Genomic DNA, 288,358 nt, shown 5'->3' with positions numbered 1-288,358 from the left:
GGGGGGATCCTTAAAACAAAATGATAAGAAAATAAGAAAGATGCACTAGTCCCATGTATTACATAGGATACCATTTATAAAAAAAATACACATGTGGTTATTCTTACAAACCTACTTAATCACAAACTCGTATAATTGTTTAGAAACTAGCTTAATTGAGGAACATGAATAGTCACAATAGGTGAACCTAGGCCAGACCTAGGACATTCCACAGCAGAAGCAAGGGCTAACTCATTTTGAGGGAAATATCCTCTACCTCAGAGCCCAAAAAAGTCTAAAAAAGTGTTAGCTAGAAGGTCATTTAAATCAACTAGTATATCTACCACTACCTTCTCCCCGGATTGACAATACTGCTGTCCAAAATTGTCTCTGTTGCTTCTCGATTCAGAGAGACACTCTAAAGCTGGCATTACAGCTGTAGCAATTCATTAGAAAACTGTAATTTTCAGAATGTTCTTTTGATTATCTAAGAATTAAAGAAGATGATTCAACAATCAGTTTTGACATGAGTGAGCAAAAAAAATAAAATGAAGAGCAAGGCTGGAAAATTGTTGTCCAATCTAATGGGAATGAACACATTTCTAATTCCTGAGTTCACTCATGGCAGAGAAAAATCAGAACTAGTCTTATGTGTATGTACTTCAAAATGAACGGAAGCAGAATGTTTGTTCTATGAAAATCAAAATACTGACATACTTGAATGGAAAGTCTTTCAAAAGTAGTTGAGTTAATGAAGGCACCATTACATGGTCAAACAAGAGATTTTTATTCTTTTTCATCTGAATATATAAGATAAATTCTAAAAATGTAAGGCCAGCATAAGACACAGCCATGTCACTGGCTGGATCACCAGGTCAAAATAAGGGGGAAAAGCCTAATAAAAAGGAAAATTAGTGCAGCTACCGCATTTAAGGATTGGTAAGCTGCAATATATATTGTTTTTGCTCTTGGGTTTAATACCACTTTAAGGCTAAGTATTAACCAACTTTTCTTCTACAGAGGTAAGCATGATAGAAATCATACTAATGCACTGAAAACTGACATCAAATAACTCATGGTTCCCCAAGCTCAGGGGGCCCCAATCACTGAACATTGTGTAAAGTGGAATAAGATCATTGTATACAGCAATCTGCCAGTGTGCCAGAGTGAAATTCAGCACCAATACTAAAAGTGCTCAGTTCCTAAACTTTGGCAGAAATTGAAATGCACGTTCCAATATTAATGTGAATGAGCCCAATAAGTAAATATTCTCATTTTAGTTGCAAAGTTCCAATTACATATGGTTTCTAGTTGGTTTACTATTGGCTGGAAGCATTAACTGCTTATTTTCCTACATTGATGAGGTAAGCCCTTAGGCACATGGACTACTGAAGTAAGACAAATAGCCCAGGACATTTTCCTCACTTCACTAACACTAAGCAAGTCCAGCTGTAAAAGGGACATATGACATTTCCTATTCATCATTGTAGTGAACATCCTGTCATACTCTTGTAAATTAAAAGAGCTTCACACACCAAAAGCTTTCTTCAGTGGACTAAGGGAGAGAGACGTTTTTAAGGTTAGCTCAGCTTGGAGGCCATATTTCTCATCTGCTGGGTATGCAACCTGCCAAACTTCCCATCAAAATCTGGATGAAAACCAATAAAGAATTTATGAATAAGAACGTGCTATTTGCAGGTCTGCGGTACACCACACATCCTCTTTGAAATGAGGAGAACAGAAGCTTTATAAGGCCAGGTATCCCGAAGGTACAATAAATTATGAATTGCTTTCATCTGGCATTTTATAATGCATAGATATTTATTATATTCCAGGCAGGCTATATGCACCCATGTTTAAATAGCATTTAAATTATGAAGGAGTTTATGAGTTTCCAGAAGACACACAATAAAGTTATAGAAAGTGAGGTAACAGATATGGTGAACGCAAAATAATTCATCTGAATACATAAGCAACAATAAAAGACAAAACCAGAAAACTGTGTAGGAGACACAGTTAATCCTAGACGGACTGGGCTGATGATCTTGTTGAAAGTATACATTTAAAAATCTGAGATACCCTTTTTTTAAACTTTAGCATAATTCATCTATTTTACTTATTTTATTTGTTCTCAACACTTTCCATAGAACAGTGTTCAATAAGTTCCTTTCTCAGTGAAGCTGAGAATCGAATTGACGGGTTTATAAACATTTAATCACTATTCATAAGGCTACATAGGGCAGAAACCAATATGTTTTTGATTGTAGAAGGAAACCAGAGTTATTGCAATATATAATATACAACCATACAAGAGCTTATATTGGAGCTCCAGATACACTCTTCCAGACCCTGCATTTGGAGGTTGCCCCTTACAAGATGGAATTATGTGCTAAATGTCCTTTTTAATATGTTTCTCTCAATAAATACTAAGGACCATAACCCTAAGGCCAATCTCCAGCTTCAAGTTCAGGATCTCAACATTTCAATGCTTATCAGAGTGCCACATAGTACCATGGTAAATCTCGATTTCTCTTTCAGCTTCCATTTGCAAAAGGGTTCCCATCAGTAACATCCCAATTGCTCCAATTATTCAGTAATTCAATAGAACCCTTGATTAGACATGTGCATTAGTTTTCGTCTGAATGAATTTTAAGAAACGATAACGAACGTGCAGAATCTGAAAAATGAAAGATCCGACATAAACAAATGCTTTATTTTCGTTTTCATTGTGAGAACAGTTCGATATAGATAGGAGATTCAACATGATGCTGACAATAGCAATCTGTGACCATCGAACCTGTAATCGAATGTGCCTAACCTTAGCTCTATTAGTCCAAGATTATTCTACATAGAGAGAAAAGATTTGAAATAGAGAGAAAAGATTCGATATAGAGAGAAAAGATTTGACATTATAGAGACAATAGCAACAAAGGTTGAATGTGCCTAACCTAACTCTATTAGTCCAAGATTATTCGACATAGAGATAAAAGATTTGACATGAAGATTCGATGAAGCAGTCGCTGCGAGTGGACATTTATGGTTAAATGCTCTGCCTATAAGCTATAGAAGAATTCTAATGTTGGTTGACTAGTAATAATAATTAATAAATATAATTATTACTAGTGTCATACAACATTAGAATTCTACTATAGCTTGTGGGCGGAACATTTGACCGGAAATGTACGATTGCAGCGTCGCTGCTCCGTCAAATAGTTTTAGAACATTCGACAGACACCATAAGCCTTCAATGACAGATTCGACCTTAATTATTTTGGATTTTTGGACGAATGCATTTTTTAACTAAACAAAATAAATAAAAACGAATTTTTTAGTAACTAAATAAATAAATTTTTCGGACGAAAACGAAATTCCAAAAGGAAATATTTCAGTGTGCACATGTCTACCCTTGATCAGGTTCTTTTTTTTCTCTAGATTTTTCCAATGTGTTACCATTCGATGGTCCTAAATCAAATCTGCATTATTTACTGGTGATTTTCTGCGGTTTCTCTCAATCCTTGAGTTCCATGTATCTAACCTATTTCAATACAAAAATACAATTGGAAATTTCTAATTTCTCAACATTAATTATAACATATACAGTATCTCACAAAAGTGAGTACACCCCTCACATTTTTTATAAATATTTTATTATATCTTTTCATGTGACAACACTGAAGAAATTACACTTTGCTACAATGTAAAGTAGTGAGCTTGTATAATGCTGCATACACATGACTGGATTTTCTGGAAGACTAGGTCTGACGGGATCAGTTTGTCAGACAATCCGATCGTGTGTGGGCTAGTCCGATCGTTTTTCGTAAAAAAAAAAAAAAATCAGACGGACCTAGAAATAGAACATGTTCAAATCTATCCGACTTGAAATAATACCCATCACATCGCCACAGGACCCCACCCACATCACGCTGCATGCTGATAGGAAGGCGGAGCCAATGTTCGAGCGAAAATTAACACTCGAAACTGAACACCAAAATCCTCCCTTAAATCGCATACAGATGGATACACAATATCAGCCTGTGGCATCAAATTACATCAAAGGCACGGCCTGTGGGCATGGTGTCGACGTGCAGTGAGTGCCCACCCATTCCTCCACATCTGAAAAACAGGAGAGGAGGGGAAAGCCCCAGTGCGCATCGCAGTTTCTGGGAATGACTCAAACAAAATGCACCCTCAGCACAATCACAACCCTAGGTAGATGCATCTTTCTGTAGTTAATATAAATAAATGAAATTGGCAGATTTATGTCACAGATTAACCATTCAAAATAAAAAGCTGTGTGCTTCCATCCCTTAGTTAACCGCTTCCCCACTGACTAACGCAGAAGGGCACGTACAGGCAGATTAACGTACCTGTACGTTGCCCTTTAAGAGGCGGCTCAGGTGCGCGGGTCCCACGGACCCGATATTCATGGGGATACCGGCGATCATCTCACATTGAGGAGAAGCAGGGAGATGCTAATATGAACTGGTCAGCTCTCCCTGTAATTGGGAGCCCTGATTAGTGACGTGTCACATACAGCCCCTCCCCTCCACAGTTAGAATCACTCCCTAGGACACACTTAACCCCTACAGGGCCACCTAGTGGTTAACCCATTCACTACCAGTGACATTTTTACAGTAATTTTTTACCAATGGTCCCAAAAATGTGTCAAAATTGTCCGATGTTCCCGCCATAATGTCGCAGTCATGATAAAAATCGCTGATCTGCACCATTACTAGTAAAAAAAAAAAGTTATCAATAAAAATGCCATAAAACTATCCCCTATTTTGTAGACGCTATAACTTTTGCGCAAACCAATCAATAAACGCTTATTTAAATTTTTTACCAAAAATATGTAGAAGAATACGTATTGGCCTAAACTGAGCGAAAAAATGTTTTTTTAAATATTTTTTGGGGGTATTTATTATAGCAAAAAGTAAAAAATAATGCATTTTTTTCAAAATTGTTGCTAATTTTTTGTTTATAGCGCAAAAAAACGGAAAATTGTATACTCACCTTTCCGTAATTTTCCTTTCCTGACGCATTTTCATGGCACCACACACTGGGTTGTGACTCCGCCCCCACAACCTGACAGGATTGGTTAACTATAAATTTGAAGGGGAGACCTCCCGCTGCATTCTCTGTAAATATCATCATAAATTAAACAAATGGGAGGGATTTGTGTGGTGCCATGAAGATGCGTCAGGAAAGGAAAATTACGGAAAGGTGAGTATACAATTTTCCGTTTTCCTGACGCCTTCATGGCAGCACACACTGGGAAATAACTCGCCAGACGGGTGGGTAAATGCAAAATATATTTAATTCCTATAATGCCGAAGAGTTGGCTCTAATAACAGATCTACCAAACTCTGCCAAGGACAAAAGGGCAGAGTTCACTCTATAGTGAGAAATGAAAGTATGTTCAGAAGACCATGTAGCTGCCCTACAAATCGTCTCTGGAGAAACTCTGCAATATGCCGCCCAGGAAGTAGCCACTGCCCTAGTAGAATGAGCCCTGATGTCTTCTGGAATCGCCAAATGTTGCGTGGAATATGCCTTTTTAATGGCCCTCACCAACCAGGCCGCAATAGTGCGTGAGGAAGCTGGCAGTCCGCGTCTAGTTCCATGAGGAATAATAAAGAGAGAGTCCGTTTTCCTAACAGAGGTCGTAGCTGACAGGTAGTTGGTGATGGTGGATTTAATGTCCAGCGGATGAGGATCTCCCTGATCATCAGTGAAGGATGGAAGGACAATATCTTGGTTATAGTGAAAGGAAGAAGCCACTTTGGGTATAAAACGATCTGAGGGTCTAAGAACTACCCTGTCTGGAAAGAAAACCAGATAAGGCTCCGAAATAACCAAGGCTTGAATTTCCGACACTCTTTTGGCTGATGTTATGGCAATTAGAAAGGCAAGCTTCAAGGTCAAGTCCCATAGTGAAATAGATTCCAGAGGAATAAACGGTGGACTAGAAAAAGCGTGGAGAACTACCGATAGATCCCATGCCGGAAACATAGGCTTCCTAGGAGGCTTTATCTTCAGACTAGCCTTAAGAAATTGGATGACCAGGGGATGAAAAGCCCATTTTGTGCCTGTTTTAGCTGAGAGAGCCGAAACCTGCACCTTGAGGGTGCTTGAACTGAGGCCTTTGTTAATTCCTGACTGAAGGAACTCCAGGATTTGAGGCGGTCCCGGAGCAAGAGGGTTCCAACCTCTTTCTCGGGCCATAAGGCAGAACTTTTCCCAAATTCTAGTATAGATGGAATTCGTGGAAACTTTCCTAGCCTGCATTAAAGTAGAAATGACCTCCTGGGAGCAGCCTTGCGCCTTCAACCTAGACCTTTCAACTTCCAGGCCATCAAATGTAACCTCTCGGGAGCAGGATGAAGAAACTGCCCCTGTGAGAGGAGGTTTGGCTCTAGTGGCAGAGCAATTGGTGGCTGGACACTGAGTTGTAGAAGAGTCGTAAACCACGGCCTCCTCGGCCAGAACGGAATTATTGCGATCACTGTTACTGAGGACCTCCGAAGTCTGGACAGGAACCTCGCAATTAGAGGAGTAGGCGGGAATATATACCCCAACCTGAAACTCCATTGATGTGTCAGGCAGTCTATTCCCTCGGCTGACGGAAACGGATTCCTTGACAGGAACCTGCGACATTTGGTGTTCAAGGGAGTAGCTGCTAGATCTATCTCCGGTGTCCCCCAGGTTTCCGTCAGGAAAGAAAAAATTTGAGGACTCAAAGACCACTCGTTGTTGGACAGCGGCTTCCGACTCAGATAGTCGGCCAATGCATTCTGTGTTGCTGGGACATATACTGCTCTCAAGTCTGCTAGGTGAACTTGGGCCCATTCCAAAATGGGACGAACTTCCTCCATCAAGGTGACACTTCTTGTACCTCCCTGTCTCTGCACATAAGATACTGCCACCTTGTTGTCCATCCTGATAAGCACGCTCTTCCCCGAGAGCAGAGATGTGAATGCCGTTAGGGCATGGAAGGCTGCCCTGAGCTCCAGAATATTGGAAACTACTCCTAGGGCTTGGAACTGCCACTGGCCTTGGACTGCTAGATCCTGGTAGTGTCCTCCCCAGCCGCTCTGGCAAGCGTCCGAAGTCACCACTTCTGGGTCTGGAGGGACTATTGGCTTGAATTTCTCTAAATTGTTCTGGTGTGTCCACCACCATACTGACCGTTTCACCGACTTGGAAATGACAATGGTCTGATGCATGGACACTCCATTCCACTGCCTGAGAAAGGAGATTTGTAGGATCCTCATGTGCCATTGGGACCATTGCACCATGGGTATGGTGGCTGACATGGATCCCAGCACGCTTAGACAGGCCCTGGCTGAAAGATGACTTGCTGACAGCAGTCTCCGCATCTTTTGGATTAGGAGCTGAATCTTTGCCTGTGGTAGCTGAACTCTGTTCTGTTTGGTGTCCAGATGTGCCCCTAGAAACACCATCTTCTGTGTAGGTTGTAAACTGCTTTTTTTGAAATTGACGATCCACCCGAAGTTGTGGAGAGTTGAAAGAAGAATTTCCCGATGCTGAAGTAATAACTCTCGACTTTTTGCTAACAGTAGGATGTCGTCTAAATAATGGTGAATTCGAAGACCTTTCCCCCTCAGGAACGCTACTAATGGTAGGAGGGTTTTGGTAAAAGTCCTGGGAGCCGACGAAATGCCGAATGGAAGGCATCGAAACTGGAAATGGGAATGATTGATGGTGAACCGAAGAAATTTCTGAAAGGCCGGATGTATTGGGATGTGAAGATAGGCGTCCGACAAATCTACGGACAGCATCCAATCGCCCAGATTTATTGCCAAGAGTATGGACTGGAGACTCTCCATTTTGAAGGCTTCTATTTTGATGTTCCTGTTGAGCTTCTTGAGATCCAGTACTGGACGAAAATCTCCTGTTCTCTTCCTTACCAAAAATAACGGGGAGTAGAAACCTCTCCCTCTTTGAGTTGATGGAACCTCCACAATAGCCCCCTTCTGTTTTAAATCTGCTACATATTCTATCAGGAGGTTTTTCCTGAATAGTGTGGAAGGCAGCCTGGTAGGCTGAAAGTGGTTTCCTGGAAGCCCGTTCATGAATTCCCACTTGTGCCCATACCTGATTGTGGACAGTGCCCAATTGTCCTGTATATGTCTTGTCCAGATCCGAATAAACCCTCTTAGCCTGGCGCCCACCTGGGCTGGGTGAGCGGGCAAACTTTCAAAAGGATTTAAGATGCTCCCCTGCGGGTGTAGCCTTGGTCTTCTGCATTCTCAGAAAAGAAGGCTTGGTATTCTTCCAATCCCTCCTGAATTCTCTGCCGGGACGATAGGATCTGGACTCTCTATACTTGTCCGGAAGATTTCGCCTGAAAGAAGGCCCCTTGTGAGCTTTGGGTCTTCTGTCGGAGGGAATCAGACCAGATTTCCCTCCTGTGACTTTGGAAATAGCCGAATCCAGTTTGGCCCCAAAGAGATTAGAACCATCGTAAGGGATCTTGCACCAATTAATTTTGGAGGCTGTATCGGCCATCCATGGCTTCAGCCATAGGGCCCTCCTAGCTGTTACCGATGCCAACATTGTTCTGGCCGAGGATCTTATGATGTCCACTGAGGCCTCTGCTACAAAGTCGCCTGCCAATCTAATCTCTTGCAGGGAAGAGACAAATTTCTCCATTTCCGCACCTTCTAGCAGATCCTTCTCCAATTTAGTAGCCCATCCAGAAATAGCTCTTGCCACTGCTGCCGTAGTAATAGCCGGTCTGCAGGAGCCCCCTGCCATGGAATACGCTTTCTTTAGCTCCAAGTCCATTTTACGGTCCAGTACGTCTTTAAAAGAGACCGCATCTTCAATGGGCAAAGTGACATGACGGGCCAGGCGCATCAGGGAGGAATCCACTATGGGAGCAATCATCAAAGGTTTAACTTTTGATTCGTCCAGAGGATACATTTTCGCTAATCTGTTAGCTATGCTGGGTCGTTTGTCTGATTCCCACTCATCTTTAATAAGATCTCCGAGTTCCTCAATAAATGGGAAGGACTCTGGTCGTCTTTTTAAATTGGGAAAGTACTTGCGGGTCTTCTGAGGCTCAGGAATAATATCCTCCCAGCCGATAGCCTCTTTGACCGATTTTGCAAATGGTTCCACCAAAGAAAAATCAAATCCTGCAGACATTTCCTGGCCGTCATTATCTGAGGATGATTCTGAAGCTTGGGAATGATATGTGTGAGCAGTGGATGTGCTAGGGCCTGCCACCTCCATAGCGGGTGCTGTTGCCAAAATAGATTCACGCACTGATTCCCTTATGAGGTCAGTCGCAATTCTGGCGTCTGCTTCCTTCTCTTTAGTTGCTTCATTGAAGCAAGAGCGACAGGCAAGCTTCTCCGGAAGGGCCGGTGCGCCACATATCCAGCAGGCGTTAGCTGCGGGTCTGGTGCGATGGCTGTGATGAGAGGAAGGAGACCTGTGGTCCGAGCGGCTGTGCCGAGTGCGACCGTGGTGGGAGCGACCATGTCTCTGACGAGATGAGGACCTGGAGCGACTTCTGCGATCTCCTACTGGAAGTGCGACTTGAGCCTCTTCCATGCCTGGAACTTGCTCCCCTTGATCTGGTAGGGCTGCAAGAAAAGCAGCATCTTTAGCAGTCGGCACTCTTTTTCCTCCCCTTCAATACTCACCTACGACTTTTGTAGAGCCTCTTACCTTTCCAGCTGTCGATGGTCTGCGTGGGCAGTGGACTCCATGAAAAAGGTAGACAGAGTAGGCTGAAGGGAATGAAGAAAATAATTTTCCTTGCGATACCGATAATAGACAAATAATTAAAAAAACATACATTTTTTTTTTTTTTTTTTTTTTTAAAAGGATTTTTTTTTTTTTTTTTTTTTGGAAACCTGCCCCTTTAAGAATTTAGCATCTGCAAAACAGCTGGTAGGATACATACAAAAAGAACTATGCAGATACAGTAGAAAAAGTAAAGGAATATTCTTACCTTATCCAGCTGATACCGAGATACAGGGCAGTAGTTTGTAAACAGCAGCATGCAGAAGCATACAGCTGTGATTTTAAAAACGGCGCCATAGCGGCGCCGAATGACGCTCCGCGCATGCGCAGAACGGCTCGAGGATACCGGCGCCATCTTGGAAGAGGGAAAAACCCTCTCTTCGGGAAGAAAAACCAAAACCAGGTGCCAACAGACATGCGCAGAGCGGCGAGGACACTAGCGGCGGCCATGACAGCTGTCTGGAGGACAGCAAGACCCAGCCACTCCTGTAAGAAAAAGGTATTTTCCTAAGCAGAAAAAAGAATAGGATACATAAAGGGGGAGCCCACTGCATAATAAAAGCTTATTTAAAGCTTATATAAAAAAAATTCCGTGAGAAGTCCCCTGAGACCACCAGAACGGGGATTCCCTCCATAAAGCTCATTTAGAGACTGTACAGGAGGGACTTCCAAACAGGAGAGGCTTGAACCTGCTGGGGTGAGGCGGTAAGAGGCTTATTCATCTGTAGGTATCTTGAAACTTTAACGCTCCAACCTGTCAGGTGAGGATAAAAAAGAGAATGCAGCGGGAGGTCTCCCCTTCAAATTTATAGTTAACCAATCCTGTCAGGTTGTGGGGGCGGAGTCACAACCCAGTGTGTGCTGCCATGAAGGTGTCAGGAAATAAAACTGCAGAGGTGATCAAATACCTTGTAAATTTTACCTTGTAAAAAATACCTTGTAAATTTTCCCTACATGTCTACTTTATTTATTGTCCTATATATGTTTACATCATATCATTTTATGAAGTATTTGAAATATCTTTTACATTTTGCTCAAATTGAATACAATTTATGCACTTAAAAGCTACTGTACATGTAGATGAAATAGTAAGATCAAATATTTTACAGATTTTGTGTATCAGCTTTTTGTGTCATCATCTGCCTAGTACATAGCAATGATGTACATTTTACCAGCTTGTGAGCATTCTTCTCCAGAGATCTAAGGTACTGTGAAGGTTTTCAGAAAAGCCACAAACTCCGTTAAAACTATATTAGCATCCCTAATTAAGTCCTCTGTCTTCCAATCTTTCAATCAATCCACTAATAAAAAGATAGTGTTTGGATAACACTAAGGATTACTAAGAGCAAGTAGGCTGTTCACTTTGAAATAGAATTTACACTTTGCATGGGAGTTTTCCCCAGCACTTAGTGAATGTGGTGAAATTTCACTTTGCAAAGAATACCTAATCATGTGCAAGAAAAAAATGAACATAATTGGATGATGGAAAGCAGCAAAGCTTCACCTCATTCACTAAGCTCTGGGGACAATTCTCATTCAAAGTGCAACTTCCCTTGCAAAGTGAACAGTGACATTGCCTTTAGTAAATCAACCCTTATGTGTAATAGATAATGTGAAGTTGGTTTTGTTATATGTCTTTACCACTGCACGTCATACAGACAGAGGCGGGTCCACCATTTCTTTTTCTGGATAAGTATTTTGGGGTATTCATATTAAAATCCAAAAACCCATCACCATTCTAATTCAAAAGGAGCTTAAACATGGAAAATTGTACATAAAAGACCTATAAAACCTTCTTTATTATCAGTGTAATTCATTTTGACAGGTCTATGAATGTACTCACTCCTCTTTAGAGGGTGCCCTATTAACATGAAGGATAGCGCAAACCTGTTTATAAAGTGACCATTATTGTAAGATACAAGGGGGAAAGACAGAGTGTAATAATTTAAGTCTACACAACAATATAAAGATATTGAGATGAGTTTCCTGCACCCTCTTTGATAATAAATATATTTTATTGGGTTTTCTTTCTCCTTGTTGAAAGACTGCTTCAATTCAAATTAATGTTTTGAGGCCCAATAAATCAGCATTGCTCATTTTGTCCTGCAACAGACAAATTAACAATGTCACATTACAAACCACACAATTCTAAGGATTTCTTATGATTAGACAGGTCAGCATCAATTTATTAAACAACCGTTCTAAAAGAAAAAAGTCCTGAGTTGGCCTAAAATCAATGTGTGGGCAATTCAAGTTGTACGAACATTTTGAAAACATTATTTTCCTTCATTAAATAAAAACAGGCAGTTGAATATATATGCAAATCTGAATTTTAACAAGAAAAATGTACTTTTCCCCATCCCAATCTCCTAAATCTTTATTTTGGTAATTTTACATGATGAGCAACCTCATGGTCCCAGGGAACAGAAGTAAGATGGCGCAAGGTTAAACATTTAGGCATACTATCAACTTTTTATCACAAGGTATGTGGGCAAAATATACCACCTTGTCATGTCTCCAGTTGGGTTGAAGGAGGGAAAATCACTTAGTTCACATTCAGTCAGTGTTGATGGCGGAATCCCTCCCACCCTGCCATCAGAATACAATGATCATTTCTGCCAGCTATAGCCAATGGAAATGATCAAACAGGAAAAAAAAACAGGCTGGTTGTACAGAAGTTGATTGATACCAAACGAGCTGTCTATGCTGGCCTATAAATTCTATTTTTCTCCACTATTTTTTTCTATATACTGAATTAAATTTAAAAAATCAATGCACGATTGCAATGATTTAGAGGTTGGATTAAATGTTTGGTGTAGTGTAAGACCTTTGATAGTTAAATTGTGCATTTTTGAGAAGTGTATAAATCCGGCAAAAAAGATGGACACTTGAGAAGAAAAGAGGGACATAGAAATTGGGTTTACATATAACTTCGACTACCTATATTTCTGTGAATGGATTATTTAGTGTGACCCATCTAGCCCTAAAACAAAACTTTGCCAATCTGTGTACCAAATATAACAAGTAATTATGTTAAAAGTCCACACTAATAGCACCTCCACTCATTATTCTGGCAAAATGTACAGAAAAAACTAATTTACAATATACATGAAGAAGAAATACATATTCATTCTATGGCTTATTCACACAGGTGAATGCCATGTACAGGGGGGTACAAGCATATAGTTTTGTATACATCTGAATGCAAATCTATAGAGCCCATATACACAGTTGCACCTGGCATCGTAATGTTAACCTGCTTTTAGCGGCATAAAAAAAAGTACCAAAATCCACTTGTCACACACTAATATAGAAATCAATTGATCCACAAGTTCTTCTTCAAAACAGGTTACAATATCTTTCAGTCAAAGCTGTCTTTATTTTTCATTCTATTTTTGCACATGCATTATAAAAATATTACAATTTTCCTCCTTTATTTTGCAGTTCCATGTATTATGTTGATGTTTTATAAATGTATAATTATAGCAAAAAATAAATAAAATAAATAATAATAACAAAAATGTAGTCATGTTTGTTCATTGACAGACAAAAGTTATTTAACATTTTTGTATTTTTTCATTGCCACAAGGATCACAAGACATGTGCTAACACGGGAGCTGCCATTTTTGACCTTCTAAAAAGGCTAAGTGCCTACTAACTCCAATACATATCAATCTGAAATTAGTATGTAGAAATTAGAATCATAGTACAGTTAAAAGCACTGGCCTAGGAAACATTTAACAGCTTAAAGGGAGGCAGTAATGATTTTAAGTCAATTGTATTTTATTTGTGTTTTTTAAAATTACATTTAGAAGTTTTCAAATTTATATTTTTATTTTAGCCTTTTAATATATGTACACAACCTGTATTTTACAAACAAATATTTAATACATGACATAGGATTCCCAGAGCACTTTGGGTTATCTGAAGAAATAGACAGCGCGTCCTGCCTCACAGTCAGATTTTTCTAACTGAAACTGAGATACTACAAAGCCATACCAAACAGTCATTTAGTCCTGCATGCATATTTCAACTTGAAAAGGAGACCAAAGCTTCACCTAAGGTAAAAAATAGTAACATTTAATATGCATTATTTCCTTCTTACCTGGCTAAGAAAAATTAAAATTTTTATTATTTTCCTGACACAATAAATAAAGAAAATACATGCAAAATTTCTCTTTAAAGGTTAAGTTCACCTTTTGGAGCACGTTGCAAGTTACACCTATGTTTAGCATGTAACGTATAACATGTTCCAGGTCTGCTCCCCACTTTCCCCTCCAAATCTCCCCCTTTCCCTGTGACAGCGCACCCACAACCATTATCTTTGTAACTGTCTTCCCCAATGGAGGTACAGGCAGGAAAGCTGGAGGCAATGTCTAGGAGACTTACATTGCACTTGCAATCTATTGATCATGGGTAAAATGCGCTGCAGGCTCATCAGAAAAAAATAAAAAAGCAAAGTTTCTTCCTGCAAAAATATGTTCATTTATTATTTTTGTCTTGAAGGCGAACTCTTAGCCTTTACATGCCTACAATTAAAACACAAGCTGCTTAAAGCCGAACTCCAGGCTAAATTCTGCCTAAATAGCAAAGCCATATTTATTCTTATTTGAATACTGGTGTTTATTCCCTCTTAGATTGTAAGCTCGCAGGAGCAAGGCCCTTCTAACCAGAGGCAGCCACCCCATCCATGCGTCCGGCCCCCTAATCTACATGCAGGACGCCGGATGCATGGATTTCAATAGGGGGTGTTTTTTTCTTTAAGCATGTGATTAGAGCCAGATGGTCTAATAGGCTTAAAAAAAAGGTAGGCTCTGGAAGCAGAACACTGCGGTTCGAGCCCACCCAGCTGTGTGACAATAGCGAATGATTATTTACTATTGTCTAACTGATCCTCCTCCTGGCCAATCAGAGAACCGTCACCCAATTGGCTGAAAGGACAGGCAATCCTTTTAGATGCCTAGAAGGAGGAGGGAGAAGGAGACACCGCCCGTAGGAGCACTGCCCGCTTACAACCTAGATAGGGTAAGTGTGGGGCTGGATGACCGACCAACTTACTGCAGGACCCGGGGGGGAGGTGAGGGAGATCCGACCGACAGTGGGAGGATGCACACCTGAAAATTTCTGCACGATCAGTGCTGCTGGCAGTGCTGGTCAGTCAATGCTAACAGCAGGGAAGTCTTTCTGCCATCAGAGCACAATAGCTCAGCCGGAGTGATTCCCCCATCCACCTCAAATGAGTGTATGGGGGAACCGGGTATGTTTTTTTTTTGTTCAACCCCTTTTTTGAATGGAAACTTTTTTTTAATGTGTGGGCTGCTTTAGAGTTAGCAATAAATACGTGAATAGAATATAAATTATTTTTTAACCAGAACTTTGTGTCACTTTAAATCACTAAATACAAAGAACATTGGATAGGAGATACAGAAATTAATAGGTGCGTTTAGTACAAATCCATATGGCACAATCAGCAAAAAAAAATTATTTATTAAATCACATCGAAAAAATACAAAAACATTTCATAGATGTATGTGTACATGTGGACGATCAAGAATTAGTCGGTTGAGTGTGCTGGACCACTTGAACAGACTCCTCCTCCACGTTTGTTTGCAATGGATTTGGCTTCATTTCCTCATCCATTTGAGGTAGGAACCAATTCTCTGGGGAACCCTTACTAGGATTGGGGGGATGCATTGGTATATTTTTCTATATAGTTAAATATGTACTTAGTGTTTATACACATGCATTTATGTAAAGTCTTTGATATATGTTTATTCATTCAGTATATATGACACCACGCCTTTTCCTGAAGAAGCCTTATGGGAAACAGTGGCGGAAATAAGGTGTTGCATACAGAACTGTATTTAACGTATCATACAGTCCGACCAACCGCGATCACTCCCCACAGTGATGGAATAGCGTTCTGCTGATGCAACACAGGAACACGGCTCACTCTGTTCATCTAGGGATCCCATCCCCCACACAGTTAGCAAGCACCCCCTACGGATACAGTTAACCCTTTGATCACCCCTGATGTTAACCCCTTCCCAGCCAGTGTCATTAGTACAGTGTAAGTGCATATTTGTTAGCACTGATCACTGTATTAGTGTCCCTGGTCCGCCAAAAAATGTCAAAATTGTCAGTTAGGTGTCTGATCTGTCCACCGCAATGTTGAAGTCCTACTAAAAATCACTGATCGCCACCATTACTAGTAAAAAATAAATAAATAAAAATGCTGTAACTATATGCCCTATTTTGTAGGAGCTATAACTTTTGTGCAAACCACAAACAAAATATGTAGCAGAATACATATTGGCCTAAACTGATGAAGACTTTTTTTATAGCAAAAAGTAAAAAATATTGCTTTTTTTTCAAAATTGTCGCTCTTTTTTTGTTTATATCTCAAAAAATGAAAAGCACAGAGGTGATCAAATACCACCAAAAGAAAGCTCTATTTGTGGGAAAAAAAGAACATCAATTTTACAACGTCGCACGGCCACACATTTGTCAGTCAGTTAAAGTAACACAGAGCAGTATTGCAAAAAATGGCCCGGTCATGAAGGGGGGGTAAAACTTTCCACAGCTGAAGGAGTTAACATTGAACAAGACTAAAAGGGCAGCTGCAGCTTTTTTTTTTTTTCATAAATAATGGCACACATGTATTTTGTACTTTTACACATTGATAAAAAAAATTTATGACTTTTAATAAAATATTTTGGTTCTCTGGTGGGGGAGGGACTCCCATGCAGGAGCAATGGAGATGAGCAGGGTCCTGCACTGTCTGCAGGCAGGGCAGCATCAGATGACAGTGTTCACTGCTTTTAACTCCTGTGTACACGCCGTGCTGCAACCTGCAGTGTGAAGAAGATGAAGGGAGAAGGTGGGTGGAGCCAACACTCTCAGCTCAGGGTGGAGAAGAAAGAAGGCTCCGCTCTGAATTCTTGGGATCTCTTCCTCCTCAGCTGCTCTAATGTGACTGACATCACTTGTTGCTAGACGCCAGGCGGCCCAGGCGCTAGCAACCAGAGTGTAGGGAAAACTATAGGTCAAGCCAGCGGTGAGGCTCCATCCACCTCCTCCATCCTGGTCCAGCAGGGCGTTATGACAATGACATTACACAGAGTCTCTCTCTCTCAGCGCTGCTGATTGGCTGATGATACTGGTGTGAGAGAGAGACTTACAGTCAGTCAGTGGTATTTTCGGGGAGGCGTGGCAATTGCACCCCCCCCCAGATCCACCCCTGAAGGCAAAACATGTTGAATTAAGAGTGTGGGAAACATCAATATAACACTGTGTCCTATATGTTCAATGGATGCTAATGTACTGTATGAAATGTTTTTCTATTTTGTTCTATGTGATTTAATAAATACTCTTTTTTAACTGATTGTGCCACATGGATTTGCACTAAATGCACCTATCAAGTCCCGTATCTCCTATCCAGTGTTCTTTGTATCTGTTTTTAGGGGACCGTGGTGCCATAATTTGTTTATTGGTTAATCCTGGATTTGGCTACATACTTCACCATATCCTTTAAATCACTAAAGTTTAGTGGGATTACAAGACAGGAATTCTGCTGAATGTGGGAATATCTTCCTCCACTATACGGCTTATTATTTTAAATATTGTTGGATTTGGTGAGCTACTTACATTTTATACCATTTAATAGTTTATGTTTATAAATTCACATTAGTGAACACATTTACTTTTGAACTGAGCATGTGAATAAGCTTATAAAAATACAAAACTAGCCAAAATTCAAATAATACAAACAAGAAGTCATTAACCACTTCAGTCCCGGAAGAATTTACCCACTTCCTGACCAGAGCACTTTTGCGATTCGACACTGCTTCGCTTTAACTGACAATTGCACGTCATGCGACGTGGCTCCCAAACAAAATTGAGGTCCTTTTTTTCCAACAAATAGAGCTTTCTTTTGGTGGTATTTGATCACCTCTGCAGTTTTTATTATTTGCGCTATAAACAAAAAAAGTGTCAATTTTGAAAAAAAAGCATTATTTTTTACTTTTTGCTATAATAGGGTCCGCCAAAAATATATAAAAAAACATATTTTTTCTCAGTTTAGGCCGATACGTATTCTTTTACATATTTTTGGTAAAAAAATCGCAATAAGCGATTATTGATTGGTTTGCGCAAACGTTATAGCGTTTACAAAATAGGGGATCGTTTTATGGCATTTTTATTAATATTTTTTAAAAAATGTAAATGCCGGTGATCAGGGATTTTTATCATGATTGCGACATTATGGCGGACACATCAGACATTTTTGACACATTTTTGGGACCATTGTCATTTATACAGCAATCAGTGCTATACAAATGCACTGATTCCTGTGTAAATTACACTGGCAGTGAAGGGGTTAACCACTAGGTGTCAGTATAGGGATTAAGTGTGTCCTAGGGGCGTGTTGCTAACTATAGGGGGCGTAGCTGTGTTTTACACATCACTGATCTCTCCTACAATCACAGGGAGCAGAGATCAGTGTCACTGTTGCTAGGCAGAACAGGGAGATGCTTGTTTACTTTAGTTTCCCCTGGTTCTTCCTCTCCGTGAGGCGATCGTGGGTATCCCCACGGCCGCCGAGTCCACGGGACCCGTGACTGGACTCGTGGAGCTTCCCGCGGGCACGCGCTCCCCCGCCGCCTCTTAAAGGGCAACATACAGGTACATGATTCTACCTGTATGTGCCCTTCTGCCAACGTATATCGGAGTGAGGTGGTCGGGAAGCAGTTAATGTGCCTCAAGAAATTTAATAAATGACAATTTGATGATGAATGACCATCATCCCAAAAATGTATTATAAAAGAACACGGAAGCACAGAAGCTCCAAATATTATGAACTATCTCTGAACCCAAGGAGCAACCAGATTAGTTAAATTATAGACCATTTATTGTTATACAAGATAAAAGTATTCAACATAAAGAAAAAATATTAAAACGATCGACAGTTTAACACATTGTAGTTCATATCAGGTCATACATAATTCTCCAGTTAGGTCATTGACCACACTGGTCAATTAAGTCGATGATAAAATATTGAAATACTATATGCGGTCATGTCTCTACATGTTTCGCAGCCAACACCGCTTCCTCAGCAGGAGAAATGAGGGAAGAAACTGTCTATAATAAAACACAACAGCATTCTTATTACATAACACAGGAAACAAAATAATAAGGTGAGGGTATCAAACATATTGAATTGGTCCAAATTCCACTTACTGGCAGGGACATGCGTCCAGAGAAGGATCAAAAATGAAGATGCCACAACTTCCTGTGGGGGCACAAAAGACACCCAAACACGCCCCAGAATGCAGACTAAAAGATCAAAGAAAGTGCCAAAAAAGCAAGGAGAAAGCAAAAAGAAAAGGGGAACAGGGAGGGGGAGAGAAAAAGTGGAGGAAAAGGGCAAATAAAGTAAGGAAAGGAGGAAATTGGGAGGGGAATGGGGAAAAAAGGGAAGGGACAAGGGGGAGGGAAAAGGAAGAAGGAAAGGGAAAGGGGAGCAAAAAGGGAAAGGGAAGGGGGGAAAGAAGGGAAAAGGTGGGGGGAGGGGGAGAGAAGTGATGAAAGAAAGAGGAGAATAAGGGAAAAGAAGGTCTGAAATGGAAGGCCACGAATTGGGTGAAGGGGGGGGGGGGGGGAGGGGAGAAGGGATACGAGCTGCAATTGTGTAAAACTGTCGACCATTTTAATATTTTTTCTTAATGTTTAATAATTTTAACTTGTGTAACAATAAATGGTCTATATTTTAACTATACTGATTTGTTGCTCCTTGGGTACTGAGATAGTCCATAATATTTGGAGCTTCTGTGTTCCCGTGTTCTTTTAAAAACAAGAAGAAAACAGCAAATAAGTGTTAACAATAATTCATATAATCAGCTGTGGGCATCCGTGCTAAAATTAGCCGCAATCTAGGTCATAAAAACAAAAGTTTTACTGTACATTACAAATTACCTCGATAACGAGCTGTAATTTAAGAGCAAGACTGACACGCTGGTCATATGAATTGTCACTGAATATTGGAACCTGCAGAGGGCCTTTTAAGGTTATGATGAATTACTCAAACTGTAGCGGCTCAGTGTGTGTTCAACAAGATCATTAGCTCAAGGTGTTGTTGACCAGCCCATCCATCCCAAAAAGAGTCACATCTTGACCTTTAGCACTATTATGGCTTATTCTGTGCTCCTGACTCTGCCTCTGTGAAGAGGGTGTACAATAGATGGGAAGCGCTCAAGCGATCCCTCATTCAATATCCATTTTCTCTTTGCTGATTACATGTCTGATCGCTGATGCGCTACAACACCACTATTTCACAACAGGTACTGACAGTCAATAAAACTTGTTTAAAGGAATGGAGTTGGTAACTTTACTCCACTTAAAGTGGAATTATTTTTAAATGGGTTCCTCTTACTTTAACAGGTGCAAATACTTAGCTGCACTGTACTAAAGCTTCTTCAGCAGTTTCATTGATAGCACGGTGCTAATGAATGAAAGAAAGACACTGGAAAATATAGAATCCTGCACAAGGCTGCAACTGTGTGCTGCCGTGATTTCTGTAGGTTTTCTTTATGATATATCTCGTAATGGCAATGGGCATAATTTCTCAAATTTGGAGGATAGTAAAAAGCTGTTGCCCATAATAACAATATAATATTACACTACAACTGTTGTTTACCTAGTGGAAGTCAAGTAACAAAAATAGGACAAAAATCTATCCTACACCTTTAAATGCCTTAACGTGGAACTAAACAAATCATTTTAACTGTTTCTCAAAAAGTTACATTCAAGGCATGCCCTGAATGATATACTGTCACGGTTGCTTGTGCTCTCAACCGAACTATCAAGCCATCAAATGGCTGTTGTCATAACTGATCACATCAAACAGAGGCTAAGATGGCAGGTCCTTGACTGTAAAGAATAGGAGGATTTGTTTTTTTTTCTTTAAGGGGATGGCCGAAACTAGCATACACACGATCGCACAAAGTTTTTGGAAAATCCGATCGTTCGGAACGAGGTGACATACAAAACGTACGACGGGACTACGTAGAGGCCAGTAGCCAATAGCTTTCGTCTCCAATTTTTTTCTGAGCATGTGTGGCACTTTTTGTGTCGGAATTCTCTACACACGATCGGAAAAAGTCCGATTGGATTTTGTTGTCGGAAAATTTAAAATCCAGTTCTCAAACTTTTTCCATTGGAAATTCCAACAGAAAAAGTCCGATGGAGCTCATACACGATCGGATTTTCCAAAAACATAATCCGATCAGATTTTTTCCGTCTGAATTTCCGTGTATATATATATATTAAGATTTTCTTGGGATTTTTTTTGCTCTCCTCCACTATGTGTCTTTCGTGTTCTATTTTAGCAACCCTAATTGCACCCTTACATATCTTGTTTGCATTCTTTGTGAAGTCTGAATGCTGATGATGATCCCTCAGCCTTGTATTTTTTGAAGGCCATCTCCTCTGCTTTTATATGCATTTTTACATCAGAGTTAAGCCATCCAGGACTTTTGTTTGCTCTTTTAAATTTATTTCCCAATGGGATGCACTGGCTAATGCACTTATTTAATATGCACTTAAACAAAGCCCTTTCTCCTCTGTCTTCTTTGTTTCTAAGATTTTATCCCAATTTATATAATCTTTTTTTTTTACCACTTCAGAGAACTCTATCAAGAGACTATTCAGCTTAACGTTCATTCACTGTCTCCAACAAGGTTTTACATCATCATGGTATAAATTTCCCCCCTTTTTCTTCTTTTCTATTCCTCTAAACTTTATTTAATTCCATATACAAAATAGGCAAAAACTAAAAGATACACTTAACATCTGCATCTTATTTACAAAATACAATACTTTCCCTACCTATTTCTCCTCCCTCCCATTCCCCCCCTCCCTACTCCCTATCTGGTTTGCCATCGCCCGTCCCTCCTATTTCAAGCCCTGCTGCCCTCCTCCATCACCCTTTCCACATATTTCCTCCGAAGTCTTAAAATCTGTTCATCTTCCCCAGATACTGTTATATCTTTCTACCTGTCTCTACTGCCTAAATATTCAATTTTACTGATGTAATTTACTGTTTCAAACCACTCCTTTATATCTGGTTTTCCAACAGATAACCATTTCTTTGGTATTAGCCCTTTTGCAGCTTTTAACAGAAATGGGGTCAAAGTTTATGGATTGTTTAATATCTTTTCACCAGTTATCTCTTCTATATAATCTTGAATTTCCTGCCAGTAATCTTTTATTTTTGGACAATCCCACAAGATGTGTGTCTCTGTACTGATTTGTTAACATTCCCCCAAAAATTGTGGGGATCTACCCTGTTGGTATTTATGAATTTTCTCTGGCGTTATATAGCATCTTACCAAAAATGTTTCTATTGTGTTTATGTCCCTTGCCTAGTTATATACTGCTCCTATCATTCTATCTACTTGTTGTTCATCCAGTTTTATGCCAATTTATTTTTCCCATTTTCCTATATAAGGTAGTGGCCCATGTCCTTCTAGATCTGTCAGGATTCAGTATACATGTGATATCCCTTGTTTTAGTGGTGTTTCTGTACAACAAAGTTTTTCTAGTGGATTCAGGTTCTTTACATTGCTAATTGGTTGGGGTAGTGTATTTACCAAATGTTTTAATTGCAAATATTCCCATTCGCTAATCTTCCACCCATTTATGTACTTTAAATCCTGTAATGTTTCAATCTTCCCTTGTTCAGTGATATCCTCAATTTTATTAAATTTTTTTACCTATATGCTGTTTACATATATGCCATACGTTATTTCTGATACAAGATTGTATTTTCCTTTGATGGGTAACATGATGTATTTTGGAGAGTAATAAATGTTTAATGTGTCTAGTTCTTTGTAGAAGTAAAGGTCTAGACACATGAAGGAATTGATCGGAGGAGGAGACATAAAAGTGTAAAGGACTTTCAGGAGAAGGCGTAGGCCCATAAAGATCATCAGTGGAAAACAAAGGGCAAAGATAGTTTTTTTTTATTTCTTAAAACTCACCACCCCACTACCGCACCACCGCACCACCTTATTGGAACGCTGTATTGTTACACCTCCGCATTTCTTTTTCCCTTTTTTTTCCCTTATAATGTGGAGGTAGCAAAGAATAAAGAGGAAAACATGAGGGGGAAATTGGGAAGGGGGGGTGGTGGTAAAATCACCCTGTCTAAGCCTTTATACACACGGTCGGAGATTCCGATGGAATGTGTCCTATCGGACCGTTTTGTCGGATAATCCGACTGTGTGTGGTATGCATCGGACTGTTTCCGTCGGAATATCCGCCGGACCCAATTTTCCAACTTGTTGGAAATATTTTCCGACAAACTGGTCCGATCGGACCTTGTCCGATCATGTGTAGAGAATTCCGATCGGACAAAGTGCCACGCATGCTCAGATCAAATTCCTACACCAAAGCTATTGGCTACTAGCGAGAACGTAGTCCCGTCATAACGAAATAACATCATCACGTTCTGAACGATCGGATTTTCCGACAACTTGGTCCGACCGTGTGTATGCAACAGTTTTGGACACAATCCGTCGGACAAAATTCGTCGAACAAAACCCAACGGATTTGGTTGGCAGAATGTCCGACCGTGTGTACAAGGGCTAAGTCTGAGCCCTGGCCCTATGAGTAAATATGTGATCCAAAGAGGGAGCGGAGATAAGCAAACAAAAGAAAAACAACAAAGTATGAAAGGGTGCCAAACTGAAGCAAAGGAAAAAAAAAAGGCCAGAATAAAACATTATTAGAAATAAGCACACTCTCTGAACCTAGAATGGAACAAGACTATTACCAACAAAATCATATATGGCAACCATGTCTGCGGCCCTGGAAACAGATGGCGGTAACTGGACTCCCACATAAATAGAATAAAAGACCTAAAAGGAGAAATAAAATCTTTAAAGTGGTTGTAAACCCTTACAAACCACTTTGACCTACAAGTAAGCCTAGATTAAGGCTTACCTGTAGGTCCAAGAAATATCTCCTAAACGGTTTAGGAGATATTTGCCGAAAGACAGGCACTGCTGTCTACGGCGCATGTGCCGTATACAGCAGCGCACAGGCGCACTGAGCGTGCCGCAGTTAACGGTGGTATGTCACGAGTGGCAGCTCCCATGCGCATGCACGGGAGTGACGTCATCGTCGCTTCGACGAATGACAGAGCCGGAGCAGCGAAACCCACCAATAAGATGGAGGCTCCGTACACAAGGGGACAGCGGTGACTTCGCTGGCTCCTGTATCAGGTGTCAGGACATGCTTTATTTTGCAGGGAATCAAAGAGGAAGTAAACCCATCAGGGTTTACTTCCTCTTTAAAGATAGAACAACAAGAACAAGCAGATAGATTAGAAGATCAAGAAAACAGAAACAGAAGAAAAAACCTGAGAATAAGGGGCCTCCCCGAAACTACACAGACTGAGAACCTAAAAGAAATAGTAAGGAAAATAATCAACCCAATACTCAGTAAAGAAGAAACAAACCCAATAAAAATCGAAAGAGCCCATAGGTTAAGAAGACCAAAGGCAAACCCGATGGAGAGTCCAAGGAACATAATTGTAAGGTTCGAAAACTGGGAAGAAAAAAACAAATATGGGGAAATATGTGGGGTAAGTCCCCAATTAAGTACGAGGAAAAGACACTGAAAATTTTTCCATATGTCGAGAGACAGTGTTCAAATATAATGAGATCTGCCAGCAGAGTACAGATAGAGTTAATTTATGTTAAAGATTAAAGAGGAAGGTCACCCTGTGCATGTTAACTAAGTAAATAACAGCAAAGGAATCCGAATACTTTTCCAATCGCATCCTTGCAGGTTTGAATGCTGTCTGTATTTCTGTACTTGGGGTATTTGAAGCTGCCATTTGTTTCCAGCGACACCAAGATCCCCATGTGTCACCCTTTCCTCCTATTCTCTGTCTTTGATCTGTGCTGTGGGAAGAAAGAGCAAAGCACAATAGCAGATGTGTGGATTATCTTCCATGTGGGGATGTGGTGTTTTCCACTTCTGGTGGATCATGGTAGTGATAGCCAAGGTCCCCAGGAACAACTGGGGTAAATCTGACTGTAGAATAGGAAGTAAAAGCAAACATTCAGCTCTCCATTTTGTTATGCCTAGTTATGCCTGGTATCTGCAGTATTATGAATTCTATGCATCAATTTCAATGAAAAGAGAACTGATCTGTTACTGCAATGATAGGGACAGCACTTGTCTTTACTCCAATTGCACCATGATTGGCCTAAGAACAAGAGCAGATGGTAAGAAAAGAAAGAGACAGCCTAGTGTGCTGATGGGAGCAGTGAATGGTGCCCAAGAAGTGAGGTGATATATGTGGTGTTCTTTTCTTGGGACCACTTAAGGCAATAGCTAGTTGGTATCGCAGGATGCTGGAGAGGCACTGTGCTGGAGCCTTTGAGCTAATGCATACCACGGTAAGTGGGTAAAGGGAGGCCCTGTGGACACCAATGTCTTTCCTTGTGTCTCTTCTGATGCAAGGTGTAAAAGATCTAAAGGGAGTGCTTCTGTAATCCAACACATTTGTTTTAAGGCTACTTTCACACTGATGTGTCTTTCAGATGCTGGGAGAGGCATGGAGTTTGTTGATGACCTTGATTCATCTACGAACAGTTCCTTGTCAACATTGTCTTGGAATTGTTCTTCCTCCTCCTCCACAGCAGCTTCCTCTAACTCATGTTCCGGTGGAAAACCCTGTGCGTTGTCTTCCCAGCTTGCTTGGGTTCTGAAATACAAATAACATATTTTTAAAGTAAGCATTACAATTTTATATGCCAAATTCAGGAACTATGCCTGCTGATAACTTACTCTCACATTTCCAAGACCGGTTTTAAAAATTCAAGATCCCCAGCATGGGCATATGGGGCTAATCTATTTGAGCCGGGAACCACTCCTTCTTTTTCATTTTCATAGGTACCAGTTGTAACAGTCTTTGAGACTTCTCCATCGAGTTTGTAACGAGTGCACTGCAAAATACAAAGACAATACCAAGTTCAAAAAATCCTTCTTTATTAACTGCCCATAGATCATTAATTTGCTAGGCTGCATAATGGATGTTGATGGTGGGAAAACAACTGCAAGATATATTATCCATGATACCTGCAGAATTTGTGATGTGCTGAAGGATGTCGACAGGGTCAAATAATATTTGGGGCCCAACACACACACAGATTTACTTTCCTGCAGCCTCAGGTTGCAGGAAAGAAACTAGCTAAAATCCACCATCAACACAGATTGTGTTGACAGGGGATTCCCCCTGCCAAACCATTGTGATCTCCCGGCAGGAGAAAACACAGTGCACATTATTACCACACACCCATTGGTTGGTAGAGATTACTGCACATTATTAACACACACCCATTGGTTGCTGCATATTTAAATAGGTACAAGCCGCAAAGTGATAAGTAGCATAATATCAACCACTTACTTTTTGCAGACCGTTCTGTAGCTAATAAAGAGTCCCAGGTATCATAATATATGTGAGCCACTTCCAACCATGCTCTCTCCTTCTTTACATGATCTTTGTAACATGGATCTCTGAGGTAATGACTTCACATGTGTCAAGTCGCACAACAACTCACAGTAGTGGAAAGAGAGCCTAAAGGATCTTTGTTTGTTCTTTTCCTTTGCCTGGTCTGAAGTCTTTTAAAGAGGCGCATGCACAGTGTCAAAAGAACAGGGCTTGCGACACAATAATCTAGGGGAAGATTCAGTACATAAACCAATGTGTCATTGCTAAGTATTACTGTGTCTGTGTCACATGCAAAGCAGATAATCAGATGGGTGACATTGCAGAGGTGAAAGTTACTCTGGTAATAGAGGGGGTTAAGTGCTTGGGCCCTCCATTAGCATCCGGTTCCCCCACCCTTCAGGACTGGAGCTGCAGCCCGGAGTGCTTAGGGACCCAACCTGGAACCTCGTTAGAGGGATGTATGAGGTACCTTTGGTGTTAAAGAGCAAATACAATGGTTGGAGAAGGAGAGAGAGCGTGTCCTGTATCCCATAGCAACCATGGGATTAGTCATTGGGAGAGAGGTGACATGTATTGCTGGATTGGTGGAGACCGGTGCACACCTGAGAAGTGGTGTCTCTTCTAACAAAAGAAATGTCCAAGTGTCATCAGTGTAATGAAGTCAGCCACGGATCACAAGGAGTTAACTGTGTAAGTTGCAGCCTGCTTCTAAGTCTGGAATTGTGTCTTAATGTTGATTTCACATGACCACACACTTTTGCCTTCCCTGTAGACATTAAAGAGTGCAGCATCTCAGGTTACCTACTAGGATGCCTCAAGCCCCACTGCCTGTCACTGTCTCTCTGCTCACTAAAGACAGAGAACTGAGCAATCAGAGGTCTTTAATCGCTCAGTTCTCAGTGTAGAGTCAGCGGGGGACAGCTGAAGCATTGCATCTGCAGCCATCTAGGTGTGTATGATTGTTTTTCTTTTTTGTAAGTCCATACTTCTCTTTTAGCCACTTGCTGACCTCCCACAGCATACTTACTGTGGCTGGCTGACACGTACAGGCAGGATCATGTGCATAATCCAGCCTGTTCAGCATTAGGGGCATGCTGCATCACCCCATGGGGCGCGCAGCACACTGCTCCCGCAAATGATATGTCCCCTGGATCTCAATATCAACAAAGCTGTTATGGATTCATTTGGTTAACAGCTGTGTTTCCTGCAGAGTGAGTTGGCCCACAGCTATTACATGGTACCTGGGCCAGTCATGGCACCCTGTACCATGTGGTTAGCTGTAGCCAATCAAAGATCACTAGTAATCACTAGGGATGGCCCAGATGTTCGAGTCGAACGCAAGTTGGACTCGAATATCGGGTGTTCACCCGTCCGGTGAATACCGAGCATTACGGGGTGTTCGTGACAAATTTGAGAAGGCCATCAGTACATCAGGATTGGTAAATTTTCAGATATATACTGTATACTGTATCATAGTTTGTAGATGCTATAACTTTAATGCAAACCAATTAATATACACCTGTTGGGATTTTTTTTCACCCAAAGACATGTATCAGAATACATTTTGGTCTGAATTTATGAAGAAATTAGATTTATTGGATATGTTTATAACAAAAAGTAGAAAATATTGGATTTTTTCCACATTTTCAGTCTTTTTTAGTTTGTATAACAAAAAATAAAAAAACCAGTGGTGATCAAATACCACCAAAAGAAAACTCTATTTGTGTAAAAAAAAAATTACATAAATTGTATTTGTGTGCAGTATTGCTTGACAACGAAATTGCCAGTTAAAGTAGCACAGTACTGAATAGCAAAACAACAGCTTGGTCATAAAGGGGGTAAAACCCTCTGGAGCTGAGGTGGTTAACCACTTAAGGACCACCGCATGGCAATGTACGTCAGCAGAATGGCATGTACAGGCCCAAGCACGTACATGTACGTGCTTGCCTTCCAGCGGGTGGGGGGTCCGATCGGACCCCCTCCTGCTGGATGCGGCGGTCCGTTTCACCACAGGAGCGATCCGGGATGAGGGGATGGCCGTTGGTTTCTGGCCATCCCCTCTCGATCACTCCTGGCGAATGAGAAGCTTCCTCCCGCTGTGTATAGTAAACACAGGCAGGGAGGAAGTGATGTCATTCTCCTCGGGGCGGTCTTTTTGACCGGACTACGAGGAGAACACTGAAAGTAAGTGCACCAAACCCTACACTAACATGTAGGCACACATAGGCACACAAATCCCCCCCCGATCACCCCTCCCGATTACCCCCCTCCCCCTCCCAGTCACAGTGTCACTGATTGCAGTGATCATTTATTTACTGATCACTGCATTCAGTGTCAGTTGTGACAGTAAAAAGTGTCAGGGCAGTTAGTGTTAGGTCCAGGGTAGCCCCCTACCCCCCCAATAAAGGTTTAACCCCCTGATTGCCCCTAGAGTTAACCCTTTCACCCCCTTTTGCCAGTGTCACTAAGCAATCGTTTTTCTGATTGCTGCATTAGTGTCACTGGTGCCGCTGAGTAGCTAGTTATTTTTTTAGGTTCACCGCCAGGTTTTTATAGCGCTAGGTACCCCCATATACTACCCAATAATGGTTTTAACCCCCTGATTGCCCCTAGTTAACCTTTTCACCCCCTTTTTGCCAGTGTCACTAAGCGATCGTTTTTCTGATCGCTGCATTAGTGTCACTGGTGCCGTTAGGTAGCTAGTTATTTTTTTAGGTTCACCGCCAGGTTTTTATAGCGCTAGGTACCCCAATATACTACCCAATAACGGTTTTAACCCCCTGATTGCTCTTAGTTAACCCTTTCACCCCCTTTTGCCAGTATCACTAAGCGATCGTTTTTGTGATCGCTGCATTAGTGTCACTGGTGCCGCTAGGTAGCTAGGTTTTTTTTAGGTTCACCGCCAGGTTTTTATAGCGCTAGGTACCCCGATATACTACCCAATAATGGTTTTAACCCCCTGATTGCCCCTAGTTAACCCTTTCACCCCCTTTTGCCAGTGTCACTAAGCGATCGTTTTTCTGATCGCTGCATTAGTGTCACTGGTGCCGCTAAGTAGCTAGTTATTTTTTTAGGTTCACCGCCAGGTTTTTATAGCGCTAGGTACCCCAATATACTACCCAATAACGGTTTTAACCCCCTGATTGCTCTTAGTTAACCCTTTCACCCCCTTTTGCCAGTATCACTAAGCGATCGTTTTTGTGATCGCTGCATTAGTGTCACTGGTGCCGTTAGGTAGTTAGTTATTTTTTTAGGTTCACCGCCAGGTTTTTATAGCGCTAGGTACCCCGATATACTACCCAATAATGGTTTTAACCCCCTGATTGCCCCTAGTTAACCCTTTCACCCCCTTTTGCCAGTGTCACTAAGCGATAATTTTTCTGATCGCTGCATTAGTGTCACTAGTGTCGCTAGGTAGCTAGTTATTTTTTTAGGTTCACTGCCAGGTTTTTATAGCACTAGATACCCCCATATACTACCCAATAATGGTTTTAACCCCCTGATTGCCCCTAGTTAACCCTTTCACCAGCGATCACCGTATAAGTGTCACTGGTGATGCTGGTTAGCCAGTTAGTTATTTAGGTTCCCCGTCAGGTTTTTATATAGCGCCAGGGACCCCCATATACTACCTAATAAAAATTTGAACCCCCTGATTGCCCCTAGTTAACCCTTTCACCAGTGATCACCGTATAAGTGTTACGGGTGACTCTGGTTAGTTAATTTGCTTTTTATAGCATCAGGGCACCCACCATTTATTACCCAATAAAGGTTTAACCCCCTGAACACCCGGCGGGTGATATTAATTAGGTTTTAGGGTCAGGGTCTGCGTCGCCCCAGGCAGCGCTAGGTTAGTGCCAGTACTGCTAACACCCACGGGCAAAGCATAAACCTCCCGTAGTGGTATAGAATCTGAACAGATCAATATCTGATCTGATCAGATCTATACTAGCATCCCCAGCAGTTTAGGGTTCCAAAAAAACGCATTGTTAGCAGGATCAGCCCAGATACCTGCTAGCACCTGCGTTTTGCCCCTCCGCCCAGCCCACCCAAGTGCAGTATCGATCGATCACTGTCACTTACAAAACACTAAACACATAACTGCAGCGTTTGCAGAGTCAGGCCTGATCCCTGCGATCGCTAACAGTTTTTTTTGGTAGCGTTTTATATTTAAATCCGGAAGGCAGTGCTTGGTTTTCGGGGTCCCGTACGTGGCTAGGCTCCCAAAAAGTCCCCCACATGTGGTATCCCCGTACTCGGGAGAAGCAGCAGAATTTATTTTGGGGTGTAATTTCACGTATGCCCATAGCATGTGTGAGCAATATATCATTTAGTGACAACTTTGTGCAAAAAAAAAAAAAAAATTGTAATATTCCTGCAACTTGTGGCAAAATATAAAATATTTCATGGACTCAACATGCCTCTCAGAAAATAGCTTGGGGTGTCTATTTTCCAAAATGGGGTCATTTCGGGGGGTTTTGTGTTATTTTGGCATTTTATGTTTATGTTTATTTTAAACTGTGATAGGTAGTGAGGAGTGAAATCAAAAATTTGCACCCTTAGAAATCCTGAAGGCAGTGATTGGATTTCGGGGTGCCGTACGTGGCTAGACCCCCAAAAAGTCCCACATATGTGGTATCCCCATACTCAGGAGAAGCAGCAGAATATATTTTGGAGTGCAATTCCACATATAACTATGGCATGTGTGAGCAATATATAATTTAGTGACAACTTTTTGTAAACTTTTTCTTTTTTTTTGTCATTATTCAATCACTTGGGACAAAAAAAAATATTCAATGGGCTCAACATGCCCCTCAGCAATTTCCTTGGGGTGTCTACTTTCCAAAATGGGGTCATTTGGGGGAGTTTTGTGTTATTTTGGCATTTTATGGCTTTCGAAACTGTGATAGGTAGTGAGGAGTGAAATCAAAAATTTGCACCCTTAGAAATCCTGAAGGCAGTGATTGGGTTTCGGGGTCCCGTACGCGGCTAGACTCCCAAAAAGTCCCACATATGTGGTATCCCCGTACTCAGGAGAAGCAGCAGAATATATTTTGGGGTGCAATTCCACATATAACTATGGCATGTGTGAGCAATATATCATTTAGTGACAACTTATTGTAAACTTTTTTTTTTGTGTCATTATTCAATCACTTGGGACAAAAAAAAAATATTCAATGGGCTTAACATGCCCCTCAGCAATTTCCTTGGGGTGTCTACTTTCTAAAATGGGGTCATTTGGGGGGGGGTTTGTACTGCCCTGCCATTTTAGCACCTCAAGAAATGAGATAGGCAGTCATAAATTAAAAGCTGTGTAAATTCCAGAAAATGTACTCTAGTTTGTAGACGCTATAACTTTTGCAAAAACCAATAAACATACGCTTATTGACATTTTTTTTACTAAAGACATGTGGCTGAATAAATTTTGCCCTAAATGTTTGACTAAAATTGAGTTTATTTGATTTTTCTTATAACAAAAATTTGAAAATATATTTTTTTCTCAAAATTTTCGGTCTTTTCCCATTTATATCGCAAAAAATAAAAATCGCAGAGGCAATCAAATACCATCAAAAGAAAGCTCTATTTGTGGGAAGAAAAGGACGCAAATTTCGTTTGGGTACAACATTGCATGACCGTGCAATTACCAGTTAAAGCAGTGCAGTGCGAAATTGTAAAAAAGACCTCTGGTCCTTAGGTTGACAATTGGTCCGGGGCTGAAGTGGTTAAAGTGATTCTAAACACTTAAAAAAAAAAATAACAAACAGGCTAATGCCCCATACACATCTATGGATTTTCCGGTGGAAAAAGTCAGATCGGATTATGTTGTCGGAAAATCAGTTCATGTGTGGGCTCTATTGGACTTTTTCTGTCGGAATTTCTGATGGAAAAATTTTGAGAGCTGGATCTAAAATTTTCCGACAACAAAATCCGATCTGACTTTTTCCGTTCGCGTGTAGAGAATTCCGATGTACAATGTGCCATGCATGCTCAGAAAAAATTGGAGATGAAAGCTATTGGCTACTGGCCTCTACGTAGTCCCGTCATACATGTTGTATGCCACCTCGTCCCAAACGATCCGATTTTCCATCAACTTTGTGTGACCATGTGTATGCAAGACAAGTTTTGGCAAAAATCCTTCGGAAAAAATCAGATGGATTTTGTGGTCAGACTGTCCGACTGTCCGACTGTGTGTATGGGGCATTATGCTTACCTGTTCTGTGCAGTGGAATTGCATAGGGCAGCTCTAATTCTCTTCTCGGATCCCTCACTGTAACTCCTGGCTCCTCCTGTTCTTAGTTTGCCCCCATAGCAAGTGACTTACTATGGGGGCACACCTGTAGGCTCGCTCCTGAGCCACACTGCCTGTGTCCATGGACACAGACACCGTGGCTTGGCCCCACTCCCTCATCACAGGATTTGACTGGCAGCAGCGGGAGCCAATGAGAAAAGCCCGTGGGAGCAAGGAGAGCCACTACAGATGGGCACAACGCTTGATGGAGTGGGGACTCAGGTAGGTATAAGAGGGGTTGAGGCATCATACTGCTACTCAAACATTTTTTTACCTTAATGCAGGGAATGCTATAAGGTAAAAAAATGTTTAGGCTTCAGAACCACTTTAAGGCTGGATTCACACATATGTGACGCGGGAACCATTCCGCATTGCATGTCTTTCGCAGGCAGTTCACGCTGTGGGTGTCAATAGAAATTGAATGACACCCTCAGATGGGTTCACAGAAATGATGTCAAATGGTACAGGAATCGGATGCCATGGATGTGAACACCCATGTTATCTGATTCCAGCGTGGACTAAAAAAAGGGTTCTGCACCATTTTGGCCTAATACATACTTGAATAGAATAAAAAAAAAAAATTTTAGTGTCACTTTCACCCTGTTCAAGAATATACCTTTATCATCCATCCATATTTCCAGGTTTTTGTATTTAGTTATTCTATCCAGAAAGATCTTTTTTTTTTTTCTATTTTATAACTTGCAGAAAAACAATTTTTGGTGGGATAATCACACTGAACATTCCTCGGTACAATCTCTGTTATTCAGCCGTGGACTAGATTGAGGTTAATGATACTCGCAGCATGACCATTCATTAAAAACAGAGGGCTTTGGGAACAAAGCTGAGAGCCATCACAACAGGTTAAATAAGCTGCTTTTGTTCACACTTGATTGCTGCTACTTCAGAGGAAGAAACTCCAGTTTGAAATAAATTATGTTATAATAATTGGATTGCAAATCAAAAGGTAAGTCGGTCATTTTAAATTTTATTTTGATGTATTTAGTTGGCATGAGTGCAGCATGTTTATTTGACATTCAGTATGTCCCCCAACAAAGCATCATTCATGGAGAGAAGAGCTCTGCGCGCAAAGCATAAAAAGATGTGTATTAGGCTTAATCAGCGGTGAAAGAGTTACAGAATCTAGCCAATGGTGGCCCACATTCTTTCTGTTTAATGGAAACCCCATGGAGAGTAGCAGATGCCCTGGCCTTAAGCTGGCCCCACATTGCTATATAAACCTTGTAAGGCTCTTTGATCTGCTCCATAAATGTTACATATGTTCCCAATGAATGAACATTTTATCACTCTTGTAGTTAGAAGATCTTGGACTCAAAACTGTCCACGTTGTTTTCGTTAATCTACATTCTGGCTGATAACCTTCATCACCTCTTCAAAATTCCTAATTCTTACTATATTGTCAATACTGATAAATTGTTGGAAATGTTCTTTGAATCATCATGGTTACTTTTCTTTAACCTCAGGATAAGTTAAATATATTTCCATTTATGTAGTTCTTAATGCATTATGTACTCTATTAATTAGTTACATACCGATAACATGGCATAAACTATTCTTCTTCTGACTATTGCTGTTTATGTTTGTGTTGGTTCAATGTAAACTCTAACAGTGCCGGGCGAATGTGAAAAGCTAAGACTGAACTCCAATCAAGATGAAATGTGGCAGCAAACTTCCATAAAATCAAGTTGTACATGTAGAAGATTGAGTATGGCTCTCATCTGGTGCTTAGATATTTACAATTTGCAGTAAACGTAAAAGGTAGAAGATCTCAAAGGCTTTTTGTGTCCACAAAACTATAAAAAAAACTTTGGTGCTGTTACGGATTTAACATGTTTTTAAAACAGGTTATATTTAATATAGAAAAAAAATTAATAATAATATTATCTGGAAATGTATTTTTAAAATATTGCTAGAAAAAGAATTACATTTCTTTCTTGCTTCACAGCCGTTAGTGGTAAATATAACTATAATAATTATAATTCAATATGTTAAAAGCATTATACATTATTGTTTGACGTTCAATGTGCTCATTCATATATTGTATTTTCTAGAACTCTTTACTTTTTCCCCCAGAAGAAGACCTCTACTACATATGGTCGAAACACGTCAGTGCTGTTCTAGTATGATTATATTTGTATATCATGCTATGTTTTATATGTTTACTTCACGGCTGTATCATAATGTATGTTTGTAAGCCTCATCCACAGAGCTCATGTTTTAACAGATATATATATGCCTCTGTATTTTTAACTTTTGCAATAGATATATTTTTACAATTTACTTTGAATTTGTTGCTGCAATACAAAACCCCATAGGGAAACCTTTTCCATTTTTGAGTTACATTTCTAGAACAGATGAGGGTGGAGTGTTAAAGATTTGAGAGCAAGCAGTATGTGCAGTAGAGCAGGGCCGTCTTTAACGCAGGGCAAAAGGGGCAGCTGCCCCGGGCCCTGTCATGGCTGGGGGGCCCGCCAAAGTAGCTGCCCCTTGAGCCCGAGCTGCGTGCAAATGAGGGTCTCCAGTCCCTTGATAACCCCGTCGGCGCCGAGCACAGAAAAACTTTGCTGTATTGCCTGGCCAGCAGGGCGGGAGCGGGTGCGGGGCCGGGAGCTCCACTGAAGCTCTGACCCCGCCCCATGCAACCTCTATGCTCAGGGCTGAGATCGGAGTATGAGCGCTGAGAGCCCCGCCTCCGAACTTCTGCGAGTCCCGCCCCCAGACCTTTGCGAGCCCTGCCTCCGGACTCCTGAGGGCCCCGCACCTTGATGTCTGAGGGCCCCGAACCTGGACCCTCAAGGCCCTGAACGTCTGAGGTCCCCACACCTGGACCCCTGAAGGCCCTGAACCTGGACCTCTGAGAGCACCATCCGCCAATCAATGAGAGCGGGTGGTGAGTCTGGCTGGCTAGGTAGGTCCTTCTCCCCATAGACTGCTTGTTGAATGTTATCCTAGCCCTGACCTGTTAATGAACAATATAGTTGTACACTGCTGATAGGTAAAATTGTAAAATGGTTAATTAGTTGATCACCTCCTTTACTTTTGGTTATCTCCTGTATTAGATCCGCAGTCTCTGGTCATCTCCTGTACTAGATCCGCAGTCTCTGGTCATCTCCTGTATTAGATCCGCAGTCTCTGGTCATCTCCTGTATTAGATCCGCAGTCTCTGGTCATCTCCTGTAATAGATCCGCAGTCTCTGGTCATCTCCTGTATTAGATTTGCAGTCCCTGGTCATCTCCTGTAATAGATCCGCAGTCTCTGGTCATCTCCTGTATTAGATCCGCAGTCTCTGGTCATCTCCTGTATTAGACCTGCAGTCTCTGGTCATCTCCTGTAATAGATCCGCAGTCTCTGGTCATCTCCTGTATTAGATTTGCAGTCTCTGGTCATCTCCTCTATTAGATCTGCAGTCTCTGGTCATCTCCTGTATTAGATCCACAGTCTCTGGTCATCTCCTGTAATAGATCCGCAGTCTCTGGTTATCTCCTGTATTAGATTTGCAGTCTCTGGTCATCTCCTGTATTAGATTTGCAGTCTCTGGTCATCTCCTGTATTAGATCCACAGTCTCTGGTTATCTCCTGTATTAGATCCGCAGTCTCTGGTTATCTCCTGTATTAGATCTGCAGTCTCTGGTCATCTCCTTTATTAGATCCACAGTCTCTGGTCATCTCCTGTATTAGATTTGCAGTCTCTGGTCATCTCCTGTATTAAATCAGCAGTCTCTGGCCATCTCCTATATTAGATTTGCAGTCTCTAGTCATCTCCTGTATTAGATTTACAGTCTCTGGTCATCTCCTGTATTAAATCCGCAGTCTCTGGTCATCTCCTGTACTAGATTTGCAGTCTCTGGTCATCTCCTGTATTAGATTTGCAGTCTCTGGTCATCTCCTGTATTAGATTTACAGTCTCTGGTCATCTCCTGTATTAAATCCGCAGTCTCTGGTCATCTCCTGTACTAGATTTGCAGTCTCTGGTCATCTCCTGTATTAGATTTGCAGTCTCTGGTCATCTCCTGTATTAGATTTACAGTCTCTGGTCATCTCCTGTATTAAATCCGCAGTCTCTGGTCATCTCCTGTACTAGATTTGCAGTCTCTGGTCATCTCCTCTATTAGATTTGCAGTCTCTGGCCATCTCCTGTATTAGATTTGCAGTCTCTGGTCATCTCCTGTATTAGATTTGCAGTCTCTGGTCATCTCCTGTATTAGACTTGCAGTCTCTAGTCATCTCCTGTAGTATGTCTCTCAGTGAGCAGTAATGATGTGCAGTAACCTCTAGCAATGAATGAGGAAGCAGAAATGATGTGTTGTAACCTCTAACAACCAGTCAGTGATCAGTAATAATGTGGTGTATCCTCTGGCAACCAATTGCAATTGCTGCCTGATCTGCTGCAGTAAACAGATTTTGTGTTTTACAGCTATTTGTTATATGTCTAAGAGCGGTTGGGGGGGGCACTAAGGAAATGTTTGCCCAGGGCCCAATCAACATTAAAGATGGCCCTGCAGTAGAGGAATATGGAGGGCGTGGCAATAAGCAAGGCCATCTTAATTGCAATATGGGCCCCTGGGCGAGATAATGCACTGGGGCCCCTACCAGCCTGCCCCAATTTACGCACCTATTCTCAAGAATTAAAGTACTGTATAAATAGTTGATAGAATTAAACATACAATTATTGGTACTTTCAATAAAATAGATTTTAAACAATAAGAAAACATGCCATAAATCAACGACTACTCAACACAAAGGGCACAGTACTGGGAGAGGCAGAAGAGCATGGTACAGGGGGGTCAGAAGGGCACAATAATGGGATACAGAGGGCACAGTACAGGTTCTTGGATGCTTCCCTGGGACACGGCCATCCCAGGACAATTTAATAAAAAGCGTAACTGTCCAAGCAGATCAGGGACAGTTGCAAAGTATGATGTAATACAAGATTATCATTGGGCCCCACGCAGAAGAGGAGTGCAGACAGTATGAGAGCAAGCAGGATGTGCAGGAGAGGATTGCAGAGTGTATAACAGCAGGCAGTATTTGCAGGAAAGGATCGTGCAGGGTATGACAGCAGCTACTATGGGCAGGAAAGGAGAGCGGAGAGTATGACAGCAGTTAGTATGTTCAGGAGAGGAGTGCTGAGAGTGTGAAAGCAGGCAGTATATGCAGAAGAGGAGTGCAGACAGTATGAGAGCAAGCAGGATGTGCAGGAGAGAAGTGCAGAGTGTGCAGGTGAGGAATGAGCAGGGCTGGGCAGCAGCTACTATGTGCAGGAGAGGAGTGTGGGGGGTATGATAGCGGGCAGTATGTGCAGGAGAGTAGTGTGTAGGGTATGACAGCGGGCAGTATGTGCAGGAGTGGAGTGTGTAGGGTATGACAGCGGGCAGTATGTGCAGGAGTGGAGTGTGTAGGGTATGACAGTAGGCAGTATGTGCAGGAGTGGAGTGTTTAGAATATGAGAGCAGGTGGTATGCACAGGAAAGGTATGCAGAGTCTATGACAACAGGCTCTATGTGCAGTAGAGGGGTGTGAAGGGTAAGATGTTGAGCAATATGTGCTGAACCGATGTGTGGAAGGTATGATGGCTGGCAGTAGGTGCAGAAGAAAATATTTATATAAGTTTTGCATAGCAGGTAAGTAAATAGTGTCATTTAAAAAAACAAAATGTCCTCCATAATCGTTTTATATCTTTTAATCCTTTATAATGATGTCTTTAATAAACAGAACCCCAGTAGTGCTGGCACCAATATGTTTTTTATTATAGGCTTCTCTAAAACCCATACACTCAAAAACTCTATGATAGATACATGCTTGTATTAACCAAACAAAGGGCCTGGATTTGTTTTTGTCAGTTTTGTAAATGTATACTGTATTTAGCACTTACACAAATTTAGTGAGATCAGTGGACACTTTATGATGTATTGTTCTTGCATGTAAAACAAATGTAAATGGACTAACTTAGTTTGGAGTGTAAGCAACTCTGACAATTAAATTATCGTATTTGCTCCACTTTGGCCTAATAAATATACAGTACAAGTGAAAGTTTTATGTTATAGTTGTTTGATAAGTGCAAAAAAATCCAGGTTGATCTTGCCCTGATCTTGGTCTAACATCCTGTAGTGAGATGACACCATGGCACCAAAATTTCAGCCCTGTTTATGTATTATTTTTTTACATAGGAGCCTGCAAAGCATTGCACCCACAAACAATGGATGGCGGTCACAATGCCAGGCTCCTGCAGGCTCTTTCTCAAGCTCACTGTCTGTACCGAGGTACGGGCTTTCAATTAAAGTGCTGGAGGAAGCGCTAATGGAGTATGAGTGTGCTGATCACTTCACTTGATCTGTCTGTCACAGTGGTAGACATGGCTTGGATTTCATTCACTTACAGATCTCTGTGAATTAATGATGCAACTGTTCAGGAGAAGCCACACACAGCCCCACAAAATTCAAAAGTGACAACGTATTCGGGGTTGGAAAATCCCCACATGCTGTCATGAGGTGGACGGTTTAGGAGGTGAGAGGGTGCACTTGGTACTATGTTACATGTTACACCCTAAATACAGGTATGATGTAACATGGTGAAAAAGATGGAGTTAGCCTTTAATACAACACATATGTAAATAAATCAAGAAAACTGCATTCTCTGGATGGTCAATGTTTACTGGAAATGGGAACTGCAACATATATATTTAAAAAGAGTGTATGCTTTACCAGATTGTTTAATGATATTCAATATTGGGTGCATGAACATCTCCAGACTCGTGAGAACTTGCATCAGTGGCGATGTGTCCATAGAGGGCACAGGAGAGCTGCCCCCTCTCTCCTGTACCCATCAATCTTCAATAGATAGATTCATGCATTGCATGAATCTATCTATTTTCGCCGCTGCCGCCCCCTATTCAGGTGTCCGGCCCCTTGTCGGGCGCCTAGCATCTGAATTACAGCGACGGGGGTGTTTTTGGAAGTGCCTGATTAGAGCTGTTGGCTCTAATTGGCATCCTGATTAGAGCTGTGGGCTCTAATAGGCTTCCAACTTGGTAAACAGAGGGCCCACTGCTGTGCGATCGCTGCTTATGTAGTGCTGTGTTAGGGATGTGATTAAATCACTTCCCTAACACTGACCCGCCTCTCAGCCAATCAGATGCATTGGATCTGGTTACCTGTTACCTGATTGGTTGAAGCATCAGGTGCTGTGATTGGATGCCTATTGGGCATCCAATTATAGCAGAAGAGGACGGGAGAAGACATCAAGGACTTGGAGGGAGCGTGGAGGAATGCGCTGACCTGAGACAGGTAAGTGCCGGGTGGTGGGACACTGGTGGCAATTGATTGGGCAAATTGGTGGCAATTGATGGGGCAAACTGGCAGCAATTGATGGGGCAAACTGATGACAATTGATGGGGCACACTGGCGGCAATTGATGGTTACAGTGGCTGCGCTTGATGGCACAGTGGCTGCGTTTAATGGCACAGTGGCTGTGTTTGATGGGCACAGTGGCTGCGTTTAATGGGCACAGTGGTGGCAATTTATGGGTAAAGTGGCTGCGCTTGAGGGCACAGTGGTGGAAATTTATGGGCACAGTGGCTGCATTTGATGGCACAGTGGCTTGCATTTTATGGGCAAAGTGGTGGCAATTTATGGGTACAGTGGCTGCGTTTGATGGCACAGTGGCTGCGTTTGATGGGCACAGTGAGGCTGCAATTTATGGGTTTTTTTCAGTTTGTGCCCCCCCCAAAAAAATAGAGCACCAGCCACCACTGGTTTGCATCACAAGCATGACTATAGTCTTTATGGCCATTTATCACTGCTCTTGTGCATCTCCTTTTAGTAAATCAAGCTCATTGAGTAAAGTCTGTGTTTATATGTTTAGTGGATAGACAAGCACATTGGTAAATATCTCTGGCCTGCAGGACTCAGGCATACACTAGCACAATAACAAGGAGAAAGGTCATTCCTGGAACAGCAGTTTAATGGAATTGGATTGTTTGATCCCATAAATCTGCCATTGTGATTAAAATGAGGAGTTTGCAGGTTCACAATGCCTGCAAATCAATATCAATGAATTGTTACTGACATTCAAATCTGTATATGGACATGTTCAAAGGTTTATGTTGGTTGCCTAATTACAGTAAAAGCCATACACGTCATGAAATTGTCATATGTAGATGTGGAGGTCTGATTCTCTTTCTTTACTTTGCTAATATAACAAACTTAGCGGATAGAGATACATGGAGCCAACTGTCTATCATATTCATCTGGGCCACAAAAAAACAAATGATGTTGTGATATTACAAACATAGCAGTGTATCTATAGGCAGGACAGACCATATAAGAGCTCTGGGCTACGGGAGAACATCCACATGAGATCGGATGTGTCTGGATGTGCACCAGTATGCCCAAGTCCTTCACATTTTCGTAATAATCCAAATAATAAAGATACAATTGTATTGACATTTGTAATGCATGAAAATGAATTCTACATAGTGTTACCTATATCAAGCTCTGGTACTAGAACAAGCTCTGGTACTAAGGCTAAATTTCTGATGTAGTTTGGAGGAGCCTATCAACAGGGCTACACCGTCTTGCAGTGGTACAAGGAAATTCCCCTATGGGCTCTAAATATTTGCCGGAAAATTAAGCAAACAGTACCTATTGGGGGGGGAGTCTTGTCCCATAACATTTCCTATCAACTAGGAGGCAAAGCTCTATGATGTGTATTGTATGTGTACAACCCTTACACATACAACCATTATACACTAGGGGATAGCAATGGTGTGCAATCAAGTTGCTGGGGGCCCTGGTGCATAGATAGCAGGAGGGAAGGGAAAGCAGTGTGTGTGGGAAGTGGATAGTTTAGCTGTAATTGACAGCTCCCTAGTATGTCAATTCCATTGCCTGGCCTACCCACCTCCCTGACATCAGTGAAAATCAATGCCATGCTGTGCTCTAAAAACAAAAACAAAAAAATCTGAATAACACAAAAAACAACTGGAGTGCAACATAAAGTGATTGAGGATTACTGAGGGATAACTTTATACATTGCAGGAGTCCAGTTGGAAACCCTGTTTTGGTTGTATAAAGCCACTCTTACACTGGGGTTCCATCTGTCAGCTCAAGACAGACACAGTTTCTATTTTATCCAGTCGTATTTAGTGCAACTTATAACATTCAAGTGAACGATATAACACATCATGTCAGAAAAACAAAAAAAAAATCAAAAAAAAAATCACTGAGTTGGAAAATGGATCACTCAGCTTATGTCAGTATTTTGTTGGACCACATTTTGCTTTAATTACAGCCTTTAGTCTGTTGGGATATGTCTCTACTGCACATCTAGACTTTGCAATATTTGCCCACTCTTTTTTTGCAGAACTGCTCAAGTTCAGTTAAATTTGATGGTGACCGTTTGTGGACTGCAATCTACAAGTCATTCCTCAGATATTCAATGTTTTTTTTTAATATAGTCTTTATTTATGTAGAAAAACATTTCTGTTACAGAAAGTAAAATAAAGTAAAACACTTATTGTCTCGTATCAATGGACAGCAAGAAAAAAATGTAACATAAAAAAAAATAATAATAAAGGAAAACATCAGTTGTCACAAAAGATGTAAAATATAGACTTCCACATAAAGCAGGGACCCGGATTCCTGAAGCGTCGGGGTCCCAGTCATTAACCAGGGGGCCATTGTACACACAAGCACGACACCCTGAGAGTAAGGGGTGGCCCCCCGTGGGGGAAAGGCACACAGAAAAACTAATGGCTGCATCCCCCCGCGAGGGATGCCCCAATATCAGCGACAACCCGGGAGATCCCCAGATGGAACAGAAGACCAAAACACAAGGCTCTCGGATCTGCCGAAATGCTGTAAGTTGAAACTGTAAAACAGAAACCAGATAGATGATATATAATAAAGCAGCAGTCATCCGCATCAGTTGGTAGGCTTAAAGAAAAATGTAAGGAAAAATTTAAATAAAAACAAGAAGCACAGCCTGCACAGCAAGCAATGATTGGAAAGGAAAAATAGCTTAAACGTTGGTAATGGCTGCATAATAGGTACATAATAAGTATAACATAGGTACTTTCAACAAGGGTTCTGCTAACTCCAACAAGGCAACATCTAAGCTAGATGAAACTTGCCCTGGATCAAAAGGGTGGTCCCGCCACGCTGCCCACCTACTTAAAAAATTGCTCATGTCTGTCCATACACATTGCCACCCACTCCTCCGCTTCCATAATCCCATTCACCTTCCCAATCCACTACTCTGTACTGGACACACGTGTTTGCTTCCAGTAGATAGGGATTAATCTCTGTGCCCCATTTAGGAGGTGTGGGAGAGCACTTTTCTTATAATGACTAAGAGGGATGGTAGGAACATGGAGTAGAAAAAGAGCCAGGGACAGAGGGATGTCTACCCCAAGTACATTTTTTATCTCATCTTTAACTTGGGACCGGAAGGGTCAAATCATGGGACACTCCCACCGCAAGTGCAGGAGTGTGCCTCTCTGTCCGCAACCTCTCCAACAAAGATTGGGGACTGAAGGGTATATACGTGATAAGGTCGCAGGCACACAGTACCACCTCGTCAGTAACTTATAATTTGTCTCGTGAGTCCTGGATTCAATAGAGCCGGAATGGGTTAATTGGTATACATGTGCAAGTTGGGCAGCCGGGAACTCCATCTTTAGGTCACGTTCCCACTCCCGAATAAACACGGATTTAGTTACAGTGGGAGCGGAACCCAGTAGTTTATACAATACTGAGACTAAGTGGGGTAGGGGCTCTTCTTCAATGAACAGCTGCTCAATTGGGATTAATTTAAGACAACTCCCTAATAGAACGTCCATGGGCAGCAAAAAAATTGTGAAATTGCTTGTAACGCCAAAAGTCCATCAGAAAACTTCCAAATCACTCTCCAAGGGTGTCCAGGGAAAGCAGCCTACCATTTTTCAGAAATTTACCACAGCTGGGATTATCATCATCTTTCCATGACCTAAAAAAGGCCAGGCATTTCCCAGGGGGAAACAATAGGAACCCGCCTACAGGTGCCAATGGGGACACAGAGGGGGGCTAATGAGAATAGTTGACTAATGTGATCCCAGACACGTAGGGCGTGTGTTGTCAATGGAGATGTCATCACCCCCTGTGTTCCCTAGGCAGCCAAGGGACATATGATAGGTTATGGCCTGCCAAGCATTTCTCCAGGGAGACCCACAGTTTAGTGTGAGCATGGAAGTGCCAATTTAGGGTGCGTTGAAGAGCTATAGCCTGGTAATAATGTTGCATGTTAGGGAGTCCCAGGCCTCCTGTCTCTTTAGAGTATTGAAGTATTGCCATCACTATACATGGCTTCTTTCTATTCCATATGAAACCAACAAGCATGCTTTGAAGTTGGGTAAAAAAGTTTTTAGGTATGGGGACAGGTAACATCTGCATGTCGAAGAGCACCCTAGGGAGAATGTTCATTTTGAGAATATTGATACGACCTAGCCATGTAAAGGCTGTCTCTACACACCACAAGTTAGCCAAATATAGTGTTAAATCAGTCAGTCAGTTGAATCCCCAAGTATTTAATGGAAGATTTAGCAAACATAAAGGGGAAGGCTTCCCATAAAGGAGAAGCTAAGGACTCCGGCAAAGTACTTGGTAAGACTTCGGACTTGGAGTAATTAATCTTAAAATTAGATAACCAACCAAAAGTCTGAAGCTCCCCCATCAAGTTTGGCAACAAGATAAGGGAATCCGTGAGATGAAAAATTACATCATCAGCCTAAACTGATAGTTTATGCTTGGTTGTCCCCACTGTTATCCCCTTAATGTCTGGATTACCCCCGGATATTCTGGAGGAGTGGCTCTAAAATTAGGGAGAAGAGAAGGAGAGAAAGGGGACATCCCCGTCTCGTGCCATTCTGGATGGGAAACCGAGAAGAAAAAAGGTTGTTGACATTGACCTGTGCACTAGGAGTTGTATATAGTGCAATAATCCACTGTAGCATATGGGGCCCCAAGCCTAAGGTCTCCAAAACCGTCCTAAGAAATGACTAGTCGACCCGGTCGAGCACCTTTTGGGCATCCGTAGATACAATGAGTTAGGGTGTAGGGTCCTGGCGGGAGCAAGCCCAGTGGATCAGCTGTGTGGCCCAGATGGAGTTATCTCTAGCTTCCCGACCAGACATGAAGCCTGTCTGATCTGGGTGTATAAAGGAAGGTAGGAGGTACTTCAAAGATTCGCAAAAATCTTAATGTCTAAATTAAGTAGTGCTATTGGGCGATAGCTCTGTGGTAAAGCAGGGTCCTTAGGCAGCACTGTTATATGAGCCAGCAACGCCTCAGAGGGGACCAAACCTCCAGAAGTGAAAGAGTTGAAGTACGTACATAAGGGTTTTAGCAACAAGGGGAGAAATTTGGCATAATACGTCTTAGAATATCCATCCAGGCCAGGGCTTTTCCCGCTGGATAGTGACTTTATCATGGCAGTGATCTCAAATGGGGAGATTGGGGACTCTAATTCTGTCTATTGCTCTTATTTCAAGGAGGCAAGGTGTGCGGAAGCCAAGTAGTCGCTAATAGCCTATTTCTTAGAGGCCCTGGCAGTTGCGGGAGGTCACCATCTAAGTTCTAAAGTTCTACATAATAGTCCCAAAACAGCGAGGCTATCTTAGAGGAGTGTAAGGTTGCTTCACCAGTGGGGGTCGAAAGTTTATATATATGAGTGTTAGCATGTTGCTTCCTAAGTGCCCTAGCCAGCATTCGACCACATTTATTTCCAATGTTCGTAATATTTGTGTGACAAATATCGTAGTTGTCTACAGACACAGCGATTTAGGCGGGAAAACAACTCTCTGAGATCATTCAGATGCTAAAGCGTGTTGATGTCTTAGAAAGGCACTTCTGCGCAAAGTGCGTTCCTTGCAAGAAAAGCATTTGCACGTCTAGCCTCATCAATTCCAACTATAATTTGTTGCATTTGTGTGGAGAGCAGAGACCCTGTAAAGAAAAGATAAAAAATTGAATAAAATCCCAAAAAACAAAACCAAATGAGAGAAAATTGTTCAAACCAATAACAAGCCAGACAAGACCGAAACAGCTACAGGGCAGGCGCAGGGCAGAATTCCACAATGGGTGAGCACTGGCCTGGTGCCCCTCTAGGGGCTTTCACCTAAATAGGTAAGGCCTAGGAAGGGAATGTGGGTAAACACAAAGGAGACATGAGAGCCCAAATCAACTATTGAAGATGATGAGTAGGGGATCCCCCGTAAATTTAAATTGGAGGACATATGTGGTAACACTGGTGCAGTAGCCCCTACTGCACATCAGGGGGATGTGGCGGGGGGGAGTTCCCTAAGTATAAGGTGATAGAATAGCATTTACTGTCCCCAACAACCCTTCAGTTCACCTGCAGTAGGCATGCAGCTTCTAGGTCAGTCAATGAGCAAAAAAAAAAAAACAGTCCTGCAAACAAAAAAAGGGGGGGGGAGAAAAACAGGGGAAAGAACAAGGAATCCAGCCAAGAAGGCCTCCAGGCAATCTCGTTCTCTTAAGGCACAGAGGTGCCAACAGAGGAGCTAGATAATAGTCACTTTCGGCCATGGGATCTTCTCTTTTCTCTCACTGGGAGCCTTATAAAGTGGCCGGTGAGTGCATAAAACCTACGTAATTATGTGCAAAAGTGAACCGTGCTGTCTCCTTAAATGGTGTGTTAGCAGCTGACACAGCAAAGGATCAGTTTGCAAAAGTGAAAAAATTATATATAAAGAAAGTGTAGCGCTAATATGATGTCAAAATGTGATAAACAATAACTAATATAACTGCATATACAGTACAGTGACTTCATATGTGAAAGAAACCAGTGATGTCAAAGTGTTGCACTGCAAGATAATGTGATTATATTTTCAGTGCAGTGACATCAGGTGCTGATAGCAAAAAATAGGTCTATGTTTTATAGTAGAAAGATCATAAAACCCCATACAATCACATAGATCAAAGTGAACTAAAACTTGGTGCAGACAATTTGCCAGTAGATAATCCAGCACCGATATATATAAAGCTTACCTTACAAACGGTATCCAGAGAAAAACTCGTATGGTCCTTCACAGCACTATTCCAGAGGGATGCCCACCGGAGGGGTAATGGCCAGAGGATGGATCTGGGAATTTTCTCCCAGGTGTATGCTTATAAGAAGAAGAAGGAATAGGCCACATAGTGTCATTCCATTTTGATAAAAACCATTTAATGTATATAAAAAAGGGAACACTCACATTTCATGAAAATAAAAAGCGCTTTGCAATAAAAGATATGGAAAAGTGACGCAGTGGCATCAGCAGAACCCGTACCGATGTGTTTCATCTAATAAGACATCATCTGGGGTGCGAGTCCACTGCGTATCTATGATATTTGTGTACCCCCTAATGAGCACCAGCTCTACGGGCAATCAATTGCAAAATTACTCACTTCCGGTCATAAAAAAAATGGCGCTGAGGCGTGTGGTGCATGCCTCACTCTGAGTTATGTTAGCATCAATGTTATGGAGTCCAAGCCTCATTTTGGAGCAAACACAAAGCACGCAGTCTGTGTGTCATCTCACATGGTATTACCTCTAAGAGTGCTGTGGTAATGTGGTATCAATGCGTTGTGGCATAAGGCAGGAGCAGTTACTGATCATACACTGCCTTGTAACGCGACTATCAAAAATCTCAGAATGGACAAAAAATTAACTTCCTGGAACCGCCAAAATGGGGATGGAAATGGAGACTTGGGCCTCTAGTTCCGGTCGCCACAAAAATGGCACTGGACTATGTAAACAATAGGTATGTTACAACCCTCACTGTCAAAACCGTAAATTGAGGCGATGAGCAAAATAATGCTGCCTGAATTAAACACTAGACTGGCTCATCGCTATCAGAAACAAAGGAAGAGTTTTTATCATAATTAAACAACATTTTTAATGTAGTCATACAAACCTATAAATGATAAATTATAGGGAGGATGGATATTAAATCCTCCAACTACAAAAATGGGCCGTGAAATTACCGCCCAATATTCAGGTAGATAAAGGAGTGGATTGTGTACCTTGGGTTATAAAAATATATATAACACTTGATGAATACATGTTTTACTCTATTTTAATGTACCAAAAAAGAGAGCCGGTGCCCCAGGCGAGAACCACATCACACAGATATTATAACTAAAAACACAAATATACGAACAATAAATGAAATCCTATCCTAAGTCATGGACTCAAACACTCATTAAGGCTTAAGATACATGTGACCTCAAATGTTATCTTTAAGAAGAGAATAACTTAATCATCAATAACCCTATATAAAAGGATACACCAAATAAAAAATACTTGAAAAATAAATAAAAATAAAAATAAATGAAAATAAAATGTATAAAAAATGTATGCATCCAGAATTGTATTCTACAGTCTATGCCTTATTCAAGAATGAGTTATTGTCCCACTCTACATTCATACCTAGTGAATAATGAGTTTGTAACTCATATATCCAATATGTTTCAAGAGACACCCCTTGTCATAGCCCCACTTCTCCACGGGGGAATATACTTGTCGTTGACAAGAAATTCTGTACCTTTGGGGTCATAATTGGGATATTTCCTATAATGTCTAAGTACATTGTGCTTAATGTCCCCATTCCTTATTTTAGCAATGTGTTTGCCTACTCTAGTTGTAAAGGTACAGATGGCGCGTTCTATGTACTGTTTGCCACAAGGACATGTTATCAAGTAGACAATGTGTCTAGTGGCATATGCGTCAAATCCCTTGATCGGGTATACACGATTGGTAGTCTTAGATTGGAACTCCAAAGATTTGGATCTACCACGTGTGTTATGTAGGCAAACAACACATTTTTTGCAGAAGTAATACCCCACAAAGTTTGTAAAAAAGGAGGGACGAACAGGTGGATCAATGATATTAGGAGCGATTTTGCTTTGAACGGAAGGGACCCCCTTACTGGTGACCTTGGCTTGATGGGGCAACATAGGGCTCAGGACCTTATCCGTCCTGAGAATGTCCCAATGTTTTATTTAGAATGGCTTTGATATCTCTATGTTGAATTGAATAGGAGGTTAGTACTGACCACTTTTGAATCGTTGGACACTCGTTGTGGTCTATCTATCAACAAAGAACTCCTCTCTATTCCTAAGCTATCTCTAAGTTGTGAATCAACTTTTGTTGAATCATACCCCTTATCTAGAAATTTTTTGGCAAGAATCATGGCCTGTTGCTTAAAGCTCTCGATGTCAGTGCAGTTCCTACGCAGTCGCAAAAATTGGCTGTGTTGAACTGAGCGGAGCCCAGATTGATGGTAACAACTCCATAGGAATGAAGCAATTACAGTCTGTAGGTTTGAAATAAGTCTGGAATTTGAACTGACGTGAACTAATCTAAATTTCAAGAAAATTTATTTTAGTTTGACTAAATGCATATAATAAGGTTAATTCCATGGTCGTTGGTATTTAAAAATTAAAAAAAGGTCTCCAGTGACTCTGGACTGCCATCCCATAGGAGGAGGATGTCGTCTATATACCTGGCCCACAAGACCAAGACTGGTCTGTGTTCAGAATGGTTGACATCCTCCTCCCACTTGGCCATAAATAAATTGGCAAGGCTAGGGGTGAATTTTGTGCCCATAGCCACGCCTCTCTGTTGGATAATGAACTTCTGGTTAAACCAAAAATAGTTTTTTTTTTTGGCAAACTCCAATAGCTCCATGACATAATTGGCTTATTTAAAAAAAAAAATTAACAGCCTCAACACCTAAATCATGGGTATACAAGTGTACAGAGAGGCCACATCTGCTGTGGCCAATATGTAATCACCATGTATCTCTATACCTTCTAAAAATGTAAAGTTGTCTCTAGTGTTTTTAAGGTACGAAGGAGTCCGTCTGACAAGTGGCTGGAGATAAAAGTCAATATAGCGGCCAATTCATGAAGTCACTGAATCAATGCCGCTTATTATGATAGGGCATCCTGGAGGATGGAAAAATGCATGGTTGGAATTCTGGGTGCAATGGGTATCAAAAATGCTCTCTCCTTCTTGTTCAAAATGTTTAATTCATAACCTTTAGTAATTTGTTTCTTCAATTTACTCTGAGAAAGGGCAGTTGGGTTATTGAGTAATTCTTTATAGGTATCTTCATCGCTTAAATTCCTGTGCATTTCTATTTCGTAATCTATTTTATCCACCGCTACAATTCCACTGCCTTTTATCGGCAGGGAGTATAACCAGATCTTTCTTGTCACATAGTGACCTAAGACATGCCTTGAATGAAGGGTGACTATAAATCTTTTTAAGTGGTAATTGTGCTAGATCTCCTAGGACTGAATCTTTGAAGATACAGCTGGAGCCACAGGAACAGGTGGATTAAATAAAAGGGGGTTAGACAACCCTGAATGTACTGTGCCTGAAGCCACAGCTTGCGAGGACCTCTCAGAAGGGTTAGATGCAAGATAGCGTTGAATGTTAATTTTTCTAACAAATTTATGAACATTACTAAATGTGTTAATATATAAACCAATGAAACAAAAATAATCTCCCTCACACCTGCGTATCACCACTGCGCTCATGTAATAAAAACAATAAGCGAATGGATAACTCCAGCTGCCACTATAAATAAACAAGATGTGCAATCAATATTCCTTTTAAATAAAATGGAAATAGTGGTGCTAAAAAATCAAAAAATATTTATAAACACCCAAACATCCTATACCTCACTCAGATGATCGCCATAGAGGCGTGGCTATTTGGCGATCATCTGAGTGAGGCATAGGACGCTGTACACGATACGCGATACAGTATACCGAACAGTGCATATCGGGGACAAGGAGTGGTGAGCATGAGTGGCTACACATGCTAGCACACCCTGGATCCGTCTTATACCCAGTCACAGATGCATGGAGTGTTGTGGTTTTATAACTTTTGGCGTGTTCCTGAGTTTTCACATGTGAGTGTAATGCTGTGAGATTTTTTAATTAAAGGTGCATTACTTTATTACACTATCGGAAACTTTTTTTTCATTTACATGTGGAGTTTATTACGAGGATGGTCAAAGAGATACGCATCTGTTTATGACCGGTATTTTGAGATCCCTATTCTAAACCCCCATGAAAAGAGGGTCAAAGCGCTTTTAGCCAAAAACGAAAGTGTAAGGCATATGCAGCTGGTGAGTGCAAGAGCATAAGGGGAGTGGAGTCAAAAACACTGTGGTGTGGGTGAAGAGTTTTTTTTGGAAGAACATTATTATCATCACTTTTGATTTATTTTTCATCATCCATTTCATTGAATTGTTCACTGATATGAACTGTTTGTGTTTACCCATCAATTAAGAGACTGATACATTGTCACTTGATTCATTGGATATGAACTGTTTTCATTCACTCATTAATTAAGAGACTGACACATTGTCACTTGATTCACTGGGTGTTTATATATATTTATTTTGTTCTGATTTGATTGTTTTATTGTATATATTACTAATTACATTTCAAAGCACTTTGCACTTTTTAGTCAGTGGTGCACACATACAATGATTTTTTTTTAGCAACACTTTTTCCATTTTATTTAAAAGGAATATTGATTGCACAATAAATGTGTTAAAATTGTCCAATTTACTACATTAACATTTTTGTCTAATCATGATAAAAACTCTTCCTTTGTGTGCACCACACGCCTCAGCATCATCTTGTTTACATACAGCTGGTGCTCATTAGAGGTACACAAATATTATATCTACGCAGTGGACTGGCACCCCCGATGATGTCTTATTATGAAACGCGTTGGTACGGGCTCTCCTGATGCTACTGCGTCACTTTTCCATATACTTTATTGCAAACCACTTTTTATCTTCATGAAATGTGAGTGTTCCCTTTTTATATACTTCAAATGTTTTTTATCAAAATAGAATTACACTATGTGGCCTATTCCTTCTTATTATTATAAACATATACCTGGGAGAAAATTCCCCGATCCATCCTCTGGCCATCACCCCCCCCGGTGGGCATCCATCTGGAATAGTGCTGTGAATTACCATACAAGTTTTTCTCTTCCATTGGATACCGTTTGTGCTGTTGAAAGATTCCTCTGGGTATATCACACTACAAGCTTTACTGACTCATTTGGCATATGCCTATTTGGGTTCAACGTTTCTGTTAAGCCTTATATATATCGTGGTGGATTATCTACTGACAAATGGTCTGCACCAAGTTTTTTTCAAGACACCATGTCATCACAATTGGACTTTGATGTTTTTTCGTGAATGCACATACCTTTTTTGTTTCACCATATTTCTATTAATTTTAATTATTTGATAGTTCACTATGAGCTATGTGATTGTATGGGGTTTTATGATCTTTCTACTATAAAACATAGACCTATTTTTTGCTATCAGCACCTGATGTCACTGCACTGAAGATATAATCCCATTATCTTGCAGTGCAACACTTTGACATCACTGGTTTCTTTCACATAAGTCACTGTACTGTATATGCAGTTATATTAGTTGTTATTTATCACATTTTGACATCATATTAGCACTACACTTTATTTATATATAGTGCATAAAACCTGGACTGTAGCTGATAACTGCTGTGGAATCTCTTCCTTTGTTGCTGCTGTATCCTGTATCATCCTATTGCAGTGCGGACATGGTTAAATTGAATATTCATTAATGCAGAAGTGCAACAGCCATCTTTAGGGGGCCAGTTTCTAATGCTCACTCAGTGGAGAGTCTCCAGTGCAGGGAGCAGCCATCTTGGCTGGGTTTGTATCAAGCTTGAAGGATGATAATTGGCTCATAAGGAATTACAGGCTGTGGAGGAAAGAGGAGGGGGCTTTATGGCAGCAAGCAGGTGTGTGGGGAAAAGAAAGAGCTGCTGCTGCTGGCTGAACAGAACCCTGGGTAATTGGGAGAGAGACCCCAAAGAAGACTCTAATCATGGAGGACCTTGCCGGAGAGACCAGGAATTTTCTCCCTGGGAGGTTTTGGATTTTACCCACTTCAATACCAGCATATAGTCATATGATGTCCTCAGGAGGGCTCTCCCATCCTGGGCGGGCGTCATATGATGTCCTCTTGCCGCTATTGTGGGCCCCTCCCTGATCAGTGTAAAGAGCCAATTAAATTGTCTCTTTACCACGTGACTGGCTGTGTCCAATCACAGCTGGTCACTATGCAGATCGGATAAAGCCCCTCCCGATCAGGGTAAAGAGCCAATGAAATTGGCGCTTTACCACGTGACCAGCTGTGTCCAATCACAGCCAGTCACAAATGTAAACACACCGTGGGTAACGGCTGTTGCTGGGTTCTTCCCCTCACACACCGATCCAGTGTGAGGAGGAGATTGCGGTTAACAGTGAGTACACATTACTGTGAATATACTGTGCCCAGATTGCCCCCCCTGAATAAAAAGGACCTGTCATCATTCTATCTGAGTACCTGTCATTAGACATGTGTGCCGTCAATAAATTTGTTTTGTTTCATTCCATTCTGTTCCGTATTAGAATTAATTCATATTTTGTAATTTGTGTCTGAAATTTTGAATTTTTGTTAGGTTCACTAACTTTCCATAACAATTACCATTGTTCGTTATGATGAATTTATCATTATGAGGGGCTCCCACCATCCCTGTGCTGTGCTGACTTCCTGGGTTTTTAACTTTTAGGTTTGTTAACTTTTCGCAACAATTATGAACGTTTGTTATGATGAATTTATCATTATGAGGGGCTCCCACCATCCCTGTGCTGTGCTGAAAAATCTGACGGACTTTAGAAATAGAAAATGTTTCAAATCTTTCCGTGGACCCAGTTCCTATGGAGAAATCTGCTCGTCTGTATGCTAGTCCGATGGACAAAAAACAACGCTAGGGCAGCTATTGGCTACTGGCTATGAACTTCCTTATTTTAGTCTGGTCATATGTCATCATGTTCGAATCCGTCGGACTTTGGTATGATTGTGTGTGGCCAAGTCTGTTCATTTGGAAAGTCCGTCAGAACTCCGCCAAAAGTCAGTCGGAAAGTCCAGTCGTGTGTATGCGGCATAAGAGGGCAAGGTACAGATTGAAGCTCAACAAGCTCTTTGATAGCTCCACTGGATATGTGCATGTGTACGAAGGCAAAGACTCCCATCTCCAGCCCCCCGAGTGTCCATTGTACATGGGAATAAGCAGGAAAATTATCTGGGAGTTGGAATTTCCACTCTTGTAAAGGGGTATCACATTTATACGGACAATAATTATACTAGTTTGCCCCTTTTCCACCATCTATACCTTTGAATACTTTGGCATGCGGTACAGCAAGAAAAAACAGAAAGGGCTTCCCACAGCATCTAGTCACCACAAGGCTACAAAGGGCGAATCGGAAAGCTTGAGGAATGAGGAAGTGTTGGCTGTGAAGTGGAGGGATAGGAAAGATGTAGACATCATGTCCCCCATCCATGATGACACCTCGGCGGAATTTTGCAGAAGACGTGGTCCCATTTGAAAGCCTTCCTGTATCCATGAGTACAATAAATTCACGAGGGGGAGAGTGGATTTAAATGATCAAATGTTGCAGCTCTATCTATCAATATAAAAGTCAATCTTCTGGTATAAAAAAGTTGCAATTTACTTTATTCATTTGGCCATGTATAATGTTTTCATTACCTATCAAAAATTGACAGAAACACCCAACACCTTCCTAAAATGTGTTGAAGACATTGTCACTGCCCTGATCTATCAACAAGGATCCCCCTAGAAAGCATTCACTCCGATTGTGTCAGCAAACTGCATGAGCGCCATTTTCCTGACGATACTCCACCCTCAGCAACCGGAAGAAGATGTAAAAAAAAAATGTCTGGTGTGCAGCAAAAGAGGAGTTAGGAAAGACAGCAGTTTCCATTGTCCCCAATGTCCCTTCCAACCTGGCCTTTGCATCGGAGAATGCTTCAGGCGCTATCACACTCTCGTAAACTATTAGCCAATATTTCTAATAAACTACCATTTCCCGTTTTCAATTTCTGTCCTGAATACTTCCCTGGTGCCTCAACCAACCATATGAGTATCCATGTGAACTGACCCTGGCCTGTTTATCAACTATGCCTCTGCCTGCTGTCTGCATTTTTTATCCTCCATGTTTCTGCCTTTCACGTGAACTGACCCTGGACTATCGACTATGCCTCTGCCTACCGTCTATTCATGCCTTTTACCTGCACTGACCTCGGCCAGTTGACCATGTTTTTGCCTGCCCCTTGAACTGATCTTCAAAGTGATTTGGATGGAAGAATATTCTACCCCTGTCCCTATTCTTTCCTGACTGAGGCCCTAAGCTTGATGGTCCTGCCTGCTCAAATGCTTTGGCTGTGCTGACAATATCTCCACCTGCACTGACCCAGGACTTTATAGACGATGTGCCTGTTGCCTGAACCAATACTTTGGCTGTACTGACCATATCTCTGCCTGCTGCCTGTACTAACTGTGGACAGTATTCCTGCCTGCTGCATGGATGATCCATTTGCTGCTGCTGACCACATCCCTGCCTAGTACCTGGACCAATGCTTTGGCTGTGCTGACAACATCTCTACCTGTACTATGGATAGTATTCCTGCTTGCTGCCTGTTTTTCTGTTGCTGTCCATTTTCCTGCCTGCTGCCTGGACCGATGCTCTTCTCTGTGGACCCCTGCACTACTAAAACCGCAGGTAAAATTTTCTTTACCCTTTGCTTAGCAGAATGTATTTTGGTTTGTAATTAGTATGTACAGTAAATGCTATGTGTTAGAAATATGAAGGGCCTTCAGCAATGTGATAGGTTGACAGGAATTTATTTGTGTAATTTATGCTCCTAGAACACCTAGTGGTGCTACTTGGTTGTTGGGCCTCTGTATGTGGCCAGGCTGGGAAAAAGTCTCACACATGTGGTGTCGCCTTACTCAGGAGGTGTTGCAGAAAATATTTTGGGATGTCATTTTTTCTATGTACATGCTATGTGTGGACACTATCTTATAAGAGGACAACTTTGTGTAAAAAAAATGTGTTTTAATTTTTTTTCCACATTTTCCAAAAACTTCTGGAAAAAAATGAACCATTCAAAAGACTCATTATGCCTCATAGATTATACATTGGAGTGTTAGCTTTCCAAAATGCGGTCATTTTGTGGGCGTTTCCATTGTCCTGGTTGAGAAATGAGATGTACAATTTATGCTCCTAGAATGCCTGGAGGTGCTACTTGGATGTTGGGCCTCTGTATGTGGCCAGGCTGTGTAAAAGTCTCACACATGTGGTATCACCATACCCAGGAGGAGTAGCAGAATATATTTTGGGGTGCAATTTTTGCTATGTATATGCTATGTGTTGGAAATATCTTATAAATTGACAACTTTGTGTAAAAAAAATGCAGTTTAATTTTTTTCCACATGTTCCAAAAACTTCTGGAAAAAAGAAGACTCATTATGCCTCATAGATTCTCACACATGTGGTATTACTATAGTCAGTAGAAGTAGCAGAATGTATTTCGGGGTGTCAATGCAAGTATGCATGTGCTGTGTGCGAGAAATAACTTGTTATTATGACAATTTTGTGTAAAAAACGAAAAAAAAGAATTGTGGGAAAAAATTACAACTTCAAAAAACTCACCATGCCTCTTACTAAATATATTGGAATGTGTACTTTCCAAAAATGGGTCATTTGTGGGGTATTTGTACTTTTTTGTCTTGTTAGGGTCTCCAGAAATTAGATAGGCCTTCAGTACATCAGGTGTGATCAATTTTCAATGATTTGTACCACAGCTTGTAGACTCTTTAACTTTCACAGAGACTAAATAATATACACTAATTTGGGTTATTTTTACTAAAGATATGTAGCAGTATAAATTTCGGCCCAAATGTATGAAGAAAAATTACTTCTTTGCAAAATGTAATTTTTTTTTTTATTTTTGTTCTTTTTTCGCTTTCATTGCAAAAAATAAAAACCCAGCGGTGATTAAATACCACCAAATAAAAGCTCTATTTGTGAGAGAAAATTATAAAAAAAAATTGTTTTTAGTATAGAGTAGCAGGATTGAGTAATTGTCATTCAAAGTGTGAGAGCGCTGAAAGCTGAAAATTGGTCTGGGCAAGAAGGGTGTATAAATGCCCTATATTGAAGTGGTTAAAGCACTAATCCGATTGGATGCTAGCACCCCATGTGATTTTTGTGGCTATCTTTGGTCAGGCAGAGTCTATTTAAGACTCTGGGTTCTGAACTTGGCATGCTTTATGTGAGTGGCTAGCGCAGGGACAGGTTCCTCGTCTGTCAGGGACAATGCTTAGAAATAGAGAAAGGTTCCGGAGGAGTAGGGACAGTGCGTCTACCTCTTCTAGGAAGCTTCCCCTTTGGGTGTGGATCTCGCAGGATAGATCCTGACATCACTCTCTGCTGTTCAGAAGTCATGAATATAGATAAGTATTTTTAACTTATTTTTATTTTTTTCGCTTTTAATGGTGTAATTTAATATGAGGGCCTGATGCTTTTAAAAAAAAGGCTTTGAAAAAAACAGCAGAATGCATACAATTTTGTGTAGTAACTCACAGCAATCTCTTTGTAATCTCATTTCAAATCTAATATATCCCATTTTCTTCTTCTCTTAGCACATTTTACTGCACAATTTTATGGCTCATAAACACAGGATAAAAATGGAGATACTATTTGTGCCTTACTAACCCGCACCACTAAAGTGACAGCTGGAGTCTGCTTACTGTGGACAATATTTGCCCTTTCCTTTGCCTTCATCTACTTCACTGAGGCTTATTGTGCTCCTCTACTTGCTAAAAATAGTGACAAGACTTTAGGGTTTTGATTATTGATAAAGATAATAAAGATGATTAAAGGGCTTTGGAATTCTTGCAGCATGCCAAAGCTGCAGCAGTCAAGGATGATCATTTTCTCCAAAGCATTCTCCAGTGCCTAGAGGTGCATTGACAATAATGTTGTGAATGTTAAGCATCAGAGTTGACACTAATAGCATAATGATGTCAATTTGCCAGTCAGCATTGCTCTGTTTTCTCCTTCACATTGCTCCACACAAGGCCAAGAAGCTTACCCTGAATAAATATTCCCATGAAACCAACTTAATGCCATTTGGAAAGAAAACAGTGTCAACTATAATGACATCAAGCAGATGCGCTTTGCAAGTCATGAGTTGATCGATCATCCTGAATTTTTCCCTGCCAAATATTTATGCAAATCAGGAACATGAATATTGAATCAGCGTCTAGGTAATAGCATTTGAATAAACAAATTTTGCCTAGGATGGTCAGGGAGGTCTATTTAAAAATAGATGGCGTTATAATTTTATGATGGATCTAATGGGACCCATTCAGCTGTTTAGATAACTTAATTTCTAAAGGCTTTATCTACAGACGTACTGTACTGCAGATAAAGCCTTGAGCTGAGACACTTGCAAACTGAACTGATTACTATTATTAGTGATCATTTTTTTTATTTAACTAAAGCTAAACTCAAATAAAAAAAAAAATCAATGAATAAAGTTATTGTTTTTTTGTTTGTTTTTTTCAAATAATTCGATAATTAGATGTATTTCTGAAAGTAATCAGGGTAAATAGTACCCAAATCTCTATAACAGACTCCAGTGATCCCCATTACAGCAGGACTTGAAGAAGGTGGGGAAGTTCCCTGAGCCAATCAGGCTCTGCTGCTGGCAAGGAATATTCTAACAGATGGAGTAAAAAGAGAGACAATCTCATCATTCTGCTCAGTAACTGTACAATAACTGTCTGGAGATGGTGAGTTGATCTAACTGAACTGCTTAGCTGCAAGAAAAACAAAAACAAATTAAGCCACCAACCTTGATGGGCTCTCAGGACTGGATTAATAGTACTACAGGTGAAACAACTCCTACATATTTATTTTAACAATGCATTTACCTGTATAAAGTGACCCTGTAATGATAGAAAGGGTCTGCCATTGCTGTCTCCATTATGATCAGTGAATGGATTGTACATATCTACCCAACAAAGGGCATCTTGGTTTTTGCCCTGGTAGATTGTCAGTGAGCTTAATTTGCAGAGGTTTTCTAGTCTTTACCAATATTAATGGGTCCATGTTTTGTAATCCATGGTGTGTGTGCATTCCAAAGGTTTGTTGCTATTTTCTCAAAACAGTGATATGAAGATCGTATTTTACATACAGTGCCTTGCAAAGTATTCACCCCCTTGGCTTTTTACCCATTTTGTTATATTACAGCCTTTAGATCAATGTTTTTTTTTTAATCTGAATTATATGTGATGGATCAGAACACTATAGTCTAAGTTGATGAAGAAAAATTAGAAGAATATATACATAAAACTATTTTTCAGAAATAAAAAACTGATAATTGGCATGTGCGTATGTATTCACCCCCTTTGTTATGAAACCCATAAAAAGCTCTGGTGCAACCAATTACCTTCAGAAGTCACATAATTAGTGAAATTATGTCCACCTGTGTGCAATCTAAGTGTCATATGATCTTTCATTACATATACACACCTTTTTGAAAGGCCCCAGAGGCTGCAACACCTAAGCAAGACGCACCACTAACCAAACACTGCCATGAAGACCAAGGAACTCTCCAAACAAGTAAGGGACAATGTTGTTGAGAAGTAGAAGTCAGGGTTAGGTTATAAAAAAAATCCATATCTGTGATGATCCCTAGTAGCACCATTAAATGTATCATAACCAAATGGAAAGAACATGGCACAACAGCAAACCTGCCAAGAGACGGCAGCACACCAAAACTCACGGACCGGGCAAGGAGGGCATTAATCAGAGAGGCAGCACAGAGACCTAAGGTAACCCTGGAGGAGCTGCAGAGTTCCACAGCAGAGACTGGAGTATCTGTACATAGGACGACAATAAGCCGTACGCTCCATAGAGTTGGGCTTTATGGCAGAGTGGCCAGAAGAAAGCCATTACTTTCAGCAAAAAAAAACGAAATGGCACGTTTTGAGTTTGAGAAAAGGCTTGTGGGAGACTCACAAAATGTATGCAAGAAGGTGCTCTGGTCTGATGAGACTAAAATGTAACTTTTTGGCCATCAAAGAGAACGCTATGTCTGGGGCAAACCCAACACATCACATCACCCAAAGAACACCAGTGAAACATGGTGGTGGCAACATCATGCTGTGGGGATGTTTTTCAGCAGTCGGGACTGGAAAACTGGTCACAGTTGAGGAAAGATAGATGGTGCTAAATACCCTGCTCGAGAAAACCTACAGCACCACGCCGGATAGAGGCTGCTGTGTTTTCTTTTTTGTTGGAAAGTTCGATCATGTGTACGGGGCAATAGAAATGTATTTGTTCCAGAAAAAAATGCATTTCCATCCTGAATTTTGTCATTACTATGTTTGAAAATGAACGGCATTTTAACCTATCAATCAATAAAAAATCAAACAAACTTTCTGAAATAAAATTCTACCCATGTATGGTCGGTTTTACACACTTCTTGCACACTGCTAAGATAGGTAACAGAATCATTTTTGGTTCAGCAATCAAGTTCCCTGCTTCACTTTTGTGGCTTCTGTTGTTATCTGTTTCCAACTAGACTGTAATAAAATGAATCAGCCTGAGTGCCAATGAGCAGGGAACGAGGAAGCAGTAAAGCAGGCCCAGAAAACAGTAATGGTAATTTGGACAGTTGCTATCTTGGATAGCAGAGGTATGGCTATCACAAGGATGGCTGGGTAAAATTAAAAAGGGTTTGTATTGTTTTATCTGTGTATAGAAACATTAACCACTTGACCACTGGGCACTTAAACACCCTGAATAACCAGACCAATTTTCAGCTTTCGGTGCTCTCACATTTTGAATGACAATTACTCAGTCATGCAACACTGGACCTATATGAAATTGTTGTCCTTTTTTTCACACAAATGGAGCTTTCTTTTGGTGGTATTTAATCACCGATCGTTTTTTTATTTATTGTGCTATAAAAGAAAAAATACAGAAAATTCTGTAAAAAAATGAATTTTTCTTTGTTTCTGTTATAAAATTTTGCAGATTAGTAATTTTTTCTTCATAAATTTTGGCCAAAATTTATACTACTACATATCTTTGGTAAAAATAAGTACAAATTGGTGGATATTATTTGGTCTTTGTGAAAGTTATAGAGTCCACAATCTATGGTGCCAATATCTGAAAATTGATCACACCTGAAGTACTGATGGCCTATTTCAAATCTTGAGACCCTAACATGCCAGAAAAGTACAAATACCCCCCAAATGACCCCTTTTTGGAAAGAAGACTATCCAATGTATTTAGTAAGAGGCATAATGAGTTTTTTGAAGTTGTCATTTTTTCCCACAATTCTTTGCAAAATCAAGATTTTTTTTTACTTTTTTTTTTTTTCACAAAATTGTCATATTATCAGTTTATTTCTCACACACAGCATATGCATACCACAAATTACACCCCAAAACACATTCTGCTATTACTCCCGAGTACGGCGATACCACATGTGTGAGACTTTTACACAGTGTGGCCACATACAGAGGCCCAACATGCAGGGAGCGCCGTCAGGTGTTCTGGAGCACCCAGGACAATTCTGACATTTCTCTCCTACATGTAAAAATCATAATTTATTTGCTAGAAAATTACATAGAACCCCAAAACATTATATATGTTTTTTTAGCAAACACCCTGGAGAATACAATGGTGGCCGTTGCAACTTTTTATCTCGCACGGTATTTGCGCAGCAATTTTTCGAATGCTTTTTTTTGGAAAAAAAACTGTTTTGTGCTAAAAAAAAAAAAAAACACAGTAAAGTTAGCCCAATTTTTGCATAATGTGAAAGATGAAGTTGCGCTGAGTAAATAGATACCTAACATGTCACTCTTCAAAATTGCACAGGCTCGTGGAATGGCGCCAAACGTCGCTACTTAAAAATCCCCAAAGGCGACGATTTAATTTTTTATTACTGGTTATATGTTTTGAGTTAGAGGAGGTCTAGGGCTAGAATTATTGCTCTCGCTCTGACATTCGCAGCGATACCTCACATGTGTGATTTGAACACCGTTTTCATATGTGGGCGGGACTTACGTATGCGTTCGCTTCTGCATGCGAGCACATGGGGACAGGGAAGCTTTAAACAATTTTTTTTTTTTTTTATTGTTCATTTTACTTTATTTATTTTAGTTTGACATTTTTTTACCCAAAAATAAATTTTTTGATCACTTTTATTCCTATTACAAGGAATGTAAACATCCCTTGTAATAGGAATATGGCATGACAGGTCCTCTTTACAGTGAGATATGGGGTCAATAAGACCCCACATCTCACCTCTAAGCTGGAGAAGCCTGAAAGAAAAAAAAAAAAAAGATTCTGGCTTTAATCGTATTGGCGAGTCGGTAGAAACACCGGAGGGCGGCGGGAGGGGGTGGGTGTCTATGGCTGGGTATTGCAGGGTATCACCGACTATGGCTGGGTATCTCAGAGTATGGCTGGGTATCTCAGAGTATGGCGTTGCAGAGTATTGCGTTGCAGAGCATTGCAGGGTATTGGCGGGTGTTGCAGAGCATTGCAGAGCGTTGCAGGGTATTGGCGGGTGTTGCAGAGCATTGCAGAGCGTTGCAGGGTATTGGCGGGTGTTGCAGAGCATTGCAGAGTGTTGCAGGGTATTGGCGGGTGTTGCAGAGCATTGCAGAGCGTTGCAGGGTATTGGCGGGTGTTGCAGAGCATTGCAGAGCGTTGCAGGGTATTGGCGGGTGTTGCAGAGCATTGCAGAGTGTTGCAGGGCATTGCAGAGTGTTGCAGGGCATTGCAAGGTGTTGCAGGCTATTGCAGAGTGTTGCAGGCTATTGCAGAGTGTTGCAGGGCATTGCAGAGTGTTGCATGGGTATTGCAGAGTGTTGCATGGGTATTGCAGAGTGTTGCAGAGTGTTGCAGAGTATTGGCAGGGTATTGCAGAGTAATGGCAGGGTATTGCAGAGTATTGCAGAGTATTGCAGGGTATTGCAGAGTATTGGCAGGGAATTCAGGGGTTAATTTTCGGTGAGCAGCGATGTGGGCACTGCAGATGCAGCCCACATCGCTGCTGACACCGATCTCTTCCCCCTCCGCTGTACCGATCAGGACAGAGAGGGGGAGGGAGGAACCGGCGTCATAACATGACGCCGGTTTGTTTACAAGTGATCACTCCGTCATTTGACGGAGCGATCACGTGGTAAACGGCCGCGATGAGCGGCTGTTTACCGTGATCCGTGATGCGGACCCGGCGGTCACGGATGCTCTCGAGTGCGCGCCCCAGGGGGGGGCGCGAGAGCGGAATTCTGGGAGGACGTCATATGACGTCCTCCCAGAGTTAAACAACCGCCCTGAAGCCGTCATTCGGCAATGGGCCGGTTGTAAAGCGGTTAAGGAGGAGCTCCAATCTCCCCCCAAAAAACATTGTAGCTGCTGAATTTTAATATAAGGACACTTACCTGCCAAGGGATCCAGTGCTGCTCTTACCCAAGCCAATGCTTCAACTGATTTTGGATCCAGGTGCCAGCATCTTGACTAAGGGAAACCGGCAGTGAAGCCTTGCAGCTTCACAGGTGGCTTGCCACAGTGCATGCAGGAGCCAGTCTGCACTTTGTAAATGGTCCCACAGTCTTCTGGAACCTGTGATGTGGCCCAGGTGGCTGCGGGGAAAGGAGGGATCCCGGCGGAAATGGAGGCAGGTAGTTGTCAAAACCAGGTACCCATCTTCCCCCCCAAAAGTGCCAATTGTTAGAGAGGGCAGGAGGATGCAAACAAGCAGAACTTCCCCTTTTGGGTCACATTCGCTTTATTGCCATGTACAGTATACTTTGCTGAACTGCAATTCACAAATAAATAAAATATACTAAAAATCTCTTGGTAGGTAAACAGTAAAGCTGGCATAACACTAGTAGATTTTTGAGTGAACATTCATACTTATATTCATATTAAAATTTTCATCAGTACATTCAATGGCTTGATGAATGTTATTTGAAAATACTTAAAAAAATAGTTTGAAAGCACTTTCCTAAACAAAAACCACATTCTCTGTTAGAAATTCTTTGCATCGAGAACATTTTTCTTTACTGCAATTAAAAAAGATTGTTGATTTAACCTCACTAATGATCAAAAAACTTTCATTTTAAAATAGATTCTACTAGTGTGTCCAGCTTTACCATAAATGTATTTAAATTGTGCATTTAGCTGGTTGCTCAGTTTAACTTCCATTTGCTGATTTCTTACTCAAGACTTAAAAAAGAAAATGATTAGATAATTGTAAAAAATCACTTCTGTTAATTTATTGAAATTGGGACCCCGAAATTGCAAGACAACAGTTGTAACCTCTAAGCCATTATTTTTCATTTGCTCCATAATGTACAGAAAGCTTTTGCATACATCCCATCCCCCTGGCCACACACGAACCATCTTTGCTATTTAGTTGCATACATAGAAAGCTAGGACTGGTTTTTATTTTCTACTTTCTTAATTAAAGGGACAATACATCCTATTCATAATGGATATTGATTTTTCTATAAATGTTCTCAGAGAGAATATGGTCACCTCTGTGTGCTGAACACTTCAATAATGACCTTTAATCAGTACACGAGTAATGGTGATATTTGGCCCCATGTATTTCAACGGCATATGGTAATGTTGAATTTTGGCACAAAAAAACTGTAAATAGGCATGTGTATATGTCCCCAGGTACTTTGTGCTTTTCTACTGTATATCATTTCTCCCTGCAAGACCCGAGAGATGGTATTTATTGTCATTTCTTCCTCTTCAGAATAAAGCCTGATGGATTTCTAGATTAAATTTTCTGCAGTCCCATGGTCAGAGAACGACTGCAGTTACACGTTTCTTTGACCACAGATAAAACACTTTATTACTAGTTTTTTAGATGCTGCTGATTTATGGCCCTGAATGTCTTCTGTTTGAAGTCATTTTTGTGCAATATTATAGAGGTTATCATGGAACATATTGGGGTTGATTTACTAAAACTGGAGAGTGCAAAACCTGGTGCAGCTGTGCATAGAAACCAATCAGCTTCCAGTTTTTTTTTTTTTGGTCAAAGCTTAATTGAACAAGCTGAGGTTAGAAGCTGATTGGCTACCATGCACAGTTGCATCAGATTTTGCACCCTCTGATTTTGAATGAATGAATGGATGAATGATTAACTTGTATAGAGCTACATATGCAAACTAAATCGCCTTAGGGCACTTTTGCCGCCAATGTCCATCTGGATTTTCAGAAGATATGGGTCTTGAGCGTCTTCCTGAAGGCCAGATAATTTTCCTCAGAGCGGATGTCCGTGGGTAGAGCATTCCATAGCTGTGGTCCTTGTACTGCAAACCTTCATTCGCCTTTTAATTTGTAATGGGTCTTGGGGATGTGGAGAAGGTTCTGGTTATTTGACTGTAGAGTGCAACCTGGGGTGTAGTGCTTTATTTTGTTGCAGAGGTATTTGTTCCTATTTGTGCATTCATCGTTGGGTTTGAGATAAAGATGACTCTGAGGCTTTTGGTTTTAGTGCTGGGAGTGATGGGTTGTCCGAGGATGGTGAGTGGTGTGGACATCGTGCCAGGGTTTTTGGTTCGGTTTGAATGAAGGAAGAGGAGTTCTGTTTTGGATCCGTTGAGTTTAAGGGAGCTCTCTGTTATCCAATCATCGATCAATGAGAGACAGTTTTCCAGTGCCTGGTATTGGTCTTTTTTGTTGGTGATGCGTAGGTAGAGTTGGATGTCATCCACTTAGGAGTGATGAAGTAGATCCTGGTTGCTGTTGATTTTGAGGAGTGGGCGGAGATAGATTTTAAAGAGCACAGGCGACAGGGGTGATCCTTGAGAGACTCTGCATGTAATTTTTCGTGCTTCGGAAGTGAAAGTTCCTAGTTTCACTTTCTGAGATTGGTTCTCTAGGAAGGATGCGAACCAGGGTAAGTCTGAGTATGCAACTCCAGCTACTTCTGTGAGACCAGTGAGCAGTGTTTTGTGGTCTACTGTGTCGAACGCTGCACTTACATCCAGCAGCACCAGGAGACACGATTCTCCTTCATTTTAGTAAAGCAACCCTACTGGATCCCCTTTTATTTTCTTGTTTTGTTAAAGAGACCCTATCACATTATGAAATGTTTCAACACAAGCACATACCTGTAAAAAAGAGTGCATATTTAAATGTGTTGCTGCCTGTCCCACTCAACTTCGATCCATTGTGGAAAACTGGTCTTTTTGGGCCCCCACAACTCACACCATCATGTGGTGTGCTGGTTAAAAATAAATTGTTCAGGGATGTTTTTTCGTTCATCAAGATGTGTTGCCAGTAGGGCTGCCACCTCATCCCTTTAAACCTGAACACATGTGAATTTCACAGGTTCTGAGGCTGATTTAATGCAGATAAAGCACCAAGTGAGTTTAATTACCACGTTAATTAGCCACAGTAACCTATATAATTTATATGTTTGGGTTTAAAGGGATGAGGTGGCAACTCTAGTTGCCAGGCCCAGCACACCAAAGTAGAACTATTGTTAAATTTTAAAAAATACATATATGATGCAGTGTGTCGCTAGCATAAAGATGAATTCCAGGTTACGGTAATTTATGCATAGTTACAATGGTCAAACTTGGACCAATGTAAGCATGTATGTGCCATACCTGTGGGATCCCTTTGGAAGCCAGAAATCACTGTGGTAGGCATTGCTACAACAGTCATCTCCACTAGCTTCAGGAGCCTGTGCCAAGCTGCATTGTGAATACAAGAAGTCGCTTGTTGAGAAAGTGTAAAGTGTTTTCTTACTGAAACCTGTGTCCAGTAAGTGACCTCCTGTATTCAGGTAGCTGCAGATCGGATAAGGGTTTGGTATAGATTCTAGGGGACCACACACTTTTTTTTTTGTTTATTTTATGGATTTCCCTCTTAAAATCATAACAGATTCAAAGGGTCTAGTATGGAATTTGGGGGAAACCCATGACACTTTTGAGTAATTTTTGTGGGGTCTCCCTTAAATCAATACCAGACCTAAAGAGCCAAGTATGAATTTTTTGGTGGTGGTGGTGGGGGGGGGGGGGGGCACACCATTCTATACAGCCGAAAGTACTTGACTGAGATGATTCACTGGTTGATAGGACACCAGTGTGTGTAGGCTCCCTTCATAGGTGTGCACAGCCTATAGAGAGGGGGGTGAGAAACAGAAGGGGGAGAGGGGGTAAGAGAGAGAGAGAGAGAGGAGGAGGAGGAGAGAGAGAGGAGGGGGAGAGAGAGAGAGAGAGAGGAGAGGAGGGGGATAGAGAGCAATGGAGGGGGTGAGGAGGGGGGGAGGGAGAGAAGAGAGGAGAGGAGGAGGGGAGGGGGAGGAGGGGGAGGAGAGGAAGAGGGGGAGAGGGGAGGAGAGGCGGAAGGGGGGAGAGGAGATAAGGAGGGGGAGAGAGAGAAGAGGAGGAGGGGGAGAGAGAAGAGGAGGAGGGGGAGAGAGAGAGAAGAGGAGGGGGAGGGAGAGGAGCAGAGGGGGGAGAGGAGAGAAGGGAGGGGGAGGAGAGGAGGGGAAGAGAGAGGAGGGGAAGAGAGAGGAGAGCGAGAGAGGAGAGGAGAGGAAAGGAGAGGAGGGAGGGAGGGAGGAGGGGGGTAGAGCAAGGAGGGGGAGAGAGAGAAGAGGAGGAGGGGGGAGAGAGAAGAGGAGGAGGGGGAGAGAGAGAGAAGAGGAGGGGGAGGGAGAGGAGCAGAGGGGGGAGAGGAGAGAAGGGAGGGGGAGGAGAGGAGGGGAAGAGAGAGGAGGGGAAGAGAGAGGAGAGCGAGAGAGGAGAGGAGAGGAAAGGAGAGGAGGGAGGGAGGGAGGAGGGGGGTAGAGCAAGGAGGGGGAGAGAGAGGAAGGGGGAGGGAGAGAGGGGGAGGGAGAGAGGGGGATAAAGAGGGGGAGAGAGGGGGGAAATTGTGTTTTTTCAATATGCCTGCTACTCACAATCATGACCCCAGGCTGGTCTCCCCTAGGTTCAGGCAGCCGTGATCTACAGCTGATGTGTGCTGTATATTTAAATCTGCCATCTTCATTACAAACCCCTTCACAGCAGCGTGTACAAGTCAGGGCAGACTCAGCGGGGATAGAATGGAAGGTGGAGTAGACTGACCCTACTCCATCCTGTTTGAACACAGTGTTCTGTGCACTGCCGAATGGATCAGCACTGCCCAGTGCACCCACCCCTAGCTCACAGGCACCCCATTCCTGGCTGGCAAGGGAGATGATGCAGCGCATCACTTTAGATCTGTGAGTGACCTTCCTTCAGGGCCCATGTGCCCCACACACTTCTGTACACTTAATGGCATTGTCACCTGGGGTGATTAGGGTGTGCCCAAGCACATCCGGCACCCCTACTGCGCATGCCTAGAATGCACAAGAATCTCCATGAATAGTACTGAGGTCTCCCTCATATTTCTCCTGCTAGTCGAATGTTCATAGCCTATCGTTTTAGGCTATTTTCTCTATTGGTCATGTTCTTTAACTGATATGGTCCAATGTTCTTATAGCTATATTTCAATTAGGTTCAAATAGTAGGGAATGTTATATACACGTGCTGAAAGACAACAAATAGATGCTGACATTATACACATTTTTCAAACATTATGGATGTTATTCATTATGTTTACCAAATGATGAAAAGTTAACAAATGATGAAAAACTTTTTTTTTTAAACAGGTCCCATAGTGTGAATGGGCCCTTAAAGTAGCCCAGTAATGACTTGTATGTTTAGTTAGTAAACTGTAAAGTGTGTTATGCTATAAAAACCTTGAATTAAAAATTGTCCGGTGTAGTGCGGCAGCTGATAATCAAGCATAAACAGTGTAATTAAAAATGACAGTTGTGTATGTATCCAGTGGTGATGTCTCAATGCAGCCTAGAAGAATGTTTATCTAAAAGGTAAACTGATTGTTGTTGACATCTGATATAGAACACTGAACATCTTGAAGATTTTCTGCTCCAGGTTGACATCTGAAAATTGTGCATTATTCAGGGGCCTTTTGGCTTCTTAGTATAATTACTCCCAGGCTTGTCTATAATCCTAAAACTAGGAGACAAAAGTAACAAGCAGCAGCACCTACCCTTTGTAAAATACCTCTTTAGGAATGCAACTCAACTTGGTTGTCGAATTCATTTAAAGCTTCTAAGGAAGAATTGGTTGTTTTGTTTTAACATTCTTTATGAGTGTTATTTATTTACTTTTGGAATTAGAGACAGAAAGTTACATAGGTAAATGGTTGTTGATGCATTTTTAGACCTTTGTCTCTACATCCTTACTTGTTCTTACAGCAATAATAAACTCAAAAACACAAATGTAAAATGTTGCAGTTTACCAATTCTTTGATATGGTGGCTGCATTCGTTTTCATTTTTAGGATTTTTTCCCCTTTATTTTTACTAGCCGATCTATACATTAAAGCTGGCCATACACCAGCAGATTTTCAAATTAACATTTGTACCAAGATTTTCAGTACATTCAATGACTTAAATAGAGTAGCTGAGCGTACACTCTAATGCCCCGTACACACGATCGGAATTTTGGTCGGAAAAAGCTCTTATGGTTTTCCCGACGGAATTCCGATGGGATTTTGCTGAAGCTGTCTTGCATACACACAGTCACACCAAATTCCAACCGTCAAGAACGTGGTGACGTACAACACGTAGGACGGGACTAGAAAAAGGAAGTCCAATAGCCAGTAGCCAATAGCTTCCGTCTCGCAGTTGAATCTGATGCTGCGTACACACGATCGGACTTTCTGGCAGACTTGGTCCAGCAGACTGGAATCCATCGGACAATTCGATCGTGTGTGCGCTCCAGCTGACTTTTTTTCCCCAAAAGTCAGATGGACCTAGAAATAAAACATGTTTCAAATCTATCCGACGGACTCAAGTCCATTCATCTGTGTGCGTCTCTGTGCTAGTCTGAAGGACCAGATACGACACAAGGGCAGCTATTGGCTACTGGCTATTGAACTTCCTTGTTTAGTCCCGTTTACATCATCACGTTCAAAACTAATGGACTTTCAAATGGACTTAGTCCGGTCATGTGTGGCCAAGTCCGTTCGTTCAGAAAGTCCATCGGACCGCCGCTGAAAGACCGTCGGGAAGACCCTCTGACCTAGTCCATCGAAAAGTCCGGTCGTGTGTACGTGGCATGAGCATGCATGAGTTTTTGCGCGTCGGAATTGCATACACACGATTGGAATTTCCAATAGAAACGTTTTCCGTCTGAAAAATTGAGAACCTGTTCTCAATCTTTTGCTGGCGGAAATTCGGCCAGCAAAATTCTGATGGAGCATACACACGGTCACATTTTCCGACGAAAGGCTCTCATGGGTCTTTTGCTGGCCGAAATTCCGACCGCGTGTTTGCGGTATAAGGCCCGATTCACACCTATGCAGGTTGACGTTTGCATATTCCAGGTGCATTTTACGTTTTTCAATGCACGTCTTTGATCCATTGAAGTCTATGGAACCAAAAACCAGAAGAAAGTCCCTGGTCCTTTCCATAAAATGCACATATGTGAACTACATCCATAAGAAACCATGTTAAATGGACTGTAGTGTGTTTCTGCAAAATTGAAAATGCACTAAAAAATGTATAGGTGTGAACCAGGCCTTAGGTAGCATTACACTAAGTTTTGCAAGCACTAATCACCTATTGCTAAATGTATAACAATAAATAACACCACTGTGTAAAATAAGATTACAATAAAAGTTCATAAATAAAGTCAATGTATTAGTCTCAAACTATTTTATTAGTCTCAACACACTAAACCAGATGTGACTTGGACCGAAAATGACACGGAAAGAAAGTGCGGCCAGATACACTGATCACTGACTATAGTACACCCCCGTTTGTGTTGAGCATTAAAAATGGGGCTATTATAAGGATTTTAATGAGAGCCTTTGTTATTTTTAAAGTCGATAAGTGTTGTGGTGGATATAGTCTGATGAGCTCATTTGGCTTTGCTGCAGTAGAACACACAAAGATTGTTTGAGATTAATGCCGCATACACACAATCGGACTTTCCATCGGACTTGATCCGGCAGACCAGAGTCTGTCGGACAATTCGATCGTGTGTGGGCTCCAGCAGACTTTTTCTTCCCAAAAGTCCGGCGGACCTAGAAATAAGCCTGGCTTCAAATTTGTCTGCTGGACTCGGCATTTAGTGGACAATCCAGTCATCTGTGTGCTAGTCCGACAGACTAAAACCGACACTAGGGCAGCTATTGGCTACTGGCTATGAACTTCCTTATTCTACGTCATCACGTTCAAATCCGCCTGACTTTTGGAGGGATCGTGTGTGGCCAAGTCCATTTGTTTGAAAGTCTGGCGGACCTCAACTGCGAAGTCCGTCAGATTGTCCGCCGGACTAAGTTCGTCGAAAAGTCTGGTCGTGTGTACTTATTTCACACATTTAGCATGGGGTGATAAGTGCCTGTGAAATTAAGTGTAGCGTACCCAAGAGTGTATGCTCGTCTACTCTATGGTTAGGATTTCATTTTTATATTAAGGTACACGGTACACTTTGTATATTTATTTGATTTAAGTTCCTGCTACTCTAAATGTCCGATCGTGTGTACGCTGCATTATAGTATATACTTCTCTGTTTGTGCTGCAATCACTGATATCAGCACTGAGATTGCACTTTCGGTGAAGCCCTGAGTCTTCTAACAGTCCGGACTCATAGGAAACAAATCCCAAACACATGGTCGCTGTGATTGACTATTACAGTGATCATTCATTCTGTAGCCCATCTCTGTGTTTTCTTTTCTCTGGGAAGAAATAGAAACAGATTTCTCTTCTAGGGAGGAGAAAAAGATGGATTGTATCTATGCTGGAGAAGATGTCTGTACAGTCACAAAGAGTCTGAAAAAAAAAAAGATTAGTTCAGTGCTTGATTTATTGTAATTTAGTAGGTCAGTGAGTGACTTTTCCTGCAATTTGGGACTGCAAAGTTGCATGACAAGTCGTACCCTATGATTTCCAATGAGTACCATTCATATCTGTGTGACTTCAACTTGCACCGACTTCAAAGTAGTCCCTGTACTACTTTGGTCCAACTTTGATGCGAGTTGAGGTCCATAGGCCTCAAGTTTACACAGGCATTCCCTGAAACCGCGTGAAAAAATTGCAGCAGTGTAAAAGGGGCCTAAGTGGCAGTGTAAGTGTCAGTTATCCCGCGTACACACGATCGAATTGTCCGGCGGACTCGGTCCGCTGAACCACAGTACGCCGGACAATTCGATCGTGTGTGGGCTCCAGCAGACATTTTGAACGTAAAGTCCGGCGGACTTAGAAAGTAGTTTTGACTCAAAATTTGTCCGCCGGACTTGGCTTTCAGCGGAAAATGCATTCGTCAGTGTGCTAGTCCGGCGGACTAAGGCCGCGTACACACGGGCGGATTGTCTGCCCAACTTAGTCCGCTGAACCATGTTTCAGCGGACAATCCGCTCGTGTGTGGGCTTCAGCGGACTTTTTCAGCGGACAATCTGACGGACTTAGTCTTTCAGAATTTCCGTAATTTTGTCCGTCCAAACTTGGTTTTGTCCGTCCAAACTTGGTTTCAGCGGACAGTCCGCTCGTGTGTAGGCAAGTTGGACGGACTAAGTATGGCGCATGCTCAGAAAGGATTTACACGGCCGAAGGTTGCATTGCAGTGTATTGGACGTCGTTTTTCTAGTCCCATCGTACGTGCTGTACACGTCATCGCGCAAGTTTTCAGCGGACTGTCTTTTCATTGTGTGTGGTCAAGTCCGTTCATTCAAAATTTGGACAGACTGTCTGTCGGAATTGTCTGACGAACTTAGTTGGGCAGACAATCCGCCTATGTGTACGCGGCCTAAGAATGACGCATGCTCTGAAGCAAGTATGAGAAGGAAACTATTGGCTACTGGCTATTGAACTTCCTTTTTCTAGTCCCGTTGTACGTGCTGTACGTCATCACGTTAGAAATCGGCGGACTTTCGGACCATCTGTGGGTTCGTTATAAAGTCCAGCGGATTGTTTGCCGGACCAATTTCGTCAGACAATTCGATCGTGTGTAATTGGCATTAGTTTCAGAGTGTCATTTAGTGGCTGTGTAAATATCAATTTGTTTCCTATATCGTGTTGATCATGTACAAATTGTCTGTATGTATTTGACCGCTTTTTATTTACTTTGTTTGTCACAAATCATGTTAATTAATTAATTATTATTATATATTGACTCTTTATGATTACATTTCCTATCATAAATGTTTCATTGCTATTGGTTTTATTACAACAATTATTAACCTCTATTATGATGTACCCTAAGGGGAGTGTGACATTCAATTTATTTAGGGTCATTCTTTATATCATTATGCACACCAACATGCCTCAAAGTCCCAACCCCACTTTTTTTGTTCGTGTCACTTAGTTTCAGAGTGTCCGTTACTGTAAGTGTCAGTTAGTGGTTGTGTAAATATCAGTTATAGTGGCAGTGTAAGTATAAATTTGTGGCAGTGTAAATATTAAATAGTGGCAGTGTAAGTGTCAGTTAATGCAGTATTAGGGTCAGTGTGTTTTAGGTAAGAAGAAACAAACAAAATACATACTATGGATATGAAAAACAAAACATGCACACAAATATGGTATTGCCGCAGTTGTAAGAAGTAAGAAAATGTATCTTGCAGGATTTTTTTTTTTTTTTTTTTTGCGGTGGATCACGGTAATGCCATAAAAGGCAAAGAAAAACAAAAAAACAAATGCAGCCACCACATGTAAGGATTCCTAACCTGCAATACGTCATACGTTTGTATTTTCATCTAATACCACTTTAAAAGATGATTTTCATGGTATATTTTTACATAGCTACCTTGGTCCAGCTTCGGCTAACGTAACTCTGTATATACCATATCTAGCTGATTCCCCTGGAAGATGGAAATCACTGAAGTAAACAGTAGTACTCCAGTGACCTCCAAGTGGCTGGCCTGATGTATTGTGAACACAGGAGGTCGACTGCTCAGCAAGGACACCATTCAGAGAATGCTTTGTATTTTATGAATGAATGAAAAGCCTCTCTGTTTTTTAAGAGGTGGAGAGGCAGGCAGTGATGTCGCACTCTTCACCTGGTCCAATCAAAGAGCACTGCATTCATTCAGAAAATGTAAAGCATTCTCTGAATGGTGCCCATGATGAATCCTCAGTGGAGCTGCATGGTGAGAGGGTGAGTGATAGGGATGAATCATTATGCCCACTTATTCTCCTGTGTGTGTACATTTCAGCTTGAGCTTGAGGGTAAAGTGGAAAATGTGAGCATAAACCTCAGACTGTTGTCTGGATATCAGGATACAAAATATTCAAATGCAGTATACTGTAGGTGCCTGACAAAAAAAAAATGTTTATGGTACTTTTTTTTAGTTGTGCCCATAAAAGGTAAAGAAAGTATGAACAAATCACCATACAGGTGGTTAAATGATGCTCAATTAATTACAAAGATTACTTTATTTAATGCTAATCTCTATTTTTAACATTAATAAATAGTCCCTAAATGTTTCAACTCGACTGGCTGAGTGACATCACCCGACAGCGGAATTTAGCCCACTGTCGGCTGAAAAACTGGGTCACAGGACTGCAGAACGAACTGTGGCCTACAGAAGTATAGCCAAAATAGCTTTGGCTTTACTTCTCCTTCAATTACCCCTCTTATGATCTTTAAAACATATCTAAATCCCAAAACAAAAATGTAACATATTGCAGATTTTCCAAATATATATATATATATATATATATATATATATATATATATATATAATACCAATATAGTGGCTGCATTAGTGTTTTTTCGTTTTTTTGGTTTTGTCTCCTCATTTTCACCTGGGGACTTCAGTTGCACTACAGTATATGGAGGAGTACCATTGCCACCATAGAACAGAACAACTGAACACCTCCAGCTCCCACTATCTTATTTCCAATACATGAAAGGCAGGGGGATTAGTACAGAAGAGAACTAGGAAAGCAGAATATGTTGTTTAATGTCTGTCCGCCTTTGGCCGATCCCTGAAAACTCATCTCTTCAGGGAAGCCTATCCTCTACCTAACGACTCAACTTTTTACTTACCACATCAACTCATCCCTCACAGTTGTTACATTTTGTATCACTTTCCCTTCCCTTTTAGATTGTAACCTCTCAAGAGCATGGTCTTCCTAATTGCCTAGTATTGAGTTGAATTATAACTGTATCATTCCCTTTTAAGCTCTGCACATACCATTGACACAATATAAATCCTGAATAATATAAATATTTAGGCTTAGCCTGAAAAAATATACTGTAATGTAGTCCCTACAAGGAATGGTAAGTTGCAATATATTTAATTTTTGTTTGTGAGTTCAGATACACTTTAAATGTGAACATACAATAAAGAGCCCATTAAATACAAGTAGGTTTGATTTTTAAGTGTGTGAAATGTAGGAATTTGCAGAAAAGTTGTAGTAAAGGATGTAAAAATGTTCTAAATATCTCACCAAAATTTAAATTCCTAATGCAGAGGATGACAAAAACATGATTTGTATCTTAGGCCCCTTTCTCACATGGCAAGTCCGTTTTGATGGATGCTGCTTGCTCAGCAGGGATTGGACCATTGATCGCCACTGAGCAGGCGAGTGACAGGTCCATCTCCGCTCACTGTGCAGGGATAGACCTATCAGACTCCCTGCTCTCCTCTATGGGAGATCGGATGGAAACTACCCACCTGTCTGTTTTCATCCGATCCCATCCACCAGACAGATGGAAAATAGGACCACCATCCCTCTGGATTTGGTGGACCAGGTTGGATCGGATAGCAGCGGATGTCAGCGGACATGTCACCACTGACATCTGTCGCTCCATAGAGGTGAATGGAGTGTCCGTTCAGGTCTTCCTGAAAAACGAACAGGCAGACCTGATCAGACAGCATGTGTGAAAGGTGCCCTAGTGTAAATCTTTGGGAAAATCAGTGAGCCAATATCAAAAGCGGGAAAATACATTTCTGAGGGGGGCGCTCCCAGGCTGCCATATTGCATTGAATTTCATAGAAAATTACAGCAGCTACAGATTGAAAAGCAAAAGTGATTTTTAATAATTTTAAATCAGTATTAAACCCAAAAGCAAACATTTATTATATTGCAACTTACAAATTCTTAGATGTGATGGATGCATTTGTTTTCTTTTTTAGGCTTTCTTTCTTCTATTTTCATCCTGTCATCCAGCCAGCAAGTCTGTTGTTTTCCACAGCACAAACTCTCCAGCATAATGTATCAGTTACATGGATAAGACAAACTACTTAACACTGGCAGGAGTGATTAAAATGACCAACGCTGCTGTCTGTCTCCTCCTCTGCTCATTCCTCCAATATGTATGTACAACCCCTATAAGCAACCCCTTAGTAACCTATCCACAGAATGTATTTTCATTAAATCAGAGAATCAGCTAAAGTAATTCTCCCCAGACCTCACGTAATGACACATTTAACATATAACATAATCATATATTGATGATGTTGGCTGTGGAGTAGGCTTGTGCAATTCGTTTCGTAACGAATCGAAATTTGTCCGAATTTTGCATCTTTCGGACATTCGGATGCATCCAAATGTCCGAATAAAAAAATAACAAATTACAACGAATACGAAAGAAATATAACGAATGAATTCAAATTAATTCGACATGATTCGAAATTATTTCAACCGCATTCGAAATTATTTCAACATGATTCGACATTATTTCAACTGCATTCGAAATTATTTCAACATGATTCGACATTATTTCAACCGCATTCGAAAATATTTTGTGACCCGACTTTAGGGCCATGTATCTCGGGGTCACTTGGTGCTAGACACTTCAATTTGGATATGTTGTAGTGCTAGTATTATTGTGTTTGCATACCAAATTTGGGGTTTCTAGCTATAAGTGACCCCGAGATATGTGGCCCCAAAATCGGGTCGCAAAATGTTATTAGTTATTAGAGCAGAGAATGACATTTTGCGACCCGATTTTGGGGCCACATATCTCGGGGTCACTTATAGCTAGAAACCCCAAATTTGGTATGCAAACACAATAATACTAGCTCTACAACATATCCAAATTTGAAGTGTCTAGCACCAAGTGACCCCGAGATACATGGCCCTAAATTCGGGTCACAAAATATTTTCGAATGCGGTTGAAATAATGTTGAATCATGTTGAAATCATTTCGAATCTGATAGAAACATTTTAGAATTTCGTTGAAATATTTTCGAATGTGGCCGATTTTTCGAATTCGGTAGAAAACTAAACAAAATCCGAAAACGAATTTAAGGAAGTTAACGAATATAACTAAACGAAATTAATGAATTAACGAATTAAAACGAAACTAAACTAAACGAATTATTTCCTTTTGCACATGTCTACTGTGGAGGAGTTTTGCTTGGTGCTTCCTCAGGAGAGGGGCATTCACGTAAAGTGCATTCATATAAAACAGGATGTGGGGATCATATAAGAGTAGAGAAGAACACCCAGGGCACTCAGTAGGGGCAATGGAGGAATTTGGACCCAGCTCCAAAACAAGTTTGGGGTAGATGGAGAAACCCAATGAATAGTCTAGCCCACACAATATGTCTGAATCTGTAATGGAGCAGGTGCATTTCCACATGGCCTGTCCTGAATATCCTCGTGCTTTAATCTACAGTTAGTGACAGTTTTGTTAGCCTTCCATGTACACTCAGTTGGTCATTAGGCTACAGACCTAATAGACAGTCCAGAAGTCAACTGAAATAGCACATAGTAGGCTGCCTGGCAGCGAAGAATATCATAAGTCACTTCTGCATTAAAATCCTGTTCACAAATACATTTTATTAAGTAAGTCAGTGCTCGGCTGGCCACGAGCAGAAAGAGCATCTGAAAATGTGCAATTTACAAGTTTTTTTAAATTTTTTACATTTTTGCACCCAACAACTGGTCTTTTCCTCCTAGTAATGCCAGGCCTGTGAGGATTTAGGAGTGTCCATACTGGATGTGGAGATTTTCTTGCACCTAATGAGGGTTTCCAAGAACCTCTACAAACACAGTGTTGTTTATTACAAGAACCGCAGCAAGTGGCCTGCTAAGAAATTTACATAGCAGACATGGCTCAAAAACTCTGATAGCATAAGACATCACTACACAAAAAAACAGGAAGCCGATACAAGTATAATGATACCATATGATGCAACAGACAATACTGCTTTAAATTGGCCTAAACAAAAACACCTGACACTTGGAAACACATGAAAAACATATGAAAAGCATTTTAAAAATGTGCACAAAAAACCCTTGAAAACAAAAATCTGAAAATTCTCTTGCTCACGTGAGAATGGGAACTAATGGTAATGATTCTAACCAATAACACACAATGTAAAATAAGAAAATACCTAGATTTCTTAAATTTGTTGTGTTGCAGCATTACAGATACACTTCATTATAGCTATACAAAAAGCATAAACCATGTAATATATGAAAACTGGGTATTTGTTTTTTTTTTGTTTTTTTTATGACTGAAGCATACAACATATTAATGGAGTGGCCAATGTACTAACTTTCCACAGTGTAGCAAAACAGCAGTGACATTTGGTGCAGAAGTCGTTAGCTCAAAATATTTAAAAATACGAAGAAATAACTGCAACATAAAAAAAAATTCTTACCTACCAGTCACGTAGAAATCTGTATAGATTATTACTTTTTTTAAATGAGCGATCTTTACAAAAATACACAAATCATTGTTTGGCATTGATCCAGAAACAATATATTAAACACATACTGTCAATGAATTCCTTTGCTGCAACATGATTTAAAATCAATTCCTTTTTCCTGCGCATTCATCATTTGGTGACAATTGTCAGCAACTGGTCATTGATCAAAAAGGACGCTGCTTGAAGTGTTAGAGAACATTGAAGACTGCTGTGTAATCTGAGGATCAGAGGCTGGATAGAAGAGGGCTCTGCATAGAGCAATGATCAAGTACAAATGCAGTATTCCATAGCAGCCCATCAGAATAAAACAGTCAGGTAGGGACTAGCTGCTATGGGTACCTACAGTTTTTTTGTATTGTTTATGTTTTGTAAAAAAAAAAATGTTTTGCTAGCATCTACTTCTCAGAAATCCCCATTTGCTGGGCTGTCATGCTAACTCTCTTGGAGGGATTTTCTCTCACTTCCTGTTTTGTCTATGGGACAGAAAGTGATGGTATATATCCCCAATGGGACCCAGATGAGACAGGGAACTTGGGCTTTAACCCTTCCTTACTCTATCCAAAGTGAGCAAAGCGTTGACTTTAGTTCTACTTTAACCACTTGCCGACCAGCCACAGTAAATATACTGTGGCAGGTTGGCTCTATTGCGAAAAAGGACATACCTGTACATCGCTTCATGTGATAGATACTGATGTCTGCCGTAGGAGTGCGTGCATGGGTCCGGCAGACTCGATGTCCACCTGCCACCTGCAATCATGATACAGAGAGGCAGAACGGGGATCTTCCTATGTAAACAAGGCGGATCCCCGTTCTGACAGGGGACAACATGGAGATCTGCTGCTGTTCCTAGTGATCAGGAACAGCGATTTCTCTGTTGTCCCAGTGAGCCCATCGCCCACACACAACACACCCAGGGAACACATTTAACCCCTTGATCGCCCCCTAATGTTAACCCCTTCCCTGCCAGTGTCATTTATACATTGATCAGTGCATTTCTTTAGCACTGATCACTGTAATAATGTCACTGGTACCCAAAAAGTCCCCAAGATTTGTCTGCCGCAATGTCCCAGTCCCGCTAAAAATCACAGATCGCTGCCATTACCAGTAAAAACATTCAAAATAAATAAGTCCATAAATCTATCTCCTATTTTGTAGATGCTATAACTTTTGCGCAAATCAATCAATGTACACTTACTGCGATTTTTTTTAAATCAAAAATATGTAGAACAATACATATTGGCCTAAACTGATGAATCCATTTTTTTACATTTTTTTTTGGATGTGTATTATAGCAGAAAGTAAAAAATATTGCAAAAAAATAGCCTGGTCCTTAACCACTTTACGCAAATTGCCATACCTGTATGTCGGTACATTGATGTTAAATAACGAGGTTATGACAGCAGCTAGCTGCCATAACCTTGGTATTTTCAGGAACAGCGTGCGGTTCTGTTTGGGATAAAAGTGGTCTTTACGTCAGATTTGCCACGACATCACTTTTATTGCGCTACGGTTGTCTCCGGTGCTTACTGGACCCGCTGCTAGTGTCGGAGATGAAAGTGTCCGCTCCTCTAACTGCCTGGATGTTAAGTGAGGGAAAGATGGCCCCCTGCTTGGCTCCATAGCATTGGAGGGCAGAAGCAATGTCAAATGTTACTTCTGCCCATAGCTCTTAAAGGGGAATGTTTTTTTATTGCATTTTAGTATAAATATGAGATCCGAGGTCTTTTTGACCTCAGATATCACATTTAAGAGTCCCTGACATGCTTTTTTTCTATTACAAGCTAACGCAAACGTAAGTCATGCCTGCATTTGAAAACTGTGTTCAAACCACACATGTGAGGTATCACTACGATCGTCAGAGTGAGCGCAATACTTCTAGCACTATATCTTCTCTGTAACTCAAAACTGGTAACCTGTAGATATTTTTAAACATCACCAGTGGAGAATTTTAAGTGCCAAAGTTTGTCCCCATTCCACGAGCTGGCGTAATTTTGAAGCATGACATGTTGGGTATCAATTTACTTGGTGTAACATCATCTTTCACAATATAGAAAAAGAGTGGGCAAACTTTACTGTTGTATATATATATATATATATATATATATATATATATATATATATACACAGTATCTCACAAGAGTGAGTACACCCCTCACATTTTTATAAATATTCTATTATATCTTTTATGTGACAACACTGAAGAAAATAGGATTTTTATAACAGCTTACCTGTAAAATCCTTTTCTTGGAGTACATTATGGGACACAGCGCCACAGTAATTACTGTATGGGTTATATAGTCACCTTTAGGTGATGGACTCTGGCACACCCTAGACAGGAATTTTAGCTCCCTATATAACCCCTCTCACTACTGGGAGTACCTCAGTTTTGTAGCAAAGCAATACACGTGTAATCAGAAAGAGGGGAGGGACACCTGTGTCCCGTGATGTACTGCAAGAAAAGGATTTTACAGGTAAGCTGTTATAAAAATCCTATTTTCTTTATCGTACATCACAGGACACAGAGCCACAGTAATGACTAAATTACTAGTAAAGTACTGTATGGTATGTCCCAGAGCAAGGCTATCTGAGGGGAGGGAGACACAAACAAAAGTAGCATGCAATCAGACCTGAGGACCTATACTGCTGCCTGCAGTACACTGCACCCAAAGGGGATATCCTCATGTCTTCTTACATCCACCTGAATCTGGTGAATGTATGAACTGAAGACCAAGTTGCAGCCTTGCAGATTTGAGCCATGGAGGCTTGGTGATGCACTGCCCACGAAGCACTAACAGCCCTAGTGGAATGCGATTTGATTTGAAAAGGTGGAACTTTCCTCTTCAAACCATACGCTTGAATAATTACTTGCCAAATCCACATAGCAATAGTAGATTTCAACGCTGCCTGTCCTTTTCTAGGACCTTCAGGCAACACAAACGTTTTGCGAATATGAGCAGTCGCCTCCAAATAGATTTTCACTGCTTTCACTACATCCAGAGAATGTAGTGACTTTTCTTCCCTAGAACAGGTGTCTGTAAAAAATGAAGGTAGAACAATATCCTGGTTTAGATGAAAACCTGAAACCACCTTTGGCATAAATCTAGGATAAGGGCACAATACTATTCTGTCCTTATGAATAACTAAATATGGTTCGATACAAGAAAGAGCAGCCAATTACGATATCCTTCTTGCAGAAGATATGGCTACCAGAAAAACTAGCTTCCTTGTCAAAAGGACCAAGGGAATATGTTGTATCAGCTCAAAATATAATGTCGACAGAACTAAATTCAAATCCCAAGGGTTCAGGGGTGACCTAACTGGTGGATTAAGACTTGTTACCCCCTGTATGAAGCTACGGACCAAAGAATGCAAAGCAAGTGGTCATTGAAACAATACCGAAGGCTAAGACCTGGCCTTTGATAGTACTCACAGCCAGCTTCATCTTTAACCCCATTTGTAGAAAGGCAAGGATTCTACCTATGACATACTTTGTGGGATGCCAACCCCTGGATTCACACCAGGAAACATATGCCTTCCAGACTCTATAAATGACTCTGGAAGCTGGCTTCCTTGCATTAATCAAGGTAGATATCACTGAGCCTGAAAGCCCACAATTCTTCAGAATGTGGGTTTCAATAGCAAAACCGTTAAATTTAGCGTTTGTAAGGTAGGATGGAACACTGGTTCCTGTGATAGCAGGTCTGGACGTGGTGGTAGGGTCCATGGGACCCCTACCACCATCTTTACGATCTCTGCATAGAACCACTGACTTCCTTTCCTGAGTCCCCAACACATATGTTCTGTATGCGAGTGGATCCCTTGTTCTTGACACAAAGTTGTCAACCTTGTTGTTGAACATGGACGCAAAGAGATCTATGTCCGGGATCCCCCATCTTTGGCATATAGCCAGGAAGATGTTGGGGTGAAGAGACCATTCCCCTGGAAACAACTACTGGCGACTTAAGAAGTCCGCCTGCCAATTCTCTACCCCCGGAATGAACATTGCAGATATGCACGGCACATGCTTTTCTGCCCAGGTTAGGATATGGTTTACCTCTCCCTGGGCTGTACGACTTCTGGCTCCCCCTTGGTGATTGCTGTGGCATTGTCAGATTGGATCTTGACAGGACAACTCTGCAACCTGAATGTCCAGGACTTAAGGGCTAGGTACGCTGCCTGAATCTCTAGAATGTTGATGGGCAAGGTCCTTTCAGTTCTGAACCATTTCCCTTGGACAGTCGTCTCTTTCAGGACTGCTCCCCAAACTGAAAGGCTGGCATCTGTTGTTACCACCTTCCAGGTAACTGGTAAGAAGGATTTCCCCTTCCGCAGATTCTTGGGTATCAGCCATCAACTGACGCTCTAGCGCACTATTGGCAACAAACGCATCGGAAAATCTAGCTCCTGGACCTTCTTGTTCCAGGCAGACAGGATACTGTTTTGCATCAGTCTCGAATGAAACTAAGCATAGGGAACCACTTCAAATGAAGCCACCATCTTTCCCAACAACCTCATGCAAAGGCGAATAGAAGGACCCTTCTTCGCCCCGACCACCTGAACCAGCTCCTTTATGGCGCTGATCTTTGCCTGGATAAAAACACCCTCTTCTGGCTTGTATCTATAACCAGATCCAAGTACTCTAATCTTCTTACTGGCTTTAAAGAAGATTTCTCTAAGTTGAGGACCCAACCTAGGTATTCCAGGTAGTTGATTGTGGTGACCAATGTAAAGAGAAAAGTGTAGCGCTTCTCTTTACATTTACACTGACGCTCTTTGTCTACAGCAGTGTTGGCTGCTAGGTTATAAAACAATTTTTTCACAGCGCAGTATATATTTTTTTCTTTTTTTTTGATTGTGGTGACCAAGCTTTGGTCTAAATGGGCTACCGGCCTGTCTATCAAGAGCAGGTCGTCTAGGTAAGCCCTTAATCTGGCCAGATGTGGGGCTAGGACCTTTGTAAACACTTGAGGTGCAGTAGCTAAATGGAAAAGCAGAACTACAAACTGAAAATTAAGTTTTTCCACTTCGAAACGCAGATATTACTGATAAGCGGGGAAAATAGGTACATGTAGGTATGCATCCTTGATGTCAATTGATGCCAGACGTTCTCCTCCTTGTAGGATGGAGACTACTGATCGGATTGATTCCATGCAAAAAGATCTAATTTTCAGGAACCGGTTTAGATCCTTGAGATCTAAAATGGGTCTGACATCTCCATTTGGTTTGAAAAGATTTGAATAAAACCTCAACCCCTGTTCTTCCATGGGGATCATCATGATCACTTTCTGTGACAAAAGCCGATCTAACGCTTGAAGGAAAGACTTCTTTTTCTCTGGATCTTTGGGAACATTTGACCTGAGGAAACAAGGAGACAGGAATTCTTGGAACTCTAATTTGTAACCTAGAGCTATTGTAGAGACCATCGGTCTTGAAAATCCTCCTGCCAGACCCTTGAGAACTGTAGCAGTCTTCCCCCCACTCAAGCGAGCGGGGCTGCCCCTTCATAAAGAGGCTTTAGCGTTCTGTCTTGTAGGTTTCCTCTCCTAGGACTTCTTTTGTCCCTGGGGTTGGCTCTGAGGTTTACCTCTTGAACCTGACACTGGAGGCCATCGTGACTGCCTGGAGGCTGATGCCCCTGGCACTGGAGAAAGAGCCAGTTTAAATGAGGGACGTTTACTCCTTTTCTTAATGGATATAATTGTCCAAATCATCCCCAAACAGCCTTTTACCGCAGAAAGGAAATCCAGCCAGGAGATTTTTACATGGCGCTTCGGCTGACCAATTTTTCAACCATAAGATTCTATGCATATGCACCAGCCCAAGCATAAGGCGAGAGGTCTGAAGAATAAAATCTCTGATTGCGTCAATTGCAAAACACAAAGCCCCTGACAGCTCGGCTAAATCCTGGGCTTGCTGTTCAGGAAAAACCTTGATCACCTGTTTCAAGTGGTCTCTCAAGGATTGACACACTCCAATTGACACCACTGCAGGTTGAGCTACTAAACCTGCCAAAGAAAAAATGTTTTATAACAGGAATTCCAACTTTTTATTGGTTGGATCCCTGAGCAGTTGAGCATTGTCAACAGGACTAGTCAAACTTTTATTTAAAGAGGATATAGCAATGTCAACTGCTGGTATACCTCACATCTTTGTACATTTTTTCCTCCATAGGATAAAGTGTTGGAAACTTTTTGGGAGGGAAAAAATGCTTATCTGGGTGATCCCACTCAGAATATATAAGCTGTTCCAGCAATGAATGTACAGGAAAAGCATGCAAAGCTTAAGGATGCTTCAGTGAACCCAAACAAGAAGTGGGCTTTTCAACCGACTCAGTTACGGGTAACTTAATTGTGGAGCGGACCATTTCAGTAAGAGATTGCACCAGCAATTTCTCAGCCTCTGAAGATGAAGATGATTCTTCCCCACTTGATTCCTCGGAAGAGGAGCTATCAGTCTCTTCACGGTCTCATGAGGGAGTATCATCTTCCCTCTCCCACTGTTCCTCTGTTTGAGGGTCCTGGGTGGTAGAAGGGGAACTACTGCATTTTCTTGCACTCTGTGAAGATGCGATTAAAGCTGTTAATCTTTCCTCCAATCCAAACATGGCTGAGGAAAAAAACTCCTGAGTAATATATACAGGGGCTGAAATGCCAGAAGCAGTTGCAGCCCCTGACAACCCCAATGGCTCACTCTGACCAGCCTCCCTAGGCCTTTCAGGGGTGGTGGCTTTGCAGAGGGAGGGTCCCCAGAGCCTGAAGGATATCCCTTTGAGCCCCTGTTTTTTGGGGAATTTGTACCTCTCCTTCTGCCCATAATGCCAAGCACAAATGCAAAGGTACTACCAGAAAATACACCCACTGCTGAGCAAAATAGTTCAGCACCTGCCGCTGCTATCAAGGCTCAGTCTGATGCTAAGTAAACATGCCCTGGAAATGCCTGTGTCACCCACACTCACATGCCACCTGTCTGCTCTGTGTCGCTCCTTCAGCTGTATGCACCTCATAGCTTTACACTGCCCGCGTTGTGGATGCTAAATCACGCTGACACCGCGCTAAGTTTCTGCCCCCTTCCTCTGACCTCCCACCGCGCCCCCCTCATTTTATCAAAAGAGAGCAGGGCTCCAATTCGACTGGATTGCACGTGGGGGGGGGGGGCTGGGGTGGAGGAGGAGAGCCGGATAGAGCACCGCCATCATGGCGGTGGCAGCGGGAGTGGCGGGGCATACCGCCGACTGACCCATGGTCCCTCTGCCTGCTGGAAAGAACCTGTCCAGGTGGGGGACATTCAAAAGAGAAAAGAAACACATCCTACCTGGGGCTTGAGCACGTACAGCTTGTGACACTGACAAGCATGGAATCAGGTACGTGCTCTTGACAGCCCCCGGTGGTGACTTTAGGCATGACAACATTTACTTAAAAGGCGAAACCGACAAAAATTTGAAAAATTCCTTAGGAATCTCCCTTACCTTATCCAGCTGCAGGGTTCTGTGGTAAACCAGACAGACCCAATCTTTACCACTCACGGTGGGCTTCCGTCCAGAGACTGGGCCCCTTTTTATTAGGGGTTCCACACCTTTGGACCTGTAAAGCACCCCACCATTAAAATATGGCTGAAAAAACCAAACACTGGATCCTGGGCTCCAGCTCTCTAAAAAGAGCAGCGTTACAGGCAGAACCTTGTTTCTTCCAAAAACGAGGCCCAGGTACCATTCAATTCGGCCTGAAAAAACACTTTAAATGGATCCGGTTGCATGGCTTGCTCCAGAAAGATTTTTTGCTGTGGAGCTCAGCACAGCATATCTCAACAAACTTCCCATCTAGGGTGTGCCAGTGTCCATCACCTAAAGGTACCTATATAACCCATACAGTAATTACTGTAGTTCTGTGTCCCGTGATGTACGATAAAGAAATGACACTATGCTACAATGTAAAGTAGTGAGTGTACAGCTTGTATAACAGTGTAAATTTGCTGTCCCCTCAAAATATCTCAACACAGAGGCATTAATGTCTAAACCGCTGGCAACAAAAGTGAGTACACCCTTAAGTAAAAATGTCCAAATTAGGCCCAAAGTGTCAATATTTTGTGTGGCCACCATTATTTTCCAGCACTGCCTTAACCCTCTTGGGCATGGAGTTCACCAGAGCTTCACAGGTTGCCACTGGAGTCCTCTCTCACTCCTCCATGATGACATCATAGAGCTGGTGGATGTTAGAGACCTTGCACTCCTCCACCTTCCATTTGAGGATGCCCCACATATGCTCAATAGGGTTTAGGTCTGGAGACATGCTTGGCCAGTCCATCACCTTTACCCTCAGCTTCTTTAGAAAGGCAGTGGTCATCTTGGAGGTGTGTTTGGAATACCGCCCTATGGCCCAGTCTCTGAAGGGAGGGGATAATGCTCTGATTCAGTATGTCACAGTACATGTTGGCATTCTTGGTTCCCTCAATGAACTGTAGCTTCCCAGTGTCTGCTGCCCCAGACCATGACACTCCCACCACAATGCTTGACAGAAGGCAAGACACACTTGTCTTTGTACTCCTCCCCTGGTTGCCACCACACACGCTTGACACCATCTGAATAGGGATGAGTCGAACACCTCCTTGGTTCGGATTGCAGCAGAACATGCAAACAGGTAAAAAATGTGTTCAAACACGCAAACACCAGTAAAGTATATGGGACAAGAACATGAAAAATAAAAAGTGCTAGTTTTAAAGGCTTATATGCAAGTTATTGTCATAAAAAGTGTTTGGGGACCTGGGTCCTGCCCCAGGGGACATGTATCAATGCAAAAAAAAGTTTTAAAAACGGCATGCTGTGTTACCGGGTAATCACGGGTGCCCAGAGGACATCGAGGTCACCGGGCACTCGCATCGAGTCCCCAGTGACACAGCGCACACCCCCCGGTAGGCCGAAAAGGCTAGGGCGTCATATGACACCCTCCCACAATTAGAGCTACGCTACCTTGCCGTCAATTGACAGTCGGGGGTTGGCAAGCAGTTAAAGGGTGTTATGCGGCTTTCGAATTTGCCACAAACACCCAAAATTGTTCGCTATTCAACGAACAGGTGAACACTCGATGACTCATCCCTACATCTGAACCAAATAAGTTTATTTTGGTCTCATCAGACCACAAGACATGGTTCCAGTAATCCATGTCCTTAGTATGCTTGTCTTCATCAAACTGTTTATGGGCTTTCTTCTGCATCATCTTTAGAAGAGGCTTCCTTTTGGGACGACAGCCATGTAGACCAATTTTATGCAGTGTGCGGTATATGGTCTGAGCACTGACAGGCTGACTGACCCCCCACTTCTTCAAACTCTGCAGCAATGCTGGCAACACTCATACGTCTATTTCTCAAAGACAACCTCTGGGTATGACGCTGAGCACATGCACTTAACTTCTTTGATCAACCATGGCGAAGGCCTATTCCGAGTGGAACCTGTCTTGTTTAACTACTGTATGGTCTTGGCCACTGTGCTGCAGCTCAGTTTCAGAGTCTTAGCAATCTTCTTATAGCCTAGGCCAGGGGTGGCCAACCAGTGGCCCGGTGGCCACATGTGGCCCGCTGAGTCATTTTATGTGGCCCGCGACCTCCTGCTCTGGAATGGCAGGTTAGTAAGCCCAGATCGCAGGTTGCTGACCCGTCATACCACATCATCGGTGTTGTGAATGAAGCTCATAGTAGAGGAAGAAAACGGCTGCAGAGCAGAGCCCATAAGCCGATGCTTCTTGTACAGTGCCGGATTTTGCCACAGGCAGAGGCTATGGCAAAGTTCAGTTAACCCACAGGATAGACACAGGTGCACTACGCTGCACCTGCGGTGTGGGTAATCATCAGTCTGAAGCAGTTTAGGCCCTTTTCACCCGATCGGCCCTACCCAATCGGACCCTCAATTCACCTCTACAGAGCGGCAGATGTAAATAGACTTTTGTCCGTTTACTCCCGCCTGCCTCCAATCCGGTACTAAAAATCCAATAAAAAAATAGAAGGGAGTTCGCCCCCTTCCACCTAGGTGGATCAGATTGGAGGGCCTATAGAGTAGCCGTGACCTGTCATCTGCCCATTGTGGCCCGCGACTAGTTACCAAGTTGCTTAAGTGGCCCTCGCTCTTAAAAAGGTTGGGCACCCCTGGCCTAGGCCATCTTTATGTAGAGCAACAATTCTTTTTTTAAGATCCTCAGAGAGTTCTTTGCCATGAGGTGCCATGTTGAACTTCCAGTTATCAGTATGAGAGAGTGAGAGTGATAACACCAAATTTAACACTCCTGCTCCCCATCCACACCTGAGACTTTGTAACATGAATGAGTCACATGACACTGGGGAGATAAAATGGCTATTTGGGCTCAATTTGGAAATTTTCACTTAGGGGTGTACTGACTTTTGTTGCCAGCGGTTTAGACATTAATGGCTGTGTGTTGAGTTATTTTGAGGGGACAGCAAATTTACACTGTTATAAAAGCCATACACTCACTACTTTACATTGTAGCAAAGTGTAATTTCTTCAGTGTTGTCACATGAAAAGACATTAAAATTTTTTACAAAAATGTGAGGGATGTACTCACTTTTGTGAGATACTGTATGCTGTTTATATTTAATTATATAGATCAGCAGTGCACTCTGTCTATCTATCCATATATCTATAAATCAATGCTGCATGGGCTTTATGCACCTTATATAATCTTTTATAGGACTCAATGGTTCTTCGCCATATTTGATGTGGACCCATATGTAACTTTGATGAAGCATATATATGTGTGTGTGTATTTACACACACATCTGTGGAGAACTTCTTATAGATGCCTACTTGACAGAATATTGCTTGTGCAAGGTAAAGATATAGGAGTAGCCCCCCCCCCATTAATTCATGAATTACTATAATTATCCTTCCTTTTTTTAAGACCAATTTTACAATAAACTCTGCTTTGACAGTTTATGCTCTATAGTAATATCTATTTCTCTATTAGATTGCAAGGTATATCACCTTTTTTCTCCCCTCTTTGTTTGTGGAGGATCCCACACCCGCCAGGGCGGAACTGGCTCTCTGGACTGCTATGCATGATTTTGCTCTGGGTAAGGCGGCTTGTGGCGGGTGACAACACACGTTATATTATTGTTATTTTTTGTAAAATAACTCTATGTATTTTATTTTGTTATGATTAATTTGCGTTTTTTCTTTTTATTCTTAGTATGATATGTCAAAATTTGCTCTGTCAACATTGTATATATGCAAAGAAGCGGTGTATTGTTCTGCAAAACATGTCGAGCACGCTAAACACAGTCCTCTTTGGGTGAACTGGTATATGCATTTTATAAATAAATGATGTATGTATTTTAAAATATTGTTGTAAATTGAAAAAAAATGCTATTTTTATTCATCATATGTTTTCCAATCGTCTGTATGGTACCATTAAAGTCTATGGTGGCCTCAATACAACATATTTTCTATAAATCAATGCTGTCAGAACAATATGTAAAATCTCTATAGAAGAAGAAAAAAAATGACCAAAAAAATCCAAAGTTATAATAAATTATTTGAATACAAGATGTTCCATCTATTATATGTTTACAGTGTCTGGTATACATTAGACTGTGTACAGGAATGATCCCCTTGGGCAATGTATCATGTATAAACTCAAAGGTGTCAAAAGGTGTACTGGTATAAACAGGCTAATATCCAGCCTTCAGGACTTCAAAAGCGGTAAAGTGAGGTCACCTAGGGTCATCCAATGACTTAAAAATGTTCTCCAAAATGCGTACTTGTGACTTTTAGCTTATATCACTTATCAGGATGAATCATATTATTTTGTATTGACAATTGCAGCTTGTTGAACTTTCCTCTCTTTCCCTAAAATGCATGCGTCTCTGCAGAATGTGAATACTGCTTTCTTAAAAAAAAAAATACTTTTTTCACTTGGCTTACCTTTTTTTGGGCTTCTACTTTCTGGTTTCCATGAAAGCAGTTGTGAAGTGGTCCGTTCTTACAGATGCCCTTCTGGGAAGACAACATCACTATTGCCTTTAGAGAAATTTTGTACTTAAACCGCAAGATCTCACACTGTCAAGATCACATAATGTCAGACTGTGTATGTGCTATGCCGCGTACACACGAGCGGACTGTATGGTATACTTAGTTCGTCATACAATCCGATGGACAGTCCGTCGTACTTTCCACTGAACGGACTTGACCACACACGGATGCACAAACAGTCCGTCGAAAGCTTGCGCGATGACGTGTACAGCACGTACGACGGGACTAGAAATAGGAAGTCCAAGACACAGCAAAGCACCCTTCCGCCGTGTAAATCCTTTCTGGGCATGCGCCATTCTTAGTCCGTCGAACTAGCATACTGACGACCGTACTGTCCGCTGAAACCAAAGTACGACGGACAGAATTTCGAAAAAACCGAAATACTTAGTACGCCAGACTGCACGCTGAAAAAGTCCGCTGAAGCCCACACACGAGCGGATTGTCCGCTGAAATGTGTTTCGACGGACTAAGTACGCCATACAGTCCGCTCGTGTGTACGCGGCACTAGACAAAGGGCAGGACATTGTGCGCCTCATCTTGCACATGCGCTGTTCAAAGTTATGCAAGCCGGTCATAGATGGATTGCATCTCAGCCAGTTCAGCAAGGAAAGAAAATTGCATAATCTATGAGCTGCTTTACACCAATTTGCTGGTAAAAAAACTTCCCCTGTGATATTGTGAGATCTTGGGGGAACATGACGTTATGCGCTTCATCTCCTGCATATGCAGTATGAATGAATAGTGATGTAAACGTTCAAAATGGCAGCACAGAAATGGAAAGCCAAGAAGCACAGAAGCAGAGCCAAAACTCTTAAAAAGGAAGAAAAAGTCACTGGGACATAGGTAAGTATCTTTGTTTATTTCACCCTTTACATATTATTAGGAGTTTTATGTTCTACAGACATCCATGATCTAACACTAACCTAGTTAGCCATGTAAAGAAGAAATTGCTCTATGTACCTTTTCTGAAGCTGGCCTGATCCAGTCTCCAGCGGAGGAAGCTCTGCAGAGGACACAGCCGAAAACAGCTGTGAAATAAATGGGACGTGACGTCACCCATAGAGTTACTATGGGGCTTCAATTGTTGGCTGCCTCCTCTGCAACTGCTTCCACAGTGAAGCTGCTGCTTACAGCTCAGCCTGGGACCAGACTGAAGTGACTTCAAAAATGGTATGTATAGCGATTTCTTCTTTACAAAGATAGATAGGTTAGTCTTAGACAGTGGTTGCCTGTAGATTTAGAGATTTTAGTATTAGGGTTGACTTCTACTTTAATTTGGAGTTTTGTGTGTGTTTTGTACCGATTAGCACTCTATTGCCGCGTACACACAATCGGAATTTTGGTCGGAAAAAGCTCTGAGGGTTTTCCCGACGGATCTCCGGCTGGATTTCGCTCAAGCTGTCTTGCATACACATGGTCACACCAAATTCCAACCATCAAGAACACAATGACGTACAACGCTTATGACGGGACTAGAAAAAGGAAGTTCAATAGCCAGTAGACAATAGCTTCTGTCTCGTAGTTCAATCTGAGCATGCGGGAGTTTTTACATGATTGGAATTTCCGATAGAAACTTTTTCCGTCTGAAAAATTGAGAACCTGCTCTCAATCTTTTGCTGACGGAAATTCGGCCAGCAAAATTCCAATGGAGCATACACATGGTCGCATTTTCAGACGAAAAGTTCTCATCTGTCTTTAAATGTCACATATATGATAAGTGTTACATATATGATAAGCATGCAATACATAGAAATAATTAGATTAATTATAGTTGTATTGGTTCATTATATTTTCATTTAAATGGGTGTAATGTTATATTTATGATTTTTTTTATTTATTGCTGTTTTTTAGTTTGTTACAGTGCCTTGAAAAAAGTATTCATACCCCCTGAAATTTTCCACATTTTGTCACGTTACAACCAAAAACATAAATGAGTTTTATTGGGATTTTATGTGAAAGACAAACACAAATTGGCACATAATTGTGAAGTGGGAGGAAAATGATAAATGGTTTTCACAATTTTTTACAAATAAATATCTGAAAAGTGTGGTGTGCATTTGTATTCAGCCCCCTGAGTCAATACTTTGCAGAACCACCTTTCGCTGCAATTACAGCTGCAAGTCTTTTTGGGGATGTCTCTATCAGCTTTGCACGTCTAGAGAGTGACATTTTTGCCCATTCTTCTTTGCAAAATAGTTCAAGCTCCATCAGATTGGATGGAGAGCATCTGAGACTAGCAATTTTCAAGTCATGCTACAGATTCTCATCGATTGGATTTAGGTCTGGACTTCTAACACATGAATGCTTTGAATTAAACCATTCCATTGTAGCTCTGGCTGTATGTTTAGGACGTTATCCTGCTGGAAAGTGAACCTCCATCCCAGTCTCATGTCTTTATGCCGTGTACACATGATCGGACTATCCGGTGGTCAAATTCGACCACGTGTGGGCTCCGGCAGACGTTTTCTTCCCAAAAGTCCTTTGAAAGAAGACTTGACTCAAAATTGTCCGCCGGATTCGGCTTTCAGGCGGAGAATTCGCTCTTCTGTGTGCTAGTCCGCCGGACTTTCCAAGTGAACGGACTAGCCCGCACATGGACTAAAGTCCATTAATTTTGAACGTGACTTCAGGTACAAAGGGACTGGTGAAGGAAGTCAATCTTGCCGCCTCCATCAGCGAGATTGACACCTAGCAAGCCCCGTCGCCTGGTATGGGTTTTAAGAGTAACCCCTACGCCAAAAAAACTGCGTGGGGGTTCCCCCAAAGTCCATACCAGACCCTTATCTGAGCACGCAGCCTGGCCGGTCAGGAAAGGGGGTGGGGACGAGCAAGCGCCCCCCCCCCCGGAACTTTACCAAGCCACATGCCCTCAACATGGGGGGGTGGGTGCTTTGGGGAAGGGGGGCACCCTGCTTGTCCCCATGTTGATGAGGACAAGGGCCTCTTCCCAACAAATCTAGTCGTTGGTTGTCGGGGGTCTGCAGGCGGGGGGCTTATCGGAATCCAGGAGGCCCTTTTAATAAGTGGGCCCCCAGATCCCGACCCCACACCCTATGTGAATGAATATGGGGTACATCGTACCCCTACCCATTTACCTGGGGTAAAAGTGGCAATAAAAAAACACACTACACAGGTTTTTAAAGTAGTTTATTAGGCAGCTCTGGGGGTCTTGTCCGGGGGTCCTCAGGGAGGCTGGGAATGACATCATAAGGGGCGGGGTCACCTGGTGATGTCACATGGTGACCCCACACCTTATGCCTTTATAAGTCACCACGCAATGTGTCCCCGGCATTAAAGCGGGAGAGACCGTTGTGTCAACATCGGAAGAAGAGAAGAAGGAAGAAAAAGAAGAAGAAGACAGCGGCAGCGACAATGATGAACGAGAAGACCGGGCCAACGCTAGTAAAAGAGCTGGAAGAAGGTAGCGGAGGAGCCCGGCAGAAGAACCTGAGAGCGGGAGAAGAGGCCGGAAAGCACAGAGAAGTCAGAAGAAGACCCCCGAAGTTGGAAGAAGACCCCCGGATGGCGACGAAGGAGAAAGCCGGGCTCCTCCACTAGCAAAAGGGCAGAAGACCTGCAGAGCTGCCTAATAAACTACTTTAAAAACCTGTGTAGTGTGTTTTTTTTATTGCCACTTTTCCCCCCAGCTGAATGGGTATGGGTACCATGTATCCCATACTCATTCACATAGGGTGGGGGGCCGGGATCTGGGGGCCCCCTTAGTAAAGGGGGCTCCCAGATTCCGATAAGCCCCCCGACCGCAGACACCGACAACCAATGGCCAGGATTGTCGGGAAGAGGCCCTTGTCCTCATCAACATGAGGACAATGTGCTTTGGGGTGGGGGCCCCCCCATACTGAGGGCATGCGGGCTGGTACAGTTCAGGAAGGGGGGTGCTCGCTCGTCTCCGCCCCCTTTCCTGACTGGCCAGGCTGTGTGCTCGGATAAGGGTCTGGTATGGACTTTGGGGGGACCCCCACGCCATTTTTTCAGCATAGGGTTTACCTTTAAAACCCATACCAGGTGACGGGGCTTGCGAGGTGTCAATCTCGCCGATGGAGGAAGCGAGATTGACTTCCTTTGCCAGTCCCGTCGTAACTGAAGTCACATTCAAAATGAATGGACTTTAGTCCATGTGTGGGCTAGTCCGTTCATTTGAAAAGTCAGTTCGTGTGTGGGCAAGTCCGCTCGTTCGGAAAGTCCGGCGGACATTTGCTGGAAAGTCCGGCGGATTGTCTGCCGGATTGTCCGATCGGGTGTATGGGGCATAACAGGTTTTCTTCTATGATTGCCCTGTATTTGGCTCCATCCATCTTCCCATCAACTCTGACCAGCTTCCCTGTACCTACTGAAGAAAAGCATCCCCACAACATGATGCTGCCACCACCATGTTTAATGGTGGGTATGGTGTGCTCAGAGTGATGTGCAGTGTTAGTCTACTGCTTCATAGTGCTTGGCTTTTAGGTCAAAAAGTTTCATTTTGGTCTCATCTGACCAGAGCACCTTCTTCCGCATGTTTACAGTGTCCCCCACATGGCTTCTTGCAAACTGAAAACAGGACTTCTTATGGCTTTATTTCAACACTGGCTTTCTTTTTGCCACTCTTCCATTAGGGCCAAATCTGTGGAGTGCACGACTAATAGTTGTTCTGTGGACAGATTGTCCCACCTGAGCTGTGGATCTCTGCAGCTCCTCCAGAGTTACCATGGGCCTCTTGGCTGCTTCTCTGATTAATGCTCTCTTTGCCTGGCCTGTCAGTTTAAGTGGACGTCCATGGCTTGGTAGGTTTACAGTTGTGCCATACTCTTTCCATTTTCGGATGATGGATTGAACAGTGCTCAGTGAGATGTTAAAACCTATTTTTTTTTTTTTTATAACCTAACCCTGCTTTAAACTTCTTCACAACTATATCCCTAACCTGTCTGAAGTGGTGCATTTAGGTTATGTGCTGCCTAGGCCTGACTAAACTCATGCACCCCTAATTTAAATACAATCCTACCCTTCCCCGCCCCTAAACATGCCCTTGTAAATGATCTCATGAAATTACACTGTTAAATGTTTTATGCAGAAATAAGTTCCAAAAATAAATATTAACAACTTTTGAACAATATCAACATAAAGCCATCAGTGCAGCCTCATCAGTGCGGCCTCATCCGTGGCCACCAGTGCCCATCTGTACAACGTATCAGTGTAGCTTAAGAGTACTGCCTCATCAGTGCCTAACAGTATAGTCCAATTAGTGCAGCCTTATCAGCGCACCAATCTGCCAAGGACAGAGAGGGACACACAGTGCATTGAGGACAGAGAGGGACGCTGGTGCTAGACAAAGAGGGATCCAGTGCGATTAGGACAGAGGGGCACCGGGGACAGAGAAGGAGATGCAGTGCAATGATGACAGAGAAGGACACCAGGGACAGAGAGGGACACTGGGGACAGACAGAAAGGGATGCCAGGGACACAGAGGGATGCTGGGGACAGACAGAGAGGGACACTGAGGACAGACAGAAGGACACCAGGGACAGAGAGGGACACTAGGGACAGGCAGAGAGGGACGCAGTGTGATGAGGACAGAGAGGAACGCTGGGGACCAACAGAGAGGGATCCAGTGTGATGAGGATAGAGAGGGACACCAGGTGGGGAGGGCACAAGGGGACACTAGGGTGGTGGGGTGGGACAAGGAGAGTATTATGGGGCCTCCTGCATCTGTACTGGCTGCGCCCCCTGATGGTGGCAGCCCTGGTGTCTCTAGACTCCTGTAAATAGACAGACTCACCCGTCCCTGTAATAATAACTCCACTCACGGCGAGCTGCTCCCCGACAGTACTTAATTGTACCTGCTGTCTTGGCCGCTAACTGGGGGTTCCCATCATCTTCTTCTCTCCCTCTCCTCCTCGTATTGTCTCAGACCCCGCTCTGGGCCAGAGAGGAGATGCAGTGTTGATGCCGCACGGAGGAGGGTAGGCCAAGAAACATCACTGCCTGTCTGATGTGTTCCTTGGCCTTCATGATACTGTTTGTTCACTAAGGTTCTCTAACAAACCTCTGAGAGCTTCAGAGAACAGCTGTATTTATACTGAGATTAAATTACACACAGGTAAACTCTATTTACTAATTAGGTGACTTCTGAAGGCATTTTGGTTCCACTAGATCGGGGTAGCCAACCTGGGGCCCTCCAGCTGTTGCAGAACTACAAGTCCCATCATGCCTCTGGGAGTAATTGTAACTGTCAGCCTTGTAATGCCTCATGGGAAATGTAGTTTCACAACAGCTGGAGGGCCCCAGGTCACCTACCACTAGATTTTAGTTATGGGTATCAGAGCAAAGGGGGCTGAATACAAATCCACACTTTTCAGACATTTATTTGTAAAAACATTTGAAAACTATTTTTCATTTTGCTTCCACTTCACAATTATGTGCCAACTTGTGTTGGTCTTTCACATAAACTCCCAATGAAACACATTTATGTTTTTGGTCATAACATGACAAAATATGGAACATTTCAAGGGGTATGAATACTTTTTCAAGGCACTGTTATTTTGTACAGCTGCATTAGAGATGGATTTCATAGATGAAAGGCCCCTTTCACATGGGCGTCTCCGTGAAGAGGAATCTGCTTGCGCAGTGGGAGATCTCTCTGCCGATCCCGCTGAGCAGGCAGATGACATGTTCGGGTCCGCTCTGCTATGCAAAGCGGACATGAACACAGTCCTGTTCTCTTTTATAGGGCAATCGGATGGAAATGGACCGCCTGTCTATTTCCGATCTGTCAGACGGATTGGGAATAGGACCACCATCTGTCAGTTTCTGGCAGACGGGATCGGATCGTCTGCTGAAATTTACTTCTCCATAGAAGAAACTGGAAGGTCTGATTAGGTCCATCTGAATAACTCACAGGCAGACCTGATCGGATTGCCCGTGTGAAAGGGGCTTTAATACTTCCAGTCTTTAAATTGCAGAATGTGGAGTTCAGTAACTAAAGCTGGTTATACACTGCTGAAATTTAACCAAAATACAAAGTTTGTGTGTGTACCCTGTCAACACTACCCAGTTCAACAAACTTCCATGGATTTGGACTAGATTTTTTTTTCTACGGCTAGCTTAAAGCAACCAATCTTTTAGTGAAAGTTTATACTACATTTAATGTAGATTTCAAATCACTTAATCTCATATAAGCTTACATGCCAATGTAATTTCAAAGATTATTTTTAATGGCTACAAATAGGCTGCAAAGGATCTGCAGAGCTGAGATGGAACAATGTGTTTAAAAACATGGCAGGTTTTGATACACAGTTCTCTAATGTACTATATGTCATTCAGTTAAGGTTAACATCTTCTAGAGTTGGTTGCTATGAATTATATCACTTTGCACATGGTTGTACACTTTGCACTAGCTTACTATGTAAGGTTGAATACATGCTGTTTAGACACATTTTTTTTATAAGCACACGCTGTGCAAAGATGTAAAGTATGTGGCACTCGGGTAGTAATCAGTGTAAGGAAGTATTCTGTGATCCTAGGGGAAACTCCAGCATTAATGAAGCCTCCTAGCACAGTAGCATATCTGTTTTTGTCAACGCTTAATATGGCAATTGACTATGCAGTGAGAATGTGTTCATGGTGGAAAGATGCCAAGCCGACTCTACTAACCTATGACCAGCTACAAGAGGACACCAACGTTTAGTTATCAATGACTCATTAGTTGAGATGTCAAAGGCACTTATGTCTCCTGCCAAGAAATTCCATTACCATCATCAATAGCATGCAAATGCTGTGGTTGTCAATGACCCTGGATGAGGAAAGACCACTAGCGATTGTTCTTCAAAAGTTAAGACATGTGTTTGTCATTACAGCTATTGATATCTATTCAATCAGTGCAAGTATTTACTTTAAATCTAGCTGTGCCGCATCTGAAATGATAAAATCAATATGCAAAATAACAATCGCCCAGTGCCAAGACCTTCTTCCTCGTTTCCTTAGTACAATCAAAGCATAAAAATATTGCAACATAAGTTCTAGGCTGTTGCTTAAAGCAGTTGTCGGGGGGAAAAAAAAACTTATTTTGTACATCTCTGGAATGCATCCCTCCACATTTTATCCCTTTAAACACTATTAGTATACACTTTCTTTCCTCTTTGACATGACAATGCAGCTCTGAATTCCTGAGGACACGGTGTCAGACCTGCCTACCTCATTTTAACTTGGTGGTCATTTTGAATGCAACAGAGAATTATGGGACATTAAAAATTTACAGTCATGGAAACATAGAAGAATGATGTCAGAATAAGACCAAGTGGTCCATCAAGTCTGCCTCAGTCATCACAAAACAAAAGGTGAGGGTACATTTACCAATGTGGATACCTGTTCTGGTGACAACTATCTAAGGGGTTATTCCCCTCACTTTGCAGCAACTTCCTTTCTCTTCCTTACTTATTACTTACGGTATTTTGTGGACCAGAACAGGAAGTGATATAAAACACCCTCAATGGGGCAGGGACAGCAAAAAAAAACAGCCAAGTTTAAATCTTTCCCTACTCGATCTGAAGCTAAATAAATGCTGGATATACAGTATATATACTTTAATGACACCTGTGTTGAAAGAAAACAGGGACTGCCATTGCTGACCCCCTTCTGAAATTGCTGGCTATAATACTAAACCTCTGATTTTAATACTTGGAGTCACTGACTCAGAGCAAACATGCAGCAAAAGAATTCAGTTAAAAGTAGGAACTCCTTATCTACATATTTTTCTTGATCATTAATCAAAAAGAATTGACGCCACTGAATTAGGCTGACAAGCTGACAATTAGTATTTTTACATGGAGAGCTCAACACGGGCAGCCTCCAAAGCAATGGCAACCTACCTGATGACCTCCTCATCATTAGAGAAATGGAAATTGAAGTGCCACACCAACAGATACAACTTTATTTCAATAAAAATAAAGGGGACAATCCAAAGAGTATCCAACCCGTTTTGTTGGTCCAAAATCATCTCCTTCTTCAGGACTAGAAAAAACACCAATAGTTAAAACCAAATACTCAACAGCCTATAGCAGGGATATGCAATTAGCGGACCTCCAGCTGTTGCAGAACTACAAGTCCCATGAGGCATAGCAAGACTCTGACAGCCACAACCATGACACCCAGAGGCAGAGGCATGATGGGACTTGTAGTTTTGCAACAGCTGGAGGTCTGCTAATTGCATATCCCTGGCCTATAGTATTGGGTGTATAAAAATTGGTTTGGTAACATTGAATGACACATAATATAAAAGAACCTCAGACAAATGTGAGAATTTGAATATTGAGAACATAGCATTCTAGTTCTTCAAATGGGTTTAACAACAGCAATAATACAAATAAAACTCTTCCCTCCTCTCCCCTCCTTTCTACTTTCTGGTGGATTGAAGTGCGGTTGCCATTTTAAAGATTTTAAAGATTTTAGGAGATTAGTGTTACTTCACTGTTGCTGTTCAAAGTAAGTTATATGGAATTAACTCCTAATGTTTTATTAAAGAGAACCTGTCACCAAAAAATACATCACATTTTGTCCCCTAAGTGATTAAAAAAAAGTTTAGTAAAAAATAAATTAAAAAAAAGCAGAAAAGTGTAAGGAAATAAAAATGCATCCAAGCCCTTAAACCCCCCCCCCCCCAATTTTTTGGGCCCCGCCCACCCCCACATTCACGCACGTACGAATGTAAATGTATACGTCGTGGGCACGAAAACGTTGATTGTGCTAAGCATGTTACATATCGTTGCACATGCCAGAGTGAGAGCAATAATTCTAGGGGTTTTAATGGCTAACTGAGAACCTGAAAGGGCTTCTAAAGTACTGCCTATGGAAAATATAGGCTATGGAAAATTGTGGCCGTTTCATTGGTGACCATAGTTTTAAGGTTTGACATGTTGAGTATCTATTTCCTTGGCAGAGCCTCAACTTTTATATTTTTCCCAAAAATGTTGGTGTATTTTTTACTGACATTTTTGGAACTACCACCATTTTATTCTCTAGGGTGTCTTTAGAAAATATATATAATTATAATAATATAATGTTTTGAGAATTTGCAATCTTCAGGTATAAAATTATGTTTTAAACATGCAAACAAAAACCACAAAAACGTCTCTAGCATTGAGCCCTGGTTCACACTGACTGCGGGAATGAAATTGTGCGAGTTTAGCATGACTCGCTCAATTTCATTTCCGCATGTCAGTCCTGATTTCAGGGGGCGAATTATGAGACATTTATGCGGGTTTCTGCACAGATGTCAATGGAAATCACACCTCGAAATCGCCAAAAGTAGTACAGAAACTACGGCGACGATTGGTGCAATGCCAGTGTCGGCAATTGCTGCAGATTTGACATGGGCTTTGACATGTCAAATCGCATCAATGTGAACCAGGGCTGAAAGGGTTCATGTACATACTGTTATGTGTACTGTGTATGTGCTAACATTTTAAATAACTGGTTTCTTGCCTAGTTTAATATTGTTTGTAATACTTATTTTTTCTATGCAAATAACAAATTATCTCGGACAGTACTCAGCTGTGTTGTTGCAAATGTACTAATATGGCTAAAATCACATGGTGCACCTGATTGTATGATGTGTGTTTATATATATATATATATATATATATATATATATATACATACATATATACACACACACACACACACACACAATTTACTGCACAGAAATGTTTCCAGGCTGTTCGCTGCTGATCCTGCTGTTCTTCTTCGTAGAAAGGGTAAAAGTGAAAACAAAACACTTTGCAGTCTCTAATTACAGTGCCTTGAAAAAGTATTAATACCCTTTGACATTTTCCATATTTTGTCATGTTACAACCAAAATTGTAAATGTATTGTATTGGAATTTTATGTGATAGACCAACAGAAAGTGGCACATAATTGTGAAGTGGAAAGAAAATTATAAATGGTAACTTTTGTGTATTCACTATTTGTTAAAACCAAATAAAAACTATTGAAACAGAAATGATAAATGGTTTTCATTTTTTTTTACAAATAAATATCTGAAAAGTGTGGCATGCATTTGTAGTCAGCCCCCTTTACTCTGATACCCCTAACTAAAATCAAGTGGAACCAATTGGCTTCAGAAGTCACCTAATTAGTAAATAGAGTCCACCTGTCTGTAATTTAATCTCAGTATAAATACAGCTGTTCTATGAAGCCCTCAGAGGTTTGTTAGAGAACTTTAGTGAACAAACATGAAGGCCACATAACACACCAGACAGGTCAGGGATAAAGTTGTGAAGAGGTTTAAAGCAGGGTTAGGATATAAAAAATATTGCAAGTTTTGAACATCTCACGGAGCACTGTTCAATCCATCATCCAAAAATGGAAAGAGTATGGCACAACTGCAAACCTACCAAGACATGGCCGTCTACTTAAACTGACAGGGCAGGCAAGGAGAGTATAATCAGGGAAGTAGCCAAGAGGCCACTGGTAACTCTGTTGAAGCTACAGAGATCCACAGCTCAAGTGGGAGAATCTGTCCACAGGACAGCTATTAGCTGTGCACTCCACAAATCTGGCCTTTATGGAAGAGTGTCAAGAAAGACATTGTTGAAAGAAAGCCATAAGAATTACCTTTTGAAGTTTGCGAGAAGCCTTGTGGAGGATACAGCAAACAGGTGGAAGAAGGTGCACTGGTCAGATGAGACCAAAATTGAACTTTTTGGCCTAAAAGTAAAACGCTATGTGTGGCTGAAAATGAATGCCTCGTACACACGAGCGGATTTTCCGACGGAAAAAACTTGGATGGTTTTTCCGACAGAATTCCACTCAAGCTTGGCTTGCATACACTTTCAAACGTCAAGAATGCGGTGACGTACAACACTATGACGAGCCAAGAAAATTAATTTCAATGCTTTCAAGCATGCGTCAAATTGTTTCTGAGCATGCATAGGAATTTTGTGCATTGGAATTTGTACAGACGATCAGAATTTCCGATTGAAACTTTTTCCGACCGAAAAATAGAGAACCTGCTCTCAGATTTTTGCTGGCGGGAATTCTGCCAGCAAAAGTCTGACGGACCATGTGCGGAACATAACACTGCACATCACCCTGAACACATCCACCGTGAAACATGGGGGTGGCAGCATCATGTTGTGGAGATGCTTTTCTTCAGCAGGGACAGGGAAACTGGTCAGAGTTGATGGGGAGATGGATGGAGCCAAATACAGGGCAATCTTAGAAAAAAACCTGTCTGCAAAAAGACTTGAGACTAGGCAGAGGTTTACCTTCCAGCAGGACAATGACCCTAAACATACATCCAGACCTACAATGGAATGGCCCAGTCAAAGTCCAGACCTAAATACAATTAAGAATCTGTGGCAAGACTTGAAAATTTCTGTTCATCTAATCTAACAGAGCTTGAGCTATTTTGCAAAGAAGAATGGGCAAATATTTTACTCTCTTGATGTGCAAAGCTGGTCTAGACATGGTAGAGACATACTCAAAACGACTTGGAGCTATAATTGCAATGAAAGGTGGTTCTACAAAGTATTGACTCAGGGAGGCTGAATACAAATGCACGCCACTCTTTTCAGATATTTGAAGATATATTTCAGATTTGTAAAACATTTTGAAAATCATTTATCATTTTCCCTCCACTTCACAATTATGTGCTACTTTGTGTAGGCCTATCACATAAAATCCCAATGAAATACATTTACATTTTGGGTTGTAATATGACAAAATGTGGAAAATTTCAAGGGGTATGAATACTTTATTAAAGGCATTCTAAGTGAATAAACCACAATTTTCATGTTAGTCAGTGACCACAATATTTTTTTTTAATGTTGAAAAGTGCTCTACTAATTCATGTGAACTCTGGTAGCTGGTCTGCTTTAACAATTTGAAATCATAAGGATTAGTAACCAGACTAAGGATAACAATATTACCATATTAATTTATTACAGTGCTGTACAGGCTATTCAGGGAGCACTTACAAGTAATGTATGCTAATGTTGACCCAATACATCTTCTATGGATGTTGCCTGAACTTAACTAATGTTAAGTAAATGTAAGACTGATGATTGTATTTAAAAACATTTGATATGTAATTAATTCCAACATGGAAAGATTGGCTGAGAATAATCCCCAGTGTGTAATTCTTTACAGCATATAATGTTTTACTTAGGAGGGCATTTCATCTCTTCCTTCCTGTGTGTTGGAGATGCAGTTTCAGAATATAAATTAGTTTAACTGCATTAGCTTAGAAAGAATTAGTTCTCATCTGTTGTTTTTTTATTTTTAATAGAATGTTGATCTAAAATCTTTCATTTAGTTAAGTCGTTGCATGGTTATATATCAGGTGGATGAAGCTGAAAGCATGAAAAGTTGGGGTCATTACAGCCCAGTTGAAAGTTATTATCAAGACTATGGTTTTGATTAGCTAGCATCTCTACTGACATAACACAAGATAGCCACAAAGAAGAATATGAAATCCCCGGATAAAGACAGCCATGATAAATGCATACAATAAACTTCAAATATATTGCAAGCCATCTTTATAATATGCCCTTGCTTTTCCCATAAATAGAAACATTGCCAGGCAGCAACATGTAGCCCACTCTTACAGTTCACATATAAATAATCATATAAAAAGCAATATGGCATAGCCCTGTCATTTTTCCATTTGCTTTACATGTAATAACATTAGCAAGAATGTATTTAAGGCCCATCTCCAGGCAAAAACAAATCTTCCCAATACCTCTCACTGGATTCACCACTGAAGGCCAGGCCTGACATCTGCTCTTGTTGCTACTCCTTGTGTTGTGATGTCATCACACACTTCCAGACCAGCCTTTTCTGGCACTTTTTCTTTACATGTAACAATCAGTGGTTTTCGTTAGAAAGTTACTTAGAACCACCAAACATTAGATATTTTTTGAAGCAGAGGCCCTAGAGAATACATTGGTGGGTTTTGCAATTTTTTATGTCACAAGGTATTTAGGCAGTGTTTTTTGCGAATGCAATTTTTAGGGAAAAAAAATACACTTTTTTTGAACAGTAATGCAAAAAAACACAATACATAACTTAATTTTATTGTAAAATATAAACAATGATTTTACACTGAGTAAATAGATACCAAACATGTCACGTCCATGCAATGGTGACAAACTAAGTAAATTTAATATCCAAAGCCGACACTTTAAAAGCCTTTACAGGTTACCACTTTATATTTACAGAGGAGTTTTTTGCCAGAATTACTTCCTATGATCTGACGTTGGCGGTGATACCTCACATGTGTGGGAGGATCGGTGTTTGCGTGAGTGACTGCCACGTGTATTCGCCTTTGCGAGCGAGCATGGGGGCACCTAATTTTTTTTTATTATTATTCATGTATTTTATATTTACATTGTTGCTTTATATATTTTAGCACTTTTATTTCTGTCCCACGGAATCTAAAAATCAGCAATAGGCATGTCACAGGTACTCTTTATGGAGAAATCTGGGATCTATAAGACCCAAAATGCCTTCTTTGCCCTTAAAATCATTCAAAATAACAAGATCAGTGTTTTTGAATGCTTTAAATTTTTTAAAAATGGCGCCATTGACATTTGGGTAAAGCAAAAGTGATGTCAGGTCATCACATCTAGGTTACCACAGCGGAGAGCTGATCAAAGCTGATCCCAGCTTTCTTCAGCTTTCCAACCAGACAGACATGCAAGCTGGTTGCTCCGGTCTCCCGATGGTATAGGAGAGCTCAAGTAAGCTATGGAAGGTGGTAGGAGGCAGGAAGTCCCCTCCGATGCTTGTAAAAGAAGTCCAGCGGTTATTTAAAATGTATACAGAAAATGGAAATAAATCCTCCTATCCTCTATAATGCAGGAAGTTGCCATTGTGGCCTCTATTTAATCTGCAGGTGCCATGGTGCAGCACATGTGATCAGCTGTGACACCAACTATTTGATAAATTGACAGCTCAGTTAAGAAAAATAAGCAACTGTGAGAGTTATCATTCAAGAAGTTCAAGATTCATTACAGAAAAAAAAAATAATCATACTCACCTAGGTGGATGCAGCATCGGTCCAAAATTACATCTGTCTCCCACCGCCACCAAGACCAAAAACTGAGAATTCAAACACCTCTGATCACTCAGCTCTAAGTCTTCAGGCTGCAGAGAGACAGATCTCTGCTCTGCCCCACCAGTGCTCATTGGAGTTCCGGGCTGTCGAGGGAGTGGGAGCAGCTGTTGGTGCAGACATCTGCGTGGAACCTGACCATATAGACTAGCTTTGTGGCATCAACTGACAGCAGGCTTTAGGCCACTGTTGGCTGAAAATGGGATACAGCAGTGCAGTGCAGGAATTACAGTCCCCGTCCTTCCGTAACATTTTATGAATTGAGCTTTTTAGAATCTTTGGGAATTATTTACAGCTATTGACATTAGTAAGGATTTGTTTTATATCCCTGGATACAGATGCACGGAAATGATATGGAGCCTGTGTGCAACCCTGTAATGTTAACCTTGATCAGCCAATGGGAAGCATTAAAAAAAAGGACCCTCCCATACTACAGACCAGTAGAAAGAGTAATCAGGACCACCATCTTTTCATGTTGGGGTTGGCCAAGATCAGCTAGAAAGTGTGACTTAACAGACTTTCCAGGGGTTAGGCAGCACCATCTTAAGTATTGTTTTCTGAGTCCACAGTGGAGCGTAATTGCGCCCTTACATTGAGCACTTCCTGTACTGTTAACCAAGCCTCCTTCTCAATCCAACGTTTCTATGGCAACCCTGCTTCCCTGTTCATATCTGACTTGTTTTATTTAATAGTATTTACTTGTGCTGATTACCTAGTGTTTGCCTGTATGAGTCCTATCAGCTTCAGATGATAAGATTGCAGTACTGCTGTCCCATTCCCTGGTTTACACTGTATGTGAGGTCACATGGTCACATTGTGTGTGGGAGGAAGCTCTGAGTGATTAGCAGCCTGTTGGGAGTTCAGTGTTGTGCCATAGGAAGTCCTGATAACAGATAGATAAGGCATAGAGAGTGTGCCGTAAATCAGGGGAGATCTGCTCATGCTCAGTGACATCATTCTAAAGAACAAAAAGGATTACAACAATACTAAGCAAGTAAGGAGATAACTACAAGCAGTGTTCATTAGGGTTATTTATGCTGGGACAAAGTTGTGGGGGAGGGTTTACAACTACTTTAATAAGTTGTGTATATATATATATATATATATATGTATGTATATATATCTAAATGCTGCGCTATCTTTTTATTGTGAACAATACATATGCAATCATGAATGAAGTGACAATAGTGAGATGAAATTCTATAGCGCATGGAGATAATATACTATTAATGAAACTCGTGAATCAAAACAGCATAATTACATCATAAAGTCTATTACAAACATAATATGATAATTCAAACGTATAAATAAAGTGACAAAGTGAAAAGTGCAATAGTGCACAAGTATATACTGCACTGATAACGAATCTCATGAATCAATGCAACATGATTAAATCAGGCCGGACATGCTGCCTGGTGGAAAGGCTGACAGTGAATGGGAACACTATCGGGGTTATTTACGAAAGGCAAATCCACTTTGCAAAATGCACTTGAAATTGCACTGAAAGTACACTTAGAAGTGCAGTCGCTGTAAATCTGAGGGGTAGATCTGAAATGAGGGGAAGCTCTGCTGATTTTATCATCCAATCATGTGCGAGCTAAAATGCTGTTTTTTATTTTCCTTGCATGTCCCCCTTGGATCTACAGCGACTGCACTTCCAAGTGCACTTTGAGTGCAATTTCGAGTGCACTTTGCACTTGTAGTTTGCACTTGTAGTGCAAAGTGGATTTGCCTTTCGTAAATAACCCCCAGTGTGTTATTACACGTTTACTACAGTATATTGCAGTGCGTTTTTGCATGTTTACTGCAGTGTATTGCAGTGCAGTATATTTCAGTGTGTTAGTGCACGTTTAACGCAGTATATTTCAGTGCATTATTGAGCGTTTACCGCAGTGTATTGCAGTGCGTAAGTGCACATTTAATGCAGTAAATTTCAGTGCGTTATTGCACGTATACTGCAGTATATTGCAGTGCATTAGTGCACGTTTAATGCAGTATATTTCAGTGTGTTACTGCACATTTAATGCATTACTGCACATTTAACAAAATATATTTCAGTGCATTATTACACATTTACCGCAGTATATTGTAGTATATTAGTGTACATTTAACGCAGTATATTTTAGTGTGTGGGTGCACGTTTACTGCAGTATATTGCAGTGCATTAGTGCATGTTTAACGCAGTACATTTTAGTGCGTTATTGCAAGTTTGCCCCAGTAGATTGCAATGCAATAGTAGCAACACTAGGGGGTGATCAAGAGGTTAAATGTGTTCCCTGGGAGGTGTTTATAACTGTGGGGGGGGGGGGAGTGTTACACTGCAGGAAAGAGAGATTGTGATTCAACTTAGCTGAAACACAATCTCTCACTTTTCCTCCTTGACAGATTAGCGGTACACCGATGATCTGTCTCACCTGTGAACGATCTGCGGGTGGCGGCACCCATCACGGCCACCTAACCCGCTAATTGGCTCCCACTGTGTCCAGTCACAGCGGGAGTGGTGCGCAGGTGGCGTAGTGCACCCCTAAACTGCGTGCACAAAATCACGTACAGGTACGTGATTTTGCGCACACCAGGGCACCATGCCAGAGTAAATGTATGCGGGGTGGTCCGGAAGCAGTTAAGCATGAGTAAATTACTGCTCATTTTTGTACATCGATACATGTCCCTCAGGGCAGTATCCAGACCCACCATTGTATGCCCAATTACTTGCATATATGCATTGATTTTTCCAGTTCGGGTCCCATAAACTTCGGTAAGGTTCGTTATTTGTTTTTTTTGTGATGTTCGAAATTTCTGCCGTGAACCAAACCGGGGGGGGTTCGACCCATGTCTAATATTCACACTTATTTAGTGTTTTACGCAAAAAAAAAAAATGAAATTGTTACGAGTGCTGTCTGTGCATACTCATCCACCTCTCCTCTCCTGCCTGCAGATCTGCTTCTCCTTCCTCACTGCAGTATTTCTGCCACTGTAATGGTATACACTTTAGAATAATTTTTAACTTAGATCATTGACGCAAGTGCTTGATTATTTTGGTGCATGCTATGGGACAATAATAGAAACTGCATATTCATTTTAAAGTGACGTGGTGCAGCTGTCACAGCTACACATTGAAATTTTGTAATTGCATTGTTCATTTTGCACACGGAAAATGCGTCAGAATTTTGTCCTTTGCCTTTGTTAATCCCTAATAGTCTTTAGGCCTAAATTAAACTAGTATGTCAGCATACAGGTCTCTCTGCTCTCAGTCAGATACATATTAAAGCTTTCATTGGTGTCCCAGGCTGACTCACACATCAATAGTGTGGACAGGCCTTGTGTGAGAAAGCACAGCTGTGCGCATGCGTGCAGGGGCTGATATGGCTGCCCCCTCCTCCAAGAGGATCCAGTTACTAGCATGGCACAAGTCCAGCAAAGAGCTCCCTAAAATAATTGGCCTGCGTTCAACATTCTGTCAGCAGTGATAACTCCTGATGACTAAATAAAGAAGCCTCCAGGCCAGTGATGAAACTGATGTGAACACTGTAAACCTAGTGACGTCTGTGTGTATGAAAAGGTCCCTCACAACAGACATTTCCCTGCTCGTGTTACGTTAGTTGGAGTCACAAAGTGCATCAATGCATTCAGCGTGTTTCTGTTGGATGCATTATGTCCTACATGGAGCACTGCTGTGAAATGTATTTAGGCTGGGAGAAGTCTTTTACTGGGCTCCTACAGTGTGAAGTGGGGGAGGGGTACCCACAATGCATACTAATAGATCTGGACGCTGGACCCCAGCTAGGTGCAATCATATTACTGTATCGCTGAAATAGTATCAGACCATTAGTGTATCACTTTCACTTTACAAGGGCAGTCAGTACAATTACAATACAACTTAATACAGTAGGAATCAGAAAGCTCTGCTCCTTAGAGCTTACAATCTAAGAGATGGGATAAAGTAGATGTTAGGTAGTTCAGTGGCAATGTACAAAGCTTATGGCCAAGTCTCCAGCTTGGTAAAGGCAACTGAAGTGTTATAATAACCACTTGACCTTGGGAAGATTAACCCCCCCCCCCCCCCCAATTCATGGCCAGGCCATTTTTTTGCTTCTTGACACTGCATTTTTTATTTTTTTTTTAGTTTGCATATGTTGGCCTTGGTACATGTCCTGCGGGGCATTGCCTAGCTTCTGGCCATGGCATTTGTTTGACAACAGGGTTGCTTTCTAGCACTTCAAATAGGCAGAATTGAATAACAAGACTCACCCCATAGACTGCAATGGGGTTTGCCATACAGTTTGCAAACTTTGAACATCAAGCAAAACTATGAACCTTTTCATGAACTGAACCCTGGCAGAGTCGCCCTAATCTCAACCAGCTATCCTGCTTAGGAACTTGGTCCTGTATTATTCTTTTGCTCACTGTTTGCCAGCAAGGCCCCCTATCAAAATAAAAGGCCAATAGATATTCATATTTTATTTAACAACTGCTTCCCTGGAGGTTTTCTTTAACTCTGGCACATCTGATGTGTAGTGGCTAAGTGGTTAGCTCTTCCGCCTGTCGGTTCAAATCCCAACCATGATACTGCCTGCATGGAGTTTGCATGTTCTCCCTGTGCCTGCGTGGGTTTCCTCCTGGTACTCTGGCTTCCCCCAACACTTTGTTCAGGAATGTGGCTCAACTATGGGTGGAGGGGGGTTGTTGTAAAGGAACTGAGCAGTGTCATTGACATGGAAGAAATGCCTTATCAAATTTCATGTGTTGGAGTTTGGATGAGTCTGTTGTATGTCTAGGTTTTAGTATCCATTTAAACATAAGGCACATTGTCAATTGTTTTTAACCACTTCAGCCCCAGAAGAATTTACCCCCTTCTTGACCAGAGCACTTTTTGCGATTCGGCACTGCGTCGCTTTAACTGACAATTGCGTGATCATGCGATGTGGCTCCCAAACAAAATTGACGTCCTTTTTTTTCCCCACAAATAGAGCTTTCTTTTGGTGGTATTTGATCACCTCTGCGGTTTTTATTTTTTGCGCTATAAACAAAAATAGCGACAATTGTGAAAAAAGTGCATTATTTTAACTTTTTGCTATAATAAATATCCCCCCCAAAAAAAAAAAAAAATTATTTCGTCAGTTAAGACCGATACATATTCTACATATTTTTGATAAAAAAATTGCAATAATCGATTATTGATTGGTTTGCGCAAAAGTTATAGCGTTAACAAAATATTGGATAGTTTTATGGCATTTTTATAAAAAAAATTTTTTAAATGGTCGGTGATCATCGTTTTTTATCATGACTACGACATTATGGCCGACACATCGGACATTTTTGACACATTTTTGGGACCATTGTCATTTATACAGCAATCAGTGCTATACAAAAGCACTGATTCCTGTGTAAATGACACTGGCAATGAAGGGGTTAACCACTAGGTGGCAATGTAGGGGTCAAGTGTGTTCTAGGGGCGTGTTGCTAACTGTGGGGGGGGGGGGTGGCTGTGTTGTAAAGATCACTGATCTCTGCTCCAATCACAGGGAGCAGAGATCAGTGTCACTGCTGCTAGGCAGAACAGGGAGATGCTTGTTTATTTTAGCATCTCCCCACTCTTCCTCTCCGTGAGGTGCTTGCGGGTATCCCCGCAGCGATGGAGTCTATGGGACCCGCAACCGGACTCACGGAGCTTCCTGCGGGCACATGAGAGCGCCGGCGCGCGTGCACCAGCACAGCCTCTTAAAGGGCAATGTACAGGTATGTGATTTTGCCTGTACGTGCCCTTCTGCCAACATATATTGGCGTGAGGTGGTCGGGAAGCGGTTACACTGAGTGCTGTAAATGCTATCATATTTTAGGGGGATTGAGAAAGACCTGTTATGCTGTGCACTATGGGGTTCATTAACTAAAAGCAAGACGGTTAACTTTGCAACAGAATTTTGTCTATAGTGTAGTGAATGGGGTGAAGCTTTGCTGACTTCCATCATTCAATCATGTCCAAGCAAAAATACTTTCCTTGCACAGGATTAGGTATTCTTTGCAAAGTGAAGTTTTATCACATTCACTAAGCTCTGGGGATAATTTCCTTGCAAACTGCAACTCCTCAAAGGGAACAGCCTTTTTGCCTTTCATAAATGAACCTACCGTATTTATCGGCGTATAAGACGCGCTGGCGTATAACACGCACCCCAAATTTAGGAGGGAATTTTAAAGAAAACAACTTTTAGGAGGGAAGTTTAAGGAAAAAAAACTTACATTTAAATACCCATCAATGCAGCCTTGTCAGTGTCATTTGCAGCCTTGCATTGCAGCCTTGTCAGTCATTTGCAGTCTTGCATTGCAGCCTTGTCAGTCATTTGCAGCCTTGTCAGTTTCTTTTGCAGGCTTTCCGTTTAAAAATGGCGCCGCCGAGATACAGAGCGGATGTCCTGTGTATCTCGGCTGCGCTCGGTAGCTCTTGGCCGGTCTCGGCTATATTCGGCCACACTCGGCCGTTCTCGGTGGCTTCGGAAAGCCCCTGAGAATGGCCGAAAAAAGCCAAGAAAGGCCGAAAATAGCCAAAAGCTGCGGAGAGTGGCAGAAAAGGCAGAGGAGCTAGCAATCGTTGGGGATCGGCATATTACACGCACCCACGATTTTCCCCTGATTTTAAGGGGAAAAAAGTGCGTGTTATACGCCGATAAGTACGGTATATACTACTGTATGGAATTGCTACTATGGTATTAATATTGCAATGGAATTGCATGGAGAAAACACAGAGCTGAGAGCAGAGTTATTAACTTAAATGGCACAGATGGCATCATGCATTTTGTGAATGCTGTTAAAGAGTCTGTATTTTGTCAAGCTTTCAACCACAATTGTGTTCCTCATTTCGACTGACCAAGTGGATGAAATTTGTATGATTTATTAAGACTACCTTAATGCGGAACTAAACCCTCCTATCCTGTATGTCCAAGGAAGCTTTCATTTTAGCCTGTCTGATCTGAAATTGACATGGTGCTGTACATGTGATCAGTTTTGACACCAGCCATTTGATGTGTTGACAATTCAGGTTGAGAGCACAAGCAACTGTGACAGTTATCATTCATGGCATGACTTGAATGTAACAGTTTTGAAAAACTGTTAAAACACTTGGGTTTAGTTCTGCTTTAATACCACTCAAATAGGCAATTTTTTATTGATTTCTACCCCATTTGACATATATAGGTCATCTGAAACCAGAAGATCTCTGGTGCTGAAAACTGATTGAAAGCAATTATTGCTTTCAATGCATGGGTGCTCAATTAAATGATGTGACCATGCAGACATAGAGAGAACATATGAGCTTGCAATATATGCAGCAGTGGTAACCACTAGACCAGCATGCTACATTCCTATTCTTAAGCCCCATACACACTATCAGTTTTTCTGCTGAGTTTTTCCTTCAGATTTACCAAAACAATATAATATGAGGTCAAACCTTAGGAGTTTCAATTTGTATGCAAACAGGCAGGCCCTTCCACTACATGGTTTTGGTAAACCTGAAGGAAAAACTCAGCAGAAAATCTGATTAGATGCACCATGTGCAGCTATCACATGAAATAGAGCAAGAAGGGTGCCTGTGCTACTAAAACATGTGTGCTTATTTGACCTAAGAGTGCAGTTATACCTTTCAGAAACATACTAATAGAACAAGACAAAGGTTTGAGAATGAAATACATCAGGGAAATCCTTTGAACACATAGTAACTTCATCTCTATAATATCAAGAGGTTTATATTGCATTTCAAAATGTTTGATGTGGTTATGTCCTATTAGATCAGTTGGTCTTCTGCATTGCTTTTCATGTACACTTCACACCTTTAAAATTCATTTATATCTCTTTGTGGTGAGCTGTTTTTGTGGTTCCTTTTTACAAGGTGACCGATGCTGTTTTCAAATTGCACTTTGATGTTTTTTATATTTTATTGTACCTGTAAAGTGGCAGAGTATTCCTCAACAGCGTGAAGATAGCGTAAATAAAGCCAAATTTCCAGGAATAATGATATATACTTTTGTGATTTGTCCTAGTGGTAAATGAGACAGAATAAAAGAGTAGAAAATAAGTCTAGGTATGCAAATTCTGACAGGTTTGAACCTTTTTTTGTTCTGGGACTTCAGTTGTCTGGAAGTTTTACCAAAACTCATTTTGTACAGGAAATGTATATGCCCGTCAGAGCTGCTCACTGTGTATAGAGTACAAATGTTCAACAAAGCTGACAATTTAGCTAGAGGCCTAGCTTAGACTATGTATTCTGCTGCCTTTGATACGGTTAACCACCCCTCCTCCTCAAAAAAACTCCACTCCTTTGGTCTCCGTGACTGTACTCTTCACTAGTTCTCTTCCTACTTATCCAACCGCACCTTTAGCGTTACTTAAAATTTTACTTCCTCCTCTTTCTTTTTCTGTTGGGGTCCCCCAAGGTTCTGTTCTTGGACCTCTCCTATTCTCATTCAACACCTTTTCCCTGGGTCAGCTGATAGCCTCCTATGGCTTTCGATACCATCTCTTCGCCGACAACACCCAAATTTATCTCTATATTCCTCAGCTCACTCCCTCAGTCTCCTCACGTATCACTAATTTACTAACAGACATATCATTCTGGATGTCACACTATTTCCTCAAACTCAATCTATCCAAAACCAAACTCATTATTTTTTCTCCCCTACATGCCCCTTTCCCTGATCTTCCCCTGATTTCTTTGCAAAATTGATGGCACAACTATCAGCCCATCTCTGCATGCCAGGGTTGTAGGTGTAATCCTGGACTCTGATCTATCCTTTAGGCCCCACGTTCAATCACTGTCCAAAGCTTGCCACCTCAACCTCCGTAAACATCTTCAAAATACACTCCTTTCTAACCAATGACACCACAAAGCTCCTAGTTCATTCTCTGGTCATCTCTCCACTCAACTACTGCAACTCCCTCCTTACTATCCTACCTTTACATAGACCAAGTGAGAAAAGTCACCAGGACTAAAACAACGAACCAAAGGGTGACGACGTTTCACACATACATTGTGCTTCTTCAAAACCCAAAGGAAGACTGACCTACCAAACCTCAAAGTAGAGGACACTCCCACCAAACAGGCATAGGGTGATGTGATCAGCTTTCTCCTTATTTTGATATGCAAAACTAAAAACATTCTGAGCGATAATACAAATACATGTATGTAAAGCAAAAGGTAACCACATTTAAAAAAACTGACACCATAGAAAAAGTACCGTATATACTCGAGTATAGGTCGATCCGAATATAAGCCGAGGCCCCTAATTTACCACAAAAAAAATGGGAAAACGTATTGACTCGTGTATAAGCCGAGGGTGAGACATCCCTGTGTCCATCCCTGTGTCCCGTCCATCCCTGTGTCCATCCCTGTGTCCATCCCTGTGTCCCGTCCATCCCTGTGTCCATCCCTGTGTCCCGTCCATCCCTGTGTCCCGTCCATCCCTGTGTCCCGTCCATCCCTGTGCCCATCCCTGTGTCCCGTCCATCCCTGTGTCCCGTCCATCGCTGTGTCCCGTCCATCGCTGTGTCCCGTCCATCACTGTGTCCCGCCCATCCCTGTGTCCATCACTGTGTCCCGTCCATCCCTGTGTCCATCCCTGCCTACCTGTGCCAATCTGCAGCCTCTGTGTGCCATGCCGCACCTCTCCTCCTCGTCTGACAGACGTTCCACTGTTCAAAAGCAGCGCCTCTCTGTCTGTGATAGGCGGAACACTCAATTTCCCAGCAGTCAGTGTTCCACCTATCACGGACATCCTCTCATCCTCGTCCGTAGTATGAGAATGAGCGGATGTCCGTGATAGGCGGAACACTGACTGCTGGGAAATTGAGTGTTCCGCCTATCACAGACAGGGAGGCGCGGCTTTTGAATAGTGGAATGGCCGCCGTCTGTCTACCTGATCTCCGTGACTCGAGTATAAGCCGAGGGGGGCACTTTCAGCCTAAAAAAAGGGGCTGAAAATCTCGGCTTATACTCAAGTATATACGGTACATACAAAAGTGAATAAAAATATTTGTAGGGAGGACACCAAAATACATGCGTCTCCTAAAGAACAACAAATGTGGTTTGGTCTGCATAAGGGAGCACTCAACAACTGCTGTGAATTCCCAGAGCTGTAACATCACTCACTGCCTCCCATAGCCTAGCTGTTTTTGGTGCTCCCACTTCTTCCCTGCTGTAGCCATCACTGACACAGGGGAGCTGGAGCTGCCAGATAACATGACCGGACTGGAGTGGATTAAAGGTAGGTAAGTACACAGATATGCTTTACACAGGGAAGTCAGAAAAGGTTAAAGGGAACATTTTAAGTATAGCTATAGTTAAGCTTTTCTTCCAGTTTATGGATGGATGGACCTGCAGGTATGATCCGGCTAGCCTACAGGACAATAGAACTGCTAGCTCCACACAATTAAGGATGGTAGCAGCAAAAGAAAGAATAGCAACCAACTGGTTCAAAACATGTTCTATAGACCTGGGATTGTAATGTTATCCAAATGACTGTCATCCTTATTTATTAGTAGCTTAGTGGCAACAGTTTGCGCAGCACTTTACAATGTAAAGGAAGACAATACAGCAGCAATACAACTCAATACAAAAGGGTTGGGAGGGCTCCTGAGAGCTTACAGTCCAATGCCCTGTACACACGGTCGAACTTCCCGGTCTGAACGATTGGATTTTCCGACAACTTTGTGCGACTGTGTGTATGCAAGACAAGTTTGGGCCAAAATCCATCAGAAAAAATCAGACGGATTTTTTCGTCGGAATGTCCGACCGTGTGTACAGGACATAATAGTCTATAGCCAAATAAGTTTGAGGTAAAAACACTGTGACTTTTTTTTTTTTACATTGGAGAGATTTTCTTTCCCTCCCTGTCCCAAAGAGATATGCACAACGAAAAAAAAATTTAGTTTCGGATTCGTTCATTAAGTTAATAATTTTGTTTTGTCATAATCGTTATGTTAGAATGATTCAATTTCAGAATTTTTTTCATATATTTAGATTTGTTTAGTAAATTTGTTATATTCTAATCAAATTGGAAAATAAATTTGAATTCAAATTCAAAAATGAATTTGAAATGGAAACATATTGCAACAAATACAGTTAGGTAAAAAAGTGAAATAAGATGAGGATTCCTACTTAGGCTGCTTTAACCTCCTTCCCACTGACCGTACGCAAATATGTGGCCTCGGCTTTAGGGGTTATACCGGGATGATGCCTGCAGCTGCAGGCATCACCCCGCTAATGTTCTTTAGAGTGGGTAGTCAACTCTTCAGGAATAACAACCGATGCTGCTAAAAGCAGCTTGGCTGTTATCCTGGAGGAGCAGGAGGGGACTCCCCCCTGCCGCCACCTTCCGGAACTCTTCCTGGGCCTTCTGTCCCACCGGGAAACCCGATGCGCTATTGGGTACTTCCGCCAGCTAGAGTGAGACTGGAAGGAAGCTGGAAATGGCTTCATTCTAGTTTTCTTCGTGTACATATGGAAGCGACGTCACAACGTCACTTCTGGGTTTACTCGGCTGCCAATGGCGCCATTTAAAAAAAAAATGACAGTATTCAGAATTGCTGTTTTTGGCAATCTGAATACTTTGAAGTGCAAAAGAGTCCCTCCAAAAAGAGTACCTGTTACCACCTATTAGTGTCACAAGGGATTTTTACATTCCGTGTGACAGCAATAAAAGTGATAATTTTTTTTTTTATCAAAAGTGACAATGTAAAAAATAAATAAAAATAAATACGGCAAACATTTTTTTTTTAAATCGCTCCTGTCCCCGCGAGCTCACGCAGCAAAGAAAACGCACATGTAAGTCCCGTCTGCATAAGTAAATGGTGATCAAATCACACATGTGAGGTATCGCTTCGTCAGAGTGAGAGCAATAATTGTAGCATTAAACCTCCTCTGTAACTCTTACCTGGCAACCGTTATTTTATTTTTTTAAGCTCCGCCTATGGAGATTTTTAGGTACCGTAGTTTGTCGCCATTCCACAAGTGTGCGCAATTTCGGAACATGACATGTTAGGTATCTATTTACTTGGCGTAACATCATCTTTCACGTTACAGAAAAAAATGAGGCTAACGTTACTGTTTAATTTTTTTTTAAATTCATGAATGTGTCTTTTTTCCCCAAAAATTGCGTTTGGAAGTCCACTGCAAAAATACACTGTGACATAAAATATTGCAATGATTGCCATTTTATTCTCTAGATTATCTGCTAATATATATATAATGTTTGGGGCTCTAAGTAATTTTATAGCAAAAAATATCGATTTTAACTTGTAAGCAACAAATGTCATAAATAGGCTTAGACATGAAAGGTATATATTATATAAAAGAATATAATATAATAAAAAAGAATAGAATGTAAAATAAAGGAATAAAATAGAATACCAGCCCTGCCCTGGGCTGTCCAGTGTTAAATGACCAAAATATAAATGTATTATATGTACATGTGGATGTACAGATATACATAAAAGTGTCTCTAAGTTGCTCAGTCTGCATAAAATGACAAGTCAAAAATCAGTCCAAAACAACTGTGGTCTCCAATGGAAGTTAGACAGTCTGCACAGGGGTCTGGGAACCCACACTAAAACAATGGTGTAGCACAGTTTAATGAGTATAACACAAGTAAAATCATTAAAAGGTTCAACTCACAGGATGACAAAGGTGACAGTCTATGCCCTGAAATAGTGAAGAAATAGGGATCGTGGAGTAGTCCTAGCTGCAGCCGGTGGCTCTGTGAACCAGGATAGAGGACGCTGCAAACACAAGCAGTCATAGGCTGTTTGGCACTTGTCAAACCACGAGGAGAACAGACCAATGGGAACGTGTTTCAGAGGCTAATCATGCCTCCTTCCTCAGCTGATCTAAAATAGAATAGAATAGAAAATATAATTTTATATTCTATTCTATTCATTTATTTTCTATTCTATTCTGTTTTATTCTATTCATCTATTTTCTATTCTATTCTTTTGTGTGTTATTCTATTCTTTTTTGTTTTATTCTATTCTATAAAGCATCTTAAGTAGAAATCATCATCTTATTTCAGTTTTATACCTTAATGTATGTATTGCAATATGTTACTATTTCAAATTAAAATGCAGATCATTTTTTTCATTATAATTTATTTTGGATTGAAATTCATTACTATTGTGATTCAGAGATTTTGATACATCTGAATCTCTGAATGACAAAATTTTTATATGAATTTAGATTTGTAGCATAATGAATCGTGCATGTCTAGTCCAGTGTTTCTCATCCCCGGTCCTGCAGGTTCCCCAACAGGTCATGTTTTCAGGATTTCCCTCAGATGAAACAGCTGTGGTTATTACAAAGGCAGTGAAACTGATCTAATCACCTGTGGAAAATAATGGAAAACCTGAAAATGTGACCTGTTGGGGCGCCTTGAGGACTGGAGTTGAGAAAAACGCTCCCAGAAACCCAAATTGAAGTGGGTTTTACCCCCTCTAAAAGGAGAACTAATACCCACATGTAAGGTGTCCCCATAGGAAGACTTCCCCTTTCTGCTCTGGTGACAGCTGTAAAAGGTTCCAATCCTCAACCCTTTCTCACAATAGTCACCAAGACAAACAGAGAGGGTGAATCTCTGAAGCGAGAATAGAGACAGCAATAAAATATAGAATACTGGCTATAGATAGACTTTGAGAAGAGAAAATGGGAGATGGCCAGTCATGCAGTGAATGATGAATGTAAGGTACATGTTTCATAATAATGGAATCTGCCAATGGTAAGGGCAAGTGGATATGAATGGTTATGATCCCTGTTTATATGGCAAATATTTACAGTCAAAGTGGATTTCAGGAATATGTGAAATTCCCATGTACTGCTCCTGCTATAACATAAATGGTTTACTTCACCATCTCCACTTCCTCAATTGTTAGGGGCTGTTCCAGGAGGAGTCTTTGAGAGCCACTAACAGGGAAACCAATGGAGGAGAAAAAAACAGCAAACGCGGTCTCTGGAAGGATCACCTGGCCATCATTGGGTTCACTGTTGTAGGATGCAAACTCCTGCTTGATAACCAGTGGATGGGGTGTACAGACTCGTCAGCGAGTTGAATGGCAGGGATTGAGCTATCTTGAAATTTAGTATAGGCAAGTAAGGCTAACAGCCTTCCATTTTTTTGCAAATGCGAGCAGAAAGATGCAGTTGCTGTTTTTTTGTTATATCAACCATGTGTAGTTGCAATGTGTTATGTGTCTCCGCCAACACTCCATGAGATTCAGAGGATGAGTGTGCTACATGTTTGGATCTAGCAGCTTTGAGGGACTGTTCTAAAGCGGATTGCATGGCCCTCCTAGTAGATAGGTAGTGTTTGATACGTGATATGTAGAATCCCCACACTACTGCCTTAAAGGCATCTCACAATGGTCCTGTAGCTGCAGTGTCAGAGTTAAGGCCCATACACACGATCAGACTTTTTGACAACAAACATGTAAATTAGCTGTTTTGGAGCAACGTCCGACCGTGTGTACGCTCCATCGGACAAACTTTTTTGGTTTTCATCGGACTTTTGTTGGCTGTGCGAACGGACAAACTTTCTGGCAACAAAAGTCCGATGGAGCAAAGTCTGATCGTGTGTACAGAAAACCATAGGACTTTTGTACAAAGTACAAACAGGCATGCTCAGAACCAATTCAAAAGATCAGACAACATTACAGAAGTTGACCAAAGGTAAAGAGCAGAAAAACCACGTGATTTTGTGAAAGTTGGCTGAAAAAGTCCTGCTGTGTGTATGTAATACAAGTTCAGGGCCGACGCCCTTTGTACAAAAATCCAAGGGAAAGTTTGTACAAAGTCCTATCGTGTGTATGAGGCTTTAGAGGTCCAGTAGTGTAGCATATCAGTTGGGATGGATGCGTGAATTCCGGGTGTGGAGATCCAGAGGTGACTGAGCCTCCAGGCCCAAAATGTGGGCTTGCGACCCAAGGTTAAAAAGTTACCTATACTAGACACCATTTGGGTTACGTAGGCTACAGAGCGAACTGATGGAAGGAGGTCCCTGGTGGTCAGTGCATTGAGCACAGGTGTTTAATAGGCATTCAATGTTATCTTAGTATTTGTTTTATTTTGCCTTGAAAAAGGGACCCTACAAAGTATTCATATTGACTTTGTGACATTATGCTTTCATGATAAAAGGGTTTAAAAGAATGCTTTGGAATGCTGGCAACTTTCTACATTTGACTTATCAACATCACCATCCATTGGCAACCACCACCTCAGTTGGGCCCATACTGAATGGACTGCGGTTCACAGAACGACTGTATAACAGAGAAGGCGATGAGTCACTCCTATAATTCAGTTTGTAAATTATTGCCAATTTGAACTACTAAACAGTGTAAACGACATGTTGTTTTCAACAGAGCAGTTAAAATTAGTCTGGTAAACATGTGGAAAGGAGTCTTGTGTTTCACATGCTAACTAGTAAAATATCTATGAAACCTGATAAAAATGAAAAAAAAAAATCGAGCTGCATTTTTAAAAATAAAGAACACAAATAATCAAGAAGATATATTGAAAAAGAAGACAATCCCTGTTAAACTGTAATTTAACATGAAAGTTGTTCTTAAAAAGCATGCCTGTTTTGGATGGGCTTGATGAGAGACATAGTGATAATACTGTAATAGAAATCTCAACAAGTGTATGTTTTATGCTTCTGTTTTCTCACAGGAGGTTGTGCTTATTGTACTTTTAAAGTTCCTGAAAGACATCAGAGCGTATCACATATCTGGAGTCGCATCTGTTATGTTGTTTGCCACAAAACTGCTATGCAATTAAAACTGCTCTGACGTCTTCTCATTTTTTTTTTGTTTAAGCTTCTGAGAGCCAAGTGTGGGATTATGTAATGGTGACAATTGATTGTGTGTCACATACCCCATCACTCATCAGATGAATTTGCTGTGGAACCTAAATGAACTTAGAAACGTGCATCTTGCCCCAAGGGACAGAGAAGAAAGACAAGGCGATACTGAGTATGTTTTGTTAAGGAAAAGGAAGATCAGCCATCAGATGTTACACTTCTGCTCCAGGGTTCTCAGTAAAGCATACGGTCCAATTTAAATAAAATGCTGCCACTTATAGGTATTGTATATATTTTACCATATTCATTATTTTATTTAATAGGCTGAAGCAGGGTGGTGTGACCTGAAATAAAATGTGTTCTTGCCCTTAAAATGACCCAGAGGTAGGAGAACAGATATGGGTCGTAAAATCTGCCAGGTTTTACGTTATAGACCTATTGGCTAAATCGTAAAAACGGATTAGAATGGTTACAAAGTGAAATACACTAGAATACAAGCTTAGGCCTTGCCAAGCAGAGACACAAAAGCTACGCACTTAAGGAAAATGTCTTGGCTTTTAATGATAGGACAGATATCAGCCATTACATAGAGAGGTTGCCCCAAGGCAGTAATATTTTTGTAGCCGACATGTTGATATTTGTCATCAAAAGTTTTTTCCTAGAATTTTTTTAAAGTGTCAATATTTGTACTTCTGTAGGAACTATTTCTTTTATACACAGTTTATTAGGTGGGTCAGTGGGACATAAAAATGTGGTGAATGCGGTGTTTAGAGTAGCATTAACTGTCTAACCAGGTACACGTGTTGTTGTGCGTTGAATCTTTCTAGCAACTAGAAGGCAATAAGACTGATTTACTAAAGGATTTGAGACCCTTAACACAATGAATTGTTCGATTGTTCTCTACAATTATCCAAATATGTGAAAAGCAAATTTATGTTTTTATCTTATTTCATCTGCACCTAATTGGATAGTCAAAGTCAACAGGAATTTGCTATTTTTACGTAAATGGATAATTGAAGTAAATATTAAGACATTTTTTTTTTGTGCAGATTCTTAGCTCCTTTAGTAAATCAGCTTTAAAGTGTAGGAATATTCATGTAATTTCCTAACTAGCAGTGTTGTTTTATAATATAGTTGTTGGAATTTTATTTAGAAGGTTACATACACTGGATGTTTACAATAATGTACTCATGTATACTTACTAATGAATATTTACAACACACCATATAAATGCATAAAATGTCAATTCATACATATAAAAAATTCATACTTTGTAAATTCATACATTTGTAAAAATGGTGACAAGCGGCCTTCGACTGGAGCACCTCTTTAACTTCCTGTGTGTAAGGGGGCCGCTTATCACTGGTCAGCAATGTCAGAGTGTCGTCTCCCACTGATCATTATTATAAGGGAGCCTTCTCCCATTGGTCACTAATGTATGGGACCACTACACCAACTACCAGTATAGGAAGACTCTTTTCCACTGATCACCAATGTAAGGGGAGCTACAATTTTCACCATTGGCGTTTCTTTGCTGGCCATTATTATTTTCCATTTCATAATTGTTACTGAAACATTTTTCTTATACAGCAGGGAAGTGTTAAAAAACGAACTGCTCTGTGATGCCAAATATGCTAATATAGCGCTTCCCCCATAGTAGCCTCTGGTTAAGATGGACCCTCTGTTCTTCACCTCAACCTCTTTAAGAATTGTACCCCCTTTGACACACGAGGTCGAGTGTAAAAAGCACACAATATTACAAAAAAAATGCTGAAAGTATACTTAGCACTCAGCAGTAGTACTATATCAAAGAAAGCAGGCACTGAACCAGTTAGTAAAGGCAAACTTAATATAGTGTCACCTGATATGGTTGGCAAAAAAGTAAGCAAAGAAATGGATTAAAGTAGAGTTTTTGTGTTTATTAAAAGTCAGCAGCTACAAAAAGTATAGCTGCTGACTTTTAATAAGGAAAAAACATGTACCTGTCCCATGATCCAGTGATGTCTCACCTCTCGCGATGCCAGCATTACAACTGTGGGCACACGGCTGCGACAGCTTGTGGCTTCACAGCCGGATGCACACTCTGCATTCGCAAGTCACGCTTCACCAATTGAACAGTCAATATTCAGACAGTTAATTTTCTGCGACCTGTCCCAGAAGATTGCAGGGAGGAAGGGGGAGAGGAGAACTTCTGCTCGGATCATCTAGGTCCAAGCGGAAGTAGGAGCGGGTACCAGTCAAAACTAGGTGTTGACGGCGGGGGTTTCACACACAATCCGGTGGCTGCAGCCACTGGGATTGTGTGTGAAACTGACAGGCAGACTCCTGCCTGACAGGTGAAAGTATTCAGTGCTTCCGCCCATCAGAGTACAATCCATCAGAAAACCTGAGTACCTGTCCCCAGCCCAGAAAACCTATCTGTAGACCATCATAGTATCCGAGTACCTGTCTCCAGCCCAGAGTACTCGAGTACCTGTCTGCAGCCTACCAGAGTATCCAAGTACCTGTCTCCAGCCCATCAGAGTACCCAACTACCCGTCTCCAGCCCAGATTACCCGAGTACCTATTTCCAGTCCAGAGTACCCAAGTACCTATCTGCAGACCATCAGAGTACCTGAGTATCTGTTTCCAGCCCAGAGTACCTATCTGCACACCATCAGAGTACCTGAGTATCTGTCTCCAGCCCAGAGTACCCAGGTACCTATCTGCAGTGCATCAGAGTACCTGTCTCCACCCCATTAGAGTACCCGAGTAGCTGTCTCCAGCCCAGATTACCCGAGTACCTGTCTCGAGCCCATTAGAGTACCCGAGAACCTGTCCCCAGCCCAGAAAACCTATCTGCAGACCATCATAGTACCTGAGTACCTGTGTACAACCCAGAGTACCCGAGTACCTATCTGCATCCCACCAGAGTACCCGAGTACCTGTCTCCAGCCCACCAGAGTACCCAAGTACCCGTCTCCAGCTGTCAGGGCTGGCTTAGCCCTTCCTTCTCTGGGCTGGCTGCTCAGCTGTCAGCTATTTGCCAGCTCTCATCTCTCTCCACAGTCACCCAGCTGTTCCTGATCCTTCTCGTCTGACCTGCCTACTTAAAGCTGTCCAGCTCACTCCGGTGTCCTGCTTCTGCATCTGTTGATACAGACAGCAGGACTCGGCTCTGCCCCTGGCTCCCGCATCATTGGATTTGATTGACAGCAGTGGGAGCCAATGCGATCAATCTATTCAATCAGGACACGAGACACCGGCCTGAGCTGGTGTGCTCATTCCTGTTGTGGGAATTACGGGGCTCAGGTAAGTATAAGGGGGGCTCGGGCGTGCTGCTGCCCCCCTTTTGTTGGTTTTGTTTGGGTTGTTGCTTCCCATATCAGCATGTATTGCATGTAGAGGTCAGGCTCCTCCTCTGTACAGGGGGATCTGTGGGGGCAACCCCTCCTGGGCTTGATTGCTCTGGCCCAGGTGGGTCTTGCCTTCTTTGGCCTTGAGTGTAAATTTTGTTACTAGTGAGGCGACCAGATACTATTGATATTAATCATTTTCAGTATGTCTCCTTTATTTGTTCCTGAGAATTTTTTGATCAAGCTTTTCTTTATGACTTGGGCCTTTCTGGGTTGGTGTGCACCCTCCTTCGAGGCTGGATCCTGTATTTGCAGGCTTGTGGCCTGAATTCCGCACAACACAGGGTCAAGGTGCACCCAATTTTTACCCTAACCTGGGGGCTGTTTTAAAACCCTGGGTTATGGGTTCTGTCTCTACACTTTGTTTGGTTTTTCTTACCTGTTCTTTTTTCTAATGTTCTTTCTCTTTTTCTTCTGAGATTTAGACTTCAGTGGACCTGGTTGCCCCCCAGCCACAGGGCAGATTGTACGCTGATGGGACGAGTTCGCTTAGCCATGGGGTAAGTGCTGCAGTTAGCGATGGGAATGCAACCTGGGGCCTTGAATGACATGACTAGTGTTGCGACCCCTTGCAGGGTCATATCCAGAGGCATAGCTAGAACCTTCAGGGCCCCAGTGCAAAAAAACATGAAGGGCCCCCCTGACCCAGTCCCGGTACCCTTTGAATTGGTCCTAGGGCCCTTTACTCCCATTGCGGGGCCCTTTATTATGGTAATCAACAAAAGACAAGAAAATGTGGCCATTGAAACACCAACTCAGGTCAGACCCAGCTCCCTCTCATCCACCTCAAGAGACATCAAGTGACCCACCACAGTTCCTACTAAACCAGCCTGCATGGAAAATACCCAATAAAACAATACATAAAGGTAACTTCATGGCTTGGTTTGTGCTCTGACATGAAGTGTTAAATGTGGGACCTTATAGAGACAGGTGTGTGCCTTTCCAAATTGTGGCCAATCAACTGAATTGACCACAGTTGGACTCCAATCAAGTTGTAAAAAAGTTGTAAAAAGTTGACCAGTAGAAACATGATGCACCTGAGCTCAATTTTGAGTGTCATGGCAAAGGCTGTGAATACTTATGTACATGTGATTTCGCAGTTTTTTTTATTTTTAATACATTTTCAAAGATTCCACACAAACTTTTTTCACCTTGTCATTGTGGGGTAGTGTTTGTAGGAAAATAATTAATTTAATCCATTTTGGAATAAGGCTGTAACATAACAAAATGTGGAAAAAGTGAAGCACTGTGAATACTTTCCGGAGGCACTGTATATTTGTCACGTACCTGGTATGAGAGCCCAGAATGCAGGGAGCGGCTCCTCGTAAGCCTCCGGCTCGAGAACCCCTGGAGGTGGAAACAGGAATTCAAGAGTTCAGAGGGCACAAGTGCCAAGCTGGAGTAAGGTAGGTTCGGACCCACAGCAGCAAGAGATCCACAGAGGCACTGGATAGTAGACACCCGGTAGGCAGGTAGGGATGTGGTCAAACAGTAGGCACAGGTGGATGACTGGAACAGCTGGTGGCAGTCCGTTGGTAACAGCAGGCACTGGCGGTCAGGATGGAACAGTAGGTGGCGGTCAGCGGGTATCAGCAGGCACTAGCAATCAGGCTGGAACAACAGGCGGCAGACAACAGAGTCGGGAACAAGCCGGGTCGGTAGCAGGCGGGCAGCAGCGGTACACGGGAAGAGACGGAAACGTAGTCAGACAGGCAGGAGGTCGGAGGCAGGCAGCAAACAAACGAAGTCAGGAACAGGCCGGGTAACGGGAATCAGGAACAACAGAAAGCAGATAGCAGAATCACCGGACACGCTGTAGACTGGACAGCAAGGAGGAACAGAGGCAGATTCCTTAAGTAGCCCTTTGGGCGCCAAGAACGGTCGCACGGCGAGTCTGCGTGCCCCCGCGGGTAACCGTGCGCCCGTTCGTGACCCCGCGCACCCGTTCGCGCCGTCGCGCACCCGCGTGCGCCCGTTCGCGCCGTCGCGCACCCGCGTGCGCCCGTTCGTGCCGTCGCGCACCCGCGTGCGCCCGTTCGTATCTACGTGCACCCGCATGCGTCCGTTCGCGCTAACGTGCGCCCAAGGATACCGACAAGTTCTCAGCAAAGGAATCCTGCGGGCAGGTCTCCTATGTGCGATCAGATCACCAGGTCGACCATGACATTGCCCCCCTCCAAGGGGCAGCCTCCGGATGCCCAACTGTGCCATCTTATCCGGATGAGATCTTTTAAAGGCATGGATTAATCTTTTTGCATGTTGGGTTCCGGTTCCCAGGAATTTTCCTCAGGGCCATACCCCTTCCATTTAACTAGAAATTGAGTCTGATTCCGTCTCTTCCTGCAGTCTAAAATGGATTCGACCTCGTATTCGATTTCTCCGTCGATTACCACAGGTTCCGGAGGGCTGGCGTTTCGATTGGCAAAAGAATCCAGGACTGCAGGCTTGAGTAGAGATACATGAAAGACCGGATGGATCCGAAATAACTCTGGAAGCTTCAATTCAAAAGCCACATCATTCAACTTCCTCACAATTGGAAAAGGACCCACAAACTTTGGACCCAGCTTCTTCGACGGGCAGGCCAGCTTTAGGTTTAAGGTGGACAGCCAAACCTGATCCCCGACCTTGAGATCAAGTTCCCCCCTTCTCTTCTTATCAAAGACCTCCTTGTTGTATTTCTGTGTTTTGGTCAAAGTCTCTTGTAGAAGTTTATTGTTAGTTTTGAAGAAATTGAGGTCTTCCTGTACAGCCGGTACTGAACATTCGGGAAGATTATTAGATAGGAAAAGCGGGTGAAAGCCAAAATTTGCAAAAAACGGAGATTGCTTGGTGGCGGAATGAATAGAGTTGTTGTATGGAAACTCAGCTAATGGTAGAAGCGATGCCCAGTCATCTTGGGAAAATGAAGAAAAGCAACGCAGATATTGCTCCAGCGTTTGATTTGTTCTCTCAGTCTGGCCATTGGTCTGGGGATGGTAGGCCGAGGAGAAACAGAGTTCAATTTTCAGGGCCCCGCAGAGCGCTCTCCAGAACCTAGATGTGAACTGCACCCCCCTATCTGATGTGATATTAGCGGGGATGCCGTGAAGCCTCACAATCTCCCTAATGAAAGTCTTGGCCGTCTCTGCAGTCGAAGGAGTGCCCTTCATAGGCAAGAAGTGAGCCATTTTGGAGAGCCTATCCACCACCACGAAGATTGTGGAATAATCCTCCATGGTCTATCCGGGACGGGTAGCGGCTTCAGCAGACCCCAAGCTCTCAATTTACTGCCTTTGTTCCGAATACACGTGGTACATGCCTCCACATATTCCCTGCAATCTTTCTTCATCTGTGGCCACCAGAATGTACGTTGAAGCAACTCTATGGTTTTAAGTACCCCAAAATGGCCGGCCAGCAAATGGTCGTGACAGGAGCTGAGAGCCAAGACTCGCACTTCCTGAGGAATATAGATCCTGTCCTTGTGCCAAGGGAGACCATCTCTGGATGATAGTGGAGTGTCAGGTGGGAGGACCGTACCGATGGAGGCCTACTTAATTTGAGACAGTAAGTCTCCCTGGAGCAAAAGGAAGTTCCCTGAGGAGAGGATGGTATCTGGAGATGAGGGACCCTCCGGTTCACTGTACATGCGGGACAGGGCGTGGGTTTGACGTTCTTAGATCCTGGACGGTAGGTGATGTGGAACGAAAACCTAGAGAAGAAGAGTGCCCACCTGGCCTGTCTTGGTTTCAGCCTCTTAGCAGTCTTAAGATATTCTAGATTTTTATGGTCAGTATAGACCAGGATCGGGTGGGTGGCGCCCTCGAGAAGGTAGCGCCATTCCTCAAGTGCTGCCTTAATTGCCAGTAGTTCACGGTCTCCAACATCGTAGTTTCTTTCTGCCTCAGATAATTTGCGGGAGAAGAAGGCGACCAGATGCAGAAGAGACTTAAGCCCCTGTCTCTGGGTAAGCACCGCCCCGACCGCTATTTCTGGGGCATCCAGTTCTAGGATATATGGCAGAGTTGAGTCGGGGTGCTTTAGGATTGAGGCTGATACAAACAAGTCTTTCAGGGTTTTGAAAGCCTCCTACGCCTTGGAAGTCCATTGGAACTTCTGACCCTGTTTGGTCAGTCCGGTGATGGGGGAAATGATGGAGGAGAACCCCTTAATGAATTTCCTGTAGAAATTGGCAAACCCTACGAATCGTTGGACCCCCTTCTTATCAGAAGGGGCGGGCCAATCCAGGATAGCTGAAATTTTCTGAGGATCCATCTCAATCCCCTTCACTGAGATGATCAGACCGAGGAATTGGATGCTTCGTTGCTCAAAAACGCACTTTTCGGGCTTGGCATACAGGCCATGGAGACGGAGTCGAGCTAAGACATTCTTCACATGTTCCCGGTGTTCAGCTAAAGAGGAGGAAAAAATCAGGATATCATCTAGATAGATTATTACAAACAAATCAAGGTAGTCTCTAAAGATGTCGTTTACAAAATGTTGGAATGTGGCAGGGGCGTTGCACAAACCAAAAGGCATAACTAAATATTCAAAGCGCCCGAAACGAGTACGGAAGGCAGTCTTCCATTCGTCACCCCTCCGAATGCGGACAAGGTTGTAGGCACCCCGAAGATCCAGCTTGGAAAATATTTCGGCTGATCCCAGTCTCTGGAATAGTTCGGGTACTAATGGTAGGGGGTAACGGTTCTTTATAGTGACCTTGTTAAGTGCCCGATAGTCCACACATGGGCGTAGGGAATGGTCCTTTTTTTCAACGAAGAAGATCCCCGCGCCTGCCGGGGAGGTGGAAGGTCGGATGAATCCCTTCTCCAGGTTGTCGTCCAAATAGGTTCTCAGGGTCCCCAATTCTGTTTCGGACAAAGGGAAAATTCTTCCGAAAGGAATCTCTGCCCCAGGAAGCCATTCTATAGGGCAGTCATATGGCCTATGTGGGGGTAATGTTTCAGCGCCCTTCTTACTAAATACATCCAAAAAGTTATGATAGTCCTTGGGTACAGCTTGTCGGACCTCATCGTCCGTTTCTAAACAGAGTAGGGAAGAAGAGTCCTTGTTGTCAACCGGGAAACAGTGCTGAAGACAGTAGGCTGAAGGGAACTCAATCCTTCCTGTGGACCAATTGATGTGTGGGTTGTGAGCCTTCAACCAAGGCATGCCTAGTATAACAGGGAATAAAGGAGACTTAATGACATCCAGGCACAAAAATTCTTGGTGAGTCCCAGCAATGATGGCAAACAGTGGAGAAGTCTCCTGAGTCACTGGTCCAGACTAAAGGGTAGAACCATCGGCCAGATATATTGAAAGTCCTTTCACCCTAGGCCGAAGAGGGATGTTATTACTTAAGGCGAAGGACAAATCCACAAAGCCACTGCAAGCCCCAGAATCAATAATTGCGCTGGTTTTGATAGTCCTTCCTGGGAGCTGCAAAAGAAGAGGTACAGCCAGATGAGAGGTGTTATTTAACAAGACGGGAGAGGAAACAGGAGGGATGAGAAGGCACTTACGCATTTTGGCAGGGCAAGTGCAAACGAAATGTCCCGGTTCTCCGCAGTAGAGACAAAGGTTGCCGGTCTGGCGGCATTGACGTTCCTCAGGCGTCAAAGATGGTCGGAGTAACCCCAACTGCATGGGTTCTGAAGAATCCGGAGTGGGCATAGCAGGAGCAGGAGGGACCGAATGGGTGGAACTTGGGACGCGTGGCATCATCCAGACGGGGCGAGAAGTTGTAGAAGAACGCTCCAGGCGACATTCTCTTAGGCGTCTGTCTATTTGAACAGAGAGGTCTATGAGTGCTTCTAGGGTCTCAGGGATACCCACTCGAGCCAGTTCGTCTTTCAACGATTCTGAAAGGCCCATACGAAACTGGTATCGTAAAGCTGAGTCATTCCAGTCCGTGTCAGAGCTCCAGCGTCTGAACTCATAATCCTCCACGGGCCTACGACCTTGTTGGAGTGCATGCAGAGCAGCCTCTGCAGTGGCAGCGAGCTGAGGGTCCTCATACAACCGGGACATTGCTAGAAAAAAGGCATTCAGGGTATCCAGAGAGGGGTCCTTTCGTTCCAGGAGACGGTGGGCCCAGGCCTGGGGTTCGTCTGTCAGTAGTGAAATGACAAACCCCACTTTGGTTGCCTCGAGAGAGAAAGTCCTAGGTTGTAAAGCAAAAAAGAGTTCGCAGGAATTACGAAAGGCTCTGAATTTATTCCGGTTGCCAGAGAATCGTTCCGGAGTAGGAACCCTAGGTTCGGGCGGCATCATCACCACTGAAGGTGGAGCAGAGGATCCGGAGACGGCTGGTGTAGAAGCAGATAGGGCCTGGACCTGTTCCTCCAGTCGGCCGTAACCTTCCTGCAGGTTCTTCACCGCGTGGGTAAGACCAGCTAAGTGGCGGCAGAGCTCGTCCATAGGGGAGGCTCCCTGCATGGGCTCGGACATGGCTGTCCAGTACTGTCACGTACCTGGTATGAGAGCCCAGAATGCAGGGAGCGGCTCCTCGTAAGCCTCCGGCTCGAGAACCCCTGGAGGTGGAAACAGGAATTCAAGAGTTCAGAGGGCACAAGTGCCAAGCTGGAGTAAGGTAGGTTCGGACCCGCAGCAGCAAGAGATCCACAGAGGCACTGGATGGTAGACACCCGGTAGGCAGGTAGGGATGTGGTCAAACAGTAGGCACAGGTGGATGACTGGAACAGCTGGTGGCAGTCCGTGGGTAACAGCAGGCACTGGCGGTCAGGCTGGAACAGTAGGTGGCGGTCAGCGGGTATCAGCAGGCACTAGCAATCAGGCTGGAACAACAGGCGGCAGACAGCAGAGTCGGGAACAAGCCGGGTCGGTAGCAGGCGGGCAGCAGCGGTACACGGGAAGAGACGGAGACGTAGTCAGACAGGCAGGAGGTCGGAGGCAGGCAGCAAACAAACAAAGTCAGGAACAGGCCAGGTAACGGGAATCAGGAACAACAGAAAGCAGATAGCAGAATCACCAGACACGCTGTAGACTGGACAGCAAGGAGGAACAGAGGCAGATTCCTTAAGTAGCCCTTTGGGCGCCAAGAACGGTCGCACGGCGAGTCTGCGTGCCCCCGCGGGTAACCGCGCGGCCGTTCGTGACCCCGCGCACCCGCGTGCGCCCGTTCGTGCCGTCGCGCACCCGCGTGCGCCCGTTCGTATCTACGTGCACCCGCGTGCGTCCGTTCGCGCTAACGCACGCCCAAGGATACCGACAAGTTCTCAGCAAAGGAATCCTGCGGGCAGGTCTCCTATGTGCGATCGGATCACCAGGTCGACCATGACAATATTATTTGTATGTGTGCAAACAGTTGGGAGTTCTCAGATTGATGATCATGTAATTTTATCACTTTTCCATTTGGCCTCAAAGAAACCATATGTGCTCAGTGCCAGTTTTGTGTCCATAGGAATAAATTGACTAAGAATACTATCTGGCTAGCCTTTCAAGCTTATGTTACATACACATATGAACACCACAAGTTTTCTCAGAGAGGTTAGGCAAGCAGCAGAATCTTACTGCAGGACCTGACCTTGAACACTTGCACCCTTGAAAAAGTCACGTGTCCAGTGACGCAACTAGTCGGGAGTAGGAGCCTGTGACATAAGCAGCAGTATTTTGTGTGCACTGGCAGCGTATGAGGAGATCTCAGCGTTATGCTTTATGCAATTGATCATTTCATATGCGATCTATCCTGTGGGGAAGCGCGAGTGAGGTTCACCCTAACTAAATAGGAATCACTTTGTTATACTATCTGCGCAATTGTCTTGTTTGTTTTTTGTTTTTCATGTTATGGAAGCCTGGAAGTTCACCCATGGGAATTAGCAGTGACATCTCTGAATGAACCATCTGTTACTCAGAAGACTCATTAAGGCTTGATTATCTAGTCCCACATATGTGAATTTATTGGCAGAGACTTTGGTTTATACACAGTGGAATGTGATTTTCTTTTACCTGTGGCAAAATTTGCTCTATTGTTACCATTACAAAGAAGAAATTGTATATATTTCTTATATTTTGTATGGTTCACTAATATTAGAGCAAATATTCATTTAAAACATTCCTATTGTGAACTACACACTTTTGTAGAACCCTCTAGTGTCCTAGGTTGTTAGTGTAGGAAAATGTAAGTTCAGCTCAGGGCTAAGCCTGAGCTGTAAATCTGGGTCAGGGTTCAGTGACTCAGGGCTGGATGACTCATTCTAGAAACCTCTCTGGGGCCTCCCCCTTTTTTCTGGGACATTGGGGAATATGGAGGATGAGGGCCTAAGCCTACCCCCAGTAAAGGGCTGGCAGGGGGCAGGCCACCTCATACATAGGCAGGAGTTATGCTATTAGGGGGCAGTTAGGTGGAAGATGGAGATGGAGTGCTGAGGAGGATGTCAGTTGCCCTTGAAGGTGCCCCCTAGTCTTGGGGGGGTGACCCCGGCAGGGGTTCAGGTGCTGGAAGGGTCCACCCTAACACATGGAGGAAGCCCTTCCTGGAGGCAGCAAGGAGTGAGGACAGTCTAGTAGATCTCCTGAGAGTCAGCCGGTTTGGCTGGTAAGTGTCAGTTTGGAGGACTGTGGGCAGAAGTTAGCTGGGATGAAGAGGTAGTGCTGGGATCAGTAGCCACAGGAGGAATAGTACAAGCTGGCTACTGTAATTTTTGGTACACAACAAGGGTTCTCGGGTTCCTGCCTGAGTGTCGGAGGAAGAAGAGGAGCTGTACATAGAAAGTTGTATCTGAAGTTGTTGAAGTCAATGGGCATCCCATAATCTCCCATCCCTGTCCAAGTTATTACCCTCATTAAATAACAAAAAAACAAAGTCACAGACTGTTATCTGTCTCAACAGTGTTTGTGAAAATTCAGTGAGCCTGGCTTTGCAGGGTGGGGAATCCCAGTTAATCATCGGCCCTTAAGGGGGTGCACTGCACTTTTTTGTGAGGTCAACCTTAGACATCTACACCAGACCCTCATCTATAATAAAGGTCTGGTATAAATGGAGGGAATCTCTAGTCGTTTTTTTACAAAAGAGAAATGAGCTGTCATGGCAGTTTTTTTTTACCTGATATAAAAACAAAAACAAGAATAAAACAAGTTGTCTCAATAGCCCCAACTGCTATAATAACATGAAGTGCAACAACAAAAACTACTTATACCCTCCCCCTTCCTGTGCAGCCCAACCTCAGCCCAGGATAACAGGTACAATCAGTCTAACGGACCGACAATGACAAGTCAGGAATTATTTAAGAGCTCAGAAAAGATTACCATAAGCACCCATTCACACCTGAGCATTTTAGCTCATAAAACGCTTGGAAAACACGCATCTCAAAAGTTCCAAAAACAATAGCCGGTTTTCGACGAGTCCTTTATTGTAAAATAGCTCCGAGGCATCTTCTTCCCCGAGCTGACTTCTCCTGCCGCCGTCTTCTTCTGCCGCTGTTTCTCCCGCCGCCCCCTTATCTGAGCGATCCCCCTTTCCTGGTCTGCAGGACTGCTTGCTAAGATAAGGGTCTGGTATGGATTTTGGGGGGTCCCCATGCCATTTTTTTTATTGGGTTCCCCTCAAAATCCATACCAGACCCAATTTAGTTTAAACAATAGTTTTGAGGGTATTTTTTACTTAATTTGATGCTTAGAGAGAATTCACATTTATTTGAAATATTTCATGGCTTACCTAGTCTACAAATTGAATTTGTACTACTCAGGGACTTGCACAACCAAATACTTTTGTATGCAACTAGATTTAATACAGATTTGAAGGGGTATGAATTGTTTGCACTTATAAAATATAAGTGTGCAAAAGTCAGACTTAAACCAAAAAACAATCAACTTTACCCTAAGCTTATTTAGCAAGGCAGTGGTCGTCTTGGAGGTGTGTTTGGGGTCATTATCATGTTCGAATACTGTCCTGCAGCCGAGTCTCCGAAGGGAGGGGATCATGTTCTGCTTCAGTATGTCACAGTACATGTTGGCATTCAAGGTCCCCCAATGAACTGTAGCTCCCCAGTGACGATAGCACTCATGCAGCCCCAGACCATGACACTCCCACCACCATGCTTGACTGTAGGCAAGACACACTTTTCTTTTTAGTTGCCGCCACACACGCTTGACACCATCTGAACCAAATAAGTTTATCTTGGTCTCATCAGACTACAGGACATGGTTCCAGTAATCCATATACATAATCTGCTTGTCTTCAGCATACTGTTTGTGGGCTTTCTTGTGCATAATTTTTAGAAGACTTCCTTCTGGGATGACAGCTATGCAGATCAATTTGATGCAGTGTGCGGCATATGGTCTGAGCACTGACAGGCTGACTCCCACCCCTTCAACCTCTGCAGAAATTCTGGCAGCACTGATATGTATATTTCCCAAAGACAACCAAGACAACCTCTGGATATGACGCTGAACAAGTGCACTCAACCTCTTCGGTCGACCATTGCAAGGCCTGTTCTGAGTGGAACCCGTCTTGTTAAACCACTGTATGATCTTGGCCACCATGCTGCAGCTCAGTTTCAGGGTCTTGGCAATCTTCTTATAGTCTAGACCATCTTTATGTAGAGCAACAATTCTTTTTTCAGATCTTCAGAGAGTTCTTTGCCATGAGGTGCCATGTTGAACTTCCAGTGACCAGTATGAGAGAGTGAGAGCAATAACACCAAATTTAACACACTTGCTCCCCATTCACACCTGAGAACTTACACTAATGAGTTACATGACACCGAGGAGGGAAAATGGCTAATTGGGCCCAATTTGGACAATTTCACTTAGGGGTGTACTCACCTTTGTTGCCAGCGGTTTAGACATTAATGGCTGTGTGTTGAGTTATTTTGAGGTACAGCAAATTTACACTGTTATACCAGCTGTACACTCACTACTTTACATTGTAGCAAAGTGTCATTTCTTTTGTGTTGTTACATGAAAAGATATAGTAAAACATTTACAAAAATGTGAAGGGTGTACTTTTGTGATATACTGTACACTGTCAATACTTAGTGACTGCCTCCTCCACATCATATGACCACCAAACGAATTAACAATAATACACAGCACATTTTAATAATCGTGCAAATATGTCTTTCACATAACAATGTACAATCATGCAGTGACGGGACAAGGTCATCCAGCGCCCAAGGCAAAGATGCCAAACTGCGCCCCCCTTTCCCTTAGGGTTAGGGTCAGGGTGCCCCCTACCCCTGCAATAAACCATTGCACCAGGGGCAGCCTCCCCTCCTGCCCACCTCTTGTCCTGGCCCTGCAATCATGATCTACAATCCAAGATGCAACAATATACCAATATCCATCTTCTTAGTTAACATATTCCCTCTCAGATCCGTCTTCGCCCGAATTCTCATATGCAACTTGACAGATATCCTCAGAATGAAAAGAAACATTGTATTGACCACTGGCCACAAAATCCTGGAGAGCGAATAAATCACTTACCTGTGAACTCCTGTAATATCCACAGTGATCGTATTCAAACTCACTTCACTATGGTATTCAGGCTTTACCTGTATTCTCATAGAATTTCACAAATGCATCAAACCCCGCAACATGGCGACGTCCTTTATTAATTCCACCTTTATTTGGCCTCTCATTTACCCAGGGGACCCCCTAGAAGAGTGGCCCCTAGAACACCCTCCAACCCAAAGCCTAGGCGTACATGACACCCGCTCTTGAGTCAGGAGGCAGAGAAGCCATCTCTGTAAGAAAAGGCCTGTTCTTAGGCGCCTGCAAAGAAAAATTCAGGCCTGTTCAGCCGCCACAAATACTGCCCTTTAACCACTTAAGGACCGCCGCATGGAGATATACGTCGGCAGAATGGCATGTACGGGCACAAGCACGTACCCGTACGTGCTTGCCGTCCAGCGGGTGGGGGGTCCGATCGGACCCCCTCCCGCTGGCTGCGGCGTTCCGTTTCGCTTCAGGAGCGATACGGGATGAGGGGATGGCCGTTGGTTTCTGGCCATCCCCTCTCGATCGCTCCTGGCGAATGAGAAGCTTCCCCTGCCTATGTAGTGTAAACACAGGCAGGGAGGAAGTGATGTCACTCTCCTCGGGGGCGGTCTTTTTGACCTGACTGCGAGGAGAGGACATAGTAAGTGTGCACCAACACTACACTGACATGTAGGTACACATAGGCACACAAATCACCCCCCGATCGCCCCCCCTCCCCGGTCACAGTGTCACTGATTGCAGTGATCATTTATTTACTGATCACTGCATTTAGTGTCAGTTGTGACAGTAAAAAGTGTCAGGGCAGTTAGTGTAGGGTAGCCCCCTACCCCCCCAATAAAGGTTTAACCCCCTGATTGCCCCTAGAGTTAACCCTTTCACCCCCTTTTGCCAGTGTCACTAAGCGATCGTTTTTCTGATCGCTGCATTAGTGTCCCTGGTGCCGCTAGGTAGCTAGTTATTTTTTTAGGTTCACCGCCAGGTTTTTATAGTGTTAGGTACCCCCATATACTACCTAATAAAGGTTTTAACACCCTGATTGCCCCAAGAGTTAACCCTTTCACCAGCAATCACCATATAAGTGTCACTGGTGACGCTGGATAGCCAGTTGGTTATTTAGTTATTTAGGTTCCCGGTCAGGTTTTTATATAGCGTCCGGGACCCCCATATACTACCTAATAAAGGTTTTAACCCCCTGATTGCCCCCAGGTAACCCTTTCACCCCCTTTTGCCAGTGTCACTGGTGCCGCTAGGTAGCTATTTTTTTTTTAGGTTCACCGCCAGGTTTTTATAGCATTGGGTACCCCCATATACTACCCAATAAAGGTTTTAACCCCCTGATCGCCCCTAGAATTAACACTTTCACCAGCGATCACCGTATAAGTGTCACTGGTGACACTGGATAGCCAGTTAGTTATTTAGGTTCCCCGTCAGGTTTTTATATAGCGTCAGGGACCCCCATATACTACCTAATAAAGATTTTAACCCCCTGATTGCCCCTAGTTAACCCTTTCACCAGCGATCACTGTATAAGTGTTACGGGTGACTCTGGTTAGTTAGTTTGCTTTTTATAGCATCAGGGCACCCACCATTTATTACCCAATAAAGGTTTAACCCCCTGATCACCCGGCGAGTGATATCAATTAGGTTTTAGGGTCAGGATCTGCGTCGCCCCAGGCAGCGCTAGGTTAGTGACAGTACCGCTAACACCCACGCGCAAAGCATACACCTCCCGTAGTGGTATAGTATCTGAACAGATCAATATCTGATCTGATCAGATTTATACTAGCGTCCCCAACAGTTTAGGGTTCCAAAAAAAGCATTGTTAGCGGGATCAGCCCAGATACCTGCTAGCACCTGCGTTTTTTCCCCTCCGCCCAGCCCACCCAAGTGCAGTATCGATCACTGTCACTTACAAAACACTAAACACATAACTGCAGTGTTCGCAGAGTCAGGCCTGATCCCTGTGATCGCTATCAGTTTTTTGGTAGCGTTTTATATTTAAATCCTGAAGGCGGTGCTTGTTTTCGGGGTCCCGTACACGGCTAGGCTCCCAAAAAGTCCACCCCATGTGGTATCCCCGAACTCAGGAGAAGCAGCAGAATTTATTTTGGGGTGTAATTTCACATATGCCCATAGCATGTGTGAGCAATATATAATTTAGTGACAACTTTGTGCAAAAAAAAAAAAAGTTTGTAATATTCCCGCAACTTGTGGCAAAATATAAAATATTTCACCGACTCAACATGCCTCTCAGTAAATAGCTTGGGGTGTCTACTTTCCAAAATGGGGTCATTTGGGGGGGTTTTGTGCTATTTTGGCATTTTATGGCCTTTGAAACTGTGATAGGTAGTGAGGAGTGAAATCAAAAATTTGCACCCTTAGAAATCCTGAAAGCAGTGATTGGCTTTCGGGGTGCCTTACGCGGCTAAGCTCCCAAAAAGTCCCACATATGGGGTATCCCTGTACACAGGAGAAGCAGAAGAATATATTTTGGGGTGCAATTCCACATATAACTATGGCATGTGTGAACAATATATCATTTAGTCACAACTTTTTGTAAACTTTTTTTTCTTTTTGTGTCATTATTCAATCACTTGGGACAAAAAAAAAATATTCAATGAGCTCAACATGCCCCTCAGCAATTTCCTTGGGGTGTCTACTTTCCAAAATGGGGTCATTTGTGGGGGTTTTGTGCTATTTTGGCATTTTATGGCCTTCGAAACTGTGATAGGTAGTGAGGAGTGAAATCAAAAATGTGCACCCTTAGAAATCCTGAAGGCAGTGATTGGTTTTCGGGGTGCCGTACGTGGCTAGACTCCCAAAAAGTCCCATATATGTGGTATCCCCGTACTCAGGCGAAGCAGCAGAATATATTTTGAATGAGCTCAACATGCCCCTTAGCAAGTTCCTTGGGGTGTCTACTTTCCAAAATGGGGTCATTTGGGAGGGTTTTGTACTGCCCTGTCATTTTAGCACCTCAAGAAATGAGATAGGCAGTCATAAATTAAAAGCTGTGTAAATTCCAGAAAATGTACTCTAGTTTGTAGACGCTATAACTTTTGATCAAACCAATAAATATACGCTTATTGACATTTTTTTTAACTAAAGACATGTGGCTGAATACATTTTGGCCTAAATGTATGACTAAAATTTAGTTTATTCGATTTTTCTTATAACAAAAAGTGGAAAATATCTTTTTTTTTTCAAAATGTTCAGTCTTTTTCCTTTTATATCGTAAAAAATAAAAAACGCAGAGGCAATCAAATACCATCAAAAGAAATCTCTATTTGTGGGAAGAAAAGGACGCAAATTTCGTTTGGGTACAACATTGCATGACCGCGCAATTACCAGTTAAAGCAGTGCAGTGCGAAATTGTAAAAAGACCTCTGGTCCTTAGGCTGACAATTGGTCCGGGGCTTAAGTGGTTAACCACTTGCAGACCGGACCAATTTGCTGGTCAAAGACCAGACCCCTTTTTGCGATTCGGCACTGCGTCGCTTTAACTGACAATTGCGCGGTCGTGCGACGTGGCTCCCAAACAAAATTGACGTCCTTTTTTTCCCACAAATAGAGCTTTCTTTTGGTGGTATTTGATCACCCCTGCGGTTTTTATTTTTTGCGCTATAACCAAAAATAGAGCGACAATTTTGAAAAAAACGCATTATTTTTTACTTTTTGTTATAATAAATATCCCCCAAAAATATATAAAAAAACATTTTTTTCCCTCAGTTTAGCCCGATACGTATTCTTCTACATATTTTTGGTAAAAAAAATCGCAATAAGCGATTATTGATTGGTTTGCGCAAAAGTTATAGCGTTTACAAAATAGGGATAGTTTTATAGCATTTTTATTAATAGTTTTTTATTATTTTTTTTTTTTACTAGTAATGGCGGTGATCAGCGATTTTTATTGTGACTGCGACATTGTGGGGGACCCATCGGACATTTTTGACACATTTTTGGGACCATTGTCATTTATACAGTAATCACTGCTATATAAATGCAGTGATTCCTGTGTAAATGACACTGGCAGTGAAAGGGTTAACCAGTGGGTGGCAGTGTAGGGGTTAAGTGTTCCTAGGGGTGTGTTACTAACTGTGGGGGGGTTGGGCTTTCATTTAGTGAACACTGATCTCTGCTCCAATCACATGGAGCAGAGATCAGCGTCACTAGTTGCTAGGCAGTTTACACAGCATTTCCTCCATTCGGCCGCTCCGTGAGACGATCGCGGGGATGCCCGCGGCGATCGAGTCCGCGGGTCCCGCGACCGGACTCACGGGGGCCCCGACCAGCGCGGTAGCGCGCCGCCGGCGGCGCTCTCCCGATGGCAGGGCGGCATTGAATATTGGACGTACCTGTATGCCAATATGCCTGCCCGTGCCATTCTGTCAACATACATCGTCGTGCGCTGGTCGGGAAGTGGTTAAATAACCTAACTAGCTTGCTCACCTCCACTCACGCAGTAAAGGACACACCCACCAGTGTAATTGATTCTGCCTCTTGAGGGAAGACTCAAATGGTCACACCTGTTCATTATGAATACACCCTCTTTAAAAATGAAAAAAATGCCTCAGCATTGATATCTGGGCAGGGTAAAAGGGGAAATTACAACTTTATGAGGGGTGCTTCACACAAATTGGTGACAAAGCACATTCATCATTCATCATAAGAATACAACATTAAAATATGTGTGCAGCATCATACTAGATGTATACATCCATATCTGGGCCAAAACACCCTAGTTTCATATTTGGTGCAAACCCACACTTGCTTGATTTATAATGTGATTTCTTGGGGTTCCATTATGTGAAACCCATCAAAAATGTTAGCACTGGTGAAAAAGAAAGCTTAACACCAAAGCATATAAACCTGTAGCCAGCTAGCAGGATTGGGAATCAAACCAAGAACCTCAGTGCTACAAGGCTGAAGCTCTAGGCTGTGAGCCACTGTGCCGTTCAAAGTTTTTGGTTGCATCTCTGTGGTGTCAAATTGTCCTAAGTCCCAGGGGTGCAAGAAGTTAACTGGTTTACGACCAGCCACCGTACTTATATTGCGGCAGATTGACTCCCCTGGGTGAGGCGTCATAGCTGTAAGTTGGGCACGCGGCTGCCTAGGGGGCACGCGCTCTCCCGGTGCACCTACGATGATCGGATTCGCTTCAGAACCGATCAGTCTCCAGGCCCAGGCCAATAATTTCTGGCCTAGACCTGGTGATTGGTTCTGGCGATTGGGAGACTGCCCCCTCCCTGTGTAATGTAAACACAGGCAGGGGAAGTGATTTTATCTCCCGTCCTGGAATCCTTTTCGATTCCAGAGCATGGAGAGAGGACATCCAAATGTGAGTTGCACCAACACTACACTGACAAAGTACACATAGCCACACTTTTCGCCCCCGAGTTAATCCCTTCTCTCCCTGTCAGTGTCACCAAGTGCAGTTTTCATATTTTTCTTTGATCACACTGTACTGGTGTCATTTGTGACACTAATCACCATTAGGGCAGTTAGTAGTAGGCCCAGGTAGCTTTAGGGTACCCCCCTAAACCCCCCTAATAAAAGTTTAACCCCTCGATTGCCCCCTAGTTAACCCTTTCACCCACTGTCACCAGTGTCACTAATATAGGGTACAGATATCTTTTCTGATTGCTGTATTTAGTGTCACGGGTAACACTAGTTAGCCAGTTCGCTAGTTACTGTCACCGTCAGGTTTTTATAGCATCAGGGTACCCTCCATATATTACCGAATAAATGTTTAACCCTCCCCCCCAGTACACTTTTTAGCATCAGTTAGAGTCCACATCAGTCCAGCATCAGATTTTGCAGTAGCGCTAACACCCACGCACACACCATACACCTCCCATACTAGCATAGTGACTGAACGGATCAAAATCTTTGACCTGATCAAATCTATACTAGCATCCCCAGTGGTTTATGGTTCCCAAAAATGCAGCGTTAGCAGAATTCTGGTGAACTGGCAAGTGCCAGAGGCCTAGTAAATCCTGATCGTACATCCAGCAGTGCAGTAACACCTTGGTGATGTGGCGAGTCCCATACTTGCAGTTCAAGCTGGTTTGGTGACAATAACCTTACTGTGACCGTGCAGTGTTATTGGTGGACGGAGGGAGCTGAAAGGAAGGACTCTACAAACTCTGCTGTGCAGTTGGATATAGCGAGAGTGGTGGCGAGGAGGGGTGAGGAGTAATTGGACCACTTTATTAATCCTGGGTCCGCCGCGACCATCCATGCTCCAGCATAAAGGTTTAAAGGACATTTTAAGCGTGATGTGGAGTGCAATTTTGTTTGGCTAAACATTTTTTGGAGTTCATGTGAGTGCATTGGAGTTGGATGTTTTAACTTGATTAAAGAGTTTTATAAACTGTATTACGCTATTGGAGGCATTTTTCTTCTTGCAAGGTTATATATGTTTGAACCATCAAGGAGGGGCTAATGTGTGTGGGTTTCGCAAGCCTGATGATCCTCCAGTCATAACCCTGATTAGAGGGTTAAAAGTCTTACCAGCCAAGCACGAAAGTGTGAGGCTCTGTAGCCGGTGAGTGTATTCACATTGGGGGATTCACGGACACTATAGGTGTGGTGAAGGATTAATTGCAAGATTTGTTTGGACACAGATCATCACTTTATTTGTGGATTATGACTTTTGGACTTTAGATCACTTGTTTTTTTTTATCTGAATTAATTTTTTTTTTTCACTTGAACTAATGATTTTCACTTAATTAATTTTGGGTGTAATTTAGATATATGTGCATGGGGTGTACCCATATATCTTTTTTGTATATTTTAGCACTTTATATGTAGTTGATTCTACACATGTATGTTTAATTTGGTGAGGTTATATGTTTCACATGAGATGAGTTAGAATTATTTGTGTGTTGTGAGTTAATCGCATACATGAGCGCTACATGCTTTTTCTAATTTTCTATTTAAGGAAAGGAATATTGCACTAACACTGATATATTTTTTGTACAAGTAGCAGCTTAGGTTATAGGGTGAGAATTTTTTGTTAGCACAGTGGTGATACACGTTGTAAGAGGGAGTAACTTTTGGTGTATCAGTAATTCACAGTTACAGTTTACAGTTTATATAAAAGTGCAAAAAAAGCCAAAAATAATTTTTATTTTATTTTTCTTCTCTCTCTATGGTTCTCCCTCTTATGTTCGCTCTTTATTGTCCTATATCTATTGTTACTGTATTTTTAACTGTAATGTTTAATTTTTACTGTGTTTTATTGTATTCACGCTTTTTCAGCCTTGTGCTTTTCAGTTCATTACTGCTCTTCAGTTTGTACTTGTGGGTTCATATATGTTCTTCAGTGCGTGTTGTCAGTTCATATCTGTTTTGCAGTGCATTCTTGTCTGCTCGTTTCTGATTTTCAGATTGTTCTTCTCAGGCTTTTCTGATTTTCAGTGCATTCTGTTAGTTCGTTCTTCTGACCAGCCGACCATTTTCTAGCAATGTTGTGGGTATGTAGTCATCGTAGAGTTCGTGCTGTGCAGAGGCTTGGTGTTGGAGTTCTTTCTTTGACCCAAGCCAAGTCCATGAACAGGGCAAGGAGAAGTTCATGAAGAATTCATTGCTGCAGCGTGACCAATTCTTTCACATGCCTTTGTTGTGGGAGATCCATGAGAATAATCTTGATGATTTCAGGAATTATCTCCCAAAGACGGACGCCGTCTTTCACCGCCTCTTGGCTTTGCTGACCCCTTATATTACAAAGCAGGACACCTGCATGCGACAAGCCATCACTCCAGAACAAAGGCTAGTCACCACCTTGCGGTACTTGGCGACGGGGAGAAGTCTGCAGGACATCAAGTTCTTGACAGGCATCTTCCCCCAGGCTCTGGGAATCATTATTCCAGAGACCTGTTCTGCCATCATTCAGGTCCTGCAGAAGGATTATATTAAGATAAGTTTTCTCCGTTAACATCACATTCTATGTATTTAATGTTTGTTAATGTATTGTAGTTATTTCATAGTTAGTAAGGTTGAATAAAGACACCAGTCCATCCAGTTCAACCTGAGTGTCTACAATTGTCCCTGTATATTGCACACTCACATCGGTCCCTACCCTCAAAGAGCCCACAATCCAAGGTCCCCATTCATATACTAGGGCCAATTTTGTACAGAAGCCAATTAGCCTACCTGCATGTCTTTGGATTGTGGGAGGAAACCGGAGTACCCAGAGGAAACCCACGCAGGCACAGGGAGAACATGCAAACTCCAGGCAGGTAGTGTCATGGTTGGGATATGAACCAGCGACCCTTCTTACTGCTAGGTGAGAGTGCTAACCACTACACCACTGTGCCGCCCATTCCCTAATTACCATGATTGTAAAATGCTGTGAATGTCCTCTTTATCCTCATGCATGCTGGAAGCTTTTAAAGTTCATTTTTTTGCCCTTCATGCATATTTGCCTTCACTAACCCCCCCAGCATGCTATCCTGGGCCCATGCACACCTAGCCTAGTCACTTAACAACATGCAATAAAAATATCAATAATAGCGACACGTATGTGATTGGTGCTAAATGTCCAAGAAGTAGAAATTAATTACTCCTCTATGTGACAAAATAAATAACATAAAAAGTTCCAGTCCATTAATTATTGCTAAGTGAACCAACCAAAAAATTTATAATATAATAATATTATAATAATGGTTGGTAAACTTATTATATTATAATTTTTTGGCTTGGTACACTTGGCAATAATTGATGGATTGGAACTTTTTATGTTATTTATTTTAGTAGTGTGAGAGAGTGTACTATTGGTCGGTGACCAGGTTTTGTTCTCCATTTACAGGTAAAGCCAATTACCCCACCTGTTTCACCTTTTAACAACATGTATTATAAATATGCATGCGTACAGCTTTACCTGAAGCTGTGGTCTCAGACACTGACCTGTTGTGGTCACTATTTCACCCAATTCCTGAATCTCTCCCTACACATCTTCTTCAGGGTGTGTGGGGATTTCCCCTTCTTTAGGAGGTGTGGTGTTCTTGGTGTCCTCAGATGTTCTGAGTCTTTTCTCCCCTACGTGAATAAAAAATAAGGTATACTTAGCACACAGATATTTGAGGCAAGACATAGGAATATAAAACATTGCTTGAAAGTGTCCTACAATTGTCTGATTTGGCAGAGTTCCAAGCTGAAACATGTTTTTTTCCCTTTCTAAAGCTGGAATACTTACCTTTTTTGTTATTTAGGTTTCACAGATGGAGAGACCCCTAGTATCCACTGGAGCACCCTAAAAAGGTTCTGGTGTCCCACACTAGTGCTCCTGCGTCCAGATGTGTAAACAGCTTCTGAGTGTCCTCTCTATACACTGAATTAAGTTTGCATTTCATTATAGTTACAAACACATCTAGACAACAATGTACTAAACTTCTTTTCATACAAATAGGCCTGAACAAATGTAGTTAACCGACATCTGCCAAAAACATCATATTAGTGGTCGAATGAACAATGTTTACTACGGACGATCGAACGAATGATGTTTACTACAAATGATTACTGTCCCCATGCCATTTTAAAATGTACAACAGTAAAGAAAAGCACATGGACCAGCATGCTAGTAATAATAATTGGAACATACGACAAATACTTACTTTTATTGCAGCGCTCTCTTGATCCTTCTGTACTGATCATGCTCCCTCAATTTGAGGTCTGACCAGCATTTCCTCAATTGCTCCTTGGATTGTCGTACCCCCAAATTCTTCTGCAGACTTACAAACTTTAGTCATGATCTTGGCCTTTCTCACATTTGGGTTGCTGTACGGTCCATACTTCCTATCATAGTTGGCCCTCTTCAAGATGTCCACCATCTCCACCATCTCTACAAAGGACATATTTGAGGCCGTTAAATGTCCTCCTGGATCGGGACATTTGTGGCTCAAGGCTTTCGTTGTACTCCTCATTGCTGTTATTATCATGCACCTGTTGTCTCTCCGTTATGTGCTCTCCCACTGGGGGAGAAGGTGTAGGGAATATAATAGAAAGAAGGTCAGGGGCAGAGTTTCACACATGTGCAGTGTAGATAAAGCATAACACGCGTGTGTCGTACTTACGATCTGTGAGCGGAGGACGTAGCATAAGCACCGATCGTGCAAACGAAGGTACCATTTTAACTTGGGGCATCAGTGGTTAGTGGCTTATACTGCTTTTATAGATTGAGGCCTATATTGGGACAAGATTAGGAGAGTTTAGCCTGACATTAGAGTTTGTCTTGTTTTGTGTCTTGCAGATAAAATGGATAAACTTAATGACCATGACTTCCTCCCCAACTTCATTGATAAGTACAGAGAGCTGCCCTGTCTGCAGCAAGTGACCATGATTTCCTCCCCAACTTCATTGATAAGTACAGAGTGCTGCCCTGTCTGCGGCAAGTGAAACACCAATTTTATAACAACAAAATAAAGAGGAAGGACCGCTGGATAAACTGTTGGAATTGGTGAAGCCAGTGATTCCCACAGCAGACATCACCTATTTGAAGTGCAAAATTGGTGGCCTGAGGAGCACGTATAATAGGGAGTGCAAAAAGATCCAGGATTCCATGAGATCAGGAGCAGCAACACATGACATTTATGTCCCCAGGCTGTAGTACTATGACAGACTGCAGTTTTTGTCAGACCAGAGTGAACCCAGGCCATCACCTTCTTCCATGTTTTTTTTTAGGCTCTCCTGTCCCACGAGGGAATCCAAGAATTCAGCCAGTGGTTCCACCAGCTGACCATAGAGCTTATCAGAGACCAGAATGGCTCCAATCATTTCTATGGCCTAAGAAACCGGAAGCTACAAGCATTTCATGACTTAATTTTTGCCGGATATAAACGGTGCCATTGGGAAATCATTTTATCACACCAATCTTGGTGTGGTCAAATGCTTTGAGTGCAGTGGAGAGATCTAGGGTGTAATAGGTGCCATTTTTTTCAAAATAGAGTACCTGTCACTACCTATTGCTATCATAGGGGTTATTTACATTCACAGAGATAACAATAAAAATGCTAAAAAAAAAATGAAAGGAACAGTGTAAAAAAAAAAAAAAACATGAAAAAACGAAATAAATAATAAAAAAATAAAAACAGCACCCCTGCCCCCCCCCCCCATGCTCCCTCACAAAGTCGAACGCAAAAATCAGTCTTGTGTCGTATGTAAAAAGCAATTGCAACATGCATGTGAAGTATCATCGCAAATGTCAGATTGAGGGCAGTAATTTTAGCAGTAGACCTCCTCTGTAAATCTAAAGTGATAACCTGTAAAGGCTTTTAAAAATGTATGTAGTTGGTTGCCACTGCACGTTTGTGAGTAATTATAAAGCATGTCGTGTTTGGTATCCATGTACTCAGCATAAGATCATATTTTTTATTTCATAAAACATTTGGGCGATATAGTGTGTTTTAGTGCATTAAAATTTAAAAAAGTGTTTTTTTTCCCAAAAAATTGCATTAGAAAAATTGCTACGCAAATATTGCGTAAAAATAAATAAATTGCAACACCCACCATTTTAATCTGTAGGGCCTTTGCTTTAAAAAATATATATTTTTGGGGGTTCAAAGTATTGCCTAGCATGTAAACAAAAAAATTTCAAAAAGGGCTTTGTCTTCAAGTGGTTAGAAGAATAAGTGATGTGTGGTATAAGCTTCTAATGTTGTGCATAAAATGCCAGGACAGTCCAAACCCCCCCCCCCCCCCCCCAAATGACCCCTTTTTGGAAAGTAGACACACCAAGCTATTTGCTGATAGGCATGTTGAGTCCATGGAATATTTTATATTTTGCCACAAGTTTTGGGGAAATTACACTTTTTTTTGTCAATAAATGATATATTGCTCAAACATGGCATGGTTATATGTGGAATTACACCTCAAAATACATTCTACAGATTCTCCTGAATACAAGGATACCATATGTGTGAGACTTTTTGAGAGCCTTTCCCGTGTACAGGACCCCAAAAACGAATCACCACCTTCAGGCTTTCCAAGGGTGTAAAATTATGATTTCACTTCCTCACTATCTATCATAGTTTCGAAGAGCCCTGAAATGTCAAAATAGCACAACCCCCCCCCCCCCCCCCCCGCCAAATTACCCCATTTTAGAAAGTAGACACTTCAAGATATTTGCTGAGATGCATGTTGAGTCCATGAAATATTTTATATTTTGCCACAAGTTGTCACTAAATTATATATTGTTCAAACATGGCTTGGTTATACATGGAATTACACCCCAAAATACATTCTGCTGCTTCTCCTGAGTATGGGGAATACCACATGTGTGATACTTTTTGGGAGTCTAAAGTTGTCACTAAATATATCATTTAGTGACAACTTTAGGCAAAAAAAAAAGTTTCTAATATTCCCAAAACTTGTGGCAAAATATCTTGGGGTGTCTACTTTTCAAAATGGGGTTATTAGGAGGGGAGGGGGGGGGGGGGGGTTGTGCTATCTTTGCATTTTATGGCTTTCAAAACTGTGATAGGTAGTGAGAAGTGAAATCAAAAATCGACACCCTTAGAAATCCTGAAAGCAGTAATTGGTTTCGGGGTCCTGTACGTATCTAGGCTCCCAAAAAACCTCACACATGTGGTATCCCCGTACTCAGAAGAAGCAACAGAATGTATTGTGGGGTGTAATTCCACATATACCCATGGCATGTGTGAGCAATATATAATTTAGTGACAACTTTGTGTAAATCTTTTTTTTTTCATTTTTCAATCACTTGTGACAAAAAATAAAATATTCAGTGGGCTCAACATGCCTCTCAGTAGTTTACTTGGGGTGTCTACTTTCCAAAATTGGGTAATTTCGCTGGGTTTGTACTGATCTGCCAATTTAGCATCTCAAGAAATGAGATAAACAGTCATAAACTAAAAGCTGCGTAAATTCCAGAAAATGTACCCTAGTTTGTAGACACAAACCAATAAATAGATGCTTATTGACTTTTTTTTTTTACCAAATACATATGGCTGAATATATTTTGGCCTAAATGTATGACTAAAATTGAGTTTATTGGATTTTTGTTATAACAAAAAGTAGAAAATCATTTTTTTTCAAAATTTTCTGTCTTTTTCCGTTTAAATCACAAAAAATAAATATAGTAGGTGTGGTCAAATACCACCAAAATAAAGTTCTATTTGTGGGGGAAAAGGACACACATTTAGTTCGGGTACAGCATCACATGACCACACAATTACCAGTTAAAGTAGCACAGTGCCAAATTGTAAAAAGTGCTCTGGTCATTAAGGGGCCAATTCTTCCGGGGCTTAAGTGGTTAATCAATGCAGATATACTGTGGAAGGCCAGAGAGTCAATGAACAACCTGTTACTGGCATATGCCATCTGTTTCGAAGGCTGGGTATGGCTGATTACTGTCAGCATGCTGCGAGATAAACAGCTGTCATTTTGTGGATTTTGGCTTTCTAAGAGGCTGCAATTAGCAGTTGTGGGGAAATGTTAAGACTGGTTACAGTCCTTGCCCATGGAAAACATACGACACAATTGGCAATGGTGGTGGAACCCTCCTACACATAAATACTACATTTGGACATAATTTAGGGAAGTCCTTGAGTCAGGAGTTACGTTTAACAACATAGGAAGAACAGAACTTCTCTACATGAAGTGGCATGTTTGGGATGCGAACCCAGAAATGCAGTGCTGGTAGACGGGAATGCTAACCTCTAAGCCACTGAGCTGCCACATATGGAACCGTCTTAAACATAAATACACATAAATACTGCATTTCTTTGGACATATAGGTGGTGGAATTACATTAGTCTGGAGTTATTCTTCTTGATTTATTCTGTGATATTAGGTGGTTCTTGGTGTGTGAGTGTAGAATAGTGATGTTACTCTCTGATTTTGGGAATGTCATTTTAATTTCTGATGTTAGTACACAGAAATTATTATTTTATTTTATTATATAGATTTTTGTGAGATGGAGAGCAAAAAGTGAAAGTGACAGAGAAAAATATATTTACCAAAACATGAAAACATTACACATTCTAGCATTCTTAAAAACAAAATAGATGGAAAAGAAGCAACATTGTTGCATAGACAATTTCTTTGAGAGAAAGGTACATTTCATCTCAACATGAAAAGGATTTATTTGGGGAAGTTACAATTGTACCATTAGAGTCAATGGCTGAAACTTTGTGTAAAAATATGCTAAAGTGCTGATGTGAATAAATATTAAAATATGTGAGAAATAAATATTAAAAGATAACTAAATAATATAGCTGCAATTATATATGTGAACTGATACACAAAATTAAATTGTTTTTAATGAATAATTGCACTAATATTAACCTACTAATATTGGATAGTGTACCATCAAATTAAGCGAATAATTATGAATATATAGTGAACCATACAAAATATAAGAAATATATAAAATATATAAAATTCCTTCTGTGTAATGGTAACAATAGAGCAAACTTTTGCCACAGCTAAAAGAATATCACATTCCACTGTGTACAAACCAAAGTCTCTGCCAATAAATTCACATACGTGGGACTAGATAATCAAGCCTTAACTACTTCAATACCAGGCACTTAAACACCTTCCTGCCAGACCAATTTTGAGCTTTCAGCGCAGTCGCACTTTGAATGACAATTGCAAGGTCATGCTACACTGTACCCAAATGAAATTTTTATCATTTTTTTTCTCACAAATAGCGCTTTCTTTTGGTGGTATTTGATCACCTCTACGGTTTTATTTTTTGCTAAACAAATAAAAAAATACCGAAAATTTTGAAAAAAAAATATGTTTTTTTTTGTTTCAGTTTCAAAACTTTGTAAATACGTTTTCTCCTTCACTGATGGGCACTAATGGAGTTACACTGATGGGCAATGATAAGGCGCCACTGATGGGCACCGATGAGGTGGCACCAATGAAGTGGCACTGATGAGGTGGCATTGATGGACACTGATATGTGGCCCTGATGGGCACTGATAGGCGGCACTGATGGGTGGCACTGATGGGCGACACGGATGGGCACTGATAGGTGGCACAAATTGGCACTGATAGCTGGCACGGATTGGCATGGATGGGTAGCACGGATGGGCATGGATAGGCAGCACAGGTGGGCATGGATAGGCGGCACAGGTTGGCATGGATGGGCCGCACAGATGGGCATGGATAGGCGGCACAGATGGACATGGATAGGTGGCACAGATGGGCTTGGATGGGCACTGATAGGTGGCACGGATGGGCACTGATAGGCAGCACAGATGGGAACTGATAGGCGGCATTGTATTATAATATACTGTACTAATGGATGCCAATCAGTGCCAAACAATAATGCATGGCAATCAGTGATGCCCATTGTGGGCACTGATTGGCATCCATTATGGGCACTTATTGGCATCCATTGTGGCACTGACTGGAATCCCTGGTGGTCTAGGGTGGCATACCTTGTCCTGGGCATCCCTGGTGGTCTGGTGACGTCCCTGGCGGTCCAGTGTGGGCATCCTCGGGGTTGCTGCACTGATAATCGATCAGCACAAACTCCCCCTGTCAGAGAAGCAGCCAATCGGCTCTCCTCTACTCGCGTCTGACAGACACGAGTGAGGAAAAGCCGATCACCGGCTCTTCCTTTTTACACTGTGATCAGCCGTGATTAGACACGGCTGATCACGTGGTAAAGAGTCTCCGTCGGAGAGGCTGGGGGAAACAAGGGGTGCATGTAAAGCACTGAAGGTTAAAGGAAGAGTGAACATCACACTGATTGCTCACATTGCATGAATACCATCAATTGCTAAACGGATTGCACAATTTTTGAGTGGACTGTTCACACATTTTTTTCACTTTGCACTGGATATTTAGTGTTTATTCTTTTTTAAACTTGTTGGAGTGTCGGCAGAAATACGTAATGTGATTTTGCACTATTTTACACTGCTGCATGGACTTTGTGATCGATATCATTTTTATTATATCGTCATTTTTGATACATTTCATTATTTATGCACTGGTTATTTAAAAATTTTTTGGGGAATTTCAGCAGTAATACGTTATGTGATTTTGCACTATTTGCACTGCTGCATGGATTTTGTAACTGATATATTTTGTATTGCGTCATTGTTGATGCACTTTATTATTTATGTCATATTGATATTTTATGCACTGTATTGCTGTTATTAGTTTTGCTACTTCTTTACACATTTGTATGAACTGTATGAATTTACATTTACATAATTTTTATCTACATACTTATTATTTTAGTAAGAATATTTTTTAGTAATAATTTAGTTAGCGCCACATAAAACACACCCTTAATTTATACTGTAATTTGAGTAGTCAGATGTATCTGAATCTCCAAATAATTAAATATTTGTCTGAATATTTATTTGTAACGAAACTAACATATTTGTCTACACCATAATATTACAAATCCCATTTGAAAACAGAGACCATGAAACATCTAAGGTACTACATGACAGTATCGCCCAGACCCCAATGGAGCTAGGTGGTATAGGAGAGCTGAACAGTAATATTTCAAGACTAGTCATCACAACATTTTCCCCAAACACCTCTAGAAGTGATTAGTCATTGGTAGTAGACATGAATACCCAGCTATGTCAGGCCTTGAATTTTTTTGGACATACTGTATTTAAATAGGTTTCAGAAACCATGAAATCAGGCCGAGACTGAAGTACAGTTAAATCACATTTGTTTAATAATAAAAGTAAAAAGAACAAACGTAGTCAAAAAATAGCCAAAGTTTAGTAACTGGAACAGATAGTCAGCCAATCCAGAAGTCATGGATCAATGTAGTGGAACAGCAAGCAGGATCTTGAGCCAGAAGGGATGTCAGCAAAGCAAGTCTTGAACAGAATCACAGGAGTTTCTATGATGTTGACCAAGGCGAAGGCAGAGCTCCTCTGGACTGGACGGCTTAAGTAGGAAGGACTGACAAGCAGGATATCATCAACAGCTGAGTAACTGTGGAGAGATAGGAGCTGACAATTAGCTGACAGCTGAGTGGCCAGCTCAGAGAAGGAAGGGCTGAGCACAGCCCTGACAATAGGTAGCCTTGTAAAAGGGCAATACAGATTTCACCAACCCCTTCCAAAATGTCAGGTAGGGTGCAGCATGTTTTTTCCAATGCAGGACAATCGCTTTACCATAGTAAAATAATAATATGCTCAAAGGGTGTTCTGTGTACTCTTGTAGGAGATATGTCCTCCACTAGGCCCAGAAAACAAACCAAGACTGTCAGCAGAATCCAACGTAATCGAATGACTTCCACCCAGAATTGCTGAATTAAAGGTTAATCCAAAAAAAGTGAATAAAATAAACTGGGGCAAATGTACAATGCCAGCGCTCTGCAGATGAGGATATATACTGGCAAAATTAGTAGGTTTAAGGTAAATCCTATAAAGAAATTTGAATTGTATCAAGTGGTCTCTAGCAGAAACCTGGCAAGTGAAAGGGTAATGCCACATGTCATCCGAATCCTCTCCCTATAAGTCTGGAACTTCTGTTAACCCCTTCTCTTTTCAATGCTCTAGGGCTGGAGGCTGCACAGAGAATACATTTTACCATATTGCAGACAAATGTTTTAACATAGAATCTGCACAGATCAACTGTTCATAGAATGAGGGCTGAGTCTCCAAGGCCGTAGAACCCAACTGTGACACAAAGGCGTGTCTTAATTGCAAATTTCGAAAAAAAAAAATGTAGCCTTCAAACAGCAAAAGCTGACTAACTGGAAAGTAACCCTAAGTGATTTCACCCCAATAGTGGCCCAATTTGATGGGTCAGGTTATTCAGGCCATGTATGCTATTTAACCACTTAAGGACCGCCTCACGCACAATATACGTCGGCAGAATGGCACAGCTGGGCACAATCACATACCGGTACGTGATTCTTTAAGTGCCCACGCCACCGGCAACACGCTCCCGACCCGGTCCTGTGCTCCGTGGTCGTGGGACCAGTGGACTGAAACGCCGCTGGTGTTCCGCGATCGAGTCACAGAGCTGAAGAACGAGGAGAAGTCTGTGTAAACAAATCTGACCCCAAATTACACTTTTTGGGGACCAGTGACATTATTACATTGACCAGTACTATAAAAATGAACTGATCAATGTATAAATGAGACTAGAAGGGAAGGGGTTAAGACGTAGGGAGGTGATCAAGGAGTTAACTGTATTCCCTGGGTTTGTTTTAACTGTAGGAGGGGATGGGCTGCCAGAGACATGACAGAGATTGCTGTTCCCGATCTCTGAGAACAGAAGATCTCTGACATGTCCCTGTCAGAACAGGGATCCGCATTGTTTTTAAAGGCAGATCCCCGTTCTGCCTCTGTGCACAATGATTGCGGGAGCACAGTGGACATCCAGTCCGCTGGACCCATGGGTGAGCTCTCGCAATCTCACCTGTATAGACCAACGTACAGGTACGTTGGTTGGCACAGGAGAGCCGACCCTCCACAGTAAAAGTATGTGAGCTGGTCGTCAAGTGGTTAAAAGTTTCAGGTAACGGGTGATTGACATCTACTGGGTAAATTTTTTCCAGTTTATTCACCTTCGTAAGTGGCTAAATTGAATTCTATTACCTTCTTCTAGAGTTCATGGGATCATTTACATTGTTCAGAGAATCCATTTGTTTGTTTGAAAAATGACTTCTCACATAGAGCAATGGTAAATGTATTATCTTGTCCAATAATCATCCTATTGGCCTTCCTATGGCCCTCATGTTAATGTTTGGGGAAACAAGCAGCATCACATCCAATGTAATGACCAGAAGTGTGGTAGCATAAAAGTGTTTAATTAGAGTTGTGTCATGGAAACAAACGGATAGATGGATGTATGTGGCCCCACTGCTTCATTTCAACTTATCTACAGTAAGGTATAAAAAAACAAGCCATTTATCTACAATTCTGTATCAGGTTATACTGTAGAGGAGATTCAAAGCTGGCCTACATATTTTCAGGGCTAATGTTGGTTACTGTTAAGCTTGCCAGTTACATAGCTTTGCAACAATTTAATAATAACTCAATGCATAGCATTTATTAAAAAAGAATACATCTGTGGACAGTTGTACTATTGTAGGTTTCATTAAAAAGCATTTGTTCCCCCAATATAGAACATATTCGTCCATTCTAGTTGGCGAGGCTGAAGTGTTTTTTTATGGTTTTATCTTGTTTTACTGAGATGGTGGTGATTAATCTTCCTGATAAAACTCTGCTGCAGGATCCCACAACACCCCATGTGCTGTGATAACATATATATCACTTCAGCTGCTGTCATGTTTCATTTGTCATAAGAGAAATTGGGTTTCTCTTTCCTTCCCTCCCCCTCTGGTCTTGGAAGAAAAAAAAATCTCCAAATTAAAACTCCCACTTGGTGCTTTTGAAAACTTATAGCTATCTTAGTTTGTATTAAACGATAGTTCTTGAAATCCACAAGAATAGACCACCGTCTCTTTGGCTCTGCTCATAGTGCTCATAGTTTTCTTCCTTTTTAGATAGGGTGGGAATCATCCTTTGCTAAATCCTATAATACCTATATAATGATAACATTGCTTTTTTACATTGGCTTTTTACCAAGCATCAATAATTCACTAAGGAATCACTAAGGCTGCATTTTTTTTTTTATCTACAAAGCACTGGGTAGAAAATCCCAACCTTGTGAAAGCTCATACAAAGCCAGAAATAAGCATTCTGCATCATTCTAAGGGCTGGTGTTGATGGGCATTGGGCTTCACTTTGGGAATCACTTTAGAGACTCTTCTAAGATGGTTCAGAATAAATTGGTAGGTGTTTTTGACTTGCAGATGACCTGCTTTTGACCTACATTTGACCTGCTTCAAGCAAGTTTTGCATTCCCGTAGATTTGTATGGGAATGCAAAACCCATCTGACATGAAACAAAAGCCAGTCTGCAGAGGATTCCCAAAGAATTATATATTTTTGTTCAGCCACTCTAGTAATTTTACATACCATGTGATACTCTCACACATACATACATGTAAGAGGGTGTCCCCACAATTTTTTTTCAAATTCTTTATTTAAAATATCCAGTATTCACAGAGCAGTAAATCACACTAGAAGGAAACATGCATTAAGTGACCCAAGAAAAGTCCTAAACAATCAGGAAATACAACATAATGTATAGTTAACACAAAGTGCAGGGGTAGCCTTTCTGAAACATCCAGCAATAACAAAATTAACAGGACTTAAAAGGGATTGGGGGGGGGGGGGGCTTCACCTCTCTTGGATCAAGTTGTCACTGCCACCATGAATGCACAGGATATAGCTTTTCATACATTTAATCAAGTGAAAGAGTAAGGTAAGGTTAGGCGGGGGGGGGGGGGGGAGAAAGGAGCGGTTAGGGTAGGGGCAATGGTGGGGTTGGGGGAAAAAGGGGTGGGGGAGAGTGGTGGGGGGGGGAATGGTGGAGTTGCCGGAAGAGGGGTGAAGGACACAGAAGCAGAGAAATGAGTGTACAGTGTCTTAGTACGCTCAGGATGCAAAGAGAGTCTTCCCTTCTTCCGAGAATGTGAACATGTTCCAGTGGACCCAGGTTTTGGAGTAAGGCTCATGCCCGTTTTCAGCAGGAAGTAACAGGTTTTCCATTTTGTTCACCTCCTCAATTTTCAAAAGCCAAAGCGAGACAGAAGGAGGTTGTGAGTATTTGCCAGCATTAAAGAGGTGGTGTAGAACTGATTTGTTGTACATTTTCTCAGGAATATCCGATACATGTAGGAGAAAAAGAGACTTCCGGGAGGATGTAATCAGTTAATTTTTGAGAAATGCAGAGTAACATTTTCCGGAAGTCTTCCAATTTTGGACAGAACTAAAAAATATGTAGTAAAGTCCTTTTTCTCCCTTACAACTCCAGCATCTGTTGGGGATCCAGTGTCCCCACAACTTAGGACAACTTGGACCATAAATAAATATTACTACAGTGAATTAATCCCTGCATATGTATTGTGGGGACCAATTCTACACACAATGATGAGGTTGTGTGCTGCTGCCTAAGTACCTCCCACTCCAGTCCCCCGGGCACTGAAATATGTATGGATGACAATAGCAGTGCCAGGACAAAGTCAATCAGTGTCCAGGGCAAAGATGCCAAACTGCAACCCCAATGTGGGGAGGAGGTGGCCAGGTGGTGTTAAGATAACATAAGAAACAGGCCCGAGCTATCAGTGCACCTACCTGTATGCAGTTGTATTTACAGGCTACAGAAGCACTGCCCTGTCAGGAGGGAGGAGCCAGTGGGAGAGACAGCACAGTCCCACCTCCTGGCTCTCTTCTCCACTCTTGATTCTGTCTTGGACATGTCTGTGCATGACTGTAGGCTGTCCCTTCCTGCCTCCTGCAGCGCAGAGCTCCTGTGTCTATGATTACCGCTGCTGGCTTCTAAATACTGGAGCGCTGCACTGGCAGGATGGAGAAGAGGGAGAGAAAACACAGCCCACACCACTTCCCACCTCTTTCTTCGCCTCTCCCAGTGCTGGGCTAATAGGAATAGTGATGCTGCTGTCACTATAACTGTCAGCCTTGTAACAGAAGGAAGGTGCCTCCATCCCTACAATAAACCACTGCATCCAGGGCAGCTTTCCCTCCTGCCCACCCCTTGTGCCGGCTGTAGACAATGTAGACAGTGTACAGTGTACTTAGAGCATGATTTTCTTTCATTGCTGCCACTATTTGATGAATTTTGAATGAATAATTAGCAGGACTATTGCATGTATATGCAGTTGCCTGGAGTCCTATTTTAATGACGTTCTTCACTGAAGAGATTTTTTTTTTAATAGCTGCCTGCCATAGCTGTGCATCTGTTATTTTAGTAATTGCTAAAAAATACACAGCTGTGTTTAAACAGGATTATGCACAGATACATTTCTAACTGCACTTTTCATTTGAGACCTCTGCATTAATAGTTTTTCACTCCGGATCATGTATCAGCTAGCTGTTAGGCTCACAACGGCCTTTCCCCATCCTGAGCATGCCCTTATGCTTTTCATGCCTATCAGCACTTTGCGAAGGATATATTGCTCTTCACCCACTAGGAGATTCTATTAGTGTGCCAAGTACACACTGATATAAATAGGAATAACCTTTTCCAAACATAGTGCCTGTACAGTACTGTGTGACCTGAAATGAGCAGCAGGTTCTGATAATACATAGGGCTGTTTTCCCGACTGTTACCACTTGTAGTGTTATTCAGAAATGCAGGAAAAACCAGCAGAGGATTTTGCACTTCACAAACACAGATTATTTATTGATGAATGCACCATGAATAAAGTGCAGCTTGCTTCCTTGTAAAATGGACTAATGGGATCTGTGGTCTGGATAGAGTCAAGAGAAAATGAATATGTGAACATCTTTTCATACAGAGCTCACTGCTCTAATCTACTGTTTTATTGCAAGACCCATGGGAAACTTGTGGGAAACCCTTAGGTTTTACAAATTCACCCGCACGCTCTGTGGTGCAGGTGTATTACTTGATCCGAAAGCAACCAATTGCAATGACCAAAGATTGTCACTGGGAGGGGACCAGTCTAGTCATATGCAAGTAACTATTAAAAAAGTTGAAATTGAAACACTAACTTTGGGGCTGGGGAGGATTTGGACACCATAGGGTTGATTTATTAAACATAGAAAGTGTGAAATGTGGTAGCCAATTAGCTTCTTCAGCTTGTTCAATTAAGCTTTTCAAAATAAAACCTGGAAGCTGATTGGTTTCTATGCAAAGTAAACCAACACCTATGCTTTACTGCTTGAAAGTACCACCACATTTATTTAAAATCATAAGTTATATAAATATATATTTTAATGTTCTTTTAATATTCTCATCTACTGTATTTTTACAGCAAACTGTAGCCCTGATGAAAGGAACAGAGTGTGGCCTTTGAATTTAATTGGCTATCAAGTGTATTACAGATCTGGAATTCAACTTTTTGGTGTGGCACTCCAATCTTGTGATTCAAAAAATATGTGCACAATCTCAAGGTCCTTTGGAAGTCTTTTAGTGTATGGAAGCCACCCACATCCCACCCAGATACACCATTGGTAACATAAAAGTATAATTTCACAATGAACCAATCGCAGGTACTGTACTAATGTATCTACTTAATGTTCCAGTGTCAGTCACTCTTTTATCTCAAGTAACCACTCCTATGACCTCCTGATTGTGGCTTCCATTGCCAGAGTGGACAGTCCAGGTATACATTCTTCATGGGCCAAGCTTTTATTCCAGTATCTATACCAACAAGAAGGAAATATAAGGCATTAGGCAAGGTAAAAACCTCATCTCATGCAAGTGGAGGTTACCACGCGAGATTACCTTGTCTCATTTCAAGAATGGCCCTGGTGGTCACAAAGATATGCTGTTATGGGGCAGACCAATACAGCCATGACAGAAAAGCAATGTTAGGCCGACACAAAGCTCCAACATTAGGCTAATGCATAATCCAATTTAATATTACCCTGTAAAATACAATTTTATTGGACACAGTCTCGCAGATCATTAACGTCTGGCAAAAAAAAAGAAGAAGCTTAGTTTGGTCACTGAAATACCCTGGGCTGTTACATAAGTACTCCTAATTAGAATAATCTTGGTATTAAACATCGGTATTTGTATTAAACATTGGATGATCCAATCTACCTGTCAGAAACCATGATTCAGACCGAGACAGAAGTACAGTTAAATCACACTTGTTTAATAATAAAAGTAAATAGAACAAACGTAGTCAAAGCATAGCCAAAGTACGGTAACTGGAATGGAAAATCAGACAAGCCAGAAGGTCAGGAAGCCAGAGACCAGCACAGTGGAACAGCAAGCACGATCTGGAGCCAGAAGGAATGTCAACTAAGAAAGTCTTTAACACGTCTCTGTGACGTTGACCAAGGCGAAGGCAGAGATCATCTGGGCTGGATGGCTTAAGTAGACAGGACTGACGAGCAGGATATCATCAACAGGTGAGTCACTGTGGAGAGATAGGAACTGGCAATTAGCCGACAGCTGAGCAGCCAGCTCAGAGAAGGAAGGACTGAGCCCAGCCCTGACACTACCTATCATTTGTGTTTTGTCTCAAAACAAATTTGATTAGTGATGGCCGAACGGTTCGCCCGGCGGTCGTTTCGCGGCGAATTTCCGACTTTCGCCGTCCGCGGGTTCGAACGCCTTTTTCCGTCGTTCGCCCCGGCGGACTTACGTGTTTAATGTATACAAGAACTTTAACCTTTCGTGACACGTTTATCATGTGTTACAGGACAACCAATTGAGACATGACAGCTCATGGACACTTGGACATTCCCCCTAACCTATAAATACACCCGATCCGGTGGCCATTTTACATTCTTTCTTCTGTCACTGTAGGGAAAGGATCCTGTGTGGAGTAGGGACAGAGAAAACGCTAGCTATTTGGTACACAAAAGTTCTTTTCAGGACTGGTATAGGTGTTAGGTCAGCAGCCTGAGTTTCTTTTGTCAGTTTAGATAAAGGGACAGAGCGCTGTATGCTGCTATTTTAGGGACAGCTCAGCCAGATTAGTCTTTCTTCATCATCATCATCATCATCATCATTAGCTGTTACTATCAGGTCCACAAAAGAGCTGTTCCAGCTAATCGTTCCAGCCTACTCTTTTTTGCCAATTTGTATAGGGACAGGCAGGAAGCAGTGTGTCAGGCAGTGAGGATAATTTTAAAGACTTGCTGTTACTATTAGTTCCACAAAGGTTCTTTTCAGGACTGGTATCAGTGGTACGGTAATAGGCTTGTACACGTATAATATTCTTTCTTCCAAATATAGAAAGAATATTATACTTGACTGCTGCCCTTCTGCTGCAGTCTGCTAATCATTCACAACTCACTTGTTCCACAAAGCTCTTTATCAGGACTGGTAACTTGGTCTGTCTAGGGTGCTACGGTACATAGGCTTGGGTGCGGTACAGTCTGCTGTTCTGTAAGGACCGCTATCGGTCCACAATACATAGGGTTGCCGTGCACTACTGCTGACCGCTGCCCTATACTGCAGCAGTCCTTCAGCGGTATAGGGACTGACGCACAGTCTGCTAAACACTAATACACAACCTGCTTGGTCCACAAAAGTTCTTATAAGGACTGGTAACTTGGTATAGGGTGCTACGGTACATAGGCCTGAGTGCAGTACAGTCTGCTGTTCTGTAAGGACCGCTATCGGTCCACAATACATAGGGTTGCCGTGCACTACTGCTGACCGCTGCCCTATACTGCAGCAGTCCTTCATTGGTATAGGGACTGACGTACAGTCTGCTAATCACTAACACACAACCTGCTTGGTCCACAAAAGTTCTTATAAGGACTGGTAACTTGGTATAGGGTGCTACGGTACATAGGCCTGAGTGCGTTACAGTCTGCTGTTCTGTAAGGACCGCTATCGGTCCACAATACATAGGGTTGCCGTGCACTACTGCTGACCGCTGCCCTATACTGCAGCAGTCCTTCATTGGTATAGGGACTGACGTACAGTCTGCTAATCACTAACACACAACCTGCTTGGTCCACAAAAGTTCTTATAAGGACTGGTAACTTGGTATAGGGTGCTACGGTACATAGGCCTGAGTGCGTTACAGTCTGCTGTTCTGTAAGGACCGCTATCGGTCCACAATACATAGGGTTGCCGTGCACTACTGCTGACCGCTGCCCTATACTGCAGCAGTCCTTCATTGGTATAGGGACTGACGTACAGTCTGCTAATCACTAACACACAACCTGCTTGGTCCACAAAAGTTCTTATAAGGACTGGTAACTTGGTATAGGGTGCTACGGTACATAGGCCTGAGTGCGTTACAGTCTGCTGTTCTGTAAGGACCGCTATCGGTCCACAATACATAGGGTTGCCGTGCACTACTGCTGACCGCTGCCCTATACTGCAGCAGTCCTTCATTGGTATAGGGACTGACGTACAGTCTGCTAATCACTAACACACAACCTGCTTGGTCCACAAAAGTTCTTATAAGGACTGGTAACTTGGTATAGGGTGCTACGGTACATAGGCCTGAGTGCGTTACAGTCTGCTGTTCTGTAAGGACCGCTATCGGTCCACAATACATAGGGTTGCCGTGCACTACTGCTGACCGCTGCCCTATACTGCAGCAGTCCTTCAGCGGTATAGGGACTGACGCACAGTCTGCTAAACACTAACACACAACCTGCTTGGTCCACAAAAGTTTTTATAAGGACTGGTAACTTGGTATAGGGTGCTACGGTACATAGGCCTGAGTGCAGTACAGTCTGCTGTTCTGTAAGGACCGCTATCGGTCCACAATACATAGGGTTGCCGTGCACTACTGCTGACCGCTGCCCTATACTGCAGCAGTCCTTCATTGGTATAGGGACTGACGTACAGTCTGCTAATCACTAACACACAACCTGCTTGGTCCACAAAAGTTCTTATAAGGACTGGTAACTTGGTATAGGGTGCTACGGTACATAGGCCTGAGTGCGTTACAGTCTGCTGTTCTGTAAGGACCGCTATCGGTCCACAATACATAGGGTTGCCGTGCACTACTGCTGACCGCTGCCCTATACTGCAGCAGTCCTTCAGCGGTATAGGGACTGACGTACAGTCTGCTAAACACTAATACACAACCTGCTTGGTCCACAAAAGTTCTTATAAGGACTGGTAACTTGGTATAGGGTGCTACGGTACATAGGCTTGAGTGCGGTACAGTCTGCTGTTCTGTAAGGACCGCTATCGGTCCACAATAGATAGGGTTGACGTGCACCACTGCTGACCGCTCACCTATACTGCAGCAGTCCTTCAGCGGTATAGGGACTGACGTACAGTCTGCTAATCACTAACACACAACCTGCTTGTTCCACAAAAGTTCTTATAAGGACTGGTAACTTGGTATAGGGTGCTACGGTACATAGGCCTGAGTGCGTTACAGTCTGCTGTTCTGTAAGGACCGCTATCGGTCCACAATACATAGGGTTGCCGTGCACTACTGCTGACCGCTGCCCTATACTGCAGCAGTCCTTCATTGGTATAGGGACTGACGTACAGTCTGCTAATCACTAACACACAACCTGCTTGGTCCACAAAAGTTCTTATAAGGACTGGTAACTTGGTATAGGGTGCTACGGTACATAGGCCTGAGTGCGTTACAGTCTGCTGTTCTGTAAGGACCGCTATCGGTCCACAATACATAGGGTTGCCGTGCACTACTGCTGACCGCTGCCCTATACTGCAGCAGTCCTTCATTGGTATAGGGACTGACGTACAGTCTGCTAATCACTAACACACAACCTGCTTGGTCCACAAAAGTTCTTATAAGGACTGGTAACTTGGTATAGGGTGCTACGGTACATAGGCCTGAGTGCGTTACAGTCTGCTGTTCTGTAAGGACCGCTATCGGTCCACAATACATAGGGTTGCCGTGCACTACTGCTGACCGCTGCCCTATACTGCAGCAGTCCTTCATTGGTATAGGGACTGACGTACAGTCTGCTAATCACTAACACACAACCTGCTTGGTCCACAAAAGTTCTTATAAGGACTGGTAACTTGGTATAGGGTGCTACGGTACATAGGCCTGAGTGCGTTACAGTCTGCTGTTCTGTAAGGACCGCTATCGGTCCACAATACATAGGGTTGCCGTGCACTACTGCTGACCGCTGCCCTATACTGCAGCAGTCCTTCATTGGTATAGGGACTGACGTACAGTCTGCTAATCACTAACACACAACCTGCTTGGTCCACAAAAGTTCTTATAAGGACTGGTAACTTGGTATAGGGTGCTACGGTACATAGGCCTGAGTGCGTTACAGTCTGCTGTTCTGTAAGGACCGCTATCGGTCCACAATACATAGGGTTGCCGTGCACTACTGCTGACCGCTGCCCTATACTGCAGCAGTCCTTCATTGGTATAGGGACTGACGTACAGTCTGCTAATCACTAACACACAACCTGCTTGGTCCACAAAAGTTCTTATAAGGACTGGTAACTTGGTATAGGGTGCTACGGTACATAGGCCTGAGTGCGTTACAGTCTGCTGTTCTGTAAGGACCGCTATCGGTCCACAATACATAGGGTTGCCGTGCACTACTGCTGACCGCTGCCCTATACTGCAGCAGTCCTTCATTGGTATAGGGACTGACGTACAGTCTGCTAATCACTAACACACAACCTGCTTGGTCCACAAAAGTTCTTATAAGGACTGGTAACTTGGTATAGGGTGCTACGGTACATAGGCCTGAGTGCGTTACAGTCTGCTGTTCTGTAAGGACCGCTATCGGTCCACAATACATAGGGTTGCCGTGCACTACTGCTGACCGCTGCCCTATACTGCAGCAGTCCTTCATTGGTATAGGGACTGACGTACAGTCTGCTAATCACTAACACACAACCTGCTTGGTCCACAAAAGTTCTTATAAGGACTGGTAACTTGGTATAGGGTGCTACGGTACATAGGCCTGAGTGCGTTACAGTCTGCTGTTCTGTAAGGACCGCTATCGGTCCACAATACATAGGGTTGCCGTGCACTACTGCTGACCGCTGCCCTATACTGCAGCAGTCCTTCAGCGGTATAGGGACTGACGTACAGTCTGCTAAACACTAATACACAACCTGCTTGGTCCACAAAAGTTCTTATAAGGACTGGTAACTTGGTATAGGGTGCTACGGTACATAGGCTTGAGTGCGGTACAGTCTGCTGTTCTGTAAGGACCGCTATCGGTCCACAATAGATAGGGTTGACGTGCACCACTGCTGACCGCTCACCTATACTGCAGCAGTCCTTCAGCGGTATAGGGACTGACGTACAGTCTGCTAATCACTAACACACAACCTGCTTGTTCCACAAAAGTTCTTATAAGGACTGGTAACTTGGTATAGGGTGCTACGGTACATAGGCCTGAGTGCGTTACAGTCTGCTGTTCTGTAAGGACCGCTATCGGTCCACAATACATAGGGTTGCCGTGCACTACTGCTGACCGCTGCCCTATACTGCAGCAGTCCTTCATTGGTATAGGGACTGACGTACAGTCTGCTAATCACTAACACACAACCTGCTTGGTCCACAAAAGTTCTTATAAGGACTGGTAACTTGGTATAGGGTGCTACGGTACATAGGCCTGAGTGCGTTACAGTCTGCTGTTCTGTAAGGACCGCTATCGGTCCACAATACATAGGGTTGCCGTGCACTACTGCTGACCGCTGCCCTATACTGCAGCAGTCCTTCATTGGTATAGGGACTGACGTACAGTCTGCTAATCACTAACACACAACCTGCTTGGTCCACAAAAGTTCTTATAAGGACTGGTAACTTGGTATAGGGTGCTACGGTACATAGGCCTGAGTGCGTTACAGTCTGCTGTTCTGTAAGGACCGCTATCGGTCCACAATACATAGGGTTGCCGTGCACTACTGCTGACCGCTGCCCTATACTGCAGCAGTCCTTCAGCGGTATAGGGACTGACGTACAGTCTGCTAAACACTAATACACAACCTGCTTGGTCCACAAAAGTTCTTATAAGGACTGGTAACTTGGTATAGGGTGCTACGGTACATAGGCTTGAGTGCGGTACAGTCTGCTGTTCTGTAAGGACCGCTATCGGTCCACAATAGATAGGGTTGACGTGCACCACTGCTGACCGCTCACCTATACTGCAGCAGTCCTTCAGCGGTATAGGGACTGACGTACAGTCTGCTAATCACTAACACACAACCTGCTTGTTCCACAAAAGTTCTTATAAGGACTGGTAACTTGGTATAGGGTGCTACGGTACATAGGCCTGAGTGCGTTACAGTCTGCTGTTCTGTAAGGACCGCTATCGGTCCACAATACATAGGGTTGCCGTGCACTACTGCTGACCGCTGCCCTATACTGCAGCAGTCCTTCATTGGTATAGGGACTGACGTACAGTCTGCTAATCACTAACACACAACCTGCTTGGTCCACAAAAGTTCTTATAAGGACTGGTAACTTGGTATAGGGTGCTACGGTACATAGGCCTGAGTGCGTTACAGTCTGCTGTTCTGTAAGGACCGCTATCGGTCCACAATACATAGGGTTGCCGTGCACTACTGCTGACCGCTGCCCTATACTGCAGCAGTCCTTCATTGGTATAGGGACTGACGTACAGTCTGCTAATCACTAACACACAACCTGCTTGGTCCACAAAAGTTCTTATAAGGACTGGTAACTTGGTATAGGGTGCTACGGTACATAGGCCTGAGTGCGTTACAGTCTGCTGTTCTGTAAGGACCGCTATCGGTCCACAATACATAGGGTTGCCGTGCACTACTGCTGACCGCTGCCCTATACTGCAGCAGTCCTTCAGCGGTATAGGGACTGACGTACAGTCTGCTAAACACTAATACACAACCTGCTTGGTCCACAAAAGTTCTTATAAGGACTGGTAACTTGGTATAGGGTGCTACGGTACATAGGCTTGAGTGCGGTACAGTCTGCTGTTCTGTAAGGACCGCTATCGGTCCACAATAGATAGGGTTGACGTGCACCACTGCTGACCGCTCACCTATACTGCAGCAGTCCTTCAGCGGTATAGGGACTGACGTACAGTCTGCTAATCACTAACACACAACCTGCTTGTTCCACAAAAGTTCTTATAAGGACTGGTAACTTGGTATAGGGTGCTACGGTACATAGGCTTGAGTGCGGTACAGTCTGCTGTTCTGTAAGGACCGCTATAGGTCCACAATAGATAGGGTTGACGTGCACCACTGCTGACCGCTCACCTATACTGCAGCAGTCCTTCAGCGGTATAGGGACTAAGAGTTTTGTCACAGGGTCATTTAAAAAATGACATGCAGAGGAAGAGGCAGGCCCTTCCGCAGGGGTGGTAGGGGTAGGGCAGGAGCAACAGGCTTGAGCCAAAGTGGGAAGTTGCAGAAGGTGCGTTCAATTACTTTAAAGGATGCACCAGACTTGGTTGAGTGGCTCGCTCAGCCTTACTCTTCTGCACCCTCCTCATCCTCTCGATCTGCACCCTCTTCTTCACTCTCTGCTATGTGCACCCCCAAAGACACTACCACCAACAACACGACCACCACCACCACCACCACATACCTTCCGCTTGAGTCACTGGAATTATTTTCCGATCCATATCAAGAGGACATTTCTGATGCGCAGCCACTCTTGGTATTGGATCAGGAAGAGGAGGTAGCAACAAGCGCTACTCAGCAGTCTGACGCCAGTACCCAGATCAGCCCAAGGAGGAGGTTGGTCCCCGGTGTTGCTGCCTACTCTACTTATAGCGGTGGGGAAGGTGACGTTGATGATGACGTGTCTAGTGATGTCACGTGGGTGCCCACAAGAGAGGAAGAGGAGGGGAGTTCAGAGGGAGATATGGACCAGCAGATAGGGAGGAGAAGCAGCAATGACTTACATTGCACAGCAGGGACAAAGCAGACTGCAAATGTATCAGGAGCGAGTCATCGACCATGTACGGTCACATCTGGCGCTCCCAGGACACCGGCACATGGCTCCGCAGTGTGGGCTTTTTTTAACGTGTCCGCTGCTGACAATAGCGTTGCCATCTGCAATCTTTGCAGTCAACGCGTTAGTCGCGGTAAGCCCAATACTCACCTAGGGACGACCGCCTTAAGAAGGCACATGAGCAGCCATCACCGAGCCCAGTGGGAGCAACGGAACACACAAAGCCACACTGCAGGCTCTCACCGTCCAGCCTCGTCTTCTACTTCTCCTTCTCCTCTCTCCTCACAATTGTCCTCCACTCCACCTTCCATCACGCCAAGCTCACATTTTTCTGCAAAAAGGCAGGCTTCCGTGGGCCTAATGTTTGAGCGTAAAAAAATGATGACGCCGGATAACCCTCTTGCCCAACGGTTGGCGGCTGGCTTGTCAGAACTCATAGCCCGCCAACTACTGCCATATAAACTGGTGGACTCGGAGGCCTTTCGCAAATTTGTGGCCATTGGAACACCACAATGGAAGGTCCCAGGAAGGAAGTATTTCTCAGAGAAGGGCATCCCAGAGCTATATGGCCATGTTCAGCGGCAAGTGAATGTATCTCTGGCACACAGTGTCGGTGCCAAGATACATCTGACCACAGACACGTGGTCTAGCAAACACGGGCAGGGAAGGTATATCAGTTTTACTGCCCACTGGGTGAACCTTCTGACGGCCGTCAAGCATGTAACCCGTGGCACCCGTGTAGATTTGGTTTTACCGCCACGGATTGCATGCAGGCCTGACTCTTCTTCTCCTCCTCCTACTCCATCCTCCTCCCTCTCCTCCTCAGCTGCCTCCTCCTTTTCCGCTGCTAGCGTCTCTTCCACTGCACCGCCCAAGCTCCCCAGAACCTATTCCACATGCCAGGTGAGACGTTGCCATGCCGTGCTGCGTCTGTTGTGCCTGGAAGCAAAGAGCCACACTGGCCCGGCACTCCTTTCAGCTTTGCGTTCACAGGCAGATGAGTGGCTAACACCGCTCAATTTGACAGTTGGTAAAGTGGTGTGTGACAACGGTGCCAATCTGCTTAGCGCATTGAAACAGGGCAAAATCACGCACGTGCCGTGCATGGCACACGTCTTAAACTTGGTCGTGCAGCGATTCCTTGTCAAATACCCTGGGGTCCAGGACATCTTGCGGCAGGCAAGGAAAATCTCGGCCCATTTCAGAAGATCTTACACGGCCATGGCTCGCCTTGCTGACATTCAGCGGCGACACCATCTGCCGGTCAGACGTCTTATTTGCGATTGCCCGACGCGATGGAACTCAACCTTCTATATGCTTGATAGGCTGCTCCAGCAGAAACGTGCAGTTAACGTCTACCTGTATGAACTCTGCGAAAGAAACGGTTCTGGGGAGCTGGGTTTTTTTTCACCGCGCCAGTGGCTGCTCATGCGCGACACATGCAGACTTCTGCGGCCATTTGAGGAGATCACCAAACTGGTCAGTCGCAGCCATGGCGCCATCAGTGACATGGTACCTTATGCCTTCTTTCTGGAGCGTGCATTGCGTCGTGTCATTGATCAGGCTGTGGAGGAGCAGGAGCGGGAAGATGAGGAAGTCGCAATGCTGGATGAATTCCCAGGGGGGGCTACTCTATCTGAGACAAGTCAACAACAGGAGTCTGATGAGGAGTCAGAGGAGGATGGTGCCGGGGCGGATGAGCAGGAGCAAGAAGAGCATGCTTTAAACCTTTCTGGGATCCCTGTTGTGCGAGGATGGGGAGAGGAGAATGAAGAGGACGACATTATCCTGGATGATGAGCAGGAGCCAGGCCACCACACCGCTTCCACTTTAGTGCAAATGGGGGCCTTCATGCTCCAGTGTTTTAATAGGGACCCCCGTATAAAAAGCATGAGGGTCAAGGACCAGTACTGGGTGGCAACGTACTTAGACCCCCGGTACAAACACAAAATGGCGGAAATGTTACCGCCGTCGCAGAGGGCTGTCAGAATGCAGCACTTCCAGGCCTTGCTTCGAGAAATGCTGCATTCTGCTTTTGCGTGCGCTGGCAGAGGAGCAATTCCCACTCCCAGAGAAGGATTTGCGGGTACCAATCCAACAGCGCCTGCAAGAAGAGGCCGGTTTGAAGATGTGTTGGTGACTTCGGATATGAGGTCATTCTTTCAGCCGACCCATCGACAGGTGTCATCCGGATCCAGCATCAGGGAACGCCTAGACCGTCAGGTGTCCGACTACATTGGGTTAACGGCCGATGTGGACGCTCTGAGGAGTGATGAACCCCTAGACTACTGGGTGGGCAGGCTTGACCTCTGGCCAGAGCTTGCCCAATTTGCAATCGAACTGTTGGCTTGCCCCTCATCCAGTGTCCTGTCCGAAAGGACGTTCAGCGCAGCAGGGGGGGTTGTGACCGATAAGCGTACTCGCCTAGCTCACCACAGTGTTAACTACCTCACATTTCTAAAAATGAATGAGGCATGGATCTCGGAGGAATTCAACACATGTGATCAGTAGACCATGTATATGTCTATAAACAATTTTTGGAATCAAGCACACAGACCTTCTTAATTCATTTGGCTCACTTCCCTGACCCAAAAAAGCACACCGTACTATATGCCCCTACCCTCCTCTTTGAAGAGGTTGAGCGGTGTCATATTTCTACTGGGGCTGCTTATTATGAGGGGTTCCCACCATCCCTGTGCTGTGCTGACTTCCTCCTGGGTGTTCTTATTATGAGGGGCTCCCACCATCCCTGTGCTGTGCTGACTTCCTCCTGGGGGTTCTTATTATGAGGGGATCACACCATCCCTGTGCTGTGCTGACTTCCTCCTGGGGCTGCTTACGGTGCTGCTGTCAGCGCTGTATGTCACGGAGCTGCTGTCAGCGCTGTATGTCACGGAGCTGCTGTCAGCGCTGTATGTGACGGAGCTGCTGTCAGCGCTGTATGTCACGGAGCTGCTGTCAGCGCTGTATGTCACGGAGCTGCTGTCAGCGCTGTATGTCACGGAGCTGCTGTCAGCGCTGTATGTCACGGAGCTGCTGTCAGCGCTGTATGTCACGGAGCTGCTGTCAGCGCTGTATGTCACGGAGCTGCTGTCAGCGCTGTATGTCACGGAGCTGCTGTCAGCGCTGTATGTCACGGAGCTGCTGTCAGCGCTGTATGTCACGGAGCTGCTGTCAGCGCTGTATGTCACGGTGCTGCTGTCAGCGCTGTATGTCACGGAGCTGCTGTCAGCGCTGTATGTCACGGAGCTGCTGTCAGTGCTGTATGTCACGGAGCTGCTGTCAGCGCTGTATGTCACGGAGCTGCTGTCAGCGCTGTATGTCACGGAGCTGCTGTCAGCGCTGTATGTCACGGTGCTGCTGTCAGCGCTGTATGTCACGGAGCTGCTGTCAGCGCTGTATGTCACGGAGCTGCTGTCAGCGCTGTATGTCACGGAGCTGCTGTCAGCGCTGTATGTCACGGAGCTGCTGTCAGCGCTGTATGTCACGGAGCTGCTGTCAGCGCTGTATGTCACGGTGCTGATGTCAGTGCTCTGTATTACGGTGCTGCTGTCAGTGCTCTGTATCTCCTGCACCCTCTTGTTTGCCTACCCTGGTCCCTGACCTTCCCTCTCCTCCATTGCCTTCATTAGCTCCATAGTCCTGAATTGTCAGAACAATTTCCCAAATAAAAAAAAAATGCTTGTAGTTATCGATCCCAAATTCACCTCATACATGTATTATGCTATTGTCCAGGTGGTGGGACTACGTGCTACCCCCTAATAATTACCCCGTGGCCGCAAATTCGACCTAAAGGTTTGCGAAATTCGCCTCCCATTGAAGTCAATGGAGCCCGCGGCGAACGGTCGTTTTCGCGAACGTTTGTGTCCGTTCGCGTTTCGCGTTCGCGAAACGTCCCGTCGGAAGTTCGTCCATCACTAAATTTGATATAGTGGCAGTGAAATAAACTACTTTTATGAATTGTATATATTAAATAAAGTGTTCTCCTATATTGCATACTACAGATATATCCCTTAATCCCAATATGATAAGGAATCCAAGCACATGATGCTCTTTTGCTGATCTGGACAGCAAATGTGAAGGCATTCAGCTTTGATGTATTACACCCTAGTCCCAGATCGAGCAAAGTCGTGAGGCTTAGCTGATGCTGAAAAGAAAGCCACAGTTATTTCCAAAGAGAAAAAGGTTGTAAAACCCCCTTATGATCAGAGTGGGACTTATGCCGCGTACACACGATCAAACAATCCGGTGGAAAAGTCCGGCAAACTCAAGTCCGCCAAACAATCCCCCCATGTGTAGCCTTCTGCCGCGTACACACGATCAAACAATCCGGTGGAAAAGTCCGGCAAACTCAAGTCCGCCAAACAATCCCCCCGTGTGTAGCCTCCGACATACTTTTTTCACGCGAAAGTACGGCGGACTTAGAATGCCGTGTTGCACACCAATCTGCCGGCCGTACTCGCATTTCGGCGGACAATCCGGCCGTGTGTGTGCCAGTCCGCCGTACTTTTGAAATGAGCAGACTTTTCCCACCCGGAGAAAAGTCCGCTCATTTCGAGCGGGTCTCCAGGTAGGCGGGGCCCGCGAAGGAGACGTCGCTGATTCCGCCGCCTGGTATGGACTTAAAGGGGAACCCCAACGCCGAAAAAAATCCGCGTGGGGGTCCCCCAAAGTCCACAACAGACCCTTGTCCGAGCACGCTACCCGGCCGGCCAGGAAAGGGGGGCGAGCGAGCGCCCCCCCTCCCCTCCTGAGCCGTACCAGGCCGCGTGCCCTCAACATGGGGGGGTGCCTTGGGGAAGGGGGCCCGGGCGGCCCCCCCACCCCAAAGCATCTTGTCCCCATGTTGATGAGGACAAGGGCCTCTTCCCGACAACCCTGGCCGTTGGTTGTCGGGGTCTGCGGGCGGGGGGCCTATCGGAATCCGGGAGCCCCCTTTAATAAGGGGGCCCCCGGATACCGGCCCCCCACCCTATGTGAATGAGTATGGGGTACAATGTACCCCTACCCATTCACCTGTAAAATAAAGTACAAAAAAAACACAACACACGAGATAAAATACTTTATTGCACAGCTCCGGGGGTCTTCCGTCTTCGGGGGTCTTCTCGCCGGACTCCTCTGCTATCTTCTTGTAGCTCTTTTGCTAGCGGAGGAGTCCGGCTTTCTTCCTCGCCACCGGCCTCTTCTCCCGACTTCGGGGGTCTTGTCCCCCTCTTCGGTTCTTCTGCCGGGCCACCGCGCCTTCTTATAGCTCTTTTACAGGCGGTGGCCCGGTCTTCTGACGCCGCCGCCTTCCGTTCTTCTTCTTCTTCTTCTGGAGATGTTGACTCGACGCTCTCTCCGGCCACAATGCCAGGGACGCGCTGCTCGGCCACTTATATAGGGACAAGGGGCGGTGTCACATGGCTTTATGTCACATGGGTTGGTGTCACATGGTGACCCCGCCCCCTTACGATGTCACAGTCCCCATGTGACATCAACCCATGTGACCAACCCATGTGACATAAAGCCATGTGACACCGCCCCTTGTCCCTATATAAGTGGCAGCGCAGGGCATCCCTGGCATTGCGGCCGGAGAGATCGTCGAGTCAACATCTCCTGGAGAAGAAGAAGAAGAACGGAAGGCGGCGGCGGCGACAGAAGACCGGGCCACCGCCTGTAAAAGAGCTATAAGAAGGCGCGGTGGCCCGGCAGAAGAACCGAAGAGGGGGACAAGACCCCCGAAGTCGGGAGAAGAGGCCAGCGGCGAGGAAGAAAGCCGGACTCCTCCGCTAGCAAAAGAGCTACAAGAAGATAGCGGAGGAGTCCGGCGAGAAGACCCCCGAAGACGGAAGACCCTCGGAGCTGTGCAATAAAGTATTTTATCTTGTGTGTTGTGTTTTTTTTGTACTTTTATTTTACAGGTGAATGGGTAGGGGTACATTGTACCCCATACTCATTCACATAGGGTGGGGGGCCTGGTACGGCTCAGGAGGGGGGGGGCGCTCGCTCGCCCCCCTTTCCTGGTCGGCCGGGTAGCGTGCTCGGACAAGGGTCTGTTGTGGACTTGGGGGGGACCCCCACGCCGATTTTTTTCAGCGTTGGGGGGGTTCCCCTTTAAGTCCATACCAGGCGGCGGGGCCAGCGACGTCTCCTTCGCGGGCCCCGCCTACCTGGAGACATGCTCGAAATGAGCAGACTTTCCTCCGCGTGTGTGGGCGAGTCCGTTCATTTCGAAAGTACGGCGGATAGTTCGGCAGACTTAGTACGCCGTATTAGTCCGCTCAAAAAGTGCCGTGTGTGGGCAAGTAGCCCGTTCGGAAATTCCGACGGACAGTCTGGCGGACGTCCGCCAGACTAAGTACGTCGGACAGACGGCTACGTGTGTACGCGGCTTTAGAAACCCTCTGTAGTCTACCCACATACACAGCTCACTAGGCATCAAGTAAGGGGAAAGGAATACTGAAAGTGGCAGACTCTCTTTAGCTGTAATTCAGTAACACAATTAACCACTTCAGCCCTGGGAGGTTTTACCCACTTTCTGATCAGGCCATTTTTTTGTGATATAGTACTGCATCGCTTTAACTGACAATTGCGCGGTCGTGCCACTCTGTACCCAAATAAAATTGATGTCCTTTTTTCCAAAAAATAGAGCTTTCTTTTGGTGGTATTTAATCACCTCAGCGGCTTTTAGTTTTTTTCTCTATAAACAAAATAGTCCGATAATTTTGAAAAAAAAAACAATATTTTTTACTTTCTGCTATAATACATGTCCAAAAAATAAAAATCAAATTTATTCATCAATTTAGGCCAATATATTCTGCTACATATGTTTGGTCTTAAAAATCCCAATAAGCGTATATTGATTGGTTTGTGCAAAATGTATAGCATCTAAAAACTACGGGATAGATTTAGGGACTTTCATTAATTTTTTTACTAGTAATGGTGGCGATCTTCAATTTTTAGCATGACTGCAACATTGTGGCGGACAAATCCTCTCTGACAGATCAGTGGTGTGCTTTGTTTACATCGGCCCACCGCTGATCCGTCTCTCCTGTGATTGGCGGGTTGCGGTGGCTATCACGGCTGCTGGACCCGCTGATTGGCTCCTGCTGTGTTCAATCACAGCGGAAGCGCCGCACAGCCCCTAAACTGTGTGCACAAGTTCATGTAAAGGTAAGTAATTTTGCACACCCGAACTGCCCTGTTGCAGTAAATGTACGTGGAGCGTTCCGGAAGCAGTTAAATAAGGTTTAACTCCATTAGCTTATTTGATGAAACAAACAGCAGCACACAGGGCAAACCAATTTAGTAAAACTCAAGAGTTGTGCATGGTCGGTAGTCAATCAGCTTCTAACTTCTTCTTGTTCAATTAAAGTGGTTGTAAAGTCAGTGCTCACAATTACTATATACTACATAGTGGCTGTGTTTTTTTTTAAATTATGCAACTAAATACCTTATTTCACATTGCTGCCGTGTGGTCACATGACCACCCCCCAGCTCTTTCCCTGATCTAAGAACTACAGTGGGAGGGGCTGAGATTCCCTTCTATCGCCAGATGGACAGTCGCCGAACATCATCGCTGTGGAATAAGGCATTTAGCTGCAGAATTTTAAAAACACACACACTATGTAGTATATCTTGTAGTTTATCTTGTCATAATAGAAGGGCTGGCAGTAATTGTGCTCACTAACTTTACTGCCACAAGGAATAGGGGCAGGAGGGGAGGGTTGGGTTTGGAAATCAGCTCACACACTAGGGATTAACAGATAGGGAGGGTGGGGGAGACGGAGGGACTCCAAACACAGTGGGATGACAGAGGCACATAAAATGACCACAGTATCATGGATCAGCAGTCATGATTACCTAGGGGGACACAGAAACAGGCAGGATTTTACAGCATACAAAGTTACAAATGGCACCGCACAAGCCATATGCTATATGCTGTTCAACATGCTTTAAAAGGACAGGACTTTTTTTTTTTTTTGCTTTTTTTGTTTGTTTTACAACCTCTTTAAGCTTTGACAAAGCCTTTCCAAATTACAGTAACGTAGGCACTTCCAAACATTTTAATTAAAATGTAACTGTGTATACCAGGTCAGGCAGTGGTGCACACTGAGGGCGGACCTAGAGGGTTTAAGTCCGCCCACATGTGACTGCCTTGCATGGGCACTTCTTAGCGTCTATGCAGAAACCGAGGAGTGGCCAGGAATCATGCACCGCCCCACTCCCTAGATGTACTGGTGGGAGGTCCAAAGCGGCTATGCAGTATTCCTGTTGCCTGTACAAAAAATTTCAAATTACAAAAAACACTGCGCTATTAAAACAAAAAAAGCAGCTAACACACTTAAAATTGATATTTTAGTTCAAATAACATATATAGTAGAGAAGTGTCGCGCTAAAATTTACAAAAACGTATGTGCACAGATACGTGACTAAACCTATATTTCGCTTGTGTGTCTTATATAGTTTAAGCGACGTAAATTATCATGATAATTGACAAATACCACAAATATTAATTGAACAACTTCAATATAAACATGTGTATAAAAAAGAAAAAGAAAAATAAGTGTCACTTGTTGAGCTCAATAGAGTCCTTTCCTAAAAAAGCAATCAAAGTCCCCCTCTGTGCAAAAAAAAAGGTAGATATGCCCTCCAATCCTCAGGGTTGAGATATGCAAACACCCTTGTGCCAGTACCACCACCTTGAACAGATGTAGGCTTACCGAATATATCTGACCCAAAAGAACATATATTCCAAGGGTCAATCATGCTTTAGTCTGAGGCGACTGTAGATCAATCAAACCAACAAGCACTGGAACTTGGAACTCAATAGTGAAGATCTCTTCCAGAACATAAATACACACAGAACCAGTATCCTCCGATCATAGAACAGACCAAACTCCCAAAGATGGACATACGGGATGAAAAGATGGAGCCATATAGCGTAATTCCATAAAACAACTCAATTTATTAAAACAAATGTCAAACCTACATTTAAGTAGTTGATCTAGCGCTTTTACATAAAAAATTGCGGCAGTGGAGTTCTCCCGACGCATTTCGTCTGCATAGACATCGTCTGGGGTGTCTCTCCACTGCAGCCGTACTCACTTTTATAGACAATTGAGCCCAATGGTTGGAATTCCACCTCCACGTGTCACCACGTGCCACTTCCGGTTTTGGGCCAAAATGGCCACATGGCGTGCGTTCCAAGCCTCGTTTGGAGCTCCCCTTTGTGTTCCACTTTACTAATCACATTTTTAATTCCATAAAGTTGTCCCACAAGGTCTATAATTTAAATATGTTGCCCCTTATTAATCCCCATGTTCATAGCTCAACACAAATTGTAGCCCCATACACCTCCGGTATGGATGTATTACTGAACGGCATATGAATCAGGAAATGACGCGACTCCCCATTCGTCGTCACTTCCGGATCCTGCCAATATGGAACGCAAGCTTAGCAGGAATGAATCCGCAACATCAGCCCGCACCTCCAGGAAGTGATGCAACTTCCCGTTCATCGTCACCTCCAGACCCCCGTGGAATGCAAACATGCTTCCACAACATCCATCAGCACCACCAGAAGTGACGCGGTCAACAACACCACAACACCTCCAGTCGGCGCCAGGACGTGGGACCCTACACGTGCGTTACACGCCTCATTTTATACGTTTGTTCTGTTGCCTGTACTGCAAACCTGTGCGGGGGAAGGGACACAGGCTTTACAGTGTGTTGGGGGAGGGAGGTGCCATGCTAGACACAATGCCACCTATCATGTATGGCAATGTGTGTGGCCGCGCTCACAGCTCAGCAGAACATAGTAGAAGTGGGATGCCTAACACAAAGGGGAAACAGTTGGCAAGTAGGGAATCCCCAGCAAGTGACTGGTGATTCATATTTTATGCCCCCCTCCATGCTGGCACCGTAACCCGCCTTATGCTGGGGCAGGGCACACAACTAATGTGCGCTCTAGGTTGGCACCTACCTTGCCTACAGGTAGCGCCAGCCCTGGATGCAGTCACAGTTTGGCCGAGAATCTTCCACCCAGACGATTTTTTTTGTCAACTTTTGTTGACTATTCCCACAGGGCAGTTCTCAACTTGAATTTCAGCCAATTTAGCAGGAATTTACTGAAATTTAAAAAGTTTACGGTTAGCTCAACTGGAATGGGGAAATTGTTTTAATGATGTAGGTGTTGATATTGTTTCCTTCCAACTAAAGAAGATTTAATGTTATTGTCCAGGGCCTGCAAACCTGAAATATTGTGTCTGTACTCCTACTTTTCACTGTATCCCCATGGATTACAACACATGAACAAAATACAGGAAACTCCTGCTTCACAACTGACTGACTTCCACAGTAAGGTTTTGGGCATTGCTTTCAAGTTATGCCCTTAGACCCCAATATTCCTTAATTTTCTTTTTTAGGTAAGCCAATGCTTCTATGAGCTTGATAGTGGGCTAAGCTAAACTGCAATAGATTGTCTAGCTCAAAGATTTGTGCTGTGTAAGATGTGTTCATTTGTTGTGGACCTAGCTGCATTTTCATTGCCTGCAAAGGGCAGAGGAAGGTCGAGTTCCTTTGCGTCATATTAGTGCTGATTAAGTTGACAGAGTGCACAGTCCTGAAATAGTCTAACTGCTTCCCTGTTCTATTGTGTAAAAATTTAGCAGTCTACTAATAATGTTATCATTTCTACTTTACAAAACATTGCTATACATAGATTTGATACATTTGATACAAGCACATATAAAGCACCATCAATTTAAGCAGTTCTTTACATAAATATTGTGCATTCACATCAGTCCCTGCCCTCAAGGAGCTTACTCACATTCATACATACACATGCTAAAGCCAATTTTAGACAAGATCCAATTAACCTACCAGCATGTCTTTGGAGTTTGGGAGGACACCGGAATACCTGGAGGAAACCCACACAGGCACAGGGAGAACATGCAAACTCCAGGCTGGTAGTGCTGTGGTAGTGCTGTGGTTGGGATTCAAACTAACCACCTACTGCTGCTAGGTGGAGTTGCTAACCATAAAAAGGTTATGTGATCTGAATCCTGTGTTAGAGAGAGAAACAGCAGAGTATAGAAGGATCTGCGTCATAGCTGGGCCACTCTGCAGTAAATCTCTTTGTTCTGCTTTCTAAATAATCTTCATAGCCACTTAAACACGTACTTGGCAATTTTCAGTTCAGTAATCACATTCTAAGTCTGTCCCATTTTTCTTTTAGTATTTTTATTAGTCACATTTCCTTATAAATGATGTTCTGGAGTGCAGCATTTAAAGGTAACAGAACCCATGGAATTATCTACATGCAGAAATAACAGAAATATTACTAAATTTTAGTGAAACACCCTCTAGTGTGCAACTAGCATAGGTAAATTTATTTTGTGACTCATGGTAGTTGTGTAAGTCTGTAATTGGGTTAGGTTACTCCAGGTCAGGCTGGAAGGCTCTACAGGGCAGGTCTCTGGTACCTGCCCCTGGTTCTAGAAGCTTGGGGAAGTTTCTGGAAGTTAGTGGGCGGAGGCCAGGAGGTCCTGATCTGCACACTTGAAGAAATCTGGCCAATCTGCAGGCAGAAGGTCCTGGCAGGGTGGCTGGACCAGCCCTTAAATATCGTAAATCCTGCCCAGCAGGGGATCCAGGTTGAAGATAGTAAGAAAGCTGTGTCATGTGGCCTGGGAAGGGACCCTGGGTTGAAGAGACTCTGCCTACAGGCTGGGATCTGAGAAAGGAGGAAGTACTGAGAGATCTCTATTATCTCATGGTCTCGTTTGGGAGACACCCTGGCTTGCGGAGAAGGACCTGTACCGTAGGAGGCCTGAACAGTTGTTTCTTCTGGGCATCAGGATTTCCAGGGACAGTGTGAGTACTATTACATCCCCCAAGGTTGAAAGTGTTAAAGTTGTCGGATATAAGCAAGCTTCTCTGGGACTGTGCTAGCAAGCTGTGACCTAATACCCTTTGCTAAGCAGCCAGGTGGGCTGGTATTTTCAAGACTTAGAGCTCCTGCAAGTTGAGATTCTGCTACTATTCTACTCTGGGAAACAGAGCTCCTGTAAATGGGGATTTCATTGTTAAATTCATAGAGACTGTTGCTGTTCTGGAAGAAATACATTCAAGTGCATGTTCATGTTTCTGGATCACATAAAGAAGGAAGTTGTCCTCACCATTGTTCTTCCAGTCAAGTTGGGCACCCCATAACCCCTATACAATATCCAAGTTGTTTTTCCCAATAAAACAACAAAAATAAGCCCATGGACTGATTCCTTGTCTCTGAATGAGAGTTGAAAATGCATTTTGCCTGGCTGGGCAGGAATAGGGGGACTTAATTCCAGCGGCTCCTGTGGGAGTAGGGTGTCATTAGAATCCTTAAAGTGGTTCTAAACCCAGAAACAAAAATGTAATGCATTGCAGCCTAACAATCATTAGATGTGGTGGCTGCATTCATTTTTGTAGGCTTTCTTCCCTCTGTTTTCATCTAGTGATCCAGCCAATAACACACCTCCTGTATTAGCATGCCTACACTCTGGATGAATGAGCAACAGGGATTGGATTGAGTGGGGAAGGGTTAGAAGTTAGGGAGATTTATTCACACTTCCTATCCTACTGACAATGGTTTAACCATACAGAAAAATAATAAAAATGTGACAGGGATTCTAGCCCTCTCTTACTTTACCAAAAAAAAAAGCATCTTTATTTTTTTCTGTGCTGTTTATATATAGAGTTCCCAATTATTTTCTGTCTGGCAAAACCTTGTCAGAAGGAAAAGAAGTGTGGGGAAACCTTTGTAATAAAGTCTAGGACAGGGATATGCAATTAGCGGACCTCCAGCTGTTGCAGAACTACAAGTCCCATGAGGCATAGCAAGTCCTGGCAGCAACAAGCATGACACCCAAAGGCAGAAGCATGATGGGACTGGAGCTGGAGGTCCGCTAATTGCATATCCCTGGTTTAGGATAACAGTAAAAACTTGGCAGAGGTTCTAGGCCTTCCCTACTCTGTCCAGAAAAAAAAGTTTGGGTCTCATTTGCACAATTGAGTAAAAATACACTGATAAAAATGATTCTGTTGGCTTGTAATTTTAACATAAAAATGTTATAATTTTCAACATAAAAATAAATGTTAATTTATTTACTTTGATATCTTGGGTGCCTTACTTAATTTTCATTAGTTTTCAAAAAAACACACCTTTTACATTTACAAAAACAATGTATAATATTGAGTAATCTAGACAAGGTATGTGCATTTTCATATTCTAATTGAGTTACATTTACTTAAAAAAATTAGCTTTTCATTTGACTAATATTGCGGGACGCATGTTTGCCAAACGTGCAACCGCACGAGTTTTGATGCTGTATATTTTAAAGAGCTTGATGTCTTTTGGAACTTTGAAAGCCTGCACAAGGCAGTTCCCAAAGGTTTGAATCCCATCAGAACAAAAGAGAGCCACCGGTGACAAGAATATTTCCAAGTCACTACAAAGCCATGGAATGTCATTGAAATGTAAGAATTAATATTGAACAAATTATCGTTCACACGCTTTAAATGTTGCTTAACATACCATTCAAAATGTTTATTTTATTTGCCTATTAATATATTTAAAATAAATGGACATATGTCCGTTGTATGCACCTATTGATAGAACTTACTTGTGCGCATGCAACGTTTGCGCTTACTGCATGTGGCAGTATGCAACCAAGATGCAGAGTGAGGGACCACCAGCTGTTTAGCTTAACCTCTTGAGATCCGCGCTATAGCCGAATGACGGCTACAGCGCGGACCTGCTTTGCTGGGACGACGTCTATTGACGTCGTCCCGTGCACGAGTGGCCTGCGCGTCCCCTTAGGGGCGCTCGCGGCGCGCTCTGTGATCGGCGAGTCTATGAGACTCGCCTGATCACGGATCCGAGCAAGGGGTCGATCCCGACCCCTTACCACGTGATCAGCTGTCAGCCAATGACAGCTGATCATGTGACAAAACAGAGCCGGTAATCGGCTATTTTTCCTCCTCGCGCTGACAGCACGAGGAGAGCAAAAAAAAAGCCGATCACCGATCAGTGTATCAGTGCCCACCTGCCCCCTGCCAGTAACCCCCCAGATAATTAAAAAAGTGCCACCCAGCAGTGCCACCCATCAGTGCTCATAGTGCCACCCAGCAGTGCCATACATCAGTGCCCACAGTGCCATACATCAGTACCCACAGTGCCATCTATCAGTGCCCACAGTGCCACCTATCAGTGCCCACAATCTGCCTCAACAACATTGCTGCACCTCAGTGCCACATATCCGTGCCCATCAGTGTCATCTACCAGTGCCCATCAGTGCCGCCCATCAGTGCTCAGCAGTGCCACCTATCAGAGCCACCTATCAGTGCCACCTATCAGTGCCCATCAGTCCCATCTATCAGTGGTACCTATCAGTGCCCCTTAGTGCCACCCATCCATGCCACCCATCCGTGCCACCCATCAGTGCCACCTATCAGTGCCCATCTTTGCCCATCAGTGCCGCCTTATCTGTGCCCATCAGTACTGCCTTATCTGTGCCTATCAGTGCCACCTTATCGGTGCCTATTAGTGTCGCCTTAACTGTGCCTATCAGTGCCCACCAGTGCAGCCTATCAGTGCCCACCAGTGCCACCTATCAGTGCCCACCAGTGCCGCCTCATCCGCGCATTTCAATGAAGGAGAAAATGACCTGTTTGCAAAATTTTATAACAAACTATTAAACCTGATTTTTTTTTTTCTATTTTGCATCTTTTTTTGTTTGTTTAGCAAAAAATAAAACTCCCAACTGTAATTAAATACCACCAAAAGAAAGCTCTATTTGTGGGAAAAAAATGATAAAAATTTCATTTGGGTACGGTGTTGTATGACCGCGCAATAGTCATTCAAATTGCATCAGCGCTGAAAGCTGAAAATTGGTCTGGGCAGGAGGGGGGTTTAAGTGGCCAGTAAGCAAGTGGTTAAAAACTATTTTGTGCCACAAAAATCAATGTTTCTGCCTTTTCGGTTTTTGAGATATTTTTGAGATATTGGAATTTAAATTCAGACATTTATGTAATATCAAGCCCCACCCATTTGCACCCAATGTTATTCAAATGTAAAAACTAAGGCCGCGTACACACGGGCGGACTGTATGGCCTACTTAGTCCGCCGAAACACATTTCAGCGGACAGTCCGCTCGTGTGTGGGCTTCAGCGGACTTTTTCAGCGTGCAGTCTGGCGTACTAAGTATTTCGGAATTTCCGTAATTCTGTCCGTCATACTTTGGTTTCAGCGGACAATCCGCTCTTGAGTAGGTTAGTTCGACGGACTAAGAATGGCGCATGCTCAGAAAGGATTTACACGGTGGAAGGGTGCATTGCTGTGTATTGGACTTCCTATTTCTAGTCCCGTCGTACGTGCTGTACACGTCATCGCGCAAGCTTTCGACGGACTGTTTGTGCATCCGTGTGTGGTCAAGTCCACTCATTCGAAAGTATGACGGACTGTCCGTCGGATTGTATGACGGACTAAGTAGTAGACATGTGCAGAGTAAAATATTTCGTTTCGGAATTTCGTTTTCGTCTGAAAACTTAATTTATTTAGTTACTCCCGAAATTCGTTTTTATTTATTTCGTTTTTCGTTCAAAAATTGCATTCGTCCGAAAATCCACATGAATTACGGTCGAATCTGTCTTGGAAGGCTTATGGTGTCTGTCGAATGTATAAAGAAGATTCGACGGAGCTAACTATATAGCATACTTTAGAACCCTATTAAAGTCTATGGGACTCCAACGTTCAAAATCTAAAGTGCTAATTTTAAAGGCTAATTTGCAAGTTACTGTCCTAAAAAGTGTTTGGGGACCCGGGTCCTGCCCCAGGGGACATGTATCAATGCAAAAAAAAGTTTTAAAAACGGCCGTTTTTTCGGGAGCAGTGATTTTAATAATGATTAAAGTGAAACAATAAAAGTGTAATATTCCTTTAAATTTCGTAGGGGGGGGTTGTCTATAGTATGCCTGTGAAGGGGCGCATGTTTCCCGTGCTTAGAATTGTCCCTGCACAAAGTGTCATTTATGCAGGAAAAAAAGTCCTTTAAAATCACTCGCAGCTATAATGAATTGTCGGCTCCCGTAATACAGAGAACACTCATTGAAAGTCATTGATAAAAAAATAAATAAATAAATAAATTAAAAAAAAAGCGTGGGGGTCCCCCAAATTCAATTACCAGGCCCTTCAGGTCTGGTATGGATATTAAGGAGAACCCTTCCTCAAATTTAAGAAAAAATTTGACGTGGGGTTCCCCCTAAATATCCATAACCAGACCCTTCAGGTCTGGTATGGATATTAAGGGGAACCCCGCGTCAAATTAAAAAAAAAATTGACGTGGGGTTCCCCCTAAAAATCCATACCAGACCCTTTATCCGAGCACGCAACCTGGCAGGCCGCAGGAAAAGAGGGGGGGACGAGAGAGCGGCCCCCCCTCCCTCCTGAACCGTACCAGGCCACATGCCCTCAACATTGGGAGGATGCTTTGGGGGTCCGGGACCCCTCAAAGCACCTTGTCCCCATGTTGATGAGGATAAGGGCCTCATCCCCACAACCCTGGCCGGTGGTTGTGGAGGTCTGCGGGCGGGGGGCTTATCAGAATCTGGAAGCCCCCTTTAACAAGGGGACCCCCAGATCCCGGCCCCCCCCCCTGTTTGAAATGGTAAGGGGGTACAAAAGTACCCCTACCATTTCACAAAGAAAGTGTAAAAAATGTTTAAATAAAACAAACACACTTTTTAAAAATTCCTTTATTAAAAATAAAAAAAAGATTCCAGCGGCGGTAATCCACTCTTGCTATCCAGCGACGGACGGTCAGCTCTCCATCGATGTCTAATGTCATCCAGCGCAGCGCAGCATCCTTCTTCTGTCTCCTCCACGGAGACACTGGAGGCATTCCGGCGCTGACGTTTCTTATATACGGAGGGCGGGGCCACCCGTCACCTGACCCCGCCCCCCTCTGACGCAAGGGGAAACCCGGGGTTCCCCGTGACGTATGGGTGACCCCGCCCCCCTCTGATGTAACGGAAACCTGCCTGTGTTACATCAGAGGGGTGCGGGTCACCCCTACGTCACAGGGAACCCCGGGTTTCCCCTTGCGTCAGAGGGGGCGGGGTCAGATGACGGGTGGCCCCGCCCACCCTATATAAGAAACGTCAAGCCGCCGGAATGTCTGTAGTGTCTCCTCCACGGAGACAGAAGAAGGATGCTGCGCTGCGCTGGATGACATTAGACATCGATGGAGAGCTGACCGTCCGTCGCTGGATAGCAAGAGTGGATTACCGCCGCTGGAATCTTTTTTTTATTTTTAATAAAGGAATTTTTCAAAAGTGTGTTTGTTTTATTTAACCATTTTTTACACTTTCTTTGTGAAATGGTAGGGGTACTTTTGTACCCCCTTACCATTTCAAACAGGGGGGGGGGGCCGGGATCTGGGGGTCCCCTTGTTAAAGGGGGCTTCCAGATTCTGATAAGCCCCCCGCCCGCAGACCTCCACAACCACCGGCCAGGGTTGTGGGGATGAGGCCCTTGTCCTCATCAACATGGGGACAAGGTGCTTTGAGGGGTCACGGACCCCCAAAGCATCCTCCCAATGTTGAGGGCATGTGGCCTGGTACGGTTCAGGAGGGAGGGGGGGCCGCTCTCTCGTCCCCCCCTCTTTTCCTGCGGCCTGCCAGGTTGCGTGCTCGGATAAAGGGTCTGGTATGGATTTTTAGGGGGAACCCCATGTCAAATTTTTTTTAAATTTGATGCGGGGTTCCCCTTAATATCCATACCAGACCTGAAGGGTCTGGTTATGGATATTTAGGGGGAACCCCACGTCAAATTTTTTCTTAAATTTGAGGCAGGGTTCCCCTTAATATCCATACCAGACCTGAAGGGCCTGGAAATTGAATTTGGGGGACCCCCACGCTTTTTTTTTTATTTATTTATTTATTTTTTTATCAATGACTTTCAATGAGTGTTCTCTGTATTACGGGAGCCGACAATTCATAATAGCTGCGAGTGATTTTAAAGGACTTTTTTTCCTGCATAAATGACACTTTGTGCAGGGACAATTCTAAGCACGGGAAACATGCGCCCCTTCACAGGCATACTATAGACAACCCCCCCCTACGAAATTTAAAGGAATATTACACTTTTATTGTTTCACTTTAATCATTATTAAAATCACTGCTCCCGAAAAAACGGCCATTTTTAAAACTTTTTTTTGCATTGATACATGTCCCCTGGGGCAGGACCCGGGTCCCCAAACACTTTTTAGGACAGTAACTTGCAGAATCTTTTCTCTCTGTCAAATCTTTTTTCTCTGTCGAATATTTTCTCTATATAATCTTGGACTAATAGAGGTAAGGTTAGGCACATTCGAACACAGGTTCTATAGACACAGATTGTTGTCAGAGTCATGTCGAATCTCCTATTCTATATCGAACTGTTGTAACAATGAAAACGAAAATAAAGCATTTATTTATGTCGGATCTTTCGTTTTTCGGATTTTGTACTTTCGTTATCGTTTGTCAAAACGAAAACGAAAATAGCTGAAATTCGGACGAAAATGCATTGGGACGAAAACGAATGCACATGTCTACTAAGTAGGCCATACAGTCCGCCCGTGTGTACACGGCCTAAGATAGCATTAGTTTGCACTGCATCTGTGCTGATTTATCCTGCAAAAACTGATATTGTGCATTATAGTTTATGAAACCTCTCCCACTTTGTTAATACATTTTAAAAACTATTTTAAAATTTGTTTGTGCTGATTTGTAGCCCAAAAACAAACTTTGTTTGTTCGGTTTTTGAGATATTGGACATTCAATGTTAGATTATGTAACCTAAAGCCCCACCCACTTTGCACATTATTACATTTCAAACACAAATATACCATATTTTTGCTGCATTGGCAGGAAAAACAAACATATTGCTATAGTGTATTTTTTCATATAGCACTCTCATTTTGTATCATAAAGAATGAATATGGAATTCATTTATGCTTTTTAGCCTGAGCTACCCTGAAAACCTAAAATATACCTTTGAAGTTTTCAGAAGATCTTTTTAGAGCTAGATGTGGGGAATCTATCTTCAAAAGTTTACACTTTAACCGCATGCCATACAGTCACCGTCATTATTCTGCGGCAAGTCAGGTCTTCTGCACAAACCGGCATAGGTGTATGTTGGTGTTTGCACAGGAGATAACACGGAAGCGTGCCCGTGGGTCCGGTGGACTCGATGTCCACCAGCGTCCCTCGATCGCGGTATACAGAGTCAGAACGAGGATCTGCCTATGTAAACAAAGCGATGCCCCGATTTGTCAGATGACCTGTCAGAGGTCTTCTGTTCCCAGCGATCGGGAGCAGTGATCTCTGTCATATCCCTAGTAGCCCATCCCCCCTACAGTTAGAACACACCCAGGGAACACACTTAACCCCTTCATCTCCCCCTAGTGTTAACCCCGTCCCTGCCAATGTCATTTATACATTAAGCAGTGCATTTTTATAGCACCGATCAATGTAATAATGTCACTGGTCCCCAAAAAGTGTAATTTGGGGTCAGATTTGTCCTCCACAATGTCGCAGTCCCGTTAAAAATTGCAGATCACCGCAAATTACCAGTGAAAACAATTAAAAAAGCCTTTAAATATATCTTATAACTTTTACGCAAATGAAACAATATACACCTATTGCAATTTTTTTTACCAAAAAAATATGTAGAAGAATATATATCGGCCTAAATGGATGAATAAATGTGTTTTTTTACATATTTTTGGGATATGTACTATAGCAGAAAGTAAAAAGAATTAGAGATGGCCTTGCGGTACGCCCGGCGGTCGGTTCGCGGTGAACTTTGCTCATTCGTGATTCGCTAAACCGGCGGAATTCTGCCGCTGTTCGCGGCGGACATATTCATTTACATTTGACCCATGACACATCCATCATGAGGTACAGGACAGCCAATTGAGACATTTCAGCACATGCCCCCTACCTTTTAAATAGACCTGATCTGGCAGCCATTTTACATTCTGTCTTTTGTCAGTGTAGGGAAAGCACACTGTGTGGAGCAGGGACAGTCAGTCTACTCACTAGCTATTACTCTTAGGTCCACAAAAGTCCTTTTAAGGACTGGTATAGGTGTACAGTATATAGGGTTGTAATACACATATAATATACTTTCTTCAAATATAGAAGGCATATTATAGTGCACTGCAGTGCTGACCGATTCTGCAGCTGTCTTTTCTCAGTGTAGGGAGGGACAGTTTGGTGTTTGGAGCAGGGACAGTCTGCAATTCACTAGCTACTAGCTAGCTACTATTAGGTCCACAAAGGTCCTTTTAAGGACTGGTATAGGTGTACAGTATATAGGGTTGCAATACACTTATAATATATTTTCTTTCAATTATAGAAAGCATATTATAGTGCACTGCATGCAGTGCTGCTGACCAATTCTGCAGCTGTCGTTTCTCAGTGTAGGGACAGTTCGGTGTTTGGAGCAGGTACAGTCTGCAATTCACTAGCTACTAGCTAGCTACTATTAGGTCCACAAAGGTCCTTTTAAGGACTGGTATAGGTGTACAGTATATAGGGTTGTAATATACGTATAATATACTTTCTTTCAAATATAGAAAGCATATTATAGTGCACTGCAGTGCTGACTGTGACCGATTCTGCAGCTGTTTGGAGCAGGGACAGTCTGCAATTCACTAGCTACTAGCTAGCTACTATTAGGTCCACAAAGGTCATTTTAAGGACTGGTATAGGTGTACTATTTGGTGTGCAGTATATAGGGGTGTAATACACGTATAAAATACTTTCAAATATAGAAGGCATAGTATAGTGCATTTCCACTGTGCAGCATTGTGACTGCTGAGCGATTCTGCAGCGATACTACAAAGAGTGACAAACGCAATTAGAAAAAAGTATTATAACTGGTGTGATAGACCAGTGGCCCCCCAAAACGACAGATTTAAGTGGGGTGTTATATACCTTCTTCCACAGATACTGCACTTCTCTAGAGACTTTTGTCACAGGGTCACTTAAAAAATGACAGGCAGAGGAAGAGGCAGGCCCTTCCGCAGGGGTGGTAGGGGTAGGGCAGGAGCAACAGGCTTGAGCCAAAGTGGCAAATTGCAGAAGGTGCGTTCGATTACGTCAAAGGACGCACCAGACTTGGTTGAGTGGCTCACTCAGCCTTTCTCTTCTGCACCCTCCTCATCCTTTCGATCTGCACCCTCTTCACTCTCTGCTGTGTTCACCCCCAAAGACACTACCACCAACACCACCAGCACCATATACCCTCCGCTTGAGTCACAGGAATTATTTTCGGATCCATCACAAGACATTGCCGATGCACAGCCATTCTTGGCATTGGATCAGGAAGAGGAGGTAGCAACAACCGCCACTCAGCAGTCTGACGACAGCACCAAGATCAGCCCAAGTAGGTTGGTCCCTGGTGTTGCTGCCTACTCCGAGATCTCTAATTATAGCGGTGGAGAAGGTGACGTCGATGATGACGTGTCTAGTTATGTCACGTGGGTGCTCACAAGAGAGGAAGAGGAAGGGAGTTCAGAGGGAGATATGGACCAGCAGATAGGGAGGAGAAGCAGGCGGAACTTACATTGCACAGGAGGGAAAAACCAGACTGCTAATGTATCAGGAGCGAGGCATCAACCATATACGGTCACATCTGGCGCTCCCAGGAAGCCGGCACATGGCTTCGCAGTGTGGGCTTTTTTTAACGTGTCCGCCGCTGACTATAGTGTTGCCATCTGCAGCCTTTGCAGTCAGTGCATAAGTCGCGGTAAGCCCAACATTCACCTAGGGACGACCGCCTTAAGAAGGCACACGAGCTGCCATCACCGAGCCCAGTGGGAGCAACGGAACCCACAAAGCCACACTCCAGGCTCTCACCGTCCAGCCTCTTCTACTTCTCCTTCTCCTCTCTCCTCAGAATTTTCCTCCACTCCACCTTCCATTATGACATCCTCAAGTTTTTCTGGAAAAAAGCAGGCTTCCGTGGGCCAAATGTTCGAGCGTAAAAAAAATGGTGACGCCGGATAACCCTCTTGCCCAACGGTTGACCGCAGGCTTGTCAGAACTGTTAGCCCACCAACTACTGCCATATAAACTGGTGGACTCGAGGCCTTTCGAAAATTTGTGGCCATTGGAACACCACAATGGAAGGTCCCAGGAAGGAAGTATTTCTCACAAAAGGGCACCCCAGAGCTATATGGCCATGTTCAACGGCAAGTGAATGTATCTCTGGCACACAGTGTCGGTGCCAAGATACATCTGACCACAGACACGTGATCTAGCAAACATGGGCAGGGAAGGTATATAACTTTTACTGCCCACTAGGTGAACCTTCTAATGGCCGTCAAGCATGTAACCCGTGGCACCCGTGTAGATTTGGTTTTACCGCCATGGATTGCATGCAGGCCTGGCTCTTCTTCTCTTCCTCCTACTCCATCCTCCTTCTCCTCCTTGGCTGACTCCTCCTTTTCCGCTGCTAGCGTCTCTTCTGCTGCGCCGCCCAAGATCCCCAAAACCTATTCAACATGCCAGGTGAGACATTGCCATGCTGTGCTGCGTCTATTGTGCCTGGAAGCCAAGAGCCACTCTGGCCCTGCACTCCTTTCAGCTTTGCATTCACAGGCAGATCAGTGGCTAACACCGCTCAATTTGACAGTTGGTAAAGTGGTGTGTGACAATGGTGCCAATCTGCTTAGCGCATTGAAACAGGGCAAAAATACACACGTGCCATGCATGGCACACGTCTTAAACTTGGTCGTGCAGCGATTCGTTCAAATACCCTGGGGTCCAGGACATCTTGCGGCAGGCAAGGAAAATCTCGGCCCATTTCAGAAGATCTTACATGGCCATGGCTCACCTTGCTGACATTCAGTGGCGACACAATCTGCCGGTCAGATGCCTTATTTCCGATTGCCCGACACGATGGAACTCAACCTTCTATATGCTTGATATATATCTTTAGGGGGTTGCGCCTCCCACTCACTATTTATACCACCCCCTTCTCAATAGAGTATGCTTCGGTTCATTCAACGGATAACCAATCCACAACGCATTCCTCCCGTTAGCAATTCCTCAACGTCCATATATTCATACAAAATGAAATGGAACCAATATAGTGTAAAACCGTTTTAACTTTAATGGAAAAATCAATAAAAAATGTATTGCACTCACATTTCAATGTGTCTATTGGCCGACACCAAGCCTTTCCAGCAATGAGAAAACCGTTCTAAAATCGGACAAGCCACTGATGTTCCGCAGGTGGTGTTAGTCTCCCTCCGCTGGGTCGACCTGTTCCTGGCTTATATTCAAGGACCGTATGTCTCCCACAACTCCTACGCGTTTCGCATTTGAGCGTCGTCAGGGGGCTTCCATTAAATTCCATTGATTTTTCCATTAAAGTCAAAACGGTTTTACACTATATTGGTTCCATTTAATTTTGTATGAATATATGGACGTTGAGGAATTGCTAACGGGAGGAATGCGTTGTGGATTGGTTATCCGTTGAATGAACCGAAGGCTTACTGATTGGGGACATCTGGTGAGTGGCCATTCTGCTTGGTGACGGTGGCACAGTTTTGGTTATTTTAGTTGACACAAGTGGACTTTTGAGTTGAAGATGAACGGTGATTAAGATGGCACAGTTGGAGCAATCGAATTAAAATATCGCACAATAAGGACGCTATATTTTTTGCAATTATAAATTAATGTCTTGTGTAAATATTTTGGATAATATGGGGGCACAGTGATTATTTAGTGAATATAAATATTATTAAGCATACTCTATTGAGAAGGGGGTAGTATAAATAGTGAGTGGGAGGCGCAATCCCCTAAAGATCTATATATATATATATACATCATTTACTTACCCTGGTTTTTCTGGGGGGAGGACTAGGACTGGGATTGCAGCGGACCCTTAAGCACAGAAGGGTGGAGGTTGAGCGCCGGTACAACTTGGTATATATGCTTGATAGGCTGCTCCAGCAGAAACGTGCAGTTAACGACTACCTGTACGAACTCTGTGGCAGAACAGGTTCTGGGAGCTTGTTTTTTTTTCACCACGCCAGTGGCTGCTCGTACGCGATGCATGCAGACTTCTGTGACCATTTGATGAGATCACCAAACTATCAGTCACAGCCATGGCGCCATCAGTGGCATCGTACCTTATACCTTCTTTATGGAGCTTGCATTGCGTAGTGTCATTGATCAAGCCGTGGAGGAGCAGGAGCAGGAAGATGAGGAAGTCGCAATGCTGCATGAATTCCCAGGGGAGGCTACTCTATCTGAGACAAGTCAACAACAGGAGTCTGAAGAGGAGTCAGAGGAGGATGGTGCCGGGGTGGATGAGGAGGAGCAAGAAGAGCATGCTTTAAACATTTCTGGGATCCCTTTTGTTGTCCGTGGATGGGGAGAGGAGAACGAGGAGGGCGACATTATCCTGGATGATGAGCAGGAGCCAGGCCACCACACCGCTTCCAGTTTAGTGCTAATGGGGGCCTTCATGCTCCAGTGTTTTAACAGGGACCCCTGTATAAAAAGCATAAAGGTCAAGGACCAGTACTGGGTGGCAACGTACTTAGACCCCCGGTACAAACACAAAATGGTGGAAATGTTACCACCATTACAGAGGGCTGTCAGAATGGAGCACTTCCAGGCCTTGCTTAGAGAAATGCTGCATTCTGCTTTTGCGTGCGCTGGCAGAGGAATTCCCACTCCCAGAGAAAGAATTGCAGGTACCAATCCAACAGCGCCTGCAAGAAGAGGGTGGTTTGAAGATGTGTTGGTCACTTCTGAAATGAGATCATCCAGATGACAGTTGTCATCTGGATCCAGCATCAGGGAATGCCTAGACTGAAAGGTGTCCGACTACATCGGGTTAACGGCCGATGTGGACGTTTTGAGGAGTGGTGAACCCCTGGACTACTGGGTGGGCAGGCTTGACCTCTGGCCAGAGCTTACACAATTTGCAATGGAACTGTTGGTTTGCCCCTCGTCCAGTGTCCTGTCCGAAAGGACGCTCAGCGCAGCAGGGGGGATCGTGACCGATAAGTGTACTCACCTAGCTCATGACAGTGTTGACTACACACATTTATAAAAATGAATGAGGCATGGATCTCGGAGGAATTCAACACATGTGACCAGTAGACCATATATATGCATAACTCTATAAATGATTTATATAATCTAGCACACGGACCTTTTTTCTACCTTTGGCTCACTTGTACAAAAAAAAGCACACCGTACTATATGCCCGTACCCTCCTGTTTGAAGACGTTGAGCGGTGTCATATTTTTGGGTCCCACAGTGAGTTTCTGGTATTAGTGCTGGTGTCAGTGCCCTCCATCATGTTGCTGGTGTGGTATCAGTGCTCTCTATCTTTGTGCTGGTGTCAGTGCTCTCTATCACGGTGCTGGTGTGGTGTCAGTGCTCTCTATCTCGGTGCTGGTGTCAGTGCTCTCTATCACGGTGTTGGTGTCAGTGCTCTCTATCACGGTTCTGGTGTCAGTGCTCTCTATCACGGTGCTGGTGTCAGTGCTCTCTATCATGGTGCTGGTGTGGTGTCAGTGCTCGCTATCACAGTGCTATTGTGGTGTCAGTGCTCTCTATATCGGTGCTGGTGTCAGTGCTCTCTATCATGGTGCTGGTGTCAGTGCTCTCTATCTCGGTGATGGTGTGGTGTCAGTGCTCTTTATCACGGTGCTGGTGTCAGTGCTCTCTATCACGGTGCTAGTGTGGTGTCAGTGCTCTGTATCACGGTGCTGGTGTGGTGACAGTGCTCTCTATCTCGGTGCTGGTGTCTGTGCTCTCTATCACGGTGCTGGTTTGGTGTCAGCGCTCTCTACCACGGTGCTGGTGTGGTGTCAGTGCTCTCTATCTCGGTGCTGGTGTCAGTGCTCTCTATCACGGTGCTGGCGTCGGTGCTCTCTATCACGGTGCTGGTGTCAGTGCTCTCTATCTCGGTGCTGGTGTGGTGTCAGTGCTCTCTATCTCGGTGTTGGTGTGGTGTCAGTGCTCTCTATCACAGTGCTGGTGTCAGTGCTCTCTATCTTGGTGCTGGTGTCAGTGATCTCTGTCACGGTGCTGTTGTTAGTGCTCAAACTCTATCACGGTGCTGGTTTCAGACAGTGAGGGAGATAGCAGCGGAGAAACCAATCAGTAGGCAGTGCCAGCACCATGTCTGAGGATCAGCACTGGACTGGCACCTCCGAACCACTGCAGTGGAGCCCTGCATAGGTGGGGGTAAGGGCCCGGGCAGAAGGAGGGGCTCAAGCACAGGTTGGCACACTGGGACACTGGCACAGGACTGCTCTGCCCTGACTGTGGCACTGATCATCTCCTACACCCCCTTCATATCCTGGCCTGACCCTGTTGTCAATCCCAGATTCACTTAATACTTCTGGTATGTCAGTGCCCATGTTGTGGGACTATGTGTGCATAGCTAGTAAGTATTTAGTGGCTGAAAACATGACCTGGGGGTTTTTAAGGTTCGCCTGCATTAAAGTGAATGGGGTCCGCCACGAACCTTGCGGTTCGTGAACATTTTGGCACGTTCGCGGATCGCGTTCGCGAAACGTCCCATCGGAAGTTTGTCCATCACTAAAGAGAATTGTTTTTTTTCAAAATTGTCGGTATTTTTTATTTTATAACGCAAAAAATAAAAACCACAGAGGTGATCAAATACCAGCAAAAGAAAACTTTATTTGTGGGGGAAAAAAAGACGTCAATTTTGTTTGGGTACAGCGGCGCACAACCACGCAATTGTCAGTTAAAGCAACGCAGTGCCGTATCGCAAAAAATTGCCTGGTCATTTTCTGGGGCTGAAGTGGTTAAAGTGCAAATGACTTTCCTAAAAGGCATAAAAAAAAAGTTAATACATTCTGTATTCAATGTTCTTTACAGATATACTGTATATACATATATGTGTTTCAGTTTGATTTGTTAAGGCATTTTTTCCTTTTTTTTTTAAATGTTTACATTTACATTTAATGCTGCTTTAATAATATTACATTTGTAAAACTATATAAAAAATAAATGTCAATTTGTTTTGAAAGCCTGTTTCATGAGACTATTCCTTTTTTTTAAACCATATTATTGTACTATTTTTTATATAAAAACCTTCAACCATATATCAAATATATTTGTAAAATAAGTTTTACTAACTTAAAAAAATTGAGCAAGTTACAAGTTAATATCACATAAAACTAAGTAACTGAGTCTCTAATAATAGGGTCGCATAGTGGTGTAGTGGTTAGCACTTTTTCCTAGCAGCAAAAGGGTCGCTGGTTCAAATCCTGACCACGACACTACCTACCTGCAGAGTGTGCATGTTCTACCCTGTGCCTGCATAAGTTTTCTCCCACACTCCAAAGACATGCTGGTATGGAAATTGGCCCTAGTATGTGTATGTACGAATTTGAGTTAGGGATCTTAGTTTGAAAGCTCCTTGAGGGCAGGGACTGATGTACAATGTATATGTAAAGCTCTCTGTAAATTTGACAGTGCTATATAAGTACTTGAAATAAATAAGTTAATGTATGTGTTCCTAACTAAAATTATTCTACAAACTGGAAAAATTGAGTTGGCTTTACTTAAATCTATGGTCTATAAACTGGAAAAATTTAGTTGGCTTACTTAAAACAACAAAGTTGAAAACATGAAAAGTCTAATGATTCAGACAAAAATAACTACAGTTGACAGTACTCAAAAAGCTGATGCAAATAGTTGCCTCAATTTTTTTCAGTAGACCCAACACAATATTTTGTACAGTGTATATATTTACATGTATGAATCATGTAACTTCATAGTGTACTCCACAGCTTGTGATGTCCACCACAACTACTGCCACTACCTCTTTCTCCTTTTTCAGATAAAGGCTCTGTAAGATTGCACAACGCCTATTAAAATCTTTCCATTTATAATTTCCTCAATAGTTACCATAAAAGCCATTTGGTCCGGTTATAGATGTATGAATCATGTAACTTCATAGTGTACTCCACAGCTTGTGATGTCCACCACAACTACTGCCACTACCTCTTTCTCCTTTTTCAGATAAAGGCTCTGTAAGATTGCACAACGCCTATTAAAATCTTTCCATTTATAATTTCCTCAATAGTTACCATAAAAGCCATTTGGTCCGGTTATAGATGCAAAAAAAGAAACCTGAATAAAGTGCATGTGGTTTTCATTTTTCCTGAACTTTTCTTGCACTTTAATTTATCTTTGTTGGCATATGGTTTATGTCTCATTATGCACTTTCCCTGCAGTTTCATGTGTACTAAAAATGCACAGGTGTAAATAGGGATACCTAACTGTTTTTTGCTTTTTTCGTTTTTTTTGTTTTTTACTTAATTTTTTTTTTTTACTGCATTGACCTCTTGTGTCACTTCCTGTCTTTTAAACTATGCACTATGCATCCATCATAACAAAGACAACAGGAAAGTGGTGTCTAGGCTCTGCAAATACAGACATTACACAAAAAGGCAAATCACAGAACTCCTTCCCTTATAGGGGAACTATAATTTTCTTTTCCATTTTTTATCACTATTACTACAATAGATAGATAGATAGATAGATAGATAGATAGATAGATAGATAGATAGATAGATAGATAGATAGATAGATAGATAGATAGATAGATAGAAATACACTATATATATATATATATATATATATATATATATATTTTTTTTTTTTTTTTTTTTTTTCATGTGACAACACTGAAGAAATTACATTTGGGTAACAACAAATATTGATTTGATTTGGATCTCTCTTTTGTTCAAATACTTTCCATTTGGTTAATTGATAAAAATAACCTTTCACACTTCTTTTTCTGAAAGCATTGTTAATTTACAGCATTTATTCACACCTGCCTAAAACGTTTGCACAGTAGTGTATATATATATATATATATATATATCTATATATAAAATATCTCACAAAAGTTAGTACACCCCTCACATTTTTGTAATTATTTTAATCTGTTGTGACAACACTGAAGAAATTACACTTTGCTACAATGTAAAGTAGTGAGTGTTCAGCTTGTATAACAGTGTAAATTTGCTGTCCCCTCAAAATAACTATACACAGCCATTAATGTCTAAACCCCTGGCAACAAAAGTGAGTACACCCCTAAGTAAAAATTTCCAAATTGGGCCCAAAGTGTCAATGATTTGTGTGGCCACCATTATTTTTCAGCACTGCCTTAACCCTCTTAGACGTGGAGTTCACCAGAGCTTCACAGGTTGCCACCGGAGTTCTCTTCCACTCCTCCATGACAACATCATGGAGCTGGTGGATGTTAGAGACCTTGAGCTCCTCCACCTTCTTTTTGAAGATGCCCCACAGATGCTCAATAGGGTTTAGGTCTGGAGACATGCTTGGCCAGTCCATCACTTTTACCCTCAGCTGCCTTGCGGCCCATTCTCAGAAGGAAGGGATCATGCTCTGCTTCAGTATGTCACAGTACGTTTGCATTCATGGTTCCCTCAACTGTAAGTCCTGGTAGCACTCATGGAGCCCCAGATCATGACACTCCCACCACCATACTTGACTGTAGGCAAGACACACTTGTCTTTGTACTCCTCACCCGGTTGCCACCCCACACACTTGACACCATCTGAACCAAATAGGTTTATCTTGGTCTCTTCAGACCACAGGACATGGTTCCAGTAATCCATGTCCTTAGTCTGCTTGTCTTCAGCAAACTGTTTGGGGGCTTTCTTGTGCATCATTTTTAGAAGAGGCTTCCTTCTGGGACGACAGCCATGCAGACCAATTTGATGCAGCGTGCGGCGTATGGTCTGAGCACTGACAGGCTGAACCCCCACCCCTTCAACCTCTGCAGCAATGCTGGCAGCACTCATACGTCTATATCCCAAAGACAACCTCTGAATATGATGCAGAGCATGTGCACTCAACTTGTTTGGTCTACCATGGCAAGAACTGTTCTGAGTGCAACTTGTCCTGTTAAACTGCTATATGGTCTTGACTACCATGCTGAAGCTCAGTTTCAAGGTCTTGCCAATATTTTTATAGCCTAGGCCATCTTTATGTAGAACAACGATTCTTTTTTTCAGATCCTCAGAGAACTTCCAGTGACCAGTATGAGAGAGTGAGAGCGATAACACCAAATTTAACACACCTGCTCCCCAATCACACCTGAGACCTTGTAACACTAACGAGTCACATGACACCCGGGAGGGAATGGGCTAATTGGGCCCAATTTGGACATTTTCACTTAGTGGTATATTCACTTTTGTTGCCAGCAGTTTAGACATTAGGCTGTGTGTTGAATTATCTCGAGGGGACAGCAAATTTACACTGTTATAAGCTGTACACTCACTACATTGTAGCAAAGTGTAATTTCTTCAGTGTTGTCACATGAAAATATGTAATAGAATATTTACAAAAAATGTGAGGGGTGTACTCCCTTTTGTGAGCTACTGTTTATATATATATATATATATATATATATATATATATATATATATATATATATATATATATATATATATAGGCCAGGCCAGTATGGTGGCCTATTTATGGGAGGAGTCCGGAGAGTATTTAAGCAACCTGTGGTTTTTGTCGGTTCCATTGAGCGATTTGTTACATCAACAGGCCGACTCTTCCCAGCTCACTTCTTGTTTATGAGTCTGTGTTCCCGAATTCAGTGTGTTGCAGTTACTCTATTTGTGGTTTTCAAACGAGTCTTGCTCACTGTCCAGGTAGGATTCGTAACCATTTCTTGTAGCCATTACGATTCGTTGTGTTCCCCATTCCATATTTCGGCCTTCACTATGGAACTTATGAATCATTCGTATGCCTCTGAGCACAGTTGTTATCTTCAAAATTCATATATACCACGAGATTAATTTCTCAAGTGCATCATAGCACACCTAAAACATTCACTGTACAATCGATCAATTGGATTCATGTCATACTCTCTACAACCGATTAATATCGGATCCATTTCATTTTTTACTTACAACCGATTTGCATCGGAATCATTTCACTGTACAATCGACTCTTATCAGATTCATTTCATTTCACTGTACAACCATTTCATATCTGATTACTTTAATTTCACTTACAACCGATTCGTATCAGAGTCAGCTCACTTCACCCTACAACCAATTCATGTCGGATTCCTTTAATTTTTAACTTACAATCCGATTCGTATGAGATCCATGTCATGCATTTCTTCAACTGATTCATATCAGAGTAATTTCACTTATAACTGATTTGTATTGGATTAATTTCATACAGTTTTACAACCGATTCGTATCGGACTAATTTCATTCTTTTTACTATCGATTCGTATTGGAGTCATTTCACTTTACAACCAATTTGTATCGGACTCATTTCATATATTTTACAACCGTTTCGTATCGAACTTATTTCATTTCATTTTACTACCAATTCGTATCAGACTAATTTCACTTTACACCGATTCGTATCAGACTCAATTGATACATTTTACAAACAATTTGTATCAGACTAATTTAATTCATTTTACAACCAATTGGTATCGGAGTCATTTCATACAATTTATAACCTATTTGTATCAAACTCATTTAATTTATTTTACAACCGATTAGTATCAGACTCATTTCACTTTACAATGATTCGTATCGGACTCATTTCATACATTTTACAACTGATTCCTATCGGACTCATTCATACATCTTACAACTGATTCGTATCGGAACTAAGTTCTTACATCTTCAGGCACGGTTACAATCGTTCATGGTTTTAGTTCAGTACTACATATTCAAATTTCTGCTATCCTTTTCTTTTTTTTTCGCCTGCCATTAAGGCTACCTTTCTTGTAATCGCTGCAAGCATTTTACCAGTGGCACACAATCCGGCCACTTACAGTGCCTTGCGAAAGTATTTGGCCCCCTTGAACTTTTCAACCTTTTGCCACATTTCAGGCTTCAAACATAAAGATATAAAATTTTTATTTTTTGTGAGGAATCACCAACAAGTAGGACACAATTGTGAAGTGGAACGAAATCTATTGGATTTTTAAAACTTTTTTAACTTTTAAAAAAATGAAAAGTGGGGCGTGCGAAATTATTCGGCCCCCTTGCGTTAATTCTTTGTAGAGCCACCTTTTGCTGCGATTACAGCTGCAAGTCGCTTGGGGTATGTCTCTATCAGTTTTGCACATCGAGAGACTGAAATTCTTACCCATTCTTCCTTGCAAAACAGCTCAAGCTCAGTGAGGTTGGATGGAGAGCGTTTGTGAACAGCAGTTTTCAGCTCTTTCCACAGATTCTCGATTGGATTCAGGTCTGGACTTTGACTTGGCCATTCTAACACCTGGATACGTTTATTTGTGAACCATTCCTTTGTAGATTTTGCTGTATGTTTGGGATCATTGTCTTGTTGGAAGATAAATCTCCGTCCCAGTTTCAGGTCTTTTGCAGACTCCAACAGGTTTTCATCCAGAATGGTCCTATATTTGGCTGCATCCCTCAATTTTAACCATCTTCCCTGTCCCTGCTGAAGAAAAGCAGGCCCAAACCATGATGCTGCCACCACCATGTTTGACAGTGGGGCTGGTGTGTTGAGGGTGATGAGCTGTGTTGCTTTTACGCCAAACATATCGTTTTGCATTGTGGGCAAAATGTTGGATTTTGGTTTCATCTGACCAGAGCACCTTCTTCCACATGTTTGGTGTGTCTCCCAGGTGGCTTGTGGCAAACTTTAGACGAGACTTTGTATGGATATCTTTGAGAAATGGCTTTCTTCTTGCCACTCTTCCATAAAGGCCAGATTTGTGCAGTGTATGACTGATTGTTGTCCTATGGACAGACTCTCCCACCTCAGCTCTAGTTCTCTGCAGTTCATCCAGAGTGATCATGGGCCTCTTGGCTGCATCTCTGATCAGTCTTCTCCTTGTCTGTGCTGAAAGTTTAGAGGGACGGCCAGGTCTTGGTAGATTTGCAGTGGTCTGATACTCCTTCCATTTCAAAATAATCACTTGCACAGTGCTCCTTGGGATGTTTAAAGCTTGGGAAATCTTTTTGTATCCAAATCCGGCTTTAAACTTCTCCACAACAGTATTATGGACCTGCCTGGTGTGTTCCTTGGTCTTCATGATGCTCTCTGCGCTTTCAACAGAACCCTGAGACTATCACAGAGCAGGTGCATTTATACAGAGACTTGATTACACACAGGTGGATTCTATTTATCACCATCAGTCATTTAGGACAACATTGGATCATTCAGAGATCCTCGCTGAGTGAGTTTGCTGCACTGAAAGTAAAGGGGCCGAATAATTTTGCACGCACCACTTTTCAGTTTTTTATTTGCTAAAAAAGTTTAAAATATCCAATAGATTTCGTTCCACTTCACAATTGTGTCCCACTTGTTGGTGATTCTTCACAAAAAATTAAAATTTTATATCTTTATGCTTGAAGCCTGAAATGTGGCAAAAGGTTGAAAAGTTCAAGGGGGCCGAATACTTTCGCAAGGAACTGTATGGTCTCCAGTGGCATACAATCGAGCCACTCACCGTTTTCTGTCTGTCATTTCTCCTTTCGGTCAGTTGAGTTCAGGTTCCATCCTGCACCAGGTTGGATCTTTTTTGTCAGGTGAAAAAAAAAAAAGCACACAGGAATCGCATCTTCACCAGGTCCAGTCTCATAGCAGAGGTGGGACAGGTCCAGAGTTGCCACCCCCTGAAGCAAAATTTACTGGTAGGACCCCAAAAATTACAAATGGCACCAATTTTTTTACTGGCAAAAATCATGAATGTTACTGTCAGAGACACATTTTTTTACTGACTGCAAAAAAGTGCCTAAAATTTCAGTTTTCAGTGTTAAACAGTGCAACTATCAATATTTAAACTATAAACATATAGCTAGTGCTATTAGCAATGTGTTTAAGTTAAACAAAAGTCAAAAAACATATTTCTCCATTGAGATGAAGGTCAGATTACTATAACCCAGCCAGCACAGAGTTTCCCCTCACATCAGAGTCTGCAGGATTCCCCCTTACAGTGAAGGGGAACTCTTATGTATAGGGGAACACTGCAAATCATGATCTATGGTGGAACTCTGATGTAGAGGGGGGCTCTGGTGACCATAGATCACCTTATATCTGAGTCCACTGTGTTCCCTTTACATCAAAGTTCCCACTTACATCAGGGTCCGCAAGTTCCCCCTTGCACTGTAAGAATGCATCCTGAATACTCTGATGTAAAGGGGAACGCCAGGAACTCTGATGCGGGGGGCATTCTGGTCATCAGAGACCACCTTCCACAGAGTGAATACACTAAGGTAAGGGGGGTTACTAATATGGGGGGGACCTTTATACCAGTGCCTCCTTACATTATTGTATTTACTCCCCCCTTACATCAGTGACCTGCCCCCCTCCCTCAGACTGGCCAGGCGGCGCTGTCACTGACCTCCTCTCAGGTGCACTGTGCAGGGCTCAGTTTTGGTTTTATCCCATAGTCTCCTCTTTACAGTCCACACACATCAGACTTCTCTCATGACCCCCATCCCAGGGGCGCTCCCACTCTTGACTCCTCTCCAGACTCCTCCTCAGAGCTTGCAGACATGATACAAGAGATGATCAGAGAATGCAGAGATGGTGCAGGAGATGGTAAGAGACTGCAAACATAGTACAGGAGACGGTAAGACACTGCAGACATAGTACAAGAGACGGTAAGAGACTGCAGACATAGTACAGGAGACAATCAGAGACTGCAGACATAGTACGGAAGACGATCAGAGACTGCAGACATAGTACGGAAGACGATTAGAGACTGCAGACATAGTACAGGAGGTGATCAGAGACTGTGGACGTACTACAGGAGATGGACAGAGACTGCGGATATGATGCAAGAGATGGTCAGAGACTGCGGACAGAATATAGTAACAGGAGATAGTTCGAGGCTGCAGACATAATAGTTTCCTCCTCTCTCCCCCTTCAGATTACCATACATCTCTACATCAGTCAGTGCCTTCCTCCTGTGCCCCTTTCACTGTGCTGCTGCAGTGCACCATGCAGTCTACCTCCACTGCCAACACGCTTTTATAATATCTGTGGTAATTCGAACTCGCAGGTGCTGGAATGCCAAAAACGTCAGAGCAGTCTTTCCCAAACACAAATGGTAACAGTAGGTTTTCTCCAATCACATAGAGGCCCAACTCAGAGTGATGAACACATAGAATGGAAAGATAGGGCCATATAGCGTAATTCCATTTAAAATCAAAATTTAAAAAGAAATGTAGTAACAAACTCACATTTATGCTGTTTATCAAGCGCTTTCAATAAAAAATGACGGCAGTGGAGTCCTCCCGATGCGTTTTGTCCTCATAGACATCGTCTGAGTTGGGCCTCTATGTGATTGGAGAAAACCTACTGTTACCATTTGTGTTTGGGAAAGACTGCTCTGACGTTTTTGGCATTCCAACACCTGCGAGTTCGAATTCCCACAGATACATCCGGTAAGCCCGCATCTGCTGAGGTGTTGGTATTGGCACATAGGTGTTCGCATGTTAACCTTCAAAGATCGGATGGTGTACCTGAAATCTAACTACGCACTTGGGACTTAAATCTTTTTTTTGAAACAAAGAGACTTTATATTTATAACATTTTTCTTTTCTTTTGTCTTTTGTTTGTTTTATTTTTGGATACATACAAGCACAATTTCATATGGAATTGGTCTATTAATATGTTTTGGTGTTTATTAGTATAAATTATTCACCATAGATATCACGAAAATCTTCCTGGTTATACATGCGGATGTTATATACTTTTTCACAAAGTTTGCACAATGTTTTTTTAGCGCTACACTTTCTTACAAATTGTACAAGACCAATAAAGAATTACTCCTCTATCCAGGTTTTTTGCCCCCTTTTCTTGGCATACCGACCAGCAGACCAAGGCACACCTCAGGTCTATGTTATGTTGTAAGTCTTCTCGTGTGTTTATGTGGTTCATATCTATCTTGGTCAAAGGGCTTCGACTGTATATATATATATATATATATATATATATATATATATATATATATATATATAGCTATTATTATTAATAATTTGAAAATGTCCAAATTGGGCCCAAATTGTCAATATTTTGTGTGGCCAGCACTGCCTTAACTCTCTTGAGCATGGAGTTCACCAGAGCTTCACAGGTTGCCACTGGAGTCCTCTTCCTCTCCTCCACTACGACATCATGGAGCTGGTGGATGTTAGAGACCTTGTGCTTCTCCACCTTCCATTTGAGGATGTCCCACAGATGCTCAATAGGGTTTAGGCCTGGAGACATGCTTGGCCAGTCCATCAACTTTACCTTCAGTTTCTTTAGCAAGGCAGTGGTCATCTTGGAGGTGTGTTTGGGGTCATTATCATCTTGGCATACTGCCCTGTGGCCCAGTCTCCGAAGGGAGGGGAATCATGCTCTGCTTCAGTATGCCACAGTAAATGTTGGCATTCATGGTTCCCTCAATGAACTGTAGCTCCCCAGTGCCGACAGCACTCATGCCGCCTCAGACTATGACATTCCCACCACCATGCTTGACAGTAGGCAAGACACACTTGTACTCCTCACTAGAGATGGCCTTGCGGTTCGCCCGGCGTTCGGTTCGCAGCGAATTTTGCTCGTTCGTGATATGCCAAACCGGCGGACTTCTGGCGCTGTTCGCACGGCGGACATATGCGTTTACATTGTTAAGAACTTTGACCCATGATGACACATCCATCATGGGGTACAGGACAGTCAATTGAGACATTTCAGCACATGGACAATTGGACATACCCCCTACCTTATAAATAGACCAGATGTGGTGGCCATTTTACATTCTGTCTTTTGTCAATGTAGGGACAAGACGCTGTGTGGAGCAGGGTCAGTCAGTTTAATCACTAGCTATTACTATTAGGTCCACAAAAGTCCTTTTAAGGACTGGTATAGGTGTACAGTATATAGGGTTGTAATACACTTAGAATATACTTTCTTTCAAATATACAAAGTATATTGTGGTACACTGCTGCTGACTGCTGTGCTGCTGACTGCACTGCTGACTGATTCTGCAGCTGTCTTTTGTCAGTGTAGGGAAAGGACGCTGTGTGGAGCAGGGGCAGTCAGTTTAATCACTAGCTATTACTATTAGGTCCACAAAGGTCCTTTTAAAGCGGAGGTCCACCCTAAAGTGGACCTTCCACTCATCGGAACCCTCCCCCCCCTCCGGTGCCACAATCGGCACCTTTCAGGGGGGAGGGGGGTGCAGTTACCTGGATAATCCAGGTAACTGCACCCACTTCCGGGATAGCTCTCTGCGGAAAGGGGCGTAACTTACGCCCCTTTCCGCAAGTGCCCGCCCCTTCCCGCAAGTGCCCCGCTGCCTGCTGGGAAACACACAGATCCCAGAGGCAGTGGGGAGTGTCCTTATTGCGCAGCGCGATTCGCGCATGCGCAGTAGGGAACCGGGAAATGAAGCCGAAAGGCTCCATTTCCTGATTCCCATACCCAAGATGGCGGCGGCAGGACCCGAGAAACGATCTACAGATCGGCTTCGGGTGCCGACATCGCGGGCGCGCTGGACAGGTAAGTGTCACTATTTTAAAAGTCAGCAGCTGCAGTATTTGTAGCTGCTGGCTTTTAAAAAAAAAAAAAACGCGGAGTCCCGGTGGACTCCCGCTTTAAGGACTGGTATAGGTGTACAGTATATACAGTGGTGTGAAAAAGTGTTTGCCCCCTTCCTCATTTCCTGTTCCTTTGCATGTTTGTCACACTTAAGTGTTTCGGAACATCAAACCAATTTAAACAATAGTCAAGGACAACACAAGTAAACACAAAATGCAATTTGTAAATGAAGGTGTTTATTATTAAAGGTGAAAAAAAATCCAAACCATCATTGCCCTGTGTGAAAAAGTGATTGCCCCCTAAACCTAATAACTGGTTGGGCCACCCTTAGCAGCAACAACTGCAACCAAGCGTTTGCGATAACGTGCAATGAGGCTTTTACAGCGTCCTGGAGGAATTTTGGCCCACTCATCTTTGCAGAATTGTCCTAATTCAGTTACAGTAGAGGGTTTTCGAGCATGAACGGCCTTTTTAAGGTCATACCACAACATCTCAATAGGATTCAGGTCAGGACTTTGGCTAGGCCACTCCAAAGTCTTCATTTTGTTTTTCTTCAGCCATTCGGTGGTGGACTTGCTGGTGTGTTTAGGATCATTGTCCTGCTGCAGAACCCAAGTTCGTTTCAGCTTGAGTACACGAACAGATGGTCGGACATTCTCCTTCAGGATCTCTTGGTAGACAGCAGAATTCATAGTTCCTTTTATCACGGCAAGTCTTCCAGGTCCTGAAGCAGCAAAACAGCCCCAGACCATCACACTACCACCACCATATTTTACTGTTGGTATAATGTTCTTTTTATGAAATGCAGTGTTCCTTCTACGCCAGATATACTTGGACACACACCTTCCAAAGAGTTCCACTTTTGACTCATCGGTCCACAGAATGTTGTCCCAAAAGTCTTGGGGATCATCAAGATGTGTTGTGGAGAAATTGAGACGAGCTTTGATGTTCTTTTTGCTCAGCAGTGGTTTTCTCCTTGGAACTCTGCCATGCAGGCCATTTTTGCCCAGTCTTTTCCTGATGGTGGAGGCATGAACGCTGACCTTAACTGAGGCAAGTGAGGCCTGCAGTTCCTTGGACGTTGTTGTGGGGTCTTTTGTGACCTCTTGGATGAGTCGTCGCTGCGCTCTTGGGGTAATTTTGGGCGGCCGGCCACTCCTGGGAAGGTTCACCACTGTTCCATGTCTTCGCCATTTGTGGATAATGGCTCTCACTGTGGTTCGCTGGATTCCCAAAGCTTTGGAAATGGCTTTATAACCCTTTCCAGACTGATAGATCTCAATTACTTTCTTTCTCAATTGTTCCTGAATTTCTTTGGGTCTTGGCATGATGTGTAGCTTTTAAGGATCTTCTGGTGGACCTTACTGTGTCAAGCAGCTCCTATTTAAGTGATGCCTTGATTGTGAACAGGTGTGGCAATAATCAGGCCTGGGTGTGGCTAGAGAAATTGAACTCAGGTGTGGACAACCACAGTTATAGTATGTTTTAACAAGGGGGGCAATCACTTTTTCACACAGGGTCATGATGGTTTGGATTTTTTTTCACCTTTAATAATAAACACCTTCATTTACAAATTGCATTTTGTGTTTACTTGTGTTGTCCTTGACTATTGTTTAAATTGGTTTGATGTTCCGAAACACTTAAGTGTGACAAACATGCAAAGGAACAGGAAATGAGGAAGGGGGCAAACACTTTTTCACACCACTGTAGGGTTGTACACGTATAATATACTTTCTTTCAAATATAGAAAGCATATTATAGTGCACTGCACTGCTGTGCTGCTGACCGATTCTGCAGCTGTCGTTTCTCAGTGTAGGGAGGGACAGTTTGGTGTTTGGAGCAGGGACAGTCTGCAATTCACTAGCTACTAGCTAGCTACTATTAGGTCCACAAAGGTCCTTTTAAGGACTAGTATAGGTGTACTATTTGGTGTGCAGAATATAGGGGTGTAATACACGTATAAAATACTTGCAAATATAGAAAGCATAGTATAGTGCATTTCCACTGTGCAGCATTGTTACTGCTGAGCATTTCTGCAGCGATACTACAAAGAGTGACAAACGCAATTAAAAAAAAGTATTATAACTGGTGTGATAGACCAGTGGCCCCCCAAAATGATCGATTGAAGTGGGGTGTTATATACCTTCTTCCACATACATACTGCACTTCTCTAGAGACTTTTGACACAGGGTCATTTAAAAAATCACAGGCACAGGAAGAGGCAGGCCCTTCCGCAGGGGTGGTAGGGGTAGGGCAGGAGCAACAGGCTTGAGCCAAAGTGGGAAACTGCAGCAGGTGCGTTTGATTACGTCAAAGGACGCACCAGACTTGGTTGAGTGGCTCACTCAGCCTTACTCTTCTGCACCCTCCTCATCCTCTCAATCTGCACCCTCTTCTTCACTCTCTGCTGTGTGCACCCCCAAAGACACTACCACCAACACCACCACCACCACCATATAGCCTCCGCTTGAGTCTGTCACGTACCTTACAGCGGAGTCAGACTGCTGAGGGTGGCCTCTCGCACGGTTCCGGTCACCACGCCCCTGGAGATGGGAACAGGGAACGTGAGGACACGAAAGGGTGCAGGTGCCTGCAGATGGAAGTAGAAGGCCTTGAAGATGCTGGGTCCTCACGGTAGAAGAGATGTAGATTGGTCACGTAGGTAGGCACCAGAAGACCAGCAGGCGTGCAGGGAACACTACGTGTCTGAAACAGGTAGGATCGGCAACTGGCAGGCAATGCGGCACAATGACAGGAGACAGGTGCGAAATCAGGAACAAGCAAGGGGTCTGGTAACATGCAGGCAAAACGAGGTACCGAATCGGGAGACAAGCCGAAGTCAAAAGTCCAAGCCAAGGTCAGAGGTGGACCAGGAATCCAAGAGTGGGTATCAGGAACGGGTCAAAGGAGCAAGGATCACAGGAGCAAGGCCACAGGAGCAAGGTTTCAGGAACAAGGTCACAGGAGCAATGATCAAGTCTTACAGGAACAGCTGAAGACGATCCAGCATTGGTGTCAGGCCAGGACCCTGTTTATATAGAGGGAAGTGAGCCAGGATTGGTGGAAGTGGCCGTCCGTGCGTGAAGACGTACATCCGTTCAGTTTGCGCGGGTGTTTTCGCGTGTTCGGATTGGCGTACAGCCACGTGTTCGGATTAGCATACGTCCGTTCGTCCTGGAATTCGTACGCCTCTGACGGAGACACCTCGCATGGCGCCTGGAACGAACAGGAACTACTGCTATACGGGAGCGGGCATAAGTACGGTGAGTTCCCTGACAGTGCCCCCCCCTTAAGGGCAGCCTCCGGGTGCCCCTTTGAACCAACCTTTGAGAGCGATGAAAAGCCCGTATAAGCCTCTGGGCATGAAGATTCGCTTCGGGTTCCCAGGAATTTTCTTCGGGGCCGAAGCCTTTCCACTTAATCAAATATTGGTTTTGTCCTTGGCGCTTCCTGTAACCTAGAATGGCTTCGATCTCAAACTCCTCCTCACCATCTATCAAAATAGCTTCTGGAGAGCATAATTCCCGATCTGGAAAGGAATTGGGTACATCAGGCTTAAGTAGAGAAGTGTGAAATACAGGATGAATTTTAAATGAGCCGGGAAGTTCAAGTTCATAGGCTACTGAATTAATTTTCTTCTTAATTGGAAAAGGCCCCAAATATCTGGGTCCCAATTTTTTAGAGGGACACGCCAGTTTCAGATTTGCGGTTGACAGCCATACACGATCACCGATCTTTAAATCCAGTTCTCCCCTTCTCTTCCTGTCAAAAATTTTTTTATCGTCCTCCTGAGCCTTAGAGAGGGTTTCTTTAAGTACCTGATTGTTGGTAACAAAGAAATTCAGCCTATCCTGGACAGCTGGTACAGGAGAATCCGGTAAGGATGTTGGTAGGAAAGAGGGATGAAAACCAAAGTTAGAATAAAATGGTGACTGGTTAGTGGCGGAATGAATAGAATTATTAAATGCGAATTCTGCTAAAGGTAGTAACGAAGCCCAATCCTCCTGAGAAAAAGAAGTGAAACAACGTAAATATTGTTCCAAGGTTTGATTAGTGCGTTCGGTCTGCCCGTTTGTTTGGGGATGGTAAGCTGAAGAGAAATTTAACTTGATACCCAGAGTTTCACACAATGATTTCCAGAATTTTGACGTGAATTGGACTCCACGATCAGAGACAATATCACCGGGAATTCCATGGAGTCTGACAATTTCTCTAATGAATATTCTGGCTGTCTCGGTTGCAGATGGGGTTCCCTTCATGGGAATAAAGTGTGCCATTTTAGAAAAGCGATCCACCACCACGAAGATAGAGGAAAATCCTTCAGAGGGGGGAAGCTCAACAATAAAGTCCATTGCGATCTTATCCCATGGTCTTTCAGGGATAGGTAATGGCCTCAATAATCCCCAGGCTTTATTTTTGCTGTTTTTATTCCGGAGGCAGGTTGAACAAGAACTAACATAGTTCCTGCAGTCTTTCGCGAGGTTTGGCCACCAGAAATGCCTTTGAACTAAATTTGTTGTTTTGTGACTCCCGAAGTGACCCGCCAGAGGATAGTCATGACAAACCTGTAAAATGGAGGCGCGAAGGTTTTGAGGGATGAATAATTTGCTTCCTCGCCAAAACAGACCATCTTTTTCTTGAAGGTTCATATCTGGAGGGATGGATGCACCTCGGGATGACTGTCGAACCTGTGATAGAAAACTGGTTTGTGTTAATAGGAAGTTTCCAGCTTGCAAAATAGTGTCTGGAGGGGATGAGGCTTCAGTTTCAGAGAACATGCGGGACAATGCGTCGGGTTTACTGTTCTTGGATCCTGGTCTGTAGGTTATGTGAAAATTAAAACGGGAAAAGAAAAGAGCCCATCTTGCCTGCCGGGGCCTGAGACGCTTAGCTGTTCTGAGATATTCCAAATTTTTATGATCTGTAAAAATCAATACTGGATGTGTTGCCCCCTCAAGAAGGTACCGCCATTCCTCCAAAGCCAGTTTGATTGCTAGGAGTTCTCGGTCTCCCACATCGTAGTTTCTTTCTGATGTATTGAGTTTTTTGGAAAAGAACGCTACAGGATGCATTAATGATTTAGGCCCTTGGCGTTGAGACAGAATGGCACCTACGGCGTTTTCTGAAGCGTCTACTTCCAGAGTGTAAGGTAGAGCAGGATCAGGGTGTTTGAGTATTGGGGCTGATGTGAATAATCCTTTTAGTTTATTGAACGCAGCTTGGGCCTCGATGGACCATCGAAAACGGTTTTGTTTGCTGGTCAGTTGCGTGATGGGGGCAATAACACTGGAAAAGTTTTTGATAAACTTCCTGTAAAAATTAGAGAATCCAATGAAGCGTTGTACCCCTTTTTTATCAGTTGGAGGTGGCCAGGATAAAATGGCTGAAACCTTTTGAGGATCCATCTCTATTCCCTCAGTTGATATTACCAGACCCAGGAAGTGAATGGTCTGCCGTTCGAACTCGCACTTCTCGGCCTTGGCGTAAAGCCCATGTTGCCTTAATCTCAGGAGAACTTGTTTCACATGGTCACGATGGGTTTCTAGAGAGTCTGAAAATACCAAAATATCATCCAAATAAACAATTACAAATAAATCCAAAAAGTCCCTGAAAATGTCATTAACAAAATGTTGAAAAGTGGCTGGGGCGTTGCAAAGTCCAAATGGCATGACCAGATACTCAAAGTGGCCAAAACGTGTCCGAAAAGCCGTTTTCCATTCGTCCCCCTTACGGATTCTGATTAGATTATAGGCCCCTCGTAAATCCAGCTTTGTGAATATTTTGGCTGATCGAAGTCTCTGGAATAATTCTGGAATTAATGGAAGGGGGTAGCGGTTTTTAATCGTTACTTTATTTAAATCCCTATAATCCACACATGGGCGGAGCGAATGGTCCTTTTTTTCAACGAAAAATATTCCAGCACCGGCTGGAGAAGATGAATGTCGAATAAATCCTTTCTTGAGGTTCTCATCAATGTATTCTTTGAGGACCAGGAGCTCGGGTTCTGATAGAGGGAATATCCTCCCGAATGGAATTTCGGCTCCAGGCAATAACTCGATTGGGCAATCGTAGACCCGGTGAGGAGGTAGTGTGTCCGCCTTTCTTTTGTCAAACACGTCCAGGAATTTGTGGTATGTGGTTGGGACCAACCCCTGGAGCTCAGATGTAGGACCCGAACAGGCAATGACCGGAACCAGGTTGTTTGAGGTCCTGACACAATTTTGGAGGCAGTAAGTGGACCGAAACACTACCTCACCGGTTATCCAGTTTATTTGGGGATTATGGGCTTGTAACCATGGCATTCCCAAGATGATTGGAAAGAGTGGTGAAGAAATGACATCCAAGCAGATTAATTCTTGGTGACCGGATAGAATGTTGGCGAGCAGTGGTTGAGTCTCATGGGTAATGGGACCTGATCTGATGTTGGATCCATCTGCTAACCGTATAGAAAGTTGGCGTTGCTTGAGTGCCAATGGAATGTTGTGTTGCAGAACGAGAGTATGGTCAATGAAGCAACTACAGGCGCCCGAATCAATTATAGCTTGGACCTGTAGTGTTCCTCCTGGCAGCTGTAAGGAAAAAGGAACAGCTATATGAATTGATTTCGTCAGAGGTAATGCATTGGATACAAGAGGTGAGTCTTTGAACTTACGATTTTTATTGGGACATGCATTCGCATAGTGACCAGTTTCCCCACAGTAGAGGCAAAGGTTATTCTGACGCCGGCGTAGCTTCTCCTCTGAAGACAATGGTGAGCGAAGTAATCCTAGTTGCATTGGTTCTGGAGCTTCGGAGATGGGAGCAGGTGTAGAGGTAGGAGGATAATTAGGAACCTTGGGTAACATCCAGGTGGGGCGAAACTGACCAACTCTTTCAGCTCTCCGTTCCCTAAGACGGCGGTCAATTTGGATTGATACCTGTATGAGGTCTTCCAAAGAACTGGGAACTTCGATGCGGGCTAATTCGTCTTTTAATGGTTCGGACAGTCCAATGCGGAATTGGTAACGTAGGGCGGCGTCGTTCCAATGAGTGTCAGAACTCCACCGCCTAAAGTCCGTCACGTAATCCTCTACAGGTCTGCGACCCTGTCGTAGAGCATGGAGACTGGCCTCAGCAGTGGTGGCACGCTGAGGATCATCGTATAATTTAGCCATCTCATTCAGAAAAGAGTCCGTGGTATCAAGCAGGGAGCTGGCCTGTTCCAAGAGGCGATGGGCCCAGGTCTGAGGTTCCCCGAGAAGCAAGGAGACGATGAACCCAACTTTTGTGCTTTCCAAGGAGAAGGTGCGAGGCTGTAGCAGGAAGTATAATTGGCATGCATTACGAAAAGCACGGAATTTGCTGCGATCTCCGGAAAATCGCTCTGGTATAGGAACTCGAGGCTCCGGGGATGGCACCACTATTGCAGGCATGGATGCTGGAGTTGCCGGACTGGCGGACCGAGACGCTGTAGCCCCTTGGGAGGCAGTAGTGTTTGGAGATAATGACTCCACCCTCTGCTCGAGTTGATGGTAACCATCTTGCAAGCCTTGAACTGCTTGGGTAAGGGCAGAGATCTGTTGGCACAAAGCGTCCAGAGGTGAGGCCCCCCTGTCTGACTCCATGTTTCTGGCTGGATCGTACTGTCACGTACCTTACAGCGGAGTCAGACTGCTGAGGGTGGCCTCTCGCACGGTTCCGGTCACCACGCCCCTGGAGATGGGAACAGGGAACGTGAGGACACGAAAGGGTGCAGGTGCCTGCAGATGGAAGTAGAAGGCCTTGAAGATGCTGGGTCCTCACGGTAGAAGAGATGTAGATTGGTCACGTAGGTAGGCACCAGAAGACCAGCAGGCGTGCAGGGAACACTACGTGTCTGAAACAGGTAGGATCGGCAACTGGCAGGCAATGCGGCACAATGACAGGAGACAGGTGCGAAATCAGGAACAAGCAAGGGGTCTGGTAACATGCAGGCAAAACGAGGTACCGAATCGGGAGACAAGCCGAAGTCAAAAGTCCAAGCCAAGGTCAGAGGTGGACCAGGAATCCAAGAGTGGGTATCAGGAACGGGTCAAAGGAGCAAGGATCACAGGAGCAAGGCCACAGGAGCAAGGTTTCAGGAACAAGGTCACAGGAGCAATGATCAAGTCTTACAGGAACAGCTGAAGACGATCCAGCATTGGTGTCAGGCCAGGACCCTGTTTATATAGAGGGAAGTGAGCCAGGATTGGTGGAAGTGGCCGTCCGTGCGTGAAGACGTACATCCGTTCAGTTTGCGCGGGTGTTTTCGCGTGTTCGGATTGGCGTACAGCCACGTGTTCGGATTAGCATACGTCCGTTCGTCCTGGAATTCGTACGCCTCTGACGGAGACACCTCGCATGGCGCCTGGAACGAACAGGAACTACTGCTATACGGGAGCGGGCATAAGTACGGTGAGTTCCCTGACAGAGTCACAGGAATTATTTTCCGATCCATCACAAGACATTGCCGATGCACAGCCATTGTTGGCATTGGATCAGGAAGAGGAGGTAGCAACAACCTCCACTCAGCAGTCTGACAACAGTACCCAGATCAGCCCAAGGAGGAGGTTGGTACCCGGTGTTGCTGCCTACTCCAAGATCGCTAATTATAGCAGTGTGGAAAGAGATGTCGATGATGATGTGTCTAGTTATGTCACGTGGGTGCCCACAAGAGAGGAAGAGGAGGGGAGTTCAGAGGGAGATATGGACCAGCAGATAGGGAGGAGAGTGCTTTCTATCACGTGCTGGTGTCAGTGCTCTCTCTCTATCTCGGTGCTGGTGTCAGTGCTCTCTATCTCGGTGCTGGTGTCAGTGCTCTCTATCACGGTGCTGGTGTCAGTGCTCTCTATCACGGTGCTGGTGTCAGTGCTCTCTATCTTGGTGCTGGTGTCAGTGCTCTCTATCACAGTGCTGGTGTCAGTGCTCTCTATCTCGGTGCTGGTGTCAGTGCTCTCTATCTCTGTGCTGTTGTCAATGCTCTCTATCTCGGTGCCCGTGTGGTCTCAGTGCTCTCTATCACGGTGCTGGTGTCAGTGCTCTCACGGTGCTGGTGTCAGTGATCTCTATCACAGGGCTGCTGTCAGTGCTCTCTATCTTGGTGCTGGTGTCAGTGCTCTCTATCTCGGTGCTGGTGTCAGTGCTCTCTATCTTGGTGCTGGTGTCAGTGCTCTCTATCATGGTGCTGGTGTCAGTGCTCAGTCTCTATCGCGGTGCTGGTTTCAGACAGTGAGGGAGATAGCAGCGGAGAAGCCAATCAGCAGGCAGTGCCAGCACCATGGTTGAGGATCAGCATTGGACTGGCACCTCCGGACCACCGCAGTGGAGCCCTGCATAGGTGGGGGTAAGGGCCAGGCAGAGGGAGGGGCTCAAGCACAGGTTGGCACACTGGGAAACTGGCACAGGACTGCGCTGCCCTGACTGTGGCACTGATCATCTCCTGCACCCCCTTCATAGCCTGGCCTGACCTTGCCTCTCCTCCATGGCCTTCATGCGCTCCCTAATTGTAAACATTTTACAGATAAAAAAAGAATGCTTGTCGTTGCCGATCCCAGATTCACTTAATACTTTTGTTATGTCAGTGTCCATGTTGTGGGACTACGTGTGCACAGCTAGTAAGTATTTTGTGGCTGAAAATATGACCTGGAGGTTTTTAAGGTTTTTAAGGTTCGCCCGCCATTAAAGTCAACTTTTGGCCACATTCGCGGTTCGCGTTTGCGAAACGTCCCGTCGAAATTTCGTCCATCACTACTCCTCACCTCGTTGCCGCCACAGACACTTCACATCATCTGAACCAAATATGTTTATCTTTGTCTCATCAGACCACAGGACATGGTTCCAATAATCCATATCTTTAGACTGCTTGTCTTCAGCAAACTGTTTGTGGGCTTTCTTCTGGGATGACAGCCATGCCGACCAATTTGATGCAGTGTGCTTCGTATGGTCTGAGCACTGACAGGCTGACCTCCCACCCTTTCAACCTCTGCAGCAATGCTGGCAGCACTCATAGGTCTATTTCCCAAAGACATCCTCTGTATATGACGCTGAGCACATACACTCAGCTTGTTTGGTCGACCATGAAGAGGCCTGTTCTGAGTAAAACCTGTCCTGTTATACTGCTGTATGGTCTTGGCCACCGTGCTGCAGCTCAGTTTCAGGGTCTTGGCAATTTTCTTATAGCCTAGGCCATCTTTATGTAGAGCAACAATTCTTTTTTTCAGATCCTCAGAGAGTTCTTTGCCATGAGGTGCCATGTTGAGCATCCAGTGACCAGTATGAAAGAGAGTGATAACACCAAATTTAACACCTGCTCCCCCTTCACACCTGAAACCTTGTAACACTAACGAGTCACATGAGACTGGGGAGGGAAAATGGCTAATTAAGTCCAGTTTGGACAATTTCACTTAGGGGTGTACTCACTTTTGTTACCAGCGGTTTAGACATTTATGGCTTTGTGTTGAGTTATTTGGAGGGGACAGCAAGTATACACTGTTATACAAGCTGTACACGCGCTACTTTACATTGTAGCAAAGTATAATTTCTTCAGTGTTGTCACATGAAAAGATAGATTTAAATAATTACAAAAAATGTGAGGGGTGTACTAACTTTTGTGAGATATTCTATATATAAATATATATATACACACACACTACTGTGCACAAGTTTTAGGCAGGTGTGAATAAATGCTGTAAATTAACAATGCTTTCAGAAAAAGAAGTACGAAAGTTTATTTTTATCATTTAACCAAATGGAAAGTAATTGAACAGAAGAGAGATCCAAATCAAATCAATATTTGTTGTGACCACCCTTTGTCTTCAGAACAGCATCATTTTTTCTAGGTACACTTGTATACAGTTTTTGAAGGAACTTGGCAGGTAGGTTGTTCCAAACATCTTGGATGACTAACCACAGATATTCTGTGGATGTAGGCTGCCTCAAATCCTTGTCTCTTCATGTAATCCCAGACAGACTCAATGATGTTGAGATTAGGGCTATGTGGGGACCAAAACATCACTTCCAGGACTCCTTGTTCTTATTTACGCTGAATATAGTCGTTAATGACATTGGTTGTATGTTTGAAGTTGTTGTCCTGGTGGAAAAAAAAAATTGGGGCCAATCACATGCCTCCCTGATGATATGGTTTGATGGATACGTATCTGCCTATATTTCTCAGCATTAAGGGCACCGTTGATCCTGACCAAATATTCAACTCCATTTGCAGAAATATAGCCCCAAATTTGCAAGGCAACATGTTTCACTGTTGCCTACAGACATTTATTACTGCCCTCCAGCCCTTTGGCAATCAAGCTGCTCTTTGCTATAGCCAAATATTTCCAATTTAGACTTATCAGACCAGAGCACCTGCTGCCATTTTTCTGCACCCCAATTTCTATGTTTTCATGCACATTTGAGTTGGTCAGCCTTGTTTCCATGTCAGAGGTATGGCTTTTGGGGTGTAATTCTTACACGAAGACCACTTCTGGACAGATTTCACTGAACAGTAGATGGGTGTATTTGGGTCCCACCGGTTTCTACCAGTTCTGTGCTTATAGCACTGCTGGACATCTTCCCATATTGAAGAGAAGTAAGCATTATGTGTTTTTCACCTGCTTCATTAAGTTTCCTTCGCCAACCACTGCGTCTACGGTCCTCAACATTGCTTTTTCTTTGTGCTTCTTCATAAAAGCTTGAACAGCTCATCTTAAACCCTGGTCTGCATTGAAATCTTTGCCTAGGGGAGATCTTGCTGATGCAGTATAGCTACTTTGTGCCTTGATGCTGTGCTCAATCTTGCCACGGGGTATGACCAGTTTTCTTCTACAACCTCACCTTAGTAGCAGAGTTTGGCTGTTCCTCACTCAGGTTTAAGCCTCCTACACAACAGTTTCTCTTTCAGTTAATGACTGTGTTTCAACCTACATATGAAATGGATGATCATTAGCACCTGATTGGTATAATTGGTTAATCATACACCTGAATCTAATCCTACAAAATGTGTAAGAATTTATGCTGGTTTAAAGTCAAATGGTAGTCACGCCAAATATTGATATTATACACATAATTTTACGGTGATAGTGTATAAATATCTACAGTATACTAAACGTTTTAATGTTAGAGAATAATAGACTGGCATAGTTGTGATTTCTGGTATGTTGAAGGACAATTTTCCCTTTAGCCTATGAAGGTGAAAACTATCTAACTTGGTGAGAGTCATGCAAATTGGCTTAGGTCACACCATTAAAGGCCAAGCAGCTCCAAGAACTTTGGGAGCCTTGGACCTGATTATGAGGGTACTGTTGGTTGGCACTAAATCCTTTCCATTTCTAATCCAGGCATAACTTCACATTCCTATTCAGTCAATGAATGGGATTAAAGGTTGATTAGTTTTAAGTGCTCAATTTTCATTCTAAGAATTAGCCCACTGTAAGACATAGAAAGAAAGAACGAGATACTGACACTAAATTAATTTCATTAGACCAGTAATTAAAGAACATATTACCAAAAAAATATTGATCCAATTACTGAAGGTTCATTAATTCTTCAGTACACTGTATATACACAACCTAGTTTAACCTACATGATGAAAATCACTCACATATTCTGCTGAATACTTTACATATGTAATAAGTTATACACCTTCTCACTGAACAGACTGACCCATAACTCATGAGCCATGTTAACTTCATGCAGCATGGTTGTCATATATTTAACATCTAGTGAAAGCTAAGATTTATAACGCTTACTTCCACGAGCTATCATACTCCTGTTAACACAAAGGAAACTACAAAACAGTCTATTTTAAGAGAGATGCAGACTTAATCAGAGGAGGAAGACGTGTGCCTTGTTAGACACCGCCAGGAAAGTCTGTGGATGTCGGCCAAATGTGTCTTTAACAGAGGTAATGGTTATCTTGGACACAAGTAGGTGACTGACCCCATTAGTGTTAAGGGCGGTCTCCCTTCCTACTGTAACTTAACTGACAGGATCACTCTTGTGTCTGCTCCAATAAGTTATGAGGATTCTTTACTGCTTAAAGACATTTTTAAAATTCTCAATATGAAATTGATCTGACACAGAATATTTCAAGCTGTACCCCCATGTTTGTTATTCTATTATCTGCTTGGATGCAGTCGGTATATAGTATGTTAAACTGGAGATACAGACAACATGTTTTTTAAGTTTCAGGTGGAATTGGAAAGAGTAGAAATATCTGTTTTTATCAACTATATCCCCATTGTTGAGATTTACTTTCAATTTCTGTGTTTCTAGAAAAGTGAAAGTCTCCACAAAATGGGGCTCATAATGAAACCTCATCTTTGACAGTTGACATTACTACAGGGGTCCCCACTGGGATATTTTTGCTCCAAACGAGTATGAAAATCCCTCACTTCTGGAATTTTTGAGTGTTGACCAAAAGGAGTCCAACCATGCTCTATGAGCTCTATCAGGAAACAGGAGGTCCCAATCTGATGAGGTCACACCACATCAGACCTGGAACTAGCACACTGCAGCCCCAGATAGAGCAGTCCCTTTCTTACATTTCACCCAATAAGGACTTGATCACAGAAGCCATCTCCAGTGATAGCTGTAAAATTGTAGACTTCCCTTCACTTTCTGACCTGGTGACACAGACAACAATATAAATTTAACCTTTGCACATGCTATTCAAAACTAAAAATAGTGTTTTCTGACATTCCAGTTAAATCTCCACAGCTTATTTCTCATACTTTGAAAGATGAAACATCACTTTTAGAAAGCATTCTAAAATTACACATACGCCCATACATACAAAGATTTGGTTAGGTTTGGTTAAGTTTGCCTTACCAGATGTTCCCAGGAAGGCCTATTTTATGCAGGATAAATGGAGGCACAATGACCTCATACATAGACAGATGCAGGCATTCCACTTGTTTGATATTTAGGAGAATCCTAATTAGAAGCCTGCACCACATGCACTTTACAGTTTTGGCTAGTAATGAACATAGAGCTCATACAAAGACCATTCTTTTTGCAGGTTTAGAACTACTGGACAAACCAAAATATTTTCTTTTTGACTTGGCAACATGTGATTGTGGCCATGTCCATCATTATATCATTGCTATTTACATGTGGAAAAGTAATCAATCATGACCTGGTCACATATTTTCCAATATGTTGAGAGATAATTACCACCACCTATAAACCTTATTTTCTTGCCATTAGCTGCACTGCCTTTTTAGCACAAGTGATGATACTGAGTGAAATATATGAGTAGATGTTGCCTAATTATCTCATAATGGCAGCTATTAGAACAGCACAGTATGTTTTCTACAACCCTCTAGCTGGCCACCAATTGTGTTCAAGCATGCATATTTTTTTTTTTCCCCAAACACTTGCTGCATTAATATTCAGGCTCAAATCACTTTTTTAGGCCTGTCTTTGCAATAGCGGAGAATTTTCTATTGGCCTTACACTGTCTGCCTTTAGGTAATCCCTGAAAACTCATCTCTTTAGGGCAGGGGGTCTCAAACTGGTGGCCCTCCAGCTGTTGTGAAACTACAAGTACCATCATGCCTCTGCCTGAGGAAGTCATTCTTGTAACTGTCAGCTTTGCAATGCCTCATGGGACTTGCAACAGCTGGAGGGCCATCAGTTTGAGACCCCTGCTTTAGGGAAACCTATGCTGCCTTTACATAATGACTGAATTTATGAATTTTAATCAACTAATTTCCACACAGTTATTACTTTTTGTACCCTTCTCGCCACCCTCTTAAAGATTGCATGACCAGGACCCTCCTAACTCTCTTTTTTTTAGTGCTGAACAAATTATTGCCACTATATAAGTCCTGCATAATAATAACCTTAAAATAAAGTTAGGCCAGAGAAATCTGTTTACCCAAGGTCGATTTTATTTTTTAACACTTATTGCCCACTTTCTACAAATAGCTCTAATCGTGGCATAGTAATTTACCATCTGCCGTTTTGGGGGTCAAGCTTTTTAATCATCCTGACCTGGTGTAAATTGGGGCAACAGTTTTATTAAAAGTCTTTCTTTGCACTGTTAGTGTACTGATTAGTAAAATCACTGGCCTAACGATGTTAGTATATTGGTAGTGTTTGGCTTGCCAGCTGTGCAATGGCCATGCAATCAGTCATTTATTTTGAGCTCTGCCCCTGATTTGGATGGCTGTAATAAAGCCAATTAGATTTTCAGCTTTGCCTAACCCTAAATGATATGGTAGTACTATCACCACAGATAGGCTACCCACTCTTTCCACTTTTTTGTTTTTACAATAATTCTTAGGTTGCTGACTGCTCACTAAATAATTCTAATAACCCCACAGCTTGTGAAAAAAAATAGAAGATATCTGAAAACATAAAAGAAAAAAACTTGTGCACTGTTACTCCTGAAACAACTAAACAGCAGCATTTACAGTTATTGACTACATTATTTCCATTCTCTTTCCTTGCATGAAATGTCTTTATACACATTGATGCTCTCTAAAATCAGCTTGTAGTTACTCTCCTGCAAACATATACCAGTATCTTGTAGTGATTTCTTAGTACTTACCTCATTGCCTAAACACCTCTCAAGAGACTTACACCCCCTCTAACTCTTTCTATTAAAGTGATTTAGATTAATTGCTGATCCATCCATATTTGTCCATGCTCCTTCTCCTTCTGATTACACTATGACAGAGATTAATTGAAGTTGCTGTAGTTGGAGGGATGGAGGCCACATTACATTGGAGGCAGTGGGAGTGAGGAAATAAATACACAAAATAGCTTTTTTCTTACCCCCTTCGTTTTCTTTTAGCAACCGGCCTGGGAATAGAAGCACGTTACAGCCTTTTCAGTTGTTTCCTTATAGAATGGAGGCTGTTTGTCCCCTGTCCCTTTGTCCTCTGTTCAATCAGCCAAATTAACAGTGTTGGTTATATAGGACAGACAAAGGGCTGAAAATGCTGAGAAATGTAGAAAATAGAAAGCACAATGCCTGCTCAAGCCACATGGCTATATATTTCACATTTACAATGATGTCTCCTAAGTGTTTGTATAATGTGAGCATTAGCTAGAAATTAAAGCTTTGAGGATGACCAGGTCAAAACCACTCTAGAGTGGTGATTCCAAGCAGGTAAATATGGTCTTTAGAACATTTTTGTTTTTAGTTTTTAGGTAAAATTATAATTAGTGTAGAATATGGAACAAAACCGCCTCCTCTACCTGACATTTTATTTTATTATATTTTATCAAATGCTTGAATATTGAACAGCATGGTATTGCTCTTTTATACATAATAAGTGATTAACTATTTTAGGTGTAGTTATTTATGTATTATTATATTGAGGAACACAACACTTATTTAGTAATTCATGATTGCAAAAAACTTGTTTATGATAAATCTGTAATTTGTTTTCCATTTTATTACATTTCATTCTCCCTAGAAGTTTTCCAATCACTAGTTATTCTTTAAAGATATAAAAAAAAATAAACCTATCAATATACTAATGTGGAAAAGGTAACTGCCCAGAGGTCCCCAAAGTGGGTTGTACCACAAGGTGCAAAAGTACCACAACAAAGTGTTTTTTCATGACTTTTTTCCACCATGTACAGGTAACATTTAATTCTCATATTTTCATGTAATTTGCTAAAGCAGTATCGTTAACATTAATTTATAATATGGTTCGGGTTGTCGTATTACCATCATTACCATCAAGTATTTAAAATGTTGGTTATACAAGTGCAACGCCAGGGCTTTCTTTTGTTTTCTATAATGTTGGAAACAGTTAGAACCCTAGTCAACATTTTATTTCTTTCTGCATCTCTGTTTGGAAAACCCCCACTTTTCTTGTCTATTTGATGGGAGTCAGATATTGAAGCTTTAAGGATGACTAGGTCAGAAACACTGAAGGGTGAGGAGTCCAGACAGGTAAAAATGGCCATTAAAACATTTTTTTGAAGGTAAAATTATAATTAGTGCAGCATATGAAAACAAACCACATCCTCTACCTGACATTGTATTTTATTTTATTTTCTCAAATACTTGAATATTGAACAGTATGGTATTGCTCTTTTATATGTAATACGTGATTAGATATTTTAGGTGTAGTTGTTATTCATGTATTATTATGTTGAGGAACACAACACTCATTTAGGAAGCACCATTTATGATTGCAAAAAACTTGTTTATGATAAATCTGTTGCTTTCCATTTTATTGCATTCCATTCTCCCTAGAAGTTTTCCAGCCACTAGCCACTAGTCTTCTTCTTTAAAGATTTACAAAGATCTACCTATCAATATATTAACATAGAAAGAAGTAACTGTCCAAAGGTCCCCAAAGTGGGTTGTACCACAATATGCAAACGTGTTTTTTCAAGTTACTTTTTCCACCATGTACAGGTAACATTTAATTCCAAGATTCTTTATAACCCATATGTACGGTACTTGTAATTTCCTAAAATTGTTAACATTTAATTACAATGTGGTTCAAGGTTGTGGTATTACCATCAGTACCATCATTACAATCAAGTATTTAAAAGTTGGTTATACAAGTGCAACTCCAGGGCTTGCTTTTGTTTTCTATAGTTTTGGAAACAGAACCTTAGTCAACATTTTATTTCTGTCTGCATCTCTGTTTGTAAAACCCCCTCATTTTTTGTCTAATTGATGGGGGTCAGATAGAATAGAAAGGTAAGATAAATCTACCCAATGGGGATGCATACATACATACAAACTATTTCTCTAGTATTTGTATAGGGTTTTTATTCAAAGTAATGTGAAGTAAAGCAAAAGTGAAGTAAAGGGAAATTTAAGCGGGGCCAGAAAAAAGAGATAGAAAATCAGACGTTCTAGTTCTTCCTCCCTCTAATCAAACCTGCAAAACACTAAAAGTTTTGCTTAGATTTGGCTTCCAAATTTGTAATTATTAGTCAAACTAATACTTGAGCATTGTACGGAACAGCAGCAAAAGAGACAAATTTGGCAGCGTGGGACTTTATGGGTGCTAGGTATAATAAATTAGTATATGACAACAAAGTATGAAAAAATAAATTATTTTATTACAACATCATAAGAAAGGGAGACAAAGACAGTGGTCACACTAAAAAGCACAAAGGCCACTTATTCTGTACAGTGTATCCACTGGTCTGTTCAGTTTTCCACACATGAATTCAATATGTTTCACCATGTGGCTTCCTCAGGAACATGCGTGGGCATTTTTCTCTAGTGCAAATGGATAGATTAATTATACAGATAGTTAAATAGTTAGTAAGGTTGAATAAAGACACCAGTCCATCCAGAGTGAGGTGTCTACAATTGTCTCTAACACTGTACATTGCACACTCACATTGGTCCCTACCCTCTAGGAGCCCTCAATCCAAGGTCCCCATTCCTATACTAGGGCCCATTTTGGACAGAAATCAATTAACCTACTTGCATGTCTTGGGGTTGTGAGAGGAAACCAGAGTACCTGGAGGAAATCCACACAGGCACAGGGAGAACATGCAAACTCCAGGCAGGTAGTGTCGTGGTTGGGATTTAAACCAGCAACGCGTTTTACTGCTAGGGGAGAGGGCTAACCACTACACCACTGTGTTGCCCACCAGATCTCAGATTCAGAAAAAATAATTTTACAAAAAGTAATTTAAACATAATGCATATATACATACATGGGGTCATCCATGGGATATGACTGGAAACTCTCAACCGGCGAACTCTGACTCCAATGTTTAGGAGATTCAGAGATCAGTCTGAACTAAATGGTATCAGGGCGTACCACTGGGCACCAAAATCCATACAGGAAAGCAAAACACCGACCAATGCCTGATAACCCACTGGGAGGAGTGTCATTGGTAATCTCGATTACAGTTGCAAATTATTATTGACTATAAAATTATCAAAAGGTAATGAAATAAAATATATCAATGACAATATATGTAATTCAATAGACCTAATAACTAAGTCTGTGTATATAGACATCTCATTTACAGATATAGAGTATAATATATAAGGTAAGCTTACATGAAAAGTTACTGTTAAATGAACAAACTGGGAGCCTAGGTGTCCATCCAAAGCACAGCTGCAACTGTGTAACTACTTCCAGGTTAGGAAATCCACACCAAATGTCCTGCAAAGATATGAAGAATAATCCACATATAATTTGCAAAGGCAGGGAGAGAGAGAAAAAAAAACTTCTTTATACTGATCCGTCTTAGGTAGAAAGGAATTGTTTGCCTGTATATGTTTATCAAGTGCGTATGTTAAGAAGTCTTGGGCAGGACGGAGCACTAAGGTGACCAAGGTAATCTGATCTGCAGACGGACACCAGAAAAGCAAGAGTATTACCCTCCAAAGATGAAAAGGGCTGAGGCATAGTACCTCACTAGGTTCAACCTAAGTATAACATGGATAGACTCCCTGAAGAATAAGATAATAACTGTGTGCAGCTGTGTAGACATCATAGTTCCCAGAGAACTCTAGTGGCTTCTCCATTGCCGCATGGAGCTATATATACTCCTCCCTGATATGTCGGGTGAATGCAATGTGTGAAGCAATATCGCCCAGATGCAAAACGGACGTTGTCGGATGACGTCATGGAAATGGGAGGCGGCCAATGCTCCACCCCACAGTAAGCCCGCGGCGTGTGCAGGGAGCCATGGAGACGAATACCCAGCAAGGGACACACCCACAAGGAGATGCCAAAGACTTTCTGATCCCCAATGCCTGCGCGTGGACCCCAGGGCGTGAGAATGCAAGGGCCAACAACCAAAACTCTAGGCTTGAATGAGGATATCAGCTACAAAACCTTTTAATAGTAACATTATTACTTTTCTTGTGTCCGTCTGCAGATCAAATCACCTTGGTCACCTTAGTGTTCCATCCTGCCCAAGACTTCTTAACATATGCACTTGATAAACAGGCAAGCAATTCCTTTCTACCTAAGATGGGTCAGTACAAAGAAGTGTTTTGGTTTTTTCTCTCCCCCTGCCTTTGAAAATTATATGTGGAATATTCTTCATATCTTTGCAGGACACTTTGTGTGGATTTCCTAACCTGGAAGTAGTTACACAGTTGCAGCTGTGTTTTGGCTGGACACCTAGGCTCCCAGTTTGTTCATTTAACAGTAACTTTTCATGAAAGATTACCTTATATATTATACTCTATATCTATAAATGAGATGTCTACATACACAGACTTAGTTATTAGGTCTATTCAATTACATATATTGTCATTGATATATATTATTTCATTACCTTTTGATCCTTTCATAAGTAATAATAATTTACAACGGTACTCAAGATTACCAACGACACTACTCCCAGTGGGTTATCAGGCATTGGTCAGTGTTTTGCTTTCCTGTATGGATTTTGGTGCCCAATTGTATGCCCTGATACCATTTAATTCAGACTGATCTCTGAATCTCCTAAACATTAGTCAGAGTTTGCTGGTTGAGAGTTTCCAGTCATATCCCATGGATACACCCATGTATGTATATATGAATTGTGTTTAAATTGCTTTTTGTAAAATAATTTTTTATGAATCTGAGATCTGTATAATTAATCTAACCATGTGTACTTATTTCCTAGAGAAAAATGTCCTTGCATGTCCCTGAGAAAGCCACATGGTGAAACATGTTGAATTCATGTGTGAAAACTAAACAGATTAGTGGATACACTGTACAGAATAAGTGTCCTTTGTCCTTTTAAGTGTGGCCACTGTCTTTGTCTCTCTTTCTTACGATGTTGTAATAAAATATTTTTTTTTTTCATACTTTGTTGTCATATACTAATTTATTATACCAAGCACCCATAAAGTCCCACACTGCCAAATTTGGCTCTTTTTTCTGCTTTTCTTCACAAAGGGGCATTGGTGCTAACTAATATATCTGTGTTTTGGTCACTTGAATCCATCATATTGTACGGAACAGCCTTTTCCTTATATTTTAACCCATACTGCAACAGTAAAAGGACAAGATGGTTCATTTTGATGAGGAAGAGGACAGTCCATTCCAACATTTCATAAGTTCCTCAGGGATGTTTAGTATGCATTCAAAAAGTAGCTGTGTATTAGGTCTATGTATAAGTATGTATAAGCTTCACTGAACTTACTAAAAAAGTTGCTGATGTGTTCATTTTGGTTACCCAGTCATGTGCAAGGAAAAGTAAAAAAAAAAGAAGTTGCTTTAATGCACATGAATGCTGCTTTATCTTATTTACTATGCTTAGGGAACATTTACTGAATAGGGAATAGTTTAGTAAATCAACCATATTATGTGCAGTTTTTTGGGGATAGCTCCAACCCTGTCACATAATTGTGTTGGAAAAACGATTGGTCTTTATTACCGAGCTGCCGCACTATTAAGAAATGCACTACTTGCAGAACTGCATACACGACCTTACCTAAGCTTAACTAATCAAATATTAATGCTAATTTATATCATTCTTATTTGGATAAGCAATGACCCCTGGCCCCTAAAAAACGAACACTATGGCTGCCTCCTTTGCATGTCAAGTGCAAAGTATGAATGTACATGGAAGATAAACTTCATGCAGCTTCAGGCAAGAAGTTTACCAGAAGAGAAAAAATACTATGTATTTTGATTGTCAGATTGCAAAAATGAACCTGGATTTGTTGTCACATTAACAGCTCAAGGAAAAATATGTTGTCCGGTCTTTCTTAAAGTATTAATAGTAATATCGGCTTTAACATATAAACTGAAATGTAGGATGTAATATTATTTTCCATGGGAGAAATGGAACAGCATGAATTGGGTCACATCATTTATATCCTGGATATTACTTTCTCCTGCTAATCAAAATATTCAGCATAAGCCTGTTTTCCTGGGTGGCTGTGGACGATATCTATGCAATTATTCTAATGCCTATCTTATATTTTTAATTGTGCAAATCGGCTTGGAGAAGCTCATTGAACTCTGGATGACCCTCTAAATTGCAGGTCAAGGATTTAGCTGGGCTGGCTGCTTTTCTCTTCCTTATCTAGTAAAATGGCTCATCTGAGCGGTCTTCCTAAAGATTTGGCTCTCCGGAATTGTGCAGATGTCTGAATGAATTTCTATTACTATGGGCTGGTAAAATATGATGGTTATTTCGGGGGCCTGCACCAAAAAAAGAAGGCAATTTATGGAGCTTGTTGCCTGGACTGTATGTCTACAGTCACCTTCTTTCATACTGGCTGTGCTTTACGTTTATTACATATTCATTTCCAAAAGTCTCTGGAGACAATTCCATTAATGCTCCTTCTGCTAAGCTCCACAACGGGAGGTTTAAGGGGGTTTTGTCAAGGAGCAATAAAGAAAACATAAAAAAAAAGACTATAAATGCACACAGAAGGCTAGTTTAATGGGGAAACAACAGATCGGCTTTACTTTGTCTGATTTAATATTTTGGAATATAATTTTTAATGTGATCTTGTGCATAAGTAAAGTGCATAAATATATACAATGTCATACTCAAGATTGATTAAAATGAACTATTAACAGTTAAATTACTTTTTTTTTTTTTTTTTATTACAAGGGTAGTAAGACCATTGCTTATATAGCAATAACACATTTTTATAGGTTTCCTCTGAAACACTGTTCACGTTTTATGTATGTTTGAGGGAATAGAACAAAATTGTGATCAAATTCATGTTGGGTTTCTAGAATAATAGTTCCATTCTATGAACTGACAATAAAAAAACAATAATAAAAAGGGGAGTTTATTAAAGCGTCCTTGGTGAAAATATTCCTTAACCAATCACATGAAATTATATTTGTTGGGATATAATTATATCTGCTGGATGAACATTTATATCTGGTTGATGTGGGTCAGAACAGACAGTTCTTGTCCTGTCGCAAATCTGGACAACAGAGCATATTATGCCAAATACATCAGTAGAGGGTAAAAGCTAATTCCACCTTTCGCAATAAGTTACATGGTACACCCATAATTAGGGTGTAACATGTACCCTGATGCTAAGCAAACCCCACTACCCTCTAAAAGACCCCCTCCCCCCAATGAGAGTGTGCAAGGATTCTTCTCCCCTGCAGCAGCTGTAACATTTTAAATTCATAGAGATTTGTAAATGAATGAACTACAAGTGCCGTCTGCCACCGTGGAGTTGTCGTCCCCAATGGAACAAGAGTGAGGTGGTTACTGCGTTCGTAGTTCATTGACAAATCCTCCAGCTCATAGGCCTTACCTTAGCAAAGACACTTGGCTAAAGGACGAGACTGCATGGCCTTTGCATTGCACTAGCATAATCACAGGTGCAATGCTTTGCAGGCTCCTGTGCAGAAAATTAATAAATGCACATTTTTTTCCTGCAGAAATATGTATTTTTATTATTTTTTTGAACTTGGCCTTAAAAGCTGAGCTTACAGGCGAAGGAGCTAAATGCACAGGTGTAAAGCCCCATACACACTATCAGATTATCTGCTGAGTTTTTCCTTCAGATTTACTAAAACCATGTAGTTGAAGGGCTTGCCTGATTGCATACACATTGAAACTCCTAAGGTTTGTCCCCATATTATATGGTTTTGGTAAATCTGAAGGAAAAACTCAGCAGATAATCTGATAGTGTGTATGGGGCTTTATATGTATAATGGAACATTTTTACCTATCAAAGGTTTTGTATTCCTGTCCATCCATTTCTGAAATTTATATATCTCTGGCACAGAGCACAGTCAAGTGGATGATACCACTTTCTCTGTTACAGAAGCTAAATAAATTGACAAACATAAAGGAAATGCGGTGCTACTCGGAACCAATAAAGTGACCATAAAGTGTTAGTGCAAAACACCCTATACAAAATGATTTCATGAGATGGGCAAAAAAATCTGAAATAGTATCCGTGTGAATACAATGTGTAAAAAACACAACACAAAAACTGCCTAGTGAGACCAAACAAATATTGAAAAAATATATATAAATATCCCCCTAGGGGTTAAATACACTGCAAACCAGTGCATCTGATATGTGCAATAATGTTGTCACCCTCTATGGACACTACAGAGATTGACAGTCTGAATGTGTGGAACAAAAACCTAAAAACAGCAGTGTGCAAAACAAACGCAATTTAACAATAATGATGTCACCGCATGAAAAAATGCAAACCAAGCACAATACTGTTTTTTTATTTTATTTTTATTTTCTACACATGCAGGCTGTCTTTCGCTATAGCATCCATAGAGGGTGACAACATTATTGCACATATCACATACACTGGTTTGCAGTGTATTTAACTCCTAGGGAGATATTTATATATATTTTTTAAATATTTGTTTGGTCTCACTTGTTTTCACACGGATATTATTTTTGAGTTTTTTGCCCAACTTAGGTAATCATTTTGTATAGGGTGTTTTGCACTAATACTTTATTGGTTCAGAGTATCTCTGCATTGACTTTATTTTTGATATGGGGACACATGTTTATGCTGGCAGCCAATCATTAGATATCACACTAGGGAAGCAAAAAGGGTTGCTGGTTTGAATCCCAACCATGACACCATACGACTGGAGTTTGTATGCCATGTTCTCCCTGTGCCTGTGCGGGTTTCCTCTGGGTATTCCAGTTTCCTCCCACATGCTCAAGACATGCTGGTAGGTTAATTGGATCCTGTCTAAATTGGCCCTAATATGTATGAATGTGAGTTAGCTACCTTAGATCGTAAGCTCCTTGAGGGTAGGGACGTATAATATATATGTAAAGCAATGTTTACATTGATGGCACAATATAAGTACCCGGAATAAATAAATAAATTGTTCCATCTATACTAAACAGTGAGGATAGATGAATCTCCTGCTGCAGCACCGCCAACTGTCAGAATACCCGTACAGCAGCTGCAGTCACTATTTGGCAGAATTTTCTGCTTGGCTTCTTTGATTTTGTGTGTGCCAACAGGGCCACCCACAGCTTGAGTTTCAGAATAGTTTATCAGGAATTGGATGAAATGTGCTCTGTCTGAGTGATGCTGTATAAGAGATCAAGTCAAATTCAGATACTGCCTGACATCCTTCAGTTGAAAAATCGAATGAGCGAGACTAAAACTTTTCATACAAACAGAAGCTGCATCCAATCAGATGCACCCACTATTTGGGTAATCTGACAAGTGCCATAGGCAGGATTTAATAGGCACAATAGGCACAATTATAGTCATCCATCTGTGCTGTAGAGCGTGGATGGAGATTTCTGTTGTTCTTTTTTTTGGTTGGCCTGCAGGCTGAATTAAATTATTTAACAGTGTATGGCCAGCTTTACACATTGATATCTGCCTGGAGTTCAGGTTTAACTTCAATGTAGCTGCATGTTAAAATGGTCTGAAAATCCAGGTATATAGGAAATTGAAGTTATATGCAGTCCCTATAAAAATTTAGCTTGGCCTTTGCCCTTCACACCTTCCAATGTTCCCTATTGGTCAATGTATAAACATTAGGTAAGCATGGATGGTATTAACACTGAGTAGTCACAATTTTGCATTGATTTCTTTAATGCCGCGTATACCCGACCGGACTTTCCAGCAGAAAAGGATCAATGGACTTTCGATGGAGCAACGAAGGACTTCCAAACAAAGGACTAAAGTTCAAAAATCCATTCATTTTGAACGTGATGACATATGACGGGAATAGAGAAGGAAGTTCAATAGCCAGTAGCCAATAGCTTCCCTTGCATCGTATTTGGTCCGTCAGACCAGTATACAGACGAACGGTTTTCCCGATAGGAATTGAATCCGTTGGACAGATTTGAAACCTGTTCTATTTCTAGGTCCCTGAATTTTTAAAAGAAAAAGGATCACACTATCCCACACATGATTGGACTATCCGACGGAATGATTCCATCTGACCTATTCTGCCGCAATGTCTAGTGTCTTAGTGTTGGTAGCAGAAACCTTTGCCATTCCCTCCCAACTTGAACACAAAATGTTCCCCATTATATTGCTTCAGTCTGAATTCATCTACTACCATCTATCCTCTGTTGGCGAAAAACGTATAAAATACCCAGTAGGAAGGTTGCTTTTAATTAAAGCAAACACATTAAGATGCTTATTTGCTTGCACCTATATGTGTTTTTATGCAATGTGCTAGTCAATAGTATTGATTCTTTTTTTCAATTGTCTTGATTATTTGCACAAAATACTCCATAAATATATTGCCTGGCACATGGTAATTAACTAAAGTGTGGCAGAGTCTAATAAACAAGTGTGTTGGATTTGTGTATAGACCGGCTTATACAGTGTTCCCCACCAATACTACACAGAGAACCTGTTATGATCAAAACCAACAGCAGAACAAAATAGTGCCTAGTACAAGGAGGTATAAAATTCCTTAACAGAGTTGGCGATGGCATCACTGACCTAAGAGCAATATGGAGTAGATATTAGGAAGCCACATTTGCTTTTTGCCCTCAAAGGTTTTTCTAAACTACAATACTATGCAGAAGGTAGAACAATGAGTTTGTACCAGAGAACATAACACCCTAGGTGGCAGGTACTCCTAGTTTAATAGTGACAGGGTCACCTTAACTTCCCGTCCTCACTCAAAAATATAGTAACTTATGCTAATATGAGTGAATGGGAGCAAGAAAACTGAAGGTGATTTCCTTAGCAAATCTTTTTTTTCACTCTTTCTTTCCTAGGGTAGAGTAGAATATGAAAGTTTTAAACATACAGATTGCTATGGGCAACACCTCCACTTTTCATAAACCAATACCTTTGTTTCCTCTTTTTGAAAGCATCTATGGTGAAAACAGCCGATTTTCTTTCAGAGTATCTTCTATACAAGTGGAAAGTTTCAGTAAGTTAAAGTGATACTAAAAGCCTTGTTTTTTTTTTTTTTTTAATTAAATAACAAACATGTTATACTTACCTGCTCTGTGCAGTGGTTTTACACAGAGCAGCCTCTATCCTTCTATTCTAGGGTCCCTTGACGGTGCTCCTGGCTCCTCCCTTCTGCCGCTTGCTGTGGGGGCATCCAAGCAAGCGCGCTCCCAAGCCACGGGTTTGTGTGTCCATTCGAACACACCCTCTCCGTCTCCTGATTGGCTCACTGACTGTGATCGACATCAGTGGGAGCAAATGGCTCTTGCTGCTGCCAAAAGCCACTCAGAAATGCGAGTCCCCAGTGAGGCAAGGTTCTGGTAGACATCACTGGCTTGAGAGGGGGCTCAGGTAAGTAATGGGGGTTCAATACACAAGTAAATGCTCAAAAACAGGGTCAAAGATTTTCACAATGTCCACCAGTCTCTCACCAATTGAAACCAAAAATCCAATTAAATGAATGAGAGTCCATATTATGTAAAGATCCGTATGGTTATAAATATAAAAAAGCTACTGTTCAGTAGAACAAAGGAAAGCATTTAAAACCAGGAGCTCCATATCCAGGGCTGCCATCAGTGAAGGACAGAAACCATGTTCCAAAGTCTGTGAAAAAAAGCAAAGGAAGAGGCGCCTCTGGGTGTAGAGATAACATACACTTTAATTAAAAAAACGTATTTAATACAGGCAACTCACATTTTGGATGTGGTCTATGAGCATTCAGTCACTTTAAAAGCTGAGCATGGAATAAATAAATAAAAAATACAAAATTCTCCAAGAGGTGAGGGCACATTAGATAACGGTAGAAATTTCTACACTCTCATTGATGCCACCAGGGGAAAGTACATCTAGTGTATATATCCAGTACGTTTCACGTGCACAGAGCTTTTTAAATCTCTCTGCTGCAGGAAGGGCGCTGGGGATTTGCTCAATCACCCAAACTTGAAGGCCTGCAGTGGATTTTTGGTGAACTGTAGCAAAGTGTCGGGGAACACTATGAGGGTCTGTGCCACCCTCTATAAACCTCCTGTGTTCACGAAACCGGTCGCACCCACCTCATGATGTCATCTCTCTCCGCATCTGTGCCACTTCCTGGCCACTAGCGGCTACAGTGCCTCAGCTTGACGGACTACTAGATGACCACATCCATGCTCAGCTTTTAAAGTGACTGAATGCTCATAGACCACATCCAAAATGTGAGTTGCCTGTATTAAATACGTTTTTTTAATTAAAGTGTATGTTATCTCTACACCCAGAGGCGCCTCTTCCTTTGCTTTTTTTTGTAAGTAATGGGGGGGCTGGGGTGGCTCCTGCACACATTTTACATTTGTGCATAGAATGCACGAAGGTAAAAAAAACCTTGTGCCTTTACAGCCACTTTAAAGATCCACTTTAACTTTCTTTTGGTAAGTTAAAGTGGATCTAAAACCCAGCTACTAAAATCTCATATAGGCTTTTACATGTCAATGTAATTTTAGAAGTTATTTCCAATTTTTAAATATACATTTATTAAATTGTTACCTGGTGATTCTGCTATTTAGGTCTTTAGATAATTTCTGTTATGGAGTGACAAAAGTCTTGCAGTTGTGTTCTTTCTTTGTCACCCTTTTACATGCACCCCAGTGTAGCCTACAAGCAGCAGATACACAATGTGCAGACCAGGTCCGGTGTTGTTATTATCAAGAAGCTGGTTTCAGAGCAATGATGTACAAGTGACAAGCAAGTTCATATAGGAAGGAAATGGCAAGTAGCTAGAGAACCTCAGCAAAAAAGGATGAAAAAAAGGTGATATATATAAAAACAAAAAAAAACAAATGTATATGATAAGCAGCGCTTTAAAAAACAAAATGTTATTCAGTTAGGGTTTAGATTTACTTTACCTAGTTCAGACAAATTTTCATTAGAATTAAGAAATCCAAACTGAAGACTCAGGAGCCTAGATTAGGGAAGGCAAAGGATTCCCAGTAAAAAAAAAAAAAAAAAAAAGTCAGATTTGTTATTCTTCTCATTGATCCAAGATATGCTCCAGCAACAACATCACATCTTCACTGATCATTTTATAGTGTCTATTTGATACCAGTTTGCCTTATTGTTGATCCATGTATTTGATCTACTTTCTCTGTACCCATGATGCGGACTGTTTATCTGTACCAAATGCTTATACCAAAATAATAAATACATTGAGATAAAAAAAAAGTCCACAAGTATCACAAATGATATGTTAAATATATCTAAATCCAAGAGCAAACAGTTTAAAATTGTGCATTACCAGTCTTGAAATGTGGAAGCTTATCTTTTTTTCATACATTTTTCCTTAATTTGCTATGATCCTCCTAGAAACACATTTCCTATCCTAGGTTAACAATGCTCACTTGCTGTACTGTACCTTTGGAGGAGCAGCATCGCACCTTAAGAAAGGAAGTGTATTAGGACTACAGAACATCTCCTCATCTCCAATTCACAGAGGGAGATGTTTGTGAGGCCCTGATTAGCTGCCGTTAACGTCCCTGGTGGTATGATTATTTCAGATTTTAGGTGCTGAAAGCGGTACCATTATTTTGCATGGAAATTTGGCGTTTTATATTATAGGCCTGTAATTCTTAGAAATAATTCACTTAAATCCATCCAAACAAGAGTCTAATAGACATCCGGGGTATAATAAAATTTGAAATATGAAATCATAATATAATATCATATATAACATTATATATATATATGTAAGAAGGCCAGTGTGGTGGCCTGAATTTATGGGAGGAGCCCGGAGGGTATTTAACCAGCCCGCTCGCCTGTGGTCTTTGTCGGTTTCCGGTGCGCGGCACTACGTCACTAGGCCGACGGCTCGTGTTTCGTGTCCATTCGGACAAAACGTCTCTCTCGTGGTTTTCTTTCCCGTTCGTTTTGTACAACGTCGCCGGCTCTGTACAACGTCGCCAGCTCGACTGCCGCAGGTAAGGGTCTCGATTGACCTTCCTGTACTATTTTTAGTGTCGTTAAAACCTGAAATATCGAATCATTCGTTATGATACCGGTTGTTATCACTCAATACGCTCCAATTTCGCAGCGCCCTTCATTTCACGGGCGTCATTTCGGTAGATATTGCTGGTAGGAAAAAATTGCACTGTTTTAGTACTTGTTATAGTCTCGTTACCGTGTTCCACAGTCAAAATCGTTGCCAGTCGTGTCTCACAGCACAACGACTCCTACCTCTGCCATGGCTGGCTCACGTAGGTCATTTCATCATTTCACTCATTTTGTTACGCACGGCGCTCCGATTCGAATCCAGTCGCATCCGCTAAAATGCGCCGATTCATTCCGGTGTGCCCCTAACTGCTTGGCCACATTTCAGTACATGCTCCAGAGCTCGTTCGTGGCTAATCGATCGGGTCTCTGTCATGGGAATTCATTTCACTGTCACCTAGTACGTTCGAATCGAAACCAGTCGCAGTTCTCGAACGCACAGGTTCGATCGACGTGTCCCAGTTACGTTGGCCTCATTTCGGTACATGCTCCAGAGCTCGTTCGTGGCTAATCGATCGGGTCTCTGTCATGGGAATCATTTCACTGTCACCTAGTACGTTCGAGTCGAAACCAGTCACATTTCTCAAGAAAATGCACAGGTTCGATCGACGTGTCCCAGTTACATTGGCCTCATTTCGGTACATGCTCCAGAGCTCGCTCGTGGCTAATCGATCGGGTCTCTGGCATGGGAATCATTTCACTGTCACCTAGTACGTTCGAGTCGAAACCAGTCGCATTTCTCAGGTAAACGCACAGGTTCGATCGACGTGTCCCAGTTGTGTTGGCCTCATTTCGGTACATGCTCCAGAGCCCGCTCGTTGCTAAGCGATCGGGTCTCTGTCATGGGATCATTTCACTGTCACATATCACGTTCCGATACGAATCCAGTCGCGTCTACGATGCACCAATTCGTCCCGGCGTGCCCCAGGTATTTTCGGCCTCATTTCTGTACATGCTCCGGAGTCCCGTTCGTTGTCAGTCGCAATCGCGGCACGACCGATTCGGGCCTCCGTCATGGCATACTTTTGTCACTCATTTCACTGTCACTTACCGCGCTCCGATTCGAATCTAGTCGCATCCGTGATGCACCGATTCGTTTCGGTGTGCCCCAGTTGGTTACGGCCTCATTTCAGTACATGCTCCAGAGTCAGGATTCATTGTTGGTTGCAGGTTTCGGTTCTCTGATTCATGACTCTGTCATGGGAAATCAATTTCACTGTCACGTAGGACGTCCGATACGAATCCAGTCGCATCTACGAGGCACCGATTCGTCCCGGCGCCCCAGGTATTTCAGCTACATTCCAGTACTTGCTTTACAGCATGCACGATTAACGGATAGTCGCAACAGCGGCACAACCGACTCATGCCTCTGTCATGGCAATCAAAAAAAAAAAAATAATTCACCGCCACGTACCGCGCTCCGTTTCGAATCCAGTTGCATACATGCACCGATTCGTTACGGTGTGCCCCAGTGCTTTAGCCTCATTTCAGTGCATGCTCCAGAGTCCGGTTCATCGTCAGTCACAGTCACGGCATGACCGGCTTATGCCTCTGTCATAACAGGTTTTCATTAAATGGACCGTAGTATACAGTGCCCCGTTTCGAGTCGGTCGCATCTGACATGCAAACACATCCCCAGGCACAGACTTCTGGCAATCGTTGCAAGCACGCATTCAAGCATAGACTTCTTGCAAATCTTTGCATACACGCATCCAAGCATGGACGCACACAAGCGTAGACTTCTTGCGATCGTTGCAAACACGCATCCAAGCGTAGACTTCTAGCAATCGTTGCAAGCACGCATCCTAGCATAGACCTCTTGCAATCGTTGCTAGTACGCAGTCAAGCATGGACGTCTTGCAGTTGGTGCGAGTACGCATACAAGCCTGGACTTCTCGCAAGCGTTGCAAGCTCGCATTCAAGTGTAGACTTCTGGCAACCGTTGCGAGCACGCATTCAAGCATGGACGTCGTACAGTCGTTGCAAGTTCGCATACAAGCGTAGACTTTTTGCAATCGTTGCAAGCACGAATCCAAGCATAGACTTCTTGCAAATCATTGCAAGCACGCATCAAGCATAATCTTCGTGCAATCGTTGCGAGCACGCATTCAAGCATGGAAGTCTGGCAGTCGTCGCAAGCACGCATACAAGAATAGACTTCTTGCAATCATTGCAAACACGCATCCATGCGTAGACTTCTTGCAGTCATTGCAAGCATGCATCCAAGCGTAGATTTCTTGCAATCGTTGCAGGCACGCATCCAAACATAGACTTCTTGCAATCATTGCAAGCATACATTCAGGCATAGACCTCTGGCAAATCATTGCTAGCACGCATTCGAGCATAAGACCTCTTGCAATCATTGCGAGCAGATGTCCAGGCACAAACTTGTTGCAATCATTGCTAGCAGGCAGTTCCGGCTGGCTCAATAGATTGCTTTGGGAAAAACCTGGATACTTTCCTAAATGTACATTGTAACGGGGTACTTAATTTTAAAGTTGATCCAGGGAAAATCCGATTGCCTCTCGGGGGATCAGGAAGGAATTTTTTCTCTGCTGTAGCAAATTGGGCCATCCTCTGCTGGGGTTTTTTGCCTTCCTCTGGATCAGCTGTGGGTGTAGAATTGGGTGTGTCGGGTTGTGCGATATTTATTTGTTTGATTTGTGGTTAGGACTGGATGGACTTCTGTCTTTTCCGACCTGGCTACCCATGTATCTTACCATAACTTCTTGCAATCGTTGCAGGCACGCATCCTGGCATAACTCCTTGAAATCATTGCAGGCACGCATCCTGGCATTACTTCTTGCAATCATTGCACACACGCATCCTAGCATAACATCTTGCAATCGTGGCAAGCACGCATCCTGGTGTAACTCCTTGCAATCGTTGCAGGCACGCGTCCTAGCATAACATCTTGCAATCGTTGCAAGCACGCATCTTGGCATAACATCTTGCAATCGTTGCAAGCACGCACCCAAACACATGTTCAAGCACAACTCCTGCAGTCTTCGCAAAGCACATGCGATAACACGAATTTCTCACAGTCACTATGAACACATTTCCAGTGACAAACTCCCACGCAATTGTCGCAAGCACACGTTTAAACACTACTTTTGCGGTCGTGCCAAGGCTTGCGACTTAGCATAACGTCTTGCAATCATTCTTTTGCAAGCACACATTCTCAGTGGCACACAAACTGGCTACACGTCGTTTTCAGCAGCACTTAGTTGGCCACTTGTCTCCTGTGGCTTTTCTTACAAGCCACTCACCATTTCCTGTCTGTCGGTCTCTCCCTTAGGATAGTTGAGTTCAACTTCCATCCAGCACCTGGATCGTGTTGACACACGCAACTGGCTTCTTCCTGTAACACGCTCAGGCTATACCTAGCCAGCGTTCAGCATTTCTCATCCTTACAGGGCCCGGAGAGCCACCTGTCTTTATGGCTCATACAGCAAGATCCCCACTTCGAGGCATCCAGAGGCATCACCCATAGCCAACGGAAAACGCTCGCCCATCACAACTGCCATCTTTAGGGACATGAAATCCTCGCATATTCCCCAGTCTAGTCATCCAAGCGGCCATCTACCTGGCCCTTTGTGGTTTTCCCTGGCCTAGCCAATTTATCGTTGGTAGCACTGGCAGCCAGGTTCTACACAGACACTACCTGACGAATGTTCAAATCTGCAATACGGGCCATTCCCCAGGATCGATCTTTATGTCACGCCTCCTAGTCCTCCTCTCACGGACACAGGACCCTTCTTAGATCCTTAATTTAGATGCCGTGGCAATAGCAGACCTGTCAACGTCGGAAGGTTCCTTACTGCATGGATTGATGTATCGGTGTTTAAACCGTCTACGATGCCCCTGTCGCCCCTGGTAGCGACAGATGCCACAGCCTACACAGGCTTCGCGGAAATTTTTGGCCACCACTGGTTTACAGGACCATGGCATCAGGGATACTCCTAAACCCCGGTTACCTGGACTTCCTCCCTCTTCAGACTATACCCGGTCATGACAGCCTCTCGTATCTGGGGTCATGTCAGGACAGGACAGGCTGTGGCTTTCACCACCGACAACTGGGCCGAGGCTCATCTTGTTATTGAAGCCAGGTCTGGACCGATCTCGGTTGTGTCCTTCCTGCGCAGACCGCTGCAGTTAGCCCGGTGGCACCAGTTTAAGGTCCATTGTATGTTCATTCCAGGCCTTCAGCAATCCCGCAGGCCAAGTTCTGCATAGTCGTTACTTGGCTCGCTACCAACTTCATTTCATCCTCCTCCTTGCAGTGTCTAAAACCCAGCAATCTGACTCCAGGATGGACGTCCATTTCTATAGAGAAGCAGGGCTTGGTATCAAGTAACCGCACTTGACTACCTACTGTCACTCCTACCGGAACGCGTAGACTCTAGTTCCCTATTGCTTTCGTGCCAACACTTGTGTACCTGCCAGTTTCCCAAACACATGGGGTTCTTCTACACAGCCTACACCTCGTCCCCGGTCCATACCGTGGACACTCTTTAGTATTTGAGCACCCTTGGCAGCATGTTGGCGTGGGTCCCAAGTCACGTCATTGAAAGACTAAGCACTTGGGACCCTGCCTACCTCGCTGGTACATTCCCAATCCTCGGGTGGAAATGGCACAAGCGTTCACCAAACTTGCTCAACTAATTATGCTAAAACTAATAAAACTGCACCCCTACCTGAATGTTTTGCCCCCTTATTTTGGTATACCGACCATCAGACCAGGGCACACTTCAGGTCCATTTCATGTGGTTAATCTTATGGTAGAGGCTACTTGTTCATATCCGTATCGGCCATAGGGCTTTGACCATAAGTAAGAAGGCCAGTGTGGTGGCCTGAATTTATGGGAGGAGCCCGGAGGGTATTTAACCAGCCCGCTCGCCTGTGGTCTTTGTCGGTTTCCGGTGCGCGGCACCCACCCTCCCTTCCCCTTTCCAGGGCATTTCTCAAATTCATTTCTCTTCACATATATTAATTTCTAATCTAGGGTATGCCCCCTTATTTTGGTATACCGACCATCAGACCAGGGCACACTTCAGGTCCATTTCATGTGGTTAATCTTATGGTAGAGGCTACTTGTTCATATCCGTATCGGCCATAGGGCTTTGACCATAAATATATATATATATATATATATATATATATATATGTAACTATAAATAATTATAACAAATAATAATATAATAATAATAAAAATTATTCGATAACGTAATCAGATCAAAAACACTGAAATATGCTGAGTTGCAGAATTGTCGCTGTCATTACTTTTAGTGTTTGATGACGAATTTCCCCACAAATTACTATCGCTCAATTCTGCAAGTGATTCTAATTTATTATCGCTGTTTTCTAGCTGGTCTATAACTACTTTTGATGTAAACAGACATTTTTTGGTTGCTATGGACAATCTCCAGTTTCCTGGCATAAAGAACAGTATTTATAATATAAAACTGCATGCAGGACACTGGACAAACCACTAGGGACAAAGGGGATGTGTAATTATTTGATACAGTACTGAAATCTGTAAGATTACAGTATACTGTATCTATTTCAAGCCTGCGTGCTGAAAATTTATCGTCCCCAACTGCAAATTGCACACTGTTCAGCGCTTCAGGATTCGGATTTAAAAGAAAATTATAGCAATCTTTAGACCAATCCTTATGATTACTAAGCAATTCAATTAGATCAAAAGAATAATAATGATAGCTGCTGCTTGTTTAAAATACACGTCATATGAAATATATACATAAAAAATAGAAAAAACTTCAAAGAGTCCACAGATTAAATATATATATATAGCAGCGCTCAATATACAAAATCTTATTCAGATGTTTGTTCATATGTGCTCTTGAAAGAATGGTGAAAGAGTCCAACACGTGAAAAGAAGAAGAGAGATCGAGACCACTTTCCACCTGGCGTTTTTCCACCTTATGTGCTCTCTCTTCTTCTTTTCACGTGTTGGACTCTATCACCATTCTTTCAAGAGCACATATGAACAAACATCTGAATAAGATTTTGTATATTTGTATATTGAGCGCTGCTATATATATATATATATATTTAATCTGTGGACTCTTTGAAGTTTTTTCTATTTTTTATGTATATATTTCATATGACGTATACTGTATCTATACTGTGTTTTTTACTTTTTAAATTTGGCGCCGAACTCTGTCCTCATTCATCGCAACGCTCACAGGGAACGGAGCTCTGCGCTGTCAAAGATCGAGCAAGACACGGCGGCTCGCTAATCACAGCGGGGGGACATTGCTGGATCCAGGGTATAAGGTGAGTAACCCCCTACATGGATCCAGCGATGCGATCCCGAGTCTGGCTCGGGAATATAGATTATGGTAATTAAATCTCACCTCGAGCCAGACTCGGGAATTCCACCAGGGAGACTACTGGTCATGCCAGCCCAGGACATATCCGATCTTTCTACTGCAACAGGAATTATACACCTATAGATTGGAGGAATTCCACCATCCAGGAAATATAATTACTGCGCAGTCTGCACACTTTTTAACTATAAGATGCCAATCAGTACTTACATTTCCCTTGGTTCCCTTAGATAGGTTCTCAGATGTGCCTATATTGGGCCTGCCAGAAGAGTGTGTTATACTAGGGTTATACTTACATAGTGATGTTCTGTAAGCTATCTCTTCTGTCCTACAGTTCTTCTGGCTCCGTATTAAAAGGAATAGGCTAGCCCCACCCACAATGACCACCTAGGGTTAGATTTTTTCTAAAGCGGTACTAACCTCTGCTTACATGTTGTTCACAGAGTTACCCTGGGCAAAAAAGTTACAACTGCTTGAGATAACCTTGCAGAGTCCACAAGAAGTTTACTGGATCAACAGGTATTGTGTTTAATTGGTAATCTATAAGGGACTTATTATTTTGTTTAATATGGATATGCTACGGTAGTCTATATTACTGGAAATCTGTTATCAAATGTACAGTATGTATTGTCAGCTCCATCCCCACTAGTTGTAGAAGACAAGAATTCATACTGTGCTATTTACTGATCCTCATACATTTTACAAGATCCTATCTTTCTATCATTCATTTTCGCTCTAAATCCAAAAGAGCTTTGTGTACTTTAGGGACCTTTCAGATCTTGTCTGTTGTGGTGCATTATTGCACAACTGCTAAGTGTGGTATTTTGCACATTAACTTGCATTGCATTAAGGTACGTCACTCATTTAGAATTGGCTGCCAAAAGACGGCAACAAAAGAAAAACTGCACTAATCTTTTACACCACAGGACACATGTGCACAAAACATAGGTTCGCTTTTAATTATAGAAGGAAAGATTTCATGTTTTGTAGCTAGTTTAGGGAATGACTAGAGTACAGGCATACCCCACTTTTAAATACACAATGAGATTTATTTACTAAAGCTGAAAAGTGCAAAATCAGGCTCACTTCTGCATAGAAACCAATGAGCTTCCATATTTTATTACCAAAGCTTAATTGAACAAGCTGGGGTTAGAAGCTCATTAGTTTCTATGCAGAAGTGAGCGTTGTTTTGCACTTCTCAGCTTTAGTAAATAAACCCCATTGTGTACTTAAAAGTGGGGTATGCCTGTATGACACAATTGCACATAAACCCCTTAATTTCGAAATACTACAAAATTAGATAAAAAACGAATTAAAAATAATAATTGCAAACAGCACATTATATTACATTTATAGTTTATGTGATGTTGTGTTGAGGCTTTCTAGTTCTAGTTACATCTCTACACAAAAACCTTGAGTCTTCATGTGTCTACCTGAATGAGTCCTCTGGACTTTGTTCACTCAGCATTTACTGCTTAGCTAGATCAAGATCCACACCTCACTCCAAACAAGGAAACACAAAATCAATTAGTGAGTCAGTAGCTGGGCTCTGAATGCTGCATTCCTCGGTATAAATATCAAGCATTGTATTGCTCAGGAATGCAGCATCTTGAAGTCTAAAATGAAAGAGTCAAGGAACCTCTCAAGTTACCAGAAACAAGACGCCATTGTGACTCCCATTGGGCTTTGGAGAAATGAAGAGAAGTGTTAATTTTGGTATATTTGGGCTCTGAGGATGGATTTGCTAAGAAGACAGGAAATTCTAAATTGTAAGGTTGCAACTCAGTATGCACTTTGTTTAATCGTATATTTATGTATGCACACTGTGATGCATTTTTTTTTAAGGTAGAAACAACTTTGTAAAACCTTTTTGACATTTCTCCTTCACCAACGCTCACAATGTACACCTACGCCCTATTAGTGATCACGGTTTTTAGCTTACTGATTTGGAAAATTAATTAAAGTGTTTCTAATGGCAGAAGGTTTTTTTTTTTTTACAATTATTCTTGTCCATGCACTAATGGAAGGAGAACCTGATCAAAGAATAAAATGGTCCAAATTAATTTATTAGTTTATACTAATAAAACAGCCAATGTGTTTTAGGGGTCAGAAACAACTCCCCCTTCATTGAGGTTTCAGTTAAAATAAGAATCCTGAATTTACTCAAAATTGAGCTTTCCTGTGTGAATCTGTGTAGGAATTGCTGGATCAAGAGAGTTACTGGCCAGCAATATCTGCACGAGAACTCAAGATCAAGGCACTCCTTCCAATAGTGCAGGCTTTTTTCTGGTAACCTGCTGGGATAGCCACTGGAGGATAGCCTTGTTTGCTGTGAGCAGCCTAACCTGAATCAGTCAGCTCTCTAAATGTTTTTGTCCTCTCAGGGTCCATTAGCATACAACATGCATACAACATGCGGTGGGACTGCATTGGGCATCTATTCCAATGCAGTCCCACTGCATGACAAGGAAAAATACTAGAGGTGCACTGAATGGGTTTTTTGGTCCCGAAACCAATACCGAAAATGAAAAATACACTAGGCGGAAAACCGATACCAAAACAGCACTGATACCTAAACATATTTTAAAAAAAAATGTTTATACAGGAGACTGGGGCATGGAGAGAGTCAGAAACTGGGGACATGGTACAGGAGATGGTCAGAGACAGAGGACATGGTACAGGAGATGGTCAGAGACAGAGGACATGGTACAGGAGATGATCAGAGACTGGGGACTTGGTACAGGAGATGGTCAGACTGGGGACATGGTACAGGAGATGGTCAGACTGGGGACATGGTACAGGAGATGGTCAGACTGGGGACATGGTACAGGAGATGATCAGAGACAATGGACATGGTACAGGAGATGGTCAGAAACTGGGGACATGGTACAGGAAATGGTCAGACTGGGGACATGGTAAAGGAGATGGTCATAGACAGAGGACATGGTACAGGAGATGGTCAGAGACAGGGTACATGGTACAGGAGATGGTCAGAGACAAGGACATGGTACAGGAGATGGTCAGAGACTGGGGACATGGTACAGGAGATGGTCAGAAACTGCACACATGATACAAGAGATCAATGCAGCCTCACCAGTGCCCGTCAGATGCAGCCAGCCAGTGTCCCCATTGCAGCCAGCTTGTTCCCATTGCAGCCAGTGTGTCCCCCATTGCAGCCAGAGAGTCCCCCATTGCAGCCAGTGTGTCCCCCATTGCGGCCAGTGTGTCCCCCATTGCAGCCAGTGTGTCCCCCATTGCAGCCAGAGTGTCCCCCATTGCAGCCAGTGTGTCCCCCATTGCAGCCAGTGTGTCCCCCATTGCAGCCAGTGTCCCCCATTGTAGCCAGTGTCCCCTATTTCAGCCAGCCTGTGAAGGGAAAAGAGGAGAGCCGCCTCCGCCACCTGTTTAATCACAGCACCGGGAACATTACAGCTTTCATTTTAATAACTGTGTGTTCCCGGCCATGCGCCGTCACATATAGCCCCCCCCCTTGTCTGGGCACTTTGATAAACAGATCATCTGTCCAATCCTGGGACGGGTGATCTGTCTATCAAAGTTCCCCGGACAAGTGGGAGGGGCTGTATGTGACGGCGCACGGCCGGGAACACACAGCTATTGAAATGAAAGCTGTGATGTTCCCAGCGCTGTGATCAAACAGGCGGCAGAGGTGGCTCTCCTGCGCTATAGGACACCCCCATGATGGGCAGCACCAGGGGCGGGGGGCGGAGCCCCACCCCATTTTCGGCTCCATTATCAGTCGTTTTTCTCTTTCGGCAAATTGCCGAAAAGGTCATTTTTGGCCAATATGTTTCGGCGGCCGAAATTTCGGTGCATCCCTAAAAAAATACCTTGTCTCCCTATCTGCCTGGTTGACACTACTGAGTTGCAGTGGTGTGTGGGCAGTGTGTGCTGAAAATGCAGTACTTTTATCAGCACCATGCAGTGTGAGCTAATCCCCTGCCTCGCACCGCGTGGCCAGCAATTGAGCTTTATGAGATGTTCAGGGCTGAATTAACATCTAAGGGGCCTATAGGCAGGGAATTCTGAAGCACCCCCCTCAGCAATAAGATCTGAGATGTCTGTGTGACATCTAAGTCAAGTTAGTTTAGAACTAAAAAAATTTAATGCATCATCACTGCACTGATCTCAGCTGGTCCGCACCGTTCATCGGCCGCTGCATTGTGATGCAGTAGTTGGTGTGAACATCCCTTCACTACTCTCTATGAATTTATAATTAAATCCCAGCACCTCTTGGATGCATTTTTATTAATTTGAATCCTTCTTGTCCATGGCATTCTTGCTTATAATATAAATATAACAAAAAAAAACCTTAGTTATGCCTTCAGAGGCGTTGTTTATTTTCACAGAATAATTTCTGGTATGATTGGTGGTTGATGGCTCCAGACAGGGTAAGGGTCCATGCACAATAGGTGGAAAAAAAATAAGAGAACCTCTGGAAGAATAAGCGGCATAAAATCGCTCATAGTGGCTCCTGTTATACAAGAGTTTATTAGCGTTTTTGTGCAAAATGTTTTTTTTCCAAAAAGTTCCCCTTGGCTCCTTCCAATGTGCATTTGAAAGTGGTGAACATTCCTACACACCACGTTTATATGTGTATATGAGCGTTAAGCATTTTTTTCTGTCTAAAAGCTCCTCTAAAAAAATGTGATTCTGAAGGGTTTTTTCTGCCTCTAAATGCTCCTCTGAAAATATGCTCATAAACTCCCTAATATGCATGGACACATAGGCTAACCTAGAGCTGCTTCCACAGACTGAAAACAAAATTAACAATGCCTGTATAGTCTGCGGCTGGTGGTTTATATGGTGATCAAGTTAAGGATTAATCAATGCAAAAGTATACTTATGATAAATAGGCAATGAAATGTTTTCAGAACTATTGAATGCTTAAACGACTGACAGAGACTTCAGAGCTATGGAGGAAAGGTGGGAAACCAGGGCCAAGTGAGTACATTACCTCTTCTCTTGCAGAACACCTTCCTTTAGGATCGGTCACTTTAAGGTTGTTAACAAATTACAGAGATGGAACCATGCAATAACCTACTTATCAGGGGCGTAACTATAGGGGGTGCAGCAGTCGCGACCGCAACTGGGCCCTGTGCTGCAGGGGCCCATGCAGCCCCCTCTACATATGGCCGGCAGCAGCATAGGCAGCTAGGGGTACCAGTGCACCATGCACATGGGTGGCTGGAGGTGGAGGGTCACTAGCAGAGCTCCATGCTCAACTATCGCACTGGCTGCTCTTTAGTTGTGCATTCCCCGCATGACCTGTGTCCTTGGCTGGCTTCTCAGAGTACCCCTCTCCTGCTCCATGCATTGCCGCTCAGTCCAATGTCTGTTCTCCCCAGCCAGAGTCCCGCCCCCCCCCCCCCCGAGTCCGGCCCACACTGTATGCATCCCCGACACACCATTACTTACCCCCTCCATCTCCCCCTGGGGACAGGGGCACCCTTCTCATGTGGGGACAGGGACCCCTTCTCACCTGGGGGCAGTAACTTCATCTGCCCTGAAGAAAAGGACCTTATCTCTTCTGGGGATGGGGACCCCATCCTGCCTAGGGACAGTCCCGCAATGGGGCACCTAAAAACTAAAAAAAAAACTAATAAAAAAAAAACTACTGATACCAGTGGTGGAACTACAGGGCTCACAAAGGTCATACCTGTGACCACGCCCTGGAGTTCCACCGCCGGACTCGGAGGGAAGGGCCCTGACTGGGGTTCAGGGGGGCCCTTCATGGTTTCTTGCATCGGGGCCCTGAAGGTTCTAGTTACGCCACTGCTACTTATCATGCATGTGACAGAATGACAGGTCCACACAATATGCAGGACTCACATGGGAGAGCTGAAAGGGGAATGCATGTTTCCCTATAAGCCTTTCACAGGTTGTCATTGGATACAGCAGCAGTTCCTCTGCGCAGCAACAAGCAGTGGATTGGAGGAAATTGACAGGTTACCAAAGCCTGCGATTCTGGAACAGATAAAAAGAGGAAGTCCTGCCATTACCTGCAGACCCTTTGGGACAGGACCGGGACTCCCACCTGCCTTCCCTGTTTTCTTAAAACAGTCATGGTGTTGTTTAAGGGGGGAATAGTTGTCCAGCATTGCCTGGATGGACACCGTGTAATTTTTGTGTTGATGTATTATAGCCAGGATGGCTTCATATTTTATTTAAATTTATCATTAATGCGTTATCAGGTTACCCCTTGAACAACACTCTGGTCTATATTAAAATTTTGCCAAACAAAAAGATATTTATAAAAGAAAAGAAATGGTTGTTCGATATTATATTATTTGAATTAAATAATCCCTTTGTGGTAGCCCATGTATTTTGTTTTAAGCTCCCTGGCGGTATTCCCGAGTGTGGCTCAGGGTTGGATTTTCAGTACCCAAAAGCAGTAATCCCGAGGCCAACACTCGGGATTGCATTGCAGGATCCAGGTACAGCTTACTTACCTTGTTCCCAAGATCCTGCGATGTCCCCCCACTGTATGTGCGAGCCGTGTCCTCTTCTGGATTCAACACAGCGCCGAGCTCCCTTCTCTGCGAGCGTTGCGACGCACAGGAACAGAGAACGCCGCCAAATTCAAAAAGTGAAACACACAATACATACAGTACACTGTATTCTTATAGATTACATTACTATATCAAATAATTTCACATGCCTTTTGTCCTTAATGCTTTGTCCAGTGCCCTGCATGCATTTTTAGATTATAAAAACTGTTCTTTCTGCCTGGAAACTTGAGATTGTCCCTAGCAACCAAAACCGTACCTTTACATCAAAAGCGGTTTTAGAGCAGCTAGAAAAGAGTTATAATAAATTAGAATCACTTACAGAATTGAGAGATAGCGATTTGTGGGGAAATTCGTCATCAAACACTGAAAGTAATGACAGCGACAATTCTGCAACTGAGCAAATTTCAGTGTTTTTGATTTGATTACATTCTGGAATATTTATTATTATTATTTTATTATTATTTGTTATAATTATTTATAGTTATTTATTATATTATAATTTATGATTTTGTGTTTCAAACTTTATCATTTCCGGGATGTCTACTAGACTCTTGTTTGGAGAGATTTAAGTGTGTTATTCCTAAGAATTAGAGGCCTACAATATAAAACGCCCAATTTCCATGCAAAACATTGTACCGCTTTGAGCATAAAAAATCTGACATAATCGTACCGCCAGGGAGGTTAATATAGCAAAATCTTTGTATTAATTATTACCTTTGCCATTTTTACCAAATAAAGTAGTACTTCCTTAAAAGTGACGCTTAGAGGATTTTTACAGACTGTCCAAAGGATCACACCCTGTACTTTATGAGACCTTGGGGTGAATTTAAGTCACTAATTATACATTATTATTATTTATTATACAGGTTTTATATAGCGCCAACAGTTGGTGCAGTGCTTAACAAAATAAAATGTTCTGGATCTTCTAATATTTTGTTAATGGATACTGTATAAAGGCTTTGAGCAATTTTTCCTACAGATTTAATGTACCGTAAGTAGTTCATATTTATAAATTTTGGCAGGGTCCTGGTGAAATATCCGGTGCTTTCATCTATATAGGAGGGATGTGGTCCCTTTCGAGGATACAGTGCTCAGGCCTGAGTGGCCAATCGCAAGACCTGAACATTAAAGATGCTCTCAGCCTCCTCCAAATCTCCAAGTACAATTTTTATTTTGTATACTGCTGTGATCTGACTTCCTGTTAGAAGGTGGTTATGTTCATTCTACATTGTCTCCATGAAACATAGCCATCCTCTCTTACTCACATATGAGATGGACTAAAGACTATAGACTATGGGGGTTATTTATGAAAGGCAAACCCACTTTGCACTACAAGTGCAAACCACAAGTGCAAAGTGCACTTGGAAGTAAAGTCGCAGTAGATCCAAGGGGGACATGCAAGGAAAATAAAAAACAGCATTTTAGCTTGCACATGATTGGATAATAAAATCAGCAGAGCTTCCTCTCATTTCACCCCCTTAGATTTACAGTGACTGCACTTCCAAGTGCACTGTCAGTGCAATTTCAAGTACACATTGCACTTGTAGTGCAAAGTGGATTTGCTTTTCGTAAATAACCCCCATTGTGATTTGTACAGTACATAGAAAAGTGCACATAACCACAACTAACATGCACTGATATGTTTTAAACAACCGAAAGTGGGGAAGAAAAGGAGAGGTTCAAGAGCTCACAGATGGAAAAATACACATTAAGGCTTCATGTACACTATCCTACACTGGCAGCTCCTAAACTCAAGTTTAGGAGCTTTTGGTGTTTTTTTTAACAAAATTCCTAAACTCAACCCTATAAAAAGCCTATGGTGTTGACTTACTAAAGGCAAATAGACTGTGCAGTTTGCAAAGTGCAGTTGCTTCAGAGCTTAGTAAATGAAGCAAAGCTTGACTTTGCAAAGAATACCTTAATCACATGCAAGGGGAATTTAAAAAAAAAACTGCGCTTTTGCTTGCACATTGGTTGATGGATGATGGAAATCAGCAGAGCTTCTGCTGATTTACTAAGCTCTGGAGCAACTGCTCTTGCAGAGTGCAACTGCACTTTGCAGTGCAAAGTCTTTTTGCCTTTAGTAAATCAGCCCCTATGTGTCCATGTACACATAGGGGGTTATTTACTAAAGGAAAATCCACTTTGCACTGCAAGTGCACTTGGAAGTAAAGTCGCTGTAGATCCGAGGGGGACATGCAAGGAAAATAAAAAACAGCATTTTAGCTTGCACATGATTGGATGATAAAATCAGCAGATCTTCCACTCATTTCAGATCTACCCCTTAGATTCAGAGCTACTGCACTTCCAAGTGCACTTTCAGTGCAAAGTGGATTTGCCTTTCGTAAATAACCCCCATCGGGTGGGAACATGGAAGTGCAGTCGCTGTAGATCTGAGGGAGGACATGCAAGGAAAATAAAGAACAGCATTTTTGCTCGTACAGGATTTGATGATAAAATCAGCAGAGCTTCCCCTGATTTCAGACCTTCCCCGCAGATTTACAGCGACTGCACTTCCAAGTGCACTTGTAGTGCAAAGTGGATTTGCCTTTAGTAAATCAACCCTATAGGCTTTTAACAGAGTTTAGGAGCTGCCACGTTTAGGTGAGCTACAACCTCCCTCTCCTAAATGCGGAAGCGTTCAGAATAGGAGCGTTGTAACCACTGGCCGATGGAAAACTGTGGAAAAATGTGCCGCGATTTTGCTGCGTTTTGCATTTTCCTGCGGCCGTGGTAAATGTAGACTAGTGCACATGAAGCCTAAGAAATGATTTTATGAAAATTAGATTACAGGGCCATTAGGTAGTGGATGTGGATGGATGGATGTTGTTTAGTGTCACTTTACATGCCTATGTGGTCCTGCAACACTAAATATGTAAATTTATTTTTTTAAATGATGGTATTTAAAAACCATTTCACTTTGGCATGTTGTTTTTATTTTTCAGTATAAAATTTTTTTCTATAAGTGGTCTGTTGTTCTGCCAACAAAATGCGTTTTTCTTACCATGCAGATACTTTCACGTACCACTGACCCTTTAATGACATCAGCTTTCATTGTTATCTGTCTGCTTACAGCAGCAATATACTTTCTAGATAAACAATGCTTTAATAAATAGAAAGCAATCTATAATGCTTCAGAAACCTAATAGTTCTCAGTTGTTCTTCTGCAGTTAATTAGTGCATAATAAACTTCAGGAAAGCGGCAGGAAGCAGCTAAAATATCCTGTTGTTTGACACTCGATCATGCGTCTTTATTATTATTTTTGTATGTGTGGAGTGTGCAGGACTGATATTAAGTGATGATGTGTTTGTGTGGAGGAACTGTGCATTGTTAAAATGTTCCATGGATTTCCATGCTGTTAGACTCCTTTCCTTTTCCTGTCTGCCATACAGCAGCAGTTTTAAATCTTTCCTTGGATCATATGACAAATGTTGAAAATAGGACAGAGGAAGAACACTGCTCAGATAATAATAGGTAACATTCTTTCATAATGATACATTGCACATTGAATTGGACAATGTTTTACTGTAAAACCAGCTCTGTGAAATGCTATTCAAGAAATATCTACAAGTTAACAAGTTAAGCTGTCCATTTAATGTGAATAGAACCTGTGCTTGGGTACTTACCTTCCTTTAAGTCCCATAACTGCCTAGTGCACCTGGTGACATAAAGCCTATTAAAACTAACAATTAGGGTTGCATGATTTCAATACCGACACTGTCCAACCCCCCCCCCCCCGCCAAAAAAAAAGCATTTTCTATATACATATATAATAAAAAATAATTTAAAAAATAGTAAAAAATGTAATTGTAAAATAAAGTTGTAGCGGATGACATTTTGTAAAAAATGTCATACGCATGTAAATTTTGTTTTTATCTCAGAACAGTAGGGGTTCTGAGGGTTAATTACGTAGGCTGGCTTTGACATCAGTCTGGCCGGGCTGTGTTGGAAGTTCTGCCTGGCCATGTGAACGGTGAGGTGCACATGACAGGCCAGAACCAGACCTGGTTGGACGTTTTGAGTATCAACCTTCTCAGAACCAATCAGTGGGAGTGCCAGGCCCGCTGAGGAGTCTGGGAAGGGGTACTTAAGATGTGTGGGTCATGTGTTTAGGTAGAGGAGTTCGGGAGGCCTGTGGGGTCTGTTCTGCTTCCAGGACCGGGGTAGCCCCGTGAGGGGTCCCGGTCACAGGGTGTTCGTCATCGTCATGTTCCGGTTAGAGGCCCCTGATAGACCTGCGGGGTCTGGGGTAGGGATCGGTCTGTTCCCGAGTCTCGGACCCTGCTGGTCTGAGGCGCAGTAACTGAGGGAGGATTCAAGGTGTCCGGGTGTGCTCTCGGCCTGGAGAGGCACCACAGCTCGGGAAATGCCTGGTTACTGAGTTGGGAAGGACATTGACGAATTCACGTTTTACCAGTACCATTGAGGAGACGGGAAGCATTCCAGGTACTGAGGAAAAAGGTTCCTGCTCACCCTTAGTTACAACTTCTATACGTTCATAGGATTGTTTCAAGTTTTGAGCCAATGTACTGACTGCCATGATCTCTGGCTAGAGATCTGTTCAGCCTGGAAGTACCCAGCTGTGAGTGGCTACTCTCTGGCTGGAATTAGAGACTTTGCTAGACCTACAGTTCAAGGCAGTTCAAGGTGCCTGAGTTCTTCACCCATGCCCTCTGTTCCCATGAGAGACTGTGTTATATGATGTTACTACTGCAAAATAAAACCATTGTTAAAGGACTTTATCCATGTCAGTGTTCAAGTCATTGGGTATCAACCCTGGGAACCCCTAGACGTGGAAGAGCAGGCCAAGAGAAGGTAACTGGTAAGCCCAATAAGTCAAGGCCACCCAGCAAGGGTTGTGGCCACTACAAAGTAAAAAAAGAAAAATTATTGACAGTCCACGTCTCGTCAGTGCCACCTATCAGTGCCTGGCAATGCTGTATATTAGTGCTACTGTCATGTGACATTAAAAAAGTATTGGTAATCTGTATCAGCGAATACTTGAAAAAAAGTATTGGTATTTGTACTCGGTCTTAAAAAATTGGTGCAACCCTACTAGCGATACAGTAGTAGATTTTCGAACAAATATTTGTGTTCTGTTTCAAATGCCAATTTATGTACTGAAATACCTCCTTAGACCCAGTCTGTCCAGGCAGTATGGTTACCTGCTGACTTGGTACCATCCAAAGGCAGCCCAAGGCCGGTCAAAGACGGTTCAAAGCTCCTGCTGGACCAGCCTAGATTGGAACTGTGTGTGGACAGATTGAATGTATCAACAATCGATCAATCAACTTGGGTACAACCAGCCTGCCAGATTCACTTGCGATTATCACTAGTAGCCACTAGCAATAATCACTGTCTACTCCGAGTGGGGAGTTTTTGGTTGCCGGAAAGAAATTTACACTGTCTATGGCCTGCCTAACTCTTCAATAAGACACAGAAGTTGAATTGAATGCAATTTTTTTTAATTCTTTAGGAAAATCAGCAGTACAAATAACATAGATTTATAGAATATCATAAAGTATAATTTGTCAGAAACTGATACTCATCATGACCTTAACAATAAGGTACAAAAGTTAAAAAAGTTAAAGAATAAGTTCATCTTTTGTAACATGTTAGATGCTACACCTGTATTCAGGGAGTAACATGTAACATGTTATGAATGGACCACCCCGGCACTTCCCCTTCTTTTTCCTCCCCGCTTGCTATGACAATTTAATAAAAATGTGGACGAGTGGGGTCTGTCTGCCCAGCCACATCACTGATTGACAGGGCTCTGTGCATGGAAAGCTACAAGGTCCAGCAGCCTTTGGGGCTGTCAGTTTGTAGTTTTCAATTAACTACCATGGCACTTTGGAGCGCCGTGGCAGTTCATTCATGCATCCTGTCAGATTGTATCTGCCTATTCATACGGGATGTAGGGGCAAGAAAATACACTGGCAGATCAGCTGGAGACCTGCATGGTACCAGCAATCTGCTGTACGCTGGTGCAATGCTTTACAGGCTCCAAAAAAACCTGCAAAAATCTGTGCATTTAATTTTTTTTCCAAAAAGTGAACTTCAAATTGTCTCATCCTGCAGTTGCATCCTGAAAACTATAATCAATTTGACCCCACTAACAAGGCCAGATCTAGTTGATCTGATCTGGGGGTGCAGTAAAAAAAGGGGGCATAATGTCAATAGTGTGACGGAGATGCATGAAACCAGTATTCCCTGTTCAATCGGCACGCTATGTACCATGGAGTCATAACCCAGAAGTTTGACAGGTAGTGCAGGGACGGTGCTGGGGTGAACAGGGAACGCTAGTATGTATTAGGCTGTCATTAGATTAGGATGATTAAACAAAACCAGTGTCCCCCTTTATATCAGGTGCCCCTATTAGAGTCCCTCAGAGTTCCCCCATACATCAAGGCTCCTATAAGAGTCCCACTGTACATTAGGTATCCTCAGCAGACTGCACCTTATATAGAATGCCCATATCAAAGTGCCTCTTACATTGATTGCCCCCCCAGAGTGCCCTCTTTACATCTACTGCCCCTTCAGAGTTCCCCCTAACATCAGAGATATGGAATTGTGAATAATTACTGCGCTAACCCCAAAAAAAATGACAAAATAGCTACATAAAAATGTGACAAACATGAAATGATCAAAATGGTGAAAAATGTAGCGCTAACCAGTGTACACAAATATTGTAATATATGTGAAATAATACATAAAAATAACACTAATAATGGAAATACTCAAAAGTCCGTCTGTGAACAATTGTGATGAAACAAAAAATAAACCTCTAACACTAAATAATAATGTGAAAAAGGTATGCAATAATGTCCAACATAACCAGTAGGGTAGAACAAAAACTAAAATGTCCAACACCAGATGATGGAAATTCAAAAAGAGTGGAGTGGAAGTGAGACCCTGGTCATTGAAGAAACATTAGGAATGGCAAATCATCAACAACAAAATGAGATGTGGATGCTCTTACCAGCACAGGTGGACTTCAATGTCAGCGACACAGAGTCATACAGGCAGTGTGTCACAAACGGCAGGTGTATGGAACTCAAGATAGTTCGGACCTCTAGGATGGGATCCAGGGGAACCGTGGGTAGTCTCCAAGCCGACCTCCAATCCAAAGACCATCAGGGCTGGATCTTGATAGTAGGTTCAAAAGAACAACACACCCACTCACATCCGGATGGTATGTGGAATGTGGTATATGTAGGTTATTTATTTCTAAAAACCAGCATACAGGTATAAAAGTGATCAGAAATAAAATGTGGGCATTTTTCACAATATTATTTAGTGTTAGAGGTTTATGTTTTGTTTCATCACAATTGTTCACAGGCGGACTTATGAGTTTTTTCATTATTATTGTTATTTTTATGCATTATTTCACATATATCACAATATTTGTATACACTGGTTAGCGCTACATTTTTCACCATTTTTTTCCCCCTAACATCAACTGTCCCCATCACAGTGCTCCTTTTATCAACTGTCTCTATCAAGTCTCATGAATTTGTGGATACACTCTCAGAGATCTGGTGGGCACAACTAAAATATGGCATAGCCCACCCCAGCAGCCCCCTAGATCTGGGCCTGCCCACTAACCATTAGAGTTTTTTAAACAAAATTCAACTGGTATATGGCCAGCTGTAGGCTCCATGTTGGTCCAGACTGAGCTTACATAGGTGTGAAGACTCTCTCCAAGCTGTGACAGCACTGGTTTTTGGTCACTCAGGTACCAAGCGCTGGGAGGAAGGAAGAGAGTACTAGATGTATCAGATCACGGCTGTGGGCAATCAGAGCAGCTGGGGAGTGAGTGGAAAGTGAATATAAATAGTATTGGTGGGTTAGTTAAAAGCAATGAAAAAGATTTTGTTCTTTATTATACTTAAAACTAGAAAAAATGTTGTTAGTTCATTTTAAATGATTACATATTATTACTATGAATTCTTTTATCCAGCCAGTGGGTGGCTTTCTCAGTTAATTTTAACATAATTGCATGCTTACATTTTGACACAATGCTCAATAGCTCAAGATGAAGTTTACACAAATAATAACTCATTACAATGATCCACCCTTAGTAAGAAAGATCCTGGCTAAAATAATATGATTACTGCCATGCTCAGCCATAGTGCTCTTGGAACTCCATAATCCACATATCAATAAAACATCAGTTAAAATACTTGTATAAAAGAAAAAAATGTAACACGATTGTCAGTCTCCACTTTAAGTGAACCTATTGCTTTGCTCTTGCTTTTCAGCACCGATTAATTTATAATACTTGATTGAATTTGGATTTAGCTTGTGGCTCTTAACCAGTTACCTTTCTATATTTTATTATTGATTTCTTAAGCCTTTGTGATATAAAACCAATAAATGTAAAAATTAGTATTTAAAAGGAAAGCATAGTATATATTTTACTTAATGCAAATCTTTAAGTTAGTTATTGAAATTTAAGTATGTAATTTTATATGACTGATATTTTTGCACTTTCCATTGTTGTTATTATAAAGATTGTAGAAAAATAGATACATAGCAAATCAGTTTTATTTACCATATTTATTAAAGCAGGATGCATAGGCATACAGAGTCAGTACATTCCTTTTGTCTTTTTAGAAAGGTCTTCCTGAGCACAAATATCAGGAAAAAACAGCTTTCTGAATCTCAGAACAAATGCACCCCTTCTGCATCTTACCTGTTCTTTTTTTTATAAAGTAGTTACAGCCCAAGTAGAGAAGTATGTCCCCTTGTAAAAATGTTACATTACAGAACCATCTTTTTCTCTGTCTGAAAGCAGTGGTCTCTCTTCAGAGGTCCAACATGCTCTCTGCTGAGACAGTTTTAGAGCTCTCCAATCATCAAAGAGCATGAACTTTTAAATCTCCCTGCCTTGATTACAACCATTAGCCCTTGTACACACGGTCGGACATTCCGACAACCAAATCCGTCGGATTTTGTCCGAAACTGTTGCATACACACAGTCAGACAAAGTTGTCAGAAAATCCAATCGTACTTAACGTGATGATGTTATTTCATTAGGACGGGACTATGTTCAGGCTAGTAGTCAATAGCTTTGGTCTAAGAATTTGATCTGAGCATGCGTGGCACTTTGTCCGATCGGAAATCTCTACACATGATCGGACAAAGTCCGATCGGATCATGTTGTCGGAAAATGTTATAGCCCGGCTGGAAAACTTGGTGCGTCGGATACTCCGACGGAAACAGTCCGATGGAGCCCACACACTGTCGGATTATCCGACAACAGGGTCCTAGCAAACATTGTCCATCGGAATGTCCAACCATGTGTACAAGGGCTTAGACATGCTGCATCCATAAAATTGTATTGTATTGTACTTGCAATAATTGTTTATTAACATTTTTAAAAAATGTCTTTAAATAAAACTTTTATACTATATCTTGAGATCGCTATTTACATACTGGTCTTTATATATATATATATATATATATATATATATATATATATATATATATATATATATATATATATATATATATATATATATATATATATATATATATATATATATACATACTTATTTATTTATTTATTTATTTATTGCACCTTAAAAATCCCACAAAATCCTTCTATAGCCATTAGACATGCAGCAACCAAATGGTTATGGAAACATATAGAAGCAACCAGTTGTGTATGCTTGTTCAATAAGAATGCATGACAAAAAACCATTGTGAGGTTACATATTTGTATATGTTTGCTTGCATACCTACCTAGCCTTAATCTGATTTTCATTATTGCTGGAAAACATGTTTTATTGACATAATTTGTCTGTGTTTAGGAAGCATACAACAGGAGGAGCATGGGGGAGCTCACCAGTAGGCGTTACATTCCGTTTTACATCTGGGCAGCAGGGGTGGCATATACAGGAGCCGATCCCCTCCATTTTCCTCCTTCAGCCACTGGAAGTCAGCTTCTACTCCTCTCCCTTCCTCCTGCATTCTGTGGCTGTGGGAGGAAAATGTCTCCCCCACTGCATTACTCTTATTCCCTGCTGCCCTGACTAGACCCTTGATACTTCACCAAAGCCCCCCCAACAGGAATGCTAAAAAATAGTAAAAATAATAATAAAAAATAAACCTGTAAAAAAATAACATACAAAAAAGGTAAAAAAAAAACTACTGACATTGTCCACTGCCCTACTTACACCATCCACTGCTCTACTGACCCTGTCCTCTGCCCTATCGACAAAGTCCATTGCCATACTGACAACTTTCACTTCCATACTTCACTTCCATTCCTTACTGATAGGATCCACTGTCCTATTAACACCAACGTCTGCCCTTTTGACACCATAGACTGCTCTACTGATACTGTGACTGCCCTGCTGAAAAATTCATCTGCCCTACTGACACCATCCACACACTGTCCATTACCCTACTGACACCGTCCACGGTTCTGCTGATTGGCACAGTCCACTTTTAAGGTAGGCTAAGTTTATATTTTTACTGTGGAATTTGTTTTATTATATTTTTCTAAGTTTTTCCTATTGTTTAGTTAGGCCTTGTTAGTACTTTTTTGTTTTTGTTTTTTAACACCAGTGATCTTTGATCTCTTTCATGTTGTTCAGGTAGATCTCCACCTCTTAAAGGTTGCCTACCCCTGTTCCAAGGTATTCAAAATAATTGAAAAGGTATGTCAAAATATTGACAGTTTCTCCAAAATATTTTGCATTACCCTCTCAATATGTAAATAAAGATCTCAAATAACTCTTTAGCCACTTGAAGTACCTTGGCACGTGATGGAAGCGGCGGGTGGTAGTGTCAACTTTTGCATTGGGGCCCACAAGCTTCAAGGCACACCTCTGGATATATATTATATTTCAACTGTTTATATAGTGTCTTAGCTGGAGTTAATTGTAAGAAATTGTTGAAGTGGCAATATATAAGTAAATTTAGAGTGGTCACTTCATTCATCCCGTGTGTTCTTGATTTATCATACTACCAGCATATGACAGCAATTTGTATTCCCATACACATGGCACCTATTTGTCAGCCTGAGGCTATGACAAAGTGGCCAGGGACTGTTCTGAGTACTTGTATTCATGGTCCTCTGTATTAGTTGTGTACCAGCGATGTGTAAAATGTAACATCTTAGATTGTTTAGAAGAACAGAAAAATATAAGCTTAACTCTATACCAAAATCTGTTATATTAACCTCCCTGGCGGTATGATTATTTCGGATTTTAGGTGCTAAAAGTGGTACCATTATTTTGCATGAAAATTTGGCGTTTTATATTGTAGTCCCGTAATTCTTAGGAACAACTCTCTTAAATCTGTCCAAACCAGAGTCTAGCAGACATCCCGGGTATGATAAAGTTTGAAAAATGAAATCATAAATTATAATATAATAAATAACTCTAAATAATTGTACCAAATAATAATATAACAATAATAAAAATTATTCAATAATGTAATCAAATCAAAAACACAGAAATTTGCTCAGTTGCAGAATTGTCACTGTCATTACTTTTCAGTATTTAAAGATGGATCTCCCCACAAATCGCTATCGCTCAATTCTGCGAGTGATTACAATTTATTATCGCTGTTTTCTAGCTGGTCTAAAACCATTTTTGATGTAAAGTGACAGTTTGGTTGCTATGGACAATCTCCAGTTTCCAGGCATAAAGAACAGATTTTATTATATAAAACTGCATGCAGAGCACTGGACAGACCACTAGGGACATAGGGGATGTGAAATATTTACATACATATCTGTAAGATTACATTATACTGTATGTATACTGTGTGTTTCACTTTTTGAATTTGGCGGCGATCTCCGTCCCCGTGCGTCGCAACGCTCGCAGGGAATGGAGATCGGCTCCGTGATAGATCGAGCGAGACACGGCTCGCTCGTACAGCGGGAAGACAAAACTGGTAAGTAAACCTCCTCCTGGATCCAGCGATGCAGTCCCGAGTCTGGCTCGGGGTTACCGCTCTTGGTATAAAAATTCCACCCCGAGCCAGACTCGGGAATACCGTCAGGGGGGTTAACACAGCTCACAAGATTGTGGGGACCAAATTGAAAAGAAAATACATTTGTCAGCATAAATACGTCATCAAAGTAAAACATGCTTAAAGCGGTATTAAACCCAAAACCATAAATGTAATATATTGCACCTTACCAATCATTAAATGTGGACGCTGCATTCGTTTACTTTAATTTCACTTGTAGATACTGCCAGTAATTCTGTTATTTTTTTCTCAATAGACCAAGCTTTCAAAAGAAAGTAGCTGCTATACGGTTAAGACAAACCATTTAACACTGAAAGATGTTATTACAATGGTTAGCTTTTATTTATGTAAAACCTTTATCCTAAAAGGAGAAAAGAAAAACGAGTACTGTATCTGCTTAAAAAGTGTTAACTGGAGGTCGGCTCTAGTTTGTTAGTCATGTCCATCTAAATTTGCTAGTACATCTAACAACACCCTCTCTCCAGGCTGACAATGCTGCTGTTTCCGTTGCTCATCCATCCAGAGTACATCCACCCTAGGATAGCAAATGTGCTACTGGGTGGATCACCAGGTAAAAATAAAGGATAAAAAAAAGCCTAAAAAGGAAACAAATGCAGTAACCACATTTAGAGATTGGTAACTGCAATATATTAACATTTTTGGTTTTGAATTTAAAATGTTAAGCTTTAAGATAAGGAGTGCTGCATACCTAGAGGTGCCTGTACATACCTGCAGAAAACCTCATAAAATTTTGGTATGGCTGACTGAGTTCTCATTGGGCAGCACTTTGAGGGTAGCATCCTAGATTTATTCAAACTAAACAAGGGAAGTTTTCTAATTGGTTGAGTTTTCTCATGTTATTAACCACTTGCTTACTGGGCACTTAAACCCCCCTCAGTCCCAGACCAATTTTCAGCTTTCAGCGCTGATGCACTTTGAATGACAATTGCGCGGGCATACAACACTGTACCCAAATGAAATTTTTATCATTTTTTTCCCACAAATAGAGCTTTCTTTTGGTGGTATTTAGTTACAGCTCAGAGTTTTATTTTTTGCTAAACAAACAAAAAAAGATGCAAAAAAAAAAAAAAATCATGTTTTAATAGTTTGTTATAAAATTTTGCAAACGGGTCATTTTTCTCCTTCATTGAAGTGCGCTGATTAGGTGGCACTGATGGCTGCATTGGTGGGCACTGATGGGCTGCATTGGTGGGCACTGATAGGCTGCATTGGTGGGCACTGATAGGCTGCACTGGTGGGCACTGATAGGCATAGTTAAGGCGGCACTAATAGGCACAGATAAGGCGGCACCGATGGGCACAGATGAGGCGGCACTGATGGGCAAAGATGGGCACAGATAAGATGGCATGGATGGGTGGCACGGATAAGTGGCACGGATGGGTGGCACGGATGGGCACTGATAGGTACCACTGATAGATGGGACTGATGGGCACTGATAGGTGGCACTGATAGGTGGCTCTGATAGGTGGCACTGCTGGGCACTGATGGGCGGCACTGCTGGGCACTGATGGGCGGCACTGCTGGGCACTGATGGGCGGCACTGAGGTGCAGCACCTTTGAGGCACATTGTGGGCACTGTGGGTGGCACTGTTGGTGGCACTGCTGGATGGCACTGTGGGTGGCACTGTGGGCACTATGGGCACTGCTGGGTGGCACTGATGGGGGGCACTTACTTTTATTCAGGATGGCACTGCGGTGGGCAGGTGGGCACTGGCAGGGGGCAGGTGGTCAGCTGTATTGCTGGCCGTGATCGGGACTGATGTCCCGATCACGGCCGCCGGTGATCGGCTTTTTTTTTCTCTCCTCGCGCTGTCAGCGCGAGGAGGTATAATAGCCGATTACCGTCTCCGTTCTATCACATGATCAGCTGTCATTGGCTGACAGCTGATCACGTGATAAGGGGTCGGGATCGACCCCTTGCACGGATCGGTGATCAGGCGAGTCTCACGGACTCGCCGATCACAGAGCGCGCTGCGCGCGCCCCTCAGGGCGCGCACAGGCCGCTCGTACCCGGGACGACGTCAATAGACGTAGTCCCGGAAAAGTAGATCCGCGCTAATGCCGTCATTTGGCAATAGCGCGGATCCCAAGTGGTTAAAGGAAATGAAAAGGACGTTTGTAAGAAGATGTGTGCCAGGAGCTGACAAAAAAACTGGGGTAAGTACTTTGCTTTCCCCTCCTGTAAGAATGTTCCCTGGCAGCGTAAATGCACTACAACACAACAGATCTGCCCCAAGGCTCCCCTGCTGAACTTACACAAGTTGCATTTAATTATGAATTCCATTTTTTTTTTATGAATACATTGCTATATTAATTGGACAGTTTTATATTTGCTTGGAGTTTTGCTATAAAAGTCACACTTCTGGATACCTATGCATTCTTAATGGCAGACGCATTTTTAATGAATGGCTGCGATAAACTGCTTGCCAGACACTTGCAACAGTTTTATTATAAATTGTCCTAAGACTGGGTTTACACCGCAGCAAGCAGCATCTCACAGTAGGGGTCTGGTGCTTTAGTGTTTAGACTCCATTCACAAAGGGGCAACTTTGGATCTGACTTCAAGTCGCCCCAAGTCGTCTCAAGTCCCACTACATGTAAAAAACAATGTAAGTGAATGAGAGTCGTCTTAATGCACACTACTTCCTTCTTCTCTCTTCTTTCTTCTTCTGCTGTTGACACGATGCTCTCTCCTGCTGAAATGCGGTGTGCAACGTGTGCGGATACTTATATAGGTATGGGGCGTGGTCACCAGGTGATGTCATGTGGTGACCCGCCCCTTTATGACATCAAGCCCCGTCCATGCTGGGACTGTGACGTCATAAGGGTGGGGATGTGTGACATCATCTGGTGAGCACGCCCCTTACCTATATAAGTCGCCGCACACGTTGCACAAGCCATTACAGCGGAAGAGAGCATTGTGTCAACATCGGAAGACGAAAGAAGAAAGAATAGAGAAGAGGGAATAAGGAAGAAGGACGGAGGAGACCGGGCTCCTCCGCTAGTAAAAGAGCTGGAAGAAGATAGCGGAGCAGCCCGGGAGAAGACGCCGGAGAGCGGGAGACGACGACGGAGAGCATGAGAAGAGGCCAGACACCGGGAGAAGAGGCCGAACAGAGCGGAGAAGTTGGAAGAAGAGCCCTGATGTCGGAAGAAGACCCCCGGAGCTGATTAATAAACTTTAAAAACTTGTGTTGTGTTTTTTTATATTGACACTTTTTTTCCCCAGGTGAATGCGTAGGGGTACGATGTACCCCTACCCATTCACCTGGGCCTGGTATGCTGTACGCCTTACTCATTCACATAGGGTGGGGGGCCGGGATCTGGGGGCCCCCTTATTAAAGAGGGCTCCCGGATTCCGATAAGCCCCCCCCCGCCTGCAGACCCCGACAACCAACACCCAGGGTTGTTGGGAAGAGGCACTGGTCCTTATCAACATGGGGACAAGGGGCTTTGGGGTGGGGAGGCCGCAGGGCGCCCCCCTTCCCCAAAGCACCCACCCCCCCATGTTGAGGGCATGTGGCCTGGTACGGTTGAGGGGGGTGGGCGCTCGCTCGTCCCCACCCCCTTTCCATATCGGCCAGGCTGAGTGCTTGGCTAAGGGTTTGGTATGGATTTTTCGGTGTAGGATGTTCCCCTTAAAATCGTTTTTTCATCGTAGGGGGTTCCCCTTAAAAGTCTGGCCTGGGGAGACTTAAAGTCATGTTGTAAGTCACCCCAAGTCATGTTGAAGTCACTCCAAGTCGCGCTGTTATTCATACTCAAGTCATGTACAAGTTGCCTCCAAAAGTCACGCTGGAAGTCATGTTGCCCCTGTGTGAATGGACTCTTACTGTTTTAGCCCGAATTTTTGGCTGAATTCTGAATCTAAAATGGACCAAAAAACGAACAGGACTCCTGTGCAGCTCCAGAGATATTTGAACTGGCTCCATAGAGAGCCGGTCACAATCTCCTAACATGCAAATTGGATGTGGGAAAATCCACATCCAATACACAATAGTGTGAACCCAGCCTAAAGCTTATTCTAGAAGGGAATGCAGCTGATATAAGGCTTACTGAGCTGACCAACTGCAAGTGCTTCTATTCCATTTTAGGCCTTAAATTTGTTGCAGTAAAAGGGTTAAGTAATCCTTTTGAGTGCAGGCTCTTTGGTAAAACACTTACCTTCCAGTTCCAGCTAAATTTGCTGGGCTGCCCTGCCTGGTGCTTCACAGCCTTAACAAAGAAAATGACCTAGCTTCTCTTCCTACAGCAAACAAAATGTCATCCAGTCTCAGTATGGATTTACTCTACCCCTTGAACAACACCGTGGACTATTTTAAAATTTTGCCAAACAAATAGATATTTATAAAAGAAAAGAAATGGTTGTTGGATATTATATTATTTGAATTAAATAATCCTTTTGTGCTAGCCCATGTACTTTGCTTTAATCTCCTTAGCGGTAATCCCGAGTGTAGCTCGGGGTGGATTTTCAGTACCAAAAGTGGTAACCCCGAGCCACACTCTGGATCGTATCGCAGGATCCAGGCAAAGTTACCTTGTCCCCAGGATCCTGCGATGTCTCCCCACTGTGTGTGAGCCTTGACTCCGCTGGTATGTATCACATCGCCGAGCTCAGTTCCCTGCGAGCGTTGCGATGCACGGGGGCGGAGCACGGCGCCAATTTCAAAAAGTGAAACACACACAATACATACAGTACACTGTATTCTTACAGATGACATTACTGTATCAAATAATTCCACATCTCTTTTGTCCCTAGTAGTTTGTCCAGTGCCCTGCATGCAGTTTTACATTATAAATACTGTTCTTTCTGTCTGGAAACTGGAGATTGTCCATAGCAACCAAAACCGTCCCTTTACATCAAAAGACATTTTTGACCAGCTAGAAAACAGCCATAATAAATTAGAATCACTTGCAGAATTGAGCGATAGTGATTTGTGGGGAAATCCATCATCAAACACTGAAAGTAATGACAGCAACAATTCTGCAACTGTCAAAACTGTCAATTTCAGTGTTTTTGATTTGATTACATTATTGAATAATTTTTATTATTATTATATTATTATTTGTTATAATTATTTATAGTTATTTATTATATTATAATTTATGATTTTGTGTTTCAAACTTTATCATACCCTGGCTGTCTACTAGTCTACTAGACTCTTGTTTGAACAGATTTAAGTGTGTTATTACTAATGCCGCGTACACACGAGCGAACTTCTCGTCGGACTGAACTCCGAAGAACTTTTCAATGGAGTTCCGACGGAGTTCCACCAAAACAGACTTGCCTACACACGATCACACCAAAGTCCAATCGTTCTTAACCCTAAAAAAAAATAAAAATGTTTCCATATATTTGATTAAACAGCACAGTATTTGTGCGTGCTAATCTGCCCCTCCCTAAACTGTAAAAAACCTGGCTGATCCTGCCAGTTCCTGCCCTCCCCCCTGTAAACTGACCACGGTTTATCATGGCTGCTGAGCCCTGACACCATGGTCAGTTTACATGGCTCCATCATCCGCAGTCCTGCTCTGCCCTTCTCTGTCCTCCTCTCCCCCATCCCTAATTGTCTGTCAGCTCTTGTGTCTGTGTCTTTGCCCCCCCCCCCACTCCTGCCGCTATTTGTGGTACACTTACACAATGCCACCGGCAGCCCCTCTCCTTTATCCAGTGATAATTCACAATATAAGTGTTTGTTTAAATCTATGTCTCTAAATACCTTTTTTCAGGTATCTTCAGGCCGGTCACGTAACTCCTGGCTGCACTGCTTATTCTGACTCTGATTGTTGTGAAGCAATCTGTCCCTTGTGAGACCTCTATGTCTGGTCTGTATAAGCAGATATAATCACTGAGGACAATCCTCATCAGATAGATTAAACTCACCAATACCGAATTCCATCCACAAGATGCATTTATTCTGAACATCGGATTACAGTAGATGACAGGATACAAACAGATGAACAGGTTGTGGTATGGTGTGGTCAAAAGATGATATTGTCTGTAGCTTGCAATGTAGAATACATGTGCTCTGCTACATGAGGCTTGTTACTGCATTGATGACACAGGAAGTACAAAACACAGGAAGAAGGGTAGAGCATTACACACAAAGGAAGTATGTCATAACATAAAGGAAAAAATAAGCTTGAGAACACAAGTGCATTACCACAAAAGGTCAATAGATGGCAGCATGTCAACTAAACTTAAACGTCCATAGAAAAATGGTTAGGAAAACAATATATATATATAAATTATTTGCCCGTTGGGGCAGCACACTGCTATTACAATCCAGGGCTACAGTGGGAGGTGCTGAGCAGAGAGTATGGAGGTCACGTGACCTCCCAGCTTAAGTCAGAGGGAGATCTTGGCTCCTCCCGCTGTAGCCCTGGATCGTAGTAGCAGAGCAGCTGGGAGCCATGTGACCAGCCTGTAGATAACTGGAAAAAAGGTATTTAGAGGCATAGATTTAAACAAACACGTATACTGTTAATTATTGCTGGATAAAGGAGAGGGGATGGCAGTGAAAGAGATTTGAAAGGTACAACGACTTTAACACATACAATAACAAAGGATACTCTGGGCACCATGGATTAACTAAAAAGACAGCACAGCAGACAACATTTATTTTGCCGTCCCTTTATCTAAATACAACTTTGTACTGAGCCCTCTGAGGGAAGGGTCACTGCTACTCATTCCAAATTTGTAGCCATTCTTTTCAGCCATAGCTGAAAGTCAAAATAGCTAAATATTTTTATATGTGTATATATATATATATATATAGATAGATAGATAGATAGATAGATAGATAGATAGATAGATAGATAGATAGATAGATAGATAGATAGATAGATAGATATATCTATTCTATCTATCTATAGAGATCTCTATATATATAGATACAGTGCCTTGTGAAAGTATTCGGCCCCCTTGAACTTTTCAACCTTTTGCCACATTTCAGGCTTCAAACATAAAGATATAAAATTTTTATTTTTTGTGAAGAATCACCAACAAGTGGGACACAATTGTAAAGTGGAACGAAATCTATTGAATTTTTGAAACTTTTTTAACTAATAAAAAAATGAAAAGTGGGGAGTGCAAAATTATTCGGCCCCCTTGCGTTAATACTTTGTAGAGCCACCTTTTGCTGCGATTACAGCTGCAAGTCGCTTGGGTATGTCTCTATCAGTTTTGCACATCGAGAGACTGAAATTCTTCCCCATTCTTCCTTGCAAAACAGCTCGAGCTCAGTGAGGTTGGATGGAGAGCGTTTGTGAACAGCAGTTTTCAGCTCTTTCCACAGTTTCTCGATTTGATTCAGGTCTGGACTTTGACTTGGCCATTCTAACACCTGGATACGTTTATTTGTGAACCATTCCTTTGTAGATTTTGCTGTATGTTTGGGATCATTGTCTTGTTGGAAGATAAATCTCTGTCCCAGTTTCAGGTCTTTTGCAGACTCCAACAGGTTTTCATCCAGAATGGTCCTGTATTTGGCTGCATCCATCTTCCCCTCAATTTTAACCATCTTCCCTGTCCCTGCTGAAGACAAGCAGGCCCAAACCATGATGCTGCCACCACCATGTTTGACAGTGGGGATGGTGTGTTGAGGGTGATGAGCTGTGTTGCTTTTACGCCAAACATATCGTTTTGCATTGTGGGCAAAAAGTTGGATTTTGGTTTCATCTGACCAGAGCACCTTCTTCCACATGTTTGGTGTGTCTCCCAGGTGGCTTGTGGCAAACTTTAGACAAGACTTTTTATGGATATCTTTGAGAAATGGCTTTCTTCTTGCCACTCTTCCATAAAGGCCAGATTTGTGCAGTGTACGACTGATTGTTGTCCTATGGACAAACTCTCCCACCTCAGCTGTAGTTCTCTGCAGTTCATCCAGAGTGATCATGGGCCTCTTGGCTGCATCTCTGATCAGTCTTCTCCTTGTCTGAGCTGAAAGTTTAGAGGGACGGCCAGGTCTTGGTAGATTTGCAGTGGTCTGATACTCCTTCCATTTCAAAACGATCGCTTGCACAGTGCTCCTTGGGATGTTTAAAGCTTGGGAAATCTTTTTGTATCCAAGTCCGGCTTTAAACTTCTCCACAACAGTATTACGGACCTGCCTGGTGTGTTCCTTGGTCTTCATGATGCTCTCTGCGCTTTCAACAGAACCCTGAGACTATCACAGAGCAGGTGCATTTATACAGAGACTTGATTACACAGAGGTGGATTATATTTATCACCATCAGTCATTTAGGACAACATCGGATCATTCAGAGATCCTCGCTGAACTTCTGGAGTGAGTTTGCTGCACTGAAAGTAAAGGGGCCGAATAATTTTGCACACACCACTTTTCAGTTTTTTATTTGCTAAAAAAGTTTAAAATATCCAATAGATTTCGTTCCACTTCACAATTGTTTCTTTCACAAGGCACTGTATATCTATATATATATATATATATATATATATATATATATATAAAATTATTCTCTATCTATACATCCCATATGTGATATACAGTGGCGGCTGGTGAAGTTTTAGGATGGGGGGGTGCAAGACCCCGCCCCTCCACAGTTGGCCCCTCTCACTTCTCATAAGCCACACCCCTTATAGAATTCACATCATATACCAGGCTGCACATTATACACCGGACTCTGCACATCATATACCAGGCTGCACATTATACACCGGGCTCTGCACATCATATACCAGACTGCACATTATACACAGAGCTCTGCACATCATATACCAGGCTGCACATTATATACCAGGCTCTGCACATCATATACCAGGCTGCACATTATAAACCGGGCTCTGCACATCATATACCAGGCTGCACATTATACACAGAGCTCTGCACATCATATACCAGGCTGCACATTATACACCGGGCTCTGCACATCATATATCAGGCTGCACATTATATACACTGGGCTCTGCACATCATATACCAGGCTGCACATTATATGCACCGGGCTCTGCACATCACATAACAGGCTGCACATTATACACCGGGCTCTGCACATCACATACCAGGCTGCACATTATACACCAGGCTCTGCACATCATATAACAGGCTGCACATCATATACACAGGGCTCTGCACATCATATACACAGGGCTCTGCACATCATATACCAGGCTGCACATTATACACAGGGCTCTGCACATCATATACCAGGCTGCACATTCTGTGTAGTAGTATGAGATCATACTATGATCATGGGCCACAGGTATGACATTATAAGTCTTCAAAACACACGCAGACAGTGATAGGAGCCGATATATACTAATCTCACACACACATATTAGATGTGTATTTAAACATTGAGGTATTTAATAAAAAATATACTATATTTTGTATAGTGATGATGTACTTGCACGCATTACCTTATACTGTAGCAAATAGCTATACATGTACAATGTTGGACAAGAGCGGAGATTATTATATTTTGTACATAAATGTGCAATTATCATTGTCTTCAATGTATATCAGCCTCAGCCCAGATTATACGGAACATTCAGAACATTTTATAGAAAAGAAATTGCTGGGGACAAATACATTTCTCGCTATAAGAGAGGAATCTATAAATAAAGGATAATAAGATTATGGCAACATTACATGACCATCGCGATAAATTATTATTATTGCAATGCCACCATCATACATCCGATATAAGGTATATTTAATAATTTAATTAATAACAGTAACATGCCCACCACAAACTGTATAATTATTCATGTAATCGTTCTAAAAGGGGGAAAAAAAAAAGGGGGAAGAGGAATTTCTGCTAATCCATGAATAAAAAATGTTGTTACCCCATAAGGACCATTCTGTAATCAGATTATTGAGAAATCAGTTGGTAAACTGGTGGCGCTATATAAATCCGGAATAATAATAATAATAATCCTACTATTCACTAAGTGGCTGCTACCCCTAAATATAAAACCCATCAGACAGTGGTTACCCCTATAAGCCATTGCGCGTCAATTAATATCTCAAGACCACCATTGTGATCAGTTTTTACCCCTAAGAACAAACATTCAGTATCCACTGTTTCTAGGGATCACGCAACATCAGTTGTAACCCATAAAAAAAATAAAATAAAAGCATAGTCCCTACCCCTGGTAACCATACAGCATCAGGCATTGCCCCTGCTCATCATTCAGCATCCGTTACTGACCCTAGTCATCGTTCAGCATCAGTTATTGCCCCTAGTATTCATTCAGCATCAGGTATTGCCCCTGGTAACCATACAGCATCAGTTATTGTCCCTGGTAACCATACAGCATCAGTTATTGTCCCTGGTAACCATACAGCATCAGTTATTGCCCCTAGTCATCATTCAGCATCAGTTACTGCCCCTAGTCATCATTCAGCATCAGTTACTGCCCCCAGTCATCATTCAGCATCAGTTACTGCCCCCAGCAATTATTCAGCATCAGTTACTGCCCCCAGTAATCATTCAGCATCAGTTATTGCCCCCAGTAATCATTCAGCATCACTTATTGCTCCCAGTAATTCAGCATCAGTTATTGCTCCCAGTAATCATTCAACATCACTTATTGCCCCTAGTAAACATTCAGCATCAGTTATTGCCCCTAGTCATCATTCAGCATCAGCTATTGCCCCTAGTCATCATTCAGCATCAGTTGCGACTTCAGCATCGGTTGTTGCCATTAAATACCATTCAGCATAATATTACCCTAGTGATCATTCAACATCATTTTTTTCCTCTAGCGACCATTCATCATCAGTTGTTACCCCTAGTGACCATTGGGCATCAGTTGTAACCTATACAACCCTTCAGCATCAGTTGTTACCCCTAGAGACCATTCAGTAGTCAGTCCTTGCCCTCTTTGACCATTCAGTAGTCAGCCCCCCTTCTCTTAGACCATGGGGCGGGTATGTTGATTGTAGTAGTCCCCTTTCCAGTCCCCTCTGGTCATCACAGTATCATCCCCCTCCACCCCCCTTCTCCATGGGAGCACAGCATCAGCACTTACCTTGATGACTGTGTGCTCCTCTCCGGTGTTCTCCGCTCCTCTCCTGCGGTGTGCTCTATTCCTCTTACTTCCTGTTTCCTCTCTCGGGTGCAATGGGAGAGAGAAGACAGGAAGTGACATCTGAGTCAGATGTCAATCAAACTGCCCGGCCGTAGTAATACATACTACAGCGCCGGGCGGAAACTACTCAGCGCTTCAGAAAGCGCCCCAAGGCATGCTAAACGCCCGCAAATGAAGCGCCACGTCTGCAATCTCATGATTGCATTGACGTGGCGGTTCCCATAGTGCACTGTGTCCGGCGATCGAACACAGTGCACTTCCTTAAAGAACTTTTTTTTTTTAAAGGAGTAGTTTTTAACTTTTTTTTTTTTGTGACTACACAGAAGGGGGGGTGGCGCCCGGGCGCCCCCTATGGACGGGCCGCCACTGGTGACATATACTTTTAAATCAAAGCTTCTTATTATAAAGTATTCATTTGTTTTTGTTTTTTTAAATCAAGAACAATTAAACCTCCCATTGTATTATGCAACCTTTTTTTTTTTTGGCTTCATCCCAATCTGCTTCCTCATGTCACTGAGTTGCCACACAGCAGCAAAAAATAAATAAATTCTGCACATGTAGCTGTCAAGTGCACGGGGATTCCACAAACATTTATTTTTTTTCCTTCAGGAGAAGTCCTCATTTTTCAAAAAACAGAATGGGGCCATGAGGCCTGCTTGAATACCTATAGTGTTTAGTGGAGTTAATTTGATGGGTCTCTTCTGTGTTAAAATTATCTCTATCAGTTGTATTAAAAAATGTGCTGCAAACATGTCTTTAGGAAAATTGAAATCTGCTTGAACATTCATATACTCTGTCAGCTAATATTTCTTGTAATCCTTTTACTTTTATTTGTGTGCATCGTATTGGTAGTAAAGGGATTAATTCTGATCTCTTGAAGCCTAGAAGCAGTTCGTTTTGGGGGCCTACCTATATTTCTTTCTGTTCTATGACATATAATGTTGAGTCCAGTCATAGAGAATATTTATGGCTCCCGAGATTTCTGCAGGGAAAAATAACTTTTTTCCACCCTTGCCAGCGATGACAGTAGAGGTTGTATGATTTAGGGAATGGGCTAAATGACAAGGTGACCTCATCCTTGCTGCTCTCATCTTAATCAAGGTTCAACATTTCGTACATTGGTATTCCTCACACAGAGCTTCATTCCCTTCCTGAAAACGTTCCTACCTCCGCTAGCACGCGCGGCACATTTTCTGTAGCTTTAGAATGTAGGCAGCCCACTTTTCACCCTGTCCTCTGAAGCTCTTCTCATTGTAGACATCCCTCAAAAGAATAGGAGGCCAGTACATTGGGCTTGGAATACAGTTAGCACAATTAGGGTAGGTGGCTTATTTTTAGGGTGGTTTTCACATTTGTTGTATGGTGACCAGACATTGACTGCTGCTGTATAATGTGAACAGCAGATGTGCTTATTACACGGTGGCAGCTGTTTTTACTTTTAGTCTAAGTAATAAACAACAACATACAGGCACTGCCTGTCTAAGATTGTCTAGGATTCTTTAGTCAGGTTCAAGTATCCTAAGTATTTGTTACAGGTTCAGACTGGCTTTCTGGCAACTTTGGAAAAAGCCAAAAAAAAAACTTTTCTTTTAGGGTTGCATTGGGAAAGGCCAAGCTTTTTATTTGCCTGTCTGTGTCCAGTTAGGTAGTTTTATTTTAACTTCCTGTTTCAGAGACACAGCAGGAAGGAAAATAAGTTTGCTTAAACAGAGGGAATATCCCATTTTAGACAGATGTCCCCATTTGAAGATTTCCCCTAACTCAAAAGTATATTTCCCATCAGCTTAGGTAATGGAGACAATGGAGTGACTGAATCACCTGAATGGTAACATAGACAACAATAAAATCATGACAGGGGTTTTAATCTTTCCCTAACCTAGTCAAAACCCAAAAAGATTAGGCTTTTCATGCACTTTAATTGACTAGCAATTTTCCAGTTACTTCCTGGTTTCCAGGCCTAGGCAAATGTATTTATTTAATTTCAGGTACTTATATAGCGCCGTCAATTTATGCAGTAGTTTACATATATTTTATTTATTTCAGGTACTTATATAGCGCCGTCAATTTATGCAGTGATTTACATATACATTGTACATTCACATCAGTCCCTACCCTCAAAGAGCTTACAATCTAAGGTCCCTAACTCACATTCATACATATTTCCAGTTACTTCCTGGTTTCCAGGCCTAGGCAAATGTATTTATTTAATTTCAGGTACTTATATAGTGCCGTCAATTTATGCAGTAGTTTACATATATTTTATTTATTTCAGGTACTTATATAGCGCCGTCAATTTATGCAGTAGTTTACATATATTTTATTTATTTCAGGTACTTATATAGCGCCGTCAATTTATGCAGTGCTTTACATATATATTGTACATTCACATAAGTCCCTACCCTCAAGCAGCTTACAATCTAAGGTCCCTAACTCACATTCATACATACTAGAGACAATTTAGACAAGCCAATTAACCTACCAGCATGTCTTTGGCATGTGGGAGGAAACTGGAGTACCCAGAGGAAACCCACGCAGGCGCAGGGAGAACATGCAAACTCCAGGCATGTAGTGTCGTGGTTGGGAATTAAACCAGCAACCCTTCTTACTGCTAGCCGAAAGTGCTATTATACTATATTGTCAAATGTATTGGGTCACCTGCCTTTTCACGCCCATGAACTTTAATGGCATCCCAGTCTAAAGCCCCATACACACTATCAGATTTTCTGCTGATTCTTTCCTTCAGATTTACTAAAAACATATAATATGAGGTCAGACCTTAGGAGTTTCAATTTGTATGCGAGCAGGCCAGGGCCGTCTTTAATACTGATTGGGCCCTGGGCAAAAATTTTCTTAGGGCCCCCTCCCACCATGCAATTTCACTCTCCGCCTTCTCTGAGACATACAATAAATAGCAGCTAGACTTAAAATCAGTTTATTGTATCAGATCAGGCAGCGATTTCAATTGGTTGCCAGAGGTTACAGCATATCATTACTGCTTACTGACTAGTTGCTAGAGGTTACAGCACATGATTTCTGCTTGTTGATTGGCTGCTAGAGATTACGGTAAACTAATACTGCTCACTGGTTGCTATAGGTTACAGCACATCATCTCCTCACTGCAGGGGGGCATGATATACATATGAATGCTGCCTTTATTTACATACATTATTTACAATGCCATTGGCCTCAGCTATTTACATATGCATGTCACTGATATTTGCATATGAATGCCGAGTATTTACATGTAAACACAGGGTCTGCAGGTGAGTCATCTGTACACAACAATAGATCAGAGCTGGGCAGCATTAGTAGCAGCACTTCACACTGAGATATCAGGACACAGCACAGGGCTAAAACCTCAATGGACAAGGGAATGTAAACTGGCATAGTTGGCAAGTATGAGGTAGCTGCGTTGGGCCCCACTACAATGACAGGGCTCAGGGCAGCTGCCCCTTTTGCCCTGCCTTAAAGACGGCCCTGGATCAGGCAGGCCCTTGTACTACATGGTTTTGGTAAATCTGAGGACAAAAATCAGCAGAAAATAGTGTGCATGGAGCTTAAGTCCGTAGGGTTCCATATTGAGTTGGCCCATCCTTTGCAGCTATAACAGCTTCAACTCTTCTGGGAAGGTCTCACAAGGTTCATGTCTTTGTGGACCTTGCTTTGTAGTCTTTGTACTCATTTGGTGGGGTTATGGCGTGAGGTTGTATTTCAGGGGTTGGACTTGGTCCCTTAGTATCAGTGAAGGGAACTCTTAAGGCGTCAGCATACCAAGACATTTTGGACAATTTCAAGCTCCCAACTTTGTGGTAAGAGTTTGGGGGTGGCTCCTTCCTGTTCCAACATGACTGTGCGACAGTGTACAAAGCAAGGTCCATAAAGACATGGATGAGTGAGTTTGGGATGGAGGAACTTGACTGTCCTGACCTCAACCCAGCAGAACACCTTTGGGATGAATTAGAGTGGTGACTGCGAGCCAGGCCTTCTCGTCCACATCAGTGCCTGACCTCACAAATGCGCTTTTAGAAGAATGGTCAAACATTCCCATAGACACACTCCTAAACCCTGTGGACAGCCTTTCCAGAAGTGTTGAAGCTGTTATAGCTGCAAAGGGTGGGCCACCTCAATATTGAACCCTACGGAGGAAGACTGGGATTCCATTAACCGCTTCCAGACTGCCCCATGTATATTTACTGCGGCAGGGTGCCCGGCTGCGCAAAATCACTCACCCGTACCTGATTTCATGCAGGCAGTTTAGGGGGTGCATATGCCTCCGGCTGGACGCAGCGGGAGCCAATCAGTGGGTATGGTGGCCGCGATGTCCACCACGACCTGTCGATCATCCGAGGGAGAGATGGGTTAGCCGCCTGCCTGTGTAAACAAGGCAAATAGCAGATCTGTCAGGAAGGGAAAGAGAGATCTTGTGATTTAGCTAAGCTGAACCACGGTTTTCTCTTTTCCTTCAGTGTGACACTACCCCACACAGTTAGTAAGTACTTCCCTAGGGAACATTTAAACCTTTGATTGCCCCTAGTGCTAACCCCTTACCTGCCAGTGCCATTTATACAGGAATCAGTGCAATTTTATAACTCTGATCACTGTATTGGTGTCACTGGTCTCCAAAAGATTTCAGATTTGTCCGCCTTAATGTCCCAGTCCTGCTAAAAATCGCAGATCGCCGTCATTACCAATAAAAAAAATAAAATAAAAGTCCCTAAATCTATCCCATAGTTTGTAGATAACCAATCAATATGAGCTTATTGGGATTTTTTTTTTTACCAAAAATATGTAGAATACATATTGGCCTAAATTGATAAAGAAATTTTTTTTTCCTTTTTTTTTTTGGATATGTATTATAGCAGAAAGTAAAAAAATATATATATTTTTTTAAATTGTCGGTCTTTTTTTGTTTATAGCGCAAAAAATAAAAAGCGCAGAGGTGATCAAATACCACCAAAAGAAATCTGCTCTTGTGGGGAGAAAAGGACATCAAATGTATTTGGGTACAGTGTTGCACATATACGCAATTTTCAGTTGAAGCAACGCAGTGCCATATCGCAAAAAATGGCCTGGTCAAGAAGTGGGTAAAACCTTCCGGGCTTAAGTGGTTAAAGTTCATGTGCATGTAAAGGCAGGTGTCCCAATACTTTTGGTAATATAGTATAGTTTTCCTAGGCCTGGAAACTGTGAAAATGTAAAAAAATAAGTTTAAAACAAGTAAATATGATATTGTTTTCTATATATTTACTAATGCCAGCAGGATTACAAATAGTCATAGTTGACTCCCTGCCCAGCCCACAGAGTCAATGAATAATCCGTTAACTTTGTTTTTGTATTTTTATTGAGGGGTTAAACTTGGATGGGGTTAGGGGATTTATGAAATGCCCAGAATTTGAGTAGAAACGTTTGTATTGGGACAGAACTATGTACACTCCCTGTACATATTTACACTTTACACTCCTCCTGCACAAACTTGCTTGCCGACTATTACTTCCTCTCTCTCTCTAGCACATCACTTCTCCTCAAGCGCAGCTAGCACATGGTTAGGTTTGACTCTGGTTCCAGCCAGGTCTTGTAGAAATGCCTTTTGCAGGCAGGGACCGCAGGTGGTGTAGCCAGGAAAGATTCACTTGAATAAATGCTAGCTGTCCTTGGTGGACTACTGATCCCAGCCAGTCCTCTTCAGGCCCTGCCAGCCCTTCTGGTTACAGCTGTCCGACTCCACTGTCCATGGCATCACAGTCGCTCCTGCTGGTTCTACATCCATCTCAGATTGCACACTTCCAGGCTGCTCCGGCATGCCTCCCCAGCACTCCCGACTGTGCCCGCCACTCAGCAACACCTGGTGCATCCCTCCTGGAGACTTTGCCTGGCAGTACATTCCACTGTCCTCTCTTGCTCCTGGTCAGAACACCCCTGTGGTTTGTTACAGAGTCCCTTCCACTCCCAAGCTCCAGGCAGGAGATCACCCCGCCAGACTGGGGAGCTTCCTCAAAGGCCATGGCAGCTAGTACTCCATCTCCCAGTTCTTCCACCAGACAACTCCTCCCCAGATGGGCTGACCCTGGGTATTTCAAGGAGGCCTGCTCTCTGCCAATCCTAGCTGGGGATTGGCCAAGGCTCCATGAGACACCTCAGACGGCTCCACCTCTCTTCCCCTCCTTCCTTCTAGAAAGCTCCAGAAGCAGAAGAGAGATGTCCGAAAGATGATGCTATTTGTGAGTCACCAGCCTACTTTGTGCCACTCCCCCCCACACAGACCAAAACAGCTAGGTCTGATTAAATTTACCTGTACTGACAAAAACCCTGCTACTAGCCCCTACCTAAAGTAAAGGGTGCTACACCCTCTAATTTGCAAACTTCAACACTTCCTGGTACTGTTTAGAGCAAGGTTCTCAAACTGGTGGCCCTCCAGCTGTTGCGAAACTACAATTCCCATGAGGCATTGCAAGGCTAACCATTACAAGCATGACTCCCACAGGCAGCGGCATGATGGGACTTGTAGTTTCAGAACAGCTGGAGGGCCGCCAGTTTGAAACCCCTGGTTTAGAGCTTGTTCTCCACCTCCTTCCTATTGGCCAGTAAGGCAGCCCATCATAGTTCTGGGTCAATAAAAATTGTGGGATTTGGTTGTCCTGCTTTTGGCACTACCAAGGAGTGTTGAACTATGCCTAACAGAGGGCCCTGGATTTGGGCCTTTATGGGATTAAGAAGACATCTAAAGGCATAGCATGTCCAGGTACTACTAGGGTGGCTTATTTGACATACACCCAAGAGAACCAAAAGAACATTAGTAAAAAGTATTTAGAAAAATAATACATAAAGGTAACATAATGGAGACAAATGGCGGACACACCCCAAATATGCTACCTTTGGTCAGTTTTGTAATTTTGTTATTATGTGTAATTTGATTCTTTGGGTTCAGTGAGTGTGCATCTTGATTTTTCACATAATGTCCTATACTAACAAAGTTGATTTGCTTTGCCTAAGACACATGTTAAATCCAGAAAAGTGTAATGAAGGCCATACATGAGTTGAGTTTCAAACAAATTCTCTTTCGAAAATCAGAAATTGTGTGTGTGTTTTGTGATCCGATGGTGCCACCATTGATTTAGAAATTCGGCCAACCAAGCCTTCAATTTCACCTCATGTTGCTACAGAGAATTTTCATGGCTGAGAATCCTCTTTTCTTTCCAGGTCACAGCTCATGCGCATTTCTTTTTCGATTATATTTCTCGCACGATTCTCCCATCATGGATTAGAAATTCTTTCTTTTTCCAAAAAATTTACAACATGCCTGATCACTCAAATTTGATGGCCTCACGAAAATCAGCCATTGCTGTAGCCCACTAATGGTGCCAAATTCAAATTCGAAAATTCTTAGTTACAATTTTGAATGAAAATTCTTCCACTTATGTATAGGCAGCCTAAGGTTCCACTTCTTCACATTTACCACAGTTAAAGGATAAACTATTTCCAATCATTTTTATTAAGGTTATAAACCGAACAAATATAAAACTGTACAATACAAAATAGAAATGTACTGGTACATAATAACATTGGTAATATACACCAGTGGTCGCTAAAGAACCAGAATTACACTATGTTGGGCTATGACCAGGATTCTTAAGAGCAGAGAAGACATCCTCCAAAGAGGAGCTGTATGACTAAAAGAAGGATAAATTATTTTTAATGCAATTATTGTTTCCTATCCCTCTCCCTTGCACAATCCTGCACTTTTCAATGTAGTCTAAACCGACCCACAACCCTGCTCCTCTGAAATCATCATTGTTCTGTCTGTCCATCATGGCAAGGCCTCTGCCCAAGATCTTTAAATACTGGCCCATGTATATGTTCTATAGCCTCCATGCACTTCAACAGAAAGCCCATCTGTCGAACTACGTACAGGCTTTCCTGGAGGTTACTGGAGGCCTTGGTGGTCACGCATGGGTGCAGCTCTGAATATTTTGGCCAGAGGCTGTGTGATTGGGGGGGGGGGGGGGGGGAGCGTGGTTTACAAGCCACCCACTGACGAATTCAGAACAATGGGGTTTCAGGTTAGTAAAATCTATACTGAAGGTGCTGGAGGAGAGGAAAGGCACAGAAAAGGATATCTGCAGTGAAGGTATACTTCTCCTTTGAAGGACAATAAACAAAAATGGTTACGAGGACTGAACAAACTACAATGGTAGAGAATGATATTAAAGCGTTCATTTGTGTCATCAAGCACTTTTACTATATAGTAAAAGAAGACCTTCTGTTTTTCAGAACTTTCTTCTAATCTTTAGAGAAAACAGACAGAAAAAATGCAATAAAACAATAAATCAAGGCATGTTAAATGTTAACATATGTATACACATTGGAAACTACAACCAAAAAAGCAAGCCGTAAACAGAGTATTCACTTGGAGATACTGGACCTTAATCTGCTGTGTTTAGTGAACCAGGAGAATCATCAATTTATCAATTTCACTTGAATATTTCCATGCGTATTTGATCTGATCTGCAGAGTGTATTGCAATTCAGGAATCTGGGCAATCATGATTAATGAAGTGTTTGATCCTCTGCATATTGGGCAAATCTTCATGCATATATTAAGCAGAATTACAAATATTTGCTGATTTTCCTGTTTCCAAAGCAATTTGCATATCACTTAGCATGAGGCTGGCTCACAAGAGAGTTAACTATGGTGACAGTTGTATTAGAAAGTAGACTGAGCCAGCTCCCATTTCCATTCTGCTTCATGAGTCTCTCAGGTCAGAGGTGTAATCTGAAACATTTGGCACCGGTTTATTACCGACTACATCACTTGAAACCCAGTGCCACAATTTTTACCACTGTCATGTTTAACCACTTTAGCCCCGGAAGATTTTCCCCCTTAATGACCAGGCCATTTTTTGCGCTTCTGGACTGCATCGCTTTAACTGACAATTGCGCGGTCGTGCAACGCTATACCCAAAAAAAAAAATGGACGTCCTTTTTTCCTTCAAATAGAGATTTTTTTTGGTGGTATTTAAGCCCCTTTGCAGTTTTTATTTTTTGCGCTATAAACAAAAAAAGACAGACAATTGTGAAAAAAATATAGATTTTTTTTACTTTTTGCTATAATAAATATCGCAAAAAAATATTTTCAAAAAATGTATTTCATCCGTTTAGGCCAATATGTATTCTTCTACATATCTTTGGCAAAAAACAAAACAAAAACAAATAAGCGTATATTGATTAGTTTGCGCAAAAAGTTATAGCGTCTACAAAATAGGGAATAGATTTATGGAATTATTATTATTATTTTTGTTTTACTAGTAATGGCGGTGATCTGCTATTTTTTTTGTGGGACTGGGACATTGCGGTGGACAGATTGGCCACTTTTGACACTTTTTTGGGACCAGTGACATTTATGCAAAAAAATGCACTGATTACTGTATAAATTGACGGAGAAGGAGTTAACACTAGGGGGTGATCAAGGGGTTAAATGTGTTCTCTGGGAGGTGTTTCTAACTGTTGGGGGATGGGACTGACTGGGAGTACAGACAGATCGCTGTTTCTGATCACTGGGATCAGATGATCACTCTGCACTTCCCTGTGAAAACAGAGATCTGTTTGTTTACATTGACAGATCCCCGTTCTGGCTCTCTGTGGAGCGTTGGTGCACGCACATCAGCTCCCCCACTGTGCAGTGGGCGTGCACACACCTGCTATAGCTGTTAAAGGGGCGGACGTACTGCTAGAGCGATTTGCGGGAACGAGCCCACCTGCCGCAATATAATGACGGCAGCTGGTCGACAAGCAGTTCATTTTTCGATTTTTTTTCACCTTTGTATTACGTTATTGATGAAACTGGTTTGACTGGTACTAGACATAAATCTAGTGTACTAGAAATTCTAGATGTCACCACCTCTATGTTATAAGGATGTAGACTGTTGAGCAATCAGTTACTTTTTGAACATTGGATAGCAGGTGTGATCATGCTAGGACTTGACTTTCTGAGCTGAAGTTTAGATTTATATAGTTGAAATGAGCAGTTTTGGGGCTCCCCGGGCACTTGGGATCCATATACATATATCTATGTGCAGGTTCCTCTAAGTGCCTGCTTGTCAGTCCTGATATTTACCACCTATAATATATCCACAGCTGTAATTTACATTCACTGTGAAAAGTCGTTTCACTGCATCTCTGAAACATCTGGTTGTAACTGTAAAAATGTGTTGTGTGATTTAATACTACTTTCTGTTTTAATTGTGAAATGTTCATTTTAATATGACTTTTCTATCACCCTATGGGGGGGGGGGGGGAGCGGGTTACTAAATCTGGTGCACACAGAATTTGATGCAACGTTGCATAGTAACCAATCAGCTTCAAGGTTTGGTCTCCGTTCATACCGGTGCGACTTGTCATGCGACTTGACAGTTCCAAATCACATGACAAGTTGCACCCTATTGTCGGCAATGGAACTATTCAAATCGGTGCGACTCTGATTTTGCTTCCAAATCACATGACAAGTTGCACCCTATTGTCGGCAATGGAACTATTCAAATCGGTGCGACTCTGATTTTGCAGTGCCGCATTGATTTGGAAAAAAAAGGCCCCTGCGTTATTTTTGGTGATTTCAGGTGCGACTTGCACAGACATCTGTGCATGAAGTGCCACAGATGTCAGCCGAGTAGCAAATAAAATTGCGCTGACCTGCTACAAGTCAAGTAGCACGATTTCAAAGTAGCATCAATGTGAACCAGGGCTCATTGTCATAACTTAATTGAACAAGTTATAGTTAGAAGCTGATTGGTTACTATGCACAGATGCATCACATTGTGTGTGCACCAGATTTAGTAAATCTCCCCTATGCTACATCATATTCACTATTTGTTATCATGCTCGTATTGCAGGCTAACTAAGAGTCGGTTCACACAGGGGCGACTTGTCAGGTGACTTAGCCACCTGACAAGTGGCATCCCAATCTGTACTATGAAACCATTCTAATTGGAGCGACTCAAGTCACTCCAACTAATGCCGCGTACACACGAGCGGACTGTATGGCGTACTTAGTCCATCATACAATCCGACGGACAGTCCGTCATACTTTCGACTGAACGGACTTGACCACACACGGATGCACAAACAGTCCGTCGAAAGCTTGCGTGATGACGTGTACAGCACGTACGACGGGACTAGAAATAGGAAGTCCAATACACAGCAAAGCACCCTTCCGCCGTGTAAATCCTTTCTGAGCATGCGCCATACTTAGTCCGTCCAACTAGCCTACCGACGAGCGGATTGTCCGCTGAAACCAAAGTACGACGGACAGAATTTCGAAAAATCCGAAATACTTAGTACGCCAGACTACACGCTGAAAAAGTCAGCTGAAGCCCACACACGAGCGGACTGTCCGCTGAAATGCGTTTCGACGGACTAAGTACGCCATACAGTCCGCCCGTGTGTACGCGGCATTAGAAAAAGTTCCTGTACTACTTTTGGGGCGACTTCAGGCAACTTGCATTGACTTCTATACAGAAGCAATTTTGCAAGCCGCCGCTGAAGTCGTGTGCAGATCACCTGAGGCAGTTGCCTCTGTGTGAACTGGCTCTAAAGAGCGAGGCATTGTTTTAAATGTATTTATTTATTTATTACAAGTACTCATATAGCACTGTCAATTTACACAGCACTTTACATATATATTGTACATTCACATCAGTCCTTGCCCTCAAGGAACTTACAATCCAAAGTCCCTAACTTACATTCATACGTACATATACTAGAGCTAATTCAGACTGGAGACACCTATCCTACCAGCATATGGAGTGTGGGAGGAAACCGGAGTTCCCAGAGGAAACCCACGCAGGCACAGGGAGAACATGCAAACTCCAGGCAGGTAGTGACTTGGCAAGGATTTGAACCAATGAACCTAGTGCTGCCAGGGGGAAGTGCTAACCACTTAGCCAATGTGCTGCCCATGATTAACCTACCAGCGTGTCTTTGGAGTGTGGGAGCAAACCTATGATTAGAGCCTGAGGCTCTAATTGGCTGCAAAAAAGGGAGAATTGGGGTGCAGAGCACTGGTGCTGGAGGAAGGGGTCAGGTGTTTCACTGCCAGGTGCGCACTGCACATGCACAAGTAGCGCTGCGCCTCCTGAATGGTGACACGGTCTTCTAGGAACTTCTACAGGTACAGATGTGGTACAATATGTAGCAAAAGAACTAAGAACTACTGATTTGCATACACAGTATATTCCAGGTAATGCATTGAAACCAGAGAATCAGCAGGATAGACATGAAGCTTTTTTTAAATAATCAGCAAAGGCTGCACCTATATTTACATCATTATAGGTTTCCTTTGGCCAATAGATTGTATCACTGGTGAAAGGAAATGTTATTTTGTTGAAAGAACTATTTCCCACTAAGCTGAAGTTTAGTCTATTTTAACATAGTTACAAAGAAGCAGCTTGGACCAATGAAATTATGTATGTGGCATACCCTACCAATCCTTGCAGAAGCTAGAAATCACAATAGTAGACACCGCAGTAGTAGACTCCCACTCTACAAGACTCTGGTCTGGCTGCACCTGGAGTATGCCATTCAGTTCTGGGCACCAGTTCTCAGGAAGGATCTGCTGGGACTGGAGAGAGTCCAGAGAAGGGTGACAAAGCTAATAAAGAGATGGAGGATCTCAGTTATGTGGAAAGACTGCCAGCACTGAAATTATTCCCTCTGGAGAAGAGACGCTTGAGAGGGGATATAATTTCAATGTACAAATACCATACTGGTGACCCCACAATAGGGATAAAAAGACACGCGGCCATTCACTAAAATTAGAAAAGAAGCGGTTTAACCTTAAACTTCATAGAGGGTTCTTTACTGTAATGCCACGTACACACTATCAGATTTTCTGCAGATTTTTTCCTTCAGGTTTATCAAAACCATGTAGCAAATTGCCTGATCGCATACAAATTGAAACTCCTAAGGTTTGACCTCATATTATATGGTTTTGGTAAATCTGAAGGAAAAAAACTCAGCAGAAAAACTGATCGTGTATATGGGGCTTAAGAGAGGTAAGGATGTGGAATTCTCTTCCACAAGCAGTGGTTACAGCAAGGAGCAGTGATAATTTAAAAAAAAATATTAAATAGACACCTAAACGACAACAACACACAAGGATATTCAATATAATATTAACATAAATGCACACAAGGTTGGACTGGATGGACTTTCGTCTTTTTCCAATCTTACCAATTATGTAACTATATAACCATTACCCCTTGTTTTCGGGTCCCTTGCTAGAAGACTTGTATATTCTGAATGAATGCAAAGTATTCTTTGATTGGATGAGGTGCAAAAGTGGGTGGTGACATCAAGTACTACACCTCATCCAATCAGAGAACAATTTGCATTCAATGACTGCCTACTGCAGTGATTTCCAGCTTCCACTTGGATCAGCAAGGTATGGCACATACATGCTTACATTGATGCAAGTTGGACCCATGTAACTGTAAAAATTGCCATAACTAAAACTCAGTTCTAACAACATACTTTGTAAGGCAAAAGTAATTGAAGATTCTTGTCTGCTTCTGTTCCATAGATACAGAAACAGCCTATGTCAGTCTGCAGCAAAGATCTCAGGTCTTAAAAAATTCAGAAACAACTTCTGTCCCAAATCGTTATCTTCGAAAGAACTGTTTTTTGAACTTGAAGGTACAAACTGTTTATTTATACTGGACGATAAGAATGTTTACCAATGGACACTGCTTAATTTTATTTGGTTTGAATTCTCATGAATGCTCAAACTTACCTTAATTTGCAAGCTACGCTCAAATCTGCCCTGTTTGCAAAATATTTGCATTTGCAGCATAATCTACATTATACTGTCAAAAGAATATGAGGATCAGAATAGCTGAGACTTGAAAGTAAAGCCTATTATCTTCAAACAGCCAGTCAACATGACATCTGATTGGTTACCAGGGACCACACCCCCACTTTTCTCTTGACTTTCGTTAATAATGGTTATATTAGTCAAAGCTTATTTTTTTTGGGGGAGTGAGTGGGGTAGAAGGTCTCTTGTCTCAGATTTAGTTACTAAAACTAAAATCTGATGCAGTTCTGCAAAGAAGTCAATCAGCTTCCAGTTTATCTTGTTAAAGCTTAATTGAACAAGCTGAAGTTAGAAGCTGATTGGCTACCATGCACAGTCACACCCAATTTTGCACTCTACAGTTTTAGCAAATCAACCCCAATGTGACTTGGGTTTTCCTGCACTGGAACAACACCAGTCTACTACTAACAACCAAGGCACATAGAAAACAATTGTTTTCTATGTGCTCAGTTCGCACTGCAACACCGCCCAGAAGTGCAGCACAGTGAGCTGCAGCAAAATATAGACATGTAGCATTTTACTGCAGCACACAGGAAGTGATCACGTCACCACACTGTGGTCCCAATGCCTGTGCCCCCTTAGGGAGATTTCTCCTCACTTCCTGTCTAAAAAGGGGCACCAGTGACACAGACACACACAACCTTTCCCACTTCAAAATTGTTTATATGGTTCCCTCTATACCTGGTGCAGACATTCACCCTCACTTCTTGTCACAGTGACCACTAGAAGTACAGCTGGCCATACACGGGTACAATCTCGTGTTCAGTTAATGAGGTTTAATTGACAATCAAAAAAAGCAGCAGGATGGACAATTTTTTCTCAAGTGAAATTCAAAACAGTGAATGTGGTTTTTGTTTCATTCCAAAATAATAAAGAAAATTACATTTTGAAGTACTTTCGAACAACATTTCTCAAGACTTTTTTGGCAGTGTATGGAAAGAAAGAAAGAGAGAGAGAGAGGGAGGGAGGGGGAGAGAGAGAGAGAGAGGGAGAAACAAATAATGAGAGAGAGGGAGAGAGAGACAGAGAGAGAAAGAGAAACATTGAATGGGAGAGAGAAAGAAAGAAATGATGAGAGAGAGAGAGAGAGAGAGAGAACAAAGGAAAAAAAGAGAGAAAGAAAGAGAGAAAGAAAGAGAGAAAGAAAGATAGAGAGAGAAAACTAAATAAAGAGAGAAAGAGAGAGGAGGGAGGGAGAGAGACGGAGAGAGAGATAGATAGATAGATAGATAGATAGATAGATAGATAGATAGATAGATAGATAGATAGATAGATAGATAGATAGATAGAGAGGGAGGGAGAGATAGAGAGAGATAGAGAGAGAGGGAGAGAGGGAGGGAGAGAGAGAGAGAGGGAGAGAGGGAGGGAGAGAGAGAGAGATAGAGAGAAAGGGAGAGAGGGAGGGAGAGAGAGAGAGATAGAGAGAGAGGGAGAGAGAGGGGGAGGGAGAGAGAGAGGGAGGGAGAGAGAGAGAGGGGGGAGAGAGAGAGGGGGAGGGAGAGAGAGAGGGGGGAGGGAGGGAGAGAGAGAGGGGGAGAGAGAGAGAGAGGGGGAGAGAGAGAGGGGGAGGGAGAGAGAGAGGGGGGAGGGAGGGAGAGAGAGAGAGAGGGGGGAGGGAGAGAGAGAGGGGAGGGAGAGAGAAAGGGGGAGGGAGAGAGAGAGAGGAGGGAGAGAGGGAGGGAGGAGAGAGAGAGGGGGGAGAGGGAGGGAGGAGAGAGAGAGAGGGGGGGAGGGAGGGAGAGAGAGAGGGAGGGAGAGAAAGGAAGAATGAGAGAGAGGGAGAGAAAGAAAGAAAGAAAGAAAGAAAGAAAGAAAGAAAGAAAGAAAGAAAGAAAGAAAGAAAGAAAGAAAGAAAGAAAGAAAGAAAGAGAGAGAAGAAAGAAAAAATAAGAGAGAAAGAGAAGAAAGAGAGAGAGAGAAGAGAGAAGAGAGAGAGAAAGAGAGAGAGAAAGAGAGAGAGAGAAAGAAAGAGAAGAGAGAGAGAAGAAGAAGAGAGAGAGAGAGAGAGAGAGAGAGAGAGAGAGAAAGAGAGAAAGAGAGAAAGAAGAGAGAAGAAAGAGAGAGAGAAAGAAAGAAAGAGAGACAGAGAGAGAGAAAGAAACAAAGAAAGAGAGAGAGAAAAAAGAGAGCACGAAAGAAAGAAAAAAAGAAAGAAAGAAAGAAAGAAAGAAAGAAAGAAAGAAAGAAAGAAATAATTTCTCTTCCTCATCCCAGAAAGTTAGGAATGCCCTATTTATTATTGTATCCTCTTTGCATTACAAAGATAAAGTTTAATATAGCATTAAAGTATATGTAAATCAAATCACAAAAAATGTATATGCTCTAACATGTTTATTTTGTTTCAAAAATCATTGTAATACTTGTTAATCTGCAGTGGTCATTGAGATAATACCTGTTGATCCACCCATGAAAGTTCTGCTTCCTGTTATACATCGAGGACATGCCGTCTCTGTCTTCTATCTGTGCTTCTGCATTGTCACCCTGATACATGGGTTTCCTATACAGACTACACAGTGGCTGTTTCACTACACATAATGCAGCAGTCATGGTCCGCTGTTGTCACCAGCGATACTTGTTTTCCCCATTTTTTAGTCTTTGTTGAATCTTGGCACTGCTCAACTTGATGCTGCTGATCTCTTGCAGACTCTTTGCAGCCGCTTTCTGTCTAAATGCATGCACTTTGGATTCGAGGGGGACACGCAAGGAAAATGAAAAACAGCATTTTAGCTTACACGTGATTGGATGATAAAATCAGCAGAGCTTCCTCTCATTTCAGATCTACCCCTTAAATTTAGAGCGACTGCACTTCAAAGTGCACTTTCAATGCAAAGTGGATTTGCCTTTCGTAAATAACCCCCATAGTACTTTAGCATGGGATTTCTATTTCCGTTAAGATGAACATTTAGAATTTAACAAATTCAGTTTTTTTGCATTCATATTATACAAAGATCAAAATAGATAGCTCAGGTATTTTAGAGAAATGTAAAGTGGTCAGGCAGGTAATGCCGAGATTCCATATCTGGGCATGCAGAATTGCTTTTGGTGAAAACTCTGATTGACTTTTCAGAAAAAAAAAAAAAAAACTCCTGTTTTCCCATGGATTCCTGTTTTATGTGATCCAGCAAACATTTGGAGTGATTATGCAGTGCCTGGTGCATCGTTCATTGAACTACCTCCCCCAAATGGTCTGCAGTCCCTCCTACAACGCTCTCTCCTAAAACAGAGCCTCAATTTGGCCTATTGTCCTGCAATTCTCAGAGGCATCATTGAGTAGTAGGGGTCCTGTTGGTAACCAAATTCGAAAGCCAGGGAGCTCATTTTGCCTCCAGCATAAGGCGGCTCTTGGCTAGTGGTGTAAGGTTTCTCTCTTTTTTTTTTTTTTTTTGCAGCTTTGCCTCTTGCTGCCACCCCTCCTCCAATGCTATTCCTCCCTATACAACCCCTCCTAACAAAACATGTCCAGTTTAGGAAAGTAGCTGCAGGGGGACTGTCCACAGGATTCCTGAATAGGCAGAATACATTAGGACTCCACTAATGGAGGAGGACACAACATTGTATTTCATGTGCCCCCCATCCATGAACACTGCACCCAACACCCGGTATTACTACTCATCCCAAGTATTAATTGAGGGGGGGCA

Source organism: Lithobates pipiens, unplaced genomic scaffold (genome assembly GCF_037356315.1).
Source record: "Lithobates pipiens isolate NorthernLeopardFrog02 unplaced genomic scaffold, aLitPip1_a1.2 Scaffold_16, whole genome shotgun sequence".
Classification (NCBI taxonomy): Eukaryota; Metazoa; Chordata; class Amphibia; order Anura; family Ranidae; genus Lithobates; species Lithobates pipiens.
Note: the sequence above shows the minus strand (reverse complement) of the source record.